General features: G+C 36.9%; 1 protein-coding gene across 3 annotated transcripts; it reads left to right on the forward strand.

Moving 5' to 3' along the window:
• The first annotated feature begins 32,717 nt into the window (after positions 1–32,717).
• On the forward strand, positions 32,718–221,753 carry MMP16 (matrix metallopeptidase 16). 3 transcript variants are annotated; one of them, XM_087750275.1, is made up of 11 exons: positions 32,718–32,814; positions 33,513–33,705; positions 125,725–125,873; positions 134,352–134,474; positions 146,125–146,429; positions 167,768–167,929; positions 170,874–171,091; positions 198,271–198,409; positions 208,186–208,336; positions 212,895–213,010; positions 217,579–221,753. In XM_087750275.1, exons 2-11 carry the CDS (start codon positions 33,574–33,576, stop codon positions 217,911–217,913), a joined length of 1,830 nt encoding a protein of 609 aa, XP_087606401.1. In that variant the 5' UTR covers positions 32,718–32,814; positions 33,513–33,573; the 3' UTR covers positions 217,914–221,753. The 3 variants fall into 3 exon arrangements, with proteins under 3 accessions (XP_087606401.1, XP_009467551.1, XP_087606409.1); XM_009469276.2 differs by lacking the exon at positions 32,718–32,814 and having other exon boundaries at positions 33,296–33,705; XM_087750283.1 differs by lacking the exon at positions 32,718–32,814 and having other exon boundaries at positions 33,296–33,705; positions 167,786–167,929.
• Positions 221,754–288,358: the final 66,605 nt, after the last annotated feature.

Raw genomic sequence — 288,358 nt, forward strand, 5'->3', positions numbered from 1 at the left:
GGGCCAGTGATGCTCCTGAACATGTTCCAAGGCTATTTTCAAGGCCATTACTTCTGCAAACTGACTAGAGCCTCCAGCCCCTTTGCAGGTGGCAGCTTCTCCCATGGAGGGATTCCAAGTAGCAGCTCACCACCTCCTGATCCCTGCTGTAATTTTGCAAGATCCATCTGTAAACAAGCTCCATTGTTTGTTTTCAGCACTTAATTCATCATATGCTGGGGCTTCAACAGCCTGGGGAATTCGGTTTACTCATGTTATTGACTTACTGGCTACAGACTAATAAACTCAGATAATCCCAGTCTGGAGCTTGAACCAGTATGTGCCTACTGGGTAAAGGCCAGCACACATTTTTGCCATGTACCACTGGTTGCTCTTCCACCAGTGGGTTTTGAATCTTTGAACAAAAAAATCAGGATGGGTAGTCTAGGGTATAACCACAGTGGCTGCTGCGTGCCTAACGCTTCAGTGGCATGCAGAATGCCCTCATCTGCAGCTTGAACCTCTTGCTCCACAGAAATATAGTTATTTTTGGCTCTTTTGTAGCTCCGACTCCAGAATCCCAACAGCTTGCCTATCATCTCTTGAGGGTTTCATGGCCACAAGCTCCTGCTCTTGTTGCCACAAACTTCTGTTCTTTCCTGCACTGGTATATAACAGAATTTTTACATCGCTCTCTTTCTGGATCAGTACTAATGTCATTGCATGGGCTACGTCCTGCTTGACCTGGTCAAAAGCTTGCTACTGTTTCTCTTCCCTCTCAAAATGACTCTTTTTTGGAGGTCACTTGGTATAAAAGTTTGGTCAATTGGCTGTAACTGGGGATATGCATACACCAAAATCTGTTAATGATCAAGAAGGCATTCTTGTTAATTGCAGATGGGCATCCAGGGCACTTACTTGAGCAATTTGTTCAGGTGTGATATGTCTCTGGCCATGCAAACCTAAGAAATTTATTTCTTGAGTGGGCCCTTTCAGTTTGGAAGACTTAATGGCAAATCTGGCATTGAAAAAGTAATGATTACCTGTTGACCTTTTATTGGGTGTACATGACAAGGTTGAGGGAGGGCTGCAGTCGTGGCCTCTGTGAGAAGAGATGCCCCATGCCAGACACAGCTGCTTGTAGCTGGCTCTGCAATGGACCCCACTGCAGGACACAGCTGAGGAGCGTTGGTAGTGCCTCTGTGAAAATACATTTGAGAAAGGGTGAAACCCACCACATTGGCTGAAGAGAGGGGGGAAATAAAGAGCAAGAAACAACCTTGTGAACACTGAGATCAGAGAAGGAGGGAGAAGAGGTGCTCCAGGCACTGGAGCAGAGATGTCCTTGCAGTCTGTGGAGGAGACCACTGTGGAGCAGGTGGATAGTTACTGAAAGACTGCAGCCCATGGAGAGGATCCATGCTGGAGCAGGGGAAAAGTGTGAGAAGGAAGGAGCAGCAGAGAAGAACTGTTATGAACAGATCATAGCCCCCTATTCCCCATCCCCTCTGTGCTACTCAAGAGTAGGGGAGAGGTAGAGGAGTGAGGAATGAAGGAGCCTGGGAAATGAATCTGAGCCTGGGAAAACGGGGATGGATGAAGGATAGGTGTTATTTTAATTTTTGCCTTTGTTTCTTACTACCCAAATCTATTTTAACTGGCAATAAACTAAATTAATTCTCTCCAAGTGAAGTGTGTTTTGCACATGACAGCAACTGGTAAGTGATCTCTCTGTCTTCATCTTGACCCATGGGCTTTTTCATACTATTTTCTCGCCCTGCCCTGGTGAGGAAGCAGAGTGAGTGAGTGGCTGGGTGGGTATCTGACTGCAGCCCAAGGTTAACCTACCACATCCTTTACTTACTACTTCTGGAGTTGTTCTTCCAATTAACGCATCATCAATATAATGGAAAAACTATCTGGAGATCTGTTGATTTAAGGTTTGGTGGATGACACCAAGGTGGATGGTAGGGCTGTGTTTGCACCCCTGGGTCAGCTGGTTCCAGATGCACATCATTCCAGGCAACGGCAAATTGCAGTCTTGCTTCTGTAGCCAGAGTGACTGAAAAAAAGTATTTGCAACATTTGTGTAGCATACAAGGTATATTCTTTGGCTTCTAGCTCGTATAAGAGGTGTAACATGTCTGAAAACACAGAAGATAATGGGGGTGTGATTTCATTCAAAACTAACACCTACTGCTAACCACCATTCTCCAGCAGGCTCTATACATGACAAATAGGGCTGCTGTAAGGTGAAAGAGTCTTTGAGAGCAGTCCTTGTTTTTCCAGGTAACCAATAATTGTTTGTATTTTCCCAGTGGCCCCCTTGGTCAGTTTGATACTGCTTTTGGCAAATTGCTTGAGTTGCTAAGGAAACAACAGCTGGGTCTATCGCATAGAAGCACAGACAGGCTGTGGTTGGCAGGGACTTCTGGAGGTCATCTGGTCCAATCTCCTCTGCTCAAGCAGGATCACCTAGAGCGGGCTGCCCAGGACCATGTCCAGATGGCTTTTGAATATCTCCAAGGATGGAGACTGCACAACCTCTCTGGGCAACCTGTACCAGTGTTCGGTCACCCTCACGGTGAAAAGGTGTTTCCTCATCCTCAGAGAGAACCTCCTGTGCTTCAGCTGGGGCTCATTGCCCCTTTTCCTGTCACTGGGCACCACTGAGAAGAGCCTGGCTCTGTCTTCTTTACTCCCTCCATTCAGAAATTTACAGACATGGATAAGACACTCGCCTCCCCCCCCCCCCCCCGAGCCTTCTGTTCTCCAGGTTGAACAGTTGCATCACACTCAGGCTCCCCTCATGTGAGAGATGTTCTAGTCCCTCAATAATTTTAGTGGTCCTTTTCTGGACTCTCTCCAGGATCTTCATATCTCTCTTGAATCCATTGCTGGATATCTCTCTGTATTCAAGATTTTGAAACCAATGCCTGTTGTGGGCAAAACAGTCTTAACTTGACGAATATAGTTTAATTTAATTTATTGACTACTGAAACAAAGTTTTTATTACTGATTCAGGTACCCAGAAAAAGAAGGCATAAACAATTAAATACTTAGAAAACACCTTTCCTCCCCTTTTGTCAGGCTCAAGTTCAGTCAAACACCCACTCCCTTCCTAGTGTTGGCTCACCTTATTTGGACAGTGGGTTATACCCAGTCCATCCCAATTCCTCTGTTGACACGATGGACAGTACAAGAGGTTGGGGTGTGGTACCTAATGGTTTCTTTCTGCTGCTCCTTGCTTCTTACTTGTTTTGAGTTGCCAACAGTCCCCCAGGGGTGTCCCTGACCCAAGAAGGGTCACCCACAGGCACAGTGCTTCAGGGATGCCCATGCCCTGGAGTGGCTTATCCATGGGCTGCAGTCTTTCAGGATTGTACATTGCCCATCACGGAGCACCTGCTTCCAAGAATGCATCTTCAGCCATATCCCCAACAACATCTCCTTCATCTTATTCCTTCCATAGTGGCAACAGCAGAGCCATTTTTGAGCAATATAGTGTTATGCCTTCCAGACTGAAGAGATTTAATATCATTCACTGCATTTTATCTTCATTGCAGCTTCTTTATGGAATTTTTTAAACACTGATAATGTGACTAAATTTTACATTTGTCTTAAAAATTACTTCTGGAAAGTGATCCACAACAAAAAGCACCTTTTAAGAATCATGTCTTTAAGTACGCCCCCTTTATAGTTCCTAAAGACTTACTAGTAGATGCTGTTCTCTATCAGTGGTGCCTGAAACACAATTTAAACATAGTGTATTGCTGTTCTAGCTTCTGAAGAGGTAAGGTTCTCCAGGATTAGTGATCCTTTTATGATTTGATTGCTTTCTGCAAATGCTGCCCCTTGCTCTATATTTCCATAACACATCATTATATACGAAGCTTCTCAAAAGTTCAGGGTATTCTGAAGCTAAGGTAGTTAAGATAATTAACCACCTCTATAAATTGCTGGAGTCATTTCCCATTCATTACTCTGGCGTTCCTTTACTTTTCTCAAGGTTTAAGGCAGAGCTGGAGACCACCACCTGTCAAGAAATGAAGACTGGAGTAATCTCACTGAATATTCAATTTATCTGCATTCTGTCTACTATTGTTCTTCTAGTATCTGCACAGGAATTGCTCTTTCCTTGATGTCATTTTTTTTCTACCTAGTAAATGAATGTATTGGCAATAACTTTGATACAATTTGGTATCATCCTGTTTTCTGGTGATATTCTGCCAATAGGCATTCAAATTTGGTGGTATCTGCCAAAATATATAGCAAAAATTGTCAATGGTTGAATGGTTCATATCACAAAAAGTGAGGATTATTTCTCTGGAGAAGTTGGACATATCCATGTTGTTCATAATGATACTGACTTCTTTTCAATGCTATCTGAAGTGGTTTGGGATACTGCTAGTCTTCAGGTCATTTAGAGATTTTGTTTGTTTGCTTTTTAGCAAGGACAATTCATCCTGTGCTAGTTTTTGATGTAATGATATGTCTTTGTAGGCTTTCTATTCTCTACTACAATTCTGTCTCACAAGGTGCATATGGGCATATACTTCCACTTCAGCTTACTCTGTTGATGATTATTTCCTTTCTATTTGGAGATTTTTTTTCTTAGATTACAGCTATTATTGCACAGTTTCTCTTAAACTCTGTTATACGTTACATATGTGACCTTTTTTCAATTATAAGCAGATGGCAGAACACTCAAATTTGTAAGTGTCTAGTACCTATATTGCATCTTGATTTTAAGTAAGAGTGTTTTTCTTCTGTCTTACTCTGGATGTGACCACATATTCTACTCTTTTGCTATTATTCCTGCTAACAGCTTTGTCCTTTTCCCTGAACAATGCAGTAGAGGGGAAAAAAATAAAAAATAAAAGGCTTTATTCTTACTGTTTTAGTGTTATCTTCCCTTTCCATTTTCTTGTATTGGTTCACATGTCGTTTTTAAACTATGGCCTATGCAAATTTTAACTTATGGAAATTCAGGATATGCTAGAAGTTGACTCCTTCCATGGTGCCACTTTGCTGTCTTCCAAAGTACTTCTTTGTGCACTAATCAAATACTCTTCTTAACTCTGAATCTGACAAGACAACTCCCTGCCACCATGGCTAATGTAACACTAGTTACTTTAGAATCACCGAATCATAGAATCGATGAGGTTGGAAAAGACCCTTAAGATCATCGAGTCCAACCATTAACCTAGCACTGCCAAGTCCACCACTAAACCATGTCCTCAAGCACCACGTCTACCTGCCTTTTAAATACCTCCAGGGATGGAGACGCAACCACTCTCCTGGGCAGCCTGTTCCAGTGCCTGACTACCCTTTCAGTGGAGAAGTTTTTCCTAATATCCAACCTAAACTTCCCCTGGTGCAACTTGAGGCTGTTTCCTCTCATCCTATCGCTTATTACTAGGGAGAAGAGACCGACCCCCACCTTGCTACAACCTCCTTTCAGGTAGTTGTGGAGAGCAATAAGGTCTCCCCTCAGCCTCCTCTTCTCCAAGCTAAACAACCCCAGCTCCCTCAGCCTCTCCTCATAAGACTTGTGCTCTAGATCCTTCACCAGCTTCGTTGCCCTTCTTTGGACACGCTCTAGTACCTCGATGTCCTTCTTGTAGTGAGGGGCCCAAAACTGAACACAGTACTCGAGGTGCGGCCTCACCAATGCCGAGTACAGGGGCACTATCACCTCCCTGGTCCTGCTGGCCACACTATTCCTGATACAAGCCAGGATGCCATTGGCCTTCTTGGCCACCTGAGCACACTGCTGGCTCATGTTCAGGCGGCTGTCAACCAACACCCCCAGGTCCTTTTCAGCCAGGCAGCTCTCCAGCCACTCCTCCCCAAGCCTGTAGCGTTGCATGGGGTTGTTTAGTTACATTAACTCAGTACATCATAGATGAAACCACACCAGGTTTCTAAAGATAAATTGGTTTTTTTATTAAGAAAACTCTTTATTAATTTATTTACATTAAGTTTAGCAAGAATCCTAGCTGTAAATGAGCCACTGTCTTGCTTTCTTCCTTCAAAACACATCCTTCCATAACTGCTACTCTTCTAAGTCTAATGCTACTCTGGTAGCAAACTAACAGGGTTATCAGTATGCTTAACTATGATGCAGACAGCAGAGTTGTCATTCAGTAAGAAAATCAAGTACTCACCTTCTATTCCCGTGTGCTTGTGTGGTGTTGCCAATTCTTACCGTATTCAAGGTGCTTTTCTTTAAATATCTATTCTCAGAGATAAGTGTTTTCATTTAAATGATGCTTGCAGAGAGAAGTTGAGTAACATCTTATGGCCACGATACAGCAGTAACAGGAAGGATGACAACATGATTACTTTGAAGAAGTAATTTAGAAACCTAATTTAGAAACCATTCCTAGGAGAGAGGATGGTGGGATGGGGACTGTGAGTCATGCATCCACTACATTTGAAAGTTTTGGTGGTGCTGCTCAAAGTTATTAGGTTAAATTGAACTGCTTAAAGGATTCTTGTATCTGGTAAGTCAAAATACTTTGCAGAAATTTCAGGAAATATGGGCAAGAGCAATTAACTGATACTGGTATATATGAATCTGCAACAGTTTAAAATATGAAGGGGTCTTTTCCCAACCAATATTTATTTCCCTTGTGATGTAGGCATTAACATCTAAAATCAGAATCAAAGTACATCACTTTGCATCCAGCTGGATATTTATATGCCCTGATGTTGTATGGGGCAAATAAGGTCTGCCTACAATTATTATTTAAGAAAGTTCCACATGAGGTCAATACAAATGTCACCCAAACGAAGATGTGTACATCATCCCCCTCCTTTAACCAGACACATTCTACTCTTTCTTACACATCCATTGAAAAGACCAGCTTATGTCTTGTTATCTTGTGAAATGCTTCAGGGTACCTTGAATGCAAAAGACAGTGAATAAAACCAATTTTATTAAATTTTACCTTTGAAAAAAGAATAGAAAAAGAAAGCCAAGAAGAGAAGTAAAGTCATCAATATAGGATAACATACAAAAGCGTTTTAGACTTCACTGTCATCTATTTGTTAATCTGAGCTGATAAGTTTCAGTCTGTGGAGAAACAATTGACTCATTAAGAGGTGAATTCAGATATGGTTGCTCTGAAGATTTTTCTTATTATTTTAACTTAGTCCTCTGAACAGAAAAGGGAGAAAAAAAAATCCTAAAGCTGCTTTACTTATTACTTTGTTCATAATAATGTGTATACCTTAGTGAAAATATGAAAGAAATATTAAAATTAGTTCCATTTCACCAGTGTGACGCAGCTACTTTCCATGTTTTAAAGAAATCTGTATTTAAAGTGAAATGAGCATTTCTTTTAATATGAACACACAAAATCCTTTTCAAGGAGAATCACCAAAGTCGCTTGTCATCCAAAGGGACCCAGCCAGTGACTTTAATTCAGAGCAGATTGCTTAGAAATATTATTTTTGGTATCATTCTGACATTGCTTTGCAAGCAGTTTAGGCTAATAATGTTATTTTATAGTGGACCCAAGGCAGTTCTCTGCATAATGGCCCAAGCATATTCATTGCGTAATTCAACACCTGATTGAAAAAGACTTTAAGTTTATAAAAAACAGCTACCATTTGTGCCTTTCCTTCAGGAAGTAATAGTAAAGGCACATCAAGAAAGAAAAGTAGTGATTGTTTTCATTCTTTTACTCATCTGTTTGCTTTATATAGTTTCAGGAATTATACACCTAAGAGTGTAATTATGGAATGGGCCTCATTTGCAGGCAGGAGAACTTAAAAATTCTTTCAGACTTCAAAAGTCTTGCTATTAAGCTGAGAAAAGTGGTCTTGTGTGTTTTTGTCTTTAGCATAAATATTTCATGTTCCTCCATCCCTCCATAAAATTGCACAGTATAGAAAGTCTTCCATGATACAGACTGTAGTGAAATCATCTAATTTAAATCACCATGGATCAGACTGAATCTCTGATTAGACTGCTGAAATGATAAACTATACATGTGTGTAGGTGTCTGTCAGTTAACAACTGAATGTCACCACTGTATGTACATTTGTATATGTAATATATAATCCACAGACAAAAAAATATTTTAACACAGAAGTAGAGTTGGTAGTGTGTGTTAGTAAATGAAGAGTAAGCAGCATTTTGCTGTTGGCAAACTTTGATTTTTACCTTTGCAGAAAATTTTTCTATATATTTCCTTACATTTTAAGAATTAGCAAACAATTTATACTAGAAAACTGAAGTAAGAAGCAGTCAGAGAATATTCCTTTCATAACTTCTAATGACATGAAGACATGAAATATCTTCCTTTAAAAAATAAGAATATTTTAACTATTTTAACTGTTGAGATCAGATTTGTTACCGTGCCAAACAATTCAGACCCCAGTAAAGCTGCATTGATAGTTATTGTACATTTTCAGAGCAGGGCACATTGGTGAATCTAGTCTGTATTTGTGACTGACTTTACAAAGCTTTAGAAGGCTGCATAAGTAAAAGCAGTGCTATGTGAGACCTGGACAGAGAAAGTCACATTTTGGAGTTCCTCTATATCTCCCTGGGTTAAGGATTTCACTCTGTGTTTCTTTCCTCATTTGTCTGGTACCTTGTGCCTTAGACACAAAAGGCTGGGCAAGGCAAAATCGTAAGGAACCTTTAATGATTATGGCAGCAAGAAACCACAGCATTTTTGAGGAGCATTAACCGCCAGGCACCTAGACTTCTTGAAACAATCTTTTTTTTTTTTTTTTTGTCTTTCTGAGTCATCTCATCATAGAGACAGCTTTCAGAGGATTAATTCTTAAGGAAGAATTATCTAACTATCTCAATGACATTTCTTGCCTTAATTTGCTGAGAGAAAATAATGGGTAAATCATATGGAGAAAATGAAGACACTGAAATAAAACCAAAGATTCTTAAACGGAATACTTTAGCTTATAAATCAATATATTTCCTTGTATCTTTTCAGCAGAAGTTATTTATACTGGCTTGGCTAGATACTTGGGGAAAACTTACGTATTACTTTTCAGACAAAGAAAATTAGCAGAGACTGTGATTTAAGCACAAATCTGTATCACAACCATCCTGCCTATGATTCACTGGATTTTAGTTCTGATTTTTTAGAAACACATTATTTAATAATCTAACCACCTCTGGCATCATAATAGCACAATTTCAGACTTCCAGAAAATCATAAACTAGGCAGAGAAAGCCTACAAATTTGGACCCTTCTTCAGACAAAAAAAACCCAATTTCTTCTAAGTATATCTTATTATATCTATACCTATAATGATGTCTATGCTTTGGCTTCTTGTATAATCTGTGTAGAAAGATTCCTCCAGAGGTGGTTCAGCATGTTAAGATAAAATCCTCGTCATTCAGGAGGAACCTGTCTCACTGACTAAGAAGAAAGCTGTGGAGATTATCCTTTTTCTACTACACCTCCTGTCAAGTGTTAGTAACTTCAAAAAAGAAAGCCCACTAATCCATTTAAAATGGACTTATGATGGATATTTGGTAGAAATCTAAAAACAAGTCAACCTTCTAACATAAAATTATTAAGATTATATATTATTTGTGCTACTTGGATTCCAATCTTAGTTAGAGTACTTAAGGTCCCTTACAAAACATGGTGCAAAGAACACATCTTCTAAGTTGTTGAAAGATTAATTTTAAAAGTTTCCATAGGTAAAGAATAGGGCTATTAATTTACAGAAAATTAACCCAATTACTGAGGTATACACAGAAGAGGCTTATACTTGTGTAAGATTGAATATCAGCTTCTGTTGTTGTTATGACACCTTCCTACCAAAAATCTTCAGGAGTGAATTTGTAGTTTTACTGTCAGGACCATGTAGTTTTTGGGAGATAAGACTTCACATAACATTTGCTAATATTCTTATAATGAAGGTATTTTTGAATTTTTGAAGACACGGTAACAGAAAAAGCTTTGATTGTAATAAAGTATGGGGTTTATTTTAGCTGTGTTGTACCTGGATCTACAGAGTAATACACTGGACATAATGTTTTAACGCATACCTACCAGCTTAAGAGAACAACATGTGTTTGTAGTTGGATGTGGAAATTATCATTTCAATATTATAAATTCAAATCTCTATTACTTCTTAATGTTTTATAATCAATATTACTGAAATCTTGCTCAGAAGCCAGTTGCTGGGGAGCAGCAAGGACCAGCTGCTCCCTCAGGGCTGGGGGCCGAGGAGCCTGTCCCACCATCCCAGCGAGGTGGCAGGGCAGGCCTGCAGATGGCAGACAGGTTCGCCCAAGAGTTCAGGGGACCAGGCAAGGTCATGTTGATCAGGCAGGTCTGAGGTCAAGACAGGTGGACAGGTCAGGTTCATGTCCTGTGAGGGTAGCCAAGGGTAACACAGCCCAGGGCAGCCCAGGGTGTGGGCCTGCGGGTGGGCCCGCCTCGGCAGGCCCCATGGCAGGGCAGGGCTGCGGGGAGCTGGAGACTGGCTCTGCTGCAGTGCTGCTGGGGCAGGGAGCTGACAGCCCTGGGAGGCTGACATGGGGTCCTGGTCCATGGGCAGTGTGGGGGAGTCTCAGGGGGGCTTGGCCGGGGCAGTTGGGGCTGGTGCTGCCCTCGGGGCCCTAACAACAATGCTGAATGTACTAGGTAGAGTAGATGGCTTTCCTGCAAGATTATTGCATCAAAACTTCACTTGAACATTCTGGAGATAAAAACCTTCTAGGCTTTCTAGCCCAAGTTTTAATATTTGGATGTGTTGTTTTTTTCTTGCATATATACTACCTAGAGGAGACTAGGATAAATCAGAATTCATGCAGATATCATGATCTTGCAGGACCAGGACTGTATATTTTGGGAAAACTATATTCCCAAAACAGTACATTTTGGGAAAAAAGAGAGAGGTTATAGACTTACCTAAACATTTACTCAGGCAAAAGGAGAAGATGGTTTCATATTCCATTTCCCTTGCTTCCAGGTACCTACACAAGGCACGAGGAATTCAGCAGCCCTGGCATGACAGGGCACCTACGCTGTGCCAGAGAGAAGGCTCAAGCAGAATATATTCCCCCATCCATCTAGAGCAACAGTTATGACCTTCTAGTTTACAGTTTCCTGTGTGAATTCCTCCTGGAGCACATATCAATGCTACTTTATCTTCAGGATTAATTCAATGCTACTACTAAACCCTATTTACTCATCATCTTTGACGTCACATCCCAGGCATTTTACCAGCATCTCCTTTGGCACCTGGAACATATTTCCGTTTAAACTGATTTGCCTATAATTTCATATGTTTGTTTATTTTTTCCTTAATCCATTCCAGACTTTGCACGTAAGTGTATGTGTATATAGTAACTAGAGATATCATTAAAACTTCGTTAATATTGGGATGAAATTTAAAGAGATACTTTTATTTCTACTTTATTGTTCAAATAAATCTGCAAATTTAGTTTTATAACTGAACATAGATTAGCTGAATTTGTTGTTTCCTGCATGTTATTATCTTTCCAGAAGAATATTCTAACATGTGCCTTTTTGTTAATGTTGTCTTATTTTCTCCATAACTTATTTCCTAGCCACATTTCCTCTGCCTGAAAGGCGTAGACCTCTGAGAGACCTGCCTAATGCCACAACTACTGAGCAATGTTTCTACAACTTCCCTCAGCTGCTGTTCCCAGGATTCACATGTAATAGCTATTTTTCCTTGGAGCAAAGCACACTAAGGAGAGGATAATTATGTCATAGTACCAAATGTAATAGCACTTAAACAAAATTATGTATAACCTTTATAAACTATCCAGATTTAGTTCTGGTTTTCTCTGTTAAACATGGTTCAACTCTTTTCAAACAGGCTACCAATATTTTGTTATGGAAGGCTCTGTTTGGAATTAAATCCACAACAGAGTTGTCAGGGTTCCTGAGTCTGGAGGGTCTTTAAAGTACTCATGAAGACACGAAAATTATTTATTTTTGAGATTTCTGTTTTAAGGTTTTACTTTTTGTAGACAACAGACAACAATAATGCAGGGAATAAAAAAAGCCCTCTGGAGCTCACTAACTCTTGATGAGTGCATTGGGATTGTTTGCAAAGACCTCAGTTGCTGCTTCTCTTCCCTAGTTGTGAAGACACCAGGTACTGTATCACTTATGGTGACGAAACCTAAAGAAAAGAAAGATTTTTTGGCATGAAAATAGAGGGCCATATGCTACATGTACATGCTAAAGCACAGAAGCGTGTTTTGTGGTAATAAACAGCAAAGTAGAAAGCTCTAGGTGAAGAACACCAACAGACTGTTTAAAAACTTTTGTTAGCCATTGTACTCCAGTAACTATTGGCTATCATCATACAGTTTCTAGGTTTTCTTAATTCATTCACTATTTGCTTTGTTAAAAATGTATTCTCTCAATAAAAGTTCACTGGAAATTAAGAATACCTATTTTTCACCCAGTTTTAATCTCAGGTATGCTGAGCTTTAACAGAACTGCACCTTCACTGAGTACAGCTAAGCAATAGTGAGAATTCTTCCAACACTGTTTTAAATGTGTTCAAATTCTGTTTATGAATATTCTTAAAAAAAAAAAAAGAAGATATATTGACCCTATAAATAAACTTATTGCAAATTATTCGCACATCACTAATAATTCATTTCTACACTTAATTTACATAGTCAAAAGTTAATGTACTGATTTTTTTCCACTTTTTTACTGTATCTTGTTTACATAATCGATATATGAATTCATTATATAAATGAGATAGTTTGCTGACGAGATTGATGTATTTTATTGTATTTTGCAAATGATTTAAGTGTATATGTGATTCCACCAAAACTTTCATAATACCAGTATGGACAGTTTTGCATTAGACTTATCTAGCAAGACAAATGAGCAGACTGTTATACATATACCTTTAATATGTCTGAATCCCTCATTATAATTTATCTAGTACAAATCTGAAATTGCACTGTATTCATCATTTTCATATACTTTCTGTATTACCCAGGTTTGCATGAGAAAAGTAAAGCAAAACAGATTTCAGCTATTTAATTTGTAAATGAATTAAAATTATGTTTTCGCTTACTGTAGAAATTACTACTCATTTCATCAGATGTGAAACATACATGATAGGTGCAAAGCTCTGAGGAATGAGGTGGGGAAGATGAGAGGACATAGGGTAACATGGTCTCAGCCTCTCCCCTTCAAGAATATTCTTTCTCCCATTCCTTTCAGTCAAAACATTTTAGAAAGTGACTAACTACTCTTCTATCTCTTCTACCGTTCTTTACTCACTTTTTCCTTCTCATACTGTAAGGGTTGGTATATACTGCTAAAGGATAGCTTTTTAAAGACACTGGTAAATCTTTCTGATTGGTACTCTGCAGGTCAGGAAGGGATTTTCTAAATAAGGCTGAAACTGGTGGTGGTTTGATAACTGTTTTACTTTCCCAACTTCTTTATATAAGTAAAGGACATTTTAACTAGTAGAACATTTAATTACTGTTCAGGCTAAAGACTGAAGGGCGATGTTTCAGGTTAAATTACACTGGGAAAATAGGATTCCTGAAGTCCTTTACTTACAAAATTGTCCTTTTGACATTCCCTTTTCTTCTCATGGAATAGAGGGTCAGTGCATCTGAAGATGTCTACACTGGGTGTTAGTTTGTATGCCTGGAATAGGAGAACTGAAGAAGCAGGATGACTAGTGTTCCCAGTCTGGAGTCAGTACAAATACCCTGTCACTTACATGATTTCCTGTGCCTTTCCTTATTCACTTCAATTTTTAATCGACTGGAATGTTGTTATTTCAACTAGATTAGCAATGTTATTGCCCTCTAGTGGACTTATTTATTTGCAATGGTATAAATTATCCTGAAAAGATTTTGAAAAACATACGGTCTGTAACACAGAACAGTGAGTCTGACCCAGAAAATATCCTTGATTGAAAAATATCCCATGAGTTACTTTTTGCAAGGTATGTGTTGGGGATTATAAAATGTAAATTATATAGGAAGACAGGAAACTTCTTCTATTATATTAACCAATGAGTAAAGCCTGTTGCAACATGGGTTCAAAATCTACCTAGCAGTGGCACCAACCAAGCAAGTATAGTATGACTGCCTAAGACCCAAACCATACAATCAGACTGAGTGGGTGACTGTCATTTCAGCACTGCAGTATGTGTATTAATCAGTCTCAATCCCTCTTAGCCATTATTCATGTTTTATTGTAGCTTCAATGTTTGGCTAGATTTCTTAAATTAGTCAGCATGTCAAACTTGCACAGCTTCTGTTAGGGACAGAAAGCAAGCCTTGGATAAAGTTCTATCAAAGAAAAAGTAAAGGGTAAGCACTGAAAGGCAACAAAAGAAAGTCAGAAGTATGTTACAGAATTACCAGGGCAGCATGCACAGAATATAACAGTTTTTTTTTTAATGACATTATAAGGGTTGGAATTGAAGGGACTGGTCTAATAATGATAGTTAAGGTGAGTAAAATGTAGATAGATTTTAAAAAGAACCCACTAGAGTAAGTACTTAACTCATTGACTTCTAAAAGCATTGTTTAATGAACCTCACTTGCCATTGTAAATTGCACTGAGCATCAATCTGTGTAGTTAGACCCCTTCAAATATGTGTAAATGTGGCCTTTATATGTAAAATGAATTATATTTTGTATATTTTAATTTGGAACAGTAATCAATGAACGTCTCTTTGGGATAAGATGTGTCTGAATTTTTATGAAATATGGATTAATAGGAGTAATACATGGCTTCACAAATATCACAAATTTACATGTTGCAGCAATTCTAATACTAACATAATTTGGCCATTTAATCTGTTTTAAACATCCAGTGGGTGTTGTTTTAATATTCAGAGTCCATCAATAAGACCTATTTCACATAATAAGGAGCAACATAAATATTTATTAAATGACTCATTATTTTTCTAAACCATTTCTTAACACATAGTGAGCTTGAAAGCTTGACTGAGAGAGACTGATTACTGTAAATTCCATTGCTTATGCTTTGAAGTGAATGGGATTACTTTGGATTTACACTGTCAAGGCCATGAGTGCATTAATAGGCTTTACCTACCCTGAGCAGCTGCACCTGGACCTTCACCCACCTGCTCTGCCCATGGGCACAGGGGTTTCATTCAAGCTCATGCCTGGACACCCAAACCTGCCCTGAGTTATGTTGTAGGTGTCCCTGAGCCTAGACATGTCTCCTGCTGTCCTGGTTTGTGGGGTTGCTGGATAGACCTTGCATCTATGCCATAGTTAACTTGTTTCTAGCCCTGTCTCCTATCACTCCTGAGGGGATCCCTGGTCTCACCCTGGACTTGACTCATTATCTCACCTTATCTGGGACTGTTGATGGACCCTATCCCTTCCACCACCCTGCCCTGATGCAGTAGGGCTGTGCCTTCGTCAGGGAGGGCACTGCCCTGCCCGTGCCATACCCGCTCTTGGGTCATCCTTTACAATGGACCAGTCTGCATTTTGCAGCTCCCTGTCAAACAGATGAATAAAATGAGATTTTTTCCCTAACAAATTTACATCCAATATCAGTAAATTAGACCCACATTTATATTTGCTTGAATTTTATGAATCATGTTTGATGTTTCTGAGTTTTAAGGGCAGACAAGACTTCTACAGATCACTTATAAAGAATTAGAGATAATTTTTTCTACAACATATTTCTTGCATTATTCTGGATATTTTTAAATGTGGTATTGTTCTGCTTCTGTCATACACAAGCCGAACACATTCATAAAAATCACCTTTTACTTATAAACACATTTCAGAGATTTTAAACCATTTTTAACAACAGCATTTAACTGCTATGTTTTATCTACAGTTTAAAATTTGTTTTCAGATTGCATAATTTGCCAAGTATAATCTCACAGCAACTGTTGATTTAGGCAAAAAATATATCGGGATCCCCAAGTAAAGTCAAAAGGACTGTGAAAGAGGCTTCCACAGCTGAAATCTAAAATTAGGCAAACACAAATCACCTTTGGACTATTTGGTGCCTACCTGGGAGTTAACATCTGGGAGTGAGGGAAGTATACAACATCAACCAGATGGTGAAAGTGTGGGCAGATACCGTATACCTTATACATCCTTGGAAAAGAAAATAAGGAAATGAAATCTGGCAGGAGGGTGCTTTACCTTTGCCATGATAAAAAATCAATCAGTTCAAGTACTCTACAATACAGATGTCACCATACTGATATAAAGCATCATATACATGGCTTCTAAAAGTGAGCAAGGTGAGCAAGGTGAGCAGTGATATGTGTGTCAGTCATGCACGCAGTTCCATCCTTGTACTATTCCAGGGGTCACACCAACTATAAAACACTCTATACGCAGCTGTTGAAAGCAAGAAAGCATTTAGGCAGTCATAATTAACTGTGATCCAGCACTACATTATATCAAAAATGCCTCTAAAGTGGATTCCTCATATTAAGGAATCAATTTGCCATTCTCACCGAGTTTGAATTGTGCTTATCATGTTAAGAATTTCATAAAATTCTATGAAATTATAAGATTGACTCTATGAATAAGATCAACAGAATCCAAATTTATGTCAATGTTTCTGAATAGGAATCTAGCACCACTTTTATGAGATCTTGAGATAGCCAGCTTTAACTGAAAATTTATTGCAGGCACTTCCCATTAGATCTTTGGTTTCATATTAATTAACCTGGTATTTAAATTCTCTAGGAAGAAATACGTACATCTATCTCCTAGCAAGATTCCACTTTTTTGTACTTCATGTATTTTAACTTATTTCCAGCATGAGAAACACAGTCATTTTTATTTGGATATGTCAAGTAATGCCGACATACATTTTGCTTGATCTTAGTGGGCTACATTAATATAATATACAGTTGGTATATTAGTGTAACAGAAATAGAAACACTTTTTTCATCTGTTGATCTATCTTCTTTTCCCTTCGCAAAAATGCAGATGAAGTTTGCTATGTTGCATTAAACTGTATGTATTTTTTTTATTTTAATACATAGGCAACATGCTCCTCTGCCTCGTGTTACCCTTTCTACATCTTTTCATACTTACAATCTCGCTCTTACCCCTGCCTCTTAAAACATCCTTATTAACTCAAGGCCATAGCTGGTATGTAATGGATACTTTGAAGAAAAAAATGTTATCCAAGAAATTTCTCTTAATAGAAGAGGCGCAGGAGATAAACTTTGAAATACAGCAAAGTATAAAGGCAAATATTCAATACACTGGGTGAACTCATATCCCTAGGTTGTAATTACATGACAAACCTCCCTTTGAATTTCATTGGACCCAGGATTTTACCATTTTTCTTATAAGGAGTCAAAAACAGTTTTCAGCACTACCTGAAAATCATACTTGGGTACTTGTATGTTGTTACTAGGGTAACAACAGTTCATTTCTTAGTAGGGCACGGAGGTGATGGGAATCAAAGGTATCTCTTCTTTTATCTTGGTTTTGTTTAACAATTTCCTAGTAATTTTTTCCTTGCTGTTTCAACATATTCCTGGCAATTTCCAGACTAAAGATCTTTTCTCCCAATTCAGTCAAGCAGTAATAAAGCCTCATAGTTCCACTTCTTGATCTCATCCTATTACTTCATTATTTCTTCATTCCATTGTTCCAGTCATGATGGTCTCAGATGGTATCATTTTTCCTGCTTTCTCTTAGATGCACCAATATATTTAGTATGGATGAGATAAACAATCTCTTGTCTACATCTGAAAAAGATATTCCCCCATTCAGCGTGACTCATTGTGTTTTGTTTTGGTTTGGTTTGTTTATTTTTTTATCACTTATTTTCTCTTTTCCTGTTGTTTTTTATGTTTTTCTGCTCTGCTCTTTCCTTATTCTGGAGCAGTATGAAGGTGGCCTTCAGATAGATGTCACCAACACAACCTACCACTCTGAACAGGGAAGAGATTGCTTCTTCCATTCACCACAAAAGTGAAAATGTCTCCCAAAGAATGGGCAAACAGGCAGAGGCATTAACAGGAAATGGTGAAAGACAGCAATGCCTGAGAAGGCTGATACTCTTCAGGGACGTATCAGAAATTGTAAGCTCATACTCTACCTCTCTGCTGCTTCTCTGTCTTATGAGTTTTTCCCCGCTTTATTCTTTTGCTTTCCTTCCTCTTTTCTCTACTATCTTATAGATAATTTGAGCTCTGTAGGTAACTGACCATATCTTGTACAAGCAAAAGGAGGAGTAGCATGAAGGGTAGACTTAGTTTTACCCATGACCTAGTTCCAGGAAAGCAATGCAGACTTTGTATAGATGGAAAAACTTTAAAATTTACAACCTACTATTAGCGAAACACCTCCTGGAGCATTCCATCACAGTATGCAGGAGTCCCACATGTAATTAGATAGAAAGTAAAATTATCAGAAGTACCTGAAAGTAGAAGAAGCCAAAGTTTCAAACTTGTCTAGTGCACAACTAATTATGTAATTCATCAGAGTCCATATGGAGGCAGCAGTGAAAAACTATAGCAACACAGCTGAAAAATAAAAACAAACAAAGAAACAAAAATATTTTGTGTAGTGACTACATTTTTAAAGAACTAATTGTTCATTTATCTTCATCTCAACTGTTGGTGGCCTAGATACAAGAGATGCAGGATGACCATAGTTAGCTTCATTTCTTTAATCTTTATGTCGTAAAAATCACAGAGCAAATTCATTTTCACCAACTTGGTGAAGTGGTATACATGATTTTAGGATGGGACTTCTGAGGACACTGTGTAAAAGGAAAGGAGACCCAAAGATTCTTGCCCTTCACATGCACTCATCAGAGGGCTGTTCCCCACTTGGAGCAGTATGAAGTGGGAACAATTGTAAATTCTTTGAGTACAACGAATGAATATAGTAAGAGAACAGAAACATGGGGAAAAAATATTATTTTCCCTCTCCCTCCAAGGAAATTATAAGTAAAAGACTGATTGGGGGACACAGAAATAAAGCCTCTGGAGCTGCTTCAGCTTAATTCCAGCTCAAAGGAGGAGAGATGGTACTAAAGAATGGCATTTCACACATTTTAAAAGGGGAGATCTGGTTCCTAGGACATTTTTTTGTTTGTTTTCCATTTACCTGCAGCTGATGAGGTTTCCAATTGCAATGTATTTGAATTGCCATGACTAGTTTTGTTTACAGGTACAAGTCTCATCTTCCTTAAACATTCTCCAGCATTTCCTTTAAATGAACTACTTCTTAAAAATAGCTAACTAACCAAATAAGTACAATCCTGCACTCTAATGCTAGTTCACTAGAATATTCATAGACAAACACAATGAAGAAATACAATGCTGAAGTGAATTCATTAAAGAAATTAAATGAATATTTACAGAAATCATTCCCTGTATTCACTAGATTACCTTAATGAAAATTACTTGCATAAAGAGGAGGTTACTCAACACAAGGTCATGCCCTTGCATACCTCACTTTGTTTGTTGTTTTAAACAGTACTGGTGTGATATTTTGCTTTTCTATGCCATACCATCTATTTCTCTACTCATGTGAAAGGTTTCTAGCCGTATGGACCATGAGTTTTTTATAAGATGCTACATGCTCAGAGGTGCTGTTTCTTCTTCTTCGCTGTCTTCATTACTGAAACTGAGTCAGTGGTCTTCCCAACTGTAGACATTTAGGCCAAATAAGAGGCACAGCTTCACAGCAAACAGCAAGCAGAAGAATGATATGGTGAGCAGTATCACTGCTTATCTTGAAATGACCCCTTTACAGCTGCATTAAGAACAGAGTGGTCTTCAATAATGTGGACCAAGGTTCAAAAGTTATCCCGTTCTTGCATTTTTCCCCTGCAAATGGCAAGTGGCATCTATTCCTGAAAAAAAAAAAAGGCTAGAAGAGGCTATGTATGTTCATGTACCAGAAACATGTTATCTTACCTATTTATCTTATTCATCTACCAATATAGGGAAAACAATCTAGGAAATATGCTGTTGTGGTCAGTATCTTTAACAATTCAGGATCCTCAAGTTCATGTCTTGAGAAGGGCAACAAGATGCCCTAAAAGATGGCTACAGTCTGATTATTGGCATCTGCATAGAGTCCAGACAAACTTTACCCTTTTCGCATCTATAAAGGCAAGTTTAGAGACTATACTGGTAACTATTATGAGGAGCTATGGGTTTCTGAAAATGAGATCACTTCCCAAAGCTGTACATGCTGTAATTACATCACAATCATATTATTGTCATCATGTTCTCAGAATGGCAAGCTTATACCATTCCAAGCAAGTACATTTTAGTCATTAAATGAAAAGCTTTTAGTTCCAAGAGCTAAGGAAAAATATATAATCTGTCAGCAAAAGTGAAGGGAGAGAATACTAGTGTTTCAAAGAGTAGTCCCGTTAGTCAGCACATTAATGTGTTCCACAAAAGCCCACAGAACTTCCCATCATGCGAGGATCTTTCCTGACAAAAAAATAAAACAAGAAAAATGGAGAAACTTATATTTAACAAATAAATTCAATGTATGAACTGGAGAAATGCAAATATTTCTCTGTCCTATATTAATTCTCAAGGAATGGAACAAGCAAAAAATTTTTATATGGAAAAAAATAGTTTTATACATACTGAAATCCAGATCAAATATAAATTTGCTATCTTTTTAATGTTGATTGTATTGTCTACCTATAGTTCATTAAAAAGATAACTCAATGGGTCATTTAGTCAGTCTACTCTGCTTTGAGGTACGACTAACTTGAAACATTTTTAAAACATTCATGGCATTCCTAAGTAGCCTCTTCCAACGTTTACATATTATCACAGCAAGGAAAAAATATGTCTAAACTAAATGTCTTGGTTTTAAATTAAGGCAAATTTATCCCACAGTGATGGGGGATAAATGTATGCTTTTCATGATACCTGCACAGTTTCACAGATATCATTACCATGTCCTCTGTACTGTCTTCCTTTCTAGCCTACACAAATCCAACTTCCAGTCCAAAACAAAACCTTTTCTCATACACTTTTAAATCTCTGATCACTTTGTTGCTCCTTTCTGTTTGTTTTCTCTTGAAGAATGGTGCTCAAACCTAAACTTCTAGCTGAAACCTTACCAAGCCCGAGCAAGGAAGAAAAATTATCACTCAAGTTGTCAATTTTCCATGAAACATTCCCAGAATGACATTTACCTTTTTTGGCAACATCTTATAAACCTTAATTCAGATTATGGCACATATGTACTTTTCTGTAGTCTTTCTTGCATTGCTCTTCCTCATTTTGTATTTGCCTATAAATATCTTTCCCAAGCATGGTACTTGTATTTGTCATCATTAAATTTAATCAGATTTGGGACCTTTTTTTTGACATACACTGATCTCCAGAATACTTGCAAACACCACAAATATTGTGCCATTTGCAAATTGCATAGCTATGCCTTTCGTTTCATTGTTTAAACCATTAATGAAAATACAGAACAGACCTTCAGAGAAGCTGTTTCCCTGAATAGGTCAACTGGGACAGAAATGCACCACCTTTCCAGTTTGACACAAAACTATTGAAAACTGAACTATAACAATATTTTTTCAACCTCTTCTGGTAATTTCATCGAGACTGTGTAAAATTAACATGATAGCATACTGTTAAGGAGCTGGATTTCTAAAAGCTGTACATTATGAAAGGAACTTTTTTCATCACATAGTCATGCATTGTCCCACATTTTCAGACTTAAATCCCTGCTGCCCTCCATGAAAAAAATATACTAAACTGATTGGTGAATGTACCAAGTAAAATGGAAATATTTGTTTTGTCATGGCAACAAAGTGCTTTAGTGGGGAACAGAGCATTCAGCTAAAACATATAGAGCACGCAGTTACGTAAATTTGGGTCCTGAACCATCAAATCTTGAAAATGCAAAATGTGAACTGTTTTGATCATATGGGAAGGTAGGAAAATGTAGGTAGGAAAGGTAGAAAAATGAAGGTAGGAAAATTCCTAGGTGCCAGTTCAAGACCATGATGCCAAATGCCATTGTATGAAGTACTGTCAAGTAACCTGAAATTCCTGAGGGTTGGGAAAGTACGTACCTGGTGATACTACTTTAAAGAAAAAAGTTAAGGATATGTGGCATGTGTTGGCAAACGATGTTACCTATATTGTTATGATTTAAAAGGGAAAAAGTTAATAAGAATCCAAGGAACTGTATAGCATGATTAGGAAAAAGGCTTAAATTTTATTAAGTATTTGTAAAATGCCATCATGAAAAAGCATCCTTAATACATACCAGAATCACTTTTGAATACTGAAGTGATCTTGTTAGACTGAAGACTTAAGTTCCATAGACTTTGCATTTACCTGAAATTCATATTATAAAAATTAAACAATATTTAGTTTTCAAAGTTATTAGTGCTTCTCTTATCACATATACATTAGTCTGTTCTCTTATGAATTAGCAAAGTATTTGGTTGTACTGTGCTACAGGAAATTATCTAGGTCAAATATAGATTTCCTGAGACAGGTCCTTTGGTAGTAAAAGTTAGTCCCACTGAAAACAATGAAAGTATCAGTCTACAGCATATTGACCTGAATCCTCACCTAAATGCTGGAAATGCATCTGCTCTACACTTTTTTAGAGCTGAATTTTTAAGCAAATGTTTTTTAATTCACAGGTTATTTGCAGAACACTTACTGGAAATTTCCAAGTTTTGTATGAGCCTGCATAGCTTCATAAGTCATCTGATTGTTATTTATGGTCCCTGAATATTTTCTGCATGATCATATACTTACAGATGTATTTGAATTCCTCATTTAAATGTAAAATTAGCTATTTTCTTTTGACTATTGATCACTTACGTGGTTTGAATATAAATTTTCTCTCTGTGGATATTTAGATTTTTAACCCTTAACTTTTAGTTTTTGAATGTTCCTATAATAACCTTTGCTCAGAACTACATTGTCTAAGGAAGAAAACCAACTACAAAGCTCAGAGTCAGACACTTAAACACTACAACTATATGTATCTTAACATCACTTAAGTAAAAAATGAAGCACAAACAGCATAAAAATAAATAAATTTCCAACTAAATTCTTTCATGAACCCTGTCTCAAAGTTGTAATGAGAATTAAAGAATAGACAACCTTACTGATTTGGTTAATAAAAAATGGTAAATTTACAGATTTGATGTTCCAGACTGAAAAGTTAGAGCTGGTAAAATGGAACTTGCTCAAATAATTAATGGGAATTTTTTTTTTTACTTGATCTAATCTCCATTGTATCTGTTGGTCCATATGTATATATATGTTCTCATAAGCATACCATGCATATGTTTCACATTCATTTTGTTCAACACTAAACATGGATGAACATCATGTATTTGAACATAAGTACCTGTATGGACTTGGGAAAAGCAAGAAGCCTTTGTCTCAGAACTCCACCTCTCACTCTACTTTCTGGCAGCTTTCTGGACAGTCGTAATGAAAAACTAGACATTATATTCTCTTTATTAAGATAATCTGGAACTCTGCCTTGTGTGCTTTCCCTCCCACACACACGCATGTGTGCATGCACACATGTACACACTCTCACAGAATCGCAACCTTAGTATGTGTGTTACAATGAAAAAACCCACATATTTCTAATGATGCTGTTGTCATCCTCTGTCCTCCAGAAATTTTACTCATCCTGACAAACACAGGAATGTTCTAACAAAATGTGAGAAACTTTCTAAAAGGTACAAATATTTTCATCTGCCTTTGGGTCTGTGAGAGCTGAAGGTTTGAAAGTCTACTAAAGGCCTCTCACCTCATAAAGCCTACTCACTACATGAAGAAGGTGATTTTTCACTATGAATGACTGGACACAATAACAATGGTAATACTACTAAATAATATGAACAGTGAGAAAGGCTTTCAGAGCAGTTAATAAGTTGGGCAACTGCAATATCAATCAGTTAATGTAAACCTTGTGTAAATCTCACGTGATGACTAAGCAACTAAATAAATAGCAGTAAATGCATTTTTAAAAATAATTATCTATATTAGCAAGTCACTAATTCTCCAATTTTTACTTTCTTTCATTTTTTCTTCCTTTCCACCACAGGACAATGAAATAGATGAAATATAAGCCTAGTGTTTTCAAATATGCCTGTGGGATAGATTTGTCCAGTTCCCATAAAAATTAATGAGAACTAGGTGTTCAAATCTGTTAGGTTGCCTTGAAATTTCAACCTGAAAGTATGAGCACTATTTGGAAGCCTCTCTCAAGCTAAAGGTCTAAGCATAATTCTGCCTCTTCTTCAGTCATGCACGAGTAAGAACATATGCTTAGGATCTCTACTGGGACCCCTCTTAATGCTATGGAAATACTGTACAGCCAGTTTTGTGCTTTTATGAAGAGTCTTGCAATACAGAAGTTAGAAGAAAATAAAATTGAGAAGACCAGAAAAATCCAAGAAGAAAGACAGAGGAAAGATATAAAAACCTGTATGTCTTAGATTAAGGAAGACTAAAAAATATATACATTAAAAATATATAAATAGTAGCTTTCTTGAAGGTAATACAAAACATTACAAGGACCAGGATTGTGTTTGTGCTCGCATATTGTACAGAGCAAAACTGGGGGATGGGGGGTGTTGCAAAAATCTTCAGTAGCTTTTGTGTGACTTTTCTGTGCCTGAGTTATACAGGTCACATGAAACTGAACTAGTAAGACTCTATAAAAGTCCACACCATAATCTACTTTCTATGTGTTCCTCCCAGAATGCAGATATGAAACTGGACTGCTTATCTTACTCTCTTGCCAATGTCACTGTTACCAGTAGCCATGTGTAAACAGACTTTTCAAGGCTAATAACCTTCAGTTGTGCCTCACCACTTTATCTTCCCATGTTTTTCCTTTACATGTGTGCACTGGCACTAGTAATATAATGAATTTAAATCTATTTTTGTAGCTCGACGCGCACCTATAATACAATCATATATACAGATAGGTTTGAAGTGTACCTCTTCATATGAGGTCCTCCCCTCCAGAAATGCTACAGTAATATTGTGGCAAACCACCAGATTCTAAGACATTTCCTCCTCTTCCTAACAATCACATCTACATCTTTTTTCACACATTTTATGCAAATTTTTTAAATTGCTGCTGCTAAGGTCATGACTGCCACTGGAGTAGCAAAGAACAGCCAGGATGGCCATGAAATTTGAGTGATGAAAAAAGTTAACACAGTAAAATTCAGTTTAAGCTTAATTATTTTAAAATCGTTCCTTATCCTTTCCTTCCAGAACAAATATAAATTCAAAACCACCTGTAAGAATAAGAAAAGAGCATTCACATTGCTCTAATTGAGAAGTAAACTGTGTTAAAAACAGAGGAACTGAACATTGTTTAGTCAGAGGACCTTGGGTAGAGGAAAACTGAGTAAGGTCCGAACTTATATTCCCTAAAGATAGGTAAAATCATCTATATGGTACAACTAGATCCTGTAGGTGTGCAATGCATTTTCAGATAGCATAGCCCTGGTAAACATGTCTGCCTTACTATTCTAAATAATTCATTTTCTGAATCTTTCCTTCCCTTCACCTTCCCAACTTTTTTCACTTTGGGATAAGTGGGTTTATAAAAACACACCCACACTTCAATATTCCCGCACTTAAAAGCTGCTCTTCTAAAATTGTTAAATGTTGCTTATTAGACCATCAGCATTCATGTTAAGAAGTTGAAATTGCACATGGAACCTTAATATTAGTCTCATGAGAATGTGCATTATTTTATAGTCCTCTTTGACCTGACCACTATTTCCTAAATGACAAAAAATTAACCAATTATAGCAAAAGGATGCTAAGATAACCCTAACATGGAAATAAAGGTTGTCAATAAAAGAGGAAAACAAATGGGTTGTAGTTGGAGGAGTACAGACACAAAGAAATGAATACTCTGCATGATTTTTCCTCTCACTTGAATACCTGTTTCTGTTGGATAGGTATCTATCTGTCACTTCGGCTGTATCTGTATTGCAGAACGGAGTAATACATAAGCTTAACCTTCAGTGAACCCTCCTGTTTCTTGCAGGCTGGCCTTTTCAGATACATTTTCAAGTGTGCCCTTTTAAAACACATTTTCTATTGTTAACACTGCTTTCTTCACAAGCAATGTACAGTATTATTCTCTAAACAGCTCTTCTTGATCCAAAATCTCATATATGAATGGTATAAACTAAAATGATCTCAAGGAGTCATATGTGTCTGATGCTTTCAAGGGGAGTAACTCCAGTTCTTGGGTTACAAAAGCAGCAGAACTGCTTTTTAGAACCTAAACCTTAATTCATGCAAAAGCAAATAAGTAAAGAAATTATGCTGTGATGATGAAGATATCCTTCAATGTATATGCCAAGTATAATAACTTTTTCTTGAGTCTCTAGAACAATAGCTCTAAGAGATGCAGTGATTTCATTAATGACACCGGTAATTAACTCTGAAACTCACTGATGATATTTAAATGTTAACATTCCTATCTATTTTACTGCTACTCATTTTGCCAGATGCGTCCAATCCATCTATGAAACTCCACAATCTTAGGTTTACCCTTCAAGTGCCAAATGCTCAAAATAGACAATATAAAATTAATTTCTGTGGACAATAAAATAAATGACACAGGTTGTAAGTACAGTTAATTTGGGGAGGTCAATTAATAGAGTAATTTAAAAAAGGTCTATTTTAACAATGTTGATGTTGAATTTCCAACCAGGCTAGAGCAACACGAAACCAGGGATAATTACCTTCCATTTAAGATTCAACTTGATATGGAGTTACGGAGGCCTTTGTGTTTATGTTATAGAAGCCACCTAGTAACTAGACCTTTGCATGCTTTTGAAACATAGTATTTATGACAGACACCTGTTTGTCTCTTTCTTGACCAAACCCTTCAATATTTCTAAGAGGACTTAGTTACTTTTCAAGTTGTTCGGCTATGCCAGAGTATTCTCTCAGAACTCCTCGTGTCTTCCTCCTCAAATCTGTCAGACTCACCTGTCAGTGCTCTGCATTATTTATTTCTGTTTCATGTATTGAGTTCTTCTCTTAGCTGTTAACAATATCAATCTTATGCTCAGGGCACCTTGTAAAAATGAAGGAGATGATAATATTCAACACCAATTGTTAAGATCTTGCAACAATCACCAGACTGCCATTCTGACACTTCTGTAAGCTCAGTGAATAATCACCAGCACAGTCCAAAGGACAGCTGGACCGCTCATAAGCCTTTGGCTGTAAAGAACCCTTTAGTATCAGATATATATTTTGGGAAATTGCTGATGGACTTGATACTTGAATGGGCCTTTCTTGCTCTGCAGACTGAGCCAAAAATCAGAAAGCATGGAGAGAATGCATCAGGAGTGGGTGAGAAAACAGCAGCCTGAAAATTGTCATGAAGTAGAGAAAATAAAGTTTGACATGAAGTGTTACACAGAATAAATAAGTAAGGACTTGGCTGCTTCAGTGCATTTTTTTGATCTGTTCTTCACTAACCCAATATTAACTCATGTTCCTAGAAATGTTCTTATGAAAATGTTATTATCAAAAAAGAGATTTTTTTTAATTAATATTGTGTACTTCTTGATGTTTTTCTTACAGGAGCCATTTCTCTTTCACACTGTATCTTCTTTCTCTTTAAAATGTATTTCTCTCAGTCTTCAGCTACAGAATTATATTTTCTATACCTATTTCCCTCAGCCACTTCTCCTGCCTTCAAGAGATGAGGAGATACCTGCCCTACTTGCTGAAATGGGCGTTGTCACCACAAAGACTAAACTAACTGAAGGCCTGACAAATGCCTCACAGAAGAGATTTCACCCTCAAAATAGCTCTCTGAGACAGGGAAATCATATTGCAGAGTAGGAAACAATTGGTTAGATTGGGTTAGATTAACTTAATTCATAATTCCCTGAACAAACACCAGAGTACCATAACTTGAGTTGCCTCTGCTTTGTGCAGACAGTTGGACCTGATGACTTAAAGAGGTCTCGTTGACCCTAAATTATTCTATGATATTATGACTCTATGAATTAGAAATTCAATGTATAACTTCATCTTTTTTAAAAAATTTTTACACTTTCAGTCTTTCTTCCTCCCTGACTTCACTGGCTCTTTGTGAAAAGTTGCAAGCAAACATGATCCAAAATATCCTGAAATATTACTGACTTCTATGACTCTAGGAATTTTCCTTGTGATCCTACAACAATTACGTGTGAGGTTTTACACTGTCATTTATATTTATCTTTACTTTGGTTCTTTATAAAGCCATTGGTGGAGCTGTAAGATAACACAGTAAAGTGCCCTGGCAGTATAAGTCAGTTCTACTTCTTGACCAGATAGCCTCATGCCTACGGTGAACCTTCTGTAAATGAAGAACCATAAATACCTGAACACAGGCAATATGAGTGTGATCCTGGCAGGAATACATACATACTCAATGCAATATTCCCTCCTACACTGTTAAACTCATTTGTTGCCTTTCAAACAGTCAAACAGAATTCATACGGACACATCTATGAAAGTCTCATTCCACAAGTAAAAGGCCAGGTGTTTAGAACATCTTTTCCAAACCAGAACTAAATATAGCAGTGTGAGATAAATATAGATGTGTGAGATATGTGTTACCTACCCTCAATCTTTGCAGTTTATTATATCTTATAATGAAGCTGTCTTCTTTTTAAAAGTTCCAGCTGGTACTATCAGCAGCTAAGCAACACAAACTGCAGAAAAGACAACATGTCATATTTTGATTTGTTAGTTATCATATGAATTTCTATTCAGAATTGATATACAGTAAAGTGGAAGATTTTTGCCCTGTGTTCAAAGCTGGACATGGGAACTTTTAACGACGTCTATGTCTGCTTCCAGTAATCATCCATTGTAAACCTGTGACTATAGTCATCCATAAAGGATATATTCTACAGAGTCTAAGAAACTCAGCAGGTAAATGGGCTGGTTGGGAGCACAGAAGACAGACCTCTTCCAGCCTTTCAAAAAGGCTAAAAGTTTTAGAACTAAATGGAAATAACAGTTTTTCAATTTTGCTTCCTGCTCACTGCTTATTAATTACTGCTGGCAACTGCCATAGGCAAGAACAGAAAAATCATATTGGTATTGATAAAAATCTGCAAGACACTTATAAAGTATATGACTTGAATCATTCAAGTACTTCAACAAAGAGCTCCCATTTCTTCCCAGTTGTATTTTGCTGCTTCATTCCCTCTTTATTTGTTTACTTACCCTTTAATCTTTGTTGCTCTTTTCTGTCTTTTCTTTAATCTCTCTCATAATCCCATACACACATATCTACAAACAGCCCTATGTATGGAGTTTTAAATTCTTTTCTATTTCTCTTTACCTTCTTACATGCCCCATGAGGCTCTGACCCTACTCCTGTATGTTCCTGCCCACAGCTTACTTATAAATATTCAAAACCCTTTCCCATCATTGCTGGTGTTTCTTCCCTCACACAAGGATTCCTGAATTATGTTTTTCACTTCAAAGATCTTCTCTGTCCCTCATATGCCTTGTTTCTTCCCTTGGCACTCATATCCACACATTGCTACTCTCTTTCTTTACCAATCTCTTTCTTTACCTGTGTGGTCTCCCTCTCTCTTTCTCAAACATGCTTACAAATCACAGAGTCATAGAATAGTTTGGGTTGGAAGGGACCTTAAAGATCATCTGGTTCCAACCCCCCGCCATGGGCAGAGACATCTTCCACTAGATCAGGTTGCTCAAAGCACCATCTAATCTGGCCTTCAACACTTCCAGGGATGGGGCATCCACAGCTTCTCTGAGCAACCTGTTCCAGTGCCTCACCACCCTCACACTAAACAATTTCTTCCTTATATCTAATCTAAATCTACCCTCTTTTGGTTTAAAGCCATTACCCCTTGTCCTATCGCTACGTGCCCTTGTGAAAAGTCCCTCTCCATCTTTCTTGTAGGCCCCCTTTCAGGTACTGGAAGGCTGCTATAAGGTCTCCCCAGAGCCTTCTCTTCTCCAGGCTGAACAACCCCAACTCTCTCAGCCTGTCCTCATAGGAGAGGTTCTCCAGCCTACTGATAGTCTTCGTGGCCCTCTTCTGGCCTCGCTCCAAGAGGTCCATGTCCTTCCTGTGTTGGGGGCCCCAGAGCTGGATGCAGTACTTCAGGTGGGGTCTCACAAGAGCAGAGTAGAGAGGGAAAATCACCTCCCTCAACATGCTGGTCATGCTTCTTTTGATGCAGTCCAGGTCCTTTCATTTTCCACCATTCTATTCATACCACTGCTTTTCTTCTTTCTTCTTCTAATGGATACAATATAAAGGAAGGAGGTAGCTGCATTCATGGCCCCGTGCTTTTCACAGTAAATGGCCACAGCAGTCCTGACAGGGCAGATGAATGAAATTCCAGTTACAGGAACACATCTAGTAACATTTCCATTTCTGGGTATTACACTAATGGCAGACTGTACAAAATACACCAGCAAAAGTAGAGCTAGTGCTCGCTGAGAGCACAAACAAGAAGGAGGTTCCTTAGGGGAAGAGAAAACCAAAAAGAAAGAAAACCAAACAGGACAGTATAAAGTTAGTGAGTTAGTGTTTCTTTTACACCAGTTTCAGTGATTAATTCATAGAGTAATAAAAGGAAAGAAATTACTGATATACTAGAAGCAAAAAAAGTTTACTAGATCTCATAATACAATCCACTACCCTAGGAATGGAGAAAGGATAACTGTAATATTCTTGCCTATCAAACCTCTGTATGGAAGAGACTCCACACTCCCACTAGGTACCTTGTTCCAAGTGCTCCTAATTTAGTTGATTCTTTTTTTCCTTCATCCCAAACCCAGAAAGAATGAAATATCTCTGTCTTTTTCACAGCAACGCTTTCCATATAAAGAGACCATTTACCCTCAGTCTTCTCAGACTAAATAAATATTGTTCTTTCAACTTTTACACATACCTCTTACTTTCTAAACGTTTTCATATTTTGTTATTTTCCTCTGGACTGTCCTTACTTTGAGACCAAACATAGCTGGCTTCATCAGTCCCTAGCAGAAAAATCATTTGTCCTGCCAGATATACTGTACACCTATTAATACACTCCACAATGAGGCTATCTTGTCTTTTTAATGCTGCTGACTTATATTTACTTTATAGTCCATTACAGCCCCCAGATTCTTTTCTGAAGTGCTGCTGTTTTACCAGTATCCTTTTGATTTTAATTTTTGATTTTTCTTCCCAAATGTAATTTGCATTTGTCAGTATTAGGTTTCTTCCTCATGGTTTCAAGACATTTCTTTAATTTGTTAATATCATTTTCACTTCCGATACTGGCCACCAAAGTGCCAACAGGCCCTTCTAGCTTGCTGCCAGCTCTGTATTTCATGATTTCATCATTCGCATCATTAACAATCTGAAGAACAGAAAATGCCTTTAAGATCAAGCAGTTAACATGAAAAAAAGTATATCACATAAGGAATTCTGCTTAAGTACTGTTACTGTTGATTAGGCAGAACATGACTTCTTCAGAGACAACTGCCTAACTCTTCGGATATCAAATGATGGAGAACCTACCACATTCCTACATCCTGCTACTAGGAGTTGCCAAAATTTTATACATCTAATCTGCATGTGTTTTAATTCTGGCCATCAACCTCAACTATCTGAGTAAGGAGATTTCATGGGTCAGGTATGTCTTTTACTTCCAGGCCGTTCCATATCATGATCAAGTATCTCTGCATCTTTTTTGGGTAACAAGTAAAAATAAGATAAGTCTTCAAGTCTTGGAATTTTTCAATTGCTTCTTTTTTTCAGTAAAGTTGCTTTTTTTTTTTCTCTTTTTTTCTAAGATGCATTATTGCACTAGCTTGTCTCACTAATGCTGTGGATCATTCCACCTTCCTTCGACTGGATAACCCTGTTGACATATCAAAGGGCTGCATAAAATGTCCCATTAACCACAAAATCACTGCAAGAGTAGTTTATCTGCCATAATCACAAGGCATTTTGAACATCACTCTATCCAGCATAAAGTCTATGCTATAGGTATTTCACATATGGTTTTCCCTGAAATATATTACCATATATTCGGATGCATTAAAATAGATTCTCAGTCAAGCCAATATTCAGATTTTGTCCGGCTTGTTTATGTCACTGTTAACTATACCACCATGACCTCACTTTCTGTGAACTTTGTCAGCAGTGACTGGATTTTCTTAATAGCCGCGGAATGACCGAATCGCTGCGGGACAGCCTCATGACTACGCGATGATTCTTCCCTGCCAAGGGCTGCATTTCGGGCAACTCCATCTCTCCGCCTCGGTCCCTGTCCAACCCCTTGAATTCGCCGCTCACACTACGTGCTCCGCCCTCGCCGCGGTCCGTCCCGCTGCGTGCCGAGAGAGCTGTCACGGCAGCGCGGCCGGGCGGTTGGGCTTACTAAACCGGACCGCACCGGGGCCGCGATGAGCTGCGCGTCCCCGGCTCCTCGGTGGCGGCAGGGGGACGCCGAGGCTGAGGGACACCCGCCCCGCCCGGTCCGGCCCGGCGGCCGCTTCGGCAGGCCGCGCTGGGCAGGCGTTTCACGGCCGCGTAACGGGAGCAGCGCCCACACTCCCGCCCCGCCCGGGCTTGCGCCCCGCTCCCCGGCGCAGAGGGCGGGCAGGGAAGCCCGGCCCGAGCGGTGCGGGCGTGTGGTGACCCCCCCGGCACACGCACCGCCCCGGCCCCACTCGCCCCCTGACTCGGGGCGTTCACGTCGCGCCGGGCTCTTCTCCGTGAGGAGAGCGGGGGAGGGCCGCCCTCCCGGCAGACTTGGCGCTTGTGCGGCTGCTTCGGTACGTTCGTTTGAGGAAGGGCCGAGCGCGCCTCCCGGGCGGCCGCCCTCCGACAGCCGCTCTCGGTGGCAGCGGGCTGGCTGCCCGGCGAGCGCGGCCGCACGGCAACGGCGCGGCAAAGCCGCCTTGTCGGCCCGTCGCCTTTAAGACGCCTCTACGGGGCGGGGCTATGTAAATTTCGGCTGAACATTCTGGAGTGGAGGGGAGCGGCGGGGGGCGAGGCGAGCCGAGCCGAGCCAGGGAGCCGAGCCGAGCCGAGCCGAGCCGAGCCGAGCCGAGCCGAGCCGAGCCGAGCCGAGCCGAGCCGAGCCGGCCTTTCCCGGGAGGAGGCGGAGGCAGAGAGGGAGGAGGCAGGGGAGGAGGAGGAGGGAGAGGAGGAGGAGGAGAAGGGAGAGGAGGAGGAGGAGGAGGAGGAGGGAGGACGACACGGGGAGGCGGTTGCTGCTGCTGGGCAGAGAGGAGTCGTGCAGGAGCTGCGGCTGCACTCGGACGCCACATTCCCTCCTTACGGGACTGGTGGTGAGGATGAGCGAGAGCTGACCCTGCCGCTGCCGCCGCCTGTGCTGTGAAGTGTCTGCTCCTCCTCCTCCTCCTCCTCCTCCTCCTCCTCCTCCTCCTCCCCTGCTGTGGGTGAACCTGCGCTACGGGCTCTTCACCGACACGGGGGGGGGGTTGGTTTGTTTGTGTATTTGTTTAAGGCAAAGAGAGAGAAAGAGAGAGAAAGAGAGAGATCTTCCATCCACTGAAGCACAGTTCACTATGATCGTACTCGCATTCAGCACTGGAAGCCGGTTGGATTTCGTGTCTCAGTCCAGGGTGTTTTTCTTGCAAACCTTCCTTTGGATTTTATGTGCTACAGTGTGCAAAGCGGAGCAGTATTTCAATGTGGAGGTAAGATCAGCCGTATGCGTGTGCTAGCGTGAGTGCTTCCCCCTCTCCCTTCCCCCCTTCCCTTTTTTTTATATCCCCTAAATAAAATAAAACCAAATAGCCAGCCAGCCATGTCTTCCAGCAGCCGGGGCATACGCCTGTGTCGGCTTTCTTTCCAGCAGCCGGCAGCTAGCTCCCCTCCCCGAGTTCCCCCGCCTGATGGATGCGTTTCAGCCGGAGATCCCGTTATCCGCGGCGGCACAAAGCGCGATGCCGAGCGCTGGAGCGCAGCCCCTGCCCCCCCGCTGCCCTCGCCCACGGAAGACGGGGAACCCTCAGCCCGGGCACGGAGGAAACCTGGGGCGTAGTACGTACACGCAGCCCAGGGAAGGCTCTGTGCATATCTTGGACTTAAGATACCGCTGTATTGCTGAGTTTCCCCAGACTTTTTTTTTTTTTTTTTTTTTTTTTGAAAGAAGAATGAATGAAAGAGCGTTATGGGGACAGGAGGAAGGAAACTTGAGATTTTGGCATGTTTCTTTGTGGTAGAGTATTTGACAAAATAAGGGTTTTTTCCCATTTAAATGTAACAAAAAGAGTTGCCACTAGAAATAGTGAAGCAAACGGCATAAAGGTGCAACTACAGCACAAAAGTTAGAGGGTGTGGAGGTCCAGGAAACAGAATTTTTCCAAGTGAAGAAGATTAAAATGTGGGGATACCTAAATGGGGCAAACCCTAAGAGTTTACAGTGACAGTGAGAATTCAGTGGATATCCATTTCCAGTCACTCTTCTATATACTCCCAGTTTTCCCGTTTGGGGTTTTTACATAGTGCTTCTTATTAACTAGTGTTCCTGTACTGACTTTATCATCTTTGCATATATTCTTTCCTCCTTTTTCCCCCTGCTGTCACTCCATTCGTTCTGCTGTGAGCCCTTTTTCTTAATCTGTTCCAATGTGATGTGTGTATTTCCTTCTTCCTTTTCCTGTCTATTCAACTTGTTCACCTTTCTTGTTATGTGTCTCTTTAATTTATATGTGCTCTTTCAACTTCTAATACATAATTCTGGTTTTCTGTTAGATCCCTGTGTTCCTTCACTTTCTTCTGTCCTGCCCACTCCAAACTTTCTGCTGCACCCATACACCACCCTCACTCATTCTTGGTTCTAGTCTCTTTCGTCTCCTGTGTTCCCACAATTCTTTCTCTCAGAGAAATGAAGTCTGTGTCCTTTCCTCTGTCTTGCACATACGCACACTTGCTTCTTTTATATGAGCTCTTGTTCTCACTGTGACACTCATTCTTGCTACCGTCTCTGGCGAGACTGCTCCCGCAGATGTTCCCCCGTCCCTAGACTGTCTCCCTTTTTGTCTAAAGTTCTTACCTGTCCTCCTTCTCCTTCTGCCTCATGCAAGACCGCCTCACACATATAAAAAATCACTTTCTTTCCCCATGTCTGCTTTCATTCTAGTCTTTCCCTCTCTACAGGCAGTTTCTCTTGCCACATGCAATCCTCCTCTTAGCTTAACAACACACATCTATAGCTTCTCTCTCTGACTTGTATCTCTCCAGAAAGTATTGTCTTCTTACTCCATCATTAAGATCTCTCCTGATTATAAATCCTAGTCTTTTTTTCTCTGTCATCTATGCTCTAGTCACTCTTGTTTGTTCCTTATCACAAATGTGCATCTCTGCTTCTGTTTGATTGCCAGCTCTTTGGGGCAGGACTCATGTCTTATGCGATGTGTACCATGCTAGAGTTTGGAGTACAATTGTGAGACTTTTGCTATATAAATACTAAAGTCACAAATTTCAGAGCGCACATTGAAGTTTTATCCTTCTTTTGCTCATGTCCTCAGCTGCCTTCTTTACTGATGAGCAGGGGAAGGCAGCGTGGAAGAGAGGAAGTTGCTCTCTGTCTCCTCTCCAGGCTTCACAGGCTGGCCCCCTGCAGGGTATAGGGAAGAAATTCCAGCAACAGAACTTTCTCCTCCCACAGTAGTCTGCTTTGCTGGCATCTGGCTCTGCTGGAGAGACGGGCGGCAGATGGAGCTAGTGTGGGAGGAGAAAAAGATTGGTTTAGTCAAGTGGAATATGAACAGGAGGCCAACTCCAGTCAGAAGGAGGTTTTATGAGGAAAGAAGGGAAACACTTTCATTTTTGCCACCTCTTCCATATGGAAAACAGCACATTTTGAGGGCAAAGGCAATATCAGGAGCAAGAAACACTGTTGGGTGGAATGAAGTAGCGTATGTGTGTGTGTGTGTGTGTGATGAGGACACATATTTCTCCCTTTTGAAATATGCTATCTCCTGTTCTTCCTTCCAGCCCTTCTGAAACAGTGTGTTGTCATATGCCAGCGCTCCCAGTCTCTTTTCATATTTAAGTCTTTGAGCCACAGATTGCTGGGAGTCAGAAGAGTGTTCCAGGGAATTACTCTAGTATTCAAGAGTTGTCCTAACACGGGACTTTTCCCTAGGCCACTGCCTTTGTCCACTGTGAGCAACATGGTCCTGGGCTAACCAGACCTGAGATTTGCCCCAGAACAGCCATTGCCTTGCTCACGTTGTTTGGGTAGCGCTGAAAATTCAACTTTCTTTTTGTTGGGAAAAGCAAAGGCTAAAAGCATGGAAAATTTGAGGCAAAGGACTTGGCAACAGCATGTATGTATCGTGCTGTACAATCTGTGTGAGCACAAGTGCATAAAACAGTTGTACTTGATAGTAAATTGTGAAAATATGACAATTTCTTATGACAATAAGAAAAAATATGTGAGGTAGGGTTCAGGAAAGAAGTGGTGTACGTTTAGTTGAATGAAATGTCACTGAATAAATGCTTAGGATGGTTGGAAAGCAGATTTTTTTCTTTCTTTCTTGTCTCCAAATAAAGTACAGGTAATACCTATCGAATGTTATAAAATGCAGAGATCATTTATTTTCTCTTGTTATTCTGTCTCATTTAATCCACATCCCTGATTGATAAGCAGGATCTGTATAGCAGTGTAATATTTGTTTGTTTTTTTGTTTCAATGCGGGTTTGTTAGGCTCTGAGCCAGGGCAATTCTTAGGAGATATTATTGTAGGTCAAAGATATTAAATAAAAATGTTATCTTTTAAAAGAAAAGCACAAAGCTGAAGTTCACAAGCTTGTATGAACATCGCCGTTCTTCTTTTATAATTTTGTTGTCCCTTTGTAAAATTTCTTTTAACCAAACATCTACATGGATGAAGTCCTCAAGCTTCCGATGATAGATGAGTTGTCAATCCTGAAATGTGTTCATGTGTGTGGTATTTCATGTAATAGACATAGCTGAGTAGAATTCAGACCATGGAGTATGGGACTCTGGAGGGGCACACCTGCACTCTGAATGAGTGAAAGCTTTGTGGTAAAGCTGCATGAGAGATGATTGTAAACTGATAGTTTAAGTAATGACGAAGTTAAGATTCACATACTCTTATGCGTAGGAAGATTTTACTATTAATTTTCAAAGTTTACTGGTTACCAGTGGCATTTTTGTGAGACATTGTTTCTGACATCATGAGAAAAACTAAGGATTACGCTGTTAGCTTCCTCTTCTCAGTGCTAAACTATTGGTCCAAAACTATAACATCAATGAGTAAGTGCACTAACGGAAGAATATGTCCATCAATGTAGAGTTTTTCTACTATTTTCAATTATTTTTGTACAGTAGCAGAGGAAAATGTCCATCAGTCAGATAGTGAATGGAATAATAATTATTAAAAGAACATTTTAAATGTAAAATTGAAACAAGCACACATAAGATAATTTGTTACTAAAAATGATGGAGCAACCAACTTCCCTGTCTCCTGCTCTGGTTTCCTCACTATAGTAATAATATCTTGTGTTGCTCAAAGACAACTCCTTTGCATGTTATTGGGAGTGTCTATAGGTGGTCTTTCACAAGTATCATCTATATAGACTATATATATATATTTACATGTTTTCCTAAAACCAATACTATTGTACTGTTTGAGCTGGTATTATCCTGTGAGTTTAACCTCTAATGATGTCCGTTAGTTTATGTATATATTTAAATAATAAGTATGTGTATATTTAATTTACTATTAAATATTCAATATAAAAAAATCAAAAAACAATGTCACCATTTTGTTAAGGAAAAAATAGTTATTGAAAAAAGAATACCTTAGTCAGAGACAGGATCAGCATGAATCTAGAATAAGATTAATCTCTGGATCCTAATACTGCCTGCTCTTACTCAGCTGGGTATCTGCGTAAAGCCTGTTGAGCAAAGAAGTGTTTTTAGAATTACACCTCATTTCACTGACTGTATCTGTGATAAGGGAAACACTAGAGACAAAGCATACTTCATCATCTCTCTCCTCAAGCTGGCAGTTACGCTCTATTTTCCTTTTTCTAATGCTAAATATATAGACTTGAATCCCTAGGGGAAATCTTAAAATGACTCTTATTTTAGTGTGAGCAGCTCTTTAAAACAATACAGTCTTTTCTCTCCTCCCATTTTCAGAGGTGGGATAGTTGAATTGCATATTGTGGAACAAAATACAGTGGAATCCAAACTTCAGAAAAATACCATCAGTTTCCTCAATGGTAATAAGTGGCTGAGAACCCCATTGTTTTCATTGTTAATAAACTTTACAATTAGCCTCCAGCTCCTGCTGAATGGTAATGCATGACCTTTTCTTCAATAGGCTTTGAGTCTTTTAAGCTTAAAAACAGACCAGTTTAATTCTTCAGTTGGTAACTGAAAAGAAATAAACATTTGGGAGGGGAAAAAATCCTACAATATCGCCTTTACACACCTTTCAACTAGTGGGCTTGTTTGTCAGGTTTGCAAGCACGACACAGTATTTTTATAATTTGTTAAAATGCAAGCTCAAAGATATGGAGAAGCAATTAAGGTGGTTTTAATATAAATAGTGCCATGTGTCCTAAAAGGACTTTACAGGGTCTTCTGCATTGTTTTTAGTTGCAGTCAGTATGCATGATTCTCAGTTATTTAAATTCTGAGTCTCATTCTTGCATAAGGTATCAACTAAATGAATTGGATTTTTGTTAGAACAAGAAGTTCAAGATGAAATTATTAGAAGAATGGAGAGGAGTTATTAAAACAGGTGGTGGAGGTGGTTTGTGGGTGAAATATTAGTCAATAAAAATACAGATATAATGTGGTATATTTTCTATTTGATTACTGAGGAAATAGAGATACATAGAAAACCTCCTGTAAAGGCTTCTGATGAGCAGATGTATCTAGATAAGGAAAATAATTGGAAAGTTATGTGTCTGGTAGGCAACAGAACACTTATCTGTCATAGAAGGCAAATGCCTACTATACAATGAACTGGCTCTCATTTGATATGAAGAAGTACATGTGGAGGCTACTAGTTGGCAGAGTGCATTCTCTGCTGTAATTTAAACAATAATTCCTGTTTACAAAAATTGCAGTAGATCAATTTTACATTGTGAAGTATGAGATTATTTTGTGTTACTAATGTTGCAGGGACATTTATGGCTTCTGTTGCCTGTATTTTTTTCAAAGACAGATTGAAAAGATGGTCCCAGTTCACAATTGACATAGTATGTTAGTTGCAAGATGGATTTGTTTATAATTCTAGTTCATCATGTTTTCCTATTGCAGATTTTTGACTGTTTAGTGTTTAAGCGTCACAGCTATTAGTGGTTCTCAATTCTACTAAAGAAAAGAAATAAAATGGTTAAATAAAGAGATGTATGTAATCACTTTGTGTAGTGCAAGATAAACCTACCAAAACATGTATTCCTAATGTTTTCTGACATAAGATCTTATTAAAATAAATACAGAATTTATTAGCCTACCAAAACCCCCTGAACAAGCCCAAGCTCTCGCCCCTTCCGTTATTCAGAAGGCATAATGTAAAACTCCTGCATAAGCATTCATTGTTTCTTCAGAGTGGATATACTGTGTTCTTTAACTGGTTTAAGATTTATGCTGCTCTTTGTCAGTTTTATTTGAATCCATCTAAAAGGTCAGTGCTTGCTCTAGGCACCTCAGCTCTGCTTATGCACTCGGCAAGACTGAGTTGCAAGAGTTTATAAAGATAGAATGTGGTATTATATAGATTTTAAAACATTTCAAACTGCATCTGTTTTCAGTATTTTAAAGTCTGTCTCATCCTTCTACTTTACTGAATGATCTTTTTGTGGAGTTAAACACTGGAGGACTCTGTGTTGATGCTTTTTGAAGATCCTTAAAGTAACAATATAACTTTTTTTTTTTTCTTTAAATTAACCTATTTAAATTGCTTAATTCTTCTCACCTCTCTGTTTGGATTCCAGTTTATTGTCTAACCTGTTCGCTATCCTCAAACAACACTATTGACCATAATCTGAAGGAGCAGGTTGAGTCTGTTTAATTTGTTATCTGTGATATGTCAAATGACAGATTTGGTTTCATTTTGTATGAGGAAGACCAGGATTAGTGCTGCAAACATGATTTTAGTTAGCACTGAAATGGATTTGAAAAATAATTATGATTAGAGCTTTATCCTTTAAAGAGAGGTCATGCTATTTGGAACCTTTATTTATTGGTTGCCTGGCAACTGTTCATTCATGTTCCTGCTTATCATCATTCATTATAAGCATCTTTGCTGTACAGTAAGAGCAATTAAGTGGTAACAACTTATTTCTGTGGTGAATTAAAATGGACATAAATTACAGAAATAGAAAAAAGAATATTTCTGTAGTTTTTACTTAGTAACCGAAACTGTTGGTACAATGTTTCTCTACTTATTAACAGCTGGTGTATACCAGGTGAGGAGTTATCTGCACTTCAGCTGTGATCATAATGTTCCTAGCATACCTTTTGAGGTATTACAGCACATAATTGACTTAGAGGCTTGTTCAGGTGTTTTTGTCATGCTTAAAATCTCCTGTTAATTTCAAGATCAATGCTTCAGAGTATGAGGAAACTTATCCCCTGTTGATTTCAGTGCTTAGCATTAGGCAATCCAATCTCAACTGCTGAGGCTTGAACCTAGTGTTGGGAAAGGGGTTTAAAATTTTGGGATTAAAACTGCTGCAATAGGGGGTGTGCAGCTGAAGCAACGAGCCCACAATAGCTCTATCGAACATTAAAGTCACTTGATGCTTTCTCTCTGTAGAACAATAGCAGTTTTTATTACACTGTGAGAAAACATTCATAAAGCATATTATTTGACAACTGTTTTGTGACTGTGGATGAGAAATATTTTGCCTTTTGTATCAATTCTTTATGGATCATATCATGATTGACCCTTGTGTGGAATAGCAGTGTGGAATGGGATGGTTGTGCTCTGGAGTATTCGTAGATGATGTCTCTGTACATTGGGAGGAATATTGGAACAAATTCCTTATGGCTGCAACTTAAAAGAACATCTGTCACTGTAGGGCCAGGGTGGAGGTAGATTTGTCTTTCTGCTGCTACCTCTTGGTAGCAGTGGCTTTGCCTCTATACCGGACGGCTCAGAGCTTGGTGAAAGAATGTCCCTCTAGGGCTGATGCCCTCCGCTTTGAGCTTCTGATTTTATTAACTCACCAGTACTCTTCATACCAGGCCACAGTTATGGGGGACAAAGTTACTGCTGTAAGACAAATCTATATAAATTTTCATCAGCTTTTCCCACTCACATGACATGTCTGTAATACATGAAGATGCTGTTACGCGTTTTTACCTTTTACGAAACAATTGAACTGGTTTCACAGTTGTATGGATAATTTGAAAAGAAATGCTAACCTCAGAAAATCTGATCTTTAATATTTTTTCCCTCATGATCTTGTAGAGAAACAGTTGTTTTATTTCATTGGTCCTGTTCATTTTTGCTGACATGTAATCACAACTCCACTTTCAAGTGTGAAATACAGGTTGATGAGGGGAAGACTTACCTTTTCAGAAAATTGCCAGCTGAAAGGCAGATGGAAAATTATAAATTTCTTTAAAATGTAGATCACAAAACAGAAAAGCAAGCATCCCTTTCAATGGGGAGGAATATACTTCCTTTAAATGTGTCAGTGGATATTTACAAAGTGTACCAAAGAGGAAATTGCTTCCTTTTTGTACTGCATCTGGATCTGAAGGTGATGATCCTGTCATGTTTTTCTTTCTTACCTCAGATGTTGGTTATATGATGCTCTTCTAGGAAATGGCTTTGACCCACTGAAAAATTGACAGATTGTGTTTGTCTACATGTCATGGTTTACATGCTGTACAGAATAGTAATAATGCATTTAATTGGAAGTAAAATAAATGATCTGTCTTCCACACAATAAAATTTATTATTGCTAGAAGTAATAGTATTATATTGCCAACTGTACAGCATGATTTTGGTCTTGGCAAGTAAGGCTTTTTTTTTCTCTCATTACTTCTATGTATTAAAAAAAAAAACCTCAAACCCAACAACCCAGGACTGTGGTCCATTTTTTGATTTTCCTTATTGATTATGAAGTGCTGGATTCTGATACTTCTGTCCTTTGTTACTCGTACATGGAATGTCAACTTTGAAAAAGTCTTTGTTATTGCTTTCTCTGTTGCACATATTTTTAAATATGTAGGAAAAAGGAGGCGATGTGAGTAAGTGGCTGAGGCATTGTGCTGGGAGGCTGGAGATCTGGGTTGTGTGTCCAGTTCCATCATGAGTCTTCATATCAATCACATAGCTTGTCCGTCTTTGTAACCTAGCTTCCACAAATGTGAATTGGACTAATTGAAGAGTATTTGCTGCCTTTTCCAATACATGTCAAGAACAATAGGAGAGAAGTGATGTAAAAACGCCAGGAATATCTTCATCATTCATTTGTCTTGGGACAGTTTCACTTTTTTTTCATAAAAAGCAGTAGAAAGGTATCATAAAATATAAATATAGCATTTCAATTTGGTCATCTGGGTAATAATTCAAGTAGTGAATATGTTCAAGAGACAAGTAGTAGAGCAGAAAAGGTGAAAAACATGTCTATAACACTTCAAACCCTGGTGGGTTTTTTGTTTTGCTTTGTTTTTTAAAACTCTAAGTACCAAAACTTGGTAGAGAACATTGTCACTAGGATTACATGAAGGATGACATTAGATGACTGAAGATACAGGGTATCACATTCTCTTTCAGAATGAAAGTTGGAATAAGATAATTTTTGTTACCCAAATACGAAAATAAACAGTCTGCTTCAAAATGTGTTTAAATAAGTGTAAAAGTCTTAACAAATAAAATGGATTTTGGATCAGATTGTAAATGTTACGCAATGCAAAATTAAAGTGTTCTATTTTTGAATGAATGTACTATTAAATAAGTAAATTGTTCCACAAACATTCACGTTGCCTTGTCATCACAGTACCTAAGTTTCTCCTTTTTTGTTCAAATATTTGTGGATTTTTATGAAATACAATAAAAGATTGGCCTTTTACTGCTACAGGTATTAATGTTTTTTATTAGACACCATTAATAGGCAGACATGCTGCTCACATACCCCTGGATGTTAAAAACTTAATGGTGGGAGGATGAGGCACAGGGGAAATAAGAGATTTGCTATGCTGACATGCTAAGTATGATAGAAGTGGAAACTGAATCTTGTTCTTCAGGGCTCCTGTACTATGACTTTACCTTATGATCTTCCTTCCTTCCACTTTCCTCCCTACTTTTCTTTTCCTTGCTTCTTCCTTTCTTATATCTTGTTTTCATCTTTATTTTTTCTTCTTTTTTTTCCTTTTCTTTCCCCTCAGTTTATCTTCCTACGGACCATTGCCTGCAGCCAAGGAAAATCATCAGTCATTATTGAACCATAGAATCAGAGATATTAGAGATGGGAAAGACTTATCAAGAGCCTATTTCTCTGCCAGTGCAGGATTGCTAACTATTGTATATTTGTTGGAGTTTTGTCAAGTCAGTCAAGTTTTAAAATCCACAGTGGTGGGACTTCCAAAATTGGAATTGAAAAAAAGCTGGTAAAAATACAGTAGGGAAAACTACAGTGGAAGAATTCTTTTCAATAGATTTTTCCTTTGGCTACTGGCAACAGTTTGAAGTTGGCTCAGGTTAGGCAATTTCTGATAGCAAGTGATGTCTGTTCTATAATCCAAGATGATAGCTGTTTATGAGCATAGGTGGCATGCACTGATTGGTAATTCAGTGTATTTCTTTGACTTTACAGAATGAAAAATTTAGGAGGGGCAGAGAGAAACGAAGGATTGATTTGAATTTTCACTCGCTTTGAAATCCTTAGTGCAGTTGAAATGGACTAACACTGCCTGATTTTAAAAGATACGTAGATGTGTATGGATTGCTGACACTGTCTCAGGAGGGTTTGACTAGTTTATGATGATTTTCTTGAAGTATTATGCCTTGTTGTATTTAAGTATTACTACCTAATGAATAAAATTGGATATTAATAGGAGTGTTATGGATATCTAGATATTACACTCTGTTAAAAAATCTTATTTTGGAATTTCATGTATTACATCATTAGTGTGGTCACAAACAGAGACTAAAAGATGTTCGTGACACTGGCCCATATGAGCTATAATAATGTCCGTGCTTTGCAAATTACGTGACACTTGTGAAACAAGGATCTCAAGATATTTTATGTGAGAAGGTTGAGTTTGTTTGCTGATATACATCTTGATGATGAGATTTGTGCAGAATGATTTGCATGAGGTATATTTTCCAGCAAGTGTGCAAGCTACAGGGTTAGATTGGGAAAGGGATTCAGTTTGAGAGAACAGTACTTAAATTTAGGTGTTCAAATGTGCTGTACATGTTTCCTATATATTAATAACAGTCTGCTTCCTGAAGTCAATGAAGCAGAGAGACTAATTCAGCTGACCAACCAGTTAATGTCTGTATCAGAGTGACTTGAATCTTTTTTCTGGACTCTACTGTTGGTATGGACTAGTAGTGTGATTCAGTTGCTTACGTGTAGGCATCCAGCACCATTTAAGGTGCCCTTGTCTGAGATGTGCACAAGGCTAGCAGAAATAACATGGGCCCTACAAAAGCTTCATCTTTTTAGGCTAGAAACAGAAAGCCAGGCTGTGTCCTAAGTCATCTCAGATGACACTATACACTTCTGTTTAGGTAACTGAATCTTGTTCCCAATTTTAAGTGATGGTGGAGGGTGTTGAGACACCTATATCTGTAGAGCTCCCCCCAGGTAGGCACTGGCATTCAGATGTCGTAATTTGGGGCTGAGTCCCTTTCCTCTGCAATGGTGGGATTGATTACACTTGTCTAGGTACCTGGTGCTGTTCAGGCCCTGTGGTCTATTTTGCTTGGCCTCTAGATAATGTTCCAGAAAAGCATGGGCCTCCTAAAGGTCTGATGATATATCTGCCATCCCCTGGATAATGTAGAACATCTCGGATCACACCAGACACCCGTACTTCTGACAAAACCAAGAGCAGAACTCCATTTTTATGGTAGTACAAGTTTTACCCTGCCACTCTGGTGCCCTGCACATTATTAAATACATTTATCCCTTAGCGCAAGAGGCTAACACTTTCTTACATCTTTAGATCTCATGTATTTTATATATTTAGTTAGAGATATAAAGAACACAAAATTTCTCCACCGGCAACAAGGCAGTTTTGCCTTCAACCTTAACGGCCCGGGCTTGTTTAAATCTGTGTAAAACATACTACCTAACTTACAGAGAATACTTCTGGCATGTTTTATAAACTTAGTGCTCGTGACTGTTATTTGATGCCTTACTGTAAATGATTTTAAAGGCTGTCTTTCCTTCCTAAACATACAAACCTCTTAACAACTATTTGTTGTCCTTGAGGGGAGAAAACAGAATGTTAAGCATTTTCTTTTAAAGTAACTAATTAGAAAATACATTTTAGAAGAATAAGCTCACTAAATATCTATTGTTTGATAGACAATCCCCAAGAAGATAAAAATGAAAATGACATTTTAATAATTTCTTTGGGTAAGAGCCCTAGGCTCTCAAGAACAATTAACTGTTTTCAAGCACTTTTGTTATGTAAAGTAAAATGTAGATTAATTCAACAGAAATTTACATTTCTGTGTTAATACCAGAATTTAGATCTCATCATAGGCAGGTATGTAATTTAATTGATTTATTTACACTACTTGCTTTAGATCTTCAGAACTGTGACATTAACTGGGTCAGAATAAGAGTGTTATTGTCCAGTTTATGTTTATATGTTTAATTATTTAATTATTTATAAGTCTAAAATTTGAAACACCTGAGTATGCTACCTGATGTACTGTTTGAATGAGTTTTCTGCTATCATGTAATTATATAGAGACTAGATCTGCTGCTGATTTTTAGGTCTGCATTTGGGGAAGGAAGAGTGATATATCTTCAATCTTTTATTCCAGAAAAGCTTTCTTTGTACTATTTAGTTCTACTCTATTGTTTTGCACTGACAGGCTCATTTAGAGAAAAAACAGTATTTTAGTTCCTTTGTGAATAATCCCATCATCTTTCCTGGCTGCCAAGAGAATTCACTTTTTGTCCCAGCAGTCAGATAAAGATAGAGTCATTGTTCTTCATAGATTAATTGCTTAGATGCCTTTTCCACTGAGATATTAGAGAATTTTTCTCTACATTCAGGGTCTTTCTAAGGAGGTGATGTCAATTTAATTTGGACCAAAAGATTTGGATTCTATAGAAACATGTTCTTTCTTTAGCTTTGCTCAAAATAAAGATTCTGTTTCATTAAAAGTTTTTTTTAATGTCTTTATGAATATTCCCTTCGTTCTGTAAATTTTCAGCAGCAGAGGAAATGATCCTTAAGGTGAAACTAAGTTTTAAAAATGTGAGAATACATTCTGTGATGTTTTGTAAAAGTTACGAGTGACTAAGGACGGGAGAGCCTAAAGCAACTATGGGTTTTCTCATGTTCCAACTCTAATACAATAGAGAAATTCATCATGCCTGTTAGCTTTAGCATGATAGGTAGAAAATGACAGAGTGGGACTTTTAACTTGAAATGTCCTACAATGCAAGGGCTTTGTAGGTGTTAACTTGTTTTTAGAAATAAAATAGCTACATGTGTAGTTGAAAATTGTTTAATGGTGTTTGGTAAAGTATCTAATAAAAAACCAAAAAATTATGATTTTTTTTCCTTTTGAACAAAGAATTCACAGAGTTATTGAAAGAAGTCAACAGCCTTCAGATTTATATAGAAATGGAGAGTATAAATATGCTTTTGTTCCATGGTTTCTTTTTTTAGAGCTCATACACTACCCATGTTTCGATGATAAGAAGAAACTGTTTAGAGACAGGAAGAAGAAGGGAATCCACCCATATTTGAACTATTTTCTTTTACATAACTGTTATTTGTTTATTTATTTAGCTATTATCCAAATAAGATATCTGTGTGGTCTTGATTGGAAAACTTTGATGAGATTCTAGCTTCATGGAATTGGTCAGATTGTGCCACTAATTTATTTGGATCTGAGATTTTACTCCAAGCTGTTTGAAAAGCACTGAATTGCCAAACATTTTAACTGAATGAATTAAGAGTATGTATATATTAAATACCTAAGGTAAATATTGGTGTGGAAATCCGTAGCCTTAACTTGTACATAAAGGATAAAGTTGGTACAAAAAGAAGTGGAGATAAGCTATCTATGTGTAAACTGAATCTTGTAGTTAGAAGAAAGTTTAAAATCACTAGAGGAGTTGTATTCTTGAACTACTTTCCAGAAAGAATAATAGGGGGGTGGTTTAGAGGAGAAAAAGTTAGCTTGTTTTGAAATGGGATCTAACTATTTAATGAAAGGGCGTACACAGTATAACTTCTCTTATCAGCAGTAATGGACTGGATTCCTTCCTTGTCCTACACCCTCAGCCTTACAGTAATTTTTCTCATTCAGTGAGGCTGATGGCTCTACTGACAGCCATTGACTGTAATGTTTATTCTTCTGCATTAGTCTGTCTACCTTAAGAACTCTATAACTATTGCATTAGACCAAAAATGTGGATATGGCATCAATTGACTTCTCTGCTTCATTGCTTTTTGTCACTTACACTATTCAGACACCATGTGTGAAAGTCTCTTTTTCCAATAACATTTAATTCAATGCTGTCAATTGTGAATAAGGCCTGTGGAATCAACCAGACTGGTTTGAAAATCATAGAAAGGCCTTGGGAATATTTTTGGTTGTCTTCTGCTTCTTGAGCTTTTAAGTTCACATCTTCATTTTTTATTTTTTTTTCTGAAACAAGGATGCAAAATTCACAGTTAAAGAAGAAACTGAATATTTTCATTATATCCAGTAAGCTGAGTCTTCAGGAAACATACCAAATATTTAAGATGAAACCTATCTAGCACTAGCCACAGTGCTCCTTTCATACCTTTTTTCAGTTTCAATTGTCTTCAAAATTGTATTTGCTGCTATTTTTGCTGCTGTTAAAACTCGCCACTTCAAAAGGTCAAAGTATTTCTCACGGCTGACAAACACTGTTTTTCACTATATGATGACTACTAACATTATACAGTTTGCATAATACCGTTAAACTGTTTAACAGTGGCTAACTGGCTAGCCTTGTACATCACTATTTGCTTGACCATGGGAGAAATGTGTTTGATTCTACGACTTAGCTACTGATTGTTTGCAGCAGCAGGGACTGGGTAGTTCTCCAGAAATTTATCTTTTATTTTTACAGGTACTGCAATTTCTCTAATAAAAGAAGAAAAGCACAGATTTTACTGCTTTTAAACTAAGTTTGTGATTTTGTACTCTTAACTTGGCATTTTGTAGCACCTGTGAGAGACAAAAAGAGTTGTAGTGAGGTAAGATCGGTGTCTTAGAGGTTCAAGATTAGACCTCCAAAACAAGTATATTAAAATATCAATATCAGTAGTGACATGTACTTTTATTTGTAAACTAACAATAATTTGTGAACTAAGGAGGTTAATTTAGATAATAGATTTAAATAATATAAATGAATTTTAAATTAGTATTTAGATAATATAAATTCTCCCTCCTCCTATGTGATCAGATGCTTTTTCTCTTTCTTTTTATATTATTTTATTTTGTTGTTTTATTTTGTTTTACTTTGATTGAGATACATGAAATTTAAGAAGACAGGACTGCTTAGTAGCTGACTGCTCAAATAGTATTTTCATGAGAAAAATGTCAGTGATTGATACATATTCAATGGGTATTGATTGGAGGGAGGACAACATGATAGACAGTTGACTGCCTAACAATATAAATTTAAACTTCAGAATTCCCATAGTGATTCACTTCATGCATGAGTCAGGAGTTGAAAATCAGGGGATAGCCTTTGGAATACCTGGCAATGGGGATTCTGCTTGTTCAAGAATGCAAGTAGGGAGTTCATCATTATTTTAACCATATATATCTATAATGGGGAGTATTTTAAATCAGCTACCACATTTCTTTCCTATGAAGACATTGCTTGAGTAGAAAGGATACAGCAAGTCATTAATGTCAAAGTAAGAGCTGAACAGAAACACACTGTTATATGTCAGACAAATGCAGTGGATGGTGTGGCTCTCGGTTTTGAAAGAACAGAGGAGGTAATCCCTTCAGGCATTCCTTGTTGCTTGTATTAATAGAGTTAGATTCAGCTTTTGAGGTGTAGTACCACAAAAGGTCTCTCTAAAGACAGTGGAATGAATTTAACTCATTATGTCCAGCTTGGATGTGAAGCCCTAATCACATTAATGTTGGAGACAAAAAAGTATTTGGAATGCAATCCCAGATGACCGTAAAACCCTTGTCTTATATAAAATGAAGCAGAGTCTGTATAAGAAGGTATCCCTTGAGTTCACTGTGAGTTGCAAGTTACGCTGTATGGATTTATGCTGAATGAATACAGTATTGGAAGATTTTTGAAAGAGGTCTGGCTGTGTTTATCTATAATATATTAAAATAATAAAGCTGGTTTTTCAGGTTTTCTGGTGAGCTTCATGTAAAAGTGCCAATACAGTTTAAATTGCTGCATTACAGACCTAACTGAAACTGGTATAAGTCCTTAGTATCTTTAATTATGTTGAGAAATTTCCAGCACAGATGGCAAACTGAAAAGGTTTGGATAAACTTTCATACCATGTGGAATTTCTGTCTCTTTCACCTGTTGATTTGCTTGACGCAAGATACCAATTACAAGTTAACTTGCAGGAGTTAAGTTTCAAGACAACATGTCATGTTTCAAAAAGTATAAAATTCAGTACCAAAGTAATTCTGTCTATATTGGTAAGCTAAGCAATGCCAGAGAAGTCTTCAGGCATTTAACTCATCTGTTTATGCAGTTAAATTGTTTCAGGCATGGTTTCAGTATGGACCAGCTAGCACTCTTACTGACCAGGGACAACCTCCTGAAAGGTTTTATTTCAGGCACTCTGTGTGTTTAACAGTATGGAGGTGAGCTGTTGTGCCAGTAATTTGTTAATGCTGGAGAATGGTCTCAGGCATATTTAATTTAGACATGACCAGTCTTTTTTGTCAATGTTCTTAAATGAATTGATCTTGATTTGTCCATCTTGGTGATTCACTCTGTTCAGATGAGATGTGAAGGGGAAAGGTCCAGAATGTCTATGTTCTAATTACCATTTGTTGCAATTTCTCTCAAAAGATTTTGTTGACAGACACTGTGTTGGAAAACTGATTGTTTTGTTCTTTCTTTGGTTTTGCATATCAATATTTTCTTTGGACTTGCATCATCCAGGCACCACAGACAAAGCTTAGCCCCAGACACTTTTATGGTAGAAGGAGAATTTAATCAGATTTAAAGACTTGAGAATCAGGGCTTTATTTAGTATCAGTCTGCAGTAGGGTCATAGTGGTGTACTGGGCCAGGGCTCAGTCAGGTTTTAAGTATGATCTAGAAGATATGCCTTCAAAAGCCTGAAATAGTTTTATTGCCATTTGTTGCGTACATTAGATTGAGAGTCAACACTTTGTTTGTCCTGCACTGTATTTCTTTTGAACCTCTGCTTTCTTATGATCGTGTTTTTCTTGGTTGTAAGTTTGACTTATGTTGACTGACTATTGAGGAGACAGACATGATTTTTCCCACCATTGTCTCTACAATGGTTAGTGGCAGGGCAAGTTACCCAACACTGTACCAAAGTTGATCAAACCTGAGCTGGAGAAAGCAGCACCCAAGTCACCAGGTGAGAGAATAGAGTCAGCTGAAGCAAAAACATTAATTGGTATCTCTGATCATGGCCTATGCAATTGGCTCTCGTGAAATGCTTCCCTGCAGTTTATATGTTTGCAGTTATGTATTGCAAACTTCCATTAAGGTTGCAGATTGCAGATAGTGCAAACGTTATGGTGTTGCCTCACAGTCAGGTCCATATCTCTGGGTAAAGTCTCACAGTGGATGAAATTTTGCTGGAAAACATGTCCCCTTTGGTGGGAAAACCAAAGGCCCCTTTGTAGGATGTGGACAGTTGTATGCTGGTGTTTATCTGGGATATGATTCAGGCAAAAGAAGCAGCCAGTGCTTGGAGTCTTCCTGTTCTGAAGGTGAGGTAAGTCAAGAGAGCTTTCTAGGGCTCCTTCACTGTTTGGTACTCCTGGGACTGTCAAGGAAGAATGCCACTGAGAATTGATTTGAACTGTATTTTTGGGAACTGAGCTGGGATGATCAACTTGTGTTATGTACTAACAGCATTCTGAACTCCTGTAGTAGCAATGATCCAGCATTATTAGCCTTTAAGACAGCATTCAGAGTAGTACTTAGATGGGGAGAAATGAGCCTTCCTCTGCTTTTTTCCTTTGCATTTCTCTTTATAAAGCTCGGCCTGGTACATAGCAGAGGACTTTAGCCTTGATCTGGGAAAGCATGCTGTTGAGAACTGTGTTTAGGGAAGCTAGACTGCTCAGTGTCTCGAAAAGGAGAAAGCCCAGAGTGGCTTTTTGTCATTGGTATTACTAGCCTCCTCTAATACCCTGTGAAATACTGTCTTCAGTATAAACTGTGTAAACCAATTCAAGTTATTGATACCTATTGTGCTTATTACTCCTGCCCAAGTCAAATGTTTTCTCTTGATCTGACACCCTCCATTCTTGTTTTGTAAGTCAGTTCTTAATCTGTATTAGCAACTTTTCTAATGTCTGACCTTGTAGGTGAAGATGCTGTGTGATGCAGCGTTAACTGATTTGAAATCAAGATAAATAAAATGTTCATTGTATCACATTTGTTGTCTGTCATATCAGCAATACCTACAGTAAATTTGCCGTGTGTAGTTTTTTTATGAACCTGTGTTGCTCTGGCTGTCTATGCAGCATACAGTTTTAAAGGTTTGCAAATGAGGCCATAGCAAGCGTTTCCAATTTCTGTCCTAAAAGTGAAGCCAGAGTTACTGGATTGCAGTTCTTCAGATCCTCCCTTGTTCTTTATGTAAATATAGTTATTACCATATAACATGGTGCTTCCTCTCCCCTTTTTAACTTCACTTCTTTATTCTAAGTAGAAGAAAGGATATTGAAAATACAAGAAGACTAGTGACAATGAAATTCCTACAGTGAAATTGTGGCCTGACTGAAATTAATGGGAATTTTAGTCTGACCTGTGTGTGGCTGTGGTTTCACATGGAGCACGTCTCTTACAAAGCTTTCAGTTCAAGTACAAGGGGACTATGTCTGAAGCCATGGAATCCCCTGTCACCAGCTAGAATGTTTCATGTTGCTTTTGCTCTGTACTCTTCACTCACAGGAGCTCTTGCTAACATCAGTGCTATTGGTTGAACGCTATAGACTATGGGATAACTGTAATTCAGGGAAGTATTGCTTGCAGGATGATAATGTGGCTGATGATTTTCCAGAAATGTTTCTTGTGTGCTTGGCAAAGTAGCTTCAAGTCATTAAGACTTATTTCTTTTATTTTATTTAGAAAATGTTAAAATACAACAAAATATCAAATGAGGCAATGCAGATATTTGAACTGGGGGAGACTTAGCTAGGGATCCTTTGAATAAGGTGTCTGACAATTTTCAAAGTAGTGCCTCAGTTTAAGCCACTTACAGAAAAAAGTGGTACATGATTATCAATACATTTAACTTACCTGTATGTACCAGGTAGATATGTACCAGATCACTAGAAATATTTTTCTTGTTTCATTATGATGTAAAATGAGGACAAAATTTCTGGATCAACTTGAAATTATTCTCTCTCAAAATTAGTCTGAATGATTACCAGCAAAACAAGATGTAAATGTTGCTACTTTGACATAGCCTCTTTGTTTGAACTACATACTGGGACACATTATTTGCACTTCCCTTCCATATGGAGGAGGAGAAAGTGAGATATATTGCACCACTGCCATTCCATTGGCATTAGCAGTGTTGCTTCTCCCTTCTTTAGCCAAGGACCAAGTGAAGTGTTTCTTTTAAAATATATGACATGCTCGTATGTCACTATAGTGCCATATAGATCTGTGGTGCTGTTTGTGATATACGTATAGATCCATGATATTGTTTGTGATATGCAAGGTGTATCTGTCCTACAGTACAGAGTGCAACACAGATATCCTGAAACTACCATTGATTCTACCTACTCTGCCTGCTGGGTAAAGATACTTGATTGGGCTCCCAATAGCAGTCATACAGTGCTATGCCTGACCCAAAAATCCCCATATCCAAAGACAGAAAATTAGTTCGTGTATGAATAGATACAGACCTACATCACTTTACTCCTTTTGGTTAGAGACCGAGGGGAGGTGACTTACTAACTGGGAAGTCCATTTTACTATATTTCATTTTGCTATATTTCATTTTGCTAGTCAGCCTAGCATTTTGTTAAACAATTGTTATGGCTTAACCCGAGTAGGCAGCTGAGCCCCACACAGCCGCTGGCTCACTTTCCCCCCAGTGGCATGGGGGAGAGAACTGGAAGGCTAAAAGTGAAAAAACTCATAGGCTGAGATAAAGACAATTTAATAGGTAAAGCAAAAGTTGTGCACGCAAGCAAAGCAAAATAAGGAATTCATTCACTACTTCCCATCAGCAGGCAGGTGTTCAGCCATCTCCAGGAAAGCAGGGCTCCATCACGCATAACAGTTACTTGGGAAGACTAACGGCATAACTCCGAAATGTCATCCCTTCTCTTTCTTCCCCCAGCTTTATATGCTGAGCATATATTTCACATATGGTATGAAATATCCCTTTGGGCGCTTGGGGTCAGCTGTCCCAGCTGTATCCCCTCCCAACTTTTCATGCATCAGCCTTCTCACTGGCTGGGCAGCGCAAAAAGCAGAAAAGGCCTTGACTGTGTGTAAGCCCTGCTCAACAATGTCGAAAACATCCCTGTGTTATCAACGCTGTTTCCAGCACAAATCCAAAACATAGCCCCATACTAGCTACTAGGCAGAAAATTAACACTGTCCCAGCCAAAACCAGTACAGCAATTAAAACAGTGGAACCAAAACATAGGTGTCCATGATTCCCAAGTGCACAGGAAGAAATACGGGGTGCCAAGAGGAAATGAAATTGTGGTGGTAGTCTGGAGGAAGAACCTTACGTTCTTTCATAGTTGCCTAGCAGCTAAATATGACTGTATTTTATTATTGCTGCATATAAATGTGCCCTTGTTCAAAATACTTGACAGACATCGGCAAACAAATTCTCACAATAATAATAATGCTGTGTAAAAACATTATCTCTGCACTTTCTGTAGCACTTTATAGGACATTTATTGAAACCTTGTATATATATGCTGGAAAATATTAGTCATCACTCTAGACAGACTTTTCAATCACTCTGCCACAGTCCTATTATTCTTTTTGAGTCTCCAGTCTGTATCGCTTTCACGTTCTAGACATGCTCACTCTTTGTTTAAACATCCCATTCAGCAAAAGCCTACCATCCCCGGTGATTCCTATGGATCTGTCACATGCCATAGCAGTTATCTGTGGTTTGGTGGTAAAGTCATTAAGGCATCATGATATGGATCCAAAAGTTCTTGCTCCAGAAGGCTTCATCATATATACCAGTTCAGGTATAAGTGGGATGTTTGATAATTTGAACTGTGTGATTAAAGGCGAGCCACAATACTTCATGCTTGTTGATACTAGTATGTTTGTACCATTCTAGCCTTGTGAAACTTCAACAGACCTTTGACAAAAGTACGCATTCTTACTTTGTCAAATGTGATTTTTCTAGGGTGCTTTTGTTAGCCCATCATATGTATACAGATGAGGAAACTGACATCAGTTAATCTGCCCAAACATCACTGTGAGAGCCAGAATCAGACATCATGATTAATATCTTTGGAAAAGCGGTGTCAGACCACTATGTCACGCATTCTGCTATAATGAGCTTAAGAATCTTTTGTACAGTAGCACGTAAGGCACACTCTCTACAAGGGTTACACAGGATAAGGAGAAATGTGGATCAAATAACTTACAGCAGAGTGCATAAGGGATGCTAAAGGAACCAGGAGATGGAAAGAGACCCAAGCAACTGTAAAGAAAGGAGAAAATGGCCTCCCTCTGTTTAAAGGTGTGCCTTCCCATGGCAGAGGACAAGGGCTTGTACATTCTATCCCATTTTTCACTCCCCCTAAGAGCATACAGAAGAAAGAGGAAATTGCTTTGGGACAATATGAAATTTAGTGCAACTCCTGTGAACAACTATTTCTCTACCTTCTTCTGTGTTAAAAGGATCCAAAGCTCTGTAAATGACATTTGTGTCCGCTGTAGGACTCCTGTGCACAGAAGATTGAAAAAGCAGACCAGTAGCTGAAAACCAAGTCCAAAAGAACCCATTTCTGATGTTCTCTATCTCCCATATGATCATGATAACAAAAGAAGAAACTGTATATCAGGAAATGTGATTTCTCTTTATTTCCTTTATTTCTACAATGTATACCCTCAGCAGCCACTGAATCCATCTGTAGCAATGTTTCTAGCAAGTTTTCATGGTGATTGTTCTTTTTATACTTTTCCCTATGTCCTTTTATGCTGTGTTCCAAAGGAAAAATCCATCAACAATCTCTCATTTATGCCTTTTCTTAGCACATTTTAGAAATAAAGCAAATTAACCTTTTTTTTTTTTTTTTTTACAAGTAACAGTTTGTAAAAATCAGAAAGATTTATTAACATCAATAGCTTCAAGGATTTACAGGAGCATAAGCGCAATATTCATGAAACAATACATCAATTTAAGGCAGATGAATAACAACTTTTCCCAAGCTATGTATGTTCAGGAGAGGATAAAAGGCCTGGCTCTGGTATTACATGAAGGCTGAATCAGAAGTAACTCTTCTAGTCCATATAAAATCAGCGTGGGCATCAGAATCATTCAGCACGTTTCCTCAGCTGTCCAACGTTTGCTGGTGTTTGTGTTACTGTATCTGGATTTTTTACACATTCATAATGAGGTCTTCAGATCCATGATACTCAGGCTGTTCTGTGTGCAGCCTTGGAGGCAGACCAGACCTGCCAAATCCAATGGAAAATAAATGTAATGGCCAGCTGGCTTAGAAGGCTGCAGTTAGATCATGAAGAATGAAAACTCCACCCAGAGGTCTGGCCTCCTTCTGTAGTGGAGTTTGGGCCTCCAGCAAGAGATCCCTACCTATCCCTACCTGAGCTGCAAGGCTTTAATCGTCAATTTTTTACCCTTTCATAATTGAGCACAGGAACTCTACTTGTTCTAATTTTCTGTCTAGAGTGCTTCAGAACATCAGCAGAGCTTTTTTGTGATTTAGTAGTCTCTTTCTAGACAAGGGAACTTTTGTTGTCTGTGATGAAATAGTGAAAAGATGTCCCACATGCCTTCTGTCCAGAAAATATATGACAGTAAGTCAGTCACATGTTAGTACCTGAATTTCTGGATCGTTTCATGCAAAAATATTATTATGAAAAAAAAGATCTCTAAAACCTAAAAAGGTATGTTTTTGAACTATTTTACCTCTTTCATAATTATACAGCAAAGACAAAGGAAATACATCAATATCATGGTTTTGGGTGGGTGGACTGGGATTTAAATTAGACCTGGTGGTTCTGAGATCAAGGGGTTCCTGACTTTTATGTCCTCAGATTTTTTTTCAAGAAATGGGCTGATCTCCAGTTCTTATCTATCAGCTTTACCTCGGGAGAAATTGGTCTCAAATTCTGTATGGCTTACATACATGCAATTGCCAGTCGGGACATTGCTGCAAAATGTTGTGGGGCTTCTGATTATGAACTTTTATTTGAACATGGAGAATCTGTGTGGGAGTATCAGAAATGAGAAGAGGTCTGTTATGTCCACTCAGCCCTGCTGTACGTTGACTACAGGTTTTAGTAAACAAAAAATCTGGAAGGGGAAGTGATAGACAAGAATATTGCTAGAAAGCATTGAGCCTAAGCAAAGGGTGGTTGGCGATCATAGAGAAAAAACTTAAAGGAATTGGTCCATACTAGATTCAGGGTTCTGCAGCCCCAACAGGAGTCTGTAGTGGAGGCAACAAGAGGCTTTATAAGGACCTTCCAGGGCAAGCAGTCAGAGATGCTCCTCTTCTGGTTTCAGGGTGACCACACAGAAGTCATGTGGTCCTCTGACTTATGCACTTGTGGTCTCATACTGTAAATTTTCCCATTATCACCTATAGAGTGCACACCGTGGCTTGCAAAGTTATATATATAGTACTATGTTGTATTAGTGTGATGTCAGCATTCCGCAGAATCACTTTTTCCAATAAATGTGTAAGCTTGAGGATGTAGGAATGTGCTAGAGGGAGTGGTTTTATACAGTTTCTGGAATAAACAGGCTTAGAAGTGAGAAAAAAAATCAAGAACTTCGTTCTAGGAGATTACAGAATGTAGTTTGTTTTAAGGTTTGTATTTTAGATATCTAACAAAAACATGTCCAGGCCCTCGCTTTACTGGTGGTTTTGGGTAATAGAATATGGTGATGTTTAATAACAGGTGCCTCGAGAGCAAGATAGGCAAAGAAGAGCATTACGTAGCAGGAAAAAAAGGAAATAATGCAGGTTAGAAAGTTAAGCTGATCTACTATAAATAATTCAGAATAAATTTTCATTTTTTTCATTGATAAAGTGTGCAAAAATGCTGTTTTCGTGTTAATGAAAAACATTAATTGAGAAATAAAACAGCACTTCAATAAACACAGTTCAAATGCATTTTTTCTCTTTGATGTAATTTTTTGCATTTCTGACTACTATGTTTTTTGTGTAGATAATAAATGTACCTGTCTTTTTAAAGAATGATGAAAGAACTCTGAAAATCAGTATTCTACAGCAACTATATATAATATAAGAGGGTAAAGGGTAAGCAATAAATCTTATTTCTGCGTTAGGATTTCATTTTACCCCTGCAACTGTATTTTAGTAAGAAAAATAACTTTTAAAGAGCATGTATCTTTGATAATTTGCCATCTGCAATGTATAGGATAATCTGTTTGTTTGAAGAGCAGCAATAGCTCTTACTAATAATGGGGGGTTAGTACTTCTCTCATGTAAAATAATAGCTGTATCAGTGCAAATAGGAACTGCTTAATGAGTCATTTGTCATTTAAATCTTTCAACACAGTTGCAGCAGATGCTTTTATATCCTGATTTTGCTACTTCTTTTTTGTTTTTATTATACCTATTGTTCACTGCTGAAATGAGCATGGCTGCTCAGCTGATGCCATTTTTCATAGGCTCTCTCAGCAAGGGAGGGAGCGGGGATGAAGCTGCATGTAGGTCTCCATGGCGACCTTAGTCTTGGCCTGATGCCTGCAGTCTGGCCTGCTCACAAAACGCCATGCCCTGATGAATTATTTAGCTCTGCTGAAGAAAAAAAATACAGCAACAGGCTCCTAGTGAGTAACTGAGGAGAGCAGTGAGGTGACATCAGTTGGCTTATACTGATGTGCTTGAGGGTTCTCACCAGCTAGCAGAGGGATCAGTTTGCTCTTGCTTTTCTTAAGGCTCCGTTATTAATCACTGTCCGTGTTGGACACCCACGTTTTGTCAATGGTTATGAAAAGAAAATAACAGAATAATAGTTCTGTAAGCTGATAGTCTTTTTTCCTTTGGTGATCTTTTATTTATGTTCTAACAATTTTGTTCTTATGTTTCTAAAAATATATTTTTATAGAGAGAAATTACAACAAGAGTTTGACAATATCATACAACAAATTATTAAACCCAGAAATAATTAGGCCCAAAATTGCTATGTGTTTCTGCGTATTTAGGTGATTGTATCAGTTTGTTAAAGAGCATTTGGTAGTTGTCAATTGTTTCTGACAAAGTTACCTGACCTGTATTTTGTTTCTGCATTGTTATTGTGCTTGGATCACACATATCCAATGCAAAATACCTATATGCAGTTTTGGGTTTTAAGGCATACTTGCAGGTAGGGAATTTAAGTAGAATAGACAGACGTTATTGTTAATTCTAGCAGCATAATCTACTGCAAATATAAAGAAAATTTTGAATACTGGGGGAAGAGGTAATGTATCAAGTGTGCACTGTTTGATTTGGCACCTCAAACTTTGGAGACAAATTTTACCAGTGAGCCTGATTTTTGAAAGTTCAGTCTATAACTGAATTATTCATGTGCATGTAATTCAGGGCAGAGTACCATTATATGCATGTATAAGACTCAAGAGCCCTCTATTTTGGAAGAATTCATAATTTTCTTTCTAAGGGGAGAAGATTATTTCATGCTATCACTGACCAAATCTCTGTTCATGTTGAAAAAGTGAAATGTTTCAAATAGTTTTTTCCCCTGGCTGTGGTGTATTTTTGCATATTTTTGAGCTGTACAATAACTCATCTTATGACCCCTCTATGTACAACAGCACTAAGTAAGGATTACAAATGAGCTGTTTGAGGGATTCAGTGGGGACCATTGTCTGTGTCAGGGGGTTGAAGTTTAGGTATATTTTGATGCTTGACTCACCTCCTTTCAGTTTTGACATGGCAACAAGGCATTGACCTTCTGCATGAAATCTGAACCTGCAGAAGGAACTTTCCCTGCTTGGCACACATAACTAACACATAGTTAGTCCATATGAGTCTTGAACTAACCCAGCGAAACACTACCAGTGCTACCTCTCATCATCAGTGTCTTGCAAAGCAGTGGTGTGCCTAGCCTTCACTCCATTTGTCTTTGCAGCTTCAGTCTCAACCAGAAGGATCCTCTTCATAGCTCTGTCAGGCAGGAGTCAGAATGAGGTGGCTGAGCTTACTCTGTCCCCTTGCACTCTCCTATTGTTTTAACCAGAAGTAACATTAACTATACCGAAGCCTTTGCTAGCTAAGGTTATTAGAAGTAAAAAGCTGCATGTCAGTCATTCAATCCTTATTTTGAAAGAGAGTAAGTCAGTCAGATAATCTCATTTTGCCTTGGGACTCACATTTCTTGAAAATAAAACATGGAACAGTTTGCTAAAGGGAAAATTGTGACTTCTCTACATTTCAAGAAGTCACATGTCAAAGTCCCCTGAGTGTAGCTAACATCTTTGCATCTGCCAGCTGCAAATAAAGATGAATTAGTAAATACAGAGCTCAGTTATAATCTAGAGAATACAAGAATTTGAAGACCTTACAAAGTCACTGTAAGGATATACAGTATAATTCAAAGGCAGACAGCTAATGATCAAAAAAAAAAATTGTCGTTTTTTATCAAGCAAGCATACCACAGTAACAGAACACTACAATGAAGAAGCATTGATGGCTTCAGCAGAAAGGAAACACAGATTTCTGACTATAGGAAATTCTGAAGTCCACATTTTCTGTGAATAATCAACAAGTACTAATTTTTTTTTCATTAATTCTTAGTCTATCAATCAGTTTTATTTTTCTTCATTTATAGGAACAGTTGTTATTCTTGGGGGAACCGATTCTGAATCTGGGAGTGGTGCTCTACGTAAGGCTATTAGGTGGTTACTTATAGCTGAAATCTGCAGTTCACATACTCCTTTCTTTTAGATTATATTATTTTGACGTGGAACATCTGGGTATTGTTATTACATGGATTATATTTACTCCCAAAAAATCAAACATGTAAACTTATACTTATCTTCACTTTTAAAATGTTACAAAAAACCATGACTTCAAAATCTCAAACATATTTTTAGAATCCACTGAAAACAATTGTCTGTGTATTAAATAAATTCCTCGAAATACCATTGCAACAGTGCAGATAAAATTCATGATAAGATCTCATTAGACTGATCTCATTAACATTAGTTAGAGAATTTGTGATTCTAAAGAAGGTATTAAAAGATGGGAATGGATTCTTTTTGCTTTTAGAGTAATAGCATGTAAGTAATAAGTAAGCATGTAAGTAAGTAAGCATGTAAGTAATTTTATTTTCCAATATGCATATTTTTAGATTTTTTTTATCGTATTGATTTATCAATCCTGGTCATTTGCATTAATCATTGAAGGTGATGGCCGTCTTGCTAGTGCCATGATTCAGGACCCTTCATCAGCTTTGATTACTAATTGATAGTTACAATGATTTATGAGATATGTCCTGATTTTCCCAGCTCTGGCTTTCAAAATAACCTGGTGTTACCTGGCGGACACGTAAAAATGAATTCTACCAGCAATGTAGTGTGTGGTTTTGGCTGTGATGTTTCAACATTACTTTTAGCAAAACTGACCATTTTAATAGCATCTCCATGTGCTATTTTGCCTGGTTGAAATAGCTTAATTTGCCACTAAACCTAGTGAAGAAAGGATTTCAGTCTCCATATGTTTGCTGCTCTTTTAAACACTTGAAAGTCATGGTCAAAATGCTTCCCTCACTGTGCTGAGTTTATTGCTGAATGGCTCAGCTATGTTTACAAGTCAGGTGTAGAACCTCTAATCAGTAGGCTTAAAAATTTATCATGCCATTAGTTAAAACTGATTTGTCAATGGTCTACCTGTATAACATGGTATTAAATTACAATATTGTCCACATTTTTTGTTATGTTTTCTTTTGTTACTTAGAAGTGTCTGGAGCAAGGATGAATGGTATTTTAAAGAAACATAATGAGGTTTGCACATCTTTAGTTTGCAGTTATGTTTAATGAAGAGTGCCTTTAAGAGAATGAGACTTTATCTATGCATATAGGTGCATTTTTTGCTTGTTGAAAAAAATATTTCTTTTTTGATAATACTGTAATAATGGTAAGTAAATTTCCCAAAAACAGTTAAAAGCCTGTTACTCGGTTTAGTATATTATTTCAGTTGTTTTCCTGGCATGTTTTCTGAAACAGACAACTTTTTTTGTAAGTCAGTTTCAATTTTATACAGTTTTTACTCAGAGAAAAATGCTGTTCAAGTGCACTGCTACTATACCTGTCATTTACATCCTAGATAAAAGGGAAGAGAGTTTTGCCCCAAGTTGTTCTGCAGAATTCATTCCCATGTCCTTAAATTTAAGGAGGAACTGAAAGAAAATATCCTAATTAACATTTAATGCACTGTATGATCTCATAGCTCTGCTGAAGTAGAAGACTGTAATCCATAATTTAAGAGTGTGAAACGCACTTTCTTTACTTTATGCAATTAAACCCAACATTATTTAAGAAATACATTTCATATTAGTTAGTCCTGCTTTTCAAAAAGGTGGCACAATTGGAATATGGAAGGAGAAGTTTCTGATGTAAACTGTGACTCAAAAAATGACACTTTAACTCTTGTTGTTAGTGCAGTGGACTGAATCTCCTTCAGCGACTGATTACCTTAATCCTCTTCTGGTATTTTCCATCAGATTAAGTTGAACATTTGCATGAATAAAACTGAGAAAAAGAAGGATGGGATGATTCTCATGACACAGTTAAGCTTCTGTAGAGACTGCAGAGGGGAATGAGCTCTCAGGTCAAAAGAGCATGGTGTGGTGATTGGCACAGCTATAAAAGAAGTCGTAAGAAGGGAAACAAAACTTAGCATATTGCCTGCACTGCTGGACAGTTCCTCTCGCACCCCAGCCCTCTGCAGCTGCCTGCCTTCTTGTCTGTGTTGCTCCAGAAATTGCTGATGGTGTGGATATACTTCTAACATTACAATAAGCATGAACATTACCTTGAAATTAGTCTACATCATTCAGTGTGCCATTGTTATAATTAGAAAAGAACAACTTTAGGCTGATTTGAAAAGCATACGCTTCAAAAATACATTTATAAAAGTTTGATTTAAGTTAAGGAATAGTAAGAATAAAATATACTTGAGGAGTATTTGTCGTGGTTTGGCCCCAGCTGGCAGCTAAGCCCCACACAGCTGCTTGCTCACTTTCCCCCAGCGGGATGGGGGAGAGAATCAGAAAGGTAAAAGTGAAAAAACTTGTGGGTTGAGATAAAGACAATTTAATAGGTAAAGCAAAAGCCGCGCATGCAAGCAAAGCAAGGAATTCATTCACTACTTCCCATCAGCAGGCAGGTGTTCAGCCATCTCCAGGAAAGCAGGGATCCATCATGCATAACGGTTACTTGGGAAGACAAATGCCGTCACTCCAAATGTCCCCCCCTTCCTTCTTCTTCCCCCAGCTTTACATGCTGAGCATGATGTCGTATGGTATGGAATTTCCCTTTGGTCAGTTGGGGTCTTGGCTGTGTCCCCTCCCAACTTCTTGTGCTCCCCCAGCCCACTCACTGGTGGGGTGGTGTGAGAAGCAGAAAAGGCCTTAACTCTGTGGAAGCACTGCTCAGCAATAACGAAAACATCCCTGTATTACCAACACTGTTTCCAGCACAGATCCAAAACATAGGCCCATACTAACTACTATGAAGAAATTTAACTCTGTCCTAGCCAAAACCAGCACAGTATTATACAGCAATGTCACAGTTTGAGACCCCATTGACAGTGTCGAGTCTAATAGGGCTGCAGAGAGGTGATTGGTGCTGTGGTTTTGGCTTTTCTTTTTTCAAATAGCTGGATTTAATCTGGCTTCATTATTCGTGAGACACTTCTTATTCCTTCTGGTAGGTGATTGTCTGACAGCAGCCAGAGGTAAAAGTTAGAGGGGTTGAATTCTTGAATTGATGGCCAAATCCATGAAGTTGCAAGACCAACATACTAGGTACAGCTGGATTCTGTTATTGGTTGTTTTTCTTGGTGGTGGTTTTCTTTGTTTGTTTTTGCCAGAAACCTCTGAAGCTTTCCTGATTTGAGAACTTACTTATTTTTTAGTGTCATGGGACCCCAAGTCAGCCACAGCTGTGAGGCAGATGTGTGTAGACTTTTCCCTTACACGGAACTGTTCAAAGAAAACCAAAAGGCTTTGAAATAAACAAGTAAATAAGTAAATTACTCTTAGGTTTTATTTGCATAAAACTAGATTAGTTAACTTCCTAAGAAAATTGAAAGAACTTAGGAAAGGCAATAGAAATAAGAAGGATTTATAAGCAAATGCCTTCCCTGAGTTGGTCCTTGCTTCCAGAAAACCCACTGACCTCCTGACTCAGCACCATCCTGTGGGGCCCACAGAGGAAAAAAAAAAAGGACCCATCAGCTCTGAGGCCTGGTTATCTGCTCCTTGCAATCATTTCTTCACCTTTTCAGATGAGTTGCAGGCTCCCAGCTCTGTACTGCTATGCAGGTTCCTTTTCCTTGACCTTTTTCTCTTTGAGGAGGCTCAGTGTCTTCCTCAAGGAAGGAGCAATATCTCCTTTTCAACAGATTCCATCCCAACAAGTGTTCATAACTGCCACCAAGAATGAAAACCAAGAACTGCCCATCACAGCTTGTTCACACTACAAATTTATTTCTTATCAGTAAATGAGACAGGTAAAGAAGCAAACTCTGCTCCAGCATGGCTTGGTAGAATTGACATGAGAGTAAAGGTGCTCTATACTAGTTTATCTATTTCTAGATGTGGAAGCAGGAAGTTAAAAAGATATAACAGTATGAAGAATCAAATGTAGAGAAGATATAGCCATATCTACATTGGAAGCTGCAGTTGTATGGATATAATTACTATGCTAAAAGAACCCACAAACCAAAATTTTTATTATGCTATAATCTAATAGCATTAGGTATATATGCACAAACTGGCAATTGCAATGAAGAATGTGTGACAGATATTTTCAGAAAAATACTCAGGCCTGTGTGTGAAGTAATTTCTTTTTCTATTTCTGCCTGTGCATGCTTTTAAAATTGTTTTCATTCCCTTGCACATGCAGACAGTTTTGTGATTTCATCTGAAAATGATCCTACTGCATTTCAAGGAAGAGGGAAAGACATTTCATTGGGAGGGTCACTTCTAAATGTTCCTTCCAAACAAAATCAGGCAGAAGTATTTCTCTGAATAATGCATGATGGGAATGTTGTATAACTTTTATTAATACGATGATCAATTAATTTTTTTCTCAGAAAAGACATTCTTAAGGTAGTGATTGTGGTACCTGAGAACATGTCATTCAGTCATTGGTGTGTTCTTGATTGTGCTGGTCTGTCTGTGGTTGTGCATATATGTGCACACACAGCTTGCAGTGTTGGTGATTGTGTACATGGATGACAGAGTTTTCAGGGGTCACGTTTATGAATCCGGGGTCCTTATTCATCTCCTTGGAGACAGGCTATTTAATGTCCAAGAAAATGCTGCAAGTTATTTCTTTTCCTTTCATTCACTGTGGAGTTTAGCTGGTGAGGTATGTAGTTTGGACATATGAAAGCACTTCTGGTGTGATGTGATAAGTGACTGTTTCAGAATTGAACACTTTTCCTTCTGAAATAGGTTATATGGATTTTGTAAGGCTTGCTTGGTGTGCAGCTCCAAGTGAAAGCAAACTTTCAGTTTCCATAGAAATAAGTACAGCATGTAGTTAAAAAGTTTGAATCATGGCCTTATTTTATACTATCTAAAGAGATTGAACAGCAATGTAAATCTGCATGCTGAAGTTGCAAGCTACTTGCTGCTTTATTGCTATTGCTAACATTTTCCAATTTCTGGAAATATTTGTATATGCATTGTTTCTCTGATTTTTTAAAAGAATTATTACATCAGCAGCTCTATGGTAGACTGAAGCTAAATTTAATTTTAAATTCATTAAAATTACTGTTCATGTTCACAGTTCAAAGTAAGGAAATAGTGAGTTTAATATCTGGTTTTCATTGCTGATGGTTACATGTGACAGATAAACATTGCTATCTGTCTGAAGCAAAGACAGTGCAAAGCTGCTCAGAAACTGAAAGGCTGTGTATGGAAAAGCTTTGGCAGAGCACCATACTGGGCATCAACTGGGTGTTATTGGGAAAGATGGTGGCTGTGTATGGAAAAATAAAGAAAACATAAAAACAAAGAGAGGTGTGGAAGTTTCGGCATAACTTGATCAACACAGACTTTCCAGGTCTGTTTTCTTATCCTGCTAATATATCTTTATGCATACTGAAATCTTTGAAGAAGTGTCTGGCAATCAGTCTTTGATAAACTGAAAGCTGTCAGTCAGAAACTGAATCCAAAGAGAAAAGAATTATTTAAAAAACAGACACTAAGTCAGTGAGATGAGCATTTCTTCTGAAATAATTAAGGTTATATGGAAATGGATAGTTTTCTGTTCCTTTTAGGATATGGAAAGTTTTGCAAGAGCCTCTTCTTGTTTTTCTTGGTAATATTGCTGAACTAATTGCATAGACACTGCACAGGTTAAGTGGGAAAGGCAAGCTTACAATAGTTAATGCAATGTGATTTTTCCTTCTCAAGCATTGACAGCTCTTGTCATTTCATGTAGTTTTAGGCTGCTTGCATGCCAAAATTCCTTAAACTTCAACATACATGGCAGTCCTTACAGTCTAAGAACAGTACATAAGCATACTATTGTCTTAAGAAGGTGATGCGTCATGACAGGAGAAGTCCAGATATTCCTGAGAGAAATAATTACACAACCTTGTAGTTGTGATTACATTCTAGAACATTTTCTTCTTATTTTTCATCATTTCTATTCAAGAGAGATTGTGTATCCCTGCAATAGATTTTATGGTTCAGGAATCCTGAGGGGCAGCTAGCTAAGCGGTCAGAAATAAACCTGAAATGTTACGATTGATTATAAAGTTAAAGCAGGCATGGACATAAACACGATAATGCTGATGCCCTAACCAGACATTTGATATTTTAGCACAGTATCTAGATGAAGAATAAAAATTGAATGTACAGGCAGAATTTCTGCATGCTAAGAGAGCTTTATCTCTTTCCATAATTCAGTAGACTTAAGATTCAAATCTGTTTTCAGATCTATTGAAAACTTACCAAAGAAGTTCCTAATGTCAGGGTAGACATTAGTGGAATATGAACTGCTAAACTCATCCACTCTGCAGTGTAAAGTTCTCCTCAGATTACCGGAGTGCCACTTTTAAATCGAAGTGTGAAAGCATAGCTTTTGAAGGTGAAATATTCAGAGCAGGATGTAGAGGAAGCCTCCAGGTGAAGGATATGAGTTAAGAACTGGCTGTTCTGGTTCCAGAAAACCAAGTACTCTGTTTCTATAACTGTTTATAAAACTATTGGACTGCTGGAGATTTCAAACAGCGAAGAGATTTCTTGGTAAAACATAGAGTAGGAAGATGTGGGAAATCACTGCAAGTGAAATAAGCTTGCATTACAAAGACAAGGTTTTTTTAAGACTGAGACAGCTCCAAAAGTTCCACATCATTCAGGGTTCACTATTGGAGCATGTTGCGATTTGGGAATCTGCCGAGAACAGAAGCTGACAATCGTGTTTGCTGATCGCTATGGAGTGCTTCACAAAATAGCCTGAAACTTAACCAGTAAGAAACCAAGAGGCTGTGATAGTAGCCAGGGCTCCACCAGTTGAATGGATTGGTTTGGAGGTTCTGAGTCAGTTCAGATGGGAAATCTCATCATCCAAAGTGTTTCAAAGGGCATGAAACAGTCTAGGTTCAACAAAAGATATACAACCTTGGAGAATAAAATTTAAGAGAAATCCAGTGTCAGATCTCAGGAACTCTCCTAGGGTATGTTCTCACAACATGATGCAGTGGTTGGTCTAATTAGCTGTGGCAGAACACTTCTATAATGCTATTATACTGCCTCTACTATTTGAGCTAGCTTGTGCAACTCCACATGCAGGATTCTATCCTGCTGACATACCTTGGAATTCAGCTTCCTGCCTATGCAGAACAAGCACATTACAACTCAGAGCCAGTCTGCATGGAAATTGCGGTGACCAGGTAAAAATACAAGCAGAAGAGTAGGAGTCTATTTTCATTAAAACCATTTCTTATTTTGATGTGTCTCAATGCTTTCTGCTGACGTGCTTTCCTGTTTCCACCCTGCTGTATCTCCCCATCATTTCAAAGCAGGGCGGCTGGGCCCTTTGCCATTACTGAGTGAAGTGGAATGGATTGGTTAATCCCAGCCTCCAACAGTATCAAAGCAAGCATGGCAAGTCTTCCACTGATTGTGTTGTGTTGCTGTGTCTCATTTTCTCTTAGTCTTGAATTATCATGGAGAGTTATTTGGAGGCTGTGTAGTCAATTCCTGTGTCTGTGCATAGAAAATCCCCCCCCCAAGTCAGGGAGATTTGAACACAGCTGTTCTAAATGAGTCCTTGTGAGGAGAAACATAGCATCTTCTGGGATCAACATTAATTACCTCAATACCAAACTTCTTGCCCAGACCCTGCAAAACTCATCTTTCCTTGGGCTACCAGTTTAAATAGGAGAAAAGACTCCTGACTGTCTCTTCCTTCACTGGACCTTGCAAACAAATGCCACCTATTGGGAAAGATTAGTAGCAGCTTGATATCCACCCCTGGTCGTTGGAAAAATCTGAGTAATTAATTTCTTCTGGCACAGGTTGTCTCAGTTCTTTCTTCTCCGCCTTTGTTATTCATTCTTTATCTGTTCTTCCTACTCTTTAGCCAAGAGTTTCTGTTCTACCTCCAGCTAGAGGCCAGTGTTGTTGATTCTTATTGCTTGATCTCATTCACATACAACAGTGACAGTGTTACAGTAAAAAGATTAGTGCATCTCTGCAAAGCTTAGTACTCTGCCTCTCAGCCCCCATCTCTGAATCTTTTTATCCTCCTTTGAGAGCAAAACTGGAAGGAATCAGTCACGCATGGAATTAGGAATTATAGGCAATAGGGTTTATCAAAAAAGTCCAAGTAGGAAAAAAGACCTAGACAATTCTGTTCAAAATCAAAGGCAATGCCAAAAATTAAGAGTCTGAAATTGACCTCTCTTAATGCAATTATTTCTGAGTTTAGACCAAAAAGCATGAAGACCTATGTTCACACTGAAAATGAGGATGAGGTCTGTATCAGTGGCTGGAATGGGAAAAGAGTGGTCCTCCTATTTCATGATAATCACATTTGTTGCCTGGATGTGTTTCATTTGGCATGGCTTGTTAGAAAATTAAACTAAGACACGTTATTAAAAGATTTTATTTGATCCCGTTAGCTATCAACTGAGTTAGCAGTTGCTCTACTGAAGGAACATGTGTTAATTTTTCATTACTGATGATTAGTTATGGAATGACTGTACTGCATGAAGAGGACTGGGACGTGAGTGGCAGTTTTCAAGCAGGAAGTAACTACTGACCCACCACGTGTTTTAGTGCTATTAGACAATCTGCAGTACGTATGTAACATATGGTGCTTTCAAACATGAAAATATCTTCCTTCTATGTAATACTTTTTAAGAAAATATCCAAAAAGCATTCTAGCATTTGAATGGAAATTCAGGTGGAATATTAGCACTTGAATTGAAAGAGCATTCTTCAAAAGCACTGCTGAGGACTGACCACTTACCTACAAATGTTTGGAGATTATATCATTTTTGTGCAGAGTGCTCAGGTCCTATAACCCAGTTGAGGTTATTTCAGCTTCACAAACGAGGAATCCTTAACCTCTGTAATTTCCTCAGCAGCCAAATTTAATAGGCAGATTTGTGCAAATTCAACTGTATAAAATTAGAGGACCTCTTTTATAACCAGTGCAGTTTTTCTGGTTTTGCTCTAAAACAGACAATAAGAAATAGTCTGTTAGGTAGATATTTATTACAGAGAAAATAATCCTGATTTACAGAATGTTAATCAAAGCAATCCCAGGGGTGAAAAAATATAGTATGTTCTAAGACTATCTTTATCTGAGGCCAAAAGATGACACACATTTTACAGATGTTGAGAAAACTCTCAAAGAATTTCCTCTGCTTAAACAGGGTTAGATTACTGTACCTGGAGATTCATTTTATGTGTTAAGAGATATGGTTAGAGAGTCAAAGCCTTTAAGGATAAAAATATTTAAGGAAAAGCAGTATGAAATTTGACTTTCTGGTTTTCTGGATAATCCATCTCTTACAATTCTGAAAAATAATTTCAAGTATTTGATGGAACACAGCTTGGTCAAGTGGTCTTCATACATCAGTGAAGAATGTTAAAAACAGACATAGTATACTGAAATTGAGGTTGTAATAAAACAAGAGACTAATGTCATTGACTAATCCCTGTTGTGTGAGAATGACATCACTGAAGAAATCTCTAAAACTAGTCTCTAATGTGGTCCTGTCTTGGGCTAGCTCTGTCAGTAGCTGTCAGTAGAGCTATCATTTTGGAAGCAGACAGTATAAGAAAACTCTTAGAAGACAGAGCACCCTGAAGACATTTTTATTGTATTGTTGGTTTTATGACTTCAGTGAGAGCATTTCCTGCTCAGTGCTTTTAGCATAGGACAGGACAAGGTAAGAACCAGATAGAATTTTTTTTAGGGAACAGCACATGTTGGAAAACACTAACTTGCTAAACCAGAAACATTTAATGAGTATGTTTTCTTTATCCACTTATTTTCTCCTGTGATGAAGACTCCCATGAAATAGTGGATGAGTTTATTTTTTGTGTCTCTGTTTCTTTGGGTAAATCCAGACTGGTGACAAGTAGTTTCCTTATCCCTTTTCTCAGGAAGGTTAAAGAGATAAATGCATGTCATTCTTCCTTAATTTTATGGCATTCATATTCTCTCCTTCTTTCTGTATTTAGATATGTATTCTAATACTAGAGGATGATAAAGGCCATATTTGATGGCAAAACATCTGTGGAAAAAACAATGCTGGTATTTGGTTTATTGCAAGAAATTTTAATGATGCCATCCTTCTGTGGTGCATGACTGAGACAGGGACTTTGTTGGAAAGCATCTTTCTCTTGATGTTTTCCTGCCTTTCCTTCCATTGTGTATCAGCAGCATTTCTATTAACGATTCCAATGACACAATGGGACACGGTGCCTACAGGGAGCACCTATCCCACTGGAAGGTCCTCTGCTCTAAAGACTGCAGCTCATAGCAGAAGTTGCTAAAGTCCATTTATACTCTCTTAGTATTTGTTGAAAGTGCACCGCTGTGAACACACCTCATAGCATAAGTTGTTAAAGTCTGTCTGTGCTCTCTTGATATCTGTTGACGATGCATGGCTGGGAACACATTCTAGACTTATAGGCTGGTGTTGTGGATGGTACTGGTTACATTACTGCATTCTAGCTAACAGAATAATTTCAAAGCATGATAGCCATTTGTTGATAACTGAGGTTTACATTGATTTTATTATGTTTTCATTGAATGTATTGATCCACCAGCATAAGCAGTGTATGGAACCAAAGAGCTCCAGGAGCCTCCACTCAATTTGCAAGTTAACATTTTTAGTTTCTTTTTTAAAACAATATAGTCTTCTAAAAAAAGGATAAACTTAGGCTGTTACTCTTAACATATTGACTTACAAGGTGCCTGGCATGTGGAATGATAACTCCCTATATTCATCCCACATTGTCAGTGTTCCATGAGGCTGCTTATGGTGAAATCACTTAATCATTTGTTTTATAACTTAGAAAAGCTAAGAGCAGAAGGCGTTATTACATCAGATAAAGTGTTGCTATGTACTGCAGATGCCATGCTAGTACAAGATACACAGTCTATGGGGACATCCTCCCATATGGTCTGTGGTAAGCTAAACTCTTGGCTGATGCTGATGCCCACTATATTTTCCTTTTTTCTGTAAGTGAAGGTAAATGCTGATTTGTGAAACCTGAGTAATCATTTCTTAAAAATTTATCTTCTGGATGTCTGGATTGAGTGATAACTTTGGTAAGCTCTCTCACTAAGATATTCAGTAATTTTTCTTTTCTTGTATGTCCACTGAAATTTAAAAAAGTGTATGAATCCTATTAGGAGAAAATAGCATTGTCTTTTTACAAATTGTATGTTTTCATTCCACACTCTGTTTGTGTATTGAGCTTTTATGTTCAAAGTGTTACTGCACATTTCATTTCTATGTCTGTATCTTGAAATGCTTGTACTAGCTCAATGTAAGTGACTGCAGCTGCGGAATTTTATTTAATCCCATTGGATAGCACTTCTCTGACTGTTTGAGTCTTCCAGAATTATCTCTCCATGTTTATTTTAGATTGTTCAGAATATGATTACTAGTCAGGTTTTTTATAAGTAGGCAGACAAAAATAGGCTGCTTTACTGTATTCTTGGGTTTGCTATATTTGCCTTTTCTTTTCTTTTTTTTTCTTTTTTTTTTTTTTTTTTTTTTTAACCAGATTGAATACCTTACCAGGAAGATATTGCAAGGAGTTGTCTGCTATTCAGTTGTCTGGTTCCAATGCTTTACAGAGTGTTAAATGACTTAATATCCACTTCCCATGGCTGTGGTTGAAAAGGGAGTAAATGTCTACCTAATGAAACATGCCATTATAAACCAGTTTTTGATGTTTTGCTTGATTTTGTTATTTTCAATAAAAACATGATGAAATTTCAAAGAAGGAGAAAAGTGTTGCAAGCAATTGTCAAATTCCATTACAGTTTTCATTGACCAGTTTTGTTTTCATCTGTTGTTTGAACTTCCAGTCAGTATCATGTAGTTCTATGTGGCTGATGAGCTTTGAGAAGTGCCTTAAATGGTATTTCTTGTGAATGGAGAAAATTTTTGCATCTAAGAAGAGAAGATATTTTTGGGGGAGAATCCCCATGGCCTTACCTTCCTTTGGTGGAACAGAGTGCTTCAATTGAAGTCAACTAGCATACTTTCCTGTAAGGACACGAAGGCAGAGTTAAAAGTTCAAAGAAAAGGTGATTCCGCTTTCTCATCCAGAGATTTGAAAAATCTTTATTTTTTTTAATAGGCATAGCTATTTTTTCACTGTTATACCTAGAAATTACTGATTAAGGTGAACGTGTTCTAAAATATTAAAAAAGCTCACTATGGCTTCCTGTTTTTTTTTTTCTTTTCCTTCTTCCCTTTTTCTGTTCTCCACTTTCTGCCATTATCTGTTTATGTTACTCCCTTTTCCACAGAACTTTACCAAAAATTCTACTCCCACAATGCTTTCATAACCGTCCTGTGTCCCCAAACCTTCTGCCTTCTCTTTCCCTTTCCTTCCTCAACTTTACCTCTCAATATTTATTATTCCTTCCATTGTATTCCCATTTCTCATTGTCTCTGTCCCTTCCTGGACACTGTCCCACTATCTACCTTATTCTATTCTCCATTTGCAAAAGCATGTCCCGGCTGGTGAAGTTTTGGTAACATCTCAAATGCGAATATTGGATGAAGCATCTGCAGAACATGCCCTGCTTGACTGCAGGCACAACAGGTGAAGCAGATATCAAACCATAGCAGAGAAATGGTTAAGAAAAGTAAGCCCTCCACAGGTAGGTCTGGAAAAAGCTATTTCAATACTAAATTAGAATATTGATATATGCTTAAAAATCTAGAACAGGCAAACTTCTGCTAAAAGAGTAGTTTATGGGGAAGGGATGGAGAGAAAGCCATTGTGTTAAGCTCACCCATATAAACTGAAGAGAAAAATACTGTTCTGCACATTTTCTTGGCCTATTACAGCAAGAGACAACCTGCACTGCTTATCCCAAAACTCATCAGCTAAAGGCAGCTGTACCTGAACCTCTGACCTTAATTTAACTTGACTGGGCTGAACTGTGGCTGATGAGCTACTGAGGAAGTCTAATCCCACAGTACCAGCTAGCTAAAGCTATTACTCTAAGATTTACTATTTGAAAAACTATACTTTTCTATCTGTAAGTGACTGCTGAGTCAAATACATGTAATTCAAAGATGGACTGCAGTTCCATAAATGCGACTAACTGCTTCCCTGCTACAAAGTGAAATACCCTGGAGAAGCTCCAGTTTTCTACTGAAACAGATAAATTACATGGAAGATTTTATTACAGTTTTTAATATGCTAGGCTCTTTAGCCAAAGTCTTTTTAAAAGATAAATATTTCCACACAAGGGCATGCGCACAAGAATTTTTGTTGGGAAATAACATAAATATAGAAAAAAATATATATATAAAATACAAAAATATATAAATAGAGAAATTTTGTTGGGTTGTTCAGCCTGGAGAAGAGAAGGCTCTGGGGAGACCTTATAGCAGCCTTCCAGTACCTGAAGGGGGCCTACAAGAAAGATGGAGAGGACTTTTCACAAGGGCACGTAGTGATAGGACAAGGAGTAATGGCTTTAAACTGAAAGAGGGTAGATTTAGATTAGATATAAGGAAGAAATTCTTTAGTGTGAGGGTGGTGAGGCACTGGAACAGGTTGCCCAGAGAAGTTGTGGATGCCCCATCCCTGGAAGTGTTCAAGGCCAGGATGGATGGGGGTTTGAGCAAGCTGGTCTAGTGGGTGGCATCCCTGCCCATGGCAGGGGGGCTGGAGTTAGATGATCTTTAAGGTCCCTTCCAACCCAAACCATTCTATGATTCTATGATTCTATGAAATAACACCTCTGTAAAGACACTTGTTTTTTCTCAGTTAGTGCAATAATAGCAGAACTCAGGGACTGTCCTCAAGGTGACTCAGTCTTCATTTTCCAAACGCCTTTGAAGATCTATATGTGCAAGTAACTAGAACTATGTATTTGTAGGGAAACTTGTAATTGGCTCTATGTGTCATCCATTTACAACATATTATGGATACAGTATTATTTATCTCATTAATTTTTTCTTTGAAACAAACAATTTTTATTTACTAGTTATTCCTTGCATTTTTTCCTCTCTGTCTTACTAGAAATCAGACTTCAAGGCATGAGCAGACCACTGTTCAGTAGTATGTTAGGAGTACAAGAAACAAACCCCAGCTTTTTGTTCAGGGCCTCAAAGGTAATGTGATCAGACTACTTTCATTGCAGTGTAGCCAGAACTCAGCCAGATATTAGTCTGGCATGACATATTTATTATGTAATAATAAATGTCAGACATCAAATCAGGCTCAGTTGTTGAGTGTTATCTTCTGCTGGATTATAGTCTTCAGATCCCCCTTATCTAGGCTGGGTTACTCTTATTCTATTATGATGTAAAGATTTTTAAAATCACTACTTCTGTGGAGTACACAAGTTGTTAGTTATTTTTGGTTCTTCCCTTGTTATGCTGATACAGTTAAAAAGCAATCACTGTTTCTAGAGCTATGCAAGGATCAGTCAAATGACGGTAGTACGCAAAGATATATGGGAATGTCAAGATACTGTGCAAGTTGAAGTTCCTCTTGTTGTTAAACAAATGCAGACATGCAAATTTCACTTCTGTTCAGGGCACAAGAAGAATTGTGCACAATAATTGTGCACAATATTTTCCAAATGGTGGAAATATAAATCAGTGTAAATGTGTGAAAATATATATCTATATTTTCTTGCTGGATGTTATAGTTTCTAAAGGGTAGTTGCAGGCAGTGCGCTGGAAAATACAAACATGTATTGATCATTTTCTTACCTAAAAAGAATAGAGAAGTACTGCTAAAGATAACATATCTTTTTCCTTCAAATTTTTTGCTGATATTTGAAATTTTTTCCTCGGTTTCTTAGTGTGTAGGTTTCTGAGAATGTGGAGTTCAAAACGCATATGGTTTATACGCTTTATACACTGAAATGCCCATTTTATGTAACAATGGACAGCTATAACTTTATGTAAGCATATAAATGAGAATAATTAAGAACAAGGACTTGACTGAAATTAGACAATAAAGGGAAGCAAGCCATTTTTGATGGGTAATGGCTTTAGTCTGTATGACCTCTAGTCTAGTCTTTGAAAGGGCTCTCTATGGTGTGTGCTCAGATACTAGAACCACACTAATATAATAGAGCAGGTATCATTTTCTGACAAGTTTAGCTATACTATGAGCAGTTTTTTGAAACATCATTTGCAGAAAAGGAATGAGACCCTAAAGAAATGCTGCAGATTACAAAGAGTGATATAGGGCCTTCAGATCTGATATGATTTGCAAATTCAGGAGCGTAAATATCACTTGCAACATAGCTGACATACATACTGCTATATGAGAAATAAAGACTGTTCTTAGCCTCTGGTTTAATGCAAACACCGCCTTCTCCCCATTAATTTGAAATAAGAAGGCTTTGCACTTTTTGAATGGGATTCATTAAACACATCTATGGGCAGATATATATGGCCTCTACAGAACAATAATCAAATGTTGATGTGGCAGGGAGTTAGTTCACATCATCATAAGTTGTGATTCTTTCTTAAGCTTAAGCATTTAGTTTTGCAGTTGGTATAAAGATAGTTTACAAAACATGTGGCACGTTTTTTTACAGAAACATCCACGCAGTTCCATCAGGAAGCTTTAGTGGGAGGAGAGTGCAGATTCACTGGATTTCTCTTTAAAGTTATTATGCATATGTAAGCTATGTAAACTATGCATATGATAGCATGTGAAATAGCCACTGTATTAGAATTTATTTTTTTTTTTCTCTTGGAGGGGCTGGTATTTATGCTAAATAGATAAGATTTCTTCTTAACCCTTAAGAAAGAAATATGATTCTTCTCTTCTTCAGAGCAACCATAACTCCAGAACAGATTCACATGTACTACAAAGCATTCATTTCTCCCTGTTTGGAACACTTTATCCACTCTTCTTTCTACCATTTACTTTCCACTCAGCAATTTGTGAAACAGTGAAGCATTGCAACTCATTTTCCGTCATTCTTGCTTTTACTATGCTCTATCTTTTTTCACATTTCAGATAGGCAAATAAAAAGAGAACCTTTTAGAAATGGAATAAAAAAGACAGAGGTATTTGCTTCCTGGAACACTGGAATCTGAAATAGAATTTTAAGTTCCTTAAAAGTGACTAAAATTAATTCAAAGGTCTCAAAATGCTCTGAAAACATAAATGAGTTTAATTATTCCTTTGTGGCATGGTCTTCTAAAGATATTGTGAACATTTTTGCATGGAACTACACTATATGGCTGTTGCTTCCAACTTTTTAGGTACCTGAGTGCTTGAGAGTTATGAAAAAGGGAAGATATTTACATTTTCAATAATTTTATCAGCAGTGCATATGGTTGATGTTATTCTCAATTTTTAAACAGTTAAAATGAGACATGTTTAACTCCTCTGAGGTCATATTGGATGTTTGAATGGAGAAAAGGGGTAATCAAAGATTCAGGGAACTCTTGGGTTGCTTTTCTGTATTGTGCTGAATTGCAAAACTCAGAAAGGCAGTTTGGACCAAATGCTTCATTCTAGCTCAGTTACTCAGGTAAAATGTCCACTACATGAATGGGACTGGAGCCTTGCTTAACAAAGACTAGTTGTATCCACCCCTCAGTGAGATACAGGTGTGAAAGCATTTCCTTTCCTCCCAGATACCACAAAGTCTTTCCACAAGCAAATCTTAAATCTTCCCAGTGACCTGCACCAGCCTTGGAGCACAAGTGCTTCTGCAGTCTATGTGCTGGTACTAACCTTCAAAATTTCCACAAGAAATTCTCAGCTTTATGCCTTTTAAATAGACCTATTGACTTAGATAACATCAATTACATTCTTAGTAATTAAATATCTGGTTGAATTACAGTCTAATGAAACATGATAGACCAGTTGTTGTCTGGGTACCCAGCCCCCTGAGCTAGAAGACAGGGACAGGGAGCAGAATGAAGCCCCCATAATCCAAGGGGAAATGGTTAGCAACCTGCTACACCACATAGACACACACAGGTCTGTGGGGCTGGATGGAATCCACCCAAGGGTACTGAGGGAGCTGGCGAAAGTGCTCACCAAGCCACTTTCCATCATCTGTCAGCAGTCCTGGCTAACTGAGGAGGTCCCACTTGACGAGAGGTTAGCAAATGTTTCGCCCATCTACAAGAAGGACCAGAAGGATGTACAGGACAATCAGGCATTCAGTACCAGTCAGCATGGGTTCACGAAAGGCAGGTCCTGCTTGACTGACCTCGCCTCCTTCTATGACAAGGTAACCTGCTGAGTGGATGAGGGAAAGGCTGTGGATGTTGTCTACCTGGACTTTAGTAAGGCCTTTGACACCGTTTCCCACAGCATTCTCCTGGAGAAACTACCTGCTCATGGCTTGGCCACTCTTTGCTGGGTAAAAAAGTGTCCGGATGGCCGGGACCAAAGCATTGTGGTAAATGGAGTTAAATCCTGTTGGCAGCTGGTCACAAGTGGTGTTCCCCAGGGCTCAGTATTGGGGCCAGTTCTGTTTAATATCTTTATCAACAATCTGGACGATGGGATTGAGTGCACCCTCAGTAAGTTTCCAGATGACACCAAGCTGGGTGGAAGTGTTGGTCTGTAGGAAGGCCCTACAGAAGGATCTAGACAGGCTGGATTGATGGGCCGAGGCCAACTGTATGAGGTTCAACACGGCTAAGTGCCGGGTCCTGCACTTGGGTCACAACAACCCCATGCAACGCTACAGGCTGGGGGAGGAGTAGCTGGAGAGCTGCCTGGCAGAAAAGGACCTGGGGGTGTTGATTGACAGCCAGCTGAATATGAGCCAGCAGTGTGCCCAGGTGGCCAAGAAGGCCAATAGCATCCTGGCTGGTATCAGGAATAGGGTGGCCAGCAGGACTAGAGAAGTGATTGTCCCCCTGTACTTGGCACCGGTGAGACTGCACCTTTAATACTGGGTTCAGTTTTGGGCCCCTCACTACAATACATTGAGGTGCTGGAGTGTGTCCAAAGAAGGGCCACGAAGTTGGTGAAGGATCTAGAGCACATTCTGAGGAATGGCTGAGGGAGCTGGGGTTGTTTGTCCTGGAGAAACAGAGGCTGAGGGGAGACCTTATTGCTCTCTACAACTACCTGAAAGGAGGTTGTAGTGAGGTGGGGGTCGGTCTCTTCTCCCTAGTAACGAGTGATAGGACAAGAGGAAATGGCCTCAAGCTGCACCAGGGGGAGTTATGTTGGATATTAGGAAAAACTTCTTCACTGAAAGGGTAGTCAGGCACTGGAACAGGCTGCCCAGGGAAGTGGTTGAGTCTCCATCCCTGGAGGTATTTAAAAGATGTGTAGATGTGGTGCTTAGGGACATGGTTTAGTGGCGGACTTGGAAGTGTTTGGTTAACAGTTGGACTTGATGATCTTAAGGGTCTTTTCCAACCTAAATGATTCTATGATTCTATGATAAACTATATCTACAGTATACAATGCTGGGCATTATTAAGATACAGTTAATGAAGATAATATTTGGAGCATGAGGGGAATTGGAGCCTCTGGAATGAGCTTGGGAGGAATACCTAGGCAAAATCATTTTATAATATGCTTATAATTGAGCACCACTCCTGATTATACCTATAAGGCTCTTAATAGGCATGCTATGCTGTGGTGTCTAAAGCTTGTATTCTAATTAAAACTTCTGAAAAGGTCTGACAGTGAGAAATGCAACTATTTCATAACCTAGCCATCTTCTTGATCTGTTTAAAAACACTTTGCAGCTGAAGAATGATTTTAGGAAAGTCAGCCAGGGCTTATTACTTAAAGGATTGATTTTTTAGTTGTTGACCTTGGACACTACAGCTCAGTGCTGCACCTTTAATTACACAGCCAAGTGCTGCAAAATGCAGGTGTTTGTTTAGGTAATCAAGAATTTAACCTGTGACTACCTAAGGTATTATGAAAGGTAGAGGTTCTTTTTGTGCAGTCAAAATGATTAGCTGCCAAGACTAAATTCTTTGCTAACACAGATGATACTTTACCTTAAATATTTCAAATGAGACAATGATTTATGGTGAAGAGGTAAGGTTTTCTATTGTACTTTTATACTTTTTAAAAATATGGAAAGGCAATTAAACCACTAATACAAGCAGACATTAAAGAATGCAACTGGACTGTAATCATTTATACCTCCATATAGCCTGGATTTACCCAGCAGGTGAAGGTGGTTGTAGCCTTCCTCTAGTTGGGGCACCCAGTCTAACTAAGTGTGATGCAGCTGTTTGACTGTACTGACTCTCCATACTTTCTGCCTGTCTCCCATCTGCCAGCCTCTCGCAGAGTGTGGCAGCATATATCCCGGTAGCTCTGTCCTGGATGCTCTGCTACTGGTTGTATGGTGATGTGATCTCAGCCCGTACTGATGATGCTCTACCTGCAGCAAGAACAGGTGACAAATTGTTATTCAATCAGAAATATGCATCTGCTTTTTAACGTTGGTCGAGCCACATCATCCTCAGCTGAAATACAACTACCCTTTATCCACGGTGAGTTTCTAGAAATTGAAAATGGCCAGTGTCTCCAGAACTTATTTCTTCACAGTGATTAAAGAGAAGAGCATTCTCAAATACTCCCAGTCACCTCCTGAGGCAGCCTTGGAGCACAACTGCTTGTGCAGTCTATCTGCTCTTGCTAACCTTCAAAAAGTGTGTAAAAACATTTTTTTCAAACCAGGTGTGCACCTGGTGTTTGCATCTGCCCAGAATTTGGAGGAGATTCCAGATCTATTTTAATATATGTATAGGATTTATAAATATTAACAAGCAAATAATCATTTTTAATAATGGTAATTATTAATGTCCACATTTACTGATGAGGGCAGTAGTCCAGAGAAGTGATCCTTGCCATAGTTGTCCATTTGCTATGTACAAGTTGGATCAAGATTACTGGGGAGAATGTGAGAGAGAAACCAGCTTTCAGGATCCCACGCTGAGAGCTGGAAAGGGTGTGTGGGGTGGGGTGGGGAGTTTCTTTATAATCTTATTACTGCTAAACTGTTAAAAGCCATTGAAAAACAGTAAACATTGAGCTAGGAGGTGCTGTTTTCATGGGAACGCTCTTTGGAGTTGAATCACCCTTTAAAATAGACTGCAGTCACTGGTTCAAGCACATTTTGTTGTGCTACATATTGTGCCCAGATGATGGCTAAGGCTTCACCAGGGTTTGAAGTCCTTGTTATATTGGATGTTTTTTTTCTGTGTGTGTGTGCATGGCTGTCAAAATGCATTTCAGTCTTATTTTGAATATGATTGTTGCTAAGGCTATAAGAGTTAATTTTTCTACAAGAAAACCATTGCCCAGTGTGGGAAGATGTGAGAGAGAAAAGCAGTGTTATTGGCATTGATTCCCTTTGGGAACAGCGTGGATGTTCTCTAGGCAGGGCCATTTACTCTGAACAGCTCTCTGGTCAAAAATCCAGTAGCAAATGTCAGGAGCATTAGAACAAAGAGAACTTCCACTGAAAGAGCAGAAGTAGAAAAGATTTAAAAGGAGCATGCTCTCTCGACAAAGAAGGCTATTTTTGCCCAGAAATGGAATAGAAAGGGGGAGAATGAATTTAGCTTCTGGATGAGCATAACGTTCATTAGAAGTTTGAGACGTAAAATTATATTCAGGAGGTTGTTGTTTCCCTGAGGAACTTAATTCCCCCTCACTTTTTAAAATTATTTTTTACTTATTTTCTTTTTCAGGAGAATAGTACTTCTGTGTCTCTTAGAAATGCCTTTGCTGAACTTGAGTTCTTTCTGTTACCAACTTGTTTTTTAAGAAAAGAATGATAAGCCAGCATCACTGTTATAGCCATGTGTTTTCTAGGAGAAATTTATTCCATTAACGGTGGCACTTAAAAGGCTTGAAGGGCTAGTTCCAGAGTTGAGGTAGCTGAATCTGAGGATCCTGCTCACCTGGAATAGTGTCAAATTAGAATTTGTACTTGAGAGTGCCAAACTAACTGTGGTTATCGCCTACTGATTAAACAGCGGGAGCTTTATAGCAAATAAGGTATATAATTCTATCACAACAGACTAGCTTTCACTGAGAACAGCAGAGCTGAACCAAGCTGTGATACAGGGCTTGGTTTTGACATTTTTATCAAGAATGAACACATTTAAGATGTGTGCTTATTGGATAAACACCGGAAGAGAAAAACTATATTGTGGATTTTCAGTAAGTTAAAGAGGGAATAGATTATAGGCTTTTCGTTTTACTGTTTGCATAGCTGAGGAAACAGAAGATAACAGATTGAAAGAAGTGGCTCTAAATATAAAGTGAAAGAGATAATACATTGGATAGTATTTAGCCAGTCCCTTGAATTCACAGGAAATCTAAACTTTTTGACTGCACTTAAAAAAGAAAAAATAATAATATTTGGATATTGATATTATTTGTAGGGATGCATTGCATCGCAATAGATTATCACATTTCTTTAATGCCTGAGTAGAGATGAAAGAAGAATTTAGAATTTGCATGATGGAAAACTGGAAGCATGGATGAAGGAATCTGTTTCTTCTTAGCAGAATATGTAGTGCTGGCTACTGCAGCAGTATTTTGCATAGAGTTTGCATATAGCATGTGGTTCAATTAAGTATGAATTAAGCAGAGTTTGGAAGTGAAGTTTAGACCTCTCAGAACAAGCAAATGAGAAAAAAATATGTTTGTCATGTTTTGTCTCTGGTGGAACTATGTCCTTCACTGATTTGCGACAGTAAATCTGTAAAGGAAAGAAACACTGTACTAATGGGAGAAACAGGGGTGTGGACTTCAGCCAGACATGTCATTTTCTGATTTCTTTTGTGCCCTACTTTTGCCTTTCCCCTGTCACATAAGAAGATCCTTTACAGTGCCTGCAATTAGATGCAAGTCAAGTGCATTAGATACTGTCAAGTGTTCCTACCCAGTTATGTGTAAGGAAACTATCTGTGCTACATGAGTGAACTAGTGCTTCTCATTCTGCATGCATCGGTAATATTTGAAGGAAATTGGAGTGGTCTGTCTTCTCTGGAGAAAAGATGTTGTCTGTATTCAGCAGCTGTTTCTTGGGTGTAGCATCTATCCCAGATGCGAGCAGTATCTCTAACATCACTGCTCATGCAAATGAATATATTTAAGTTTGGAAGAAGATTAATAGGCTGCAGAGTTACTTTGCTCTTTCACAGGAGTAGAGAGATGCTCCTGATGCATCTTTGTGCATTAGATCTACTTAAAAAGAGTGCTAATAAATCAATTCTCACTTTTAATGTAGGTGTTTTACACTACAAAAGAGGAGAGAAAAACAGTGTTAACACTAAGAAACTGTGATTGTAGAAATACAGATCAGTGTGGAAATTGTGGGCCTGCAGTGTACATGCAACTGCTTTTAACACTGTATTTGGAAACTAACATTATTTCTACCTCAATCTCCTAAGCACAGATCAATGTTGTCCAGGTTAATATGAGTAAGTTATTTTTTCTTCCGTAACAGGAAAAGACAATTTCTAATCTTGCAAGTACTTAAGGCAATGAGCAGAGTATACTGGAGTACTTTTAAATGAGGTGAGAATAGATTTTATTAGGTTTATTTTAACAATTTGAATTTTTGTAGGTCGTACATATCAATGTTTGACAAAGGAGATTTACCCACAATTGTAATTAAACAAAGTCAGAATTCAAAACATGATGGTGGTGTAGTAGACTTAATTCATGAGAGCTGCAAAACAGATACTAGCTAGCATATTTTTTCAGTTAAAAGGATAAAACCTTCTCTTGCTTAAGTTACACATTTAATATAATTAGTTAGGTAGGCACTGTATTTCACTAATTGTTTTGAAGGAAAGAGAGGAAATTTAATGCCAAGGTGGTACAGCAGAGCACTGGAGTCAGAAGATCTGGATTCTTTACTTGACTTTGCCCGTAATCCATCATTGAAAAATAAAAGACATATTGCATATATAAAATGATTGTAAATAAAATTTCTGTTTTTTTTCATTGTAAAGCAGTTGGAGACATCTGTTATGCAATCACTTATGAGTCCATTGTAATAATTAACTTTAAGCTTTTCAGAATACTGATTGCAAAATGATGAACATATGCATAGTTTACAGAATTTACAGCTTTCTAGAAAGAGTGTTACTTATCTTAGACTATTAAATAAAAAAATTATGGGTTTATGATAGATTCTCAGGTCTCAGTCTTTTTTAAAAAAATAGACTTAAGGGGACTGAAAATCCTGTATCATGTAATGATTTCGAAATTGTCCCCTCACATAAGAGCACTCTGGACATCTACAGGTTGAACAGGAAATCAGACTTCCCAATTTCAGCAGTTCCAGAAGAATCATAAGATTATATTTCATTAGATGTCCAGAGGCAGAAGTGTGTGAACATTCGCATGAGCTACTGCCCGCCATTCACTTCTGTCGGTCCATTGGTCAAGTGTCCCTATGTGGCCTCTGAGTTGCTGTGGAAATGACACAGAGGGAGCTAGCAATCTGAAAGGCTGAGAATTGGCCTGACAATTATTATAGCAGTCAAATAAACACTGAAGTGGCTTTGTTTGCACCCTGGGTATAAAAAAATAGGGGGAATTTAGTGTCTGTTTAATAACTATTGCGTATCCAGAACTGAATATAACATTTATTCATAATTAGCTCATTGCACCCTGTAGAATTCACCACAGATAAAAAGACGGTTAGCGGGTCTGTACATTGTGAGTGAAAAGTAGATTGGAAGGGTACAGTATGCTTTAAAAGGCTACAATATCACAGCAGTCTTGAAGCCAGAGTCAAAGTGCCCCTTAACTTCAGTGAAAGCAGCGTGGGACCCCTGCAGAGTAGCAGGGTTTAGATGATACCATATTTTCAGTCTGAAAGTGAATTAGCACAGTTGTAACAACAAATGATACAAGCTGATATCTTAATATGTCAAGAAAAAAAGTTAGTTTTGGGGTGAGTATATATATTAGGATCTAAATATATGCCTTTTTTAATGTGGTTCTGATAGGTTGTGGCTGGATCTATAATTAAACTGGCTTTGTTGGAGGAGTCCACGATGGACGTTTTCCATTCAGGGAATGAGAATTGATTGTCTCTTCAGCTAATCCAGAGCTCATCTCTTTGATCTAAAATCAGGACAAATAAAGATTTGTACAACTGGCTCTACAACTAAGCAGAAAAGTGTCACTAGCTGACTTACTGAGTAAGAATTTAAATATAACTTCACAGTAGCAGGAGCTATAAACAGGAGATGTGCATTGTTGTTCAGATTCACCCTTATAGTAGCTATTAATTTTTTTCTTTCATAAACTGGCTGTAGGCTCTTTTAGATGCAGTCCAAAGCCATTAGTGTGTGAAATTAGTATAATTAGCTTCTAGATGTTTGCTAAGAGATATTGATATATTGCTTGATGATGACTTGTTTATTTGCATCCAAGGTTTAGTGTTTAGCCTTACACATGATTACTTCTTATTTTAGGATAACTTCCAAAACCAAATAAAACAGGGGATACAAAAATTTAAAAATGCCTCTTCATTCTTCTGTAATATTATCTGTTGAAATGTGGTGAATTCTAGAGTAGGGGCAGATGTTTTCTCCTCAATGGTCTGAAGGCATCTTTCTGCTCATTTATTTGACAGTATGAAAAAAGCTATTTAGAATTACTAAATATAACATCTTTGCCTTGTCAGAAATAGAAAGGTGCAAATTAGTTTGAGAATTAAACAAATACAAAGCTTAAGGATTCTAGGAGAAGCAAAGAAATAACTGAAAGCTGGGGCTGGTAGCCACATATGTCTCCTTCATTAAACTCATGCCTCAAGCCCAGTCAATCCAAGGAAATAAAAATAAAGTTTGGTGACCCAACTTCTACCATGCACCTACTATGTGCATGTAAATCTCTTGGGTTTTGGTCCTGCAAACTATTGCAGGTTCTTAACTTAAGGACATAAAAAGTTAAACCCATGTAACTGTTAATAAAACATGGAAATCTAATCTTTACTTAATCCCATGACATGTTAAATATGACATCGCTGTTGTTTTGTCATGTTAGTACATGATAAAATCAAATTTAACGTGTCCAATTTCAACTGCACTTTTCAGAAGGGAGCTAGTGGGGAAGAAATCTTTCAGAATTTGTGATTACCTACTCGCTGTGTGAGCATCAAGTCTCCTAGTACAAAAAAGGTTGCAGGGAATAAATTACAGGTTTCTAGGAACATTATATGCTTTCCTTCCTGTGCACTTTCCATTCTACAGCCTACAGATTCTTGCATGTGTCCTGGAACTGACTCCAAAAGAATTCAGGACTTTTTATTATAATGATGAAATGCAGATTTTTTTTTTAAACTTAAAACCTTGTAAGTAATAAAAGTATGTGTGTGAGAAATGAAAGATGTTGTTGAGAGTGGTTGGTCTAGAAAGTTTGGATCACCTGCTCTAGATAAAAGAATTGTGACACGATCCATATTTTTCTTAAATTCCTGTAATGGATAATTCATTCTGCTTTGTTTTATAGGACTTCAAATTTCAGTGGACTTTTTTCAGAATCGTGTTTTGGTCAGAAGTTCTCAGTACAGTTCAAACCTTTTGCTTGTTATTGTAGCTGTGATTCTTGGAACCCACTGCTGGATAGCAGAGTATGTGATTTTAGTAAAAATTTATGCATAGCACAATGACATTTAGTTTACTGATTAATCTGTTGTTGTACGGAGAAACTGGTAGCATGGATCCGATTCCAATAAATTAGATTAAATTCTAAAAAATATAACTTCTGTGAGTGCCTACAACTCATCACAGTAAGAATTCCTTTTCAGATCTCTCTAGCCTGTTGACCTCTTTTTGATTCAGTGATTTTCTGTCTCACAGGCCTATTCCTCAGCTAAAATGCCTCTTACAGTTTTTGACAAAGTTCATATAAACTGGAACAGATTCAACCATTGTTTCAATCCTCTCCTTTAAGTTTCTTTAGCATCTTAGTGTAATTCTGTGAACAAGATTTTCTTCAATTTGTACAGTGAACTTTGGGAACATTTTATTGAATTTCTATAACATTTTCTGCTAATAAGAGAAAAAGCTTTGTTCCTTTCTAGTGGAAACTGTAAAAACATCTTACTTTGTTGGCTCAGGCAGTGTAGGCTACTGCAGAAACAGATCAGAGCTAACGTATTATTTTAACATCAAGGATTAATAAATTTCTTTGTACCAAACTCTAAGATGGATTCAACCTAACATCTGACCCCTCTTTTTTTTTTTAATCTTGAAATTCTTGAATTCTTGAATTTCCCTTGAAACTTGTATCACATGTACGTTTCCTATCACTTTTTCATAGACTACATTACCTTTTTCAAAACTTCTTTTCATTATTTTCACCACTACAATTTTATTTCAGCTTTGAAATTTTTAGTAAATTGGGACAGTGAAGTGGTGTTGTTACAATGTCCTGAGGAAATCTAGATCTTGTTGAAGCTAGTGGGTTTGTTGTTGATTTTAATGTTCTCCTTACTTTTAGAGAATTATAAAGTTCGCATTTGACCTTTTGGCTTTAGCAAGCATGTTTGTGCAATTCCAAAGGTTATTGTGCCATAGCTTATTTAAGTTGTCTTCTACTGAAGAGATATTATCTCTCTGTATTTAGATCTTTTCAGCTTCTCTTCCTCTTCTTTAATTTCTGTTTATTCTCCACACCAGAGCACACTACTCATTATAAACTGCCATTATCTAATTCATCATTAAATTATTGAAATGAGATAAACTATGAAAAAAGTGTTTCTCCATTACGTTCTGTTCAGCACAGTGTGAGGAAGACAGTTTACACAATCTCCGAAATAGAACCAGATTAAAGTAGCTTTGGAAATCATGGAAAACATTAAATGCATTTTTGCTATCTCTGATAGTATTTTAATAATGCTAGCTATCTTGTGGTGGGAAAGTCTTTACATCTACAGTGGTTTTAATGATTACGTTTACATAACCTTAAAGACCACAGAAGCCATCTCCTACATCTTGTTTAAGAGAATGCAAGAATAAACTCAGATGAGCTGGAGATAAGGTCATTTTAGAGGAGCCTTTAAAAAGACATTACAGAGCGCCTTCTTCTCACCATATATAGGTCCAGCTAAAAGAAACAGAAAACCCTGGGAGAACTTTCAATAATAACAGCCTATTACTGTATCAAGAACAGGACAAGGAACTGAGCTTACCGCCCTTCTGGGGAAATTTTAAATATTTTTAAACAAGTGGAAGCCACAATGATTGATATTTTCATAAATGTTTATACTGTAGAGAGGTTGTTAAATTGCCAAGCATTTACTAGTAACAGCGTAAAAGAACCCCTCTCTTAAATATTAAGCTATACTTCAGAAGGCTTAAAAAATTTTAACTTACCAGAATTGTGTATAAAACAATTACATACTGACAAAATCTCGTGTGAATACAATAGCTTAATCAAATGTAAATTAAACAATTAATAAAATGCAAATAATGTACTAGTACATTATAAATAAAATTACATTACATTATAAATAAAATGCAAATAATATACTAGTTACAGAGTCAGTGTTTCACTTTGTTTTGCAGCAATGTGAAACATGAGGAAAATATGAAAATATTCTATCTTATTGGAATTTGCTATTTATTATAATTCTTTTCATTTAATTTTATATTAGGAGTGCTACATTTCTGACTCAGATGCCCAGTCTTTAAGTTAGTATTAATCTGAGATAATAAAACAGCTTTATATGAGCAATGGTTTTAGAAATTAAATGGATCCTTTTAAATTGTTATTGCATTTTTCTCATACATATATAATGCCAAATATGCAGAGACTTTATAAGTTTTGTTATATCCATTTCAAGAATACAAATTATGTCTTTATTTCCCAGTATATATCACTGTTGAAATATTTGCACGTGTGGATGTACGTTTTTATCACTATAAAATTATAGATATGATTATTGTATTTTTTATATAGAAACTTTTTACAGATTCAGTTTTTTAATAGATATGTTTATCTTGAAAAAGAGGTGTGAAGTATATATTGCAAAATTGTCACCTCCTTTGAAAGACGAGCTTGTGATGGTAGGAATCAAAATGCTATATTGGCCTTTTGGATATTTCTTACTACGAGGACGGATGAATTTATGTATGTATCCACATTCTCTCCAAAGCCTACTCACTGAGGAAGTAATTTTCCTTCACTAGTCTGCTAATATAAAAAAAAAAGACCTATAATCCCATAAATTATCTGGTATAATGAAGGTGCTATGCAGGTTACCACAAAATTGCAGCTGAATGTTGTAATGTCAATGGTGGAACTTTCTATTGCAGATATAGCCTTGTTGCACAATTGTCTCCATGCTGTGACTCACTGAACATAACAGCAGCTAGCTGCACCAGGTATTGTCCAGTGTTCTGAATACATCATTTCAGTGCTTATTTTAGTGTAAACTAATTAAGTTATTTTAGTAAAGTCACACTTTTTTCCATTATAATCTTTGTAATTCAGAATTTCCTCACAGTTCTGAAGATAATTTAATGAAAATTCCAGTCATAACGAGATCAAAGGACATGGCTGACAGGTATTCACATCATACCTAGTACTACAGAAAGCATAAAGGCACTATAAGATTGCATTACTTTTGCCTAAAGCAATAACAGAAATGTTCAAATCCTAACAAAGTTATAGGTAACAGAATGGTTTTTGTGTTAACTATTAATATTGAAAAACTTGATTAATTTGGTTAATAGCATTTATTGTGGTGTTTATAAGTTTTGCAAACACCTTTGTTTTCCCTTTTTGATTTCACTTCTATTAACATACATGTATATATAGGCACACAATTAAAAAAGCTCTTCTGGTGAATTTTAGGAAGGCAATACACTCCATTGCCAGCTTGCTCAGCCATGGGGAGAGGAGGGGTCAGATTTCATAGAATCAGAATGCTTTGGGTTGGAAGGAACCTTTTAAAGACCATCTAGTCCACCCCCGCTGTAGGCAGGGACATCTTTCTCTAGATAGGTTGCTCAAAGCCCCATCCAACCTGACTTTGAACACTTCCAATGGTGGGGCATCCGCAACTTCTGTGGGCAACCTGTTCCAGTGTCTCACCACCCTCATTGTAAAACATTTCTTCCTTATGGCCAATCTAAATCTGCCCTCTTCCAGTGTAAAACAGTTGCTCCTTGTCCTGTCACTGCAGGCCTTGGTAAAAAGTCTCTCTCCATCTTTCTTATATGCCCCCTTTACGTATTGAAAGGCTGCAAAAAGGTCTCCCCAGAGCCTTCTCTAGGCTGAACAACCCCAACTCTCTCAACCTTTCTTCACAGGACAGGTGTCCCAACCCTTTTAAATTAAGTCTGAAATGCATTAATGACAAGAACCTATTTGTGAGTAAGGATATCACTGATAGGCCGAAGTATTCACAGATCTGAAAACTGAGGGAGGAACCTGAAAATAGAAGGACAGAAGGAAAGAGAAGAAGGTTAAAACTTCCAAACTTTGAGTGTTCTCTACAGAGATACCTGGAGGATAAACTGCAAGATCTTAAAGTTGACCACACATCTAGAACTATTACTTGGTATGGATGACGGAGATGCCATGAAGTAAAGCAAAGCTTGACTACTGGGTTAGAAGAGTATGATTTGTTTAGAAAAAACAAGCCAAGGAAAACCAGTAGTTACACTTAATCTGAAAAATGTATTTATAGCTCTCTGATGTTCAAGCAAGAAAGTGAGAAATAGACTTCTTGAAGGCACACCTTCCCCAGCCTGGATAAAGTTATGCAGGGAAAAGAAAAGGGACATTGTCATTCTTGGAATCTGTTGTAGACAGCTGGGTCAGAAGAATAGTCAGTAGAAACACCAGAAGGATTTGGTATGGTCGAATTGGAGGGCATCAATTACTCAATTCCAAAAATAGTATGTAAGGTAGAGAAGGTCTGACATGAACAACTTTATTTTAAAAGATAAAGAAAGTTATTACAAATAGCATTTCTTAGATTTGGCTATGACTAAGAGATTTCTGAAACTGGATGAGAATCTGTGCTTGGAAGCCAATTTGGCTGAAAGTAAAATGGCAACGTTTGTGGTTTTAGGAAGAAGCAACCATAGTAGCAGAACATGAACAACTGACTTCAAAAACGCATACTTTAATGAACATGGGAACCTAGCAGAAATGGTCTCCTGGGAAGATAATCTAAAGGACAAATGAGTGAAGGAGAGCTAGAAGTTACTGAAAGAGAATATGTTAAAAGCAGAGTCACAAACTATCACAATGGGGAGGAAAGACAGGAAAGTATACTCAGAAATATGGATGCATCAGGCTACACAAATAAGGCACATGAAAGCTTTGGGGAAAAAGTTCTGAAGGTGTCAGAATGATACATTAGAATGATAGAATGATATGTTAGAATGATAGAATGATAAAGGGTAGTGCTGGTCCATTGCTTAGCAAGAAAGAATAACAAGTAACAGAGAAAAAAAAAATCCCCTTCAGTTCTGTAGGCATGTATTTAACCAAACAACATTACCAAGTAGGTACAAACAGAATTGGGAGGAACAATTTAAAGAATATTAATGTAACATGATGTATTCATGTTGACAGGATCCAATTAAATTTGCCCTTAAGTACTTAGAAAACCTAGCCAGCTCAATCCGTGAACCATCAGCAAACACAGTACCTAACTTTAAAAAAGGGAAAATAGACTATTGTAGAATTACAGATGAATCAGTGTAATTTCAACATCTGGAAAGTTACTGGAACAAATTATTAGGCATTGAATGTGTAGGTACAGAGAAGATAATAAAGTAATAAAAACAGCTAGTATGGTTTTGTCAAAAACAATCACATCAACATAGTCTAATTACTTTCTTTGATGGGATTTCTGGGTCAATCAGATGTGGGAACAGATAGGATTAATTTTGACTTCAGGCAAGGTTTCTGACACTGTTCCATAAAGGAGTCCATAAATAAATTAAAACAATATGATCTAGATGAAATTAAGACAAGGTGCATAACCAGTTGGAAACGATATTTAAAGCTGAGTTATAAATGTCTGACTGTCAAGGAGGGTGGACAGTGGTGGGCCTGGTTTTGTTCAACATTTTCATAAATGACTTTGTAGCAGACTAAGAAGTACACTTTACATAATTTATGGATGAAATATGAGAGTTTGGAAGCATTTTGAACAATAGGAAAGAAAGATCATTATCTTGGAAAATTCGATATGTTTTGTATCACTGTGCTGAAATTCAGTAATAAATAAGTGTAAAATGCTTAGGGGGAAGAATGAGATGCACAAATACAAAATGAGGATAAAGAACTAGATATTTATTCTGAATAACAGTATCTGACTGCCATAGTGGACCACAGACTTTGTCAGCTAAGAAAATGATGGTTTTGAAAAATAAACATCAGATGTTATTGTGGTTCTATTAACCAGGATGCCATATGCAGTTTATGTAAGTTAAGAATTTCACTCTGGACCTGATGAAGACTTGACTATGAAGTAATGTGGTCCATTCTTTGCCTTCACACTTTAGAAAGGAGCTTAAAATTATAGCATGCTCAGAGGAGAGTAGCAAAACTACAAGAGGTATGGAAAATTCCCTTTTGAGCAGAGAAGACATATTTAATTGATTTCATCTAAATGATGGAACTCTTGATAACAGACTTACAGTACGTAAAAGACTGTTACAGTTAAGACATCCATATGGATAAACAGGTAATAATTAGCTTAGTTTTCGAAAAAAAACCCAAAACCAGAAGCAACCAACCAATCAAAGCCCAGTGCTTTAGATGTGGTATTGGGAAAAACCTCCACCTTTGTGAATGAAAGGCAGGAATCCTGACTAACAGGAAACAGTGTGGATTCTCTTTCACTGGGGATTTTTAAGAAAAAAATCTGTCCTGGATAGTCTAGATGCCCTTAACTCTTCGGGTAGGCAAGTGACTTCATTACTCCTGAACACTTGTCCAGCCTTCCTTTTTTATGATTCTTTGCAAAATGTTATGTCAAAATTCTGATTTTGCCCTCATCTCTATTCTTTTTAAACTTCTGTTTAGTTTAATGTGGCTTTTTAATTTTGTCTTTGTATTTGGGGAACTGGGCAGGTTACCTCAAATATGATGCCTTCCTAATTAATCAGTTATTCCAAATAGGTTTACATGTACGGAGGCAGGGAACAGAACTTCTGAATCATCTCAGGGTGAGTCACTTGCCAGACTGCTGCTATTTATTACTCCACGAATACTCTCTCTACAGTTTTGCATGAACACTTTTCTGTCTTGCAGATGCTCCAGATGTGCATCTGGAGCACAACAGTCTCTCTGGCTGTGGACTGAGAATATCACCTCTCCAGGCTTCGATCTTGTTTATTTTGGGGCTATTTGATGGAAATGGCAGCCGCCATATCTGAACACATCACATTAGAGCTAGCTGCAATCACAAATTTTGTCCCGTAGGCAATTCCAGTATTTTGACATTTGTTTTCTGTCTCCCTTACCAGATTAGATCTCCTCTATCACATTGGTTTCATTTAGATGAGACTGCAGTGCCTCATGGAAGATGTAGTTCAGACAGGCTAACAGCTATTTCACCACTATCTTAGAACAAATTGTGCTGAGTATTCCATTTGCTTGTATGACTTTTGTACCAGAGTCATTATATAAGCTTTGATAGAGTTATTCCTGATCTGTGCCCGTGTAAGCAAGAGAACCATAAGCAGATTGTTTCAAACTGTGTGATTCAGTAAGAAAACAGGGCCTCATTTCATAAATGGGAGAGTTTATTTTCAAAAAGATTTTCTCCTTTCATTTAAAACCTGAGAGGTTTATATGAAAGCATAGATGGACAGGTTTTATTTTCATTGATGATGAAATTAATTTCCATAGCTATACCCATCTTTGTTGCTTCAATAAAGGGGGAAAAAAAAAGGATCCTTGGCTGCAGTAAGGAAAGACGTTGCTTCAGGAGCAGCAGTAATGTAATCGTTTGTTTATTTTCCTCCTGCACAGCTGATGGGTGATATTTAGGAGTATTCTGGTTTTTAAGCAGGATTCTTCTGGTTTTCACAGTTGAAGTGATTATGTAAAAGAGTTGTTTGTTTTGGGTTTGTTGTTTGTTTTTTTTTATTATTTCTGGCAAAACAGTCACATTTTCCCTTTAATGCATTATACTCTGGTTGTAACAGTTTATTTATTCTGAAAAAGAAATAGTAGACCACCATGTCATGTTGTTTTTCAATGGAAGTTTACTAAAGCTATAAAGTTCCTTGAAAGCATTTAAGTATTTGCTGTTTTGTGGATAATGAAAGCAGTGTCATGCAAAACTTCTGTCCATTTAAACAACAATACCAACCATATTTCTTCATCCATTGCAATGTTTTTGTTTCTGGTCCAATAAATGACAAGTATAGTTTTCATTATTCATTTATCTTCATTGATTAGTTGTGCATTTCACTTCTCTTTGAGATCACATATTCCAACCTGGTTTTTTGTTTTTTTGTTTTTTTGACATGGCTGATGTCCAGTAGGTAAATGGTGGGAATTTCCAAATCAGTCTTATACTTGTTTTGCTTAGTAGCAAAACCTGCACAGATGCTTTCTTAGCTTTATATGTGTTTTCATGGGTCTTATTTGCAGATTTTCTCCTTTTACATGGGAAGTGACAATCTAGTATTTACCTTTTTCTTCAGTCCTCAGCAAGAATAAATTATTCTGCCTTCATTTCTTTTCCGTTTCTCAGAAGACCATGGGCAGAAAAACCTAGGCTTCTAGGAGAGGGATACCAGAAGAAGTACCTGTCTAGTGGAAAATCTATGTGAGCTTGCTTCCTTGTTCTAACACAGCTACCACTGAAATGCTTCTGTTGGTAGGGAAGTGTGGAAGGTTGCTGCCATGGCATTCATAGGCCCTGCAAGCACTGAGCTAAAATAGAAGCACCTTATGCAGCAGGCCATCCCTGCTTTCTTTTCCAGATAGCTCTTCGATCATTTTGACCTGTGTCTGCATCTATCATAGATAGATTTTGACTTGTCAGTCTACTTCTAGTAGTAAAAGTCAAGCAGCACTAATGCCAGTCTCCCTGCTGCAGAGCTGCATCTACTGTTTTGGCTTTTATCTGTGACTTTAAAACTCCTCAGGGCTTTGTCCCTGTTATTCAGTATAATTACATATTTTAAGCACTATGTAACTTTTGGCAGTACCAGCTTATATAACAGAATGCAGAAAAAATATTTTTTGATAGCATTGGTATTTTATATTTTTTCATGAAACATGATGATGTTTCAATTTATTTGTTTGGATTTGTGATAAAGTAAAATCTTATTAGAGAAATCTTTATTATACTGCAATGTCTAGTAAAGCAGACATGCAGTTGATTAAATAATTTACTACTTTGCCTTTTTCTTATCTGTAATTGAATCTAGCCCATCTCAATTGGACAAACAGGGCTCTGAAGTTTTTCCTTTATGTTAGCTTGCATGTATGGCAACAACAACAAAAAAACCCCAGTTAATACACAGCCAGGTTTGAAGCTTCTTATGGACCATTCTTATAATAGTAATTAAATACAATATTAAAAAAGAGCCGCAGAAAGCTTGGTGATCCTTTCTCCAGTACTTTGATGTAAGTAAGTCTTGCAAGATGCAGACCAGTTTCTTCCCTCCATTGCACCTGCATAAGCAAGGAGTACTTCCACCAAAGCCATCAGGCTTAATGTGAGCATGATCAGGTCTCCTGTTTGCCCAAGGTCTGTGGGGATGTGGGGAGAGGGGGCCTGTATTCTGGATATGCTGATTTTACAATGAGTAAAGTAACTGAAAAAAAAATGAAATTAAAATTGTGTAAGTCTTCCCTTAAAATCTTAGGATTTTAAGGCCTTCTTTACTTTGACACTCCTGGTTAAAAGTCAGATTGTGCCTATTATAATAAATAAAAGAGAGTCATAGAAGTAGTTTGGGTTTAGTCAGAGCTAGCATGACCTCTTATCTGGTCCGAAAAAACAAAGAGACATTTTAGACAAAGATGACAAGGGTGAGGAGGAATTGAGAGAACAGAAATTATATCGACTTTCTATTATCAATTATCTAGTCTGTATGTAGATCATGCTGTGGGTTCAGTCAGCACAATTAACTCTGCTCTGGCCTTCTTGTGTGTGGCATCGCTCAGAAGTCCAAAAGCCATGTGGAGATGGTTGTGCTGCTTTCTGATTTGAGCTAACTCTACAGTTGGGTGTCATTAATGAGCCTTCTAAGAAAGAGAGACACAAAGTGCTGGGAGTGGTGGAAGGAGAAAGAAGAGGGAGTTGTGAACAGTGTCAAAAGCAAGAAAATGGGTCAAAGACACAAAGCTGATAGATATCACAGAATGGTTGAAGGCTGGAAGGCATCTTTGGAGATGGTCTAGTCCAACCCCCTTGCTCAAAGAAGGATCAGCTAAAGCAGGTTGCCTAGGGCCATGTCCAGCTGAATTTTTAATGTCTCCAAGGATGGAGACTCCAAGACCTCTCTAGGCAACCTATTCCAGTGCTCTACCACCCTCACAGGGAGAAAGATTTTTGTTATGTATAAAGGGAATTTCCTTTATGTTAATTTCTGTCAATTTGTACCCATTGCCTCTTGTCCTGTCACTGGGAACCACTGACAGGAGTCTGGTTTTGTCTTCTTACTCCCACTCATCAGTTATTCATACACATTGATGAGGTCCTCCCTGAGCATTGTTTCCTCCAGGCTGCACAGTCCCAGCTCTCTCAGCCTGTTCTCGTATGGCAGGTGCTCCAGTCCCTTAATCATCTTCATGGCCCTTTGCTGGACTTGCTCCCATGTGTCTATGCCTTTCTTGTACTGGGGAGTCCAGAACTGGACACAGTAATCCATGACATGATAGGAAATGTATTACAGAATCACAGAATGGTTGGGGTTGGAAGGGGCCTCTGGAGATCATCTAGCCCTACCCCTCTGCTAAAAGCAGGTTGCACAGGATTGCATCCATGTGGGTTTTGAATATCTCCAGAGACAGAGACTCTACAACCTCTCTGGACAGCCTGTTCCAGTGCTCTGTCACTCTCAAAGTAAAGAAATTTTTCCTCATATTCAGATGGAACTTCCCGTGTTTCAGTTTGTGCCTGTTGCTCCTTCTCCTGTTGCTGGGCACCACTGAAAAGAGTCTGGCCCCATCCTCCTGACACCAGCCCTTAAGATATTTGTAAGTGTTGATAAGATCCCATCTCAGTCTCCTCTTCTCCCGGCTAAACAGATGCAGCTTTCTCAGCCTTTCCTCATAAAAGAGATGCTCCAGTCCCCTAATCATCTTCATAGCCCTCCACTGGACTCTCTCCAGTAGTTCCTTGTCTTTCTTGAACTGAGCAGCTCAGAACTGGACACAGTACTCCAGATGTGGCCTCACCAGGGCAGGGTATATGGGAAGGATAACTTCCCTCTGCCTGATGGCCGCAGTTTTCCTAATGCACCCCAGGATACCATTGGGCTTGTGGCCACAAGGGCACATTGCTGGCTCATGGTTAACTTGTTGTCCACCAGGAATCCCAGGTCCTTCTCATCAGAGCTGCTTTCCAGCAGGTCAGCCCCTAACCTGTACTTGTGCATGGGGTTATTTCTCCCTATGTGCAGGACCTTACACAGTCAAGGTGTGGAAATAGGAATCCCCAAAAAAGAGGCAGCATCAGAAGCAGGGCAACTGTACCTGAGTGAGGAACATCCTGGACTAAAGAGCCTCTGTATCCACGTGGTCCTAAGCAGAGCTGACTCAGGTGTTCTTGCACCTGCAGCATAAGTTTTGTGGGAAGGGGGATTTAGAAAAAAAAAAACAAACCAAAACAAGATAAAAAGCAAAACTACAGAGGAAATAGCAAAAGTAAACAAGAAGGAGTACTCTGGAGTACGTGCTTGTCTTTTTTTTCCTTCACCCAGGAATGGTTTGCACACATTTATATGAATGCCTATGGAGTTTGTGAGAGGAGAAACAATTAGAAGAATGAAGAAATGTCTCCAAAATATTCTATAGGTGTATTTAGGGTCTCTCATGTGGGCTCTGAGAAAGTGCAATGTGAGTTGAGCCGAGTCCAAAAGATCTGTGGCTATATTGACATAATGCTGAGTTTGATCTGATGTATTTTATATGTCAGAAGGGCTTTTTTAATTCAGGCTTTAGCTCTATGTAAAGCAGGTACATCTTGGCTGGCTCGTAAGGCAGGCAGAATGAACTCAGCAACTCCTGTAATGCACTGTGTAGACTCATGTGGGCCATTGCCAGAAAGGCTATAATCTGCTATGGAAGATCTTCACATGGAAAAGGAAGGGGAGGACGCTGGGGTACAGCCTGAGTGAAGTGAGTGAGCAAGTACTGCACTCAAACTTCGAAATCCAAGGCAGGTAGTGAAAGAGGAGAAAAGGTAACATTTTCTTGGAGTTTGTAGAGAGGTCAAATGGGGTGTAAGTAGGAATAATCCAGAACTGTGTAAAAGTTGAACCGAGGCAGAGGCAGAGCTTTGAATGTAAGTCTAAGGAGGCAGAAAAGGCAGGTGGATTACAGCAGAGAAAGCCTTAGGAAGAGTATCAATCAGGTTTTCAGAGGCAAGTGGGCAAATAAATGGAAGCAAACTATACCATCACATAAAAGAATATAAAATACGTGCTTTTTAAGAATGAAGGGTGTTTAAATAGCTGGTTCATGAAGGAATGTCTGATTCTTCTAAACTCAAAATGTACTGCAATTTATTTAATTCACAAAGAAGCTGTGGTGAAATGAGGTGCAGTTGATATCAGCTCTCTCTATATTCCTACTTCTTTATAATCAAAGGGCAAAGATATGAAGTTGTTGAAGATTTTTCCAGCTGCAGCTTCTCCCTTTACAGTATAATCACCACACAGCTGCTTTAGAGCATACTTCAGGTTGATCATATGAATTTAGTTCTGCTGATGGCTGCCTGCATGTTTTTATTTGAGAAAGCTTACACATGTCATTCTGTAATGGTTCCTATTTTCATTTTAGGTCAGTATGCTTATGATGGCAAACAGCTATAAATGGCACTGCCAGGTGCAGGCATGAGAAACCAGTGCTTCTCTTCTGCAAGATACAAACCCTATGTTTCCAAATAAGTCATCATAACAATCCTGAAAGAAGATGTTATACTGTGGCATTATCATTTGTGAGACACTTGGTGTTTCATAGTGGAAGTCTAAAGCCTGTTATATGATTAGAAGGTGGTGAGGACTCAAGGTTGTGATGTGCTGTGGGTGATCTTTGGATATGTTTGGGTAAATGTACCAGGTTACATGGTAACCAGCAAGAGTAGCACAGGTGTCCTTTTCTGGTCTGAGACAGATCTGTCTATAAAATATAGTTCTGACTTCCATGCTGCTATAGGATAAGCAATAGGTAGCTCAGTTTTGTATTTGTTCTTAGAGTGGAAACATTCAAGTGTGTATATGTTCCGTAAACTCCACAGAGTTGTCATCAACTTCCAGGTGCCAATCCAACAGCTTCTTGTGTTTTTTTGAAATTATGATGTCTTCTTTTATTTGCGGCCTAAAAAACCTTAAGGGTTTTGGTTTTGTTTGGGAGTTTGTCCCCCTGCCCCAAACCAAATGGAGAAAAATGTTTGACAAAATTATTTGGGAATTATTTACAAACAAGAGTAATTTATAAAAAGTCAACTGTCAGTATATCAAGCACAACAAACCATATATGGTTTATATGTCCTGCACAGTGTAGGTGAGGAAATAAGCATCAAAATGGTTTGCACACATCATAGGTATACTGCAAAATGTTTTCTATAGGCATATATTGGAACCTATTTAGAGTCAACTTAAATTTTTGGCTTAGAAATACCTTTGTTTATGAAAACCTTATATAAATTTAAATACATACTACTTTACTATTCTTGTCTTTTGTGTCTTCCATCATACCCATATCCCACTTCTCTCTCTCTCTCCTTTCCTTCCTGTGAACCCATTTCTGAAGTTTTCCCAGACATCCAGCATTTCATAATGTACTGCAGAGGGTTCTGGGAATTAACAGTCTCCCATGTGAGGTGTAATGGCTCCCTTTGCTTAAATCTTTCATACATTATATTTTGACCATGGATGTCACCTGCCACAAGCCAGTTTATCCCAGAGATCTCTGAGTTTGCATGGCAGTAGCTGGGTGAACTGTGAATGTCAGGTGATCAACTGTTCTGAGAAAGATTCTTGAAAGGATGAAGAAATGGTGTAACCTGTATGAAACAGCAGAGAAAACTTCGAGTCAAATATGTTATGAAATTACATATCATTCTAATTGGTTAGAATTGCATGTCATTCTTAACTGAAGTTAACCCTTTTTTTTTTTTTTTTAATACTCCTTCACAAGTATCAGCAATATTTCCCTCCGTGGGACGTGTAGTTTCTCTGATTTACATATTCTCATATCTTAGAGTTGTCAGTTTTCCTAGACACTTCAGCTGTACCAGTTCTGCTTTGCTTTTGCTTGAAAAAATACAGAAGTGTGTATTGGCTGGGCTGTATTGTAAAATACTAGTGTGTGGCGTCATTGTGCTCTTTTCAGAGATGGGCTTTTTAATTGTGTCTACAACATATAGCTTCATATTGTGTTTCAAAAGCAATAGCAGAATGTTATGTAATTTTAAAGTGACTTTTATCACCAAATTAAAAGAGGAAAACCTTACAATTGAAATTCAAATCTCATCTGTCCTGTTGTGTTTCTGGACTTTTTTTGTCTGCATCTGTGCTAAAGACAATACTGTCAAGGTAGCTGGAGCTGGATCAGAAACTGATCTGCCTTGACAGTTGTACCATCTGGAAGCTCTTATCTTTTGTAAGTGAAAGACGTATTTGTCTTTTTTTCAAATAAGAGATATTTTGATTTAGATTCACAGCTGTGGCCAAGTAGTGCTTGGCACATCTAAAGTGGTAGGTGGCGCAAATATTACTTCAAGCCAGGTTGGTTTCTCATAAAGCCAGTCTCTGAGCACAGGTGAAGACTCTAAATAGTGTGCTTTAACTTGCACTGCTTGCCTGTGATCCCAAAGGACAGCAGTGGTTTTGCTTTCTTTTGCCTGTCTTTCCTGACTGATGTATGTTTTTTAGCTGGGCCTGCAAGCCATCAGGATTGGAAGGTTGAATACATCTCATGCTCTAAAAGTGTGTGAGAGTCACTGTTCATCCTGACTGTCTGGAAAGCACTGAGCTTAAATAGGAGTGTGCACTGTTTGCAGTAATTATCACTGCACAATAGATGAGGGAGCAGCATTGTAATGCAAATATCCTAGCTGGACTTCTTCATAACTAGTGTGGAGCTGCATCACTGCCAGCAATGGGCTGCCATCAAGTCTGAATTGATCTTGGATATAGCAAAACAGTTTGCTAGCTGTTGTTCTAGTCCAAAACAAGGATTACCAAAGTGTGGCATACCTTTTCTCACAATTCATACACCATCTATTTCAAAGCAGCATGCAAAATAATAGTAGTAAAACAATAATATAACATCTTGCTCCTTTATTCACAGAGGAGATGAATGACAGCTGTTGGGTGGCCAGTAAATGGCCCCTTCTGCACCTGTGCAGAGTTTGGCACAGAGATGTGCCAGCTACCACCATTGCCATATGGAAGAGGTGGGATAGGAGGCTTCCTAAGTGTGCATGTGACTCAGCACTGACTCTGCAGGAGTGGCTGCTCATTATACAGGGGAACCTCTGTGGAAAAAACGACATATTAGAAAATGTCACAAGCAAGGGCTGGCCAGCCAGAGAGCTATGAGGCTTTTCAATGTGTTTTACCAATAATTGCCTTGCTTTCATGTGCTTGGTTTTCGTTAAAGAAGTCTATGGCCCAACTGATGAAGTATAACACACTTGCAGTTTAACCTAAGGTCAGCCTTAGGTGATTCCCTTCGCCTTACCATTCCACTGGAACTTATGAGATATTAAACCAACATGCATGAAGAGTAGCATCACACTGTCCACATTGTGTCCACATCACACTCCACATTTTGTTTGGAGCACTCATTCTGAAGCATTCTTTAAAATTAAATTAAAACAAATAGTGGAATTTGAGGTGACTTTTGCAGATTATGCTCATTAGGTGGCACTACAGCAGCTAAGAGACGTGATAACCTTTAAAGCATTTTCATCATATTTGACTCATCTAACCATTGCAGATGTATTTTTAATGATAGTCACTATCATAGGTCTGAGTATCTTCTTCACACTCCAATTTTATTTCATGTTTGTATTTCTACCTGTAGGCTGCTATACTAGATAGTTCCAGGGAACTATCTAGTCAGGATGCTAAATGTGAATATTACGGAATTGTTCTTTTAGTGCTAATAAAATGAAAAGGAGAAACAACTACACATGGGTGAAAGAGTTAGAGCAAGTATTACTTCTGGAAGATATAATCTATTTATGGTAAGTTATGTTGGTAGTAAAAAGATACCATGAACTATTTAAAGAAATAAATACATTCTTGAATTCAATGGTACTTGAGTGTTCCATCCTCTCAAAGAAATAATTATCATCATATGTAAATTATTATTGTATATTATCTCAACAGTGGAAAGTAACCAAAGAGTTGGGGCCACATTTATACTCTTTTGTAGACTTCTGACTGATCAGTTAGAGCTAGTGTACCATAGAGCATTGTACCGTAGAGATCAAGCTGTGCTTGATACTGCTTTCAATGGCAGCACGCCCCAGACTATCACTCTGTAGCTTTCTGTACTGAAACTGTTCCTACTGTTTTTTCTACATTATTTGCCTTAATTCTGAACAGGTTTCATTGCATCCATGCATACTTCCATGTACTGTTTCTACTTGCATTTTTCCTAGTTACCTATGTAGCCTCAAAGTTGGCACCACCAAAAAGTAACACCAAGCTTCCTTCAAGACTCAAATGTTGCCTGATTACTGTAGCTATTTTTCTGACATGTTCATGGAAAAAGTTCAACTCTGAGCAAAGTACAGTGTAAGTAATTCTATCCTTCTGTCACATTTTGAAGAGGTACACAGAAGGTCAAAGTGTTCCTGCAGACCAGAAGCACTGAAAAGTTGATGAAGGGCATTGTATGCATAAACAGGATCGAGTAACTCATAAAGGAATAAAACAATTAAAGTAGTTTCATGGCCTGGATGTTGTTGGACTGAACAACATTGTAACTAGTTAACCAGAATTTAAACTTATTTTTCAATTAAAAATAGACATTTTTTACAAGTACTTTGAGGCATTATAAAAGCTGTGATTTAAAGAGAACACTATTTCCTGAAGTAGTTTTTCTGACAACTTTTCTAATCCGTTCTTTCTATGATGCTGAATAGTTTGAAGTAGTCTCCTAAACTGGAGTATTATGCAGACTTGAAGGTGACAGCATCAAAGAAATAACATTATTTGCAAACATGTTAGCGCTTGTTCATAGTATTTTGAGACATTGCCCTGACATTGTGTGATTGATCAGACTAAAGGAAATCATTTTCTTCATCCAAGCTGCTGAATTCTGTTGTGATGGATGCAGCAAGCAAGGTTGTTCTTCTGCATTGACCTTTCTAAAGCTGAACATGTCAGATTCTCATCACAGATGGCATTGCTTAGAGGTTCTTTGTCAGATCCCTTGTCACTGAGATTGTGTTTGAATTTTGGGTCAGTAAAATATAGGCTGATAAAAAACTTGAGCATTATTTGGGCATTATCTGAAAATGTAACTTTCAAAATCATCTATCATGCTATTACATATCAGAAAGTTGATGAAATTTTTGCCAGCAAAATCAGGTGAAATGAAAACTGTCTTTCCAAAACTCTGGACATAGTTTATTTAAATTCTGAAAATACTAAAAAAGTCGGATTTATCAATTCTTGATCAAAATGACAGTAAGCAGTTGACACCAAGTCTAATTTGGTACTGCTCTTAAGCATTTCACAAGAGTAAGCATCTGGTCAGGCCACTTTAACCCCGATTTTAATAATATCCCATTTAGATAATAAACTGCTGACTTTCATGTGCTTTAAACTAAGCCTTTCCTCATGTGCAAGTCTGTGTGAATTTGTAACACACAGGGGAGGACATCTGGGTCTGGATTTAATTCCATGTTTCCATAATCAAGTGTTGAAAAAACAACACAAACTTAAGACTTCGTGAAAACCAATGTGTTTGCAGTTCATTTTATTAATTGAAGCACAGTTATCAACAAAAGCTTGGGTGTTACAAGCAACATTAAAAGCATTACTTTGATACATTAAAGTATGGTGAAACACAGGCTTCTTTTTCTAAGTATGTACAGATTTTGTTGTAAAGATGGAAGATATTGAAATGAAAGCCAAGCCATTGTTACTGGGATCAGTTACAGTAAAATGGTAGTATTTAAGCTGTCATATGGATCTATGGGCCTTGTCACTGATAACAGGACATGAAGAATGCCTGGTAAGAACTGTGCTGGTGGAGAATTCCTGCCTAAATTTAAAGCTTCTGCCTAGCTGCCAATTTGTGTCTTTTTTTTTTTTTTTATGTATTAAAAAACTGCCAAGTATATACCATAATAAAACTTAATGCCAGAGTAAACTGAAATGCAGTATGTTTTATCAAATGAAAGGCATTTTAAACAACAGAACAGGGCGGAAAGTACGTGTGAAGGACAGTAAGCAGAATCAAGTGATAATCATTAAAGTATTTTGAAACTACGAGACAGCTAATGTAACAGTAATGGAAGTAAAATATAAACAAACTGTGAAATTCATAACTCATTTCTATCTGGCTGCAAACACAATGAATGAGTCTAGGGTATTTTAGTTTAATCAGACTAGTACCTGTAGAGTCCATCTGCAATTGCAGTTGGAAAAATCCATGCTTTTTGGTTTTGTTGCTTTATTAACATAAAAAAGAGAAGCTAGATGTGGTTTTTAATAGCTCACTATATTTTTTATACCTTATATGTATTGTACTATTTATGTATATGGGCTCTTGTATTGTTTTCATTCCTTGCTTCATTCCTAATTTAAGAGGTTTTTTTTCAAACAGTTCATATTCATGATCACTGTAAAGTTCAGTCATGTGCAACTATCTGTGAAGATACACATTTTATATATTTTTATATATTTTATAATTCTTCAGAGTAGTAATGATAGTATACAGTATGAAAATATGGTTTTATTTGGAAAAAAAACCCTTCATGATATAACCGTCCCAGACAGTTAGAAATATATAATGAAGAAATACTCACAACATGTAGCCTGTGTATGGTTCCACATGACCTACTGAGCTATCTTCCTGAAGAGGCCTTGATTTAATTTTCCAGGCTTTTGATTTTAACAGAAGCATTTCCAGATTATAATTTGTTGCTTGCAACTGACACTGAATATTTGTTCAAGTCCACTCTTAGATTTCTCAGTCTACCTCTGAGATGCTGCTCTGGACTTAAACAGCTTAAGCTACCACTTGAGGACTTCTGAGGATTTTTTGTAATTACCGATGTTATTCTTGTCTTTGTGACATCTATGAGCCTTGCAAAGACCTGGATGCATTCAAAATTTTACATACAAGGGTGCGGAAGACAGTTAAAAGATTTGCTTGTTTGGATCACAAGGGTGAACGCCCCCCTTGGTTACCTGCTCTTCTATATAGGACCCTATCTTGTTTTCATTGTCATGTTCTTTTTCCTAATTTTTTTTGAGTCTATGCTTTTTAAGCAGTTCATATTGACATTCACTGTAGTATATGCTGTCATGTGAAATTGCCTGTGAAAAAGCTGGACCCAGGAAAACAGGAAGATGTAATGTGACAAAGTTGAGTGTTGGCAGGGCTCAGACTGGGAACAGAATTTAAAAAATCATGTCCCAAATCTGCATTCTTTTTACAGGGATGGGAGAACAGGGTATTTATCAGCACAGGTTATACAATACCTTCAGCTTCCACTCAGAAATATGGAAAAGAGAAATTTGTTTGTGACATCTACTCTCTTCGGGTTTTGTTAAGCTAAATAAGCTCTTTGAGTAGCTGATTCACCATGGTCTTTGAAAAGTACTGCCAGATAGCTGGTGCTAAGGAGTCATCAAATTTTCTGTTATGGTCTTTTAAATAAAGCATTTGCTCATATTCTTGGCTCTTCTCTGCCACAGTCCCTTGCAAGTCTGTTAGACTAGAGGCAAGTTTGAAGCTCTTCACTCTCTGAAGAAATACTACTGTATAGGAGGAATGCTATCTGAAGTAGTGGAAATGCCTCCACAGAGAAGAGCACAAGTAACGGTGTGGATTTGTATTCCAGTGGTTAGAACAGGAAAGAGGAGAATGGGACCAAAGACTGCTTATTGCTCTCTCTGTGAAAGAAATTTTCATGCATACCTGTGTGATCTAATCCTTCTGAATAGCAAAAATATGAATTCAAAGCAACCCAAGGAAGCTGGGATAATGCTTATGCTGTCCAAGGAAAATGTGTTTGTTTCCAAAAATAAAACAGAGTTGCACTATAGGTACTGCACTAAGACCAGTTAGGGAATCAGGTATTCTACAATAAGTGATTTAAAGGAACCCTGAGATACATAAGTTTCAAATAACAGCTTTTCAACCATGAAAATATCTGATAGAAGAAAAAATGGAAAATATTCCATGAAACGGTTGTTCGCATTTTTGTAAATTCAATGAAATTGGAAAATATTTAATAATATTTATTAAATATAGTGAAAGTCTGGATAAATTGAAGTTTTGGAGAGAAATTTCTATATACCCTAGCATAAATTTTTGGTGGGCTTTTTTTCCAATGAATGTGTGCAAAAATGCTGGAAAAATAACTCCTATATCTATAACACTAAAATTGGGAAAGATAAATTTTTAACAACAGGTCTATTCTATTTGGATGTTCTTTAAAAATAGCTTGCAAAGTTCTTACCTGGTATTTCATAGGTGAGAGCAGAGTTTTACTGAGAGAGAACCAAAGGTAACTGAATTTTATGAGTTAAAAGATGAACAAATAGTAAAGCATTTTCATGTGCATATTTTCATTGATTTATTTTCATAGGTATACATATATATTTATTTATTTCCATTCTTTTAAATTATTCATAGAAATAGCCCACAGCATACTAATTGGTACTGTATATTTTGTAATACTAATACAATAGAAATATATTTATTTACTTAGGAGTATGAGAAATTTGCAGTTATTTTAAGAAATTAATATGATCCAAAGTATAGTGCAGGGACACATCTGTAAAGCTAATGAGTAATAAAAGAGTCACAGGCACAGATTTTTAAAGCTCTAGTATTTAAAAAAGTATGGGGTTTTTATTTTTAAATGTATATATTTAAAGCAAAGACAAATTAGGAATTAGCTAAGAGTTAAATACACTTTATTGAGTTGGCTCTAATATCTGAATATGAAAATACGTGATAACAGTATATGTGCTTTCACTCATGTGGTTCCTCTTTTGCAAAAGACTTAAATTGTCCTGAAACCTTCTTTAATGGGTGTTTTTATCTGTTTACAAAGCATTTGGTCAAACATCAAGGTGAAAGCAGTTCCATCAACTTCAGAAACTTTAAAGTATCAGCATAGGAGTTTGTTCTGATGAATCAGGAGGAAGCACAGTTTGTGTCCAAGAGAGCTTCCTCCTCTCAGTCTCATGTGAAAGGCTTAATGGGACAGTTCTTTGCCTTAGCTCTGCTTCAGTTCCTCATCTATGAAAGGAGACTACCATTATTTCCCTATCTGATCTGCTATCAGAAGAAATCCTTTAAAATTGTGAAATATTCAGAGAAACTAATTTTTTAAGGCAATGTAAACTCTATGATAGATTTTTATGTGTACACGTCCATGCTGTACTGAATTAACCTTTCCGTAATAAAACTTTTCTGGTCTTGTGTAGAAATTAAATTTTAAGTCTGAGTATTTCAAAATTAGATTCTGTGCCTTTCTAGAAAAGAGCAGCTACTCTAGAAGCCTTTCAGAATGGCAGAATAGTGCCTGAGGATACCAGATCCATACTACATGGGGAGGTACTTGAGTTTTAAGCAGAATTTTCAATACATGATAGGAGAATCAAAAGAGCATTTCTGAGGGATTTCAGATACTTTCCTGGTGTTACAAATTTTCACTATTTTAAAGTTAAAAAGGAAAGGAGAATATAAAAATTGGTGTCAAGAGAAGGAAAAAGAAGTCTTGCCAAGCATTTCTATTATAATGCTGAATTGTGCATTACTTGGCACTATCTGAAATATTGCAAGACCTTCACAAGACTGGGAACAGAGAATTTCTATATATTCTTCTCACACTAATTAGTTGTAAGGATTTTATAAGATTTAGTTCAACTGTTCCATTATGAAAAGTGACATGTACAGAACTTGGTATGTCAGCTGCCCTATGTGCCCTACAGAAATAAACAAAATAAATAACTCATTCTGAGCCTGCAAGCAGATTTTATTTTTTTTTTTTTTAATCATATGACAGAAAACTGGCTTTGGGTAAGTTTAAAGGGGTGTATATGTGTTTTTCACCTGTCTAGACCCTATGTGTACAAATGAAGCCATTTATATAAACAGCCATGGAGCCAATACATCATCCCAGACCTCAGTAGCAGACTTGATCCATTTCTCTCAGATTCTTTTTCCTACAAAGCAGTTCAGTGCTCACTAAAACCACATGAATCTTTTCCAGTTCCTTCCAACCCCAGACTGGTCTATATTAATCCTTATGCAGACCTATGTCCTGTTATTTGTCAGTCCCCACTGCTTTTTTTCATTAAGGCTTCTGCACTGTTCCCTGGAGGCATCAACTGCCAGACCTCCCAAACTCTTATGATGCATATCGCTTAAATATACAGCTTTTGCTTACAGTAAGCATTACCTCTTCGCTGTCACAACCCCATGTGTTTTGCGGGGCTGACATAAAGTGAACAGGCACAAAAGAAATACTAATGTTTTCTAGATCATGATATGCAAAAATGCAAGTCTAATAGCTACTGCCATGGTGATTGTACAAGTATCCCATCATATCTTCCTTCCCATGAAGAATTATTATCTCTAAGAAGATTGTTAACTCTAGGAGGAAAATAATGTGAGACTTGTTCTCATAGAAGACTGTTGATCATCTTGCTTTCATAGTAAAGGTCATAGGACTTTCCTGAACTAATTCTGCTTTGAAATAAAGCACATCCATTAGGGAAAAGACAACCCATCCTGATTTTCAACTTGTCAGTGAAAAGAATATTTCTTAAACCTTCGAAACTTACTCCATTATCTACTTACCTTTGCAAGACTTTTTCCCACAGATTTTGTTGAGAAGCGAGTTTATGATGAGATTTTGAATTTATTTTGAGAGAGAGAGGTTTTTGCTGAGTGCTATAGCACAGTTCTCAGAATGTGTGGATTGGAGTGAATGGTTGTCAATTTATTGAGGGTGGCAGGTGAAATTCAGTGCTGATAAGGTAATGCACACTAGAGGGGATAATTTGAATTTCTCACACACGTTGCAGATTTCTAAATTAATTGTAGCCACTGAGGGAAGACACTTGGGCAATGTTTTGGACAGCTCAGCAAAACCAGCTGTTCAGTGTGCTACAAAAGGAAAATGCTAGGACATTTAAAAACAATTCTAAAAATTCTGAAATATTTTAATATCATTAAGCTAATCCATTACTATTTTCTTACATAGTGTTTGTTAGGTTCTGATGACTTCATCTCAGGAAGTGATTCATCAAGAAAAGACAGAGTTCTAGAAAAGGGTGAGGAGAAATTTGAGTAATGGGATGTCTTTTTGTAAGGGTCTGTATTAATATTGTTTCATTTGAGGAGACTAAATAGGATCAGCCTTAAGAATAAGAAAAGCTAACCTGAGTTATCCTATTTATCTTTTCAAAAATTAATGCAAATCAGTTGAAGTGGACAGTAGACTTTGAAGTGGAAATTGCTTTTTTAAAAAACAACCTTTAACTGATGGGGTGAAAATTAATTTATCTCGATAGCCAGATTATTCCATAATTGTCCAATAGGAATTTTTTACTAAGGCAGGAGGTGAAGCACCATTGAGACAATCCATTGTGGAACTTCCCATGTTTAGTCCCATACTTCGTTTCCAATCACTTATCGTGATTATCCATTTATGTGATAGAGATAATGATCCTGGCATGAGTAGATACAATCAGTTAAGAGCTTTTGACGTTATCATATCCTTCAGCTTTACTTTGCTTTCAGATCATATGTAAAACGCTCAATGCTGAAGCAAGACTGCATTTCTGCTCTAGAAAGGAGGAAAGGAAGGGAAGGGGAACTAGAAATCAATTAAATTTGATAAATCTAAAAATACCACTTGCTAAAGACTCTTATTTCATTAGGCATGCCTCATTTTTTGGCAGTATGGCTATGTGACCATATCTCACTTTTGTCCGTAAAATTGAAAGAGAAGAACACTTCAGTTTCCCACCTGCCATTTTTAGGTTCTTAAGACTTATAATCCTGAACTTCATGGAAAAGACACATGAAATGCTTCAATGACTATAGGTACCTTAAACAACTAATGGAAAGTTGGTTATAGTTTCTGTTAAGGTAATGTCTTAGGGTCTTCAAATCTACTTCTATTAAGTGCTTGGTAACTTTGAAGCTCTGTCCTTCAATAGTTGTAAGATAGAAGAACTTTCTTCAAGTTTTCATCAAGTTGCAAACTTGTTCTCCTTCGCTGCTTCTTCAGACTTTCTGCTATGAAGAGAAAGAAAAGAAAGGTAGCTGCCACTCTTTGAACCTCCATTTACATCGCTGTGTTTTCTACAGATAGCTTTCTCAACAATATGATTCCTCACAGCGTTCACTCCCTAGGAACTTCTCATTAAAGTCTTGTTCATATCTCTGCTCCTACTTATAAGACCATCAAAAAGCAGCACGAGCACTTCAAGTACTCTTCTGTAGATTCAGGAAGTCACCTTTGCACCAGTTTCTGTTCAGATAATGGCTGCATTATTAAATCCACTACTAAACTAAAAAAGACTTGGGTCCTAATGATATCTTTAAAATACCTTTAAAAATAACCCAAGTTAGATTGTTGAGTTATAAAGTTATTATTGCTTTAAAAGCTGATCTAAAAGCATTCTAAAATTAAAAGGTAACACTAGGAATTTCTACTTTTTAGTAACACAAAATTCTCATTCTTAAAAAGATCTTAAACTTTATCACTTTTCTCAAACTGAATATTCCTTAGGTTGGGAGAAAGAAGAAAGATTATTTTTTGTGAAAAATTGCTTACAGAAAAAAGTATGTGGCAAGCATGTATCAAAACAATTGAAACTTAGAATAGATATGATGAACAATTTTAAGGTGAGTAAGGAGATGGTGCCTGATAAAAATGAAATTTATAGTGCAGATGTTTATCATACAGATATCATCCCCAAACAATGTGAAAGCATACTGTTAGCTCTTACCTGTAGGAAGTAAAACAACATTGCCAAGTGTCTAAAATAAGCTCTAGTTTAGCTGTCATACAGAAAAACAATACAGCAAAATGAGAATAGTACTTCCATGATGTCCACAACCTACTGGAAGATCTCAGTTGGAAATGTTTCCCGTGTCTGTTCTGTTTTGGGATAGGATGGACTAGAACAATGTATCCTAACCAGTTTATGCCATGTCAGTCATAATCTGTATTTTTTTGTTCATTATAAATGGGTCACAGGCTGGAGGGTTTTTGGTTGTTGGTTCCTTAGTTACAGTTCTGAGGTACCTTAATCTGGAAGAGAGCTTAATGTTTGCAAAAAGCAGGACTTCATTTGATTCCTAACCCTGTTTTCTCTCTCTCTCTTTTTTCTTCCCTCCCCCAGTATAGCAAAACTTACACTGTTCCTTTTTCCTAGGGTTTCTTCCTCCTTCCTGATAGGAGCTGAGAAATCAAATATTCAGTTTGTTCATTAACAATTGCTAACTCAATCACTATACCAAAACATTTTTTCTTCTTTCTAAGACCAAAGCTGAAAAAAATTTGTGTAATTTTTTTTGCTTAAGCATATATATGTACATATACAGATAAACAATTGTAAACACCCTTGGCTTTAATACATGCAAAAGCTGTTCTCATTTGCAGTTTGAACCTGTACAAAAATGTATACATACTTTTGGAAATTTGGGTTTAATTGCTGAATGGGGTAATACCAGCTCTAATTTAGCCTCTAGTTTATGGTAGACCAAGTCTAAAAAACTTATGTTAAGCTGAAAGTAAATGAATATCAAATAAAGTGCTGCTTGGGATACTTAAACATTAGGTTCACAGGATTAGCATACTAATGACATTGTTATGAGAATACAGGACCTATTATGTTTATTAATTGCAAATGTAATTTTTAAAATGTACTAGGTTATTTGTTTTGCATATTATCCTTCTTAATTGCATGGAACACCATGTCTCTCAGAAGAAAAAAATTGAAAAGCACGCACACATCATTTTCTCTGGCCTTTTCTGCTATTTTGATTCTATCTGCATGTTTGAGCTAAAAAACCCCATGTATTTATACAAAAAACCCTCTGCAATGTCTGAGCTTTATGAATGTTACCAGTGATGAGTGTAAGAAAATTATTTTCTTTTAGCAACTTATTTTTTTAATATATGTAAAAGTTTAGATAAATCTTAATCTTGCTCTTGGTTGATAGAGACACTTGACTGAGTTTTGCCAGGTACTGAGTGCTCCAAGCATCCATCTGAACCTATGGCTATTGAGAGTATTCAGGAATTCACAGCATCAGGTCCTAATTAAGCAAAGCTAAAATTGTTCTATTACATTTAAAAATTGCAATACATATGACCATAGCCCATAGGGGAGCTAATAAAAGATAATCCGTGGTTTGCTTTGAAGCCATTACTGTATGTCCCTTTCTGACTGCAGGAATCACCTTGTCACATCCCTCACTTGCATCAATCCACCACTTCCCCTTCCCCCCTTCTATTTTTGTCATCCTGCCCTTTAACAAAAATAGAGTTTAGCGGATGACATAAAAAGGAGAGTTGCAGATGTACTGGAATATATGCAGTCTTTCTGCTACTTGCAGACAGATTACAAACAGCTGGCGAGTTAGTGTACTGCAAGCAAAATAGACTTACTTATCAAATGAAGTGTGAGCACTTTTTTATCTTTATGAAAGTAAGAGGCTAATACAGCTAACCTGAGTTGGTCATATTCTACCACTAATCTACACAGAGATGGTTTCAGGGAAAGGGAATGTTTTACTTCAGAATTTATGTTTCTTTATTATAGCAAGCAAGATAGCTTTCTTTACACTTTCTGTCTTTTTTCTTCACCTTAACATCTATGGCAGGAGTCAATTGTGATGGATTCCATGGTGATTTGAAGCAAGGATAGTGTCTTCCTCATACTAAATTCACCTTTTCTTGCTACTTAAGATTTGAACTCTATACAGAAAAAGCTACTGTATTCACCTGTTGTGATCCACGCTAAAACAGAATTTATGAAAGGTATGTGATCACTGTTGAAGATGATTTTAAAAAAAAGGTAAAAATGTTTAACCAGTATTGTTTTTACCTCTTCAGTTGTCGGGCACTGCCTGGCTCCATTTGAACCACATGTACAAGAGGAAAATGACAGGTATAATTTGCATAAATTATCAGAGAGAATCATTAGAAGCAAGCATGTAAAAATGGCAGTGCTAGATTCTGATTGATCCCTGCCATCCCTGTGGCAGAGCCATCTCCCACAGGCATTTTATGAAGACGGGTTGGAAATGAAAGTGGGAAACATTAATTACAGATCAATATCCCATGGAAACTCCTCTACTGGACCAGCATTTTCAAAACTGGGGAGTAAGTCAGAAACTAAAAGAGGATGGGACAGAGGACAAGCTGGTGTCTGTACGGCCTTTTCCTTTTCATCGTTACAGCTTCTGATCAGATAGAGTTACTATGTAGCTGAATAGATTGTCTTCATTGCAAAACAGGAAGAGAGTGGCTGAATTAAAATGTTGCCCTTCTTCCTCCCAACTGGATGCATTACTCCAAAGAAATCATACGTTTTACATATTTTACTTCCTTTCTTCTCTATTAGCTCCCTGGCCTCCTTGCAGAAGTTACCAGGTTTTTCTTTCAAATGATGTTGTGTTGTAGTATTTACTTTTTTGTTGCTGTTTTCATTCAGCTGTGTGGAACAAATAAAGTAATTTGGGAAACCACAGTATTACCTTTTATGTTCATTGCATTCTCTTCCTGTCTCTCCTTGGGAAGTGACAAACTGATAGATTGAATCTATTGAAAAATCTGTAGATTTTTTGTACATATAGAATCCATGTTCATCTTCTATCTACAGATTTATGCAGGAAAACATGAATCAGATTTTTCAAAGAGCTATTATAGTACTGAAAATATCACAAATCTTATACCAGCTTGATTGTAAAATAGGATTTCTAAAATATGGAATGATATCCAGCAAGAAAGTGCAGCATCTTAAATTTTACATCTTATATATCTGACTTTGAAAAGCAGAAGACAGAAGAAAAAAGATATTTTCAATTTAAAAATGGGTTTCGTATCAATTTATATTTAAAAACTCTTTTTGACCATGGGAAGCAAACATACTGTGCCATAAAATCTTAGTAGTGACAAGTAGTAGTGACATCATTAACTGCTGAAAAGGCATAGAAAGAAAAAAAGTAAATGTAACAGTCAACAAAATAAAGAAACTATCTGATTCAGTTAAATCCTGTTTCCTGTTTCCACTGAAGGCAAGTTTGCTGTTGACTTTAGCATAGCCAGTTGGTTTTTTACAGACACAGACTTTCAAACACTGCTTATGTGCAGTACAGTATGAATTTACAGGCAATCTTATCTGTAAAGGTGTAGTAAAAAAACCTGTGAAGTATAAATCCACAGAAGATATGGCATGCATTGTTGCATTTCTATTCTTTTGCTTTAATGCAATTTTAGTTTAATCCGTAATATCAGAATATTCATGATATTGATATCCATACAGGAAATATTTGCATAGATATTTAATGGATGTGTTTATGACTGAATATGAGCCAGCAGTGTGCTCAGGTCGCCAAGAAGGCCAATGGCATCCTGGCTTGTATCAGGAATAGTGTGGCCAGCTGAACCAGGGAGGTGATAGTGCCCCTGTACTTGGCACTGGTGAGGCCGCACCTCGAGTACTGTGTTCAGTTTTGGGCCCCTCACTACAAGAAGGCCATTGAGGTGCTGGAGTGTGTCCAAAGAAGGGCAATGAAGTTGGTGAAGGGTCTAGAGCACAAGTCTTAGGAGGAGCGGCTGAGGGAACTGGGGTTGTTTAGCCTGGAGAAGAGGAGGCTGAGGGGAGACCTTATTGCTCTCCACAACTACCTGAAAGGAGGTTGTAGCAAGGTGGGGGTCGGTCTCTTCTCCCTAGTAACAAGCGATAGGGCAAGAGGAAACGGCCTCAAGCTGCGCCAGGGGAAGTTTATGTTAGATATTAGGAAAAACTTCGTCGAAAGGGTAGTCAGACATTGGAACAGGCTGCCCAGGGAAGTGGTTGAGTCTCCATCCCTGGAGGTATTTAAAAGACGAGTAGATGTGGTGCTTGAGGACATGGTTTAGTGGTGGACTTGGCAGTGTTAGGTTAACAGTTGGACTCTATGATCTTAAGGGTCTTTTCCAACCTTAACGATTCTATGATTCTATGATTCAAAATATTGTTTCTTATGTCTCTAAAATGAGAAAAAACTATTATAATGAAGAAAATTAAATATAAGTGATATCAAGAAAAAAAAAGTTTGGCCAAGTCACATTTGCTATAGATGTTTAACTTGAAGTTCATCTACTTCATTGATACAAGCTTAAAACTGTATAAAGTATAATAGTAAAGTTATTTTGTTTAATGGATTCAAATACCAAGCGTCAGATATGGTTTGAATAATCATTTCCCCAAAGGAACTTTGTAGCTTGACCTTTTGATTTTATTACAGTGGACTACCTTCCCACAAGCCTTTTTAAAGTAGCACAACACCATCTGTTGGTACATTATGTATTTATGTGTTTCCTATGTAAATGTCCTAGAACAAAGTTTTAGTACTCTTATTAAGATAATTTGAAACAACCTATTGAGACATATAATAAAGGGCAGTGCTGATTAATGTATTTTTGGTTAATACACTGTTGGTATCTTTTTTTTTTTTTTACATGACAACATGTTATTTATAATTGCGCCATAGAAGACATACCAAATAACCAAGATTTTTTACATTAGTCTTATAGTAGTATACAGTTTCTATTTGTCTGATGTAGCTGCTGCTGCTAATGATTTTACAGTCTATGAGGAAAAATCCTATATTACTGTTAAATTTTACTGATATGAATGCCTTTCTTTTGAAGTACATGATTAACTTCAATGATATTCTCAGAGCCTAAAAATGTCTGTGGCCATTTCCAGCTAGTGCCGATCACTTTGAGACTTTGCTGCTTGTAGGATGGTGATGGAAGTAGTGAGGCGGTCCTTATGAATTCATGATGAATGTGTGTGAGGGGAAATAGGCCTTGTTCTTGTGGAATCTAAAACAGAAGAAACATAAGTCCAAGCAAGTGCTAAGCTGTAGGATCTAAGCAGCAAACTCTCTTTCCTGGGTTGGTGTTCAGTTCCTTGTTTGCTTTTAGAAATAGTGAAATAGAAGAAACAACTCCGCACTAAAATACTGTGATGGTAATCATAGTCAAAATAATGCCAGCAATATATAGATGGATTAGACCAAAATAATCAGCTTGCAGGTGAGGTATTGCAAAGCTATAAGGATCAAAGATGCTAATACCAAGGCAAGGACAAGGTGGGGTAATCTGGAGTATGATGAAAGATTCACTTTGAACTCTTGCCTTCCTTGATACATCACCAAACAACAGTTGCATTTATATAGCGTTTTATATGTTCCAAGCCCTGTCTGGATTCTTGCAATGCTGTGCTGAGGAAAGTTAGGAAGAAACACTCATTCTTATTTTTACTACCACGACAGCCAGGTGATTTTCCCAGGAACAACTAATGGGCCTGTGGCTCAACCAGGATTGTTCTGACTCCAGCCTCATCATTGTTTTTGATATATGCCAATCACCTTGATCTGGCCAGTGATGTTCTGGGATCCAGGCATCTGAATGAACTCCACAGTTACATATAACAAGCCACAGAAAACAGTAAAAGAAAGAGAAAAATCTAAACCCAGCAAAGATCAAGAATATTCCAGGTAGGAACATGAGTAACCTCTCAGAAGATACAGAGAGAAAGAGGCAAAAAAAGTAAAAGGTTCAACAAATAAAATGAGTCTTATAGGGTCTGGAGGTTGTGGAATCTTGTGGGCAATCTCCATACCCCACAATATGACAGTTGTCAAAGAAGTAGACCACAGTTCTTGCAAAATATATACCAGAAGCCAGACTGCTTAGCTATGAGGCAAAAAATTGCAAAATTGCATCCAAGTTCTTCCTTAGTTTGAGATTCATAAACAAAATGTGTTATTGAATAGGTATTGTAGAAAGAGAGCTCTGTGGAGAATTAAATTCCTGGGACTTATTTTCATCTTTTGAACATGAGGACTTTTTTCCTAATCTTGCAACACTCTACTAGATAGGTTGTTATCTCCAAGACTGTCTCCTCAATTTTTTTTCAATGACTGTGGATAACTACTAAGAATTACTCATTATTTTTTCTACTTTATCTTGTTTAAAAGATTAAATTACTCAATACCCCTTGTACATAGACGTTTTCAGTCTCTCCTTCTTATAAACTGTTTCTCCATTTCACATTGAACTACATAGTGTCTATTTCTGATGAAGGAATGGACTCTCATTCTTAGTTTGTTCAGTGTAGCACAATGAGACTCTGGTGCTTCTTATAGCAAACTACGTGACTTCTACTGCATAAATACTAACAATTAGTGTTCCCATGTTCATATTTCCTGATTCTCTGCCAGTCCTTTTTTTGTCCTCATGTTAGGAGCAGTGTCAATGCCTTGTAGGCCAAAGCTAAGAGGGTCTATGAAACATGCTGGCTGTTTAGGAGTGTAAGTATGCAAGCATGTTTTCCCTCCTAGATGACTACTGTTCTTCCTGTCTTGGAGATCTTGGAATGATGCTGGGTACAAGTATGTGAGTTATAATACCAAATGAAGTCTCCCCTTCTCCACGAGGAGAATGTCTGTCTAACAAAATCTGTCACTATAAACATAATTTGCAAGGAGTACATGCTTAGCCAAAGTTAGTAGTCTTCCGTTTCAAACCAAAGTTTTGCAATGAAATCAACTGAACATTCTGTTATAATTGTTAATTTAAATCAGCCAGCCTCAGGACATATTCCTGCATGTACCTATGCACCTTTCTCTGTGTGAGATAAAATACACAGGCACTTCAGTTTGAGAGTAGGGTACACAGTAAAAGAATCTATTGTTTTGCTTGACCATATGAGAATTAGTCTGGAGTAATTTTAGAGTAATTATTACAATGGACCTTGGGGGGGAAAAACTATAAAAATATCATTAGTGACTTACCTGGATTTCTAATTCCTTAGGGACGTTTGCGTGGTTTGATCCGGTATGAGCAGGATTCCACAAGTCTTCAGGATATTACAGTTTTGGGAGCTTCAGTCTAGAATCACAGAATCACACAGAATGGTTGAGGTTGGAAAGGACCTTTGGAGGTCCAACCCCCTGCTCAAGCAGGGCCACCTAGAGCAGGCTTCCCAGTATCATGTCCAGATGGCTTTTGAATATCTCCAAGGATGGAGACTCTACTACATCTCTGAGCAATCTGTGCCAGTGTTTGATCACCCTCACAGTGAAAAAGTGTTTCCTTACACTGAGAGGGAACCTCCTGTGTTTCAGCTGGAGCTCATTGCCCCTTTTCCTGTCACTGGGCACCACTGAGAAGAATCTGGCTTCATCTTCTCTACTCCCTCCCTTCAGATAGTTGTACACAGAGATAAGATCCCCCCTGAGCCTTCTCTTCTCTAGGCTGAACAGTGCCAGCTCTCTCAGTCTCTCCTCATAGGAGAAATGCTCCGATCCCTTAATCATCTTCATGGCCCTAGAAGTTTCTTTTTTTTTCCTGAAGCAGCCATGACTTATCCAGCCAGATTATTCAACACAGCATCCTTATCCCTGCAGAGCACTTCATATTTTCCTAGAAGCTATAGAAATTCTAGTAAGATGTAAGGACAGTGTCCCCTAACATGCACTCTATGGTTGAGTGTTTACATCTACTAGAACTGTTAGTTTTATTTGTGGAAGTGTTTCCACTGGTCTGGGTCCATGCCAGACTTCTGCAGAGATTTCTGTTAGTGAGCGGGGAAAATTTCCCTGAGCAACTAACGAATAAGGTCCACATTCTGCAGTCAGTTATAAATGTGCATACTGTTACAGGGAATGATCAAGGTACAAAGAGTTTCTTTCCAGGGCAAGGATTTGTGTCATAGCTGTTGTAACACTAACCCACTCTCGGTATAGGCACTCAGTAGAAGTAGTGAATGAACAATGTAACTCCTGCCTTTGGAGCTGGGTCGTATCTGATCCCTGTTCTGAATGTATTTCAGAGTCTCTCAAGCACAGTGTTACATGCAGATCCCCCATCTGCCACTTACTGGTAGGTCCCCACCTGCTTGGAATCTGCAAATGGCTCTGTCCTGGTGCTCCCGGCTGCTCTTTTATACCTTCCACTCCTGCTGCTCTCAAGCTACATTGTTTTTTCCATGCACAAATGTGGCAGTAAAGCAAAGGATTTAGAATATTTAAACTAAACTTGAATTATAAATGAGACAAAATCAGCAAAAAGTTTTGAATATGTTTTGCCTTTTTACTTTTTCCACTCCTTGGACTCTGAGTTTGGTTCAAGTCACTAACCAGGCAGAGTTTCTGGCCTTGGGCTGCAGTCTTGATTCTTGCAATGAAGTTACCTCTCACTGGGAACAGGAGCTCCCTTTTAAAATTATCTCAGTCACCATACACTTGCGTGGGGAAATTCCAGACTCTGTCCCCTCCCTCCTGACTTCATGTAGGAAGAGACATACAAGATCATGTATCAGTAAATCTGGTTTTGCACTATCCGAGACTTATATAATATGAATGTTCCGTTTCACATCCATTTTGTAGCTGGAACGCAGAAAAAAACTATAAGCGTATACATACTAGAACAGTGGAGATGCCTTAATGAGGCCTAATTTATCTTCTGTGGCCCACTGTGAGCTCAATTCTGCTAATTCTAGTATTGCATCTAAGTATTTACTATAGTGCAGTCTGCAACACAGACATCCCACAGTCTTTTCTGAATTATTAAGTCCTTATTACAAATTCTGTAATCCACAGTAAAGATTACCATCATTAATGTGTCTAAGACTATGCCAAGACCACATCTAAATTGTTTTTTGAGGGGTTGTCACAGGATTTCACAAGAAAAGAAGTTTGTCACTTTCTAGTTGAGGTCATTGGAGAACTAAATTTTGCAAGTTGGTATATTGACTTTTTCTTTTTGGCATGTTCATAATGACAAACAAGAGAGAGAGTTGCTTGGTCTGAAGGTGATTCTTTCTATTTAAGATCTTTTCCACCCTGCTATACAATTTCCAATAAGTGGATTTGTTTGTGAGCTTCAAGCCATTCCAGACTAATGTATTCTGAACATGCAGGTTCTTTTTTAGCTGTTAAGGATTAGTTATCTCAAATTACAACCATTGGTAGCAAACCAGTCATAAGCATTGAGCTATTATATTATCTATCCTAATTCTTATTCCCATTCTGTAGACATTTCTGATAGACTAGGTTAGACTCTCCTGGACTATATATTCTTGTTATATGCTTTTTTTTGGAAGTAGTTTTCTCACTAGATAGATACCATACACAATATACCCATTCTGTAAATTCACATCAGTGTCTTCTGTTAAAAAGAGAAAACATCACCAATGAGGAACGGGTGATATTAGAGATATGAGGCAGGAAAAACAGCAGAAGATTCCCTATTACGCTCTGTGTAAACACTTCTGTCTATCTCTGTCTATTTCTGTCTATCTGGCTATCAAGTTCTCTCTGAAAAGTCAGTATTAGCTGCTATAATTAGATCTGTAATTAAAACACATCATTAGCCATGATTAATTGGCCTAAACGGAGAAATGACCTGGTCATATGGATACTAGTTCTGGAGTTAGCTTATTTATCCATACCATAGTAAAAGCCTTCAATCTCTTTTCAAACTGCCATCAGCACTTGAACTGCTAAATCCCGTGGTGATCAGTGTAAGTTAGATTCTTAAATGTATGCTTTCTGAAAATATAAATCTCCTGAATTACTCAGACATTTTAAATCATTTCACATATGGTGTCTTTGGTGGAAGTGTATGAAAAAACAAAAGTCAAAATATTTTGAAATTACGAAATCTCACAGTTTTACTCAGTACAGGTAGGAATTTTATTTGCATGATAAAATCTAAAAAAGGAACAGGAATACATGAATAATAATGATATGCAGCTGCACTACTGAAGGTGTTTATGAAATTGTTTTGATCCGTGCTTTATTAGACTGTTTGATTTACTAAGCTTTCAGGTTCATAGAACAAAATTGTACTATAGCTTATACTATGTTCTGTTGTTTGGGAACATTAATAATTTGTTAATAAGTTCTCTTCTATCTCAGAAATCAGTAAGCTCTCTGAAACTCTGATTATCTTCATAATATTCTTGCTTAATCTTTAATGATGATATATGGGTTTTCTTTGTTCTTAGTAACAGTTTGGTGTCAACATATTGTTTTTAAGAGCACTCTTTCTTCCCAAACTAACAAAGACTTGAATGATTGACGTCCATTGGTGTATTTAATACACTTTAAGTTAGCCCATCCTTTAGAGGAGACAAACATATAGCCATGTGACAAAGTGCTATCTATTCCATTGCCAGATGATCTGTATAGCATAGCATTAGTAGCACTTACAAACTAAAAAGAAAAGATCTTTTCATCATGGCAGAAACCCCCCAAACCTTAGGCATCTAATCAATGACATCCAAAATCTAGAAGGTGTGTACTGTACAGCTGGTGTACTGAGCACTTACAGGTTCCATGGACTCCTGCAGAAGTGGCAGGTCCCCAACAAACTCCTAGCATCTCTACAGCTTTCATCACCCATGGATGCTGTTTATCTTTTTCCTTACAATTATGAAAAGAGAAGATGGAATTATGGTGAAGGAATTTTTCTGGTGGAAAAAGTGTGTGTAAAGCATGGGTTTATAATTTTAAAATGGGTAGACAAATGGGACGTAAGTCTTGAAGTTCACTTAGTGAGAAAAACTATTTTTAGGCTAATTTTATTTCCATGGGTTTTTTTCTGAGAGGAAGTGTTTGAGTGTCTATGTTCTTCTGAATTACTCCTAACACTTCAGCTAAACTCCAGTGTTTGTTAATAGGCTAACAATGGGAACTAACATAGAAATCTAGTGCAAGCAGATGCTTAGTAAAGACAGATTTTGGCTTCTAGTTTCCTGAAGGTTAATGTGAACAATGAAATAGGATTAAAGAAAAGTGGTTTCTTTAGTTTATTTAAAAAAGACTGGAAAGAGTGACTCACATAAGAGGGTTCAGATACTTAAAAGGCTGCTGCAGAGGGGAAAGGAATAATCGTTCCCCTCACCCATAGCAGGTAAAATGAGAAGTTACAGGCTTAAATTATAGTAAGGGAGATTCAACGCTAAGGCAAACTTCACAGCAGTAGGATAGTAAAGCATTGTAATAGAGAGGGAAGTGGTGGAACCCATTGTCTCGCAGCTGTGTTTTTCTGTGGTTACCATGAGAGGTTACCATGGGTTTCATGTTGCTGCAGGACAAGAAAGTCCTGCCCAAAAACTTCACTTGAAGTAGCAGTATTTTATCTTCCTAAACTCTATAAAGGAATGGGACATATCAATGATTTTGGAGTCTGTGCAAAGGGTCTCTGTTGGCATTCCAGACATTACATGTTAGATGGATCTACTTCACTATTTCCTTGTTCTAAGAGAGGTGAGTTCCTCAGGATGATAGATGGCTTGCCAATAGTGCATTGTCATTGCTGAAGTACATTAAGGCAGACAGACATCTAATTTCATCAGAGGGGGAAGGGGAAATTCTTGTGGTCATAATTTCTTTAACAAGTTACCTCAAAAATACAAAGCTGTGAGAAAATTGTTTTCCTTTGTTCTCCTGCTGTGTCTGCCTCATTCTGTTTCATTTCCTCTTTGTTGTTTTATCCACCTATATATTTTGGACTTAATTTTAAAACTAAGCTTCTCCTCCTTAGTTCCCAGCATTTGGACTATGCACAATAGAATCTGAGGGGCATATTTCAGGTATCTGGCAGACTGAGCCAAGGTCCTTCAAAATTTGTCAACAGAAAACCGAGGAAACTGAGGAATACAACAGGAACCAGATTTATTTTCTCTTATCTTGTTTCATGATCCTTTCTCACAAGGATAGAATACTAGTAGCATTTAGTACTCCTAAATGCTACTAGCTCTCAAGCATTCACCAGTTATTAGTCTTGGAGGTTGATTTGTCTTAATTTTCAAAAAAATAAACTTGCTTTCAGAGTGTCATCTGACTTTCCGGTATGTTGGTTGTGTCTTCTAGTTGCTATTTTGAAGGCTGAGGGAAGACCCAGGTGATCTACTTGCTTTGTTCAATTATAAGGAGTGACTATCAGGCATCCTGTATTTAACTTGTATTTAGTATTTTTAGAAGGGGAAAGGCAACATTGTCCTCTCCTGCTGTCTCTGAGCCACCTCTCTTTTCCTTTTATTGTCTGCAGTGGCACTCTGCTAGATTCCAGTTTGTCCTCTCTACTCCACTTCCTCCCATAAGCAGTACTCCCCAAGCTATTTTTCTGTCTCTACAGCTTTTCTAATTCAGATATCTGAAGGTTTAGCTCCTGGTAAATTTGGTTACTTGTAATCCTATACCTCTGCCTCCTTCAGTTATGCCACAGTGAGGATAGTTTTGAGTGGCGATAGGTGGCCTCACAAGCCTACCAAGCAATTTTGTGTGCCCTTAGCACCTGAAAGAGAACTTCGTGAAAAGCCGTGCTCTGTGCCTGCGTACCAAATTCATGCTGCGAAGGTCACAAGAAGGTGGCATCATTTTAGACAACAGTGACATGCTGCTCAGAATTATTTTTCTTCCCTGACTGATCAATTGTTTTAATATCACTGACTTGAGAAGATGAATCTCAAAATAACCCCATTCTTAAATATACTCATTGTAAATATTAATTCAAAGGGACTCTACATGCTACATTGAAATTAACCCACTCTGTGTCAAACTTATTTCTTACTTCCATGATCTCGTTTCCACATATTGCATTGCTCTTGCCAACCTTCCAGCTCTAGCTGGCCTTTCAGAGGTGTCTTCCGATAATGGAAGGAAAACCAGACTTCCTGTGCAAAGCAACACATAAGCGAAATTATTTGTGTGATGACCCAAACCTAGCACAAACTTAGTGTTCATAAGTTTACCTTTGAAGCTGGAAAGTGCAAGAAGTCAGGAGTATGTAAAGTTGGATCTTCCTATCTATTACACAAAATTTTGTTCTTATTCTGAATGGCTCCTGTATATAGAGATAGTGTGACGGTGAAAGAAGTTAGGCTGGGTCTTAATCCTGTCTGTACTGTATCTCCCTGTCATGTGGAGCTCACAAACATTGTTGGGATTGTGTCTGAACTGCACTATGGGAAGGTAAACTTGTTTAAATTAGAAATATCTGAACTCTGAAGTTCAAAAAAATGAAGATTTCCCCTATCTTTAGTGCCAGTTTGATTTCATGAACCATAGCAATGAGTTCATTCATCTTGAGGTTCTTCACTGGGTCCATAAAAGAGGAGTGAACCACCAACATGGTTAACTCGCTATGGAACTGAATCAGGTGGACTCTGCAAGCTAAACTTAAGGCTGAAAACTGCAGATTACACAGTTCGGTGTTAGGCTGTGTATAAACAGTGTATATCAACAGATAAAAAAATGAGAAGTGTTGTGTGAGGCAGACAGAGCCCACAACACACTATAAGGGGAGAGTGGGTGGATAGCATTCATTAATGTAATGATTCAGAATCCGTGAACTGGGATGTGATACGTTTGAAAGGGGTGGCTGAACCAATTTTTTAATTTGTTTATCTATTAATTAATTTTTTTTAAAGAACAGATCAGATTTATGGGGTCACAAGTACTTTGTTATTGGGGAGAGTGAAGCTGTAGCAACACAATTTAACTGTCTTGTAGATTGGCAGTATATGTATCTTTCATTCTAGTGAGTAGTTCCAGTCCTTAGATGAGAAGTTAAGACATTTTTTTAAAAAATACCAGTTCTTTCATTGCTTCAGAAGTCTCACACTGTGCTTTGTATAGGCTAGATTTTGAGAATGCTTAGAAACATTAAGATAACCACAGCTACTTGTTTATGAAACACTGCCTGAAGAGGACAGCATGTTTCAGAGGTTTTTCCAGGTGTTCTTAAGATATTGGCTTTAATCCATAAAGCTTTCAGTTATTTGGACCATGCCTTCTCCCTTTCACTTCTACACAATTAAGAGCATAAATAGTTGGCTTTAAATATGTTTTGATTTAAAAAAGAAGATCCTCTTATCAGGGAGTTTCCTGTAAGCAGGGACAGACTTTGCTACTTCGCTATCTCCTGGCCACTTGCATTGCCTATGAGTATGTGATTTCAATATTCTTCTCAGAAAGCTGAATGTCTCCCTACCCTCTCTTTCATATTCTTTGAGAGACGATAATAATATAGCATAACTGTGTGAGAGCTATTGTGGCTTTATTATTGTAGTTGGTGAATATTATTATGTACCCTGTGGACAGTCAATTATATGTGGCATATATTGTAGATTTTATATTTTGTCTGCTTTAAAAGTTTCTTGAAGTGCCAAGAGCCAGGGTGAGGTGCTGAAGTTGTAACTTCAAATAAATAAATACATTAAATAAATAATTGAAGCAGGAAGTTTCAGAAAATAAAGAGAGCTGGTTCCTGGGTAGAAAACACTATAAGTCTTAAAACAGCAGAATCTTTAATAAAGGAGATTAAATAAAAGCCCCAAAGAATTTTTTCTCTGGAAAGAAAAAAAAACAAAAAACAAAACCCAAACCCAAACTAACAGTATTTATGCTTGGTGAATTAAAAGCTTCATTATATATGGTACAAAACTAATTACTAGGGAGCATTTTATTTACCTCTAATTTCTATTTAATAGCCACTGCACTTGTCATTGCAGGTATGGTTACAAAAGTATGGCTACCTTCCACCAACTGACCCCCGAATGTCGGTGTTGCGCTCTGCAGAAACCATGCAATCAGCTATAGCTGCCATGCAGCAGTTCTATGGCATTAATATGACAGGAAAAGTGGACAGGAACACAATTGAGTAAGTAACCAGTACTGAACTGCTCTTGACTTTTCTGTTTCAAGCAGGATAAAATAGAACTGGAAAAACTTTATAACACATGAAACAGGGTGACTGGGATATTCAAATAGTGTTGCAGCTTCAGATGCGGAGTTAAAATCTTTCTCTCTCTCCTTGTCTTTCCTTTTTTTTTTTTTTTCATCTTCTGTATTTCATGGTAGCAGGTAGTCACTTGCCTAACTGCTGTCTGCCTTTGGGCATGTGATTGTAAAGAAAATGTTTCATGGTTAACTAAAGAAAGGGCCAAAAGGTTATCAATGTGGAAGTGGAGAAACCTATTCAAAACTGGCAAGAATTCATTAAATGTGTCACAGTGGAAAGAGTCTTACTGGAAAATCTTTAGTGTAAATTTCTTTATCCTCATTGAAAAGAAATTTAGCACACTCCACTGGCCCATCCCTTTAATGGTTTCCAGTAACAAAAGACCAGGTGTGGTCATTTTAACATGCAGTAAAATTGGGTTAGTTTTGCATGCCCTTTGCAATTCTGAAGTTGTGTAAGGCTGGCAGTGTCTGATTTTACTGACAGACTGAACACAGAGAAACTTTGTTAAGCAGAGCTATTAAGAGACGCTTCCAAACAACTCTATACTATGCCAAATTTTAAAAGTGTGCCAGGAAAATGCAACAGCAACAAAAAAAAGAGTATTAGTAAACAATTTAGAAAACATACCTGGGAGTAAGATTTGAAGTGCTTGTTGGATTCATTCCAGTTGAAATGCAACAAAGATTATCTTGTGATTTTACAAAAAGTTACTTTGCTTGAAAAGCAAACAATAACAAGATAGTACTCTCACTACATATCCAACATTTACTTTATTGAAATATGTTTCTACTACTTCTCTAAAATGCTTTTTAGGGAGTAAAAAAAATCCTCCTTCATTTCCTATTTAGCAGGCCCAACCCAATGTGTCATCTTTCATTACTTTTTTTTGGCAAAGTAGCTGACATGAATGATTTTTCTATCATTTAGAGTTTAGGGAAGACACTACCCAAAATGCTGGCAGGATTGGAAAAATCATTTTATTCCACTGACACATGCATTATTGCATTGAAAAGCAATAAAGCAAAGCAGATTTTAGGGCTGCCCTAAGGGGAGGTGACTTGATCACACATCCCTCAGTTTAGGAATTGAAGGACCAGTAAACAGCTTGTGAAAGATCCATGCTCAAAAGTATGTTTATGATCCGATCTGCAGGGTGGAGAGACCAGACTTTTTATACAGCTTCAGTGATTGATCCTTGAGGGGAGAGTGCTGCTATACCAGTCACTAGTAGCCTTTTAGACACATTAGTGGCAGCTTTGTAAGAGGCAATATATTTCACTAAAAGGAAAATGATCTGTTCACAGTTAGCAGTACAGAGAAGACAAAAAGTTGTAACCTAAGGAAAAGCGGAGGCCATCCCTTAGTTTAGAGTATCAGCTAGCGAGTTGAAAAAACCAAACCAAACCAAAACAAAACTTTAATTGCAGGGGAAGTGGATTATGTTTGCTAAATTGGGCTCGTTGGCCAGCATGTCAGCAAGGTTATCTTCACTTCTTCTGCTATGTAAGAAACAAAGGAATCCACCTATGCAGCAGTGCACAACATTAATTTTACAATCTGGTGGATATTGACTCTTCCAAATCTCTTGATGCATGATTTTCTTCTACACAGAAAGATAGATTAAAGCATGGCAATTCTTAGGTATGTGTAACTCATGCTGGATGAATTCTCCATTTACTTACACATTTGGAGTTGCATTAATTTGAGTCAAGTTGGGAACAGAACTGATTCTTAAAGACTTCTCACATTTGCATTGGTGTTGAGAAAAAAAATAAACTCATTAAACTAAACTGTGGCCTCAAATTACAGTCAATTAACACCACTGAACATTATTGGGGGATGTGACTATATAAGAAAGGATATTTTTTTTTTTCAATTGTTCTTTTATGGCATTATTTTCTAAATGTTTAAAATAATTTTCCCTTTCATCTACACAGAAAGCATATATACTCTCTTTTGGCCAGAAATATGTGACAGTTTACCATTTGTTTCTCTGTGATTAATATGTTATAATCACATACAATGCTGGGATTACAAAACAAAGAGTACAGCAGGAACCTCATAAAAACAATATGTTCTCATCTTGTGCATGAGGATTTACTTGCTTCTCCAGCATGTCTTGAGAAGAGATTATGATGTGCCTCTTCATCTTCAGAAGGACAAACAATTAAAAGAAGTTATAGTAGTAACTTGATAGGAACTAACTTTGGGGATTTTAACAGAGAAATAATGTCCTGCAGCATCACCATCAAAAGTCTCCTGGGGAGATTTTGTTGCTCTGAAAAAAAGATAATCCTTCAATGAGTATTTTGGTATGCATAAATATGAATAGTGTTCATCTTGCCCCTAATACTCACCATTCACTTGTTTTTGCTATATTTTTAAATTTGTTTCGGTTGTGGTTTAATCCGGCAGGCAGCTAAACACCACACAGCTGCTCACTCACTTCCCCCCAGTGGCATGGGGGAGAGAATCAGAAGAGTAAAAGTGGGAAAACTCATGGGTTGAGATAAGAACAGTTTAATAATTGAAATAAAATAAAATAATAAAGGTACTGCTCCTCCTCCTACTACTAATAATAGTGAAAAGGAAAACAACAACAACAAAGAATAAAACCCCAGGAAAAACAAGTGATGCAACCGCTCAACACCCGCCAACCGACGCCTGGCCCAGCCCCAAGCAGCGATCACTGTCCCCCGGCCAACTCCCCCAGTTTATATACTGAGCATGACGTCATATGGTATGGAATAGCCCTTTGGCCAATGTGGGTCAGCTGTCCTGGCTGTGCCCTCTCCCAGCTTCTTGTGCACCAGGCAGAGCATGGGAAGCTGAAAAGTCTTTGACTAATGTAAGCACTACTTATCAACAACTAAAACATCAGTGTGTTATCAATATTATTATCATCCTAAATCCAAAACACTGCACTGTACCCGCTACTAGGAAGAAAATTAACTCTATCTCAGCCAAAACCAGGACAGTTTCCCCAGTGGCTTGAAAAGCATGATACATGCTTATTGCTGGGGATAAGGAAGAGTGAGTGGTAGAAAGAGACATCTCTATTGGCATAAAAATATGAGGGACGTTCTGAATACAAGTATCACAACAATGGCAAACCCAGTGAAAATACTGTCTGACATTTGCGTGGGGTGCCACAGTATTTTCTGTGATTCATTTATATATTATCAAACACAGTCAATGACTCATTAAATGGAGACTTCTGAAAATGGACCCATTGTTGGCATCCTGGTCTTTCATATCCCTAAACCAAACACACTAAGTAGAAAAAGATTAGTTGTTTTCTTTTCTTAAAACTGCTATACATGTTTATTTCCAAAACATGTTTTGCAGTTTAAAGGGGTACATTGCACACTTCTTGGTATACAGATAGAATGATTGTATATAGGATGCTGACTGAATCTATGCGATAGTAACAAAGCATTCATTTTATTTTAATGTCTTCCTTTACAAATAAATGGCAAATGTACTTACTTTAATACTCAGACAAGCTTCTAACCAAGTTTACTTCAAGGTTCATAATTAAGATATAATCATATTTATGTTTGATCTCTGCTGTTTATATATTATCAGTCACACAATAAGAGTGAATGGTAAATTTTGAGCTGTTGTAATCGACTCAGTGGTCCATTTTATTAGTAAATGTTTTTGTACAAAAGGTATACATAATGTCTTGTACCCTTAGCAAACATTCAATGAGAAGCCTTGCAGACAAATCATTGTCAGTAACAGGGCTGAAATATAGTATCTTACATCACTCTTTGACTGCTTCCTATTATTTAGAGGAGTGTCAGTAAAGTCCTGTAATAGTGGAGTACAGTAGGCAAGAGTAAAGATGTTTAGAAAACGTATCTATCTCTCCTCACAAGAAGTTTAAGGATACCATTCTGTAGTTTTCTTAAATAAATATCTATAGTTTTTCCAGCCACTAGGTCAAGTTGTACTAAGTCAAGTTGGACTCTCCCTTTTATTTTCCTTTTTTGCTATAACTCTGCCAAAAAAAACCCCCAAAAAACCACCACCACCAAAAACTTTATACAGCCTAAGCAGCAGTTTTGATTAGGGATAAATGAGGGGGCGCATTTAACCAAAGGTACATTTTTTAAATGTTTTGGTTCCGCGTTAGGCCAAAACTTTTTCCTGAAGGCTTAAGAAAGTGAGGAGACAGAAAGATATTCTTCCTCTTAACCCCCAAGAACAAAATATGGTTAGTCAGCTGGCTTGAGTTATGAGAAGTTCAGTTTCAGCTCTCTACTGGAAGAGCATTACAGTTTTGCTGCATATTTTTATTTTAATCTTTTCATATTTTCTGTGAGTCTAAACTGTTTTAATTCTCTTGACATATATAGCTTCTCAAGATTCAAACTAATGGAGCTAAGAGAGGAATTTGATGTGACATAGTCTACAGATTGAGTACATTAGTCACAATTAAGCCTCTTTATTGAGTTCTGATAAAATATTTATTTTTAGGGGCTGCTGCATAAAAGATTTCTACAAGTTCAGAAACAAATAGATGAAAGAGAGGCGAAGTCATTAGCAGTATGCACCTTTTTAAAATGAAAAACCATTATTTCAAAAAAATTAATTAAACTTCAACAAGAAATCAAGAATATGGAAGACCTTGATCATATCATATTATGTTAAAAGCAGCTATATTTGGAAGAAAATAGAAATGAATGTTTTATTTGTCAATTCCCACCCCAGGTGGAACAACATATTACACGCTAAGTATCCGCAAATGTCATGAGCGTTAATGATTACTACTGACAGAAGTCTTCCTCCCAGTCAGTGTGAGAACAAGTACTGTTTAAAAAAATATTTTGAACATATTAAAAAAAAAAAAAAAGGAAAATTTATGTGCCAGAGGTTGTTAACATTTTGCCTCATTTCTATGCTAGAAAATGCTGAACTCCAATACTAACCATGTAATAATTTGTTTAAAATTCTGATTGCTAAACTTAGCTCAGCTAAGACCAAGGTAATAGATTTGGTGATAGTCCAACGCCTCAGTTGCAAATTGCATCTTCCCTTAAATTTTACATGAAAATAATTTCCTAAAAGATAGTGAACCACTTGTGCAAAGGCTTCCATTTGATTTACATTGGGATTTATATTGTGTGTGAACCACAGTCCTGGTCCTCATGTAAGAGCAGTAAGAACATCAGTGGGCCAGACAGCATGACAACATGAAACATCCCCTGCCCGTCCAAACCAATAAAGATACAAGCATAATGTTCTTGATAGGTACATATCACTTCAAAATCAATGCAAGAACAAATTGTGACTGCTTGAATTTCATAACATGTAGTTGTGGGCTATGTTTTATTTTGCTAAAAATGGATTGTCAGTAGTTCTTGTAAGATAATACAATGTTGAATTTTGAATCCATGCTGCCTACTGTTCTTGAGTTTTTTTATTAAATCTTAAGTGTAAAAACATTTTATGCTAACATTTTCTGTAAGTGTATTGAACCTTTAACATAACTTGGGAGATTATTTCAACAGCTTTGAAGATTAATTTTTAAATTCACAATTCGGAATATTTACACTTATCTGCCCCTGGCTTGCCAGTGAGCAAACCCTGTTATTAAATAGGTCTCCATAAGTTAAGTTAAATAATTTAATTTTTTTGGCGGAGGGAGGCCTAATTCAATTGATTTAAAGGCATTGCCCTTGAAACAATACAACTCTAAGTGATATATTATTTATTTTATGCAAGACCCCAACATTTTTGTACAGTGTTTCTAACAAAATATAAAAGTTATTTGGTTTTCCTTTATTCCTTGCTTGTTTCTTTTGATGTAGTGATATCACCTTAAGGTGAGAACACTGATCTTTTGTTACCTATATGTCTTTTTCTGCAATGTGTGTGTGAAGTTTCAACAATATAATTTAAATATATCTTGTCATTCAAATGCATGGCAACTGCATGCTGATCTAACATGCACTATGAAAAAGTATTATTGACAATGTGTCTAAAAGTTTTTTGAGGTCTGAGCCAATTTTAATCTAATTTGCTGAAGTGTAGATAATATCATTTTACTAAGAAGAATAGAACTGCCCTTTGATCTGTAACTAAGATCTGCTTCTTTCCTTCATTCTCTTTTATTATTAGAGCAAAATAAACCTTTCAATAATATTTCATCCCAGAAATTGCTAACATCTACTTTGTTGAATTGACACTTCTTTTAAAAAAACAGAGGAACCTGAAGTAAAGTTGCAGGGTGTTTCAGCAAATACTGGTGGGGTAAAGTTTTATAGATTTTGCAGTATTGGCTTTGCAGACACTAGGGAAAGAAGATTGTCTTCCTTGCAAATACAAATAATAGTCAGCTGTTTTATGTGCCACACATACTTTATAATTATTCTGACCAGAAATTAGAGCAAATCATTCTATGTTTTTCACTTGAAACAGGTAACTATGTACTCAGTGTCTTCAGTTCAGGGCATCAAATTCATAAGCTTTGGCTTTCCCACTTGTACCCACAAGCATAACTAATGGATATGTCATCCATCAAAGTTTTTCCAAGCACTTCTATTTACCAGTGCAAGTGGGGTGCAGTGCCATCTTGGTACTATCACTAAAATTTTGTGTTTTCACACAGGTTGGTGAGTCCAACTCCCACTTATGCATTTAAACAATAGTTTGCTATATATCTATAGCTACAGCGTATATGAAGTGTTATAAGTCTGGCTGTACTTTTAAACCTCCTCACATGAATTTATGAAAATGAGTGTGGCTGATTTTTACTGGATTAGCCCAGCTCTAAAAATTCATTCAGTATGCAATATGGTTTGTCTTGTATGAGTAGGTGTAAAATTTACAATGCACATCTCATTCCTTGAGTACAGAACTGAAAAATCAATTATTTCATTAGATTGTGTAGTTTTTTATACAGACAGACAGACACACGCACACACACACTACTGCTTTGTACTGCAAATATTCCACGTTTTCTTTTGGACAAGATGGTTTTCTTCATTTTGCATATATTGAACGAAGAATATCTGCTGAAAAAGATGAAAGATGGTTGGCTGGGTTTTTTTTGAGTTTTTGTTACCTGCACATGTTTCAAAAGGAGTCTACATTCTGAGATGACATTTCAAATGACTTTTCTGTCACCCAGTCATACATACATACAGCTGCTGTGTGTATATTTATTTATGAAACAATGCTTAAATGCCAGTTTAATGGTCAGAAATTCATTCATGCAAGCCTGAACATAGGGTATGACTACTCTTGTGGTAAATACCATCAGAAAACTATAGCTTTTACATCAGTAATTATTTAGCATGACAGAAATAAAGTCAAATGAACTGGAAAAATAACAGAGGAGATTTGTCTCTTACTTATGCAGTGAATGTCTTTAATCTTACTATCTCCTGATGGTAAATTGCTCTGCAGCTATTCAGCTCATATAAAATAATTTCAGCTGAGTTTTGTTCACTTTTACTCAAACTAAATAACCCTGTACACTACAACTGAGGAATAGTTCAATGATACTGCTGTTGAACTCGCGCTTTTGAATTAGGTATCATCTTAATTTTGACATATTTGGAATGCTGAAAAATTTGAAGTTTTTGAAATATTGGAAAACATTGAAATATTGAAGGGCGCTGTAAAAATCAAGCACTTCTATGAAAAGCCTGGTGCTGCTGCAATGGTCATTTTTGTTGTTTGTGATTTAGACCTTTTCAAGCTTGATTTTATGCAGAACATTAAATATTCTTAAGCAGAATTCTTGAGGTAAGTATCTCCACTAGGAGCTTACAGTTGCAATGAGATACTCTTCATTGTGTGGAAAGAGAGTAAGATAGAAGAACTTAATAGTATCATAAAGTTAGCAGTTTCAGTATCTTGAATTAAAAAAAAAATTCTGGTAGTTGACTGGGCTCTGATTAAAAGAACTCGAGGCTTGTTTAAATATCATGACAATAAGACAAAATGGAAAGATCACAGCATACAAAAAATAATTTAGAAACTAATGATTTGGCTAAATCTTTGTGTATATACTTCAACTTCACTTTCAGGAAGCAAGCTAGTAATGCAGATCATAATTACCTTGAATGAATCAGAATAAATTATTGACTGTGAAAGACTTGTCCAGTTGTGAAGTCTCTATTCAGAAGTTGTAGCAAAAGAAAACTAGGAAAAATAACAGCAAAGAAATTGGTTTCTGAATGTCACGGGATGCAATGAAGTTCTACAAACTATACATCTGATAACAAGATGACTGTTCCTTTGTTAGTAATTGTTGCATGTAGACACAAAACTGATAATACCGTAACTTCAAAAACGTATAATTTTTTTGTTAGCTGGGTGCAGTAGTTATGATTTTTCTTTCATGTTGCTTTAACTATGTGGTGCTGTTTCTTGTAGCTGGATGAAGAAGCCTCGATGCGGTGTGCCTGACCAAACAAGAGGTAGCTCCAAATTTAACATTCGTCGGAAACGCTACGCGTTAACAGGACAGAAATGGCAACACAAACATATCACTTACAGGTACCAAAGATATTTATATAGGTATATAAATGTCACTAGTAATGCTGACTTGTAATTTAAAGTAAAAAAAATTTCTGAAATATTTATCAATATTTTGAGAATTTTATTATTAATATGTGATATAAAAATGCTGATTTGGATACCTCTTGGATAAGTATGTGCTACATAAGAAACAAATTATTTTCTCGGATTAAAATTGCATTCATTTAGTAACTGGTAAATTCTCTGAAGAATTGGGCATCAATTTAACACTCAATATGTCCTTAACCTTACCTTTCAACCCTCTTGGCAACTTCTTAGGGAACGTTGCTCTCAAACTAGGACTGCTGTAATGAAACTCAGATGTCTAATTTAAGTATGTAAAATAGGCTATTGAAAGGAGTCAGTCTGCAAAATGTAGGTGCCTACAGGTCTGTTTTAAGTACAAATTAATTTGATTATAATTTGATGAGTCACTGACCCAACCATTTCCTGCCTACATGATAATGGGCATTGGGGCATGTGTGGGGGTGTGCATCTGTATAACCCTTGAGTCTGGCATGTAGTTTACACAGTATGTTGCCTGCTGTCAAAACTGATCTTGCAGGGAAAGTTAGATGCAAACTATGTACTTGCTAGAGTTCTGTCAACCAAAGAAATTGTCATGTATATAATATAAAATCCATAATTTGTCAGCAAGCCAAGGATTCCAATACAGCCTGTTTGAAAATTTACACAGCCTCATTGGGTTTCCTGTAATATCTAACAAGGGTAAGTTCTGAGGGATAAAATGGTTTTCAAATTCATTAACTGGTGCCATTATTCATGAACCCATATAAATATTAAATTTTATGTTCATAAGCTCTAATGGTCATATAGACTGTTCTTCATACCACAGTGAAGAGAGAATTTTATTAGTAAATCTGTGTCAATACTATGGCTTATGTCTGAATTGGAGAATTCTATTTTAAGACATTACACACTGATATAACTTCAAGCAATAGAGAAATGACTGCCTTGAGATTATTATCTTGCATTGGCTGGAGTCCTTTATTGTTAATGTAAATGTAATGCATAGTTGGTTAGAATAAGAATACCCACCTACAGCACTTTACATTTATCTGCATTTTAAAATTTAAATATAGTGTGTGTGCACACATATGACAAGGCATGCATGGTCACCTACCTATATGTGTGTTTTTCTATTGCTCTGATTTGTACAGAGTCTGATTCTCTATTTCATTACAGGATTTTTTTACAACAGTCTAAATCCTACCACTTGTATATCTTCTGTACTGTCACCCAAGGCATTAATCATAATAACAAACGAGGGTGCCCAGTATTAAACTATGTGGCAACTATCTAGTAATCTTTCTCACTTTGAAGAATTTACAGCAATTCTTTACCTCCTGCCTTCCCTCTTGTAAAATGTTCACTCTCTCACTTTGACAAGACCTCCAGTCAACCAGAGCTTTGAAGTGAATAAGCCTATAATATTTTTTGTAGCGAATTACAGACCAAAAGACATTTAAAGTAGAAAATCTAAATGTTATTAGAATAAAATATACAATATTAATCTTTCTGAATTAAAAAATAACTCAAAGCAAATGAGGACAACAAAAAAAGAAATAAAATTCTTTATGCGCTTCTCCTCACCTGCTTTGTTCTTCCCAGCAATTCCCTGCTTACAGGCTTAATACTAGTTAACAGAATGACATTTTAAGTTGCTTTGTTCCCTAAACTTTTGATCATATCTCTAGTATCACTCGTCTGCTCCATTTTTCTCAGCGCCACTTCTCAGTCTCTTTATAACCTGCAGGTTTCCAGCTGCATTCTGTGTCTTCCTGGCCAGCCAAACCATGCCGTCTGAAGTGTGCCCACCAAGCAAGCTTGGTAATTCCTCCAAAGAAAGAGCAATGTCTCCCTGATTTCAATGCCTGCTACCTCTTCCACTTTTCTGGAAAACAAAACCAAAACCTCACAAAAAACACCCCCAAAACCAAGCCCCCCCCCCCCCCCCCCGCAACAGAACAGAAACACAGAATAAACAATAAAAAAGATGCCATCCATCACAATTATTTTAGGACTGCACTCACCAGCTTTTCTGAACAGAAAGGGTAATAGCAAAAAAAAGTATTTTGTGGACATACCCATTATGTTAAAAAGAGACCAACAGATGAGCAGAACATGGACCTTAACAACAGTTAGTGGGTTTTCCTAAAATAGTTGGTGATTTTTTTTTTTTGCCAAGGATTTTGATTGGAGTAGAGTAAAGCAAGCTTTTCAAATTTGCTTCTTTGTTGCTTATTTCAAGAAAATATTTAATATAATACTGCAAATGTATAAACTTTTGTTGGACTCTGTGAAATCTGCAGATGCGGAGTTCTTTGTATGTATCACTGTCAAATAGGTGCAATTTCAGTGCTGAGGGGAGCCCTTTGAAAGACACTGAAAGCTATGTTTACCACTTACTATCTGTCTGAGTACTTGGTCTTAGAGCATATCCTCAGATGTTCTATTTAAATGAAATAATTATCACTTCAGGCAAAACATCAAGACACTATTAATGGAAAAATAGAATTGAGATCACATAAAAAATGCATTTTAAATTGTGTCTACTTACATTTTTACTCTAGCATTTTCTGTCTGTCACATTTTTTTTCCCCCAAGAATTGCTCCTGGCACCTGTTCAATTTAAACTAATTAATGTTGTTCAGAATATATTTCCTCTTAGATTGTCTCTGTAATCATGGGTAAGAGGATCAAAACAGATACACATGCAACATAATGTTTTTTCTACATTTCCATATTTTCAATTTGCAATTTTTCAAGCTGAAATAGTCCCCAAAATTTCAAGATGGAACTTCAGAGAAGTGACTTACTATTATAATTTACATTAATTGTGTCCTTTTCGGACACATATTACATTTTGGACTTAGGCAATAATTACTCTTAGAAAACAATGTGCGTGCAGACAGTACCAAAATGCAGATTTCCAGTATTGGGAACGTCAGCATGAAATTGGCATTATGCTGCATTAATTGCACTTTCTCTCCCTCAGGGAATATAGCTTTCTGCTTATCTGAACTGGTGAATAGGGTGTTTGTTAGAATTTCTGTTTCTAATGAAGTTACACAGCAATATTACTTACTGTATCTTTTCTGCCTGGTATAGTTCATGTTGGTATACCTTGTAAACATTATTAGTACTTATGTTATAAACTAGCATGACTTTTACAAAGAGAGAAACTGAAAGTGATTATTTGAATCTTTTTATCAGCCAGAAGAGTATAGGAGTGAATGAGAACATCTAGAGCATATGAAAATTATAGCCTCATTACAGAACAACCTACAAAGATCCTAATGATATGGTCTTGATTCTTCTTTAGTGTTTTAGACTGTATCAGGTTACACAACAATCTCTGAACATTATATAGAGCCAAAGAAGACATCTATGATATGTATTAAGGGATTTTTTTTTTAAATTTTTTAATTTTTTTTTTAAGAGAGTGTTTACAAAGACACTTGTGAGTCTCTCTCAAAAAACAATCACCTTCTCTTTTGCTAGGGAAGTAAATCATCCAGTACTTTAAAGAAGGAACAATAATGTGAATCAATAAAGCAGTCAATCAGCTCTGTAAAAATAGAACATAAATGTTTATATGTGCTTTTTAGACAGAGAATTATCGAATATAAAGTCCTCCTCATCAGAATTCTAGACATACTATTCATAATTTTAACTCCAGTAGTCAGTCATTTGTCATTTGCTCAGATTATTCAGTCTGCAGAACACTTTTGCAAATAAAATTTGAGAATGCTCTCTAAAAAGTCAAGCTTTGCCTTGAATTGCAACCACTACTTAGAACTCATAACAATTTAAAATAAAATAAAATAAAATAAAATAAAATAAAATAAAATAAAATAAAATAAAATAATAATTTAAAAGCTATTCTGCTTTATTTTGCTGTCTTGAGGAAGAAAAAAAACCAATTGGATTGTTCAGCAATACATAATAATTTAATTGGTGGAGGAAACTTAACTGTAGATGGTCAATGGCTTCATCCCAAATCAACTAGCATTAATTTAATCTTTTTCTTGACTTCAGTGAACATTAGGTCAAGCCCTAGATTATTGTCTTTTTCCTTTCTCAAGTAGTTGGATACATCCTGGATTTCAGCCCTCCAAAAACCGACAGATGATTAAAGATTTGGACATGTCTAACTTTATGTTGTCCAGTTAAAAGAACTAATGCTAGCTGGGAGCTTCAGTATGCAATGAAAAGTCTTATCTGGCTTGTTAACAATAGACTATGTTATTTTATTGGTCTGAATGATCCATATTGTGTGGAATACGGAAAAAAAAAATCTTGGATGTTTAAAAGCCACACTGAAAAATAAGAAAACACTGAATTAAAGAAAAACTTAGAAAATACTGTTGATTCAAAGTAGGAACAAGATTTTTTTTAATAAAATAATATTTTGAGTGTACCACTACAGAGGAATATTTAGAAAATATTTCCTAAATCAAGGATTAACACACCTTATTAATCATACTTGCCACAAAGTCAGTATATGCTGAATTTCCTTGATTTAAGTTTGCTTATGAATGAAAAAAGGTCAGCTTTGTGTCCATATTGAAATGATAACACAAGATTTGCATTGTGATGATGTTCACATTGCATTATTTTTTAAAGATATGGCTATACTATTTCAGCATCAAGATATGAGCATATTGTCTTTCCATTAAAAATGAAAAGCAGAAATAAGGGGAAACAATGATTATCTGTTTTTTTCAGAGATGCTGAGAATGCCCTAACTTTAACAAATTTGTGAATAACTGAAATGTCTGAAAACTTTTCTTCAATATGCTAGCAATATTCTATGCTTTAATTCAGTTGTACCTGACTAATATATTTTGAAGCATACTAGAAACATATACAGGATTGGGCTGCACTTCGATATAATTTTTTCCCTATGTACATATAAGGCCTACAAGACCTTAAGGCAGTGGAAATACCTAACTATATGCTCTAGAATCCTACCCCTCCATTTTAAGTCAGTAGCAAATTTTGAAGTTCTTAGCTCCTCTGTATCACAGAGCACACAGTAGTATAGAATATGTGTGCAGATTTATATTGAGAAGTGATACATCCAGATGTGGAAAGCATTCTGAGTGGTATGGTGAAGAAGTTTTCAGGCTTCTCTGAAAACAAATGTTTTCAAAATGACCCAGCCATGAGTTCTTAGTGTTCCTACTTACATGTTTTGCTGGAACTCTGATGATTTACAGTTGCAAATGTAGAAAAAGAGTAATTTGTACTAAAAAAACTACTTGTTTTCTACAATAAAGTTCTCATAAACTGTTAGACTACCATAGGGCTTCAACCCTTAAGGACTAATGGGACAGGGATGCTGATTCCTGATGCTAAGCATTAGCTTTTTGTAGTAAGCTTGGATGCAGAATTAGATACTAATTAAGGCTGTATTAAACATTCTTTTGTCTTTATAACTACATCTCCTACCAGCTTTCAATCAGAAATACCGTAAAAAATGCAATTCTAGTCAACCTGATAATACACAGGAAAGTTTCCAGTATCTATCTACCTGATATCTGCTAGTGCTATTATAAGCAGTGTTTAGGGATCTGAATAAAATGGAATAGTTCAGTTCCTGACTGTTGATTTAAGCATATTTATCCCTCTGTTAAAGCTTCATGCTTTCCCAAAGTCCAACTTAATAAAGGCAATGCTTGCCCTTTTCTTAAAGAACTATGATGTTAGCTGTGTTATATACCTTAGCATTTCTAACCTCTGAATGGAATGGGGGAGGATATGTCAAATATACCTAATAAAAGGAGATTAAATTACACTGTGGCGATTTTAGAATTTATGCAATGAGAAAAGTCTAGATAACTATAATTGTGAGAGAGGATTCCTACATAACAATCAATTAAGCCAATTAGTTATGCTTTTCTACAGTGTAATTAACAAAAAAATGCTCTTCACTATATGTATTTTTAGTGTCAGTCTTTTTCATATAAAATTTGAATATTATAGAATATCAGTTCTCATTTCTTTAGTACTTACCTACTTCAGCAATTCTGAAATAATTAAATGTTTGAATATCAATATGCTATAATTGTAAATGTTTATGTTGTATTTTATTAATTTTAAATTAATTAGTGGTAAATTATGACATGGGATTGCTTAGAACATCTTTCCTATAAAAGCATTTATCTGTCAAATGTTTTGCTAATCTTGGTTTTGTATCTTGGAAATCTCATCTTTGTCACTTTTCATCTCCTAATAAATTACAGGGAGAATATTATCCATGAAACTGAAGAGGCAAGAGAATTATAAACTCTTTCCAACATGGCAGCAGTAGGTTGACTTTTAATGTGGTCACAGAACAAGAAAATCAAAATCAATAATTCTGACTTGGGTTTAATCAGCTGGAACAGGAGCTATATGAACTGACATCACATTTTACGTGAGAAACATTCTTAGGTTATAGCTACAAAGAGTTAGCAAAGTGAGACTGGAAAGAAGTTGAAGCTAAGAAAACCCACATCAGTGAGAGATTAATGAAGCAACTTGATAGAAAGTATCTCTAGAGAAATGATGGTGCAAAATGAAATATACCTTTGGCCACAGGTAATTATTAATTTCAATAAAAGTAACAGTGAGATTAAAAAAATACAAATAAACAAAGAAAATCTTTGGTGCAGTTTCAGTTTGCTTTACAGCAATGGCAATGAGAAGGCAGTTTCAACAAGTTATTCAAACTTAATCTATGTTTCAATTCATTTTATCTTAACTGTTTCATATCAAATACAGATCTATAATTGGCTTCCTTCAGACATTACTGACTGCATCTTTTTACCTACTCAGCTGAATTTTCTGCTCTTTTCTATTCTGTGTCCTTTCTTTCTTTAGAATGGGTTTTCCAATTTGTGACTTTGGTCCAAGAAAACCTTGGAATGTTTGAGAGAAATGACATTGTAGAAATATTTTCCCCATTTGTATTTAATTGATATATTTTTGTTCTAAAAAAAATAAAAGATCATCTTGCATCATTATAATTATGTAATAATTTTAAAGCACTCATAGTATCCAGTCTAATCAGCACAACAGGGTAGTAAGATATTGTTAATCTTGTTCTCTGGATTTAATGCACAAATGAGCATAGAACCAACTTAAAAACAATATTTATTATATACAGTGGAGAATAGAGGTACCAAAGTCTACAGGCCATGAAGAAGTCTGTCACTGAGTTATTACAACTCTTGTGGAGGCCATTACTGCTAAGGTAAGCAGTAATAATAAGCTTTATGCATTTTGAGATTTGTCTAGCCTTTGCTGAACTGCCTCTTGGGTCTAGCTTCAGTCAGAGGGTTGATTTTATATACAGAATTGTAGCAATTTACATGAAAAATATAACAAGCTGTTCTAATGACAGGTCAGGAAGAAAAAAAGGAAATAGTGAAATATAATGGCAAATATGTGCTACTTAATGTACTGTATTTAAATTTCAGATGAATGATTTTATACAGGCAAGTGAGGTATATCTTGACAGCCTTGCAAGGCTCCTGAAGCTGTTGCAGCCAAAAATGTGCACTGAAACATGGATAATTTTTTTGAGGATATTTTGGGGAAGGAGGGGGAGGGGAAGGAAAACCCAAAGCTTTTCCAAAATCAATAGGACTCAGAATTTCAGAATAATAGTCTCCAAAACAAGGCTCTTCAGGCATCTGTAGAAATAGTAAATCAGTGTGAAAAGTGCATATCACTAGTGAAATCTTATTCTTGTGCAAGATATGGGTTTAAAAGCTATAATGCCCAAAGCAACTAGCAAGGAAAACCATGTTTGCATCAAACAGCAATGATAACCACAAAATACTGTATTCAATTGATACATGGCTGTGGTCGTCTAAGGATAACAGCTTTCAAAATTTATACGAAGCATCACTCAGTTTACTAGTTTGTAAAAAATGACATCACAGTAAATATTTCATCTTGTAGATCATCTTTTGCTTACTAAAATACCCTTTGGAAGGAATTGTGAGTACATTCTTCAGCCTCTTTATTAAGGTTTCACTGCCGATCTGGATAAGATCAGCATTGGATCTTTCTCTCTATTGAACATCATCTCTGTGAAATGATCACTAGACTTGGAGGTTAGGAAAGTAATACTTAGGAAATATTGTTTTCTTATTGTGATGGTCTTTGTCTTGCTGTGCTGCTGCCTTGCAACAGGAGTGGTTCTGAGTTGGCATTTTCACCACATTTTTCTTTGAGCTCCGTTATCTGGACATGTTGAGTGTAAGATACCCAGTTCCTCTTTTTTTGTTACCAGTGACAGCTACCACTATTTCAGGTGACTGCTGCCTTTGAGATATAGAGACAAATGTAATAGGAAAACGGTTCATATAAGACTTTATTTTGTAGTGATGTGTCTAAACTGAAGACGTTTAAGAGGTAAGTCCTAGAATCTCTGGTACTTGATACGTTGTCTGTATGGATTGATCTTCTCACTGTACTTCCCCTTTGGAGGTTATATGATCAACACCATGAAAGAAATGTAAAATAATTTGGATTTCATATGTCTACACTGGTGAATTATTCTAAGCAAAGTTCCCAGCTAGACAACTTCAACATTCGTGTTACACACAGTATTGGAATTTGCCCTTTTAGGACTAAACAGGGCTTGTGTTAAAACATTAAAATGGACAATAATTTTCTGGAAATACTCTTATATTGGAATAACTACTGATTTATTTCATTACTTTTGGAAGCTACATTTTTCAGTATAATCTCGTCCTCTCCAGAAGGTTGTTTTGGAAGCCAAATCTTTAATACAGAAAGTATGCTTTGAAAAATCTTTCTTCTTGACAATGAATCTTGAGATGCTATTTCAAAAGTAATTCAATAGCTGAATCCACTGGAAAAGGTCTCCCATCATAGGTAATCACCCCTAGTTAATGTGTGTGAAACCAGCACAATGGCTCAATTTTTCATTTGTAATCAATGACTAGAACTTAATTCTGTTCACTAAAAAAGCAAGAAAATGTAATGTGATAAGGTTTAAAACATGAGGTAAACCCTTTTAGAACAAGTAATTAATCAATTTACCACCAATACAAAATTCCAATCTGTTTTTATCCGTTGCCTCATATCACATATAACAGCATAAGACCATCCTTTTGCTCCATTTACATAACCCCCAAGTGTGACTTTGACCCATTACTAAGATTCCTAAATACAAAACAATAAAAAAAATAAACTGTATCTTTCAGATGAACTTTTCCTGCATCAAAATATCAGCTTTGTTAGACATATGCTATTTTCTATGAAAGCCTGTTGATTCATTTGCTGTATTCATTATACGTAGCAAATAAGAGAGGCTCTAATCCTTCAATGAGCTGTGCTTGAGACAATTTATGTGCTTGAGAGAGCACACTGCAGGACTGACTAAGAGAAAATTCATCAGCTTTGTAAGTGGTATTCTTAGCATAGCAACAGATTATCTATTGTCAAGTTTTTAGTAGTGGCAGTGTAAGTGTGCCTCTGTGAGGTGTTTTGATTTAGTGCCACATGACACTGGCTGTAAAATACTGTACATTCTCAAGGGGCACAGGATGAGTAGTTTATGAACTTGCTAACTAAAACATCTCAAAAAAATAATTCACAAAGGAGGGAGCCTTCAGAGAGGGGTTATGTGGGGACTGATATTTCGTCCAGTACATCCGATATTTTTTTAATCACCTGAAAATCAACACAACACTGATCATAGAAATACTGATGAGTAAATAACTATGAAGATAGGGCATCATACAAAGCAATTTGAGTTACATGACATTTACATCATATAGGGTAAGGCTATGCCTACAAATCAGAGGACTTTTTTTCTCTGACAGCAAGATCAGTATAGCAGTACTTTGTAGATCTGACAGAGCGAGTTTTAAAAGAACACTGCAAAATTGGAGTGAGTTCAATGAAAATCACAGAAAATATTTAACAGACTGGAGAAAATCTCTTATAATAGGAGATTTAAAGAGTTCAAACTTTTAATTTCAAAGAGACAACAAAAAGGTAACGACTTTGCAGTGCAGAAATGTCTTTTAAATGTCTTTTTTTAGGGGAAAAAAAGTTCTTAAAGCTCATGTATGTGAAAGAGAAAGACACAACAAGAACCAATGTTACTAGCCAGACAAATAAGAGAATAAGCATAAGTATGTAATGACTGGTATAGTCATATTTGGAACAAAAGATCAAGGGAGGCCGTGGATTCTCTACAGTATACTATCTTCTAATCTGTTTGATATCTCCTTGGAACATATATACTAGCTAAAAAGAAATAATGCTTTGGTTAGACTAGCATTATTGGACTCAATGCAAGAATATTTTTGAGTGGAAGTCAAAATAGGTAACTATGTTTTTCACATGAACCTATGAGCAAAATATTATATATGTGAAGTCAAATCTATAAAATTAGACTTGAAGGGGTTTTTTTCCATTTATATGAATTTACAATACCATATAATCAAGCACATTTAATGCACCAAACAAATCAATCATTCCAGGTTTATTCATGAAAATACATGCCATGCTGTGTAAACTTACATAAATCTTACATATACTGTAGAACTATGTAATCTCTGAAATTTGTGCTGGACATTCAGTCAAGCACATATCAAATGAACAAAGAACATCTGTTGCAGCAGTTTCAGAACAGACACAAACCTAAGAGTTTTTGATGGCCATATGCATCAGGTAAAACTGATGGAGGAAATTGGATAGGTCTGAAATTTATTATTGCCATTCTTTTCTTGAAGTCAATAACAAAAATAAAGAAGGTTTTTTTAAAGATTATTCCACTGTAATTTACTAGTAACTATGACTCTGAAGTCAACTGTATTCTGATGTTTTTTTGCCTTTCTCTTACATGTGTCATTTGAAGAAGTAGTAGAGATTGAAATTTCTGTTTAAATATATATTACTGAATTAGCACATAATTGTCTTCTATAAAAATGATTTCTCTGATGAATTTTACAGTTTTATGCAAGATTTATAGAAGCAATCAGATTATAAAAGGACGTCTTAGCCTGTATTGAAATAAAAAGGTTTTGTTTCTAATAAAGAATTATCTATCCAGTTACAAATGCAACAAGAACTGTTTTTAAGGCTTTGTGAATACTGGTTGGTGGTCACAGTATGGAGCTCTGCTATTGTTAATGGACTCACTGAGAAGTTAAAATTTCATTTAACTGGAAACCTTTTTCTTTTGATCAGAAATGACATGCCGTTCTTTAGCTGTGATGGATTCTAATTGTGATCCAGGAGGTAAACAGTCAGTGGTTGATTAATCTGGTTATCCCACTGTTAAGAATTTTTCATTTAAAAATATTTTTAATCTTCTAAATATAAGATTTTTATACTGCTGAGTGTAACCTAGCTAACATAGCATAAGTTCTAGGATAAAGTGTTACACGGATTGACACAATAATTTCGCACCAGCTTAGATAAAAATACTCTTCTTAAGGGCCGTAATGCCAGACTAGCACGTTTTATTAAAAGCACGGTGCTTTTAATAATTAGGGGAAAATGGTTGTAGGCACTGTCACTTACCACTCTCTCAAATTTAACCTATTTAATGTTTCTCTGTTTCTTTCAGCATAAAGAACGTCACTCCAAAAGTAGGTGATGCTGAAACTCGTAAAGCCATTCGCCGTGCCTTCGATGTGTGGCAGAATGTAACTCCTCTAACATTTGAAGAAGTTCCTTATATTGAATTAGAAAATGGCAAGAGGGACGTGGATATTACAATCATTTTTGCATCAGGTTTTCATGGAGACAGTTCTCCCTTTGATGGGGAGGGAGGATTTTTGGCTCATGCATATTTCCCCGGGCCAGGAATTGGGGGAGACACTCATTTTGACTCAGATGAGCCATGGACTTTGGGAAATCCCAATCATGATGGTAAGAGAAGATTTCAGTTTAAACAAAATAAATAAATGACATGAATTTTCAGCTAACAGAACTATTTCCATGCTTCCCTGTCCCTAAAGTCACATAGTTTTCTTTCTTAAGTTCACGTTACTTAAGAAATATCTTCAGTTGATTGGTCTATTAGAATCTGATGCAGAAAAGTTTCTTTCTAAATGTAACTTAGAGTATGAAAATGTGTTTCTCTTGAAGAACACTGAATTCTTGTTAGGAATATTTGTGTTCATTCAAACATTACACTGTTGAATGTTTACACAAACTACTTTCATTTTGAAATTGTTTGCCATATAAATCTTATTTAGGTTTAGGGAAAATGTGGAATGTTCTTTAGCAGTGACATAAGAGAGGTTAAGAACAATGGAAACTACCCACCAATACAGTGGATACCAATGTACATAACACCTAGTCTTCTCCAGTGTTTCTTTATGGTGATGCAGTGGCCGCATGTAAAGTCAACTCTTAAAGGTACCATTCCAAGAAGAAAGTCAGTGTTTCCCAATAATTTTTGAACATCTTTTGGAATTGTTAATTCCAACAATAATTCTAATTTACTTAAGTTGTACATTCCCCGTAGTCAAATAAGTGAATGCATAGTGCAGTTGACATACTTAAAATTTACCAAACCAAGATTAAAGATAATTTTTAAAGTTACTCTTCACAGAACTATAATCTGTCTCTTGCTGAGCTCCAAGTTCATGTGACTAAATTACCACCATTACCTAGGAAACCTAATTTAAAGCTAGCCTTTGTATCTCTTCAGAAGAGTATCAAAAAAGAATTTTTGTGTATATTCTGTGTTTGATGCTTTGGCAGGTTTTGGTTCCAAGCAGCCTCAGTTATCCTAGTAGGTCTCTCTAAGCCAGTTACATAGAGTTTGAGAGAGTCTCTTCAGCAAACAATGATGCACAAAAGAGGATGCACAGATGCACAAAGAGGATGTTTCTGGCATACAAAAGATGATAAAGATGACAAGAAGTGCAGAACAGTTGTATTCCAATGTTACGCTGAATTTGTGAACAATGAGAGGCTTTACCTAATTCCTTTCCTTTCCCTTTCTCACCTGAGAACTTCCAAGTAAAATTCAGAGCTCTTTATGTAGCAGTATTTATAGCCTGGAGTTTGCAACAAAGCTTTAAGTTAATATTGCAGGAGTATAAATACAGTATTATGACTGCTAATGGTGCAATACTTCTGCTGTGCCAGGGTCAGTGAAGCAAGAGCAGTGTACTGCACTGTGAAAGCCTTTAGTAGCAGAATGGGTTCAAGAAGCTTATTTCTTGTGGACCAAGCCCTAGATTTTTACTGGAGCAAAATCTATGGTATTGCACTGCTCATATTTCCCCTCTTCACAAGTTTAGCTCAAGGAAATAACAGTGGGAATCTTCTGTTTGTGCAGTTCAGGTACAGTCAGTCACAACATTGTGAGGCTAAATTAAGGTGTTTTTATGGGCCTCAGTGGTAGACCAACACTGCACATAATGCTCTGTGTTTTTGGAGCTATTATTTCAAGCATCAGGAAAATCTACAGGCATGTGTACGTTGAAGTCAATGTGTCAATTTAAAATGTGATAACTCTTTTTGAGCAGTTCCACATATAGATACTTTTAGTCTGTATGAAAGTGTGCAAACTTCTGGCAATCTTCTTCTCCTTTAACTTAAATAATTTTCAGAGTGCAAAAGGACACTCATGTCTTTATATGCCTTTTTGTGGATGACTTTTGTAGAGAAGTTTTCCAAAGCTATTTCTTGTATTAATGAATTTTAAGATATTTTGAAGGAAAAAAAATCAAGTGAAAATAAAATACTATCACTAAAAATATGCTTGTATGTATCTTAGAACATTGAACTTTTATAATGAAAAGTTTTGCTATCTGTATCATGAAGGTTTAATAGGTTTCACTGGAAATTTATTCTGCAAATTTAATAACATGTACTTTGGCATGCTCATATATACTTTTTTGAGTATTTTGTTAGAATGGAATAGTCAAGGTAGAAAACCCAGGATATTTTATGACTGGAAGATTTGTGCAAAATACATGACAATTAAAAAAAATACCAATGCAAGTTTTCTGAAGAATTTTGGCAACTCCTAGTTTCGTTGTTCAGATGGTATGAACCATGGATCTTAGGTCATAGCTATTGTCCAGAGAAAAGCCTTATGTCATTGTAACTCTAGAAATAGCAATGTATGTGCAGTTGATCTGTATACGGAGAGTGCTTATTTGTCTGATTGGTGACTTCCAGTTATCGAGTAGGCCAAGTTCTGCAGATGATCTTACTGCATTAGCTTATGTCTAGGAATCCTGAAGGAACATCCAGATTTTTTATCGTGACTGGAAATAATTTCCAGGTGGAAAAAGAAGACAAGCATGCCATTTGGGATTGACAGGAAGAAAAGACTTACAGCTCTCTTAGGCTCCTTATCATCTTGAGCTCAGTCCCAGAGCACTGAAAAGCAGAAGGTTGAAAAATATATTTATGATCTTAGCTATGAGTAATTTCTCCCAGGTGAGTGTAATTTTTCTTAAAGGTTCATTGCTCCAATAGTCCAATAGTCATCTTCATGTAGTGTTATTAGAAATCCAATAGAAGGGGAAAAAGATTTGGTGATTTATTTTTATTTTTAAATTAAGTCTTGCCCCAAAGGGCTGATTTTCTCCGATTCCTATTCTGTTATTCCAAAATGATTTGAAAACACAGACCAACTTTGTTATTTAGCAGCAAAAATAGAACTATAAGATCCTCTTGAAAAGTACTAGCATCACTCTCCACTTTGTACTGTTCTTCTAATGAAAATGATTTGCATACCGTCTACCTCAGAAAAGACAGGTAACTTCTTGAAATTTTTTCATAAACTGTTGTTCTTTTAAAAATAATTTTCATTCCAAAAAAGGAATCATATAGAAATTCAGTATTCTGAGTATAGTTAATTCCTAAGATAATTTATCCTGACTAATTAATCGCAGTGTCTTCATACTTAGGTTTGGGTTTTGGGTTTGTTTTTTTTTCTTTCTTATCATGTTTGCTCGATTCTCTTGTGTTTTGCTTGATTTTAATAATGTTCTAGACTAGAAAGCACAGTTCCAATAGAAATACATCAACTCCACAGTGCAGTGCTGCTTTCCTTTGTTCTCACTTCAGTTGTATGTTTTTGTGGATTGCAGACCTATCTTATCAATCATGTTCTGGGGAAGAGATCTGTGCTTTGACTCCTCCCTCATTCTAAAGAATGAATAAGGCTCTTGTAGGGGTAAAGACTAATGGGCATGTCACTCAGGAAAAAACCTCCTGTCATACAATTTAACACTTGCAGGCTCTCTAAAATGATGTATTTCTTTGCTTTCATAATACCCTGTAAGCAGAGTACAGCTGGTACCTTAACTCCAGCTGAGTTGTAGAGGTCTTTTCTCCAAATTTCCTTCCATCATGCTGCAGGTGATGCCAGAAGTATTGGCCAGAAAGGACAAGAAACTTGCCATCACAGGGGAGCAATGGAAACAAGGACAGAATTTCTTTTGCTAGGAAAGGAGGGATATACTGGAGGATAAAAGGTGTTTGGGTTTTTTTGCAAAGTAGGGAAATGGTAGTCTTCCAATATTTTGGACAAAGTGTTTGTATGCATTGGACTGTAGCCCTCCTCCAGTCAGCTTTCATGTTCCACTTGTTCTTTTAGGACATATGTTTTTCAAGTTGTTCTGTGGGAGTAAGCCTTTTCACCTGTAGTAGACCCCATTTCCTTTATGGTCTGCCTATCCAGGCTTCAGTGTGAGAAGAGAGCCTTAGGTTTGTAAATTATTTGGGACAGGATTGTTTCTTCATGCATCTTATGAAGTACCTTGTGGTCCTAGGCAGTCTCATTACTGGTAACGCTTGGTAACTATGGTAGAAAAAGAGGATGGAGGGAACAAACATTGAAGGTGAAACACTCTTCAGGAATAGCAAATCAGAAAGGATAGGAATATTACAGGAAAACATTTCACAATATGCACACTTAAAGATGTCAGAAAAAATAAAACAGGAGATGAAAATCAAGTTACATAAGTAGCTATCTGAAAAATCAGCACTTATTAAGAAAAACTTTAAATCCTTATTTTCTTTGGAATTTAAGTACTGGAAAGAAAAAGAAGTGGATAAAAAAAAAAAAAAGGAAGAAATCTTAATATTGAGGCTAGGGAGAGACTTCCCTTCATTGTTCATGTTCCCATGACTCCAGTCCATTTAGGATATATATTTAACCTCATTTTTTGAATGAAAACTTTATGGACAAGGAATAATATATCTAAATCCAGAAAAAGACAATGACTTCTTGCTAAGAATGGCAATATTTTGGAGATATTGTATTGTAAAAATCCTGAACAAAAATATTTTTCAAAGTTTTTTTTTCCATTGCAGTATTTCAAATCACTGCAATGAAATTCAAAGTCACTGTCAGGGAGTGAAGGGATAGGGATTGTCTCTGTAGTAAATTTTCTAGTAGCTAGCAGAAAAATCCTATCCTATGCCCTGTTTTCCTGTACCAAAACTGAAAGTGGTGTTCTTATTAGCCTTAACAAGGCTCTCCCACATATTATCTTCATGTGTCCATTATTAAATCTGCAGCATTGAAATTTTTTGATGCACTGCAATATAATTAGAGGCTGAAGTGTCAGATTCTAGTAGAACAAGTAGTGTGCTAGATTTCTGGAAGATCTGCTTCATTATGGAGTTGTTAAATGTCAGAGCCTATAGTCTCCTCCTCCTCTATCCTCCAAGTTACTGCAGCATGATGGGCCATACACATTCACAAGATCTTATAGATAAGAAGCTTTTCCTATTGTAAGACTGGTAATTATTTGTTTCTGCTTATATTCTCCATATTTTGTTCTAACTTTGAGCCTCTGTCTTGAAAGCTGTTAATAATATCTGTCGAGCATAGATGTTTGCTACTGGAAAAAATGGAAGGCATATTTCTACAATGACACAGTTAGGAATAGGACTTATCTTGCAACTCTGCCGTGTTAATAGCATATAGTAATAAAACAATAAAAAATTTCAGTAGGCCAGTTTTCCTATGTGCACTTCAGAAAATGTAAATTAGAAAGAAGTCAAATCATATATTATATACAGTACTCACTAGATTTTATTTCATTGCCTCATTCCTGTGACTGAAGGTTGCCTATGATCCCGTAACAGAACTTTCTCAAAGAGAGGAGGCAACGTTTGATCTAAGAGCCGCTAAATGCAGTCTACACAGCGGGGGCTGCTTCTGAAGTGATGAAGTAGATATATGTCCCTTATTATAGGATCATTAGCTGCTGTATTTTGGAGGGAAAGTGTTATTTGCTTGTTTGGTTTTTTGTTTGTTTGGCTTGGTTTTTTTGAGGAATCCCTTTTAAAGCCTTGGCAAGGACAAGAAGTATTCTCAGTTTAGTTTGTAGTTTTCTCAGTAACTTAAAAGCAGACAGTTTCAAAAGCTAAAAGGATCTCAGACCCTTCACCATTTCTGAAATAAGACCCAAGAGAGGGACAGATGAAGAGACTGAAAACAGTCTTCTGAACAGCTTCAGAGAAAGCTGTCTCATCTTTAGAAATCTGTGTATCTTGACTAGTTCTCTTGGCAAACCCCAAGGGCCATTTCATGGATTAAGTTTGTGTAACATTTTGATATTCCCTGGCAACCCCAATCCATCAAAGCAAGGCTCCTTAACTAGTGACTATGCTCCGAAGTTTCATTTTGGCAGATAGTGGCAGGGAAAGAGAGAAAGGACTGTGATGAATTTTGCAGTTAATAGTCACTGCTACCTGCATGTAGAATGAAACACACACTATTCCTATCAGTTGGAAATAATGACTGAGATATATCTGTTCTTCTTCCTCACTGTTGCCTTACATATTTTCCAACAGTCTCTTTTTACAGGATTTATTGCATGATTTATTATAAACATAATTCCTATTAAATATAGGAAAGCTCTCAGATGGAATCCTAAAAATTATGGCAGAGAGAGCAGAAAGGAAGACATTCAGAGAAAGGGCCATCATGGATGAAGATATATACACTGTGTTCTAATAGAGAGCAAAATCCATTACTGTACATATCATCATATATTTTATGGCTTCTTAATTTATATATTTCCTTTCTTCACCTGAGAGTGTATGAAAACATTTTTGCTATCTGCCAGAAGGTCAACATCTCTAATTTAAGGCATAAACTCTTGCCCCTTTTTCAAAAATTGCATTGGTTTATCAAAATTGATTTCACATTTGTCTGGCTACATGCACTTAAGTTAGTTTAAACCTTGTTTAAAGCAGTTATTTTTTCTGGGAAATTACTGAATGCATCTAAGCCTATTTAAGGGAGCGATAAACCAGTTTGAATGGAGAGTGCACTACTTTTAACTAGATTAATTTAAGATTGACCTACTTACACAAGTGCAGCTTTTCAAAACAGAGCAAGATTTAGAAGTAGCTCTTGGGGAAAACAAGGATTTCTTGGGAGCTTAGATTTCAAGCACATTAGACATGATGTTTAATGTACCAACTACTGGCTAAAATCTGACCATAGAACTGTGTCTTCCAGTGGCAGAAAATATTTGGCAAAAACTAAGTTCTCCTTAGATAAACACTGTAGATCAGTAATGGTAGTTTGATACCCTTATCTTCGTATTCATATCTGCAAGAGAAACAGAAATCAAAGTAAAATGCATGATTATTTAACTCTGTAGCAAATTTACCAAGGCAGCTATTGTACTATACCGAAATTCTGCAGAAACCAGTTCTTCCATGAAGAAATATACAATAAATAATAGCAAGTGAAACTCCATTACAGAACTAATAGATGTTTTTAGTGTACAGTTATATTTAAATGTAAGGAGAATATTACTGCAGAGTGCTTACATTCATGTGGAATATTTGTAACTTCTATATACATGAAGCTATGTTTTCAGGAAAACAAAACCAAAATTTCAAGAATTCAGTATTTTTTTTTTAACTCTCCAGCATTCAAAAAAATATTCAAGTTTTGCAGGCAATAAAAAGAAAAAAAACAAACTTGTCACTTTGTACCATGCTGTTTGTAGATTGCCAAAGAAAAGCTTCTTGGACCTGATGCAAATACAGTATCTAGTGTAATGTACTTGGACTCTAGTTAGTGCATAGATTCTGCTGTGGGCACTCTGTTGGCAGCCAAGAAAAATTTATTAAAATCCTGATCTCTGAACTGCATAGATCAACTTGTAGTAAATTTCTTTTGGCTGCCAGTGTGGTTGAAACAGTGCAGGAGATATATGCTGCTGGAAATATGAACCAATGGAGTTGTGAAAACTAAGTCTCCTAAGGGAGCTCTGTATCTCAAACCACGTTTATGTCATATGCTATGGTTAGGTATAAAGAAAGCCGAGCATTTCAGGTTAAAGGAAGCTCTGTATTACAATATTACCATGACTTTAATTTCATAAAGCATAGTGCTCTTAATTAATTGATTATATATAATTCAATAAGCTCTTATCAATATCAGATTTTATCTGTAACCAAGCAGTGTGACCTTGCTGTTGTCCCATGCTTGTTTTCCAGTTCTGTACTACGATAAATATGTAAAAGATTAGTATCTTCTTTGAACTTGTATTGTATTATACTTGTGTATATAATTTTTAACACAGAATTGCCAACATGGGTTCAGATCAAAGGTTATCCTACAAAACATCCCATCTCCAGTTATGGCTATTAACAGATACCTAGGGAAGAGAATAAGAGCAGGGCAAACATATGGCAACAAAATCCCACCATATTCCCTTTTAGCTTCCAGCAATCTGTGGCTCATTGAATTTCTGAGCCACAGGCCATATTTTGGTGTTTAATAGCCTTTGAGGGATTTCCTTTCATGAATTGGTGTAATCTCTTTTTGAACTCATGTAAGCGTTTGGTATCCACAACATTCTGTGGCAATGTGTTCTGTAGTTTAAACAGATGGGAAAAGCTACCTCTTTCTGAATTTTGAACCTGCCATTGATAAATTTGCTTTAGGTAGACTGATGCTTATATTGTGCAGAAGTAATTTCCTAATCATTTTATCATATGTGCCATTCATTATTTTATGGACCTCTGTCATATCTTGTTTGGAGGATAAAGAGACCTAGCCTGTTGAGTTACAGCTTTGTTTATATGGGGTTGTAAGGTTAAGAAAGCACTACTTCTATTTTAAACTGAGTCTATTTGGGTGCAAAATAAGAGAATTAGCAATCTTATAAAAGATGGCAAAAACCATTACATTTATAACATTGCACAATGATGAAGATGGCAGGATAATATTTAAAAGAACTTTGCAAGTTGCAGACAAACGGAGTAATGATTGATTCTTTTCATTTCACCATTCCCCCTGAAATCCAGTTTAATTCAGGAGTCGACTAACACAGATAATACTTTCTATTGCTAAATCTCAGGGCTTCCAGTATTTAAAAAGCAAACCAGTCTTTCCCCATCAGTAAGTACATGTTGTGTTGATAGAACTTAACAGGGTAATCTGTCCTCAAACTTCCCAAACCTTCCATGGATTATACCTGCTTGGTGTGCATATGCCCACCTGTTCCATATCCAGTCACCCCAAGATCTTACATAAAATGGTAACTCTGAAACATTCAGTGTCTGCTGCATAAAATGTGTCCTTGAAAGTATTATCATAGGATGCAAAGCTGCACTTGAGAATAGAAAGAACCCTTTCAGTTATTGAAGAGACAGAAAATGATTAAAAAATAAACCATAAAAGGCCCTGGCTGGCTTGTGAGGACTCAGTCATTAGACATAGGGGTATACAGATAGGAGAAGAGGGTCGGTCTGCTAGACCCCATTTACTGGCTTGAAGCCAGATGCTGGAAAATATTAACTGTTGGCAAGGTAATGACCTCATTTTTATTGTTTTGGGGGAGTTTTTTGCTTTCATGGAGCACCCTTTCAGCTTTGAGAAAAGCACTTCATTTACATGTCATTAAAAGGGAAATCTGTTAAACACTGGCAGTCAGTGAAAGCAGTCTTGCAGATGAATCCAGCCCCATGTTCTAGATGTGTGTTTAGCTGGCTGCTTTTAATACATCCCAGGGGCTACCAGTGTGCAATATCATGCTCTCAGCTTCCTTCTTGGCCGAAAATTGCCAAGTGTGCTATTATGCAAACTGAAAGAGAGGCTGAGGAATACATCAAGAAGATAAGACTTTGTGATATTCTTAATTAAAACAATGGAAATGTAGACTGTTATGCATATCCTACATTGTGCTTTTTATGCCTATAGAAGCAAGGTGATATTTACACTGTGACTTAATTGCCAAAGAGAGATGATCATGATGCAGGTTGTAAACCAAAAAAGGCAGTGTAACCTGAGCCACTAAATTGCATGTTGCTTCCATCACGGTGTAGGTAAACATAGATCATTGCAAGCCTATGTGGAGTAGTTAGGGAAGTTGCAAACTCAGTTATCCATTCAAACTGCAACTGGAGGTTATTTCCCACATACCAGGGCCAGTAGAACAAACTGCTTGCATTTGCCATCTGCCTCAGTTTGTGATCAGCCAGCCTATCTTAAACTGCTAATGAAAAGTGTTAAAATGAAGCTGGCTGACTTTGCATGGAAATAAGTGAGGAAAGTTCACATTGTCTGTTACACCAACTTTACTGCCAAGGAAACATCTAGCTGAAAGGCAGAATGGGTCCTTGAAGACAATTTTGGCAACCATTGCACCTACATTCACAGAAAAAGAACTGCCATTTTTTTTTTTTTTAGAGATGTCTTTGTCTCAAACAACTGTTTATACAACAATGAAGATAAGCTTATCTTCCCAAACTGGATTAATGTGATCAGACACTTGTATTAGTATATTAAAAGTACTGAGTTAGTATGGGGAAATTTAGCTGAAACATGTTTATTAAAATTGTTAATAAGTTGAAACTAACAATGTTGGGTTTTTTGGTTTTGGGTTGGTTTTCTTTTTTTTTTTTCCCTGCAGTATACCAGAAAAGAGCATTAGGAAGGCTTTTTCTTTTCAGGCAAACAGATGTATTTTGAATGACTGCATACATAAAATGTGGGCCATCCCCTTCATGATTATTTTTATGACCCCACAACCCCTCACACATGGTTACTGTGTGGGAATGACAAGGAAAAAAAAAAAAAGTAACACCTCACACACAACAAATAAATAAATCTAGTGCCTATCTTAACCTTTGCTCCTCTTAGAAAGAAGCTTAGCAGATTTAAGTTTGAGTCTGGAATCTGAGAGAGTTTCATATAATTCTTGTACATGACAGAAAGTTATAGAGAAAGGGGGAAAAAAGGAAAGAATTTAACACATTCCGGTGCTTTTTTTTTCTTATCCCCTATGCATGTTTTTATAAGTGTTCTCCATCAGCCTACAAAAAGGCAATATTTCTTTAAAATATATCATATAAAAATAATACTAATAAAACTAATGCTAATAATAAAGAAACTATCTTATGACCTATGAGATTTCACACCAGAGACTGAATTTCAGGTTCTTGAAAGACTACTTGCTATGGAGAGCTTGTGAAAAAACATACTCTCAAACATGTTGGGATAAAAGAAATCACCTTTATTATTGCAAATAAGTTTAAATCAGTTCACTACTAAAAAAACACCTAATGGACTAATGGCTTGAAATTAATATTTTTTTTCTTTTCAGTATGATCTGCCAGTAGAAATAATTTAGGAAAGAGAAACTATCTATGGTCCTCAAATTGTGCCTTTAAACAGAAAGTGGCATTTCTGTCATTTAAAGCAGGCACTAGGCTTAGCACTCCAACTCTCTTTGAGATCTTTGAGTCTTTATATGCTGCTAGAACCACTTCATGAAGAGTTTTTCCTCAAGACAGCAGCTTTAGGAAATCTGACTTTTCCCAAAGATGTTCTATAGAATATTACTACTGCGCTGCCCTCTCCTTTCCCCTGCCTTTTCAAGGGCATGCAGAATCTGAAAAATCATGTTGCCAATTACTATGGATGTCGTCATGGTTTCTTGAGAGAATAAGACAAGAATTTTACAGTAATTACATATTATTTATCTATTAGGCAGAAATTTAATGGATTGTTTTTGCAAAAATAGAAGAATGTAAGATAACCCTAAAATATAAGGTAATACTATATATTAATTTTTTAAGAATAGTATATGACTAACTAATGAAATATTTTCTACAATATCTGTGTTCTCAAGCCTAGAGAATAATTTGTGCTTTATCCTGACAATTCTTCACTTCAAAATGCTCAAACCATATGTTATTGAGGCCAAAATGTTTTTAATCTATATTTAGACTCCTTCCTAAGTGGCTTGGGTTTCAAAAAGTGCTGAGCAGCTAACACCAATACCTGGAAACATCTACAGCTAAAACATCAGGTTGGGAAAAAAGATGAGAACAGAAAAATCAAAAAGAACCAGCTAAATTAAAAGAACAATACTGTTTTGTGCAAAATGTTTTGTTGTATTGGACAGGTTTAAATCTCTAGTTCAAGTCAACGATGAATGTTTCTGGGTTTTGTACATATATCACTTAAGTCCATATCCTGTACTTTTATAATTAATGTTTTGCCACTGACTTAAATGAAAAGACCTAAGTCAGAAACCAGAAGATTTGAGGGGGTGGAATTAATCTGACCATATGTTGATGTTTATATCTGAGTTAATCTCATAGAGTCCCTTTAGAGTTAGAGATATTGCCTTCCTGGGTAAGATTTGTTGCATTCTGAAGTAGGTGTCTAAAATAAACTAGATGAATCATGTCCTGAAATACCTGTTTCTCATCACTGACTGTGAAAGGTGCAGGTATAGACATTTGTGTTACAGTTTTCCGTAGCTAGATGACTTCCACCAGTCATGTTGAATCATGTGCAATTTCAGATTAGAGGAGAACTGAAGTGATAAGTATTTCCAAATAACAGCACCAACTGGGGTCCAAAGAAATCTGTCTCAGTGGCAGAGATGCCTGGAACACTTCAGTATTACACTCAGAAAAGGTAATTACTGGTGTAGGCTATCCCCTGTCTCTCTCAGTATAGCAGGACAAACACTCTCCTATTGGTCTAAGTTTGGTAATTCACAAATGGATTGCACCACTTAAATTATGAAGGCATAATTGGTAATATGGTAATGTGTAAACATACTTTTAGTTTCCCTTTTCTAAGAACCATACATAGCTCCTTTCTTATGATGCAGTTTAGGAACTGATACAATGCAAGTATGAGGCAATGGGATTATCACTGAGTGTTCAGGAAACTGAAGATATTGTAGTGACATAGGATTAATGTTGCTAACTGTACTGCAGCTAGCAGTGCTAGCAGAACCAGTGAAAATATTAGGGCCTGAGCTTCAGGAAGAGTTAGCAACTACAATATATACCAACAGTCGGTCCTTATCCGGTTTGTGTTTCTAGTGATCACTTGTGTAACTGGCAGGGCTGGCCGTGGTGGCTGGCAGAGGTGCAGAGATAATGGTCCTGGACCTGCCTGAGTGTGGGCTGTGGCAGAGCAGCTGCGGGAGCAGTGTGCCCCCAGCAACTCTGCGCTCAGCTACCTGCTTTCCAGTGGCAAGCTCTGGTCTGAGAGCCATCAGACATGGGATCTTTGGCATTGTCCCTTCTCCCTGCCTGTGCCAGCCACTGTCCCCCCAGGCTGGAGTCCTGCCGAGCTCCTAACTCACAGAAGGGAAAGTGTTCCAGGACTGACCTCTTCCCTGGCTAACATTCCCATGTCCAAGCTGTTCTGCATTTTGGTAGGGGCAGCTAACTCCTGCTTTCATCTTCCTCTTTAAGCATCCTCTTCCATAGGCTTTCCTCTGCCAGGAAGCCCAGGAGTGTGGCTTGGCTACCTAACCGTCTTGGCCTCTCCAGCACCCTTTGCCCTGCCCTCTGCAATCTTTCATTCTGGAGGCTGCCCCTCCACAGTGGGTGCTGAGGCATTTCCATGCCAACAAGGGCCAAGAGTCACTAGCGCCAAACTGACAGTATTTTCTGAGTGCTAGAGAGGCTCACAGTGGTTCCTCTAGCTTAAGGGACACAAAGAGCTATGTGGATATACTCACTAATAGTAGCAGATTATCCAATAGATCAGAGCATTTCATATGAGCAAATTTTAACAAAGTAAAACCAAAGTAGCAGATTTGTCTTTCTGTCACTTTCTCCATATATATGATCCCCAGTTTGAAGTTGTCTCAATTTAGAATATGGTACACGCTTGGATCAGGACTTCCTTTGAAGTCTACAGACTTCTTAGAAAACATATCTGCTTTTCACATCAGAGAACTTTTAATGATTTTTTTTCTTCTCCTAATCACTTTGCCAATTAGGATTCAAAATCCCCACTTCTTTTATCACTAGTCCAAGGAAAAAAAAAACATAGACAATTCTATCTTGACATTTTTTTCCTTAATAGGAATTAAACAAGCAAAATAACAGTGAAGGAAGAAGAACTGTTTATATAAAATTCCCAAATATATATATACAACACTATGTCACTTTCATTTAAAAAATCTTAAAGTCATATGTACGTGTTAAGTAGATACAATGATAGGGTAAGGAATAATAACCTGGTTTTGATGGCTTTAACGTGCGTTAAGTTAGACGATAATATATTCTCAGTAGTTTAACTGACACAGGGTAAAATTTATCTCTGCAGAGAGCCAACACAAGATTTACACATAAATTAAATACTATGTACCTTCGATTGTGGGGATTTCAGTGATCTGTAGGACCCTTTCAGATTTCTTCCCCATGGCAAGTTACATCTATTGTGAATATTGGCAGCATGACTTTGACCTTCTTCTTAGTAATTACACATATTTCTTTATAGTAGGACACATAGGACATTAGGGGAAATGCAGAAAAAAAATCATCCCTGCAAAACAAATGCAGCCACAGTGTTAATATGCCAGCATTTTAGCTGAGTGGCTTAGAGACAAAACCTGTATTTGTTTTTGTCAAAAGCAAGGATTTGGTTTTAATATGGACTCATGCATAATTAAGCTCCTTTTACGTTTATTCTCACCCAGACAGGCACTTACTCAGGAGTGGCAGAAAGGTGCCCATTCCCTTCACATGAATGACCCTCAGGGACAGGACCATGGAGGATAGCTGAGAATTGTGTGATACATGTTCTTTTCATGCACATATCCAAATCTTCAATCCCAGCTTGTGTTCATTCTCACAGCCTTCAGAAAGGAGTTTTAAATACTTCTCCAGCTTATTGTCCCCACAGCAACAAGTAAAAACAGGAACAAAGAGAAGATAGGAAAGAGTATAAATAGATAAGGCTTCTACAGTTTTTGCAGCATTTGTAATTGCACTGAGACCACTGGAAAAATAGCGTAAATGTTATTTAGCAACCTGGTAATTTGTAATGTTATGAGAATGACCATTGTATTTTCAAATGTTTTTACTATTGTGAGCTTGCTGAGAGAAATTAATTTATGAACATCTTTTCTAACAAAATGCAAAATTCCCTTATAATTTTAATTTATTTAAAATAGTTATTATCCAAAGATGACCATGAAAACACCCAAAATAAAACTTTTCAGTCTGTTAATTGATATGACTTTATTACTAATATAATGAAAATGCCATTCAAGAGTAGTATACAAATTCAGTATTGGACCTGAGTGATGAAGAAGTTAATCCCAGGAGCTACAGATTCAGCATAAGTGTAGTTTTTCTTAGTTAAGTTCACTGTCACAGCAGGGTTTACTCAAAGCATGAAATGAATCCATAAGCATTATATTTGCAGAAGGAATACATAACATCATATTTACACCTTTTTGAGAAGCAGCAAGTTCTCATGTCTTCTTTACCTCCCCTAGGATCATCTCCAGCTGCTTCACTTCTCACTCTTTGGGGAAGTTGGTATTGATTCACTAGTCAGAATAATTTATGAAATTTTTCAGTACTAGGGATTAAAACTGAGAAACAAAGTGGAAATACCCTTACATCCATGTTTTTTTAGAAAGAAAATTAAGAATACCTTAAGCAATTAATTCCACCCATTTCAAGCAATTTACTAGAAAGTTGCAGAATGTACTTGGTAATAAATCTAAGTAGTAAGGCAGAAATTCTTACCTTATGCATGTCCTTGCCTTCTAAAGTACAGGCTGATCTGTATTATAAAAGAATGTGGGTTCCTTTCAAATATGTTCTTTATCAGGCTACTGACTTCTAAATTATGCCCACAATATGCAGAAACAGTAGAATACTGCCAGGAAGGACATACACACCTCTAAACTCACATGTCCTTATCATATCTCATCAACAATCACTGAGTCACCTGAAGGCAGTCTTGCCCTATAGGAATATCCCCTTGTCAAATTTCAAGCAAGTTTAAATTTCACACTAATCTGTTGATCTTTTTTAAATAGAATAGTTTTTCAAAAATATACACATGTGGGTGTAGGTATAAATTATACACAGAGTATATTAGTACATACTTTGTATATAACAAACTGTACCTCCCCTACTGCTGCAAATATATATATATATATCAGTAAATTAACTTGCAAAGATTTTAGTGTATATGTTAGTATATGTAATAATGGAGTGAAAGAAACATATTTTTATGTCATTCTCTTTTGTCCCAATGGAAAAAAGGCTAAATGTATAGATATGTTCTTGAAAAATTATTGTTAAAATACAGCATGTACGAAATAGATACACTAAGTCCATACAGAAAATGTGTATACTATATATGACACATTTTTATTTAAAACCACAAAAATTTAGTTTTCTCTTAATTTTTCAAAGCTACTGCACCATCTGGGCTCCATTGTTTAGCAAAACTTTCTTTCCGAAATAACCACCAAGCTACCAAACTTTAGTGCCAATGGCAGAAGTTTGAGATAATGTCAAGCAACTGTAAACGACTTCTTAGACTGGAAAATGTGGCACTTTTATTTGGGTAAGAGTATGCCTATGATTTATATTTAGGTCCATGTATACTCTCTGTATAGCATATGTATGCATATATGGTGCCTATGTAAGTGCATACATAATGTTATGCTCAATTCCGCTGTATTGCAACAAGGTCAGAGAGAGAACAAATTTTATTTTATTACTGACTCTTGAAATAGCATGTTCAAAATTCTTTCCTGTCTGGAAAGAGTAATAATAACAAAGATATAAAACTTTTTTTTCTTTTGCTTCTTTTTTTTTTCCTTTCTGTATGTTATGTAGAGTAAAAATCTTACTCTAAAGTTTGCAGCATTTCAGCCAATTGGGATTAGCAGTGTTGGTCTGATGAGTTAATGGTACAAATGAACAGAATAATGAAAATGCAAATTCTAAATATATAGGACACAAGTTCATGGGTAGCATGTGTACAATATTTTCTGACGAACTGTAAGCTTGACTTTCAGGTACTGTCTTATTGATAACAGGGCTGTAATAGAATACTTTCTTGTACAGATTTACATTTCAAATTCATATGGATTTAATCTGAAATCATTTTTGTCTTTCACATGAAAAACAAAGTAGAATAATCTTTGGAAGAAACAGTGTATGTCCATTTATAAGTTGCTTTTGTAGTTTTCCAGTTTGTCATTTGAAGTTCAGTTTCTAGATTTTTTGGTTTTCTCTGGATGGGAAAGTCTTCAGAATTGAAGTCACATGGCATTTGAATAATGGACACCTCTTGAGCTCACAATGTGTTATAGGAGTTAATGTCATGTGCCAAGAAGAACCAAGTGACATGCCCTGAGATGTCATTCAGTGCTGCATTAAAAAGATGGCCAAGTGATGAATCAAAGGCTTGCTAAGCCATTAGGGTATTGCTTTTATAAATTTAACTCACATACCATTTAAAACAGGAATGAATATCTTCAGAACTAGGGCTTCTTAATAGCTTGCTGTGGACAAACATATTAGCTTTGTTTTTCTGTAGACATGAAAAATAAGTGTATGTATTAGCTACAGGGAAAGGCTTCCCCATGCACCATGCTCCACAGTGCTGGCTGTTGAATATTTGATATATTAATACATATTTATATTCTGGAGTTTGGGCAGTGATTTTAAAGTCAGGCAGATTTAGTGCCTAAAATAGTTTATAGCCTCAGAGAAAAGTGCCAGTATAAAAATAATCATTTTGTCTTAGTTCTTTACACACAGTATCTTTTTTTTTTTCCTTGTGAAATCAAACTTGAGATAAAATAAGAAAAACAATCACAATCTTTTTGAGCTTATATCCATTCTATTCCAAACCTCTGTGCTAATGGGGAACACAAGAACAGAGATGCACAAGTTTTGGACTTGTGAAATATATTTTCCAATATTTCTCTACTACTCTATTGATAAAAATAACAAGATGTAACTGAGACTATTCACCATTGTATATCCTGCAGTGGCAACTTTTAATTTAAAAGTCATCATAGTCCTACGCAGTTTAACTCTTTTACTCATGACTTGCTCAAGTTTTGCGATGATGCTTCATTTTGCCAAGCGGACTGAAATATATGGTTCTACTTGGGTAACATATACTGAAATATAGAATCATTTGGGACTCTCTCCTTCAATGGTGGGTACTGAAAATGTTTAAAAAATTATATCCAATGTCAGTACGATAACAAAGCTAACCTGAGCTGGTATGAAAGTTCACTTGCCTTTACACTCCTTCACCTTACTCTAACCACTGACCAAGGAACTGAAGTTGGCCTACTATCAACCTTGCAGTCAAAAGTACACTTCTGTGCAGCCTGAAGAGAAAGAGCAAGGACTCAGTTTATCCCTCTGCACTCTCAGTAGCTAGTTACAGTAACACTGAGATGCTCAAGGCAAGTCTGCTTCCGAAAGCAAAAAGGGACTGAGTAATTGTTGCCTAATTGGAGAAATCTAATTATATGCAAAGGAAAATGGATGGAAACTAAGACAGTAGTAAGGCCTACCTGTGCTGGTCTCAGACAACATATCTTGAACTGGTTTAAACCTCAGTTTCAACTGCACTAAGTTATTTGGGTCAGTTTAAATTCAGGATGCCCTGGAGACAATCATGACTCTTGATAGAAATTGTTATGAATAATGGGGCTATTTGACTATAAGTAGAAAATATGTTCACTGTTAAATCACTGTCACCCCAGGCAAGAATATTATTCTCCCAGCTCTTTCCTGTGACCTTCTCCCTTCCCCCTTATCCATTTGCTCCAAGGGCTGCTGTGTCTTTACCACATTTAATGGCTCCCCTGATGGCTACAAGTTGCATTGCAGGAGGTGGAAATTACTTTTCATAGTCCTTTTGCCTTTTTCCCTTTTGGACTTAGGCTTTGACTAAGTCCAGAGGGGCAGTCAGATGATGAATAGAATTTTTTTTTTTTTAACATAATCACCCCTATCCAAAAAACAAAGGAAGAAAGACATACTAAGAAACAGCCACCCCCTGCATAATATCTGTTGTCTGACATAGTCCCACTGTCATTTAGAAGTACTACTTTGGAAGTGCTCTACTGTATGCTCATTGTCTGTGATCCCAGAAGGAAGATATGCCAGTAGGTGGCAGTGTGTTTTATTTATTTCCCTGTTACTATGTAATCCACACTCCTTCAAGGTCAACATGGAACAAAATACTGAAATTCCTGGAGATCTTTACAGGGACTGAATGAGGACTGATAACCAAAGGATGTATTGATTCTTTAAGCATTGCACAACTGGCACAAATAGAGAGAAACAGTAGAGTCTTCCAAGACTATCTATTAACTGTTGTTTCTTGAAATTTTAGAAATTGTAACAAGTTCACTTCCCAGATCTCCTATCTCAAACAGTAGAGGTTGAATACCACATGTAAAACAGTGTTTGGTCTACTGATCCTGACCAGCCCAATAATAGTGGTAGAATCAAATACTACTAATTTAAAAATATTTGGAAATGGTTCAGTAAATACTGTGGCCAACTTATTAATACAACTATTGATATAGGACCTAGACTGGTTAATATTCTTAATTATGACATAGGAAGCACAGGTCTAGGAGGCAAATTTGCCTTTCACAAGGTCTGAAAAGCAAAAGAAAGTTGCATCTTAAATATATGAGCTAATGTCAGACAAAGAAATATTTCATTCTAATAAACCTGGGTTAGAACTCTAACTTTCATAAAATGTGAAAAGAATTGAAAAATAATGCGAGACATGTCACAGTACAATATAGTACAGTAACATCTTCTTCCTTCGTGTCTTTCCATCTTAAGCCTATCATTTTTTAAAATTATATTAATTATTCCATTATGAGTGCAGAATGAAAACCTTTACAGAGTTGCTCCTGTGCATCACTTCCAATGCTGAGGTTAGCTACAGAAGCTGTGGATTATTCATATGAGATAAAGTCAAGATCAGCTTTGACTGCATATAGAAGGGCAGATTCAGATATCAAAAGCATTCGTCACTGGGACAGTCAAGCTTATCAAACCTGTTACAACAGCACATTGAGAATCTGCTTTACTATAAAAAGAACTGCATCCAAGAAAAAATATTGTCATGAAAATATTTCATCTGGAAATCACGTAATTATAAATGATAGGATAAATTCTTCTCATTTCTGAGAGCACATTATGTCACACTAATCTTTGAAAGACATTATTTTTCTGCACAGTTATACTGAATAAAAGAGCAAGAGCATTTAGTTTTCTTATTTCCGGGTTAAGAATCAGAAAGACATAAAAAGACTTTGTCAACTAACCACAGTTGTGACTGTTTCCATGCTTTCAATCAAACATCTATTTTACAAACATCAGCATGGCTCCATACATCATGAAAACATCTACTGCCAAGTGTTTCCCCTTTCATATATACTTGGGAGAAAATTTATTTCTTTGTGTCAACAAGAGGAAATGCGTGAAAAATTGAAATGTTCTCAACTGTGTCCTCAAAGTTCTGTAACTATTTATATATGTAAAATTTTTTGCTAAATTAAACTTCTTAATATTATTACTATTAATATTATAATAGTACGTAGAATTCCAGATCAAGTGCCAGAAGTGGAAAATAACTCTCTACCCCCAAAGAATTTACAGAATATAGGATAAGAGTTAATGTTGACCATTTTCTTGTTCCAATATACAACTGTCTATTAGGCCACAGTACAGGCCTTTAGTTACTTATACTGCTCTTTCAACAAGAAACTACCCACTGTAGGTGGCACCTGTTTCACTTGAGTCCAGGCATCTGGAAGTCAGATGTTCAGCATAAGCTCCGGATCTAGAATACTTGTCAATGGGACAGGAACACACTTCTGGAGGATGATTCTTCCCATCCCTAGGTGGTGAAAATGAGCAATATCCTGGATATGACCGTCTCCAAGTGATCGGAAGCTTTCTCCTATTGTAAAACATTTTTCCAAAGCCTCATTATATGACGGGTTGACTACAGACAGAATCTGTACAAAAAGAAAGATATACAATAGAAAGATACGCTTAACTAAGTCTTAGATGAATAAAAATAGACAAAATTAATACCATAGAGGTCCAGCTCTGAAATTTTTATAGAAATAATCCCGTTGGCTTTGATTTGGTTTGCTTCACAGAGTGCCATAATTCTATTGCTAAAACTTTTAGTTGTGTCTAATACCCTGTAATAAAAAAATGAAAAGACGATTTTTAGAAGGGAATAACAAAAAAGTTAAATCAGTCTATAACACGAGTGTGTTATTTTATTTTTTAGACCTACAAAAATCAAAAAGTTCTAATACTTAAGTAAGCAACTACACTTATGAGGGAATTACACAATGAAATAAATAAGAGCATCCTATTCTGAGAAGGACAGCATAACACCCATATTTTCCTCATTAGGATTTCTGTTATGGTGATTCAGAAATGGACAACATCTACAAACAATCAGCAGGGGTCTGATTACAAGCACTTGGATGACTAAGTTCCCTGTGGGGTTTGTCCTAAACAGGTAGTCCTCATTTTTTGAAGTTTACCACACACAGTAAGGATATTTTCCTTTAGGAACTACATCTTGATGCAAACATTTTTAGTCAGGTTCACTGCAACATCAATTTCAAGTCAGAAATTGTACGCAAGCCTAGACATGAGCTATGACACTTGAACCCTACACTAACCATGTGCATCAGTTAAAAAAGATAATGCTTATGGTGTCTCTAAGAGTATCATATATTATATGCAACTATAATGGTTTCCTTGTTTAAAAAAAGGGAAAGCTGCCTTTGCTACCACATTATCCTTATGATTCATTAGTAAGCATTACATTGTAAAAGTCAAATTCAGTGAAAATGTCTTTTCAAGTGCAGAGTCCTCCACTTGTGTTATTTCTGCTACTCCACTTATGGTTTCAAAGGTCTTTTTACCTTTTCTTCTCTTCATAGGAAATGATCTGTTTCTAGTTGCAGTGCATGAACTGGGACATGCTCTGGGCTTGGAGCACTCTAATGATCCCACTGCAATCATGGCTCCATTTTACCAGTATATGGAAACTGACAACTTCAAACTACCTAATGATGATTTACAGGGCATCCAGAAGATATACGGTATGTCATACTCTAATTAAGCAACATAAATTTTTTGCTTTAGAATACATTTGAGGTCCTCCTGTCCATACCACCTCTCCAAAAGAGTTTGTTAGTATAGACTCTGCCAGTTGTTATGCCGGAGGCCTTCTTGTGAATAGGCCAAAGATTTTGATGAAGCTCTTTTACTTTGATTCTCACTGTTCACAACTTGCATTTGAATTTTCACTCAGCCAGAATGGTAATTTTAAATGTTTTAACAAGCCATAAAGAAAATATCTGCAAAAGGATCCCAAACTATGAAAATATTAAGAAATGTAGGCCTTTAACCATAGTGAGCTTATTTCTACAGTAGTCCAAACTCGTGTAACTGGATGAATTGATTGCTTCTCAGTTTATCAGTTATGATACTAAACAGTTGCCTGGGTGTACAAAATTTGTGGTCCCAGAAAAACCCTTTCTTGTGATAAATACAGCAAATCAATCTAAAAAGAATGTTATTACCAGCCCAAGATTTTGAGCTACCTAGCAGAAAAAAGGCCCACTTCTTTAAAATATGGGTTTTTAGGGGTTTTGTGGCCTGACATAAAAGGCACATGGTGTAAATAAATTCTGCATGTATTAAATTCAATTTGACAAGGCAAGGTAATTGAAAATTAAAAAGAAAAAAGCTAAAACAATAAAATTATTGTCATTATGGGTTCAATGTAACACTAACTCCCATATTACTGTTCCTTACATTTCCAAATACATGGTTTTGTTCTTGGTTTTAAAGACTTTGATTCTGTTAGCATCTGTAAAATAGTCTGTTTTTTTCTTTAAAACTATATTTTATTTTTCTCTCCTACAGTGAAAAATCTGTGGTATCTGTATGCTAATGCTATGTATCCAGTACATATCATTTGTCATTGCCTTGCTTAATACTCCCCAATTAATTCTGTATTGGACTCAATTTTGTACTCACAATTGTTTTCAGTTTAAAACTTTGTATTGAATATTATCATGGCCATTCCTTGTTTATCTTTACTACTAGAAAGGATAACTATGATCATGCAGAATTACTGTACTGCTAACTAGAACTCTGCAGATTCCATGGTGTTTTATATTAACATGCTTTTAAAAATATTGTATTAACAAACACTGACACATATTTTCATAAAGCATTAATATCAATTTCAAAATGATTGCCTGATCAGGTTTTGTTTGCTTTTTTATTTTCCTGTATGATTAGCTGGAAGGAAGGTTTTTTCTCATGACCTCATAAGTCGGTAGTCTAGACTTAAGGGCTAGACAAGAATACTTTGCTGAAAACTAACTGCTAAGCTCTAACAGCTGTGGGCTATACATTAGGAGAAATGTGTTATCCCTGGGAAGTAATATCTGACATCACTACCAAATGGCATCTGAAAATTTTGGTTTGGGGTTAAAAAATTTCCAACACGGGCTACTGGAAACTGATTTCTTCGGTCCCTTTAAAATCAAAAGGTGATCTGGAATGATATGCCTCAATAAAAATGTCACACCTATTGAAATAATTACTTTGGTGCAGTATTCCTTGAAACACCATTATTAACTGTAAATTATAAATGTCACAAGCCTTAAAATTGCGAATGAAATAAATGCCTTATTAAATTGTATGACAATCATTTGACGAGTTTAATATTTCCTTACACAGTTTCCCATCTTGTTCTTTAAAAAGTATACTTTTTTTGAAAAAGTATCAGAACTTCAAATGCCATTTATGCAGTTTTAGAGTTGTCTTACTACTCAAAAATCTTTATGAAGCTGGTCATGCAAATGGTATTTATTTTTTAAAGTCAAAATTGATTATGTATTTAAATGATTTAGAGAGAGGCCTAAATAGAATGAGCAAAATTAAAGTGTTCATCTTGTTTCCAGAAGTCTTACTGATCCAACTGAAACTTCTTATCTTTTTGTACATGGAAAATATAAGTTAACGTACTAGTATGTGTAGAAAGGGAAAGGCATTTTCAGTATACCCATTGCAAGTCATTCAGTATGCCATTAGGGTTATGAACAGCATCTGTATAGGCTGGCCTTTTGACTTTCAGGTAGAGAAATTGTGAGTGGGATAGTTATTTCACTTGTCATCAAACTCCATATGTTATGACAGAAAATGTATTTGAAAGAAGAAAAATGTTTTAAACCCACTGTTCACAGTTTTAGTTTTTCACTTTAGTTCTTTTTAATCAATTTATCCTCAGAACAATTCCTTTAATTACCAGCTATCTAGCTTTGTAAGACTCACTGGAAAAGAAAAATTAAAATAAGAAGTAATTAATTTCAGAATATTGAAGAAAACATGTGAATTATGGTTTTTGCTTTTATGGATGCCTAGGATTTGAAGTCCAGTTTCAAGAGCTCCTATACATAGCAAGGGGCATTGGGGAAAGCTGGGAATGTCCTGTCTCTAATGCACATGACATTACTTGGCCTACAAATTGGGTCAGTAGGAAATATCAGGTATGCTACATATATGCATATGTGAATTGATGAGTGGAAGTTAAAAATATGGGTTGAAAATCCATTGACTGCTGATGATCTTTTTAGGAACAGGCTTTTTGTTTTCCTTTATTTTCTACAATAGACAATTATTCTGTTTTAAAAGTTGTTACTCAGTTGATAAAGTATGTGCTACAAATTACTTCTCATCTGAAATGATGGTGGACTATGCATCCTTTGCAGGTTTTATTGGAATGTTGTTCCAATAAGGAAGGAATATTCTGGACAGTGAAAAGTAATTATTTGCTTCATTCATGCCTTGGTTTTATGGTAGTCATTCATCATACCCTTTAACAACATGAGAAAGGTATCTTAGGTCACTTTTTCCATTCCCCTTCCACTGTAGGATTTGCATTGTTTACAGCAGGTTTTTGTTGTGTATTTCCTCTTTGAGTGCCACTGGTGGGCATGTAAATTACATCCTCCTGCTGTATTTTTAAAGGTCCACCTGACAGGATCCCACCACCAACAAGACCTCTGCCAACTGTGCCCCCACATCGTTCAATCCCTCCAGCAGACCCGCGGAAGAATGACAGGCAACCTAAACCTCCCCGGCCACCCACTGGTGACAAACCTTCCTATCCTGGAGCCAAGCCTAACATCTGTGATGGGAACTTCAACACTCTGGCTATTCTTCGCCGGGAAATGTTTGTTTTCAAGGTAGGAGGCTATGAATTTTTCAATGTTACATCAAATGTCTACATTTCTCCTCTTTTTTTTTCTAAAGCAAACTCTCATTCATCATGACTCCACTTTCCCAGCCTGCTCACAGTTACAAAGTTCAAGAAAGAAATTTAAAAATAAACATACACATGGCTTAAACATCTACCAGAGGACTGCTGTAATGTCTGTTTTGGGAAAATATCCATGTCAGCAGAAACTGTAATGCCTTAAAATGTAAGGGTAAATAAATGCTGCATGTTATGGAGAGATAAAAAGTGTAAATCAACTTATGAATAATAGGAATGATTTTGTTGAGAATACAGCCACATCCAGACATACAGTAGATATTGTGTCTTCAATGCTTTTTTTTTCCCCCATGGAGCTATAATTTTAACTTTACAATTAGATCTGTCATTTAAAAAGGAAGTTTGTCATTGCGTTGTGGTTGCTGAAACCACAATATCTAAGTAAAGGTCTCTGCCACAAAAGTCTTATTGCAAATGTGTCATTGTTTATTTCCATTTATCTTCTTGCTCTGAGCTGAACATGTGGTATATACAACAAATCGAAATAAACAAACTGAACTGAAAGGCAATCTTTTGATAGAAGGACTTTGCTAAGACTCATGAACATCAAAGCTATCTTAGGAGGATGATCTGCAGTATGGTTTCCAGAAAGCATTGAATGTTGAAGAATAATTACAGAATCATTCTTATTCAGTCTTTTAAATCTTAAACCGATTTGCTGATGGGTAGTGCTGTGCAAATGTTCCAGAAATAAGCAACAGTATAATCTATTATTCTGAACTACTGGTGTGTCAAATTTGCTTAAGCAATAGGAAGCGTGGGATCTTTGTTTTGTAAATATATGCTATGATTCTTTTTAACTTCAACATTATTGGTAGAGAAGAAGGGCTTTTCACATGAATAGATAACACTTTTCCCTTCAGCAATAGTGTAAGTACAAGGGAAGAGCAATGAATTTGTCCTGAAACATGAAGCTCCCAGTTCAATGGCTTTTGTTGTCCTTTCTGATAGGACCCATTTCTCCCTTATGTGTTTTCTTTTTCTGTAATCTATCATTTCAGATAAATCTTATTAGCAATGCTACCCAGGCTTTCACTTTCTTTAACATACCTGAAAAAATATGTACAAATAGCTTTACATGAATTCATTCAAAATTATTGAGCTACCTTCACAACCCAATAGGCAGGAAATATTTTTCCCATAAACAGCTAAGGATTTTGCCAGCCCTGGGACTGTCAGCCCTTTCCATTTCAATAGATGGTACATTTTCAAACACTAGGAGGTCCTGAATCGTCAGTCTTTTTATAACTGAAACTCAAAGGTTAAGGAAGAATCTAATTTTCTAACTTGACATTAAACAGGATATTAAAATACCTACTTCAATCTCATGTCATCCACCTCAAGAGCAATAGAACATATTCTCATTTATTTTAAACATGAATCGATAAGTAGTGAAATGCTATTCCACTAATACAAAATTTCCTGTCTAGCCAAGTCTGTGTTTCTGGATAAATAAATTCACCACTATTACTAATCACTCTTACCTATTCTGATTGAAAATACACATTAAGTTTTCTCCAAAAATGTTTACTGCTTACTGCCTTAACACTACATATTTACTATACAGTTTGTATGATTACTTGCATGCAAACTGCACTTATGTTCCAAAACTAAAACTCCATTCATGATCCACACCCTAAGGTAAAACTTTGTCAGAGAAAAATGACCAGTAACAGAATGTTTACAGATTTTATGTTTAGAGTCTGAATCTCCAAAATGAAGTTGCTGAAATCTTAAAAGCAATGAGTTGGGAAGGGAAGAAGAAGATGACCTTTGTCCAGATTAATTTCTTTAAGGGTCCCACGGTTCCCCTTGTCTCCTCAGGGTACCTGGGAGCATGGCAAGGCATGACTTGCTTTAGCATGCTGAGCAATGGAGTTTACTTAACTATACAAATCTTGACTTTGTAGTCTGAGTGTCTTTGAATGCTTGAGTTAGTAGGCCTTAACTTTCTGGTTTGTACATTAATTTGCTAATGAAGATTTTTGTCTATTAAAGGAGTTTCCTTACCTGTTTGAGATTTTGGGGGGGGGGGGGGGGAGGGGGCGTGGTTTTTAATGTATGGGGAGGAGTATGAAAGGACCAGGAAAGGGGAGAAGGAATTAGAAAAATCAGGGGTTGCCAGTAATTTTCAACTTACTTTGTAGAATCTCAGGGGGGCAGGTTATAAGGCAAAGCTCAGCATGTCCGACTGTAGCAGGAGCAGGGCAGGAATTAATTCTCAGAAGGTATAAACGGGAATAAGGACTGAATACAAGGAAAGCATCCAGCAATGGAGGAAACAAAGCTGGAAGTTCTGTGGTCTGACACAACAAAAAACCCAAACCTCTTTGTCCTTGCCCCTTAATACAAGGATAGACTGGGAAGGCATGAGTGACGGGCTGAGAGCCAAGTACAGAGAGGTAGAGAAGAGGGGATTGATGGCAATATTGTACCAGGTGGAAACAATTAAAGAAGAATTATGACCTTCATTGGGAGAATTATTGCTGGATAGTTCCCAGATGAGTTAAATTAATAAAGCTGGAGGCTAATCAAATTATATCCTTTTCTTTCTTTGTCTTTATCCACAGGTCTGTAATGATTGTGTAGTGGCAGATTTTACTGCCTTCTGAATGGCATGTATGCCATGTACCAATTTCAAATTGGAAATGGCCACTTTTTTATCTCATGGGCAAGTCTCAAGCTCAGGAGCTTAATTTGTTTAAATAATCCTTGAAATTGCTTGGGAACTTAGCCACAGAGTTGAAGAATGTGAGCCCTTTTGAGTAATTAAATTCTAATTTAAACATAAAACTGAAGCACAAAAGATAACAATTTGAGATACACTGTGGATTTTCATAGTAGATGACAAACAATGTTAATTTCAAGAAGATTGTTTTCTCTTGGCTCTTGAGCTATTAGGTATACTTAAGAGTATCAGAATATTAGAAACAATTTCTATGTTCAGTCAAATTGATGAGCTTTGTCTGTGTTTTTAAGACTATCTGGCATTCTCAAATGGATATATCCAGAGTAAAACTGAATAACAGTAAACTTAAAGGGAAAATGGAATTTGCATTTATCCATCCCTCTTTATTGTTTTACCATCACTTTGACAAAGTAACAATCCTAGCAACAATTGAGAATAACTGTAGGGTTATAGAAATGAAATAAAGAGGAACTGTTCTTGATCTAACATGAACAGTAAACACAAAAGTAAAGTAATCCACTTGTTAAACATTCCCCAAAGATCACCAAATAAAATTAGAATTTTGCAAATCAATTATTTTGGTAGAAATGATTGGATTTTAAGGAAAACAAAATTATTTTTCATCAATTATGCATGGATTACTGATGTATAAATGTATTGCCCCAAAAGGGCTTCTTCCTGAATTCTTTAAATTAGATGCCCTTAAAGTCCCCCTGCTAGCTGTAAGGCTTGGGGCCACAGTATGCCATAGAAGAAAAATATTAGTTAAAATCAATGTATTGTAAGTATTGGTTTCAGTTGCCATCAACTGATATTTTAGAGTGTATGAAGTTTGTCTTAGTTCAACGCAGTTTTTTAATTACTGATATTATTTAATACATGCTTGAACTGGTATAAGCAACCATCAGGACAGAAGAATTTCTAAGCCAAAATTCATGAGTGCCAAGTTTTTATCTTGAGATTCCAGTTAGCTTCTGTATTTATGCTGAATGCAATTAGTATTTAGCTGTCACTCTCATTTCCAATCTTTTTTCAGCTATTTTCTCCCTCTGTTTAGTTAGAACTCCCCTGGGACATGGAAAATGGCTGAAAATGGAGAAAAACAAATTGGTCTTCCTTTTCTGGGAAAGTTGTGCAGGGTGGTATGACATTGTCTGCCTTTAATGGAAAAACCTCTCACTGATTGTATATAGCAATATGTGGGATCCGACAATACTGTCTTCTCCTTAAAGTCTCCTGAGAGTACCTCCAAGGCTACTGCATCATGAAAAGGAACCCCATTGTCTAAGGTCACCAGAAAAGATCCATTAGTGAAGAAGTTTACAGCATATATTTCCACTTTCTTCCTGGGTTCTGTCCAGTCTTCTGTAGCAAAAGAGTTTTGAAGATAATCTAGAATGTCCTACCAATAAAGGTACTTAACACCTTCTGAATCTTTTACACCATTAAGAAAAAGATCAAGGGAGCCAATGGTTGTACAGAATGTATTATCTCTCAAGTAACACTGGTTGCTTATTCTGTCATTTTTGAGGCATGTATAGCTTGTGTTTGACTCTACATTCTGATTGTTCCTTGGCAACAAAATTACCTCTAGCTCTGCTTCAGCAATCTGTGTTACTGCTTTTAATATCCTTTTTCTTTATGTCCTTTTCAGTTTCATAGATTTTAACAAAACCCTTAGTTTTTTGAACAGGTTACATCTAGAAAAGTAAGCACTAAATGTGTGGAAACTTGTCCTGCATAATCAGCAAGTTAGAAGGACAGGTCACTGCTCTTTGTTTATATGGCACAGGTTTTTGCTTCACAGAAGAACATCTCATAGAGGTTGCACTGGCCTTTTCTTTGTTTAATGCTAAATCCTTAAATGAATGTATCCTATATAATCTATAATGATTTTACTATTCATGTTGGAAAAGTTAACTCACTCCTTGAAGAACAGCATTTTTAACCACTGTCAGATGCTAGAGTGTTTGTTGAAATGTAATGTAAGTATAAGATAAAGAAGCTTGTCCATCAGATAAATAGCATTTACAGCTCAGAGAAATGTTAACATTACAGATGGTAGAATATGGAACCAATTTTAGGAAGGCCTTAACAGGTTGTGTTTTACTATTTTATAGTAATTTCTCTACAACTTGCAGAAAATTGTTTTCTGACTCTTCATCTGCTAAGAACCATTGTAAAAACATTTATGACGTGCCAAACAAGCCAAGCCAATTAGGCTGTCATTACCCCTTGGCATTAGTTTAGACTGCAGTTACTTTCACACATAACTGTATAGATTCCATTTAATATCCCTTTCAGAACTGTGTATTTAGATAGAGTATGCTGTTAAACACAAAAGGAAAAAAACCCTGTTTCTTGATATGTGGTAAACATATGAGGATTTTTTAAATTATTCTAGCATTGGCTATTTAATCATAACTGGTAGGTCTAATAAAAAATCTGTGAGATGGAGAGAAAATACTAATAATAAAAAGTAGAGACAAAGAAACAGCTACAGTGTGAGACTTGACTCCACTGTATTTGAAAACAGACATTTTTTCAAAGCTCTCCTGGTCTGTTTGTATAGCTGGTTTTTGTCTCATGATGCTGTGGATGTCTGGGCTGTCAGTTGCAGCCTGGGAAAGTTCAGCAGAGGATTCTGTGGAAGTACACACTTTGGGATCTGAGAGGGAAAACCACTTAACATCTCAGCTGTAAAAGACTGGGAACAAGAGGTCAGAAGGAGCTAAGTCTGCAGAGAGTGGAATCCTTTCCCTCTACTTTTTATATCATTATGTTAGGAAGAACAATCCAGTGGAATTTGCCATTTTGAACTCATCAGGGAGGAGGACTGCTTTAATTCGGGTAATTCAGGTTATATGTTGAAAAGGAAAGAGAAAAACAGCAAAAACTCCGTGAAGACTTCAGTGTAACACAGTAGACCAAGCGCATTAGAAATGTACAGGATGGATGCTTTGTGGCACAAAAACAAATGGTAGGATGTCAAGAAGGAAAAAAGCAGGGACATGCTGGAACACTAAAAAGTCATAGATTGTATATTTTTTATAAATGGATACTTTCACTGACAGATGTAAAAATATTTCCCAAATGTTACCTAAACCTTTCAGTGTGCTTCTAAGCTAGGGAAGGGTTTTGCTAACACATTTCGCAGGTTTAAAATGGAAAGCACAGTCTGTTCATCACTGTATGGAAAGTAGGTAGTATATTCCATCCAGCTGCAAAGGAATTTAGACAAGAATGTAATCACCTGGGTAATAATTGTACCAGAATAATTCAGTTAAAAATCCTTCTACCCTCTCACCTTTTAAAAAATTGTCTTGGACTTTATTACATAGTTTTATGTGCATTCGAAAGATGGCAACCCAGTCATAGCTATACTTATTATCTAGCACCTACTAACCTACAGGTATATTTGTACACATATAAATATTATGTACAGAAAGTTCTAAAAAATCATAACTATATTATTAGGGCTTTATTTACAAGAGCATCAGTGTAATGGATATACACGTTATTGAAACTTGTAAGCAACTTGAACTGATTAACAATCTGTACAGTCTGGCTAATAAAATTCATATTATTCATTTACTAGCCCATTAAAAAGTATAACCTTAGCAGGATGCGTGACTCAGTATCTTCAGCCAGGCTTTAGATTTGTCAGAAGAGAGAGTACTATTTTTTTCCAAAAGGCTATGTTTTCATTGGCAAACAATGTGGTGTAAAAGGATTTGATCAGCAGAGCAGATGGTACTGAGCTCCTCTCATGTCCATCATATGTGCTTTGCTTTTAATTAGATACAGTCTGTCCTCTGAGGCCAAACAGTTCCACTATACATGTGGCTCAGATCTTTCTGAAAGGCAGCTATCCCTTAGACACCAGCGTCTTTGACTGTGGACCCTTCGAGAGTGTACCACACAAGCATTTCATCTAATGCAAGTGGTGTTACCATCTTGTTAACATGTAATTGCTCACACCATCTTGACCCAAATAAACCCTCACATGCAAAACACATATTATTATTTCTCCTCATACCATTTTTTGCATGACCCAATGGTACCTGTTGCTTGACTACCTCTGTACTGGGAGTTTGGATGATGTGCATTGCAATACGGTTCAGGGAGAAGAGGTAGATTTAACAGCTGTGCTGAGCCACCACCTTGACCTTACAGACTAATATCCTTCTGAATTTTCTTTTCCCTGAAAGAGAAACAAGGCAGAATGCATTGTTTAAATTCAATTAAAACATAAGGAAAATTTTTTTCATTCTAAACCCTTACAGATTAAACACTGCAACAGGTTGTCCAGAGAGGTTTTGGAGTCTCCATCTTTGGAGATACTCAAAAGCTGACTGGACATAGACCTGGTCAACTGGCTGTAGCTGACTCTGCTTTGAGCAAAGGAGGAGGTTGGATCTCCAGAGGTGCCTTCCAACCTCAACCCTTCTGTGATTCTGTGTAGCAATTGAAATATGAGCACTAAAAAAGCATAGCTTCCCAAAATGCTTCTGTTACCTGTTTTCTGCACTTTCCTCCAAAAGAGGGATTGCATATTTCTTTCTACTCCCCTGAAGCCTCCAGAGGTCCCTTCCAACCTCAGCCATTCTGTGATTCTGTGAATCCACTGAAATTTGACTGTTTCACCCACTCATTTCCCAGTATCATTTGATCCATCATCTCTTGTTGGGATATGGCCCTCAGGCAATAGCTAGTGAGATTTGGTCAGGATACTGTTTTGTGACTTCTATATTCAGCTCAGAAGAAGAGACCAGGCAGAGGAGACTGGGCTGCGTGGCTGCTGCTCACAAAGCACTAACAAGGGGACTGCAGGGGAGGGAACGTCCACCCCTTCCAGCTGTGCGAGACAGATCCTCTGCTGTCTCCTTCCCCTGTCTCAGGTTTTAGGGGAAATCACCCTCCTTTCTAGGGTCAGGCTCTGGGCTGAAACACTTTATTCAAAGACTGACTCACTTCTGTCTCTGTGAGACTCTCACCATCTCATAATGAGCCGTTAATATCCACAAGGTGCACTCCATACCCCGAGGGAGTCCTCAGAGATAAAAAAGAAGTTCTTCAGACTCTTCAAGAGTTTTCACAATGGGGTGGACAGACTGACTTCGACAGAAATACTCAAGTACTTGTGTGAACCCATATACAAATGTGGTGGTAGGATTTGGGACAATGTTCATAGAGATTTGGACAGTTAAACGTGAATCTTAACAAATTCTTGTTTCTCATTTAGTTTTAATCTAATAAATACTGAAAAATGTGAGACTAAGTATTTGTAAATCATAGGCCAAAATTCCAAGAATTAGTCATTCTTTAGAAGTGGTTTGGTTTGGTTTTGTTTTTTAATAGAGTGGAATTGGTAGAATCTGAATATCTCTGTTACTCTTTGTGTGCAAAAGGAAAGAGTGGGTCAAATTTTTATATATTCTTAGGAAAGCACTTGTAACAATACTGAACAAGAGATAGAATTACGACTTTTCCTTGATCCAAAAAAAATAATCCACAGGATCCTCCAAAAAATGATAGCATGCTTATATGGTGTTACTTGTGTATTCAGAATTGCTATTTTTCTTAGTCATTGAACATAGCTGTTCCTTTTTTCTCCCCATATGTCAAGAGGTTGTTCTGAAATCTAGTTGACCATTAACTTAATTGTTCTTTTGATCAGAACAAGTTTTATATCCTATCAAATGCAAGAAATCCAGAAAAATTATAGTTCTGCATAGCACTATTAAATAAGTAAAAGACATTAAAAATACAGATAAACAAATGCAAGTGAAAGACTTTGATCTGTCAGAATTAATTCTTATGCATAACTCAAGCCTAGACAGAGAATCTCAATGGGGAAAATATATGCACATAAGCCCTCAGTGGGCATAATCACTTGAGTAAGGACTAACGATGTGAATTAAAGTTGAGAGATCAAATCTTGATTTTTTTCCCCTCACAGTTACAATATTTGCTTGCTACAGTCAGAGAATCCTGTGACCCTATTAATTTTTCAGTTGTTATTTTTCTACAACAAAAATTACTACCAAAAAGCTTTAACTGAATACTAGGGTACAAAAGGTATTTAATTTTGTAGAACTTGCCTGTTTTCAGAGATTCAGTGTTTGAGTGAACTGATTAAAAATATTTCATTGGCAAGAGAATAGAAAAAAGCATTATTGACAAAAAATAATTGCAAAAATTCACAGCGAGGAATAATCTAAAATTACATGGAGGCATATCTTCAATTTTGTATCACCAGCAAGTGTTATCTTGTAATATTAACAACACATTTTAATTGGGGCTATATCCTAATGGAACCAAAGGGAGTAATTGCAGAAACACTTCAATCACAAGGCTTAATTAAAATTTCTTGTTGTACAAAATTGTGGCCTTCCAACTAATTTAGGTAAACATTTTGGGAAACAATTGGAATGGCTTGTAATGTAAGCTTTTTCAAGCAGTGGTATTGATCAGTCTTGGAAATATTTGCTTCATTTTGATTTACAGCTAAAGCTTTATATTCCAGAAGTATTTGTGTATTTTTGATTTCTTTGTTTCTTTTTTTTTTCTCTTTCAAGGGGCTAAGGGTCCACAATGCAGAAGTTTAACAGGTGTTTAAATTAAAAGAAACTAACCTCATTTGTTCCTCTGAATTAGTCATTTCCTATGCAAAACACTGCACTACTAAACAGTTAAGGTCTTAAATAACTTAGAACAACGTCCATGTTTATTTTTTCAACAAATCAGTGAAACACTACTCACACTACTGAAAATCTATTGAAAAATATCAAAAAGTTATAATAGATATTTATTTAAATCCTATATTTTCTTCTTTTTATAAGCTATAGCTTGAATACTTTAAGTGTTGCCTTCCTTGCCTACTGAGTGAAAACTTGGCCCAGTTGAAAGTAATGGGAAAAAATTCCATTGACTGTAACAGATTCAAGATTTCACTCAGAATTAAGTACCTTTGACATGACAGGGACACTATCTATTTTGAGTAATACGTATTAGGTAAAACAACACAAGAAACAGCAGATTAGCTTGTAATACCAAGCATATGAAATCAAAAACTGTTTTCCTCTGCAAAATCAAATTTGATTATACTACTTGTCCAGTCTATAAATCAAAATGAGACAGGGAGCATTTTAATTAATGTTTGACATATTTGTCTGGTGAGAATATCTTCAGTGAGAATAGACTGTATTAGGTCAAAGGTTATACTTGATAGTGACAGAGTTCAATGCTTTCCCATTCTCCCTAACAGTTCACCAGTGTTCCTCCTCAATCTTATCATGATGGAGCCTTTGCTGATGTTTTGGAGTGATGTCTGGCCAGCCCTTTATAACACCCACAGTCATTTACTGCTTCAAATTGTACATTCCCAGCTTATGTGTAATCAGATGTAATTTACAATATTGCATATTCACTGATAGGAATTCCTTCATGTTCTTCATGATCTAATCCCTGTATCTGAATGACAGACACAGTGAGCAACGACAATTGAATAACTGCCATTTTCATGTTTGCGTTGTCATGACAGATGTCACTGTTGGCTGCTCTTTGCTGGATATGCCACTCTTAATGGCCTGTTCTCTTCCGCTATTGCTGTCAACCTCAAAGCTGAGTCACTCCAAGAATATTGCTGTTCACCCACTGGTTACAGTGGGAACTTCTACAGGCTTTTTCTAATCTTGCCACTTCCACGGGGGAGAAGATTTACTTAGCCTTGCCCCATGCTACTCAGAGCTCAATTTGGTACCCAGGGTTTTTTTATTTTTGTTGTCAGCACAATTTCATAGATCACAAGCATTACACTGAGATCAAACAGCATATATTAGCATCTTAGCTTGCAGTGGCTTGAATCCAAAATAACCCCCATACACTCACTTATAGAGTTTCTTATGTCATGTCTTCCCCTATTTTCATATATTATCATCTTATCAGAGCTTGTTGCTTAATTCATACCCTAAACAACAAGAAAGATTGAATTATGAGCAACATATATTCAACTCATATTGTATATTTTTAAAATCTGAATTTGGTTATGCCCTGGTCTGCACATCTTGCTCTTTATAAGTGACTTGTGTGGACTTTTGTAAGCCATTTGATGATTTACAAACGGCCTCTTGTTAGTCCATTACTTAAGTGTTTAGTTAGCTAGCTCATTAGTTTCAATCTGTCTCAGAGTACTCATCTCCTCAATTGCACAATTACAAAGTTAGATTTTGGGGCAAAGATTTGGACATTTTGGTCTTCAGAGTATTGCATTATTTGACTTCCATGGCCACTGAGGATAATACAGGAACAAAAAAGGAAGCTTAACCGAAATATATACTTACTTGCATCTAGATAAGTTGTCATGTATAAAATTAAACGCATTCTTACACTGTTTACAAATGTCTGGTTCCTTTTGCAAAGAAACCACAGCTCTGACCTGAATAACTACATGTTTTCTACTTTGTGTTTTCAGAAATCTTACATTTAGGTATACCATCCCATGCAGTTTTGAAGGCTGATATACATCTTTTCACATCTACTCATTGTAGGTACGCATATGTGGACAGAGGTGGTATCACCCTGAAATGAGTAGGGTAGGTCCTCTTCCATTTCCCCTACACAGAATATGTAAAAGGAGTGGGATACGCTCTTGAAAACCTCAGCCTGGTTAGAGCAGCTTCAGTCTCTTGTTTATGTATGGACTGTCCTACACTACTGCAACCAGGAGGAAATACTTAAATTAATCACTGTTTCTTGCTCCCACCTGTGGTTCTCACATGACTCATCAGGGCACTGCACCTTCTTTTGGTTTCCTCAGAGAATCCATGCAATATGCAGTGTGGTGAAGGCAGGATGACATGGTAAGTGGTAGGATGAGCACATACTGCATCTGCACTTAGGATCACATCAAATTGCATCTGTATTGCAAAACCATGAAATTTGGCTTCAGTGATTATGAAGCTTCAATGGAGGGACATGATTACTTTAGGTCTTCAGAGAGGTAAGAAATGTCAATGTGAGAGTTACCAACACAGCTTTTTTTCATGTGTTGTACTTGTGTGTGTGTGTATGACATGTACATTGTGGTTTCCATCAGTTCATGCTATGTCCTCACCCAGTGACATCCATCTTTCTTTACAACTTGTAATGTTACTGTTCTATTAATTAGGAATATTTTGGCCAATTTTGGCCAGTACTTAAAGGGGAGCTACAAAGAAGCTGGAGACTCCCTTTTTACGAGGAGTCACATGGTGAGGACATGGGGTAATGGGTACAAGTTACTTCCAGGGAGATTCCGATTGGACACGAGAGGAAAATTTTTCACAGTGAGAACAGTCAATCATTGGAATAATCTCCCCAGGGAAGTGGTTGACTCCACTACGCTGAACATGTTTAAGACTCAGCTGGACATGGTGCTGGGCCATCTTGTCTAGATTGTGCTCTTGCCTAGAAAGGTTGGACCAGATGATACTTGAGGTCCCTTACAACCTGGTATTCTATGATTCTGTGAATTTTCATTTATTCTTTAAATGTTTTTTTCCTCTTGCTTTCTTGTGAATGCTTTCCTATTATTAGTCATAGAATCATAGAATGGTTTGGGTGAAAGGGACCTTCAAAGATCATCTAGTCCAACCCCCCTGCCATGGTCAGGTACATACATATGCATATGGAGAGAAACACAGATGTGTATGAATTTATAGGTACAACAGAAATGTGAAAAGACTGGTGATATTGGGATAAGTCACATAAATGTGACAATTCATTCTAGAGTAAAAAGATCACTGCTTAAAGGAAATTAAAACTGTATTACATCTAGGAAAAATATTTGGAGTACTAATTTCTGTGTTCCTATAATATCAAGAATAGATTTTTGATAGTTGGTTTTGGCTAATCTTGGTGGATATAGTTTGTTACTCCCTTGTCTTCACAAGCTTTTGACCAACAAGAGTGAATGATAATGACTTTATTTCCACAGTGAAAAGAGACTTAGAAGCTTCCTGTAGCTGGAAACAATGCTAAATGATGTCCTAGGCATGCCATAGTTCATAAGCCACAGGCTTATTCACATAAGTGAACATTATTTTTTACTGAGTGAATCCTTCTGTGCGCTATTTGCCGTTTTCCAGTCTTCTTGGTTTGCCAGTGGTATCTGGCTAGGTTAAAGAAACTAGAAACGAGTATTTATGGCTTTGGCTTAATCATAATTTCTCCATTTGACTTCTTTCAATGTTTTCCCTGTCTGCATCTAGAAACTTTGATGAAGCAGGTCATACCTTCTCTTGGATTGTCAGTAACTTTTGGCTATCTAGGCCCATAGCCTCCATTCCAAGTTGATTTAATCCCTATGATTTGGGGGTAAAAATAAAGAACGGGAGTTGAGTTTGCTCTCCTCTGGCCTTTTTGATTTTCAGGGAGTGCCCGAATCACTACAGAGGGCCTGATGACTCATACATATTTGTAGTAGCTGTTAAAATAGTCTGCTCGCCCCTCAGGCAGATGGTGAAGCATCATATTACAAGTGATAAAGGCGGACAAGTAGAGAAAACACAGTTATTCGGATTTCATTAGAATGGTTGCTCCGTTTTGCTTGGACAAAGATAAGTCTGTTCTGGACCATTTTCACATATTGGTGTGTCTGTTCCTTAAAAATGTGGAGTCAACAATTTCAGATTGATAAGAAATAGATAGAGTATAATTCAGGGTGGGGCGGGGGGAAGTTACAAAAAAAAAATGTAGGCACACAAAACCTAATATTCCTTATTCTCTTCTCATGGCTCAAGATGGATAGCAAAAATAAATTACAAACAACTGTGGAAAAAAAATCCTTAATTTTTCTATAGGATCCTAGGTGGTACACTTGGTATTCTCCAGGAAGGAGATTTCTGTTGTAAGGTCGGTGCTATTGTTGGTAAGGCAATATAGCACAGTGCTAGGGAATACTGTGCAGCTGGGAAAAGAATCTTGAAAATACTTTTATGCTGATAACCTGTCTATTTCTAGGGAATTGCACATGTTTTCAAATCCTCTTGACAATGTTATTAAAGGGAAAAAGGTAGTCCAAGTTTCTTGATATTCTTTATTGTAATGAAATGGTAAAAGAGGCTGTAAAAGGATGGAAGAAAAGTGGAGAGTATGACATATAATATCAGCAATGACTTGGGGAATGGAGCTGTAAAATTAGTATTACTGAGCTTTCAAATAGAATAGAGGCTCACATGTTTGTCAGATTTAAGCTAGCAAACTGTCATAGAAAAGTATTTGTTATTTAGTTTCCCACAGAGCGCATCAAGAGGGGAATGTGTTAGTGTGAGAGAAGTACCAAGAAGTAGGTGTTGGTAAATGAAAAAGGAGACTTAATTCATTTGAACAATATATACATCATATACCCTGTGATATTTCCAAGAACCATGACCATGTGTTGACACAGCCTGTATAGATGCTCAGAAAGCCAGTCTTCATTCCAACTCAGTTTTACACTGTTATCTGTAGAGATAGGGATAGCTACTGCAAAGCAGACATCACCTCATATGCAACTACTTATTAAACCTTTTCACCCCTTTTCATTGTTTAGCCCCTACTATATACCTGCCTGGTTTCAAAGACGGATCTATCAAGAATCCTTTATTTGAATTATATTACATAGACAAGCATGTGTATTAATGAAAACGTGTCATACTTTTTCCATTTGAGTCATCATTGTTAGAATATTTGCTGTTTAAATATAACATATACCTCAGCTGAACACTTTCTTCTGAATACCAGGAGAAAGTTTTTCAGTTTTAATCAAGAAAATTAGTAATTTTTTAATAATAAAAAAATGCCCAATTTTCTTATCTTTCCATGGTGCAGAACGCACCACCGCTCCATGAACTCACGAAGCTCATTGACTTTTATGTGAACTCCCTATGGGTGCAGGGAACAGAACTGGGTTCAAGAAAACTTACAGATGGTTTTGTAGGCTCAAAGTGCAATCACTACTGGGGAAATAAACAGTCAACTGCTCTGGAAAGGCCTAATGTTCATCCTGTGGATGAAGGGTTTTGTGCAGTACTTCATGTGCATGTGCTGTTACCTACAGAGCATTAGAGGGAATGTGAGCATTCCAGAGATTCTTGGCTGCAAGCCTACATTTGATGTCTTTAGAGGTCTTTATTGTGCCTCTTTTATGGCTGTCTGTTTGCTTCTTCATATTGGATCATCATCATGGGGCAAGGGGAACATTTTATAGTGTCTCAGTCATTTTAGTTATTTGGACAAAATCAGAATGCATTGAAATGCTGAATTCAGTTAGGGATACAGAAACCCACCCAAAGGGTGGGTTCAATTTTAATTGAATGATCAGTTGGCAAAGATAAAGCATTGATGACATGACTCTCATATGCGAGTTGTTATCATTAATATGCTCTGGGACACAACAGAAAAGCAATAGCACTGCGCAATATCATCTCCACTTGTACCGTAGTGCAAGGTCTGTACCCGTCAGACTTGTAATCCGAATAGATACACTGGACAAGTTCTGATGTAGAAGATTTTCCAGGAAGAGACAAGTATTCTTGGAAGTGTATTCTTGGAAGTATATGATAGTGATATAGCATGTGGTATTCTTCCACATAAGGCCCAGATCAACCCATGGTGTTGACAGGGGTCTCTAAGATTGCTGAATTTCATGTATGATATAAGATCTAGTGTCACCCTGCCACTGGTGGTAACCAAAGACTCCAGAGCTCATTTTAAAAGTGTTCTGTGTAACAGTATTTCCTTGAACTGAAAGTATGTATAGATACTTACAGGTTTTGATTGCTTCAGAGTAGTTTTGAAAGGTTAATGTATATAAAGAAAAGAAATGGATAAATGTCATTGCTACTGTCTACACAGGAAAAATAGAGGATGGATGGATATGCATCAAAAATTTATAAAAAGCTCACATACAATTCGATAATGAAGAAATTATAAAATACATATTTGAGTAAGACTGAAAGAATTAAAATAAAGGATATGAAAGAATCATTTACTAATAAGAACTGAGCTATAACAAAATGAGGATACAATATTTCAAAATTAAATATTAATCAAATGTATATCAAAGTGTTCTTAAATTAATTACTTCCATAGAACACCAAATACTAATAGCAGTCTTAAGAGGTGTTTATTTTAGAATGAATTTGTTCATATGCAGTAATTTAAAATTGTTAGTTTGAAATGTAGAGATTTTTTAAAAAAGTGTTTTCATCTGCACTGGAAAGGGCAACAGCAGTCATGCCCTTTGCAGTGCAGATGAAAGCAAGATGGGTAGTTACTGCAGTTAGTTACTGTGCTCAGCTGAGCAGAGACAGGAAAGAGCCGGGATTTAAATCAAGACATGTCTTCCAAAAGAGAACTATAGCCAGGGTTGTGGATGCCTCTGCAAGTAGGCTCCGTTCACTACATTCATTTAAAGAGGTCATTTCTCTGTCAGTTCTCTCTGAATTATACCAAGCCTGTTTCCTTATGGGCATTTTTTTAAGCCTAAGATCTATTTTTAAGAGCTGTTTTTCTTTGTGTGTGTGTGTCTTATGCATTCAATATTCAAGGAAGCACACAGAGTATTTGGATATACTAATAGTCAACCAAATAGATGTCCAAAACTATTTCTGCACAGGAAATGACCAAACTGCATGAGGTACTTGGCTGAATATTTTGTTATATTTTGCTTAGGAAGAGGTAATGTAAGTTCACAGTATGGTGCACTTTTTTCATATTTGCCTTGTAATACGCAAGATATTTAGCAAAATTTCAATATATGATACCCAAAATAAACTTCATAGTTATATTCTAAAAATATTAATAGTTTTATATTCTTTTTATGTTGATGATTTTAGACAAAATAACACCTCTTTGAAATAGTTGAACAATGAAAGCTTTCTTTCAAATGAGAAAAATATAGCACTAAAGAGTGATTTGCAGAATCTAGTATGAATGGGTGTTGTTCAAAGCTTGTTGAAGAACTGCAGAATTCTTGTATAGCTTGTTGTCAGGTATTCAGTATTACTCTTTGTGTATTGGAAATAAAATCAGAAATTCCTCAAATCTGCTACTGAACATGACAGTGTTTTGAATATGAAAAACACTCTGAGCGTGGAGCAATGCTTTTGCCCTTTCTTAAATACCTTACCACAGAGGCAGCAGCAGCTTGGCTGAGGGGCTCAGCTTGTCCTGAGGTGGGTCCATTGGAACCGGCTGGAACCAGCTGTGTCTGGCACAGGGTAGCCCTGGCCTCCCCTCACAGAGGCCACCCCTGCAGCCACTCCCACCAGCACCTGGGCACCGACACCCAATACAAACGACCCAAGTACGAGTTAGAGAAAGAGTAAAAGAAGGAAGCTTATAAAGAAAAGAAGAAATTCAAAGATAAAATAAAGGAGGAGAAACTCTGGATCTTGGATCTACCACTGTGCGGCACTAGAAGTGGGAAAACTGGGATGCAGCTGGTAGTACTTTATTGAAATTACTACAGAAAGTCAGGAGAGTTTTCAGAGGGATTACCAATGTTTTGGCTTATCGACCATACTTTAGAATTTTATGTTGAACGTAAAGGAGGTATTTTTGTTCCAGCTTCAGTCATAGTTCCTCTTGTTATATTGCGTCATCCGGGTGGTGCACAAACCAGAATCAGACTTCGGATAAGCAAGAGTGCATATTACGATTTTCTTGTACATAGTGTCCATGAATGAGATCTATACATCAGTTTATAAATGAAGGGGAAAAAAAGAGGTTTCTCTTGGGAAGAGAGTCAGAGTGTATCTGAAATGCCATAGCCCTTTGACTCCTTTGGAAAAATAAATGTTATTTTTCATATTTTCCCTAATCTTTGAAGCCTAATTTCTGGATTACTGTAGCTTTTTTTTTTTTTTTAAAAAAAAGCATAGCTATAGATTATAGCATGAGCAATGAAAAACAGTTTTTCACATATCTCAAATACCAAAAGAAGCTATTCAAGTCAATAGTTAGAACTCGGAATATGAAGCCAAGAAGGTAGATTTTAACATAAACAGAGCCATTTTTGACCTTGAATAAATTACTTGACATTACTTTACTTTGTCAGTTACATAGAAAAACAGATAAGAACAGATACTAGAAAAAAATATATGCTACTCCTTAGAAAAGATTTCCTAGATAAAATCACTAGATAATTTTTCTGCTTGAAAATGTATTTACACCAGTGAACTTTTTATGTCAGAGGCTCAGCTGAAGACAGACACTTTAAAGTGGGCTCAGCATAGTACTTCCCATAAAAACCAAATGCTTAAGTTTACCAGTTTTTTACTTGCTCCTACTCTGAGTCACAGCAGTTAGTTCTTTTGCTCATGGTGTTCGTTAGCATTAACACGTTGTTAAGAAAAAGAATAAGATCATAACAAACAATGGCTTTAATTTGTCTGGAGGAGTGCTTCAGTGTCTGATTAGATGACAATAATAAATGGTAATTAACAGCGGTTAATAAATTACATCAAGGAAGTACATTCCTTGTTTGGGAATGTAAGGAAGCAGCAGAACTTGCAATAGCATTTGGTGATGTTTTTGCTTCCCTTTGTTTTGAATCCAGTGAGTTGGTCTCATCTCCAGTGAGGAGATGATCAGGAGGTTCAGGAACTCAACACAGGAGGTGCTGAGGTTTTCCTGAGCAGTGTTAAATGCTCTGACTTCTCACAGTCGTTCTCAAACCACGTTTTTACCCTATTACAACCATGCTGTTGTCTCAAACACATTAGGAAAGATGAATTGTTTCTAGAAGTTCAAATAAGTCATCTTTAATGCATTATACATTCATCTGTTAATGAACAGATAACGGTCCTTTGTAGTTTTAAAGGAGCTTTGTTTGTTCTTAATGTGAATCAGCTTAATAATAAGCTGAGCTAAAGTATTCTGTGTGTGTATAGAATGGTCCCTTTAGTTAATTGTTTCCTAAAATGAACTAGATTGGTAGCATCCATTTAATGTCTGATTCCAGTCTCACTAGAGCCAATTGTTTTCTGCTGTGGAATTAAGTAGGAACTGAAGTGGGGCTAGTCTATAAGTTGCTTTGCAAATTCTATATGGAAAAAAATGCAAAACAGAAAAGAAAAATAATTTCAGCAATCATTCTCATAGCTGAATTGTGCTAATATTTTTTCTCCATTTAAATCCCCTGGACTGTAACTTCTTTTTTCTGCTCCATGAAAATTATTTCACAGAAAGTTGCTCAGAAGCATTTTATTCTTTTTTTACCCATGATGTGCAGTGGTGTCCTTTGAGTTAAATGTTATAAATTCCAAATTTGGAATGTTGAAAATGGATGTTATTAAGAAATAGTGGAATTCTCGAAATGAGTAGGAACAAAGCCTTTAATCCCACATGGTGCAGGCCCAGTATTACCATCATTGAGATCCCCTGGTGAAATTCACATGAACTGATGAAGTAGATGTGGAAAAATGTCTTTTGAGATTAGATCAAGATTTTTAAAAGGATATTCCTGATTTATTTTGACTTAGATACAATAAATATACCTTGCATTTCCCAAATTCAGGAAGTTTCTTAATATTCCCATAGAGGTGTGTAGTAGAGGAACTTCATTCTCTCCCAGATCACTCTGCAGGTTCTGTCCTCTGGTAAGTTTCTCTGTACATAAGTGGAACTCTTCTTTCTCTGTAAGAGAAAAAATTAAAGTTACTGAACAGCTTAGTATATTATTTACCACTGGCTTTTTTTCACAGTACTCGGGAAAAAATTAGAAGGATACTCATTTGTCTGAATGTTTCAGTCTGCCACTCCTGCTCTGCATAGCTGCTGGGTATGCTTAATTTTCCATTGACAAAGGCTTGCTTTTGCACATGGTCAGAGGTAGTTTATGGGAGAAGACATGACCCAGTGTGAAACCTTGATGTATTTTGTCAATAATATTAAGCTACAGTATTAACTGGAATTCAGCATTTGATTAACATTAATTTAGGGCAGAAGTATTATGTTTATTTGCCTTTTTTTTTTTTTTTTTTTAAATCAAATAGGCCAAGCAGTGATCCTGTGGAATCTAGCCATAGTAAAACTTCTCTCTCTAGCCTCTGTAGATATTAAATTTTTCAGTTTAGCATCTCATTCCATCTTTTGGTGGTGGAATACCCTTAACAGCACTATATATATGTATACTTCAAAATCAAGTCAGAGTCTCAGTACTGACCGAGATAAATTCATACAGACTATTTGTTGTACAATACGAGGGTATTTCACAAATTACTGGGGGTTTCACACACATTTTTATAATTATAGTCAAAATATTATAATTTACAATTGTGATTTGTCCTTGTTTTTCACCTGCCCTCTGTCTGCCTTAAATCTTTTCCTGCTGTGTACCTGCAGTGAGTTTTAAGATTCCTTGTAAAACCAGCATAAAACCTAATTTCTGCTAAAGTCAGCTTAATCTTCATCTCTAAGTAGTGACAAAAGTTACCACTTGAAAAGTTTCCATTTTTTTCTTCTTTCTAGCTCTTTGGAGATTTTTTAGAATGTCTATCACACTGGGCAGCCTTTCTGTTTTTAGTGGGTATCATTTGGACGTCTGAGTCAGAGTGTCACATGTCATTACAGAATTGCAGATAGAGTTCATTAGGTATAAAATAAAGGTCAGAGCTCTAGAGATTTTGTAGCAAATTAATGTTTTATTGTTGGCAATGGTTGTTGGTCCAGAGATGCGGGAGAAAATGAGGTGCTGAGAAAAGAAAGCTCCATTAATTTTGCATTAAAAAGTCCACTCTTTTGTGTATTATGGATGAACTGAAATATCTGGAGACTGTTTTTAATTCTCCTACCCGTCATCTGTGTCCCTTAAGGAACCTGAGATATGTTTAAGGTGAGAATAAATATCAAAATTGAAATTAATTATTCATAGGAGTACAGATTTTAGTGTTCATTTGAAAAAAAAAAATGAGATGGCAGCAATGCTTACCAGCATCAAACAGAAATAAATAAAAAGAAAGTTACAAACTTTTTAGTTTAGAAACTTTGCTAAAAGCATTCATAGACTTGAACATGAAGAACAATTTAACACAATCATCACTATAAAGCTAAAATTGGTTTATTGTAAGATTAGGAGGAGAATGTATCTAACAATAAAGTATGAAAAATATGCATTATGAGCCAGATTTTTTGACTAATACACTCTTCCATTCAAGATTCTCCAAGCTGTTAATAAAGAAGTGCTTTTATGAGGAAGGTATTTGCTATGATCTTACACAACGGACTATATTTTAGTCCCTTAATCTAATCACTGCATTACATATGCACAGAAAAAAATACCTAGAGCATTTACTGGCAGTGCAGAATGATTTATGTATAACTTCTGTTGACTTTGTTTTCTCTAAAAAGCTTTATTGTCTTTTTTTTCTCAGAAGTATCCCATCTTCTAATTAAAACAAATTTCATAACAGTCAATTTGAGTGACTGCTCCTGCTTCTTCATCCTACTATTACTCTTTATTCATAATATTGTTTCTGAAACAGCTTACAGTCTCTCCTTACTCAATGCCCATTTTTTGATTCTTAGATATATTGCTCACTTTTCAAATAATTTTTTGGGTTTTTTTGTTTCAGTTCTTCTTTTTGAACTGGGAATAATTATCCAAGTTTAATTTACTTTGTATATCTATAGTCATAATATTTAATGATCCACTATAATGCAAGATATCAGCTGCACAGGAGCGATCCATATATTTGGAGCTATTGGGTAACTACAGATGCTTACAAAAAGGCATTTGCTAGACAGCAAGGAAAAGCACTAAAAGCTATGCATTCAATGTATGTGTTTGTCAGGCTTGGAATTAGAGTGCATGTGACAAGTCATGTGTTCAACCTGTCTATAGCGGTTAATGTGTTTTGGGGAATTAAAATAACTAAAAGTATATTTAACCAATATAGTGGGAAAGACAAACAGTTTTTCAATACACAGTATTTCTCAAAAGAGACAAAATTGTTTATTCAGCATAACCAAATACACCAAGACGTGTTTTGTCAGGGAAACTGTTTCAAGCTATTTACTTCAAGTGTGAAAGACCTTTCTTAGAGTGAATATACTTTCTCTTGGACTGTGCCTCTTTCGAATTTCAATAATAGCTGAACTGTGTTGAAAACACATTTTCATTAATTGTACCTGTTTATCAAAACACAGATGATAAAATTGCTGGTAAATATAACTTTGTTTAAGAAAAACTAAGTACATTTAGTTATATATGCTGAAATGATCCATTCTTTCTATAAGCAGAGCCTATCCCATCTGATACCTCAGAAAGATCCTTGGCCTGCTTTACAGCCGTATGCTAGAGTTTCTTAACTTGAGTTCCAGAGTTTGAACTCTGGCAGTCTAAAACCGTTGAGTCCAGTATGTTCACAGGAAAGTCAGCAAGAAAAATTAAGTTTACATGAACAAATTATTCTATCAACCTCTGCCAACATCTACCTTGCCCAGTCTTATAAATGATCTAAACTTCCAGTTGTGCTCTCAGACATTTCCAGATATTTGCTGATTCTTTTTGGTCTGTCTATCTCTAAAAAGACATCTGTTGGCAAATCATGTGCCTGCTTCTGTCTGTTTAAATAAGACCATAAAAATGCTAAAATTATACATTTCCAAAATTTTATTCAGTGGAAACCTGTAGGGTCCTTACTGATGAGCAATACCAATTGCTCATGATTATTGCAATGGTATGTAAATCTACTGAAAAGAGAACAGGAAAATAAGGAGTCTATGGGATTCCATCAGCAGAAGAGAGAGCATGGTATGTTATGTTCACAATTATGCTTCAGAATGGAATATTTAGACAGTAAAGGCAATGGCACAGGAAGATCTTATTTCAAGCCACAAATCCTTTATCCTTATATTGGCCAGATGTGTTACAGTATAGAAAGGTTTCCTGGAAACAAGCAGAAGGATTTAGTCGACAAGGTGGTTTTAATATGAAGCAACAAAGATCTTGGATTAGATCTTGCAGTAAAAATGCTACTATTCTTGGTGATGAAGAAAAAGAAATAAAGTGAATGAAAGCTGAACACCAGTGAGCAGCTGTGACTGTTGCTGATTGCTCATGGCTTTTCACACTGTGGGTTGTTAAATTGTCGTACACATTTCTGCAGATAGCTGTGAATGCTCTAAGTTTGCATGTGTTTAGGAAGGAGTCCAAAGGAGTAAAAGTCCATGAAGTGCTATTAATCACAAAATTATCGCCTTTGGTTCAGGAGGTCCCTGAACCACAAGTGATGGGTGACTGGGAGAGTGTATCAGAGAGGTGACATTGCATGTTGCCTTTGTTTTTATTGTCAGAATAGAATAGAATAGAAGTACAATAGTGCAGTTGGAAGGAACCTACAACGATCATCTAGTCCAACTGCCTGACCACCTTCAGGGCTAAAGTCTTATCTCTTAATTTGCTAGTGACTCCACTGGAGATAGGATACAGGCCTAGACAAACCCTGATCTGGCCCTGTGGGGACAGCCTTATGATTTTATGTTCTTTGCATTATGACTGGTTGAACTCAGGAGACAAAAAGTAGAGAATGGACGGGATTTTTCTCGCTTGCATTTAGAAGCCCACTTTGTACTTTGCAGACATCTAAACAGGAGCCAGGTTTCTAGATTCCCTTTACAATCAGTGTAGAGAAGTAAACAACCAAGTGAAGCTTACCTTAGAATGTTTCTATGAAGGACATCTATTGTGCCAGGTTCAGTGATTCATTTCTAAACAGATTTTTATATTGTAGACATATAAATCTGGTCAAATCAATTCTACTTACGTAACTCACTGAACACTCATCTAGTAGTATTAGTACAGAAGCAGTAGTCTCATTTCTTTGTAGAATTTGGGAAGTAACAAGGTATATATTAAAAAAGGAAAAGATCTTGAAGATTCATGATTTTCCATTACACCATTTTAGATACCATTTCTGTCGGAAGTATCTCTAAAATGGCTATAGGATAGGGTGGGGATCTTCTATAAGCAGTTTCAGGTGAGAAGGCATGTGCCAGTCCAGAATGGATGTGTATACACAGTGAGAACCTGCTGAATTAATTTCTTGTCAGATACCTTGAATTATTTCTTGTTGAAAGCTTATGAATACATAGTATTGACATGGCCATATATAAAAACAAATATATATATATATATATACATATATATATGTATATATATATATACACATATATATAAAAACAAATTCCTGGGGCTATGCTGCATGAATCAAACATTCCAGCTTTGCCATAATTATATTATTGTGAAGATTTTAATTGTGGTATAGCAGGTCAAATTATTGGTTTGCTAAGGGATTTGAGAAAAAAAAAATAAGAATAGTCTCACTATTATGCTGCAAATCACCAATATTAAATATGAAATACACAATATGACATATAACTCAATACCAAATTTGCAGAATATAATTTTATTGGTCTTGTTATCAAAATGAGTTAATGCAAATATATTCCACAAATCACTAAGGCTGAAACATAACTCATTCTCAAGAAGAGGATCTTCGTTGACTTGTTGATTTCACAAGTTTTGTTGCACTGTGAAATTTGTGTTTGTTACAGAATCAGTTTCTTTCAAGAATGCATGTTTAGTCTCTTTACTGAGGTCATTCCACTGACACTTTGATATTATACCAGAAATCGCCATGATGGCATAGTGCTAGCCAATCAACAGTGCAGTACTGCCTAAACTAAAATGACTGCTTGCTACTCTGGCCACATCTATCTTTTAACACTTGGAATTTTGTGAACTATTGAATATAGCCGTGACTATTTAAAGTTTGGTGTTTGGGTTTTTTTGTTGCTGTTTTTGTTTTTTTTTTAAAAAAAAAAAAACCTGTCAAAGGAATTGATTGAATATGTAACAATGTAGTTTAAGTCTGATCAAAAGAAGATTATTCCTGCCATTAGAACTACAGAAATCCTTCTCTTGTAATATAGTAATGTGATATGCAAGATCTGCTTTGGTGTACTAGCTGAAAGTTGACATTCATTAGCCAACCTAGAATGTTATAAGCTTTGTCTATAGCACTGATGTCCAGACTTTCTGGAGTATGCACATTATATTGGGAAACTCCTGAAAGCCCGAACATTTCACTTACAACCTTTGTTCAATGAAGTGATTATGTGTGTACTTATGTCCTTTTGTATTCAGCTAAGTAGTCAGCCTTTGTTCAGCTTTAAATATCTTGCTTATTTTGTACCTACAACTTGATCAATGTCCTTCTAAGTTAGTGGACATTTTATGAGAGCTGAATATGTTCCTTCCTGCAACTAAACATTGTTTTCTAAGATGTGCTTTTGCAACCAAATTCAGACAAATAAAAAGGGTTATCTATCTTGGAATGAAGAAAGACAAGACTGGAATATTCCATTGTACTGAAGATAGTAACAGATATCACAAAGACTGCAGTTTTAAATCACTGCATCTTGCTACTTGTTTGTCCTTTTTTTAAACTTTAATAACTGATCTCTGAGATACTGCCTGGCTTTTGAGGGTTTTATAGAAATTTGGGGAGGACAAAGAACTCTTTGGCCTATTGAGACTTATCATTACATCATTCCTCCCTAAGTCATGCCTAGATTGATGATGTCTAAAAAAACTGACCTGAATCTGTTTCAATGAAAAAGTACTTCCAAATGTCTGCTTTGAGGATATTCCCCTTAATTTTAATTTTTCAAAGCCCTCTTGTCTTATGTACATGCTATAATAAAAAGTAACAGAGGCTGACATTATCTGTTCCAGCACTGAGAACACATGATTCAGTTAGGCCTTCCTAAATACTTCTATCTCTAAGTTGTATTCCCCGACTTTTGCCAGTTCTCTTACTGGAATTTAGTCAATTAAATCCTAAAAAATTACTTTGTTGACCTTCCTTAAATGCTATGATATATCTTACAATAAAAGCTGAAAATAGGAATCTAATCAGATGAGAATAGTTCAACTGTGTTACACTAGCAATGAAATAGCTAGACATGAAAAAAAGGTGGGAGATTTTAGTACTATTATTTCCAGACAATTGCAACTTTTCAATATAATATTTTTCAGGTTGTGTAAGCTATTTGAACTTTTTTTAATACTAAAGTTCTCAGAAATCTGGGACTCAAAACAACTCTTTCAATTTTAGACTCATTTATGCATATGATTAAGATGTATTTTTGTATATATATTGAGCTGTTTTGTATTTGTATAGGTAGTACTTTTTGTGGAGATTTATAAATTGTTGAGTCATTGGAAAGATGAACAATTAAAGAGAGCTGTGATCTCAGGTTTGGAAAGATGATGAATACAGTTGATCATAAGCCTGCTCCTGCAAAGTATTAATCTCTCTAAGCTGTGCCAGTTCCCAGAAGAGCACAGATCTCTTTTGCTTGGCAAGTTGACCTATACAGAAAGAAGGCTGAACTGCCATGTAAAACTGTGACAGATATCTGACAAAATAGCACTTTCTTTATCATTTAAGGGGTTTGTTTTATATAATCTTAATGCTGTAAAAATATGCAAATGTGTGTAAAAAGTTAAATACTTGCTTACCCCATCCTTCATCTCTAAATATTGGATGAACTGGAACTGTTGTTATAAGAGCTGAAGAGGTCCAACAGTGACATCTTTATCAACACCCACCTAATGTGTCACATGCTCATTTCTCAACTTGAACATTCCTCATTCCTCAAGAATGCAACTTCCGTATGACTCTTACTTAAAGCAATAGCATATTCCACAGGGAGAAGCCATTTTAAATGACAACAAGCTAAGAGAGATTTACCAGAACACTGGATTTAGCACCTATAACTGGCTGTAATAGTAACTGTTCTATTTAATATTACATGGAAAGACTGCAAATCTTCACTACAGTAAAGTTGTCATGAAAGTGTAGTTCTTCTGGGACTGATGTAGTAATGTTACAGCTGTATCTATCAACCTTTCACTGTTAGCAGCCACTGCAAAAAAATGGCTTGCAGAATTAGTTGATCTTCAAAACCTGCCTGTAGTCCCATTATATTAGACTTACACATATGCATATGGTTCGTCTAAAAGCACTTGTAGTCAGTCCACAAATTTTAAGTTGGGCCCCTTATAGGAATGATGTTGGGAAAGTTAAATCATATCATACAGCACGCTGTATGTTCTCGTGAAAGCTACCTACACCTAACACACAGTTCGCATGGGTAGCTTATTCCCATCTCAGGGAACAACTAGTTCTGACACATTTGTAACGTTTGGATGTGACATGAATGCAAACAGAAATATGGTTATGCAAACAGCAAAAGGTCATGCTCTAAAAATGCTAGGATAGGCTGTTCAGTATTTTCAAGACAGCAACTGAGCACATATAAATGCCTCAAAGCATAGTAAGAGACGTATATTTGGTTTCCAGGATCAGTGGTTTTGGCGAGTCAGAAACAACAGGGTGATGGACGGATACCCCATGCAGATTACCTACTTCTGGAGGGGACTGCCTCCCAGCATTGATGCAGTTTATGAAAACAGTGAGGGGAATTTTGTCTTCTTTAAAGGTAAGAAAAGAAGAAATGTAAGATTTTCAACTGTGATGATTTCTTGGAACATATCTTGCTTATTTTTACTAATGATTTGTAAATCATGTTGCAAATTGGTAGCTAAATGAAGAGTATATAAGTTATGTTTTCTCATTTTGGCAACTACAGCTTTAATTTATGATTACCCTTCAGAGTATCCCATCATGTACATATTCAGTAAAAATTTAGAAGTATAAATAAGAGACAGCAATGCAGTGATCTACTATGACATCCTCTTGGAAAAATGTGGATTAGGAAGCAAGAATGAACACAGTTCCGTGGATTTTTTTGTGGTTCTCTTTGCTCTTCTTCCTTTTTACAAGTGAAATTTGCATATATTTAAATTACATCTGTGCTACATATAAGTCACTGTATTGCACTGTACTTGTTTCATCTGAGAACTGTGATGTTAGGAGTTTCAGGTGGGAAAAATAAATATCTTTTTTGTAGATGTCTATTTAGTATTTTTAAAGAAGCATAAACTCCAGAAAATATGTTGTATGCATTGAATTTTTGCTAATCATTCTTTTCAAGCTTTCATTCCAGGCATCAGTCGTTCTTGAACATGCATCTAATTTAGATTTAATGAGAAAATTATCCTATATGTTAAATAAATACCTATTTAGTAACAAAAGAGTGAAAACCATAGAAAGTATGTTTTATAAGATAATAATTTTGGAGAAGAACGAAGAATGAATAGATATGTGAAAAATAATTCAGCTATTTAGTGTTGTGAGTGATTCACTTGTTAACTCATTACAAAAAAGTAGAAATTTTGTTAAAGTTATATCAAAAATGAATTCATTTTTACAAGTGGAATAATTAACAGGGAGATAGAAATAATATTTCATTCAATATGGAAATATTATAATCTTGGGAATGCTAAATGGAAAATGTTTAATAACATGCAGAAACACTGCAAAGCTGTACAATGAAGATGAAATTTATGTCTTACTAATAGAGAAATTGTACTTTTTGTGTGAATCATAAGGAAATTTACATTCCATATAGTACATTTTCTATTTACATGACTTCAATACAACATATGCTTTTATTTCTGTTGCCATAAAATAAAATTCATGTCATAAACTCTGGGAAGTTGATAAGATTGGGAATCATGATCAAGGTACCTCCAAATCTTCATCCCTCTGCTTGATTTTTGGGTCCATGGGAGGATACAAATATTATGTTGTAGATATTCCTTTGCTCATCACTGCTACGTAGAGCATTCCAGACCTTTACCTTGATAATGCTCGGATCCATTACCTGAGCTTCAGACAGAAATGATCAAGCTTAGTCTTATACTTGCTTTCTTTTCCTTCCCAGGAACCTCAAAATATATTTTATCATTATTTAACTCTTCACCCAATGCTGACTGACTCCTGTTAGGTCTTAGAGGGATGGGTTGATTCAGTAGTCTTTAGGTTATAGATAACAAAAATCAGGAGTAGGGGAACTTCTCTATTTTCTACCTTGGAAATTAAATAATCAGGATTAATTAAAGTGAGCAGAAGCAGCAGCATTGTGCTCTTAGAAGTCAGAATATTGTGTTCTTTACCTTCCTCATCATCCCCAGTTTACGCTTTCTGATTTCAGACCAGCTAGTTTTGTGCTTTCTAGCTGATATTATATGATACTTGCATTTTCTGTTGCAGGTATTTTTCTACCTGCTTTCTTTCCAAAGTTCCTTCCATTATTTTTCCAGTGACGTTTGTATTATCCCTTTGTTTGCCAAGGTCAAAAGTCCTCGGATTTCCTTGTGTGAATTTTTGCTTCTCTGCCACTTCCTCTTCGTGATTTCCAATATCTACCTGATGGTGTTTGTCTGTCAGTGTAATTCATGTTTTTCCACTGCCACAGAATCAATAGGTTCAGCTGAGTCTTTTGTATGTGTGTCCTTGAAAATTCCTGTTAACCAAGGATCTCAGCTGCCTTGAGGAACATGATTGCAGAAGTCTATATAAATAGACTGTAGGTAACAATCATTGTCTCATTTCTTCCATTCCCTCACAGAATTTCTTCTTGGGAAAGGAGTATATGTCTTTCTCCCAAAGGTGCTAGAAATAGACAAGTTGATTGTTGCTAAGTTGATGAGCAAGTAGGACATGTTATCCAGGTAGTTTGCTTTACGAATCTAAAACTGGTCAAACCAAGTAATTTCTAGAAGGAGCTTTAAATCTCAAGTCTGGCATACAGATGTGTTCACAAAGCACATATCTAAGCCAACATTTATGTCCATTATTCAAAGAAAAAATAGAAAAGATGGAGTGAGTGCCATCACAGAGCTTGGACTTGAATAATGTCACTATGCGCTCCTCTCAGAAAACTTTTTCCAGATCACTTCATTTTAAGACTGGTCAGTTCTTCACGGTAGAAAAATGTGGTGTTTTAATGAAGACATAATTTACTTGCAGATTCTTAAATAAAGTCTCCAAAACTTCTTCTCAAGGTATCAGTAACATCCAGTGTCCTGTAAGGTATGGAATCTTGAATCTCTGGTGTGTGCTGGAGAAACAGGTCAGCGTGTAAATATCCTCCCTTCAGAACAGGCACTGCTTCTTCTGCAAATGCTCAAAGGAAGGTTCCAGGCACGCCTTCCATCTCCATTTCTCTCTTTCACTCACTTTGGAGGCTTTTTTACTAGTATGAAACAGGGCCTCCTCTGACTGGTTTTTCACTCCTGCTTTCATACTTGTGGAGCAATAGCTCTGCTCTGAGAAAGGTGAAGAAAGGAGTAAATCGATTCAGTCACCTGTGATGGCTAGTGAGTAATTGCCGCCTTGCTTCTCCTTACATACCTACACTGTCACAAGTTTGGGATAAACAATGTTCTGTTAGGCCAGTGACATTTTTAAGATGCACTCAAGATAGACCTTGTGAACCATACTGGTTTGAAACATTCTGTTTATGTCTTTAGAAATCCACAAATCTCATTTATTTTCAACAATCTACACTCTGTTTGATTTGTTTCAATCCTTGTCTTTCAGGATGGCAAACATCAAATTTGAAACATTTGATTTAAATTATAAAACAGGTTTAGATCTTTATTACTTTTTTTTATTAGCATTAGATTTTTCCTTCCAAAGTGTATACAGTTAGATTCATGATATTAGTAGACTTCTTCTTTACAGTAGTAGAAATATAGATTAGTAAAGGTATAAAAGTATTTAAAAACTAACATTTTTTTAAAATGGGAGCTATGTTGTAAAATATGAGCCATATGCAAATGATATAAGATGGCAGCTCAGGAAGGAACATTTATTTATGAACCTTTGAAATGTCTTTATAGCTTTTTTTTGCTATGAGAAATGTAGTTATTCTTAACTTGTGCTAATAAAATCTATCAGTATATTTATATCTATTTGATATTGATCTCCTGAGAATACTTGAGGACCCTGTGAGATCATGCATAATGTGTCACCTGTGTATAGACAATCAAGCTGAATCAAGTTCAAGACTATTGCATCAAGTGTCTTCTTTGGTTTTGAAATTTCATTGGTTTTGATTTTTTTTTAATTTTACCATTTTAACTTTTATTTCCTTTTTTTTTTAATTAATATTTATTTACCCAAGGAAAAACAATTGTAAAAATTAAGGAGCGTGCTTGTAGTGCAAAGCGATGCTTGCTCATTTTGGGTGGCTTAAGATACTTGGCCTGCCTCCTTGTGCCTTATAATGCTCATAAAGTACATAGCAATCTGGTGGATGGCTGCTTACAAAAACCAGATGTTTACATTCTTATTCTTCACTGCTGCTGTCCGTGCTGAATGATAATAAGAAGATGGCACCAAAATGATACTTTTTTCTTTTTTCTTTAATGAGGAAATGTGAATAGTAAAATTTATTCCGTGTACCTGTGGGAATTTATATGGTGCTAAAAATGAAATTGTCAAGCCATCTGCACTGTTGAATGTTATGGAAAACCAAATGTAGCAATAGAAAGGCTGTTGTAAAACTCACACTACCAGTGCCACCATCATAACTTTCAACTGCACTTATCCCCCTGCTTGACAGTTTTATTTTGAAAAATAGATTTACTATAGTGTCAGATCATGGAGCAGAGAAATGATAGAAACTTAATGTAGGAAACAGAGAATGAGAAAAAGGAAGCATGAATAATAATTTGGGGATACTAGTAAGAAGATACTTGATCCTGGCTTAAAAGACCAAAATTAAGAGCAAGGGTGACTGGAGAAAAAAACTCTTCAGAATAAGATATTAAAATTTTAACTCATTTCAATTGAATATAATTCCTAAAAGTTTTGAGAATTTGTCTCATCACTGTAACACAGTGATTATATGCTGTATCCTACACAGGTCTTACACTACACACATATCATAATTGCATATAACATGAACAAAAAACTTGGTTGCTGGCAACTCAGGACCACAACTATTCAGCATTCTGATTCTACAAAGGAAGAACTAAAGTTGCTAAAAACTGCGTAATTGTTTGCAGTAGTCCGTAGTCTGAAGAATATCTGGAGTTAAATATTCAATATTATAAGTGAAGCATGGCAAAACAGATACCCTTTATTTCCAGTATTTTTTTTTTAGAATGTCAAAGATAGATGTTGAGAGACTTCAAATAATTGCAGTCACAGTTCATCCTTCTCAATTTTTTCCCTACAGTGATGATATTTAACAAAGCATTATTGCAAAAAGTAAGACATTTTGACTTTTTTATCCCTTGCTTCATTCTCAGCTTGTGACCTTACCATTCTGCTTGTTATTATATTAGATCTTACATTAGGGAATAAAAGCAGAGAGATGAAACATTCTGAAGGTTAGCCAGACTTCATGAAACACGTGGTGCTTTATTCTCTGTGAGAATAACAAACCCACCAGCCAGACCTTAAAAACAACTTTGTAGAATAAATAGTGGTGATTTCTGCCAAGGGTATAGGTTAGAACTCTGAACAAACATTAGTTATCTATAAGAAGGATCAAACTATAAGTATTCTAGTTTTGTCATATATTCTTTATTTCCACTATAATCACAATTAATGAAGTGTATTGACTGTTTACTAGTAGAAGTGGAATATGAGCTAAATGAAAGCATACTGACTTAACCATTCATTTTTAATACATTTTAAGATACATAAATATAAGTTAGAAATTAAAGGAGGTAATTCTCATCACAGTCAAGCGTCTTTTGCACTGATTTTCAGCCTTAACTCCTAATATTTGGTTCTGAGTATGAAAGCTTCTCATTTTTTCTGACTTTTTGGAAATCCTCTGATCAACAGCCACCCACTTTCCTCCAGCTGCAGGACAGAAGCTAAATGGAAAAAACAAACAAACAAACAAACAAAAAACCCCAAACCAACAAAACCAACAACAAACCACCTAAAACCCCCTGAAACAATCAGACAGAAACAAAGTGAAAATTGTCACAGATGGAACATTTGTGTTTCTTATATACAGTCCTTCCTATTAACAATCAACGCAGTTGTAGCAGACTAAACATGTCTTCCAAAGCAAATGTTAAATACAATTCTCTCTAGTTAGAATCAATAGAAGTCTTGCCCACATGTCAGAGCTCTCAATCCCCTACTGTCTCCATAAAATACTTAAATTTACCTTTTCTCTGTTTACCCAGAAAGAATTTTCTTCTTAGTAAGAAATTATGTGAAGAAGAATTTAGTTTCTGAAGTCTGTGTTCCCACATCTACACTTTCCTTCTACTTCAGTATATCTGAACATGCAACAAATACCTGGCTCAGTGGTGCTGTCACTTATAATGGTGTGTGCTCAACCCTTGTTTGTTTTCGTATGACCCGATTTTGTTAATAGCTAAATTTGACTCGTTGGGTATGGCTGCTGATGATCTGTTCCTAACAATTGCTGTTACTTTTATTCCTTGTGAGGTACAGAGAAAGGTAACGGCATTACGTACATCACAGCGTATGCCTCTCAATGCTGTGCAACAGCTGTCATTTTGAATGATTTTCTGAAACAGAAATGAGCTGGCTCAGTATCGTTCACTGGATGCCATCTGTTGTTCACACCATAAGTACCAACTAGTAAGGTCCAAAATGCATGACTTCTCTTATCATTGCATTTGAAACTGCCATTACCATCTGAAGCCTTCTGTGTCCGGTCATGTGAATTGGCAAAAGGATAAACCACATGGGAGAAGGGACAGTGAATGACTGAAGATGCTCACCCCTGTCATGATCAAACCCTGATTTTGTAAGGAATCTCAGTAGAGGTAAAAGTCAGGTTAGCACAGACCTTAATCCCAGGTCAACACAGACCTCAGCTTTCCATGACTGTTTTTCATAGATCTCTGTGTCTCTTTTATTTTCAGTACTTCAAATGGCTCTGTACATACTCATTCTTTGAACCCTTTCTTCCTTCAACTGGCAGCAGGGAGAAGATGGATCTGTTGAACAAACTGTAGTGTCTGTGCTTGGAAGTGGGTGAAAAGCATCTGTAAAGAAGCTGATAAAAAATTTACTCTGGAAACCCAGCATGGGAGGGACTGAAACTACATCCCTTCTCCTAATTAAAACTGTGATAAAATAAAAACATGCTTTAAATCACTACAATACAGATTAAAAACCTCCCTTTAAACAAACACTTAATATTACTGAGGGATAGCTAAAATATAAAACCAACTGCAAAACAGCTCTCAGGTTTTTCCATCTTGGTGACTCTGGCATACACCTGACCCTAGATCTTTGGGTTACTATTATATTTCCTTATAAAATATTTATACAGCACAGTTCCTTAACCTCCTAAGTCTGTGTAACAGCCTGTCTAGCCTTACAGGTAAGTGTAATGGCTAATATGAACAGCCATGGTTTTATCTCTTAGGATCTCTTTCCAAATGTGTTTGAGCAAAATATATTCTTAAACTTTTCCCCTTATATTTTAAATATCATCATCATAAGTAACAATGGATAGACCAAAGTGAAGTATCCAGTAGGCCAATCCAATAAATATGTTAATGGATCTTCTCTAGACCTTTCTGTGATGTAACTCAGAAGCGTCTACAGGATGTCAAAGAGTATCTTCTCCTTGAGTGTCGTTATCACTAAAAATAGCAATGCTTTTTGGAAACACAGATGAAGGCAATGCTTTGAAGAGAAAATAAACACATGGTTCCTATGCAATGGAACTTATAGTCTAACTCAGAAAGAGTGTCCCTGTGGCCTAGATGACATAATGCAAAGAGAAGACAGGCCTCAGAGCAGGCTCTTCAGATAAGTACTAAAATGCAAATTATGCTCCCTTTTCCCTATTTCTAGGGGACATGTGAGGATCTTTATTCCTTTTTTTCAGCCAAAGCTGTCTGTGTTTGAAAGAGAAGTCTCTACTGAAAAAGACACAGGTGAGAAGTGTATTTTGAAGAATTAGAAGAAAGCATAAATGAAGATAGTTGCAAGAATAGGACAGGAGGCACAGTATGTTGAGAAGACCCTAGTAAAGAGTCTGGAGGACAACACAATTATTGGGAAAAGTGTTAGACTAAAGGCTTAATATGAGATGATGAACCAGGTGAGATAATCATTGAAGTGTTCAGTGAGGAAAAAGAGCTTGGCTAGGAAGCTAGAGCAAACTGAAGCTGGGAAACTGGAGTTGTGGGCTGGTGAAGCATGGTGGGTTGACCCTGGGTGGACACCAGGTGCCCATCAAAGCCACTCCATCACTCTCCCCCTCCTCACCTGGACAGGGGAGAGAAAATATAAAGGCGTGTGGGTAAAGATAAGGACAGGGAAAGATCACTCACCAATTACTGTCTTGGGCAAAACAGACTTGTCTTGGGGAAATTAGTTTAATTTATTACCAATCAAATAGCACAGAGTAGGATAATGAGAAATAAAACCAAATCTTAAAAACACCTTCCCCTCCCTTCTTCCCAGGCTTAACTTTACTCTCAGTTTTCTCTACCGCCCCCCACAGCAGTGCAGAGGGATTTGAAATGGGGGTTGCAGTCAGTTCATCACACATTGTCTTTGCCGCTCCTTCCTCCTCAGGGGGAGGGCTGCTCACACTCTTCCCCTGCTCCAGCATGGGGTCCCTCCCATGGGAGACAGTCCTCCACCAACTTCTCCAATGTGAGTCCTTCCCACGGGCTGCAGCTCTTCACGAGCTCTTCACGTCCCTTTCACGGGGTGCAGTCCTTCAGGAACGGACTGCTCCAGCATGGGTCCCCCCACGGGGTCACAAGTCCTGCCAGCAAACCTGCTCCAGTGTGGGCTCCTCTCTTCACGGGGCCACAGGTCCTGCCAGGAGCCTGCTCCAGCGTGGGTTTCCCACAGGGTCACAGCCTCCTTCGGGCATCCACCTGCTCTGGTGTGGGGTTCTCCAGAGGCTGCAGGTGGATATCGGCTCCATCATGGACCTCCATGGGCTGCAGGGGGACAGCCTGCCTCACCATGGTCTTCACCACTGGCGGCAGGGGAATCTCTCCTCTGGCACCTGGAGCACGTCCTCCCCCTCCTTCTTCACTGACCTTGGTGTCTGCAGAGTTGTTCCTCTCACATATTCTCACTCCTCTGTCTGCAATTGCCCAAGGTTTTTTTTTTCGCCCTTCTTAAGTATGTTAACCTGGAGGTCCTACCACTGTCGTTGATGGGCTCGGCCTTGGCCAGTGGTGGGTCTGTCTTGGAGCCAGTGGCATTGGCTCTATCGGACACAGGGGAAGCTTCTAGCAGCTTCTCACAGAAGCCACCCCTGTATCCCCCCTGCTACCAAAACCTTGGCAGGCAAACTCAATACGTGAGGTAAGCTACCCAGTTACAAGAGAGAGCATAGGAAGCATCCTCTCCAAAAACAGTTATGGGGGGGCTACACTACAAAACACTGGTGCAACTGCAGCTTCTGTAGACATGCATACCCCTATATAGACAATATATTTAGCTAGTAACTGCAACAATAGTTGCAGTTTCAACCACTGAGCATTGCTGTCCAGGAGGCACTAGGCTATTATTTGTATTTAAGATGGTTTAGGTAACCTGAGGTTTGTGTAGGCACTGTGCTAGCACCAGGTAGATTTATACAACTACCTTGTATTATCAGCATGACATAAGTCAACTGGGTGATTTTGAATGATTCGTCACCCACAACCAAAGGTTAAATCCTACTGCCACTGGTACTAAAGGCAATACCCCATTAATTTCAGAAACACAAGGTTTTTACCCGTGGGACTTCAGAACTTCAGTTTGCTGTCTTTAGGCCACACTAAAGAAAATATGATTTAACAAAAATAGATTTTATGGTCATTTCAGAAATAATATGCACATCCTTCATAAGTAATTTAACTTCTTGAGGAGAAGGAGAGTACAGAATAATAAAAGTATATGGTCTCTATGAGAACAGAAATTTCTATTTTTTTATTTATTTATATGTTTTCTTACCTCGTTTTGTCTTAAAAGTCACTCTTCTTTCCTTATGAGACATAAATCTGTTGTGTAGTAATGCTGTAAATGTATTACATTATCAACCGCAGAGCCTCTTGAGATGACTTCATTTTCATTCTAGGTTTGATTTCTACATAGTTTGTATCAAAATATTCTGTGGGCTTATTGAATGAAAGGTGCTTTATAAATGCAAGGTAACTGTAAGGCATATTTAATTTTGCATTGTCTGCAGTGATGGAACATTTTTCATTTCATTGTGTTTGGCAGGACCACTACAGCCCTTTGGGAGTCTTTCTTATTTCTTAGGAGTGTATTAATATTAATACTGAGAGTACGGAAGACTAACACACATATATGTATGTGTATATATATGCTTTTGTACAGGTAACAAGTTCTGGGTTTTCAAGGACACTACTCTCCAGCCAGGTTATCCTCATGATCTGATAACACTTGGAAGCGGAATTCCTTCCCATGGCATTGATTCAGCAATTTGGTGGGAAGATGTTGGGAAAACCTACTTCTTCAAAGGAGATAGGTTGGTATAGGAATTCTGCAAGAGAGCAATTTGGTGGATTAAGCGTGTTAATCTTTTCCTCTGTTTCTCAAAAGAAGAAGTCAAGCCACTTAAACAGTTCATTTTCTGTGGATGAAATTAACCCCTTCTGCATAGAGGGCCATACTGTTTCACATTTCTTATAACCTAAATTATATTTCTGTGAATAAACTGAAATGAGTATATGTCTATCCAGTGGAAAAGTTATGTTTTAGAAGTCAACAGGCAAGTCACAGTTGTGGCAAATTTAAACTTAAATATTTAAAGTAATGTAGTTATGTACACTCTTACCTGCTCCTTTTTGTCCACATTTCTAAACCCTAGTGCATAAACAGGCAAGGCATGATCCAAAGCTTTTTAAGGTCAGTGAAAATGACTTCTCTTCTACTGTTTAAAAATGCAGTATGAAAGGGAAATGACAGCTAAACCAGGAAGCTAGAGAACAATTTGAGCAGTTGCCTAGGAATTATTTTAAAATAAATCTTACAGTTCCCTTCAGAAGGGACGCTTATTTTTACGATTAATAAAGGTCAGAAAAAAATTGTAAAATCTGAGTTATTTTCCAATCCTGAAAGAGGCTTGCACTAGTCACTTAGAGTCTCTGTGTCTTCATTTCCCTGTCTGTAAAAATAAGGCAAAGAATATTTGTCTGCTTATAGAGATGTCAAGAGAACTCATTAATTTTTGAAACCCTGCAAGTTATCTGAATGATGTATTTTACAGGTTTTCAGGATGTTACTATGTTTGTTGATTGATGTATCACTGTGCAAATTCTGAGTGCTCAGAGAGAAGTTATTCTTTATTAATAATTGCAATGTTTGTATTAGTATTATTAAAAGTGTGATGAAGGTTTTTGTTACTGTGTGGTACTTAGGATTCTGAGACACTAATAGTATTCATGGATCACTTAAGAAATTAATTTAATGCACATCATAGGATATGTTTAGCACACTACAGTTGATCATTTTTAGCAGTACTGTAATATTACATTACAGATTACCACAACTAATTTTACTGTTAAAGGTTTTTTTAAAAAAAAAAATTCTCTAACACTCATCATGAGGGAAGTAGATAACTAAGTAAAATTTTTGTGGTATTTGAAAAATAGGTATCATTTCAAGCAATCAATTTCCACAGTGAAGAAGAAAGCCACCTAAATAATTTGCTTCCCATGGTTGAGTAGATTTTTTTAAAAAATGTAAGTTCATTTTCAGGTAATAATTTTCCACCTCCACACTCCTGGGAAAGTTTGTACAGCTGGAATCTTATGTGACCTGTTCTTCCTTTAGGCTTTATTCAGCAGTGTCCTTTTATATTTCCATGCACAGGCAGTTACTTATAGTCAAGACTTTCCTAAAACACTAGTGGGAATAACAGAAGACAAAAAGAACTATCAGAGAAAACATCTGTTGATGGAGAAGTTGCTACTTAGAGCTAACAAGCGCAATGAAACTCAGCAGGATATAAATGCAATACAGCATGTTAGAAGAAGATCAAACAACATGAGCCTTGCAGAGATAATTGAGCTATTACAGGATATTGACCACCAGTGGGAATAAACCCATATACCACTAAGCTTCTCAATGTACATTGTTTATATCACAATTTTTTCTTAATGTAAAGTTAGACTTGTATTCTCCTTTTGGTTTTAGTAGTATGTATAAGTCTACTATAGGGGTAGATCTTTTTCTGAAGAAGGTGTAACATAAATGTAGCTTCTCAGTGGCAGAAGGTAGGAATGAAAGGGACCCAAAAAGTTGTGCCAGCGTCAAAATAACAAAGTATGTTCCTCCTTATGTAACTCAAGGACCTGTATACTTATTTTGTTTTGCCAGTAATCTGTAGTTAAGGAGCTCCAGGGCAGAATCTAGCCAGAGTTAAGTGTCCCAGAACAGTGCTATACATAAAAAAGTTACACCAATAGAATACAAAGCATCAAATATTGGCTATAAAATGAAAAAAAAAAAAAAACCCAAACAAAACAAACAAAACAAAACAAAACAGAAACCCAAACAACCCAGTAAGAAGATTTGAAAGTCCAAATAGTAAAGGGTATTGTAATACTCATATGTCTAAAGCAGCTCATGTATGGATCACTATTATTAATATTTGAAATGCTCCATTTAAACACTAAAGATAATTCTTCCAAATAATCGTATGAAAGCTAAAGAGGGGACAAAAGATGACTACAGAAAGCATTTTGCCCTCTCTCATTCCTCCTCTACCGGAGTTGAGTAGTGTCGGACAAGATGATAACAGGTTTGCTGCACTTCTTGACACATGGCCTTGTTTATGCCCCTGTCTGGTGTGAATGGTTTTTGTACTTTAGAGTTTAAATGAATATTTTTTTCTTCATAAAGCTTATTCATCCAATAGTTCAGAATATCATTAAGTAAATAGGATTAAATACAGGAAAGAACATATTTTAGCAAATATTTTCCAAATTCCCTTTTTTTTAAAGCCACAAAGTGGACTTTCCTTTATTTTCCCTCTGTTACTTTATTGGTCTTTGAGATACAGTAACACAATTTACATGGTTTGTAAAGCTCAAATCATCAGTGGAGAGTCTGCTTGTGAACATTTGGCACACCAAGGAGAATCAGGACTAGGCTTTTTCTTACCCTGTAGACATGCTCATTATTCCAGTGCAGATTGCTGAGATAGTATCATGATCAGTCCTTCCCTCACAGGATTTCTCATCAATGCTGAAAAAACAACAGTTTGGGGACTTTTGAGTGTGCACTGGATGTGTCCTCAAAGACTTGTTTTTTAATGACAACGTATATTTTTGAAAGTCCTATAGGACCATCTATTTCCATCATGCAGCCTAGTGGAAAAATGCAGAGTTTAGTAAAAGAAGGAGCTCAAAAAGGTGAAAAAGTTGGAAGAGAAAAAAGGAAAATGAGTGGAAGTATGCAGGAAGGAAATAGGGTTCTGGGAAAGAGGGATAGAGGAAAAGGTAAGATGGCTGATAAAGAAGAAATGCAGATAAGAATGGAGATTAGAAAACAGAATATTAAGCTCAGCGAAGAGACAATAAAGGAACAGAGAGAAAGTGAGAACAGGCAAATGTGAAAAGAGAAAATTAAAAGTAAGGATGAAGAAATGCAGAGTCAAAAGATGAGCAAGAACTGGTTGCAATAGTATTGATGTCAGAACTTTGTTTACTACTTCTATATGTTTATTTCTCCATGTAAATTCTGAAAGATGTTACATTTCAAAATAAAGAGCATTTCCTTGTTGGCTGGTTACTGATGCATATGTGACTAGATTAAGAAATCAGCCTATAAAAATAATTTATGCATAAGAAAAAAAATAAATACAAATGTTTTTTAATGTAAGTTGCCAACTCTTAACCCACTTGAAATCTGCCACCTTTTAATTTCATTGAAAGTTTAAAGCCAGAGAAATGCCCCACAGGGAGAAAAACAGAGGAGTTTAGACCATTTTGTTTTTAAAAAAGACATGAGTTGATTAGAGTGTCTAAGTACCTTGGCAGGGACAAAACATCATCCACTTAAGGACTCTCTAATACATCAGGAATGATCATAACAAGGATTTCTAAAAGCTGAAGTCAAATGAATTCAAACTAGGAAAATGGTCAAGTTTTTAGCAGTGACCAGATTATCAATGAAAGTGGTATATTCTCAGGCTCTTGATGTCCTGAAATGGTGAGTGGCTGCCTTTTTATGTAATTTTTCACATGACTAAAACTGATTTGGAAAAAAAAAAATTCTCCAGGAAAACTATGCTCTACATTGGTATGCTTTAAATTAGTGGAGCCAATCAAAATATTAAATAACCTATCCAAATATTGTGTCAGGATACACAGAGATACTAGATATACAGTATGTCAACTCTTAGGAACAGCTTATAATAAGATTTGCCTAGCAATTTAGCCAGATGCATGACAAAGAAATTATCAACAATATCTGTAAGTGTAAATAAAATCACAAATGTAAATACTTCTTACATGCTCAAGTTGCCTAGAATTTGCATGCTGAAGCTTTTTAAATTGGAGAAAGGCTGGCTGGCAAAAAGGCACAAAAGCAGGTTGAATTTTGTATTACACTGTATCTGTTTAATGATAATGAAATGAAATGAAAAGCTACTGTAATGCACACATATAAGAAGTTAAATTAGGATTGCTGGGAGTATTTTAATCTGAATCTACTGTCATTTTCATGATTAAAATATTTTCTGAAACATTAACGCATCTTTTTGCATATGTTGTGTCTCTCTGTGTCACTGTGCAGAAGTCCTAGGCATCAGAATTGCTGTGATTATAAGTGAGATGCATGCTGATTTAGTTGTCAAAGTGCAAAAATCTTTTATCTTCTTTCTGCTTGCATGAAATGGTTGTCCAGTCAGCAAATAGATTTCTTTGTAATCTGGTTGTATGTTCAAAGAAAAAAAGTATTCCCAATTGTACCTAATGAATGTAGCAAATGGTAGAAGGAAAAAAATATGTAGTTACTCATCTGCTGTCTTATAAATGCTTTTTTTTTTCTTTTTTTTTCCCTTTAAAAAAAAAAATCAGGTACTGGAGGTACAGTGAAGAAATGAGATCCATGGACCCTGGTTATCCCAAACCAATCACAATTTGGAAAGGTATCCCAGAATCTCCTCAGGGAGCCTTTGTCCACAAAGAAAATGGTATGCAAACATGTTCCTGTTTTAATGATTTACTAACACCCTTTATGTAAGATAGAGTAGTAGAGGGGTGATTGACTATTCAGGTTAAGTAGCAAAGGAATTCTTGATTTATGAACAGAATATTTCCTGCTATAGAACTGGCTTTTGTGAATATGGCTGTTTGTTTGCATGTATCATTTAACAGAAGGGAGAAAAATCTTTCAAATTTAGTATCATAAACCTTAATTTCCGTTCTTTTTTTTCTTTTGTCTTAATTATTTTTGTTCTCTACTGAATTATAGTACCTCTTAAAACAAGCTTCCTAAACACAGTCTACCTCTATTTGAATTGTCAAGGTGTTGGCTGTTTAAACAGCTTAGAAGATATTACTTTCATTCTGAACAACTAGAAAAGGGAAGCAAAATCTTTATCTAAGCAGAAATAACCCTAGGAATCTATATAAATTGAAGGTGTCATAAGCCCATGATGCAGAAATGCAGATCACAGGAATGTTAGTATGAAGTGCTATTACCTGTATTAAGATGCATCATCATATACAGGAACCTAAAATCGCAGCTGGCCACACCTCCAAATGAATGAGAGTAGCTAAAATCTCCTCCATCTTATGAGAATTCAGTGCTACCCAGTGGCTGCTGGCTGGCTGCCAACAGAGCCCTTAGTTGCAGAGAGTTTAGATCCCTTTGATGGGAATAAAAATATGCATTTGTTGTCACTTATCATTGTTGGAGAATTGTTGTATGACATTTATGACTTATTTATTAGTAGATTCTGAGTTTATTCTGTTTGCCTCACAGACAGCACATGTATATATTGCCATATTATTTTAATTTCCTTTTAATAAGCAGATAAAAAGATTTCTTTCCTTGTATAAACCATTTCAGTCTCCTATTTCAACCTCTAACTTGATTAAATAATTTACCATGGAAATGTTTGGGTTTTTTTTCAGAAATACGTTTAATTGCTTCCTTGCTTTGTTTCTGGTTTATCCAGAAGCAGAAACCCTCTCTGGATTCTGGCCTTTCGGCTAGACTGGATTTTTTTGTGTTGCTTTTATTTGTTTTATTTTGTTTTTAACTGGAAAGTAGGTCAGTCAAGATGATATTCTGCATACATCACACTCAATAACTAACTATTTGTAAATACACATATATGTGGAAATGGGCACAAACATTATGTATGCACAAACATAATGGATATGACCTCTGCTTTCTTCCCTTTATTACTTTTTAAGCATATTTTTAAAGATTTACATCTAAAAGGAATTTAACATATATAAATATGTGTGTGTGTATGTATGTATGTATGGGTTTGGTTTTTTTTCTTACCTTGATTGCATTCTGCATAATAAGTTTTCTGTACTGAGCTCACGTACATGTGTCTCTCATTACAAATGAAAATTACCTTACTGTAACACTCAGATCAGTGGGTTTGAAAGTAATGCAGAGGCAGAGCACTCATTCTTAAAGCAGGAAAGACTCCTGGTTACATCAAAGCCACTTCTCTTTTTTACCCCAGTAGCTTTGATAGTCTGTCTGACTTTTGAATGGGGAGGGTGGTAAAACATGAAGTGAGATTGTGGAGGCGGGGAAGGGAAAGAGGACATTCTTTGGCTTCTCGGAGAGCCTAAAAGGGTCCCAGGGCAGAAAGAGGGACTGAAAATGACACCATAAAGTTCCCAAGCAGACTACTAAGACATTTTCCCTGAAATGAAGAAAATAGATGCCTTAAGAAACAGTTCACAACTCTACTGTTGTTTGTATGAGGAAAGAAACAAAAGCAGATGCAAATAAGAAGCATCACAGCTTAGCTGGAAAGAAGTTGATTACATTTTTCCTGAAACTCTTTTCCTTTCTTTGGGCAGAAGCAGAGTTGACAAAGAAGTTTTACTATATAGCTTTGTAAGGAAACGTCTTAAAGCATGTCTTCCAGTTAATCCATTTTGGTTTAAAGAATATTTTTGTCTTTCTCTTGTCTTTCTGTTGCGTAAACCATGCAAATGAACACCTGCAATGTCTGATCATAAAGGGGTTTCCTTCACTGTCCACAAAATTTTTGGGTAATCTTGCAGTAGGAGGCTTGGGAAAGATGAGAAAAAACAGTTTCCTACTCTAGTCAGCATCCTGATTCAGTGTCCTAGAAGCTTGGTAAGGTACAGGTAACACCTTTGAAACTCCCCCTGCTACTTCCCATACTGTGATTTGATTTCTAACACTGTGGTAGAGACTCTTAGGAGGAGGTGAAGAAGAAATTTCCTTTCTCTTCCTCCATGGAATCCAAGATCACACAAAGTTCTCCAGATTGGAGAAATCTTTCTTTCTGCCTTGAGAGCAGCATAGAGATTCTCACCTGCCAGCTAGAAATTCTGCTAAAGTGGATGGTAGGGCAATTTTTTGAGAGAAGAAAGAGAAAAGGTAGTCTGCTTTATTAGCCCATTGAGCTTTTTTTGCCTTGTGCTTACTACCACTCCTAATTTGAGTTTCTGTATTTGACGCATTAGTGACCGCTAAGCCCTTCCATGCTGTTTGGGTCAGGCACTGTGCTCACTACTCTCAGTGACTAGCACCTAGAAAATTGTAAGGAGAATCTCCCAAAGCAGGCTCAACAAGTCAAGCAGGTTAGATGAAAACACTTTCAATAGCTGTATGAAGTCACTTTTTCTGCCGTGAGAAGCAGTAAAACTACTCAGTCTCGTCGAACTACCTTTCTCTGCTGGTAACTTCCACCCTTCAGCTGCTACTGACTGTTGTCCTGGTTCCTGCCTCAGCAAAATGACAGAGAAGTTTAAACTACCTTCAGAGTTTTCCAGTGGAAAATATGCTCTGAGTGAAGAATTTTTACTGGATCTATAGGGGCTGGCAATTCCCTTGCTGCTTTGATTTTAACAGTTTTAATTTCATATTTCAATCTGTAATAACAATTAATACTAACTAATGTCAGTATTCTGACATATGTACCCCTAATGTATACATATAAGTACTCTGTACATATGTAAGAATATAGATTTAGAGATGTCATATCTCTAAATATGTATTAGAATATTGATAGAGATAATATATCAAATTTCCACAGTTGAAATATTTATCCAGGTCCAGTATGTACAGTGCTTTCTTACATACATGTTGTTATATGAAATGCAAATGTAGGGTAACCTGTGGCTCAAAATACTGGAATTTTGCATTTGATAATATTTTTCGTTTAAACTACAGATTGCTTTAAGGAACTTTATATAGGCTAAAATTTTAAAACTTTGTCATATTTAAAGAATTACAGTCCTCTTTTTTGTTTTGTTCCAGTTAGAGTAGAAAGCATTTTATGAACGAGCCTCCTAACTACTGTTTTAATATAGCTCAGTGTTTTTCTTTTCTTTTTTTTCTTTTTAACCAGTATTATACCTTTCTATAGATACACTAACACATCCTCAGATAATGAAACTGCAGGGGATTAAGGAAAGGAAAATAGTACCTTTTCAGTGGCTAGGAAGGCCATTAAAATTACATAAATAACTAATTTAGAAGAATGTTCAAATATTCTAAATATTCTGAAAAGTGGCAGTAGATGATGAAGAGTTTTTTACAGTTTGGGCTGCAAAATATACTACCAAGTGATTTTTTTTAGAATTGAAAGAAACTAACTGCTTTTTGAATAGGTGATTACTAATATTATCTCCAGATAGCCAGTTACTGATCTTTTCAGGAAGCATCATTAAAATGGCAAATAGTGCACAATCTGTCTTAGTATTCTTAGTGGCCTTTAGTACTGCAGGAAATTAGCTGAGGTCTATAAAGTGAAGATATGGAAAAATCCAGCTGTTTGCATTCAGTTCGTAAACAGTAGGAGGAAGTTCACCCATCCTGAAGGTTTGTTTCTTGCCAGATCAATGCCATTTTTCAGCCGGAATAATAAAATAATGTAGATTTTTAGCAAGGAGTCAAGTTTTTTTTTTCCATTTAGACATGTTTAGTAATAACATTGGATTGCGCCTGAATGATCAAATACCAGCTCTTTGCAGAGAACTTAAATCTGGTTACACCTGTTTTCTGTTGGCAAAGCTGCTGTTATTTCATCCAGTTTCCTTCTTCTGAAGTATAGCAGTAGGCTATGTGACATTAAAGAGGGTCAGTTCTCATTTCTGGCTAGCAGAGCACTGCAATTTGTTTTAGTAGACTTCCTATCTTGAAGAGGCTGTGATGCTTTAAAGTCCTGGCCCTGAGGATTCCAACTCTGATCAGGTTTTCAGTGAATGAACAAATCAGCTGGACCCTGGTCTGTGAAAGATCATATTCTCTGGCATTCCTTTATTTTTTTGTAGTAAAGGAAGAAAATAAAATCCCAGTTTATTGAATTAAAAAAACAAAAAACGAACCACCCTGATGTTAGATTTCCTAGAGACAATAAAGAAATGAAATTTGTAAAGAAGATTTGAAAGACCTATAACTGAAGTCTATTCCTTATACCTTTTTATTTTTTTTAATTACAAAATAATTTGATACCAGTAGTTTCAGACATGGTGTATTGGTGACATGATTTGATTCGATATGACGATGAATAATTGCAATTTTCTTCCTCAGGCTTCACATATTTCTACAAAGGAAAAGAGTACTGGAAATTCAATAACCAGATGCTCAGGGTGGAACCTGGCTATCCCAGATCCATCCTCAAGGATTTTATGGGTTGTGATGGACCAACAGATCGGGATAAAGACCGACACAGCCCTCAAGATGACGTTGACATTGTCATCAAACTGGACAACACAGCCAGCACTGTGAAAGCCATAGCCATCGTCATTCCCTGCATCCTGGCCTTGTGCCTCCTTGTCTTGGTTTACACTGTGTTCCAGTTCAAAAGGAAAGGAACACCCCGCCACATACTGTACTGCAAACGCTCTATGCAAGAGTGGGTGTGATGTAGGGTTTTGGTTTTTTTCTTTCCCTCCCAGGAGTTTGTGGTAACTTGAGATTCAACACAAGAGCTGTTATGCAGTTTCCTAGCTAGGAGCGGGCATCTGTCAGTCTGAAACAAAGCTGATCTTTAAAACCCAGGGGGTTGCCTGTCCTGCGCATGAGTGGCGATTCGCTCAGCTGGGAAGCTTCCATGATACACAGTATCTGCTGTTTCTTCAGTCCTTTGTCTTTCTTTGTCATTCAATTCTAGGCCTTTCCTCTGCACGCTCAATGCCCTATAAACTATCAGGATTAACTAACGAAGGGGAAAAGAAAAATCTCCAATGTTTCTATATTTTTCCCTTAAGGCCTGTTCCCCTTTGAAAAATTTTTTGCTGAAAGTAAATTTTTTTAGAAAAACACAACAACCCGCAACGGAACTTTCAGGAAAGTGAGAAGACCCAAAACAGCTTTGTCTCCAAAGAGGATTGCTTTCTGTCTGCTATGGATAAAGTCCTATACTCCTACTTCCAGTTTTGTCAGGTGGGAGACTCGGATGACACGCAGGACTTCAGACTGTTCGGACAGCCATTTTCCAACAAACAAGGGGCCAAAATATCTGCAATATAGTAACAGCCTTAATAATACATTCATTTTGTGTTTTTTACAGCTGCTCTGGGCTACGTCCTCAATGTTTTAAACTCATTTATATTCATTACTATATTCAAGCAGAACCTTTTTATTGGTTTGTTTGATTTTTGGTTGGTTTTCCTCCATAATATTTCCCAAGCTGTACCAAGCCAACTGCCCCAGGCCTTTCATAGGTCTGTCAGGAGCACTCATTCCAAAGCATGGTAAAAAGCAGTGTGTCTCTGAAGTGGATTTCAATGAACTAAAGCAACAGTCATGCTAAAGAGAAACTTGACACTGGTATTACATTGGTGGTGTAACCCTTTGAGAACTATTGCATCCGTTTTCAGAGTCTGGTGGATGTTAATCTTGGTTGTCATTAAATTATAGGATTGTGTTTGGGTAATACAGGTTTTAAAAGAAAATCAGTTTTTCAAAACAGATTTCCTGTGACTGCAAGTGAGTGTTTTTAATTATTTGCATTATTGATAGAAAAGCATTTGTAACATAAATAGAAAACAAAATATATTTACCAGCTACTTTCTGGTTAAAGGAACCAAACCTATTTTAATAACTTCTACCACTTATCAAGAATTTTTCTGAACTGGCAACAGTTTTATAGCTTAGCCTTTTATCTTAAGCATCTTGAATTTATCTTTTAAACTATGTTGCATGATAATTCAATTTGCCTCTGCAGAGGTAGAGTTACAGTTTCAAAGGAAAGCTAAAACAATGACTCTGATATTGCATGAGTATCCTCCGGTGTGTTACCCCTTTGCATGTTCACCATAGTTCTCAAAGGGTTAGTCAAATTTCTGGCCTTCAGCCGAACATGATATCACTGACAGAGCCAAGGGACCACCAAAGCATTTTGTCATTCTGTGTAATTTGTGCTAACAGCAGTATTGTCATTTTCATGTGACCTGCAGAGCAGGTTTGTATCAATATTTTTTTCCTAGAGAAAAGTCAGCAACTGACAGACCTCTTTATTGATTTTAGGAGCTGCTTCTTGCAGTGATAGGCTTTACAGTCACTGGGCTGTGAACTTATTAAAGATGGTCAGAATGATGCACCCCAAAAGTCAGACACCTGGTTTTTTATGAAAGCCGGGATTTGAGGGGAGTAGCTTTCGCAACAATGAACAGCTTGCCTTGAACTTGATTATTGACCTGTTGACTGTCATTACCAAGTTAAACATTGTCTTCTGTGAACAGCTTCACTGTCTGAATTTCCTTAAAGTGTACTGTCCTATGTCTTTGATCTTTGACCTTTAACTTGCAAACTGGCACAAACTGAAGGGAATCTGGTGTTGTGAATGAACTAAGACAAGTTTTATTTCTTAAAAGGCCTGATAGACATTATCCAAAATTTGAAAAGAAAAACATTGAAGTGTTTTCATAGAAAAGAACTGGCATAAACTAAAGTATTTATGATAGATCTGTAGAAGGGTATTTTGCTATGTATACATGCACACTCTAAAAATGAACTACAGTAGAAGTTAATTTTTATTTAACTTGTATACAATTTTCAGTATAAAATTATCATTTCTACAAATAGCTAGTTATTAATGAAAAGGTTATAGGAAAGTATCAAAATACTTGAAATGGCCAGTATTGGCTTTTACATAAAATGAGACTTTTATACTACATTCAACCAATTTCTTACTGGTTTCTTAATCCACATGACTGGATCACTTTTTAGAGAGTGTAGGTATATATACATATATATTATGGTTATTATTATTTTGGTAATGGATAGCTTGACTGCCTTGAATTTATATTTATATTGAGCATAGCATGAGAAATAGTATGCCTTTTTGTTCAATTACATGATTTTATATTGATTTGAGGACTTATTTTATGAACATATGTGGCATGCTATAAAGCATTGCAAACTTATTTCTTAGAGCATAAACAGATATACATATGTACGGCTAACAAATGAAGATTAGAAAAAGATATAGTTTTACAACAAATATGCAATGCAGATGGCATTTTGGAGATGTTTTGTAGAGGTACTGCATACTGTAGGTTAGAAGTGCACCAGTATCAGCCCATAGCATTATTTAGTAAATCCAATTCAGTTGTTGCTGAAAATATAGATTAATTGACAGTTAAGTAACACAGGATATTTACTGCACATCAGCTCATTTGGTGAATTTGGAATTCTATGCCTGTTTATCATATATATATTAAAATCTGTGTGTGTGTTTGTATACTTATAATATGCACACAAACACACACATATACATACATGCATATTTTAATCCATGGAGAGATTTTTATTGTCCACAAACTACTATAACTTATGTTTTGCTACAGACAGAATAAAATGATTCAAGTTGCTGTTCCAATTTTGTCCCTTGGATAGCTGATGGAAAATACTAACAGCACTACTTATTCTGCATTTGGTTTTCTTCTACAATAGGAGAATGTATTTTATAATATCTTTAAGTTAGAACAGCATCTCATCTGGTTTTTTATTCACTTGAAAATTTCACTTCAATTTTGAAATATCTTTCATGGCAGCTTTAACTTTTTCTGCAACTGTTTCCCTGACAGTAATGAAGTGCTGAGCATGTTGACTGTTGTTCTTTGATAAGGTAACAAAAATGTTTGTATTTGGAGAATTAACTTTAATTATGCAGGAAGGTAAGTGTGATAAGTCTAGTGCTTGGTATATGGTACATCATAGATACATGAGTACATGATAAGTTGATTGTTTAATCTATTTTCTTTTACTTAAAAGTGCATATATGTTATATACAGAGAGAAGGAGAAAAAATAATATTATATTGGCATGTTTATGTCATGCAGAGCAAGACTGTGTCAGCATTTCTATTACATACTCCTATTTTCAGTAGGTTATAACACAGTCATAAAGGTTTGCTTTAAGTAAAAGATGTAGGAGCAATTGTGTTCACTGCAATTCCCAAATACATACTGGCTAGTTTCAAATTATAGAAGTTCAGAGTAAATTAGTGATGTTGCCTGATATAGTTTTGAACTCAAATGAGTAAAAGTTCTAAGACAATGTTATTTTTTGAACAGTTGTTTTTCTACCAGGGCCTATAATTATGAGAATTAAGAAAAAACAAATTGAAAATATTTTTAGTTCTTCAATCTGGGTTCCTGCTCATGTGCCGTAACTTTTTTCGTAAAGTTTTTAATAAACATTTCCATGTTGCTATTGTCATGATCTGTACTGTGGAACAATACAAAACTGAATATGCATTGTGTTAATCAGTTACAGTCTATCAAGCTGACTATACAAGATTGTGTATCTTCAGAGTACAATGGTCTGTATGATGCAGGAGGCCAGAGTAGATGATGGCAGTGTTTCCTCTGGCCTTTTAATGTATAAACCTATGAAAAGGTTATTAGGTTATTGACTGTAGATGCAAATTAATTTTTATCAAAAAATACATTTAAAAAAATATGTAACTGTATATTTACTGGATAGGCTGGGATGGAGAGACTCAAATGGCTCCAAAGGAGCCCTTTCAAGTCTCCTTAATAAATATAATACATATTTTATATCTTCCTATGAACTTCTGTTCTTTTTCTTCTTTCAAAGTGGGGCAAAGGGAGGGGATAATTACAGAAAAAGATTTTTTAAGGCTAATTTTGTGAATGAAAATAACAGAAGCTAATAGATTCAAATGTAAGGGGCAGACTTACATTTTTTGTTAGAAGTGTACTTTACGTCCCCAGTTGTTTGGTCAAGACTCCTGTGTCATTAGCACTGTCGGTTAAAAACAGAGTGTAAGGCTTAATTTTTAAATTTTCAACTTTTTTGGGGGGTCTTACTTCACAATCTTAATGTCAGTTAAATGTAGCTTTTGGTACCAAATTATATAGAACCAAATTCTAGCTTGTTGGTTAGAAAAAAGTGCGTAGAATAGAAGGTAGGTCTGCCTATAAGCAATGGAAGCATTACATTCCTATTCTAGTTTTTTGCATTTGAACCATCACTAAGGCAAACTTTAAAAAAGACACATAGCAAACTGATCAGTGAATGTTCCAAGCACTGCATTTTTAAGAAAGTATAAATGCAAGCTACCACACCATTAGCAGCCTAAATTGGAGATAGCACAAGGTGACTGGTCTGAGGAGCAAGGATATGACTGCAGGGGCTTGCTCTGTCCTGGCTTACGTATCTTCTCACAACATGGCCTAAGTTTTATCACCAGTTGCAGAGGTGGAGAAAGCCGTGTGCCATTGCAGTAGGAGATGTGAAGCAGCCATTAGAGAACAATAGCTCCCTGTCACCTTTTGTTGTTGTCAAGGCTGTCTTTGGACAGCTCTGTTTTCAGAAGTGTAAATAGATGACTGCAGCCCTATGAGCCATAAGGAAAATCATTATTATCAGTGGAGGGAAAAAATGTCACTGGCCACTTAGGTGTTAAGCTGTGCTGTAAATCAAATAATACTGTGTGGGAGCTGAGGAACAGATAACCTGTTATTGAATACAATGGTATAGCCATGACTGATATACCAGCACTGTAACATTAGGCATACTTCCTTAGCTCACAGTACACAGACTGCAGACAGAGTGGTTCACATAAGATAAGATATGTTTAAACATATGTCAGTTACAAAATCAGGTGTAAATGAACCATATACTCATAAAATTAATCTCTGATTTATGCATGTAAATCAATGAATTGTCTGCCACTGGTCTCATGAAAAAATGTAATGTGTGAGTCAAATCTGTTTAACTCATTCTTGTGATTTGCCATCTGAGATGTCAGAGGCTGATAAAGACATTGTCATCAGTACCATCAATGCTGAAAATATCTGGTAAGCATCAAAAGCGTACCATCACTTGTTGCAGCCTGGCTCCATTCAATGCTTGATCTAAGGTAGCCTCTAATGTTAGGCAGCATAGATTCTGTATGATGTGGAATTATTTGATGGATGTATGTAACTAGGAAAGCCCAGTGATAATCAGGAAATCATATATTGAAGGATCATCAGTATGTGACCACAGCAAGCATCAGTTCCTAAAATCAAAATGTATTTCAAAGGAGCACGTAGACAGCATTAAACACATGCATCATAAACAGGTCTAGTTTCCCAGTATACATAAGCTTTAGCATATCAGCTACAAATTATAGTCAGGTTATTAACATTTGCAGTTGCAACTGCCCATTATGTCTTTGAGTTATGACATTGTGTGAGAGGTGTACATAAAGTATGTTTGCCCTGTGGAGATAGCCTTAAGTACTGCTCTGGTCTGCCCACAGTATAAATAAAATAAATTTTAGTGGCAAAGAAGACATAAATGAAGAAATGCTGATGTAAACTAGCATGCTAAAGACAATTTTCTACACTTGGATGTGCATGCAGCATAGTGCTACTTGCTGTCACAGTAAAACTGCATTAACAATAATCATTACACATGCCAGCCATTTATGATGGCACGAAGCTTTCCAGTCACACAGCTTAGTTTCTTCTGCTTCTGTAGAATGACATTGTCCACAGGTGACAATTATAATCGCCACCACATAAACCAAAGTTTTCTGTTCAGTTAATAGTAATTTCTACCCTACGAAATTGCATCATATCTTTTTTTAACTACAACCTTAATCTCCTTGGCGAGCTATCAGCATATCTTAATTCATAGTCTTTCATGCCCATTATTTTTTTTGCTGTTGCAGTAAAATATATAGTGAGCATTCTCTCCATCTTGCCATCTGGCACTAACACATTGAATAATCACTTTCATTCTGTGCCATGCATGTGTCCTGGATCATCCATTTGCCTATCCATCATTCGGGGAACTGACTTTCTGGGATGTGGGATTAGGAACAGAAGGCTGGGATAAAATACCTTCCTAACGTACCTGGTTAGCCCTTAACAATATGATAACAGAGTCTGAAGAGTTTTTAGTGAAGTATTATATTACTTACCCACGGGCAACAGAACAGTGTAACTCTGCCAATCAGTGCATGCCCAGATGGGTTCATCACTTGCAAAGCATCGTGTGTTAAGTCAGAATACAATGTTTCTAATCCATATTTCCATCCTGATGTGTTGGCATAGTTTAACACCCAGCCTACACACATATTCATAACTTACATGGCTGTATATAAAATCATTCGCCTTGTGGAAGCTGAGAGTGCTTAGGGTCAGCAGGCAATCAGTGCTAACTCGTTTATAAGGTGTGAACGAGTTTTGGTTCCCTTACTATCATTTTACAACCTCAAGAAAAGAAAGTAGGTTTTTTCCATAATGTAAAATGATGGTTTATAATACTCTTTGTCAGTGTTCACAATTACATTATATTATATGTAGCTCAAAAAGTACTGTTGTACAACCGATATATTCCGGTTGAAATGCACAGCCCCATATTTAGGCATACAATGAATCTAAACAGAGATGCACATACTGTGTATGCTATGCTTGGTTATTGCCACAAAATTGTTAGTGCTCACATACTGATCATCTCCATATCTTACAGGAGTACCATGTTGAAGTCAGCTCCAAGCAGTTTGTCTGCTTGGATATAAATAGAGTCATATAAATTCAGAAATGTATGTGTGATGGTATGTATTCAGAAGACATCATAAGCAGCATACAACGCTGTTTTAAATGATCATGACAACCACAATTCATACCTGCAAAGCATAGCCGCAGCTTGTATTTACATGGTTGTGTTTTACCTCGTACGATAAAGTGCTATGAACTCCAGCCATGCATGAATGAGGTAGATGAAATCTACTAAAAAAATCTTTCAGAGTAGCCATTGTCAATACTCACACAGCTCACAGAAATACCTGAGATTGTTATACCCAAGAAAATTTAACCTGAATAGGAATCCAGAATTGAAGGAATGTGTGATGGTGAAAATAATCTATTCCCAGTTCTTACTCTATGTAACGCATTTGCTAAAATATTGTCAACTATGTATATGCCTAACATCCATCTTTACCGTGTTTCCAAAACCATGCAGCCATCTCTTGTCAATTCATGCACAATACTGTCTTATTGTGTCTGCTTGAAAACCATTTTATAGGATAGATCAAGTATTATGATCCTCCCTTATCATCATCCAAGATACACAGGTCATCATCTGCTATCAATATGCATTCCTTTGAAGGTGGTAGTCCTTGGATCACAGTGACGACAAATACAGATTTAAAGGAACACCCTACTGAAATCTTTCTCAGAGAAAACTTCAATTAGTCATGAACTTACTTTCCACAACTTCTAGGATCCACAGGAAAGCCAGATAGGACTTTTGGTCAAAGACTGCAGACAGACACAGAAAAAGCAGCATAAACACATTTCCATTGTTTATTTCCAGAAGAATTTAAGAAAAGAAATGAGAACATTCTGGTTTATAATTGCAAGTACAAAACCAGTTTGTCAGAAAGGGAAGGATCCAAGGACCACTGACACCGCTACAATTGCATTTAACTGCTACGTAATTAACAATAAAAGAGAAGAGATATTATCAGGAAGTTGGTGATAGCTTTGAAAGTATTATTGGTCTCCAACAACAAGGATACCTGTTAGGCTGTAGAAAGTCCACTGAATTCTATATTTGGTCTCATAACCCACCAGAGAGCAGCCAAAAGGCTCCTCAGTATAGTTACTCTAAACCTGAATAAAAATATATAGAGAGAGCACATTATTTATCTGCTGCAATCAAAAATATTTCGGGAGAGATTTAGTCAAACTAACATCAGTCTGAATCTACATGCAAAAACTTATCACAGTGAAATGTTCTTACATTTGTTTTCAGAAATTAGATCCAAAAATTTATCTATCATTTGAAAAACTCTACTGGATGAAATACTGAAGGACAAAGAAGCCTTTACCTTTATTAGTCTATATTGCAGCCATGTATCTTTATCTCTGTGATATTTCAGTCCTGAAGTGTTTGATATAACAGAAATACACTTATGACAATTGGATAGATCATCTATTGCTATTTCTTTATGTAAATTGATAAATATGATCAAGCTTCTGATTGCCCTCCACCCCCTTTTTTCCCTGTGCCCTGACATGTTTTCTGACTAATTAAGGCAATACTTAATGTTATATGCTCTTCGTAGACAAGTGAGAAATGATCTGTTCACTATACAGAGAAAAGAAGAAAATACAATTTTGTTGTACATCTCATTTAATCACACACAACTTTTTGCAGTCTGTCACTAGGAAATGCAGCTTTTTGTGTCTACGGTGAAGAGGTAGGACATTCTCAAAAACTCCTGTGAACATTTGAGGAACTTGATGTATATCTTTCACTAAATCTTGTTCATTGTCCAGTCCACCAACACTGAGCTCCAAGTTACTCACTTCAGATTATTGAAGTCTCTGCCACCCATTGACACAGACATCCTTTAAGTCTTTTATGAAAAGGATGTGGTACATCCAGCACTGATCATCATGGACTCCTTATTTGCGTCTTGTGGCTACTTGCCTGGTCATGTGTACACTGGTGTAACAGCAGAGCCCTATCGGTTTTGATGCCAGCCATTGCATACCATTTGCATGCATGGCTTATGCCATCCGTGAGAGGTGAGCAGTCTAGAAAGCTGCATTTCAAAAATTTTTGTATTATTTCCAGTGGTTCCAGTTCTCATCTTTAATGTTTTCTCTTTCTCCTTTGCATTCTGATGCCTGTAATCTGTGTCATGGATATTCAGACAATATGGCTGGACTCCTTCCTCTACTACAAGTCAGTTCATATACATGCATCAACTACCATTACATTACTGCTGTAGCATAATGTGCTAGCACTGTTGCATGGCAGAATGCTTTGCTATTACGCATTGTTTTCTGATTGATTCTAATTTTTAGGCATCATAAATAACATATTTATGAAGAGCTCTCTCTGACATCTGCTACTGTAGTCTGGGAATTGGATTCATTGCACGGTTCAGTCACAGCTTGTAGAGAAAGATGCAGGTGTTTGACTTCTGTAGGTTTATTGTATGTGATAAATGTTCCTATATGATTAGAAGCTGTTTGAGGGAGGTGATGTCTGCTCCTTGCCAGTCCTGTGGTTAGTATTGTTAGCAGTTAAAGCATGTACAGCTGGTTTTGTCACTGTGTAGTCAATCAGTTTGATATGGATATGTACAAGAAGGGTACATTGTTTTCCATGCTTCATACACATTCTTGTTTCTCTTACTTTCTGAATAATATGCAGCTTGCTTTCTCTCCAAGTATCTTTCTCTCTTGTATCTACCAGAACCTGATTTCTTCCTTAGTTCTGCTTGTTGGTTGATATTTTAGCTTCTAATTCCATTTTCCATCTTGTTGCCATTCCTTTCTCCCTGTAATTCCCTGTAATTCCAGCAGAAATTGTTCTAGTTCCAATATGTTATCTCAAAGCTACTACAATTGTGACTCTTCCCACACTGTGATTTGCTTGTTTATCCTTCACCTCTGAGAAAGAGGAAATCAACCTTTCATGAAGAGACAAGGATTTTGGTGCAGTTGTTAGGATATCTCTGAAAGTGGTTTTATGCATAACATGACCATAAAACTCACACATTGTTAAACATCAACTCTTTACAACCTCTACTTCTTGAACCACCCAACAATTGTTTATTTAATTTGCAAAGCCTGACAAATAAGTCAGAATATGGATGTGATGATTTCTCTGTGATGCAAATTTCTCATTTTTATTCCCCTTTCTCTGCAGACTCCCATATGCATTTCATGCCCATGTTTGGCTCATTAGGATGTGTGTTAGCAATGAAATAACTGGAGCATTTATTTGTTTTCTGCAACTAAATTTCATTTTATTATTCTTATTTTATTTTATTTTATTTTATTTTATTGGTTCACACAGCATTCTATACAGTAACCTTTTTATAACTGACATATGTTATTCCTTCAGGTAGCTTCTACTGACAAACACAAAGCTTGTTTGTGTGCAAATGCAAGGCTGACTAAATGGTGCTAAAGTGTATTATGACTGTCAGATATAATCAGGCAAAATTTTGTGGTGCTTAGACTGATTTTTTCATTGTTTTTATTGATCAATGCATTGAACAGTGTTTTATTATACACAAGTTGTCTTTTATTAGTAAATCAAGACCTCATAGTGCATTGTTAAACAAAATGGGTTAATTAATCTATGTAACAGCTCACCAAGATATTATCTCTTTAACTCCTTATAATGTTGTGTCATTAAAGGTCAAGGGGTCATGATAATAATCTCATTGCTGTAGACCATTAACATGACTGAACATTTTCAACAATACTTATGTTTACAATGCTATAACCCTTTGACTGCTGCGGCAACCTTTAACCACAGAAAGTCACATGCTAGAATCATCATTATGGTTCTTGCCATGGCAATCAAAGAGTTAAGGGCTGTGCAGTGATTTGTTTTATATTTATTAATTTATATTTATTTTTTGTTTTCATTTGAGAAGGGGAGAATTGGGGTGGGGCAGTTCTTGTCTGCTGTAAGTGTCTTAACCAAGGGAAGGGTTAAAATGGCTTTTTATACTATTGCATCTTATGTACTTACCATCGTTTCATTGTGTTGTAATTAAAAAAATCTGTCAATAAATAAGAGAACAGAAAAAAAGTTTCATAAAGGCATTGTGGTTTAATTGGTATGTATTACTGTAAGATTTATAGCTGCTGCTCTTTAGATACTGTATAACATTGCAGCCAACTTTAACCTCAGAAGGAATGCCTAACACATAATGACAATGTATAGAGATATTATGGATATATCTGGGTATGAGCAGGGTGAAATAAACATTAGTTAATTTTCCTAATCAAAATAGAGTAGGAAAAACTAATTAGTATGGAAAAGAGATAGAGTGTGTGACAGCAGACCTACTTCTGTGATGTCTGAAGGGCCACTCATTAGAGATTGCTGTCACTGCCACTACAAAAATGACAAACACGTGGCTGAATTTCCTCCTTTCTTGTGTGTAAGAAAAACCATGAGAAGTATAGTGTAAAGAAAAGGGCAGCCTAATGATTCAGACTAGAAAATAGCTGAAGAATAAAAACCAAAAACCATATAGTTTTCTTGAAATTGAATCACAATAGAAGACCACAGGCCTAAGATGCAAAGGAGAATTTTGTATAACTTTGGCTATCTAGCTCAGCATTGCAAAGATCTATGTTCCTCCTGCATCAACAAATGTGTACTTCTTCTTAGGCTATAGAGGATTAAAGGTTTCTTACACCCATGTATATATGTGGGTGTAGGAAACCAAGAACAAGCTCAATCTATCTGGAGATAAACTGAAAGATATTGTTTCAGAGTCCTAGCAAGAAGGAAGGCAGTGCTTGTAAGCTGATCCAAGACCTGAGGCCAAACTCATCAGATATCTAAGCTACCCGAAACCTTACTATTTTCCATTCCCTTTACACTTGTTAAAACTCACAAGTAGCTCATCATTAAAAAAAAAAAAAGAAAAAAAAAAGGAAATTCCATTTTTTAGCGGAGTAAGGGAAGAAAGGAAGAGAACTGAATAAATCAGTACAGGAGTCACTGATTGCACTTCTCACACACAAGAGAGGAAAAGGCCCCTGGCTGGGCCTTGTCTGCAGGTGAATGACAGGAAAAAGACCCGTTCTGAATGGAAGGGTTTGGGGAGTGTCTTAAATATCTTAGCATCTTAAGTTCATGGAAGTGTGTTGTTTCTGAAAGATATCAGTTAAAACAACTTCCAAATTAATCCATGTCTTCTTGATACCATTTACTTTATAGATGAAGGTGCTGCTACAGGCAGAAAACTTATTAATAAACATCTAGCAATCATAGTTAACATATGAGAAATTTAGTGCCATAACTTGATCTTTTTCAGACCTATTTTCACATAATTATGTGTCAGATAATTAGATATTTCTTTTAATGTTTGGGCCCAAATTAAAGATTTAGCTTCCAGGAATTATTCTCTTCCAAAAATCTTTCCAGTCAAGAAACACAATCAATACTAGGTTTACCAATTAGACAAAACTGTTTATGCAAAACAAATATTCTTAATCACTGCTTGCCAACCACTTTCATGCTACTTTTTTGAAATATTACAAACAGTGAACAAAATCAGCTAAACATCTGGACATCAATAGTTGTCAATGGAATTAAAACTTATGAATATATTATATATTACTTTCTTCAATTCTACACAGTATACAATCACATGGAACACACTCATTTTCCACTCAAAAGAAGCTAAGGATAAAAGAAACAAGTATTTTATAGATCACCTACTAAGCCAACTGGGAAAACTCTGGGTGCTTACTATGAATTGTGAGGATTGCACTTTAATGAACATTATTCAGTCCTAAAGCCTACACATGAGTCAAACTGTCTTTTGGCCAAGTATATTGGCAATGCACTGCTGCTGGTGGTGAAAATGAGTCTGTATTGGTAAAGAGATTTTTGCTATAAGATATGCAAAGTTTAGGTGGACATTTGAACTGTGCTTCGCTACTACAAAAAGCTAGACCCTGATCAATGCTTAACCAATGTTCAGCTGAGTCACTTTCAACCCAAAAGGAGGAATATTATGATCCTCTGCATGAAGATTCAGAATGCAAAAGAGTTTTTCCAAGACTTAACAGAAACTTACTCTCTTTCTTCAGCGTGCATCAAATTAAATGCAACATATAGACATTTTCACTTAAGTGTCTCTTTCCCCCATTTTTTTTTTCTTAAAACTGAAATATTCAAGTTATAATTCAGGAGAGCCAGAGTGGGTAAGCTGTAAAAGTAAAGCAGCATCCAAGAAAAAAACAACAATAAAAAAGTATTTGAAAACCCAATTTTTTTTATGTTTTTATATTAGTATTTAATTTTTGGAAAGTTTCCAAGATGAAATAAGTATCGTTGCTACCACACCATTCAATATATTGATGTGAAGTTTGGTTTGCAACTCATTCATCCCTTCACGATCACTGCAAGAAACAACTCCTAAAGAGTTGTTCTTAATTTCCCAGATGTTTGTGTGAAATTACTGTCATTAATCACCGCATTGATTATCTTTCTTTGCTTTTCCAGGATTCTTCTATTTAAAATGTTCCCCTGAAGTGACATGTAGAGGCATCCTTGTTATCCATGACTTGCTCACTTGCTGTCTAATTGCTAGATAAGAGATTCATTGTTCAGTGCTTTTGTGTTGTGTTTCATAGATAATTTTTGCTTTGATTTTCAGCATCAGTCAAACATTCTCACCATGACAAATGACAAGTGTGGCTGCACTCCCTGTGTTTCTACACTGGGAAGTTTTTACTCTGTCATGCTGGCCAGCTTCCCGCTGCATGTCTTTGCTCACACATTGATTAAAGTAATAGATTCAGGTTGAAAAGATCCTGAAGGGTTTTTCTATTAATGTTGTTCTTTTGTAAGGAAATACTCTGTTAATCTGTGAAGGACTAGTTTTACAAGGAAGATATGGAGTGTCTGAATACTGCCACAGTGTCAAATAACTTCATTCCCAAATGTCTTTCAGGTCCTGTTTCCCTGGCAGTCCACACTGTGTGTGCATTGCAGATTTTCTTTTGGAGTCCACTAGCTAGGTCTTCTAGATATAAACCCTGTGTTTTCTTTTGGAGGCTGTTATTCCAGGAATCACTCTGGCACTGTTGAGACTCAGAACTGTAACAAACTCAGAGGTAAAGAAAAGTTCGACCTTCTGGAAGGTCAGTCTTGCCTATCAGAAAATCAGTTTGGGATACAGGAACTTAAATGCCCCTTAAAAGTCTAGCGTAGGACATAATTGCCAACTTGTAGCTCCTAACCTATCCCTAAAGTAACCACATTAGGGCTCTACCTGACTATAATAGATTTGTATCCTAGCTGGTGGCCTTCAAAGTTGGTTCCTCTCTCCATTGAACAGACAGCTAAATTTGGGAGTTAATTTAAGACTCTTTTTCATGATGAGATGGGTAAGTTAACTGAATTGTATCCCTTTCACCCCTCAGCCGGGAGAACAAAGATGCAGACAACAGAAAAAGATGCTGGGAACAGCAACACTCAGAGATGGCACACAATTAAAAGAAATTAGATATCTCAGGACTGTGAGGAATCACAGTACAAAGAGAAAAAAAAGGAAAATGGAAAGGAAGCTCAACACATGCTTCTCTGTATTTAAATATCTGAAATGTGCTTGCACAGCCAACTGTACTACAGTTGTGTATTACCACTGGACACTGCCCAGGCAACAACCAAACCAGGGTCTCCCATTTACAAGTGTCAGGCAGAGGTAGACTGTTTCCAGGTGTACCACTTCCTGATTTTTTTTGTTTGAGTCAACTAAAATTCAGGTATAGTTAAGTCACTCTTATCACCTGTAAGGAAGGTGCCTCCACTGATTCACTGTTGAAACTCGTGTGTGGCAGAACCTTTGCACATTACAAACAGCATAGAGAAGACACATTCATTGAGCGATCCCATATGGACATCAGTTAGCGGGACAGGACATAGGTGAGAGCAAAAAAAGGCCTTGCAAGGGGAGCAGTGCTGCGCGCCCTATGACTGTAATGCTGAATGCCACCTACAGCTTTTGCATGCACAGCTATTTGTGCAGCGCTTTGCTTACATGCTGGCTTATACCATGTAGCACAAGCTTATATCTTGGTGAGAAATGTTACTACACCACGTATACTCAGGTCTCTCAGAGGATGAGGGAACAGACAAACAAGGACACAGAGAATATTACTAGTGTAATAAAAAGATGGAAATAAGGAAAAATAAATATTCTGTGAGAAATGAGAAAAGCGGTAAAGATGACAGTGCTTAGAAAGAGTAGTTCTCAGCTTTGCTTTATAGGATATGGAAATTAATTTTGACAGTGGAGTTTCTATTTACCTAACTTTTGGGGAAATCTGGGCCATGCACATTTTTCTGGCTGTGTTACTTATTAAGCCCAGGTACAATCAGTAGTTAAAGAAGAAGCAGCAAAATAAATCCAGATCAACAGCACTGTGAAAGTGTAAAATGCCTGGATGTGAGAAGATTTCTCAAATCCTTTGATATGAAAGGGACATTGCCTAATGCCATAAAGTCCTACTGACCTTTGAAAACATAAACAGGGAATTGTAATCTCATTTAAATGTTAATTAAAATAATTGAACTTAAGTTGTTCAGAGAGACAAGAAATTGAAAGTTCTGAATATTAAATTATTCCTTTGATGGTTCAGGCTACAGGCCATTGTGCAGTACGTATGCCTCTGTTGATGTGGGTTGCACGAACAGTTCCTCAAGGGGCAAAAACTCTCTCTTCACCACTCCCACCTCTCTCCAGATTACACTGGCACAATCATACATGCCTGTTTATCTCAGAAGCTGTATGGTTCATGCAGAGCTTTCTTCTTTATACATAAAAGTAATTATTTTAGCATTGGTAATCTTATTCTCCTGTGTCTCTTTCCCTTCATATTCTTTACATGGATTATTACAGCAGTTAGTCCCAGTCTGCCTCCTGGCAACCTCAGGAGTTCCTCTAAGGCTGATTCTTTCCATCTGCATAGACCATAAAGTGGTTTTGCAGCTGCTTTTGTAGTCTTATGGCTGGAGTGAGAAAGATATCTAGATGATGGCTACACTAGCCTAACTGGAATAAGGTTCAACTTCCCAGCACAGTTAGATTACTTTTTTGACTCTTGGTGAAACACATCATCACCGCTGGCCAGCTGTTGTAATACTCTGTACCGCAATGAGTAGAATTGACAATACAGAGGTGCATGTCTAAGCTCTCCATACCCTGAGCACCAAAAATATGATTCATAATAGTCAACCTGTTGAGCAAGGTGACACTTAAGCTTACTGTTAAGAAGCACTGAAGGAGGGAGATAGTGCAACTCTGCCTCTAGTCTTAGCCACCAGCCGGGGAAGAGCTAGGCCCATCTGGAGCTCTGGGTCATCACCAGTTGATGAATTGGGTAAATTGCACATTTGGAGATGCGTGATTCATTCAAGCATCATCCCTGGGCTGTGGAGACTTCTGGACTCCAAAGCCCCCTGAGCTCAAGGGGATTTGGCTCTTCTCAGGAATTAAATGACTTTCAGCAGCTCAGTCTTCTCTCCCATGTCTAAAAGGGGAAAAACTAGATATTTAATCTCCAGAGAGCTTTTGTCATTCATGTACTTAACCCAAAGAGAGAAGAAGGATTTTAAATATTCTATTTTCTCAGTATTTCTCAGTATTGTTTTTTTGTCAGCATTCATTTAGGAAATATTATGGCAACTGGTGTGAATCGGATTCTGAACTGCCTCTTGAGTCAATGGAGAAGGAATTTAGGCACCAGCTTAGATATGAAAGCAAAGACTCTTTGCAGTGGATGTCTTAAGCTGAGTCACTGATAAATTTTGTGAGGGTTCTGTGTTTCTTCGCAGTCTAAGGTTGCATTTGTCACAGCAAGTTCATTCTAAGTGAAACAAGTTGACTGATCTCCTTTCCAGGGTCGTCTTGGTGGCTTACAGGGATTTAGTCATTGTATCTGCTCTCAGTGCCCAGGTACCGGCAGTGGGGGGGCTGCAGGGTAGCATCTGTGAGGAGAGGTTGGGGCTGCTCCATGCCGGACACAGGTGGTTTCAGCCAGTTCCAGCTGGCTCCAATGGACCCATTGCAGGACACAGCTGAGCCTGTCAACCAAGTGGGTGGTGCCTCTGGGAAAATGCATTTAAGAAAAGGTGAAAACACTGCACAGGCAGTGAGGAGTGAGGAAAAAAAGTGAGAAACATCCCTGTGAGCACTAAGGTCAGTGAAGAAGGAAGGGGAGGAGGTGCTCCAGGCACCAGAGCAGAGATTCCCCTGCAGCCTGTAGAAGAGACCATGGTGAAGTAGATATGCACACTGCAGCCCATGGAGGACCCTATGATGGATCAGGTTCATCCTGAAGGACTGCAGCCTGTGGAAAGGCCCCATGCTGGAGCAGGAGAAAAGTGTGAGGAGGAAGGAGCTGCAGAGAGGAACTGTTACGGACTGACCAAAACTCCCATTCCCCACCCCCCTCCACTGACTGAGGAGGAGAGATGTAGAAGAGTCAGGAATGAAAGAGTGAAATTGAGCCTGGGGAAAAGGGAGGGGTGAGGGGCAGGTGGTGTTTTATCTTTGTTTCTCACTATCCAAACCTATTTTAATTGGCAATAAATTAAATTCATTTCCCACAACTTGAGTCTGTTTGGCCTATGACAGTGATTGGTAAGTGATCTCCCTGTCTTTATCTCAACCCAGGAGGTTTTCCATCCTATTTTCTGCCCCAGTCCTGTTGAGGAGAGGGAGTGAGTGAGCAGCTGGGTGGGTGTCTGGTTGCTAGCCAAGGTGAACCCCCCCCCCCAACCATTCTTTGAGGTTTTTTTTACTTTATTTGATGGTATACCTGGCACTGTTTCCCTGGCACAAACTTCTGTGGAGATGCAAAATTCTGTATCTGTGTTAGGAGTGGAAGAACATGGAGAGGTAGAATTATCTTCCTGGATGTGATTATCACAGCATCACCTCAAGCTGAAATGTCAGTATAAGATGTTGAAGAATAGTTAATAGGATGATAAGTATCACATTTCTGCTGGAATTAACTTAAGTGTTCCGAAGGAACTGAAAAAAGAAATAACTGATTTATGAATTGTGCTGTATCATGTCTTCCTAAAACTGCCTCAAGACTGGAAGGTGGTTAAAGTGGTAGTGATTTTTTAGAGAGATTTGTGCAAAATCTAAAAAACAGCAGCCAAGTAAGCTGTCATCTCTAGTGAGCAAACTGATGTTAGGAGAGGGACTTGTAAACATATGGATTAATCTGATATATGAGAGTAAAATCAGAATTACTGTAGTAACAGAATCATATATTAGAGTTCTTGAAACATGTAAATAATGCTAAACAAGTTGATATACTTTTTGGGATTTCCAAAAGGCATTTAGCAAGATCCTTCTCCAAACACTCTTAAAGAACTTCAGCTGTGATAGCAAAGGAGGTAAGGTCCTCAGATGGATGAGCAAGTTATTAAAGTACAGGAAACAAAAGAAAACACTATTACCTAGTTTCCACAATACAGAGACATCATAAATAAAACTCATAGGAGTCTGTGCCGGACACTGTTATTCACTATAGTCATAAATGATCTGGAAAGAGTTATACGACAAATTTTGCTGATAATATTAACAGTAATAAAGACAAGAAATGAGTGTTAATAATTGTAAAAAGAAAAACTGCATAATACTAAGGGACTTGGAAATGAATGGCATACAAATGAAATAACGTACAAGTGAAGCACATGAAAAAATAAAATTCGTATATATAATGATGTTTTCTCAGCCAACTATTAGTGTTTGAGGAAAGCTCTTAAGAATATGAGAAAGAAATCTATGAAAGTGCCAGTTCAATACACAGTAGCAGTGAAGAAAAGTAAATGAGATGTTAGAAGTTGTTAGGAATGGAATAGAGAACAAAACAAAATAATAATAAAGAAATCATTATGCTGCTGTATAAATCCATTACATACCTGCATCTTGAATTCTATTTGAAGTTCTGCCTCCTTTTCTCCACTTGCACGTCAAAATTTATATAGTAGCAAAGTGCTAATATTGTATAATGTAGCCATGTTTGGACAAAGGCTACAAGGATGAGCACAGTTATCAAAGGTGTTTCTATTTTATAAGAAATGACTACATATGGAAGAACTCTTCAAAAAAGATAGCTGAGGGGAAACACAAAAAAAGCCTAAAAAACTGAGTTATACAAATAAGTGTATAGGAAGGTATTTTTCACTGTCTTATCCCATAAGCCCATCAAACAAAACTAACAGGTGGCAGGCTTAAAGCTAGCCAAAGTAGATACTTTACACAACACACAGGTAAGATGCTCATCTATTTGTTACGAGTTATCTTAGACACTAGAAGTTGATGTATACTCAAAAAGTGAATTGACAAATGCAAAGAAGGAAAATCTCTTTAGAGATGTTCAATACAAACCACCACCATGGGCGCAGGGAGTACTCTGGAAGGATCTGACACACTGAGATGCAGGACTGTGGAAAAGAATGAGAATAATGCAAATTTAGAGTAGTATCTCTGGGGAAGCGGCTCAAGATACTAGACTAGATCCCATACTGTCATTTATGTGTTTATATATTGAGTTGGTAAACAAGCAGCATTTGTTATAATTGACTTGACTCAGTGAGGAGTAAACTACCAAGCTTCCCACTCCTTTGGGTAACTGAGACTTCAAATGTAAATGTAAAGGATCTTCATTTACTAAACCCTGTATTTCATATTAACCCGTACACTAGTAGATATACTTAATATCAATATTTAAATGGGATAAGTACATGTAATTCTTTTCTGCCTCTTCACTGAAACCAGACACAATGATAATCAACCACTTGGGACATGATGAGTTTTGGGATAATGATCCTGAAAATATGTCTTTGAGAGCTATCATAACAGTTATGCTCACCATTAGTAACTGAATCTTTACACAGATGAAGGCCTAATCTGAGATAAGGATTCCTATGTATCATATTATGACAGTCTTCCCAATACAGATCTTTACATCATCAAGATTTCTATTGAATATGCCTTCTGTGTGTTGGTACTCAGTGTGACTCATGAAAAGACTGACTTGGCACACTGAGGCCAGCTGAGTACTTCTATATTAAAAACTAAATCTTAATCCTTGTAATAGTTTTCACATATCTTTTGCCTCGCTAACACAATAAGTTAATCAGTATAATTATGTGCTCATCCTCTGTAAAAAAATCAGTACGTGTGTGTATATATATGTATATATGCAAACAGGAAGGTTAAGTAAAACTTATGTACCTGGTGTACAGTTTGCAATGAATGAGTGATTTGTCATAGTTTCTAAAAAGAAGGAAAGATTTTTCCCTAAGGTGTAAAAAAATAATTCAAGATACGTGATGTAAGTGACCGGAAAATAATTCAAGATATGTGATTAAAGACTTTCTCAGATGGCTTCCTCAGACATCATCACTTTCTATGTAAGTTTAAAAGCAAGATTCCCTTGCTTTCAATGGATTTAATACCACTTAATGGGTTTAATAATGGTGATAAGCTATGACCAACATATCGTATCTTGCTGGCCCTTGGGAGCAAGCAAGGTAACATAGGCAAATTTTCCCTCATAATTTTGCACTCGGGTTTCTGCATTAGTTGCCTCCATAGTTAACAGCTGTTCAGTTCTTTTACATTTTTTCATAAGCAAAAGGACAAGGAAATGTCAAGATGGATCTGGGATGTAAATGACATTTTTAATCCTAAAAGAATTAACTTTGTCAATGAATTAGAAAGTCTTCCCTTCAGTGAAAACTAAAGAGTTTGTTCTGATGTTGCATATATTTGCCAGTGTTTTGAATGAGGCCAAGGAAAAGTGATTTTGTCAGCAGCCTACATACTACTTACATAGATACGAAATAGAACAACAATAAAATAAAAATCAAAACAGAATGAGAAAAAATAGCTGACAAAAGAAACAACACTAACATTATTTCCCTTCCGTGACCATTTCTTCCCCTTTCAGTACCCTGGGAAGATAAAAAGAAATGGGTTCTTTATCAATAACACTTGGCCATGAATGTTTGATATGTAACAGGAAACATATTCCACTGTATTTGTACAGTACTAAATTGATTCCATGCTTTAGATTTTCCTCTGGGCACTTTTGTGGACAAGAAGGATTTTTTTTCCCTTGTACTTGGACAATTGTGTATCAGAACTGCATTTCACCTTCTTTAAGAGATTCAGAGGATGGCCATGGGAACAGGGACATGGGAACAGGACATGGGAAAAAAATGCATTTATGCTTTCAGTGGTGTCAATGAGTCTGTTGAGTGTCTGTTCAATGTGCCCCAGATCCAACCAGCTGTCAGGCTGGAGGTCAAGGAAGAATTGTGTCTGCTTTTGGATCGAATTCACAGGAACCAACAGCTTTTTGGGGGTCTGCACCATAGCATGTGATATGGCTCCTTTGGAAGAATTTTCATCTAATTAACTTTCCATAACTGTACAAAACGGAGCAGTGGCACCTTGATTCTGCATTCTGGTTGTTATCCTCTCTCTTTCTGTGTCATATTGATTGTTTTTGATATTCTCCACATGTTTTGTGTTTGGATTTGGGTTTCTGGAGGCATGTGGGGGCTCTGGTGGGGTTGGGGGCTCCTGGAAGGAGGAGTCAGGGTAAGGTTGCTTATGAGCCCAGTGCCTGCAGCTCTGGGTTGCTTATGAGCCTGGTGCTTGCACCTTCTGCATGCAAGGTGTGATTCAGAGGAGTCCCCTAGGTCAATGATCTAGAGGGATGCCAAATCCAGTGAACTTCATTACCCAAGGGAGTTATCGTTCCCAGCCCACCAAAGCCAAAGGCTCAGGGGAGTCCTCCTGGCCCAGCCCCCAAGAGCCAGCCCAGGTTTGGGCCCTAGTGAGGCCAAGCAGGTACACGTGATACACACGCGAGCGTGCACACACACACGCTTACATGCATGCACACATAACCAATCGACAGCAAAGTAACAGACAGGAGAGCAGTGCCCTTACAGGCACCACGTGCCCACAAACAGCAGTCCCACGGACGTGAAGCATACCAATGGCCTGATCCTGTTCTCACTTGCAGGCTAATCAGTTTCAAGGCTTACTGACAGAGCCTACACTCACACACTCACAAATGGGACTTTGTGGTGGTTGGCCCTCTCCTAGGATCCGTCCAGTAGCTGCCCACAGTCTTCCCAGTATCCAGCCCCAGACCTACGGCCTCTCCAATAACTGGCTCCCAGACCTATGGTGTGACTTGCTGGCTAGTCCAGTTTGCAATTTGGTAGCATCTTGCACATGTAAATGGATCGCTCCAGGAACTGGCCTTATACCCTCAACCTAGCTGAGCCCCAGGCCCCTAGCTGGCCCCAGGTCCCAGTCTCTCCAGCTGCCAGCCCCCCCTCCTATAAGCCCCTTTGATCCAGAGTCTCTACCTTCCATAGCAGCCACTTAGACCACTCTTTCTACTTGCCAGCTAGTCCAGCTTCATGCTCACTAGCACGTCTCACACACACATGCACACACACACAGAGCACACACATAGGAAAACACTTAGGAGAAGGGTTTAATTAGAAGTTTCAACAGACTGTGATGGTCATGTGTAGGACTTAGCCAGTCAAGCGTGCCAGACCAACAACTTGTTTATACACTACTTTTTTTGGCCCTTCTTCTAAACATCCCATAATAAACTTCACAATCTCACAGGCCCCTTCAAATATCCTGTAGGTTGTTTCCTCTTTCTCATAAGACTCAGGATAATCTTGTTTCCCCCTTCTTATTAGTTACAAAACATCTGGATGAACCTCTTCAAGACTTTGAGTGGTTCCATCCATGGTCTGTCTCAATCAGGCACCTGAGAGCTCTGGTCTTTGATATTCTCTCTGTTATCTATGGCTCGTTAGGGTATGTGCATCTGGGTGTTTAATTTATTAAACTTCTGTCTCTTTTCCTAGTCTTTTGTGTTGAGTACCCACTAATGAGATATCCTAACAAAGTACACATTCTTTCTTCTACATATTCCACTACATCCATGCACTGCACATATAATTTATTTGTTTGTTCAGTTTGAGACTATTTCCTAAGTATACACATCTTCATGAGAACTTAGCAAAGAAATTATAAAAACAGCTATCTTTGCAAAACTTCCTTCATTCAAAGCTGTTTTGGTGAACGAAAGTCCCTTTAATGATTCCAGCAAAGGTTCCAGGAACACTAACTATGTCTAAATGTTGTAAATGTCTGAATCAGTTAAAATATCTGCCTGGAAGAAGGGTATGGTTCAACGTGCTTTAATAGCTATGCAATAAGTAGCAGCTGATTTTCAATGCATAATTAGAACTGTTCACATATACTTATGAAGAGAGAAGATACATTTCAAACATGTACACTTATACTGAGCCCTTATAGCCCCACCTGTGTGAGGTATTTAAGCAGGAGGATTAAATCCTGTTCAGCAGGGAAATTAAGCTTGCGTGTCTGTGTATGTTTAAATACTTTCCTAGAGGGAGACGGGCTCCTGAGTTTGGGTCCACTTGCCTGAAGTATGTGGTTGTAGTAGCAAGTGATGGACCAACAATAAAAAGCCATGATGGGTGATGTACTAAAAGTAATGATCACCTCAGAGTCACCTAAAATCTTTTAGCAGAACATTTTTTATGAATTAAAATATGATTCATAAAATTGAAATAAGGCAAACCTCTTCTGCGATTATTGTGTATCAAGCAAAAGTTATTATCATGTTGTTTCTTCAAGTTAATTATGTTAGCAACTCTGTTTCTTTCAGAATGCTTTCTTTTTCCTCACTATACCTACAAACTACTAATTTTACATTGCTAAATGTATTGTAAACATCACTAAAAGACAGCATTAAATAGCTTAGCAATTCTTCTGGCTTGGGAGTTATGGAAAGCAGAACAATTATCAGCAGGACTCTTCTATTTGTCAACTTCTCTCTCATCTGCATCTCAGGGGTGTGCTACATAATACATTAGATGAACAAATAAATTGTTAACTAGAGGCAGAGTGGACAGCTGCCTTCATATACTTTTTCTTACTACTACTATGGCTGGAAGGATTAGTGTAGAAAATTCAATATCTTCATTTCTGTACAGGATGGCCTGCCTAAACCCGGGAGTGAAAACTGTGAAGGATACAGCTATCTGTGAGAGACAGAGAAGATGAAGGTAGCCATGGACTCCAGTTTTCAAAATGTTGAACTTTTTTTCACTGCTGGGGGTACCTGTGGGGTCCTTGCTGCCAGGTCCATGCAAAGGCCCCAGTGCCACAGGGTTATATCTGGCAGGGTCATGCCTGCCTTGCTGCTGGTCTTTCCTCTCCAAAGTCTCTCTTCACACCATTAAAATGTTCATATTTCTTATACTTCTTTTTGAGCTGACTCTTCCTGTGCTTCAAAAGTCCCTTGACAATTCCCTGGTTACTGTTTAACCTGGCTGTTTGTCACCATTCTTGCTACTGTGTTCAAACTGGGGTGAAATGATCTCTCAGGCACTTTTGGGAGTCCCATTCACACACACTGTTACACCCATATTCCTGTCTTGTCACCTGACATTTTGGCAAGGTGAGCACCCCTGTGAGTACCCTAAGAGCTGAAATATTTTACAACTGGTATGAAATGAAATTTGAACCCACTTTTTTCTCAATCACTCACACCATTAAGATTTTTTAAATGAAACATAAAAGAAGAAAGAAAGTTGGGAGAAAGCTCTTATTTGTATTGATATTTAGAAAAATAACATGCAAGTAATATGTATAGCTAGGGCCTTACAGAATAACCAAATACTTTCTGTATTTTTTTTTCTGATGTCTTGCAAGCTATACCATTGAAATATTTTGTGTTCCTTGTAAGCAAAGTTTAAACTTCAAATTTAAACATTTTATTCAAACAGAATTATGCAGTCAATGAATCTGCTTTTGTGAAGTACATGCAAAAATAATTTTCCTTCATATTCTGCATTACTTAGAGATTTCTTGGAACCTAAAAGTGTCTGGGCCTCTGGAACTCATCGTAAATTTAACAGTGACACATTTAGTCTAACTTCCCCTGTTGGAGCCTCCTCAGTTAACAAACATCTTCTAAGTCTTCCTAGAGCATACACCTTTGAGTTTCAAAATGTATGTTTTCGGTCCCCCTAGAACACAGAACAAAGATCTCCTTTCACTTGGATGCTATTGAAAGACATTTCAGTTCTTCCATCAACACTAGGAGTAGCCAACACATGTAGCCAAAGAACTTTTTCCTGTGCCTATTGGCAGCAGGATAGAGATCCTAACGAACCCACTATCAGTAAACATAGTCTTTATTTTCAATTTTTTTCAGGTTCTGGATCATTATGTGAGATGTCAGTTGCGCATGTGAATGCACTACTGTTCTTGCTCTGAAGAGCATAATTTTGTCATAAAAAAGGGATATTTCTCAGTCTGTATTTCAGAGCCTAATTTATAAACCGAAGCTTCCATGACAGAAGTAAAGCTAAAAGCATTAAAATTACATTTTTGCGTAATTTGTCATTTTAAGGCAACCCTATAAAGAAAAGATTCCATGAGGTAAATGTGGAGTCAAATTCCCACCTAAATGGCTGGAAATTGAAATTTTCACACATCCTTGTGCCTACTTTGGACTCCTTTTCCCATCCTCTGGATTCCCCATTTCTAGAGGGACACTTTAGCTCAAGGGTGTTTCAGGCAGACGTAGACACCCTGCAACTGGTTTGGGGAGATATTACAATAAAGCTCTTAGGATCATATAGCCTAGCTTGTTTTTTTTTAATGTAGGGTATCTACAGTCTCAGTTCTTTCACTTCTGGGAAGGTATACGTGCTTTTAAAATAATCAGTCATAGTAATATAAAATCTTTTTCCTGTTATGTAAGCTCAATGCTGGAAGATTTAATTGAATGAATAGGCATGAAAAATACTACAACTAGGTTGCTGACATTTTTAGTTTAGAAAAACAGTCATACAACTGCTGAACTCTGCTTCCAGTGAAGAAAATAATTCAATAAAGCTTTTGTTTCTTATAGAAATGATACTTCAGATACTGCCAACTGAGAAGTTGCTCAAAGAAAAACAGTCTTCCACTTCTTTTAAGTGGCCTCTACTCATAAACTAAATATGTCTGTAAAAGCCTGTCAGTGACTATTGCTTCACTTCAGACGCAATGATAAATGACATTGAAAGTGAGTTTCAGGATATGTGGGAACTCTAAAGCTATGGAGTTTTTTTTCACAATTGTACAACAGTTAAGTAAAAATACTTAAGATGTTGACATTGCATATGAGGTTAAGTCTGAACAGGGTCTATTTTCCTGAATTATATAAAGAGGTCTAATTGGTTTGAATGCTAGCGATTTATATTGTGCCCTGACATAATAGGGTCTGAGATCTGGGGGACAGAGAGTTATTAGCAATTTATGTTGATCTAACATAACTCATGAATCGTCTTTAATCTCTCATTTTTTTGTCTGTCCTAGTAACTGCATTTTAATTTTTAAACTTGTTCTGCAGAATGAACAAAGGCTCCTTGACGGAGAGATGGCAACATGAGAGTAGCTGGTTGAAATTTGAGCTTACTATATACATCACTGGTTTAAGTAAACAACTTTGTTATGGTGATTTTACATAATCCAAAACAATAGATTAATACAAGTTACTGGAACAATTCTTGGTTGCTTAAATAACTTCATCTCATATCAGGTAAAAAAATCACACTATTTAGCTATTGGTAATGGTAGATATTGCTTTGTCATTTTAACAAATGTAGTCTAAATGCCATCCTCTTCCTCTGCCTTCATCATACTGATCTGTTTTGGCAACTGGCTAAACTAGACTCCCAAATTAGGCAGGACCTATAATAAACAGCCCATTATCAAACTACCATTCATGTTGTGCAAACCCACTTTATTTAGAAAAGTGTAGAACAGAACTCTAAGCTTCATGTTTTATTTTTACCTAAATGTAAAACTGTCATAGCAGTACCTCATTTAAAGTTTTTTTTTTCTCTTAGTTAAAATGAAATTTTGCTATGATGGGGGTCTAAGAACATCTGCCATCAGCTTTAAAATGCTTGCTGTCTTCTTCCTGCAGATTAACTTTTTCTTTGGTTTGTTTGTTAAACAAACTTCAGGAAATCCAACAACCATGTCAATTTGCTTTGAGTCTGAGAACAGGACAACTCATTTTAATGGGTTCTTAGCTGCCTGTTAAAACCGAAGCTCCTCTGATTCTGGAAGGAGTGGATACGTAATATACATCAGTGGTGTTTGCTTTCTTCTCACTGGAGAAAGCCAGGCAAACCAAACAAGAGTATAAAATAAAGGGAGGTGAATCACTGCAGTGGGCATCACCAGACTCCTACACAGCATAAAAAGGCTGATTTACCAGAATTATAGGCAATGCATCTGGGACACCTGTTCAGTTCAGGTTTATTTTGTGTTTCTGGAAATTCAGTGACTTCAAAACTCCTGCTTTTTTAAAGTTAACTTTTAGCAGTATTTGAACATATGGTAGAAGCTGCTGTGAGAATGAATACATTACCATGCATAGTTAAATGACAGGTGACAGGGTAAAGACCTAAGTTAGAGGGAAATAGTTATTATATTTAAATACTGTGCAAGTACTGAGGGTCCAGCTGATTCCTTGACCAATATGCTGAGTATTCACAACAAGCAAATTCATAAATTACATGATACATAAATAATTGAAGAATTATTATAACTGAAGAATGTGAGGTTTGGAGGACAGCTAGAGATATTGATACCTTGCAGAAAACACTGTCCCCAGGGGGGAAAGGGAACAAGCAATAACCAGGCAGTACTGAGAAGAATATTTTTGTTGGCATCTATCATAGAATCATAGAATCATCCAATAGTTTGGGTTGGAAGGGACCTTTAAAGATCATCCAGTCCTACCCCCCTGCAATGAGCAGGGACATCTTCAACTAGATCAGGTTGCTCAGAGCCCCCTCCAGGCTGACCTTGAATGTTTCCAGGGATGGGGTGTCTACCACCTCTCTGGGCAACCTGTTCCAGTGTTTCACCACCCTCAGTGTAAAAAATTTCTTCCTTATATCTAATCTGAATCTGCCCTCTTTTAGTTTAAAAGCATTACCCCTTGTCCTATTGCAGCAGGTCCTACTAAAAAGTTTGTCACCATCTTTCTTATAAGCCCTCTTTAAGTATTGAAAGGCTGCACTAAGGTCTGCCCAGAGCCTTCTCTTCTTTAGGCTGAACAATTCCAATTCTCTCAGCCTTTCCTTTAAGCCAGTTATCATTCAGATAATGAAAGCCACATAACAGATGCTTTATTTAATGGCTATACATCTGTCCACTAATGTGTACAAAAGAAAGAACATATTAAATGCACAAAACCAAGCAAAGGGATAGCACATGAAGGGAAAAAGTTCAAAGGACTGAAAGGCTGATATCCATTATAGAGCCTGAATTCCTCCCACCCTCTCTCCTGTTAGTGGGCAACTAACTGGAAAACCCCAAGCCAAAATAGGTAGAGAGAGACCACCCCCAAAGGGGTGAATCAAAGGAGTGCAATCCCCCTCTAGAGTTGCAGCTCATTCCTTGACCAAAAAGGGATCTAGGAATATCTTTCCAACTTAGGTGCCTTGGATAGCATGAATCCTTCCATCTTATTATGTCCCACATTTAGATACCACAGAAGCATTTTAAAGCTCCACCCAGCTCCTAATTATAAATCTTTAATCAGCCCATAATAATGTTTCTGTCAGTTAAGTCTTGCCTTGTCTGCAGAGCCTGCTTTAGCAAGTGATATTAGAGTGTACTTACTCAAATGACTAGACAGGGAGAAGTAGGGGCTTCCTGCACCCCATAATCTAGAGCTTTAGACTCTTCCTTGGGCTTAGGAACTATTTATAGTTCTAGCTGGAACTAGATGTGATGCTTATACAGTTAAGAGGAGGCAAAACAAAAGCAGAAAATGTTGTACCTTTCCATTGTGAATCCTCAACTTAGTTGGTGATGCTTATGGTTTAGGACATATTTTTATTGAAGTGATTGGCAACAATTTTTATATTTGTGCATTTGGATTATCCTTTAGATTATCCTTTGGAGCTGGATTCATTCAATGTGTTTTGAATGTCAAGTTTAAAGTAGCTATCTAGATTCTTTCCAGAGTTACTGTTTTGACGTAGACATATCCAGAAGGGAGACAAAGGCGTCGCCTATATGGACAGACTTCCTATAGCAAAGAAGAAAGCTATTTATTTTAGGTGCTTATTTTCTGATGGAATGGATGTTCCTATGTCTTTCCATTGACCTTACAGGAAGCCTGATCCTCTACAGAGCCTTCCTGGCCCCCTTATTCTAGATGGCTATTAACGTCAGTTAACATGATATTGTGCCCATATTCCATTTAGCTAAATAGAAAGAAGAGGGAAGAAGTGCGTATTGAATCTGTACTATGCCTGAAGTTCTTAAGCAAATTATAGAGTGATTGAGACTTAAAAATAACCTACATTTTTCCCTTTATTACAATACTTAGAAAAATAATAATCTCACATGCTATTATATGTTCATGCTCATATATTACTTTAGAAACTAGCTATTTTGGGGAGAGGAGGAAACATTTTATGCAAAAAAAATTTCTGATGTTGAATTTAAGATGAAACAAAGATGTTTTCATCTATCTTGTTTATGTGTTGTGTCTAACGGCTGAAGCAGTGAGTGATTGTGTGTTTGATTGTCAATGATTACTCCTTTTAAAACTAGACGAACTGCTGGCCGTTCATGACAAGCAAAGAAATTTGTCGAACATTCTGTAGTGTACCGTAAAGGACTGAAGAAAGGAAGGTGCCCAGAATCAACTTTAAATGATTTTCTTTTTCCCTGGGAAGTAAATGGATATACAATGTTCTTTTGGCTTGATTCTCTTTTTTTTTTTTTTTTTTTTTTTTTTTTTCAGGTACAGTATTCATCTCTGGAATGTAATAAGAGCAGAGCACTATGGGATAGTGAATTGAAGAATTACTGCCTAATGTTTAAATGAGAAAATCGTATTATATGATCTTGTCTTTCAAAGTATTCTGAGAATAGGAGCAAGGTCTGTTTCAAACAAAAAAATCAGAATGCCGAAGAGAGAAAGGATGCACCACTTGCTGTTCCTTGTAATGACAGTTTTATTTTGAAATCAGAAAAAAGTAATCTAGTGATCAGAAAAATAGATGTAAAAGAAAGTAGTTCAAACATACTGCAGTTGTCTGTTACCCAAGAGAAGCCATCAGCAAGTACTGCCTTGTAGCTGGCACAGTTAAACTTCCAGTGGATAGGGGCTAATTGAGAGAAGTGTTACACTGTGCATGTGGAAAGGGTAGATTGATCCCATCAAGTGAAACAGAAAGTGCTAAATCAAAACATTTATGATACATCAAGGAAACTTCTGAGATGTCAGTGAAATTCCTCTGGCAGCTAAACAGGAAGTGACAGATCCAGAAAGGAAGGAAGATCATGGCAAGGCCAAGGCCATGAAATGTCAAGTAAATTCAAACATCTGGATAATAATCATATAAACATATGTATTTCCCAACTTACAAAACGGAAAAAGTACCTTTACCAGATCATACCTCTGGGTGGAAAGCTGGCCTCTATCTGTACAGCAAAGTAATCTAAAAGTCTAAAGTATAGGGCTTTGTGGTGTTATGGATTGTTGAGGAAGTTATTTTTACTTGCCTTGCCTAAGTAGCCTCATTTGTAAGTCATTTAAGTCTCCTATTAAAAAAGACATGGCATACTTGCACACCCCGAAGCTGCCCGAGTAAGTTACAGTGAGGGATGCTCCAGTGCTGAGACTGTGTCAGCATCTTTGTTCTAAACAGAATTTTTCAGGTGACAGAGAATAACCTGCATCTGCATATGTGTTTTCTTTTTTATTTCAACAGGACTGTTTCTCAAAATCCTTATATACTTCTATTCTACCTTTATAGTTAAGAAAATGAAAAGTTGAACATCTAATGACTGATTGAGTGAAACATGCCCATACATTCAACATAGTGGCAGGTGTCTGCTAAGAAGAGATGAGAGAAAAGAAACAGAAATGAAGGTCCAAGATGACCACTATTACAAGCATTTCAGGAAAGAGGTCCCAACAGTCTGTGGAAAGCAGGCACGCAGGAACCTATTTGCAAAAAAGGTCTCAGCCTCTGTGACCCATGTAGTCAGAGACATCTCCTGGAGCCTTGAATCTAGCTGAGGGACAAATGTAAGACTTTATTTGTGATTGTATGTCCTGAATAGAACAAGGGCTGTGAAGGGGACTTTTGGACTCCCTCTTAAACTTAAGTTCATAAATGGGTCTTGTTGCTCTAAGCAATGGGCTGTCGGGTAAAAGAGACACCTGCCCATATGGGAGGTCAGAACCATTAATCAAATTCTGGAAATGCTATTAAAAGAAGCGTGAAAGATGAGCTAAACATAGAAACACATAATTTGTGAATATTCCTGACATATACAAAGAACAATTCGCTTCTGTTGTGCTATTGGTGGCTTTGCATGGGGTCAGCAGTACATGTTCAGTACCCAGGATATCTTTACTGGTAAAAGCTTAGACATCTAAGGAATTTAGGTCCCTCCAGAGTTAGCTGTCAGCACATAAAGTGCATTATGAGAGTTTATATTTTAAATGCAAGTGTCTGAGGTGGCATCTAGATATTTAAGCCCTTGTGAGGAGCTAGTTCCTTGTGATTTGTCTGAGTTATAACACTTCTAGTAGTTGCACATGCAAATTAATAAATATTTTCAATCCAAATGCTCAGGTAAGCTCAGGTAAAGCTTCTAAATCCCTACACAGAGAGCTGAATAGGCAGCCTTAATGACTGGCACTTAGCTTCCAGTTAATCACGTTCTCATCATGTAGTAGCACCAATTAGTCATTAAAGCACTGCTATTAAAGGAGGGTCATTTAAATAATAACATCACCAGATGCTTATGATTGAAGATTTTATCAAATTAATACGATGAAAGAAAAAAACCCACAAATTTTATTGTTAAAGGTGAAAGCTCTGGTCTTGCACTTTGACTTTAATGGATTTTAAATCAGAAACCAGAACGATACAAAAAACAACATGGCATATTTAAAATGGATTTAAAACTCCATGTTTCAGAATGTCATTCTGAATGGAGAACCATCTACTCTTTCGATTTTACTGGAGCCCCATGTGGATCTATTCTTGGTAGTACAGTATTTAAAGTTTGCCAGTGACATGGAAGACATAAAATCATTACTGATAAAATTTGCTATTGACAAAGATTGAGGGAGTGGTAAATATAATGAAGAATACAGGTCAGTAATGTAGAAAGCTGGATCACCTTGTAAATTGGGCACAATCTATATGTTTTTGTCTCACTAAGTGTAAGATATTACATTTGGGAACAAAGAATGTAGGCTGGGCTTCCAATACGAAACCCAGGAAAAAATGAATCTGAGAGAGATCATAGTGGAGAGTCAGCTGGATGTGAGCTTCCAGAGTAACACTCTGGTTTACAGTGATTATATACAGACAGCTGAACACTGAGTAGTAGCAGGAAGCATCTGATACCACTACCAGTGAATGTGACTGCTGTTGCTGAGATGGGATATGTTCCCAGCTCTGGTGCATGCCTTTTATAAAAAGAATACTGGTAAATGGGATGTGTTCCAGATAAGCAAGAAAACAATTAAAAACAAAAGTTAAAAGGATATTGAAGCATAAGATATTCAAGGATGAGGCCGGTCATAGGTCGGTGTTTCTTACTTTCTTCCTCAGGCAACTTTCTTCTTACAGTAATCTCCTTTGAATTACAGCAACTTCCTTTAAATCTTTCTTTCTCATATATCTAGACTCTTCACAGCCTTTCCCCACCAGCTTTATTTCAGTAGCCCTCTAGTTGCTTTCCCAGATTACTAATTATTCAAGCAAAGTGTTTCTGGTGGCCAGGTAAGAAAAGCCCTTTCCCAGTAGTGAGACCTCAGTTCTAAACCTTAGTCCTGTGTCAGCTCCCATAGTCAGAGGGCACATTTTGCCAACATACTTACCTGTCTTTCACCTAAAGGTCGAATGACCTGCCAGACTATCACTCAAGATCTAGTATGAAAAGTGGATATAAAATTAAGATAATTATGCCCTAAAAGATCAGAAGACATGTTTCAGAGCACTGGATTAGCCTAGCGTGCTTTACTTATGCATCATCAGTATAGATTTTTTTTTTCTGGAAATGTTTCATTTTCTAGTGTTTTCAAAAAAAGTGAACCAGAATAGCTTTCCCTTGCAAAATAAAACAGGTAAGATCAGAGACTAGATCCAAAATATCTCCACTGACTTCACAGGGAACATGAATCTTGTTTCACTTGTGTACATTGAAGCTATGGCACAAGCCCCCTAAAAGTGTACTATAACACAGTGGATCTGGCCAAATAGTGGGTGGGGAAAAACAGTTACAAATAATTAATGGATTAAAAAAATACCGACTTTTTATTGAACACATTTGTCACAGATATTCAATTATCTGAATACTGGCTGAAATGTGAAGTGGGCAGATAAAATGGCAGATAAAATGTAGCAAATCCTTGAGAAAGTATCTGCAGCAAATTGTTCCACTTGGCCTGAGTTTCATCTGTTATCCTCAGAGTATACCTCTGGAAATAAAAATATAAGCTGAGGCTTACAACTATAAATAAATAACAATGATAATTCCCATTTAACACAATTAACATTTTCCCAGCCAGACTTGTTTTTTTCTTCCTTTTCAATCCATCCTGAACCCTGCATCAAAACCCCTCTCTAATATCCACACAAGAAAACAGAGAATAATACGAAAATCAGTACCACCTGTGGTGGTATATTGTACTGCATCTGGGGATTTGAATTAAAAGCATCCACCTGAGACAAGACAGAGAACAGAAGCTGAGGATGTGCTGCACTCTCACACAAGGTGAGGCTTCAGGTGTAAAAAGAAGACTGGAGCTCTGCATGCAACAGTTTGCCTACCCTATACTGAGTACCTGATGCTAGTTCTTTCACTTTTCAGCTTTAAATTAGCTTGCTGACTTACTAGGCTTGGATCATCATTTTCTGTGTATTAACCTGTCATTGTTACTTTATTCAATTTTAACTCAGGACTTCATCCAGTTATCCTTTATACACTTATTCATTTTATTGTTAACAGTTGTAGGAGAGCTCTGATACATAAGAAAAATCAATCTACCCTAACCTTTTTCTAAAACACAGTCTCGCTCCTTCCTAACAGGGAGATTTTCTTTTTTCCAGATCCTATACATGTTTTCAGATTCCATTTTCCTGAACATCTTCTCAAGTTGGTTTGTTTATCTTCTGTTAGAGCAGCAGCTGTTAAAATTTGGAAACCAGATCTGTAATTAAGGAGAGAGTCAGAGAAAAAGGTTCTAAACAGAAAATGACCACATCCTTCCTTCAGGAGTTTTGTAATGAGAAAATGAGGACTTTGAAAAAGAAAACAACCTGGATTAGTCCCAATTTTGGTACACAAACCTACCTAGCAAGATATTTAAGCAGCAAATAGAGCATCTTGTTACGTTTGGCTTTGTCAAATGCTCAAGTAAGGCCATTGTGTCTGAAAAACAAATCTTGTTCTGCTTATGCACCCAGGATGCCACCTTTTGAATTTTGAAAACAAACCCATGGTAACAGAATGTTTCCTCCAGATGGCAAAGATGTCTTTAATTCTGTCTCACAAATAAATTACAGTACTTTAACCATGTTTGTTGCTAAAAGGGGTTGTTCCTCTTCCGGACCTGCAGACTGGAAAGAGCTTTATTTTCTGTAACTGTGGATGAAATTCTGGACTTAAACTCAGTAGACTTTTGTCATTGATTTGAATGGAGTGAGAACTTGACAAGTCTTATCATAAAAGAAGGAATACATATGTGTATATGCTGAATATGAGTATATAAGAGTAAATACTGAAAAGAACTCTGAGTTTTTCCTTTTACAGGCGAAATAAAATGTACAGTAAAATCAATTAACCTGAAACTGAAGAGAGTTGCTGTGACTCTTAGAAATACAGGTATTGTTTGGCTTTGGCTCAAAGGTAGCAAGCACGCACAAACGTTTCTTCAAGTCTCTTGAAATATAAACATGGAAAAAACATAATCTTTGTGACTGCTGAAAAACTAAGTCTGCATGTATAGGAGGAACTGGCTCTGCTACAGGATCTATAGTTGTGAAAATGTGCAGGTAGGAATGAACTGCCTATTTCTCCCATAAGAAGTTGTCTTCTTGAAAGTGGAGACTGAGGGAATGAGCATTCATCAGAAGGAGCGAGATGCAAGCTTGTTTTGGAAAAGATCAGAGCAAATCGCATTTTCGTAGCTGTATACACTGTACAGAGTGGGATTTGCAGCACCAAGCATGTTGAGCAGGGAGATGACAAACATATGCAGTAGGAAATGTGGGAAAAAAAAGGGCTGTAGCTCTCTCACCTTCCCCAGACTTAAGTATCTATCTTTCCTAGTGTTAGAGCAGTAGATGTGGAAGTAGCTGACCTAAGGCTCAAGCTTTTATCAGCTGGGGTATGTCTAACCCAGGCTTTTCACTTCTAAGAAGAGTGCCCTAAACACTAGACCTTCACCCACACTTTACACCTTCTCTGCAGAAAGTGTGCCATTCACTATAAAGCCACGTGTGGAGCCACTGAGGAGGTCCAAGAGATACAGTATTATTCTAATGATGAGGAAAACATTCCTACAGGAGAGGGAGAAGGAAATATAAACTTTTGCATTGCATTGCAAGGCATTTTGTGTATTTAAATTCCTACCTTTAACATGCTCTGCCATTTATGTCTCGATATGTGTCTGGTACGAAAGGAGGTATGTCCCTTGGGCCCTTTCAGTGCTTCATCCCTATAAGTTTAGCAGTCACCTGTATACCACGCTTCTTGCCTAGTTCCTTACAATGTTTTTAGCTGTTATTACAGCTGTACATTATACCCCAACCCTGCATATCAAAATAAATGAGTAAAGGAAAAGGAAAATTGCACTTTTTTTGTAGTGGAGTGAAATGTTTTTTTGTTAGGGAAGCAGAATGTACCACTTGGTGTATGAAGGATGGTTACAAATAGCAATGCGTACACATACTCAAACCTTCCCCCCCGCCACAGTCTCACTTCACCCACACACTCTGGCTGCTCAGTAATTGTATTTCATTAAATTCAGCTTCAATCACTTGACTAAATCCTGATGTTCTTCCTCAGACCAAATTCCTCTTTATTTGATAGTAATTCAGCTTTTCTAAGACCCTGAGAACCTATTCTTGTTTATTTATCATTTGATAGTACAATGGAAATAATGCAACTTCTGTGAATATAGAATAAGACAGCAACTGGCTGGATGGGGAATTTTCAAAGCACGCAGTATAAGTATTTTTGTGTAAATTTAGAATTTTTTGTGAGATTATTTAGGAGGTCTGTGAGCCCTTTAGCAGTCAAATACAGTAGCGGTGATTGCCTACTAAATGTGCCAAGAAATTCTATTTCAAACATCAGGCAAGGTTTACAGAACAGATCTTTCCTAATGAATGAATCGTGACTGAAACACATTCAGATCCACAAGCAGATATAGGTGTGATAGCATGACATGTTACCACACAACACATTTACGTGTCAAGCACCTAATAGAATTAATTAATTGAAGCTAAGCATTTAAGTTCTTGAGATAATTTCTAGTGTACCTAGTAATGCTGATTCACAGCAGCCAATAGACTAAGCAAGATGACATCTCGAGAAGCCTGAAGTGTAGCAAAGGTCAGCCTGAGGCATTACAGGAAAAGGTGATTTAATTGTAAAACAAAACCTATTTCATTCATTCACACTCACGCCATCTTGCCTACATACTCAAAACCACTAAAACCTATGTGTCCCAGTAGTCCATCTAGCATCCAAGGCATTTGTATTCAGGTGGTCTGAGCAGGATTCCTTGCAATGACACAGAAGGCAAAGGGTCCTGTCCTCCTCATGTCTCCTGGCATTGTCTTGTGCTGATTTTGGATAGCCTTTTTGTCCTCTAGGAGCTGACATTTTCCATTCTTTCACATCTGTGTAAGTAATGAGAATTTACTCACCATCCTTTGTCTTTCAGTCTGGTTGCTCTAAGCAGTTGCAAGTAAATATACTGGGATCCTCTTAATCTGGGTGAAACCAGCATACAACATTCTTGCAACCATTTTTCTGACTGGTGTTTGTTCCTCCTAGTGCCTCATACATTCCTGTTCAGAGAGACTGGAGTGTGTGCATAGTGTGTGGACACGTATGTCAGTGTGTGATTATTCATGAATATCAAGCCAAACTAGTAAATAAGTAGGGTAAGTGGCCTGGGAAACATGTATTGAAATGTCCAGAACTGGAGGCTGGACACTGGAGAGAGCAACGAATCTGTGAGTTGGTTACTAGAGGGATCAGGAGGACCAAGCCAGCTACTGGGCTGACCGTGGGGTCTAGGGTTTGACTGAGGACCCATTTGCACGTGTGTATGTCAGTGCATGAGGCAACAGGAGATGAGAGGATCTCAAGGCAAGTTACTGGATAGACTGAGTGTCTAAGATCAGCTACTGGGTGTATCCACAATGTGTGTGTCTGTGCGTGTGTAGGTCTGTACCAGCAGCTGGAGAGGGGCTGCAGGCCTTGGGGCTTCTATGCCCAGCTGCTAACAATTGGGGAGAACAGGATCCAGGGACCAGTTCCAGTGCAGACTGAATGTCTAGGCCAGTTACTGGAGGGATCCACATTGTACGTATGTGCACGTTTCCACTAAGAGGCTTTTATCCTGATGGACTGGAGAGGGGAACTGGAGGAGGCCACTGGTGCTGCCTGCATCTGCCTGAGTGCTGTGTTTTCTGCCTGTGTTGGCTGGTGTGGCTGGCCATGTGGATATGCATATTGTATACGTGTGTTTTTCTCTGTACCTGTTGGGACTACATGCTCAGTCTTGTTACTGGCTGGAGTAATGAGCTGGGTGGAGCTGCAGCCACTGCCCCTCTATCAGGCTGCTGGATTGGGCAGCTCCTAACACAGAGCTGTTCCTTTTCCACTGCTTTTCTCCTCCATTCTTCCTGGCAGTGATGGCAGTGAGATTTCCATGTGCAAAATGCATAAGATTGATGTTGCTATTAGCTCAAATTTTCTAGCATGATTAATTACCTCAGTTACCCAATATATGGCATTCTAAAGAAACACCATTTTAGGAAGTGCATAGTACCTGCCATCTAAAATTCATAACACTTTAAGCGCTCTTTAGCTGGACAGATGAACATTGTGGCATACAAAATGATTAATTGTGTTTAAAAATGTGCACCAATATTTATATAGTGCAATAGGATGGCATAACAGTTTCTAGGAAAGTGAAAAATGGTTTCTGCCTTGAGGAGTTTATAGTCTAAACTTAGATCTGACATGGAAAGTGATTGCAAATGAGAGCATGCGATTTACAATAATAGGAAAGTTGCATTTGCTGTTTTCTCCCTTTCTTGTTTACATTGTTCCTGTCTTTGGGAGCAGTTTATAATTACTTAATTGGCATGAACTTAAAGTTTTTCTGTGGTAAAGCAGTCACATAGAATAAGTGTATGGAAATGAGAGGATATGATAAAGAAAGAGATAAGGAGAAGCACAGGACAAGAGGAAGGTAAAAAGAATAAAATAACTGGGTGGGTACAGAAACAGTCATGAATAGCAAGGTGGAAAGGAAGGAGAAAAAAAAAAGTAAGGTAAGGAAACACAGAAGACCCGCTACAGAGCATCTGTAAGACTAGATGAGCAATGACAAAACTTCTGTTGCACACCCAAGAGCAAGATGCTGAAAATTTCAATATGGTATATATTTGGAGGCCTCTGGGACACACCCCTTAGGAAGGGGGTAGGACAAACCAGAGTGGGGTGTCAGCAGCCCATTCCAATACTTCTGCAGAGACCTATAGAGGAAGCTAGAGCTTGCTGTTTGCCTGATTTTGTGCAGTTCTGTAATTACACAAGGGCCCTCTATGGCAGTGGTCTCCAAACATTTTGGATTATACACCCCTATCAGTAAAAAATTTTTGAGCACACACTCCCAATATATTTATATTTATTTATTTATAAATTATATACATTTACTACTGTAATATTATATTATGCCCATTATAAAACATACAAAATCCTTAGAAATTAAAAAAGAATGAGGTAAAGATGAAATAAACACTCTTTTTAATCTTTTATTTTATTTATTAATGACACAAATAATATTTTCTTCCAAAACCCCAATGGATTGTGCATTCCCTGCAGGGGCAGGCACCCCAGTTTGGAGACTGCTGCTCTGGGGTATCCTTAACAGGATGAAATATATGTCAGTGGTATACATTTCTGAGCTAAGGTCAATCTACAGTTCTTTGCTCAAACAGATATTTTCTCTTTTGGAAGTATGCTTCAGTATTACCAGCAGACCAGAGAAAGACAGTAGAACAGAGAAGTTGCTCTGTAAGATGAGAAATGCTAATTCAATGGGCTCCATTTCCTGGAAAAACTCCCTCATGAATTGGAATATGTGTCTACAGCAAAAAGTGAGAGATCTGACATAAGAAAGGCATTCAAAACTAGTGAGTAAAATGGGAGAAGCTTTTTGCTAAACCCAGGTTGGAGCTAAATATTGACAACGTTCAATCTCTACAAATGGTTAGATTCCTAACACAAACTAGCCTTTCTTGTTAGAAATTCATGACTCTGCCCTAGCTTCCTGTGATTTATGGCCAAGAAGTATATACCTACTGTGGAAAGAATGGTATATATTTTGTAATGTAAGTTTTGTAAGTCAGAAAAATGCCACAAACTTAGCTAGCTCAGAGATATACCTAGTTCTTTATCAGTGTTTGAACTGATCTATGATAATAGGGAAATTTATTTGTATAAACATTTCTGTGTCCTGACTATATGCTAAGAAAGTTTGTTTTTAAACAGTCTAGACAGAAATGTGAAAAACCATAATGAGAATGATATTAACATGGAAAAAAAAATCTGTAAAGTCTCACTATATACATTATCTTGAAAATGAAGTCTGACATATATTGTCTGTATGGATAGTATCCAAAATTACAGTTAATGAACAAAAACACTGTCAATCAAAATTCAAAATCAGGCATGCACAATTTGCTTTGTTTAGATTAAAACATAATTTTGAACTCTATACACAATTCAGCATGTTGTGAGAAATATTTTCTGTAATTATAAGACAACACCCAAACTGTCATAGATCAAAGAGAGAGTGTAGCCTTTTACATAGCATGTAGAAGATTAATATTTATTTCTTTCTGCAAAGTATATCCTGGTTGACACTGTGTTCCTGTAAAAAGAAAATAAAAGGCAAATGAAGCTCACTGGACCAGTTAAAAAAATACTACTTCAAGAGTAGATCTGCTAGCATGAGTACAGGTTGATTAGAATGTATCAAAAATCAAATTGAAAGTGTATTCAGATTATTTTGAAAAGCTAAATTATTTCAGTTAAACTTGCAGTTTAAAACATAAAATTACCATGTAACAATGAATGGCTTGGAAAAACTTATAATGGAAAAAACTAAACAGTGAAGACTACGATCCAAGGTTATGAAAAAGCATTTCCTTGATTTTAATCAGTGGCATAGGAGTAATATCTGGAATTTAATAGCTGGTCTGCTAAAAAATAAAAAAAAAAAAAAGGATTTTTTTAAACCAGGAGTAAAATTTTAGTCCTGTTACACTAAGTGCCAGATACTACATCCCAAAGATCTCAGTAAGAACAAGAGAACAAGATCAATCCTATGTACTTTTCCAATACTGTTCTTATAAGCTGTTATGCACTACTTCACAGTTATATAATCTGGAATAGATGTGGTTTTGCTACTTTGCCTTTTAATATTTTCTCTAACAAATCATATGTGACACTAGGAAAATATATTTAGTTGTAATTTTTATTACATTTTAAAAATTGGGCAGTGTGTGACTATTTTTATATGTGCATGAGTGTATTGATAGATGTTTTTGTGTTCTCTAAAAACCTGTTGTCAAAAGGAAAACATCAATATATAATCTCATCATATTTGGGAGTGATGTCTTATATTACTGTAACTCCTTCTTAACAGATTTTGCAAATTAGTCTATTGTACAACAGGATATGAACATTTCCTGCTTTCCTCTTTCATTAATGACAGATAATTACTGCAGGAAAAAAAACACAGTAATCATGCTAATCAGCAAGATGGATTTTCATACACTAGACTACAAACTTAACTATCCTTCATGATGCCAGCATGTAATAAACATTCCTAGGCTACTCTATGAAAAAGAACAATAATATCTCTCCCACAGGTATTTTTCTGGTTGTTCTTATAAGAACAAAAGAACAGCTGTATGGGTACAGAGCAGTCCCTCTAGCTATTGCACATGATTCAGAAAAAGTACAAGAAGGTAATGGTATAACAATATTTCTTTGGTAAATCCTCCTAACCCTTAGCAATCAGCAGCACAAGGAATTCTTGAGCCAAGAATATATACAGGGAACTCTTGAGCCATATCTTCTTGTTTAATATCTTTTGATGGACTTCTTTTTTCTGTGACTTTTCTTTTTCATTCTAGGAATACTTCCTTGGAATTCCTGAAGTGTCTTAATGATGCACAGAAGAACATATTTCTTGAAACAAATTTGGGAAAAAAGGAGTCACAGGAGTAGAGGAAGAGGGCAAGTAGCTCTAGACAATCGAATGGCATTTCTGTGTGGAAAAAGATTAGTAAAAGGCTTGTGACTGATCTCTGGCACTAAAGCCAACTGGCAGAACACAGTCCATAGTTTTTTATTACATAGCATTAAACTCTCTTACCATTCAAATCAGGCTTCATGGAATTACCTATTGAATGGATTCTGGCCCCTGAAAATCCATGATTCAAATCTAAATATTGTTTGGGAGAGTGTTTTTGCTCAGGCCAAGATTATGCTAAGGACCATACTAGAAATTTAGAAACTATACTAACAGTTTAACAACTGATGAAGCTTCAGTGCCCAAAAGTCTTCCATGGCAATACCTAATTAACTATGAAAGGTGAAACCTGTGTGTTTCTGCTGGTGTTTTAAGTTCTGCAGGGTTGTGTCAGACTAGAATTAAATGATCTTTTTAGCATGTCAGTTGCTATTAGTAAAAAACTTGTAATCTTGAGGCGTGGAGTCTCAAATTGTAACAGGAAATTTCTTCATCTTAGGAAAAGCTTTGCTGTCTCTATTAGAAGTCATTTGTGCATACTGAGGAGATGATAGAATAGAACTGAGCCTTAAGGAAAAAAAATTGCCCATTAGGATACATAGAATGACATGGGAGAAAATTGTTCCGCCATTCAAACATGGTTACATCTATTCTTATCAGGATCTGCAGAGATGTCAGAGAGGTTTTGTTACCAGTGGTACTGAAGGAGGTTGATCCATCCTTGTGAAAGAGTCAGGCTGATCTTTCTCTCTTGTTCAAAGGAGATCATTAAGTACAATAATAATCCCAATTGCTTAGGTTAGCTATTCTTCTCCATTTGCTCTTCTCATGTAGAAGACAAGAATTTAGATCCTGATTTCTGCTGAACACAAATGTTCCTAACTCAGCATTAATGAAATATTTAGGAAACACAATGCAATCAAGGCATATTCATTGTTCTGAAATAAGCAATGAGGCCTTCCAGCTGATGAGCTTAGTGTAAACTTCCTGTCTAATTAGGTCATAGATTAAAAACTGAAACCCTACTTTTATGTCTTCAGACTGCAGCCCATTACAAAATTACATCTTATAAAGGAAATAATATTAATGAACTAGTTTCAGGAAGTTTTCCGTGCTACAAATCTGTTTTTTTGTGACAGCCAGTTAAAATGACTAAGTTGTTATATTCAGGGTTGCCAGGACCCTGCAGCTGATAATGATGTTTCTTTATACTACAGCACTGCTAACTTTAAAATCTAGTAGATGGTATATGAATAGAAAGGATAGATAATCCTACCTCCAGTTTCTTCGGAAGTTCAGTGAATTTTGTGTTCACAGACCGCTGTGCCTGGGTGGATCCCAATGCTGCTCCTTGCAAGATCAAGCCTGTATCAAGCCTATTCTTGAAATCAATGAACCTGCAAATAAATATATGGATGTTCTGAGGTGAATCCCCTTGAAAGATTGGTACATAATATTCTGTATAACTTCGAATGTACAGTTGCAAATAACCTTGTACTGAAAATTACCTTTCAGTGGCTTGCTGACGATTACGTTTCATCAAAATCCTAATACATTTAAATTGATATAAGAATGAGAAATCAGTGGAAGGCTTTTGGCATATTCTAGTTTTGTTAAGGTATGTCAATAAGCAGAAAAATAATGTATAACATTTTGAATCTTTGAATTGAATAACTCATTATTCATTGCCTGTTTCTAGCCCCTATATGATTTCTCTTTTTCCTTAAAAATATCCTAATTGATAAAAGTCTAAACCCCTTTAATATTAGAAAAACTTGCTGTTGATGTAAGAGTAAATGTATTCTTTGAACACTAGTATCTATCAGCTTTTGCAGACAATTTAATCAATATGTCATGCATTTCATAACAAGTCTAACTTTTTGCGAGTGGAATATGTAATACTTGAAACTGCAAGAGAGTTGCAAGTAGTGTTGTGCTTTCATATGCACTCACATTGCACTTAAAAGCTTTGCAAATTTTATTACGGCTAGGCTCTGGCCTAAGGTTAGGGTACCCAAAAAGAGGATGCGAAACTACTGGGCATCATGTGACTTGATGGACAAACATGAGAAATAACAGCACAGCAAGGCCATTTAGTTGCTGTTGCTAGCCAAGGTGACCTAGCCAGGTTCTCCTCTTTGAATAACCATTTGTAAGTCATGGCCTCAGGAAAGTAGTATAATGACCTACAAAGGAGCTCATAAAGGATGGAGGATCCTAATATGCCAAGAGGTAAATTGTTTGCAGTCTCTTTGCAACATTTAACTTGTGCAAAAGTAGCAGAATGGGAGAGTCTGCCCCAGGAAGAGGGTCTAGTTCCAGATGCACCCCTATGCCACATCTGTCAGAGTTAAGTCCTGCTTACTCTTTTGCTTTATTTTACTATTCAGACAGCCTGTTACTTGCCAAAGTCTTTTCTCTGCTAAAATGCAGGATGTTTCATGCTGTTCATAAACTCTTGTTGTAACAGCAATTATAGCTGAAGAGATAACACCTAAGGTGTTTGACCTTATCTAGTCTTATTTTATTGACTAATACATTAATACTTCATGATGATCCTACTTAGTGATTACATAAGGAAGATTATACCTGACACTTCAATTCTGTAGCCCATTCATAAGGCACTATTTCTGCATGTTTGTCATAGTGTAGAAGAGTTCATCTATTGATTGTTGTCTCAGAGTCTTTTACAATAATTTTCTGTAAGAGCTCAGTAATTCATACTGTGTGGAGATGTGGTTTCTGTGTTCAATGAAATCATAAAAAATTATGATAATTACATTTTGACTTACTGATTGTTTTTGCAAAATTTTATATTTGTATTTTATATTTACAGGCTCATGGAGAAGGCATTATGTCTGCATCTGAAAGACATCTGCCTACTTTATAATACACACTATTTCTATTTTATAAGGGCTATGTCCTGCAAAATACTAAATCCTTTGGCTCTGATCCTGCAGAGCACTTACATGCATGAGACATCACACTGAAATCAAAGGTATGTCTCAAACATACAGAGATAAGGACATATTTAGGTGGCTGGTCTACAAAATTTGTGGAATTAAAATATACAGGAATATTATCAACACTGGAGATGGGTTCAAGCCAAATTGCCCAGATCCACAATAAAATACTATTTTGTATTTCAAAATATTATTTTATTTTATAAAAATCAAGGCCTTGAGGACTGCATCTATGGCTTTGAAGCTTGATCTACCACAATGATAAAATCCATCCAGAAAGCTTAAGTACTTAGATAAATTTCCTCAAGATCTGTGGTATGTAGGTTGAAGAGTTTGGCCTAAACTTGTCTTTAATTACATAAGAACTGGGTCATGCAGCAGAGTGTACTCCTATGGTCTCAGAGAGGCTCAGGCAATTAGCACTTAATACCAACTGTTTGGAGTAATTTTTTCTGTTTTGTGCTGCTCAGTGATCTAGATATCTCTGCCTATGCTTGCTATACATTATGCAAAACTAGTCATTTTGCTCCCTTGACAGCTTTGATCCTTTTCACATCATCTCTTCATCTCTTTTCCTTCCTTCCAGCAGTTAACTTGAAAATAATTTATTTCATTCTTCACAGATTGTTTACAGAGTTTACCATCATCAGACATTAACTCAGATAGGAACACCAGCTCCAGTGGATTTACTCATGTGAGGAAGTAATTACCAGTGTGAGGATATCAATATCTTCTCCAAAATTTGCCTGTTGCTAAAGCAGTGCAACTGTTGCCACTGCAAAAGAAACAATTTACTTACCAGAAAATTCTCAAGTACAGTTTAGCTGTATTATGTTTATTAGCCTTGAATCCCAAGAGACTAGTGGTGATATGGCAAGTTCTGTGCAAAAAGATATGTATGATTGAGAATACGTCAATATAGCTTTGGTTGCTATGCAAGTTTTTGCAGTTCACCTCTTCAACAGCATTATTTTTCAAAGTTCGGATCACTATCAAGTTTATACTATTAAAGATGAGAGATGAGTACTATATGAGATGAATGACCTTGGCACATGTCAAGTGCCAGATTTATCCAGTTTAATCTTCTAAAATACTGTGTAAAAATGTGTCTAGCATTCTTCAGTTCTTCAATAAGAGAAAAGATAAAATGCATATTTTTTTAACAAGCAAGGTCTACCTCTGCTAATTCAAACCCATGGTGTTTTATGTAGTTTCACGTACAATCCTTTCTAGATGGCCTAAATGCTGGCAACCATCCCCCATGTGTTTATATGTGTTTATATGAACATGGGGTTCATATAAAGCTTATTTCTCTCAATCTATTTGCATGTTCAGGCATGTAAATCCGTTAACTCTGCACTCAAGGGTAAGTGCATCCAAAGGCAGTGCTGGCTGAAGTTTGCACACCAGTGGAGGGTCAGGTGAGGCACCTGAAAAACTCAGCTAAGACTGGAAACTTTTATTCCAGGTCTTGAAAAGTTATAACAATATGTAAGTGGGAGGTATAATGAAAACTGAGGCACAGTTAGAAATGCACCAAGCAAAACCCATTTCATCAGTTTAGCTTATTTTTGAGAAATGGGTATTATGTATTGGTTATGAATAACATAAAACTTTTACTGCTGATAATTGTGGAAAATGTAGGGCTACTTTACTATTAGTGCCTGTCTAACTTCTTCCTTCAGAGAAGTGCAATAGAAAGATGAAGGGGCTAGAGAAACTGATTATTGTTAGAGAAGAATAAAAGACATGTATGCATAGCTTGGCTAAATAATGATTAAAGGAATGACACTAACACTAGAAAATGCTGCTTAGCAAACAATCCTGTAATGGCAAGGAGTGGGACTAGATGTATTATTACTTAGTAATTGTGTTGCTGTTGTGCCTGGTGGGCCCTGTTATGTTAGCTACTACACAAACACCCAGTAGGAGACAATACCTAAGAGCTCACAGTGGGAACAAGGAGGAGGAGGAAATACCTTGCACCAGGTTCACGCAGCATGAGAGTAACTGAGCTAGCAGTGGAAGTCCAGAAGCCTATTCAAGACTGCTGAATTTAGCAGTTTCACTGGTAATTTCTCTGAAACATACCTCTGCTTCTGATCCGATAGGCATAAGAGCATTATTTCAGAACTGTGGTCTGGTTTTCAGTGTGTTAAGATCAGTCCATCTGTAACTCTCAAGAATCCTGTAACACTCCTATACAAAAGGTAAAACTAACCATCCAACTAACAAGATACAGACAGTATTAGACAATGAATGTGCTCATTATCCATGCTAATGTGTTCCACAAACGAGTAGCGAATTACGGCAAATGGAGATCCAGTCTTGTGTTGTTATAGGTTTTCATGGCAAAGTATTTTAGATGTGAAGATGTTTCTATTTGTGGCACCCCAGCCCTTTCCACAATGAGACCGAACTCTGTTTTCTCTCCTTCTCACATACTTACATATAATGAAATGTAAGCTTTTTTGAACACCATCTTCTGTTTGTTCTGATTCACATAAAACTAAACTGGTTGTATTCATCACAGATTCTCCTGTTGAAGCCAGCCCCATCTGGACTCCATGCTGGCTCATTGCCATGGTGAAACTTGACTTCCAGCTCAGCCAACAAACCTCTCTTCCAGCCCCTGTGCTGGTCAGGAGCCATCAGCTGCGGAAGAGAGGTCAAGTCTGGAGCACCGTCGAGACGGACACAAAACAAACATGGACTCACTGTGCAAAGAAGGGGAGCAGCCCTTGCCATCCAGTGCTGCAGGCACCGCTTACCTCCACAGCACAATGCCTCGGGTGTCCCAGAAGATCAGAACTAAAAATGAACTGTCGGACAATTAGATATTTGCCTGTGGGTTAATAGATATGACACAGGAACAAACACATTATCTAAACCAAGACTTTTCATGCATGTTATCTCTTTGCAGACCAATCCAACGCAGACAGGCTTAGAGTTTAAGCTTTTTATCCTTACAATTAGGCTTTATTGTCCCACAAGATCTATGTCATAACCTCTCCTAAAGAAGTAATGGATGGCTTGCCTGCTGCTAATCTGAAAATAATGTTTTTATAGTACAGAAAATTCAGAAGTAATTTCTGTTCAGAGCAGAAAGAATACTTTAATTTCTCTGCAAGACAGATGTTTAGAGAGCCTTAGAGTAAACACCAGTACCATCTGGATGACATGTCACTCTATCCAGATGGAAAATTGCTACTTAATACTAGCTATGGGCAGAGTTGTGTAAAAATACCATAAAATTTCAAATTAAACAATGTTGGAAAATCCATTTAAACTACCAGTAACTACTTCATCATTTCCAGGAGTTTGAAGAAAAAGAAATCCGTATGAAAATTAGCAGAGCTTGCTATAATAACAGAACGTGACTCTATATTCAGAAGTTATCAAATTTATGAGGAACATTTTCTTTCAACTAAGAGATTTTTAAATGTGCTAAGTGAAAATACTGCTGAAGAAAGCTGCAGCTTGTATTTTTTTCTTCTGGTAGGTGCCCTGATAGCTGCATCTCATTTTTCTAATAAGAATGGGAACAATATTGCAGAAGAACGATATGTAGAGAAGAAAATCTGTTATTTCTTGGAATATAAGATTTTGAGATTAGCTCAGATCTAGATTTAAGACTCTACCAAGAGAGCTGTGTGTGTTACTTAACAGGAGCTTTGGAAGACAGAATATGTAGGTTCCTCTATCCACTGTTTTTTCTATGCTCAATTAAATCTCTAACCTATCATATAGCAAAGTTTGAAATAAACAGAAACCATTTAAAAGAGTTTAGAAACAGTGTTCAAAAGCCCATAGAGGAAGAATAAATATTTTGCTACTGGCCCTGTCGACACAGCCAACACCTACAGTGGATGCTGAAGTATTTTTCTAGCCATTCCCAAAAGTAACACCCAGAGAAACAGAGTTTCAAGGAACGACGGTCCAGATTTGCTCTGATTCAGTTTTTTGGAATACAAGAGGACCCTCTCATAGCAGCAGTGAATGAAGTGAAGCTCTTGTAATGCTGAGAGCGAAAGTCCCCAGGTGCTCCTTGGCTTTGAGGCACATTTCTGTTTACAGCACCTTCTTATTTCCAGGGACTGAGCTTTGTGTAAACACGTCAGCTGCGCAGTGAGGCTCCAGTGTGCGGCTAAGGACAGTATCTCCTTCCTTCCCTTTCACCATGTCCTGCACTGCAGCGGTCAGCACAGCCTGCCCTTGCTCCCCACCCTGCTCCCCCCTGAACCTCTACAGAGAGCCTCTTTAGACCCCTGCCGCCAGCGTCTGTGCAGCCATCCGGCCGCTTCCCGTGCCGTCTGCTGCTCCATCTGCCGCCCTCCTCCAGAGCAGGGAGATCTTCCTCCAGATACATGTAGGGCAGCCTGATTTGTAAATCTGGGGACTTTTTTTTCTTTTCCGTTACAGAAGAGTACCCCTAGATAATTATTTTTTTACTCTAAAAAGGGAACAGTGCTGAAAAAGACACCACTAGACACTCACCTATACCTTGTCAACTCCATCACTTCTGGAGAGGGAAATCTTCACTGACAGCCCAGACTCTCCAGCTGGCTAGTTTTGAACTACTGACAGAAATCTTACTCTCAGTGTCTGTGTTCACCAGCAAGATGACTGTAACTTCTTCCGCAAGCCCCATTGAAATGCTACATATAGAAAGAGAATTTGCATTGGCTTTTCTTTTAGGAAAATATGGAGGGGTGTATTAAATTAAAACTAATTTATTTAAAGGCTTTTGCTGCTAAACAATAGTTATGACATAAAAGAGCAAGCTATTAGAATCAGAATACTTTGGAAAATTTAAGTGGATCCCATGCTGAAAGCTGACTAGTAGGGCATAACGAATGCTAATTGTCCCTGCTAAATTCTGCTGCAGATTTGCTGAGTTTAAAAGCATAACAACTGTAATAATAACAGTTATGCAATATTTCCTAACTACCCACAAGGCAAACTCAGATCATGACTGAAAAGCTGTGCCACATTCTCTGTTTATTTTGCTTATTCTCATAGAGATTCTGCAGGGTAAATTTCCTATATACCCATGTTGCCATCAGGTAGATACTCTGGTCTATATGTGGTTGCCTCTTGCTCTGCACAGTGATTGGTAAAAGAGCTGGTAAATAGTTTGCTACACCATTTTTTCTAAGAGTTACAACAGCATTTCAACATTTACCTACAAGTACTTCTATTGTTCATATTGATGACTGAATTACAATTTTGTCCACTGTTTCTGTAATGTATATAAATCTGGATAATAACTTGCTTTTGTTAGAATTACTACCTTTTAGTCAATGACTCACAGTAGCTGAAACAATAGCTAAAATTTTGTCTGCTTTGGTTCGCATTTCAGAATACCATGGAACCATTTTTGTCAAAAATGTCCTGAATTCAATGTGGAAGCATCCGGATTGAAGGAGAACTGAGCCACATGCAGGCTCAAACACAGCGATGTGTTATAGAGCTTACGCTATGGTGTCAGTCCCCCCAGTGAAACACATCCTCCTCCTCCTCTTTGCTACAGCCTAAAGCAAGTGACCTACCTGAGGCCAGCACTGTTATATTCCTTTTACTGCACAAGCAGGCTTGTGATATGCTTAAAATGCTTCAAACTGCTCTGAACACAGATGTAGGCATGTTAAATTGATTGACTGCTCTGTGCTGTTTCTTGTGTGCAACTGGCTTAACTCCAGGGCGCATAAACTCCACCTGTCCTCTGAGAGACTTCCTGCCCTGAAGGGTAAATTCCCTTAAACAGTACTTATTTCCTGGTAGAAAGACACTTCCTTCTGCCAGGGGTATTTTAATTTTCCCACCTCCACTGGAGTGTGACATAAGTCACATAATCAACATGGTCTGAATTTGCTAGCATGTATATCTAGAGCATACTCAGCATTAGGCTTAGACTGAGATATAGATCATACATGGGATTTTGAATGATGTTACTAAGGTATTCTGGACCTTCCACTTGATCTCTTGGTTTTTTCCAAATGTAGTATTTACTTTACTTTTCTTTCCATTCCCACATGAGCATTCAGCGTTATGATCATTTATTGTGTAATTGTTATCAGGTAATTCCTGGAAATTCAAGTAGATAGTCAACAAAACCCTAAACGCTTCCCTGAGCAGCTGAAAGCCCAACAGGAGACAGAATTAGAAAAGGCTTAGAAACAAGAATTTTTAAAACCAGGCACAAGGAACCATAGTAGAGTTCCCTTGCTGAGGGGAAGATTTAAATGTTAGGAGCTTCTGTATAAATTGGAGGTGATTACATTATGTCAGATATAAACTTTTCCACTAAAATAACAGAAATCTGCATAAACAGCAGCCATTTATAGAATAGCTGGTGATCTGACTTGTTAAATGTTTGCCTAAGATTTAGGACTAAAGATTTACAGACAGAAATCTGTTCGCAAAAGACAGCATATCCTGTAATTTCTGCATCGCTATAACTTCTCTGTGGGTTAACCTTTACTACTATGTGAATCCCTACCTTGTTTTCCTAGACGACTGAAATGAGAAGCCTCCTAGGAAAATTATGTTCAAAGCCATGGATGGACAGGTTTTGCTTGAACAAGCAGCTGAATGCTTTGGTATGGGGATCTTGCTGTCGTGTTTTCCACTAAATATCTCCATACATTTGGTGAGTCAAAGTAATCCAGACTACAACTTGGTGTCCAAGTTACTGACCTTAGAGGGAGAAACCCAAGGCTCGTGTGCACAAAGAAGCACAGGGGAAAAAGTTTTGTCTTTCAAGACAAAATCTTCTGGAAACACAAATCTTTGAGGACATGGCGTTTGACTCAGCTGGGTGAGACCTCAGTGGTGAGCTGACGAGTACAGCCCTGTGCTCTTACAGTGATCGCAACATCACTGTCAATCGTTCCTTCAGATCCGAGAAAAGGTGCCCAACCCATTTCTTGCAATTGTCTCTGTCTTCTGTTGCATTTCATACAAAAGACTTTCCCAAATTATTTTGCACTTATCACTCCCACAATAAGCTTTCTGTAGCCTTCCAGTCTTACCTCTCAGACATGTAAATGGCGTTTTAGTGTCATTATAAAGCTGTAACTATCCTTTTTTAGATATGGTTTATAATTTGAATTTAATATAAAAAAGTCTACTTTCAAAATGCTCTTGGCAATGAATTCTTGTATTCCAGGGAACAAGTAATAACTACAAGAGAAGTAGAGAACTGATTGTACTTGGTTTTAAATCTTTCTTTTAGTTCTTGTTTTCATCAAGGCAAACAGCAAGGAAAACACTACGGAGTGGGGTCCAGTGGGGGAGAGGGGTAGAATCAAGGCTGTTCATACTTGAGGGAAGAAGTTAATTTTCAAGAAAAAATGAAATCCATTCTTCATATAGCATTTATATCCCATGAGCCAGGTTTTGTCCTGAATCCAAATTAAACCAAAACCTCCATGCACACTATATATATTCTAACCTCTGAATTTCACTTTCCCCGGTTTCAAAACTAGAAATCAGTGTCACAAACTTTCTTTAAAGAGTTAAAAATATTTTGGTTACCTGAATTCACTTTTGAATCCATACTGAAATACAAAATCTTTCACATGATTCTTACAGGGGCTTCTGAAATGCACTTAAATTTTCTGGGTTGTGAGCATTTTATGATACTGTGACTTCAGTTGTTCCAGCTATTAAATGTGGAAAATGCTTACTGAGCTCGCAGGGAGGCTACCAGGATCAGTTGCTTCCTTTAAATGGCTTTGAGATTCCAATCACAAAGCACACAGAAAGTGTATATAATATGTTTTGAAAGAACATGAAAGGGCTTAGCATCTGGTTATTTCTATTGGAGATGCTACATATGTAAACAATATATTTAACTTCCTTAAATCAATAAGGGAAATACCTGGGACAGAAACCAAACAAATCCATCCCAGGTTGTTAATACTCTTCAAATTTAGCTCATATTTCTTTTCAGTGAACACATAATTCTCGATATGGTTGATCTGAATGTATAAAATATTTCAAACAATCTTCCTGCTGAAGAACTCTAAATAAATGTAGATAATTTTTTTTACTGTATTATATAACTTAAAAATAATGGATTATTGCATGAAGCTGTATATTGTGCCTTCCAGAAATATTGGGGAAATGAAAGAATCTTAGAATTTTTTGATATCTTACTTCCTTTTTCTTAAACATATCCAAACCTAATGAAGCTGAAAGTTTAATATTTTTAAATTACATTGCTTCACTTCTACACTGTGTTAGAAGAAATTTTAAAGAGTATATAAATCAATAGAACATAAGTAGGAGAGGAAACTGTGCACTAAATAAGTAGAAAATAGAATATTACCTGCCACACATGCTTTTGGCACAATAACTGTTGATTTACTCTCTTATTAGTTAAAATCCGTTTTCAGCTGAGGTGCCCATGACTCCAGGTAGAATGGCTGCAGCACCAGACGTTGTAATAATGAGGTTATATTGTACATTGAAAAAGCAGATGCACCTCAAGCTGGTCAAAGCTGTGACACACTGAATTCCAGCAAGATTCCAGGAGGAATTATTTCATTGGATCAGTTGATGGAGGATTCAGATTTCCTGGTTTGATATTACTTTGGAAATGCTTTGACTGATCTTTGTCTCCAAACCAGAATATTCCATGACACGACTGAACTGTACTAGATGTAAGAGGTATGGCTAGGAGCAAAACTGTCCAGCTGTTATATCAACTACCAGGACTGTAAACCTTCCTAGGATAAAAAAAAAAAAAAAAATGTTTTATTTCAGCTGAATTTTGAAGTGAGAACTGAAAAATAATATTAAGTTTAGGCGCTGGGAGAATGGAGCCTGCATCATGGAGAAATATGCAGTGTGTCATGATAATGTAGGAAAACTTGGAAAACATTTTATTGGATATATTGTTAGCAAAATAGTTTAGAAATCTTTGTTTCTGATCATCTTCCCAGCATCGTATGCCAGCAATGAATATGATTCACTTCTTTGGAAGAATGGTGTTGACAACAAAGTCCTTTAACAGCAAACATTGCTCAAATCATCGTATTCATGAATCAGAACATGTAGCTTAAAATGTCTGAACTAGAGAGAAGTAACAGTACAGTGGGTATTTTCCTGGGTGATACAAATTGGTATTTTTGTGTTTCAGATTGAATTGAAAGCTCTCAATGTTTTGGAAGTGATTGCCACAGTATTTGGGTATGTGCCTGATAGCCTCTTTTTTTTTTCTTTCTTTCTTATACTGAAGTGGTTGGTAAAGTGCAAATATATTCAGATGAGCAATTTTTAAAGTTAGCATTAGAAATATCACATCTGTTTTTATCTCATTTTACTGAAAGACAGAGTATGTAGTAAAAGTATTTTCTTTGTACTTCACTGGAGAAAGGAGTTAGATCTGAAACAAAGGCACATTTTCACTAAAGCTCTTCTGGAGCATTTGAATTAACAAAATGTTAAAAAATATTCAGCAGGAAAGTAAAGCATTTTAAATAGTCCTAATGAACTAAACAGATTAAGTTTGGGTTGAAGATTTGACTTGTTTACTGCTCTTCAAATTAGTTTAAATTTATGGTTAATTTGTTTGCTGCTTTTCAAATTTTCTCATTCTAGAAAATTAGACATGGACATCTGAGTTAATAATTTTAAAAAGTAGCAGAAAATTAGAAATAAATAATATTTTGATTTTCCATTTACATTTTTTTAAATAAAAAGGTTGGAAATCCAGAAACTTGTTATAGGTCACCCTACAGAAAAAGCACTCTAAACTCAGATTTTGCTGAATGCCAATTATAACACTTTGAAATATAAATGATGCAAGAGGTTAATCCCTATGTTCCACTATCAGAGGATCCAGAAATCATTTCCTTTTGTAACCAAAGGGATTTCTGGGTTTTAAGATAGAGGAATGAGCAGGTTCAGAAATGTGCATAAGCCCTGATGGGAAAGGAAGGCTTTCGCAGCATTGAACTTTATCCTTTATTATTAAATTAACATCACTTTGGAGTTCAAAAAGAAAAGGCCAGTTGCCAGAAAAAATAAACAACATGCATGCTAGTGTTAATACCTGACCTGGAAAATATGTCTATGTTCTGCAGAGGTCTGTCATTTTTAATTTTAAAGCATACGGAAATATAATTAGGCTGGATTTCTCATTAATAATACAATATTTGAAATGAGAAAAAATTAGGCCACCTTCAAGTTGCTATAGTACAGCATGCTTAATTTGAAAATTGAGGTATTTCTCTCCACAAAAATGTAGTAGAAATGTACAAAAAGAGACAGAAAGAGATCCAAGAGTGAGGTAAGACTTTCATTTGAGTTAAACTGATTCCAACTGTTCGGGAAATTGGTTGGACTCTGAGAAAGCTCCATTTGTATTAATACTTTTAAACTAAATTCCTATAATATATTTTGCACTTCTGTAGTTCCTTCATTACTTCTTTAATACCAGCATCCAGAACCATCACTGAAAATAAAGTCCCAGTAGATACTCAAGAACTGTTCTGCAGATAAAAAAGTTTTCCCAAAGTGTTCTGCAAGACTGGAGTCACTGCTACTGGCAAAAAATGCTGCAGAGGGTTTTTGTTAGACCCTCTGTGCATGGTCAATGTTATTGATTAATTAACTAAACTGGAGAGATCCTACTGTGCTGGACAAAAAGAACTGCAATACATGAAATTTTGTAATAACATGAGTTCAGGACAGACATGAAGAATCACCCACAGCTCTAAAAGACTAAACAGCAAGTTGTATAACTGATTTGCTGCTGTTTCTTAGGAGGCATAATTGGAGGTCTGCCATTGGAGGTCAACTACCCATGGAAAGTATACGCAGTATTTGCCTCATATTTAATTTTTCTCTTATGAATAAACAGTTCCCTCTTCTGCCTATTACCTCTAAGTATTGAAAAACTCCTTTTTCTGCTATATATTCTTTTCTTGTCAGCCTCACCATTCAATATTGACAAACATGAGTCAATCACAATGCACCCCAAAACCTGCATTTTTTGTTTAAGATTTCTATTTAATATCAGTTGCACTCCAGTTTTCTCCAAACTATATTCTTTTCTGACATTCTCCATCCATGACAATTTAAAATGCTTGCTGGAATTGCAGTTTTTTATGTGAGATTAGATTTTTATGTTTAACAATTGTGATTTGACAGCAACCTTCATGCACACATCTTGGTTTTGATTATTTAACAAGGACAAGCTTTACATCTACCACCTGTAAGAGGAAAGTATTTTCCTCCTCTTCTGAAACAAAATTCAGAAATGTATTTACAAGCTGGATTTCAGCCTCCTTACTTGTCCTTACTAAAGGAAGACCAGTTCTATAAGTAAAAATGCAGAGCTAGTTCTGATGTAATTTGTGTGAAATATTGGAGCTGGGATTGAAGTCTAAAATTCCTTCCCCTACTGCTGTAATTTAGCCAGCAGTCCAGGTTCAATCTCCTCTTTAACAGGCTTATCTAAAAGGGTAATGTTTAAGACAAAGTTTGGTAAAGTTCCACTAAAATGTTCCTTTTATTAATTTATGAAGAAAATGGGGATAACAAGAAGGTTTTTGAGGGATTTTCTTTTTTTTTTTTCATTTAAGACATTCCTCAATTTCTAGCAAAACAATTTGTGAGGTGTTCATCTGTAACGTAGTTTCCTAAGGAAAAGAGGATTATTTAATAAGCCTCTGTGTGTGTGTCTGTATATGTGTGAACCCCCTTATTAGCTTTTAGAGACTCTGTCCAATCTTAATCATATTAAATTGAAGAGTTGAAGACCTTGTTTCTATGAATCTTAAAACCAGATTATTGGATATAGCAAATAAACTGTATTAGGGAAAGGTTATAGTGTGAGACCCTTACATTTCATAGAGATAATCTGACCCAGGAGCTCACACTCAATATATAAATCAGTAGGAAACTGAGCTTTGTTGTTTCTGCTGCTCACAATGTGTCACATTTATGGTATTTTAGTGTGCAGTAATCATTTTGAGAAAGAGAACCTTTCACTTTTGTGTTCATTAGTAATGATGGTATTCACTTCAGTCAAGGAGTCCACAAACCACTTCATACCCTCAGGTTTGCTCATGAAAAGCTGATGGGGACTCATACATAGCACCTTCCACCGTGCTTTAAAGTTCCGGCATTCTTTTTTCCCATTCTTGTCCAATTGTAAAAATTGCAATTTATTCAAATTTAAAAAGAAAAAAAAAAAAAAGAGCACTATATGTCATGAAGCAAAACCTGAGGAAAGACATTGAACAAGGGGCAGGACTGCTGGTTTTAATCTACAAAGGAAAAGCAGTTAAAACCATGTGGTTCATAAGATCCAGGAGTGACCAGTCTTTTATAATTTTACATAACTGGAATGCAGGGTCCTATTTGACTACATCATCTCTTTCCATCCTTTTAAGCAAAGATAGGGTTATTTTTACTTTAAGCTTCCCAGTGTTTTCTAGTTTTAACATAAATCTTTCACTTTCTAATGTGTTTTCTCTCTCTCCACCAGCTGTCTAGAAACCTGTTTCTTTATAAACATTTTCCATTGCTGTTTTGTAGATAAGAGACTAAACCTGGCATATAGGCCAAACTCTTTTGACATCTCTCCTCATACTGTAGCCAGTGATTGACACTGATCAGAACAAAGTTTCTCAAGAGGAGATAGATAGTCTAAGGATTATAATGTGCAGTTTTCAAGATCTGATTTTGACTCTGCTGTACCACAAATATATTATGTGATACTGAGGCCATACCTACAGCAGGATTTAGGTTCACAAGGTAAGATTTACATAACATTTAGAAACCTAACCATTCATTAGAGCAATCTGCATAACCCAATAGTTCTGTTTGCTCCAGTAAATTTCCCTCAATTCTTGAAATGCTGCATTGGAAAATTTTGCACAGAAATAGAAACTCCATGAACAGAAAATCTATGAAAGAGAAAAAAAAGTGCTAAACCTTTATTCTCTGAAGTGCTGGGAAGAATAAAGTTTTTAAATCAATGTCCTTTAACTGTGAGCTCTTTTAAAGAAGATTTTACTGTATCTGACATTTTGACACTTTTAGAACAGGCATTCTGATCGCTTAACAAACATCTTTATTCCTTTTGCAGCAAGATGCACCTCCAGTGTCAAGTAATTTTCCAACAAAGATTTCCAATGCGAGCATCTTAATTGTACTATTTATCTTGAACTAGTCATATATTTGAATAATAGTCTGTGTAGCTGGCAAATGATTACACACCAGGTCTGAGAAACAGAGGAACTAGAAACCACAGGAGATATAGCCAATAGGAAAAAAAAATGAAAACTTCAACAAATTAACCAAAGTAAATCCTGTCACGTAATTCACTGTGCAGCCCTTTTAGAGACTGTTGCTTGTGGTTCCTTCTTTGAAAACTTATTTATCTGTTTGGTCTATGTGGGAGCATGCACTGTGTACTTTTCTGAGGGAAAATCAACAAAGGATTTAAAGGTTACCTTTTAATCATAGTTAAGACTAAATCCAGATTTAAGCCACTTTTGTTTTTTACCTTATCTGAAGAAAATGTAGATCCAACAGGATTTGTAACTTATTTATGAACGGTCAAATGTTTCAGGCCTTCTTCCATGTTAAAAATTAATTTCTGTTGATTCTCAGGCATAAATGGTTGTAGCCTCAATATTTCACTTCTTTTTCTCATGGAGGCTCTATATTAAGTGAACTGAAATATTAAAATTGCTCATAAGATACAGGGGTTAGCATACGAAAAACCACTCCCATCTTAAATGAATTACTTGGAAATCAGTGCTAAGTTGCGTAGCAATAATGTGGCCCTTCATTTACTTCCAAACATAGAGTATACTGAAAAAATGACATAATTTACATTAGTCTACAGCAGAGTTAGAGGCTTTGGAACAAAAGATCTTCTGAAGAACAGCTGCCATGGGAACTGGATACAAAGAATTGTCCAATTCATTTTGTCTGGATATCCTCCAACATTTGTAAGAAGAGGGGAAAAAAGGAATTAAAAAAAAAAAAAAGAAAACTTTAAGCAGCTTCAAAAGAATACTAGCTATCATACTGAGCAAAAGCTCTTCCAGCCACATAATCTGGAGATTACATCAGTACCTGTACTTAGACAGATTATAGAAAAAGTCTAACACAAGTGTTACTATTATCTAGACTCTTTGGGGCATCAGATAGGAGAACAACTATATGTTTAAGGTTGGTAATTATATTTTTAAACACTAAATCAGTCATTTTTTGGACTGCACTAGACCATAGTGCAGACCAAGAGTCTTCCAAATAAACAATTCCGTTTTAAATAACATGAATAATAGCTTTTTCCTTCAACTTTTTTTCCTATGTTCTAAGCTACTTTTCTTAAAGAAAAAAATATATTTATTTACTGCTCCCGTAGAAACTTTTGTTTAGACATCTTGCTTTTTAACAGAGATCCTTGGATGATTTATAAGGGGAAAAGAAGCTGTCCAAAGTGACTTAATGAAATCATTTAAATATCCCATAACACTCTATATCAATATATTGTTGTGATATTGCTGTGGGAATCTCATAATCGTATTCAATGAAGACAAAAGTATATTAGGGTTAAATATCAGTTAAATATTCTGAGAGACCAGAAACACAAAGCCAGACTGACTATTAACATCAGAATGAAGTAATGGCCTTCACTGAATTTTCTTGCAATTTATACCAATGTAAGAGAAAACAAAACCAAGTCCAAAGTATTTTGGGCTTTAGAACTTTGGAGTTTGTGTAATAGAAATGTGTGGAGTTCGAAGGTTTCAACCCCTTTTAATTTTCAAACTTTCACAATTAAAGAAGTCGAAAAGTTCTACCAAAAACAAAGTCAATAAGATTTCTGGTTTTAACTGGTCAAATCCCACATGGTCATTCTTTCTTGACTCAGGAATGGTTTCTGGTATGCAGAGGGGATTACCTCACACTCAAAGGCTAAACCTGTTTTACACTGTACAGATTGTCTCTTAGAAAGATATACTTATCCACTGCATAGCTACATTGAGTATACAGCACATACCTTGTATGCCCAGGTCTTTGCATTATTTTCAAAAGTATATCTTGAAATAATGTTCTGCTCTATATTCTCTTTGTTAAAGAAACAGTTAATTAAAAAAAATCTTTCTAAATCACAACTTGTGACCCAAGTGCTATGGAATAAATGGTCAGAGCTTTTTACTGCAGTCTGATGTTCCTTGTGCTGTTTCAATACATAGCACTGCTTTCACTCACATAAAACTTACTACACTGACAGTCAGTCCTGCACACTCCATGCTCCTGCATAGGGATCTTTAATCTCTTTACGTGTTTGCAGTAATTTATTCTATTATACAACAAAATGCTTGAACAACAGAGCTTTTAATCAGGTGAACCAATATTTTTTTTAGTACATATAAATAATTTCTGTAGAGAACCACAGTTATTTTGAGGTATTAATCCAGTTAAGTTGAGGCTTGCTTTTGTCTCTTGGTTATTGTGTACGAGAAAAAAAACCACACAAACAAACATACAGTACTTAACAAGCTCTACATCTCCATCAGGCTTGTAGCTGCTAGCATAAATCAAATTTAAATAATAAAGGCTCTGCCTCCAGGCTGCACAGGTTGAGACTGAGGAGAAGAGCCTTCCACTGAATGCATAGGTTTTATGAAATTGAAGCTTCTGCCTAACTCCCTGGCAGCTGCTAGACCTCTCATCACATGCAGAGTCAGCAGGTCTAGACAAAATGCTTCTACTCAATATTTGCTGCTTAAGACAAGGCTGACCCAGCACTGGGGCTAGAACTATTTCAAAAAAAGTTGGAATATTTTGTTAGTTTTGACTTTCTCAGCTTAGAACGCATTTTGACAAAACCATGGAAGAGAATGGCTTCTGTTTCCTGAATTGGTCTGAAGACCATGGATATGGCATCCTTCAAAGAGATTTGTTTCTCTCCTTGTCCATGATCGCCATTTCCTTTCTCACACATTGATGTTTGCATGATTGCCCAACAATATTCTACAAATAAGAATGGCCATGTCTTGTGCAAGAGTTAATTATTTATATTTAGCACATAATCAATCCTGATAGCTACTCATGACAACCATGTATAGCAGAGCCACAAAACTGGACCGGTACAGTCATGCTCTACACCCAGGAAAGAAATAGTCACCACCTGAGATAACCTGAGTCAATAAAGAACAGGAACAGAATGGGGATTAAAGAAGAGTTATACTTTCAAAACAGCACAAGAAGCATCATATTCCACTGGATTTAATCTTAAATTCCAGTCCTGCCCTCTTCTTTGCTGCTGACTTACTTGCAAGCAAACTAAATTACGTCTGTTTCATTCTCTACCCTGTGTGTTTTTATAGAGAAAATTCTGTGGGTCTGAGATTGTATCTCACAGTGAATACACAGTGGAGACCTAATCTATGTCAGAGATTCTTATATGTTTCTGTAATAAAAATTAATATTAATGAATGATGAAATTGATAACTGACAAATATTCCTTAAATTATCTTTTATTATAATTTTTTTTATTTTAACAGCTGGCTTGATAAAGTGCAAGATACACATTCATTATAGTGCTGGCTCACTCTCAAGATCATTTTTCCTCATTCCTACTCTTGCAATGTGGAACATGTCTTACAGAAATCCCATGCTACACATCTCTTCTGTGCTTGCAAACTCCTTCACTTGCAGGCAGATAATACAAGTGTGCCTTCTGTCACATTAACACATTGGTTAAGTTTTCAGTTTATTAGAGTGGAACACAAATAATTCTGGCCTTAGGGACAATGTTAGGAAACTCGTGGATGAGACTTTTTTTCTCTTTACTGTGTTTGTTTATCTGTGGTCTTTTGCTTGTAAATTCTGGGTTACATGGTCCCAGCTTCTTATCCCATATTTATATGGCATAACAAACACCTTGCCCAAACTCCTATTCTCCTAATTTCATTCTCAAAAAAGCATTCATTTTATGATAAATCCTAAATAACTGAAAAGAGAAGAAAACAGTATTTTATCTTTCTAGGTCTAAGAATAATCTTACAATGTAGAAACAAAACACATCTAAAGCATATTACAGAAAGAGAACAGTTCCTTACAAAAATGGAAAGCTGTGGTCACATGGTTAAGACTGCCTCAAATGATGTAAGGGTGTATATTATTCTAACTACTAGTGACAGGTGCACCTAGATACTCCTCATGTCACTTCACTAGTCCCCATGTACCTTATCAAAAATTTAATTTCTTATGAGAGATGTCAAAGGAGGAAGATAATGCTGGAATCTCCTATGTTTGCTATCAGATAAAATTATTTAGCCTTCATAGCTGTAAAGTTATACAGTTATTTCTCACATCCTTCCTATACAAAACAATAACATTCCATCCAATGGAATGTTTTTGTTTAGGTTTCAATTCCCTGGCCAGCTTGCAATCAGTAAGATTTCAGAAAAAGCCCATTCCCAGAAATTAATTTAGCATAGACTAAATGTCAATTATGTGAACCTAAATGCTTGTTTGAAGCAAGTAGAGTAGATCACTACTAGAGTGTGGATTATTCATTTATCTCTTCTTCTGCTGTTGTAAAACTTTTCAAAGGTATAAAATGCAATTCATATCTCAGCATGTAGCAATCTTTTTATCAGAATTTAGATAGAGTGAAAAGAAGCTCAGTGATGACATTTTCATTTTAAACATTCTTTTAAATCCATTCCTAGAGATGATCCAGGATGAAAGTCAAAACAGAATTTTAATTTTCAGTGATCATCTTTTAAAGACCTACTAATTGCAAAAAAAAAAATCTTTCTTCAAGTAATGTTGGAATTTTAGTCATTTTATTTAGCATAATGTGTCACAGTACACAATAACATAAAATTCTGTAGCTTCCACAACAGTTACATCCATGGAAAAATTGTACATGGGAAGTTATTTATATGTTCAAGCTATTCTTTTAATATCTAAGTACTATTTCTAAAATCGGGGCAAACCCTAGAGCATGTGAATCTGTCTTAAAGGCAATGAGTGTCTGTGAATAGTCACAGTGAATAATGCACAGTTGTGCACTCTCCCACAGGTGGTCTTTCTAGCAGAGACTGAAGCCAATGAGTAAGCTTGTATGTAGAAACTGGCATCAAATGTCTATTTAGTGGAGTGCATCATGGCTGAGATTTTCAAAAGTGACTAGGAAGCTGGAGATGCTTTGGGGGAAACATGAACAGATTAACAATTTTGTGAGTTTAGTTGCTCTATACCTTATGATACTAGAAAAAATGTGATATTAGGTTCCAAGGAAAAATGCATGTGTAATCAACTAGTCACTTTTGAAAACTTTGGCCTCATAATTTAAAACCATAGTCTGATCAGTAGGCTTGGACTTCTTTACCTCCTCTTTCGCTTGTTCATACAGATGCTTATCTGACAGTGCACTGCTGCAAGCACATTCTCCTTTAAGTAGATGAATAAATGGGAACAATGATAGCAAAAGAAAAAGAAACGTTTATGGAGATTGGTTTAGATGAAGATTCCGAGGACACACATACAAGAACAGCAAATGGGTACATTTCCTAATGGTGCAGTCAGATGCTATGGATGAACTGACCTAATGCCTCATTGTTGCCAAGGTGGGGAATCCTACTCCCTCCACTCCCCTTCTTGCTCTCTCTTTCATGACTTTGGTTACATGTTCTTGCCTTGGTCTTCATCTGGCTGCATAATGAGTCAATTAATTTGACTCATTTGACAGAAACGTACTTTGTTTGGTTTTGTTTTTTGCTGAGTTACTGAGACGAATTGATCCAGGCGGGTCAGACAGTGGACAGGTGTAGCACAAGGAAAAGATGTGCATCACTCAGCTGGAAGTGAGGTTAGGAGAATACAGGTTGAGGGAAGAATGAGTGGGAAGGAAAAGAAGAGAGTGAGAGGGACTCGATATCAGTGAGAGTAGGAAGGAGCAACAGTGTGGTCACAAAATAGCCACCCTTCTAGAATAAAAAATAAATAAAATGCTGGCATCGTAATTTTATATTTAGTCTACTATACTAGTTGGAAACAGATGTTGAATAAATACATATACAGCAGCTTAGAGAGCCTTCTAAAAAATGAAGAGAAGATTAAACAAGCTAAATTAACAATATATCAAAAGTGTTAGGGGAAAAGATTCTTGCAATTTGAATTCCCTTGTTAAAATTTAAAAGCAAATGTTTTTTAAAAAGAAGAAAAAGCAATTTTTAGAAAATTTCAAAGGTTTTTCTATAGATTTGCCATGTGGCCTGAGACAAAGTTCTTAGGTCCTGATTCCAGAATGTACTTATCAATAACATGTAACAGCATATAAAAATTTTCTGAAATACAATCTATATTCCAAAGTACAGATCAACCAAGAGTAATTCACTTTCTCAGTTTTCTCTACATGTTGGGTACATTCTCCCCCAGGGACTGATCATGGATTTTGTCATATGTGACCATAGTATTACCTTTTATCCACAGATGCATATGCTGCACTATTTTCCAGCAGATATACTTCTGACCTATATGAGGAACATTAAATAAATTTTTGAGAGTGTACTCACAATCTCATTATTCAATAACTTTCTACTGAAAACTATTGAAGATAGTCCTCCATCTACTTATTTCGTACTTTACAGAATGAGAAGCAACAGTAAATCAAAGGCCCACACAAAACCCAGCTATAATATATCTAAACAATTATGTTTAGGAATCAAACATGCATTCTCAGAAAAGAATGAAAACAACAACTTTTTTTACATGTTCTATTTTTCCTAAACCAGCTGGTTAGAACTTACAATAATTTTGATGCTTAATTAAATCACTTCTCTGTTATATCAGTTCCCCCCCCCCCCCCAATGTTTATACTGATAATCCAACTGGACTATACCTGCCACAGTTGCCTTCTCTGCCCTTTAGATTACTGTCACATCACAAGTTCTCCTAGTTTTGTAAAATTCCCTTGGTATCCCCTGGTTTGTGAAAATTCAAACCATCAGCAGGCCAGATTCAGCCAGCTCGTCCAAGACTTTTTAGTTCTTGTTATTCAGACAATCAGATTAAATATGTACATCTATAGTAGAAGATTTTTACTATTCTCTGGGGCTAATGATGGCCTGAAAAAGCATTTCATTGTCCTCATCTGATACATATATAGCATTCTGTGTCTTCCTAATTACAGAACATTAACATTTCTTGAACATTTATGCCTTTTCTTCATTATTCTTAACATCTTACCATCTGTGGCTAGTAATGAGCTTTTATCATCAACAGAATTATATTTTCTCCCCTAATATGCTTTATTGCCTTTACTCTACAACTATGTGCTTTTCCCTAACTGCACATATGTACTGTGTTCAAAAGGTATACACTACATACAGCACTATGTACAGAAGTTATCCAACACTGTTTGGACCATCAAGTCCTAAGTGTATGATTGCCACTGTTATTACTGCAACTGTTAAGAAAGATATTACTGTCACGCTGTAGTTTCATATTACTTTAGTTTTACTTGTAGTGAGTAGAGAGGTTTCAGAAACTAGTAAAAGTGTCTAGGAATATTTTATATTCTATGTTTAGATCTTCAATCTGACATTTATATTATACATATATCACAACACATCCCTAAGTATTTTATCAATAACACTACAAAGACCTGTTTCCAAGTTTCACCTATCTTTGAATTCAGAAGATCATAGACACTTTGGACCTCATTTCCAAATAAACTCTTAGAAATTGAAATATAGTAGTTTAATTTCAGAGATATGCAGCTCTTTCATTTATTTTTAAGTTTGTTCACTTGAACGCATGGGTTACTTATCACCTTTTCAAATCTTAAGTAAAACAGCAATGCATCTAGCCTAGGAATGCACAGCATCTTTGCTCCTGTAAATCAATTCCTGACCTTTCTGCTTGAGATGGACTCTATCTTCTTATTTCCTGTAACTGAACTCTCTCGAAAGCTATCAAGTTTTCAATGGCATGACTCCAAGCTTTGGGTCACACCTCTCTTAATTCCTCACAGGACAGCCTTCTATTCATTATAACTCCAAATTGATCATTAAAGAGAATGCACTTCGTGTCAGGACTAAGTGAAGACCAGCTGTTCCCTGAGGGACAGGGAGCCAGGAGCTGAGGGTGGACAACTAACACGGCAGTGTACCCCACGGGCTGAGCAGGGGGGCAGAGCCGGGGGCTGGTAACAGGGTCAGTCCATCAACAGGGCAAGGGGCTGGGCTGAACCAGGGCCAGGGGCTAGCCAGTGGTCCCATCAGGGTTACAAGGAGACAGGGCTGGAGACAAGATACAAGATGCATGAGGGGCTCATCCAGAAGATGGGTCTGATGTGCATCTGGGGGACAGGGCTGCAAACAGATAATCCTACAGCTAAACTCAGACAGGGACTGAGGGCAATGGCCTTAGACAGAGCTCTGGGGCCGAGGGTGTGGGTAGGGGTCCCAGAAGAGTCTGGTCTAGGCTGTTAGGGGATACCAGTGCCCTCAGGGTCCTGACACTAGGAAGAGAGAAGAGGAAAAATGTGTATATAGGTGCGACACAGGAGACTCTTTCATGAATGATGATGAAGGCAGTGGCAAATGACCAATGGAAATAGCTATTTTTGATATCAGCACTGCCCCTGCCCCGTCTGAAGGAACTGAAGCTTTCTACTGAAACATGCGATGTTTCCTTTCCACTAACCCTAGTGAAAATGGTAAGCACCTTCCAGGACTGTGGTGTACAAAACAATGACGACAATACTTCAGTTCTGTATAAAACTTACAGTTGCATAAGCTGAAAATGCTAACTTATTTAGGAGTTTATTTTCTTTATCAGCTGTTTCCTGAAAGGAGAGCACTGATACCAGCCATCTCAGCTGCAGACTGCCTCTGAATGCCTAGTCCTAATTATTCTGCTATTTGATTTAACCTACATGTGAAAAAACAGATGCTTCTAATACCTGACATTTTACAATTGTCTCCTTTGTTATTTCAATCTGAAACAATCAAATTATGCCAGCATTATTCATGCACTGCCAGACCACACGTTTCTCCGAAAATTGCTTGTTTCTGGCCACAGTTGATAAAGAGGTGAAAAGTCACCACAGATTATGCTGAATTTCGTGCTGTTATCAGAAAACATATCTACCTATCGAAGCTTTCACTGCTAACAGCAGATCCAAAATGGGTTGTGGCCTTCAAGCATTTAAACAAAAAGACTAATGAACAACCCAACCCCAAACTGGGAGCACTTTGGAGAAAGGAGAGAAAAGATACAGGCTGTCACTGCTCAGCCACAACTGCAAGGGCAGCCCTCCATCACCATGTGCGCCTAGCAAGGTCACGGACCTGGAACTGAGGAAACTGGGAAACTGTAGGAGGGTCATGTGGGGAAATGAGGTGGAAGAGGAGGCTGATAGGCGATACTGTCTGTGTGTCATCTTGCACAATCATCCTCGTAAATTTATGAATGCAACTGATAGATCACGTTATTAATAAATTCTAAAATAGAATTAAGCTTTACTTATCTCTGATGCCTGACATTTTCACAAGGGTAACAAAGATTTTTTTTTTTCTTAATGTACACTTAATTTAGGACATTGATACTGACCAATTTCTTATTTCTGTGTTATTGTCATTTGCAGAAAGGCTTGTAAGCCTTATAGCTTGTCTCCTTTTCAGCTATATCAGATGTTTTAGTAAAAGATATAAAATCTCTCAACAAACTGCCTCCATTTTATTCTTTGACAATATCAGAGCTACAACAATACTACTATTACATGTGTTTGTGAGTACTACTACTGATATTTTTATTTTTTTTTTATAAATTCAGCAGGTGTTAACAAAAGAGCTTTCCAGAGGGAGAGTATGCATTGATTCTGCTCCAAGCAAGTTAGAATCTAGGGTTTGTGGTAGGGTCTGTCTTTCAGTTTAATATCCTGCTTATATAATATAATCAGATCACTGGCAAGATTAACATGGGAAAAGATAAATTTCTCAAGCCAGCCCTCACAGACAAAGTGTGATTGCATTCCATATAACACATACCAAGTTCAGGACAGCTAAGAAAGCCAATGTTTGTGTTCCAACTGTATGAGAAAGTTGTTTTTGGATGTGGTAGCTAAGTGCGTGAAATCCCTCATTATTTAACTAGATTAAGCACCAAGCAAAACAACATTTACTGTCTGAGCAAAATAGCAAGTTCCAGAAAACTTGTGAAGGATTTCAGCTTCAGTAGGCTCAGGGGCCTTGGCATGCATAAAGACACGCTACATAAATTTGATTTATACAGGCTTTTTGGTAAGCAATCCCAAACTTCTAAAAAAAGACTCATAACCTTTTCCACAAATGCATTCCTGTTCCTTAAAGAAAAGGCCTCCTGACATTTTATCACTGTTCTTCCTACTGGTATACAGAAAGAACAGCTTTCTTAAAAAGTGATTGTTTTCAGAATATAAATATAAGAACCTGGAATAAGCAGTAACATGTTATCACAAGAATCTGTGAGATAATTCAAAGTCCACAAACCTAGTGAAAACTGAGTGCGTCTTCTGTTGCTTCAATAAATTATAAAGCAGCTCTAACCAAATAAATATAACAGGTTGCTAGGACAAAAGTGCAGGTAGTTAATTTATAGTTTATATTTGCCCTGTTTTTGTTTTTGGTTTTGTTTTTTTTTCCTTTGGAACTCTGTGCGTCTGAGTGAATATTTCTTGATTTTAGATGCGTATGTAGTTGTATATGGATGTATGTTGGTATCCAGAAAACTCTCCCCTAGTCCCCTTCCATATAAGTAGAAAAAGTCAACCAGAGAATTTCATTTCAGGATATAGAAGTATGCAGACTATGATAACTGGGCTTTCTTTTTTTTTGCTGTTGTTGTTGTTAGGTAATCTCTTCAAGGCATATTGTCAAAGTAGACTTAGATTTAATGGAAGGACATTATTTTTACAAAATATTAATGCATCAGTATAGATCTGAATGAAAATTAACAATCAGGCAGACGATTACAGGATGTGGTTAAAATTTCTCTCTCAGCCACTCAAATATCATACCATTGATCTTTCTAATATCTTTATTTTATTAGTTCTTCAGACGTGAAAAAGTGCCTAAGTAAGTTCAGAATAACTGAAATAAAGAAAGTTTCTCTCCAATTGTTTCATCTTTGCTAAGTCCATAGCCCTTTAAAACAAATCTCATAAAATCCCAAAGCAAATGAAAAACCTTTTTTTTTCTTTCTTTTAAGGCCACCTATTTTTTTTTTCCTGTTTAAGTTCTGATACTAGACAAATGATGTTGCTGGGCAACATTTAACTTATCACAGCATGCGATCTCTTTTAAACTTTCTTTGAAAAGTTCAGCTGATGACTGAAAAATAATTATGTTTTGCAACTGTGTTCTGATTAGATGTATCCTACAACATTTGTAATAGTTTTGGATGAAAGAGGAATAGAATTTTATTTAATTAAATACTGTGGATTATAAGAAATGGGATAGATACTCTGTAGGCTGGTTTATTCATTTTGAACACTGCTTGACTTTAATGGGAATAGCTAAAGAACAGGGCTGGGAGGTAATGGGACTCCTCGTGCGCTGGAACAGGGCCAGAGGCCATAACATTTGGCAGCATGTAACTCCAAGTTACTCTTCATACTATTCATACAACTGCTCATTTCAGAGGAAATATTCAGTTAATATATCTCCGCCTATGGTTGGAGTGAACACTAACTACATTTCTGTCTAGGAAATAGAAAGTCTGTCTGTGGTTCAACTGATAAACACACTTTAAAAAGGTAAATTTTTTCCAAACAACGGAGTACTAAAAGCTTGGCAACGTAAATGCTCAACTGAAATATCCTTGTCACCCTTTCCTTCAAATCAGACCTTCAGATGATGGCTTCTATCCCAATTCAAAGTGATCATAGATAATCTAAAGGCCTACAGTGAATCACTGCAAAGTCTAGATGTGCTAAAGTAAAGATGAATATAGAATTCTCCCATGTCCATGTACAGTCTTTACAGTCTTTAACCATACAATCAGAGCCTTTTTTTTTTTTTTTTTTGCAAAAGCAATGGCACATAATTTTCATAACCTGCAAAAAAAGATCTGTATTTAACATGCCATGTAGTTAATATTTCCTAGTCTGTATCCCAGCTAAGACACTGGCTAAAATAAGAGAAAACTCCTTCAAAAACATAGAAATACTAATACTCTAACATATTAACTAATTGGATGAAAGTTGTTGTTAAAACTGAATTAACTAAAATTTAGAAAGGCAAACTGAAATATGGACTGCAATAGTAGTAAGATATAGTGAAAAAATTGGCCACAATGTAATGCTAATATTAAGTACTTTCTTTTTTAAAAAAAGTGTCTTTCAACAATTAGTGGAATATATTAACAGGAGGGAGAGAATTGAGCCTGATGCATTCAGTGTACACCTAAATGATTTAGAGGAAGATAAAACTCCATTGCCTTCATTTCCATGTCTCCAAGTAATACTAAACCATTTGGACCAGCAAACAGTATAGAATAAAAGGATCAAAGCATGAGAGATTTAAATTGAACCAATATATAATGAGTTTACACTCATGCAAGTTCTAAAATAAAGAGAATATATTTAATAATGGGATTGTATAGAAGACACAACAG

This window comes from Nipponia nippon, unplaced genomic scaffold, assembly GCF_047370975.1.
Source record: "Nipponia nippon isolate SJK-2023a ecotype South Korea unplaced genomic scaffold, ASM4737097v1 scaffold_1, whole genome shotgun sequence".
In the NCBI taxonomy this organism is placed as follows: domain Eukaryota; kingdom Metazoa; phylum Chordata; class Aves; order Pelecaniformes; family Threskiornithidae; genus Nipponia; species Nipponia nippon.

Coding starts and splice junctions, on each gene's coding strand:
- MMP16 (XM_087750275.1), top strand. CDS start 33,574: ATGATCGTACTCGCATTCAGCACTGGAAGCCGGTTGGATTTCGTGTCT. Junction 125,874..134,351: donor GTGGACAGGAACACAATTGA/GTAAGTAACCAG, acceptor TGTTTCTTGTAG/CTGGATGAAGAAGCCTCGAT. Junction 171,092..198,270: donor GGGAAATGTTTGTTTTCAAG/GTAGGAGGCTAT, acceptor TTTGGTTTCCAG/GATCAGTGGTTTTGGCGAGT.